General features: G+C 39.6%; 3 protein-coding genes across 3 annotated transcripts; 2 read left to right on the forward strand and 1 right to left on the reverse strand.

The window, feature by feature from the left end:
* Positions 1-34,422: 34,422 nt before the first annotated feature.
* MCM6 (minichromosome maintenance complex component 6) lies at positions 34,423-74,822 on the forward strand. Its single transcript, XM_043995418.1, has 17 exons — positions 34,423-34,631; positions 36,754-36,900; positions 41,456-41,566; positions 43,868-44,117; positions 47,262-47,427; positions 47,900-48,045; positions 51,994-52,144; positions 56,386-56,527; positions 59,131-59,272; positions 60,840-60,947; positions 61,577-61,732; positions 62,342-62,470; positions 64,851-65,012; positions 67,003-67,138; positions 67,762-67,917; positions 70,548-70,687; positions 74,329-74,822. Exons 1-17 carry the CDS (start codon positions 34,525-34,527, stop codon positions 74,443-74,445), a joined length of 2,466 nt encoding a protein of 821 aa, XP_043851353.1. The 5' UTR covers positions 34,423-34,524; the 3' UTR covers positions 74,446-74,822.
* Positions 74,823-81,270: 6,448 nt separating this feature from the next.
* On the forward strand, positions 81,271-137,240 carry LCT (lactase). Its single transcript, XM_043993562.1, is given in 30 exon segments — positions 81,271-81,304; positions 81,307-81,566; positions 81,569-81,769; positions 81,772-81,820; positions 81,823-81,918; positions 88,595-88,657; positions 89,916-90,022; positions 92,499-92,541; positions 92,544-92,581; positions 97,224-97,326; positions 100,430-100,508; positions 102,285-103,008; positions 107,667-108,306; positions 111,472-113,022; positions 113,879-114,147; positions 115,868-116,158; positions 119,651-119,666; positions 119,669-119,718; positions 119,720-119,777; positions 119,780-119,861; positions 124,309-124,497; positions 126,097-126,163; positions 126,719-126,743; positions 126,746-126,827; positions 129,918-130,052; positions 132,130-132,352; positions 133,948-134,008; positions 134,011-134,088; positions 134,091-134,165; positions 135,565-137,240. Coding segments are annotated over 30 exon segments (5,856 nt in total). The 3' UTR covers positions 135,732-137,240.
* A 3,788-nt stretch (positions 137,241-141,028) lies between these two features.
* UBXN4 (UBX domain protein 4) lies at positions 141,029-178,979 on the reverse strand. The gene is made up of 13 exons (XM_043994554.1): positions 178,549-178,979; positions 174,304-174,406; positions 171,783-171,811; positions 170,981-171,099; positions 170,079-170,256; positions 159,373-159,481; positions 154,399-154,453; positions 152,959-153,123; positions 150,827-150,954; positions 150,362-150,464; positions 147,459-147,590; positions 144,648-144,850; positions 141,029-141,702 (listed from the first exon to the last, which is right to left on the reverse strand). The coding sequence occupies exons 1-13, from the start codon at positions 178,628-178,630 to the stop codon at positions 141,564-141,566; spliced, it is 1,545 nt and encodes a 514-aa protein (XP_043850489.1). The 5' UTR covers positions 178,631-178,979; the 3' UTR covers positions 141,029-141,563.
* Positions 178,980-210,377: the final 31,398 nt, after the last annotated feature.

Raw genomic sequence — 210,377 nt, forward strand, 5'->3', positions numbered from 1 at the left:
AAATAACAATCCTAAAGAACTATTAATTCAAAGAACAAAGAGAAACTGTGGGTAATTTAATTAAGGTAATTACAACAGTAAGACAACATTCCCAAATGCTGAGGATCCAATCAAAAAAAAAAGAATATATATAAACACATCTTAACATAAAAGGAGAAAAGATCAATGAATTGGGAATGCAACAAAAAACATTAGAAATCCAACAAATGAAGAAATTCCAATTAAACACCAAATTAGAAGTCCTGAAAAGTAAAGAAAAAATAAACCATATTGAAAACAACCATTAAATTAATAAAACTATGAGCTAGTTTTAAAAAAACAATAACATAGATAAACCATTGGCTAATTTGATTAAAAAGAAGAGGAAAATCAACTTACCAGTATTAAAAAGTAAATGAGAATTCATAACAAATGAAGAATGAAGATTATTAAAAACTTTTACCCAATTATATGCCAATAAAACCAACAATTCCTATGAAATAAATTAATACTTAGAAAAATGTAAAATAATCAAATTAACAGGACAAGAAATAGATGTAGTGGGGAAATAGGATAGGGGGTTTGGGGTTTGGGGTCCTTAGGAATTCCTTTTTAAAGAATTACACCCTCTTGGACACAAATCCAACAGAATAAGATAATAGTTTATTTAGGGGCTGGGGAAGGGAAATCAAGAGAGAAATCCTTGGACTTCTTCTCATGGGGAGAAGGCATGGCACAGAGTGTGGCTCTGAGATACCAATTTCCTCGAGCAGGAGACAGATACTTTTATAGAGGACTGATGGGGGTGATCATCTGACTGGAAAGTTCCCTTAGTGAGGGAGGACCCTCCCCCACTGGTGGTGGCTGGAGGAGTTGGTTGAGGGGTGGCTACAGATCTCTCAAGCCATCTCTCTCCTCCTCCCAGCACAAAGGCAGCAGCCACACCTAATCTTATCTCCCTAGGGGTGAGGGAGACTGGAATGAAGGGTGGTGGTCCAGGAGCTAGCTCAGTCCTGATCAAGTTCCACTTATTTCTTTAGGTGTGTCTGTCCTTTGGTTTAGATTCTCAAGGAGAAGGTTCTTTGATATACCCCAGAGAACTTCTGGGGTGCTAGGCCCTATAACATAGAGAATTAAGCAATTTGGTTTTAGAAGAAGAAATTTAACAAGCCATAAATAAGCTTCCTAAGAAAAATATCAATCATTCAATCAATAAATATTTATTAAACTCTACTATATGCCAGGCACTGTGCCAAGTGCTAGTGATGCCAAAAAAAAAAAAAGGGCAAAAGACAGTCCCTACCCTCAAAGAGCTTACAATCTAATTGGGGATAGAACATAAAAATAAATATGTACAAAATGAACAATATACAGAATAAATAGGAACTAATTAAAAGAATGAAGGCACTGGAATTAAGAGGAGTTGGGGAAAGCTTCCTGTAGAAGGTGGGATTTTATTTGTGACTTAAAGGAAGCCAGAGAGGTCAGTAGTCAGAGTTAAGGAGGAAATGCTTTGCAGGCTAGGAAGGCAGCCAGAGAACATACCCAGAGCCAAGAGATGGAGTGTCTTACTTGTGGGACAGCCAGGAGGCCACTGTCACTGGATGGAAGAGTACATGTCAGGGATTAAGGTACAAGAAGACTGGAAAGGTTGGAGGGGCTAGGTTACGAAGGGCTTTGAATGCCAAACAGAGCATTTTGTATTTGATCCTGGAGGTAATCGGAAGTCACTGGAGTTTATTGGGGTGGGGTGTTGACATGATTGGACTTGTATTTTAGGAAAATAACTTTAGTGACTGAATGGAGGAAGGATTGGAGTGCAGAGATTTGAGTGAGGAAGACCCATCAGCAGGCTATTCAATTATCCGAGCATGAGATGATGAGGATCTGCACCAGAGTGGTGTTTAAAGGAGATGGGGGGGGGGAGGGTGTTTGGTGTTTAAATGTTGCAAAGGTGAAATTGACAGGCCTTGGCAACAGCTTGGATATTGGTGGGGAGGCGGGCGGAGGGGCTGTTAAGAGTTAGTGAGGAATACAGGATGGCTCCTAAATTGTGAACCTGAGGGACTAGGAGGATGCTGCCACAGTATTAGAGAAGGTAAGAGCCGGGTAAGATTTAATGGGAAAGATAATGAGTTGTTTTGGACATATTGACTTTAAGATGTCTGCTGAGGGGGGCAGCTAGGTGGCACAGTGGATAAAGCACTGGCCATGGATTCAGGAGGACCTGAGTTCAAATTCGGCCTCAGACACTTGACATTTACTAGCTGTGTGACCCTGGGCAAGTCATTTAACCCCAATTGCCTCACCAAAAAAAAAGAAAAAAAAATAGAGAGAGCAGTTTGGGTGAAACGATTCTGTTGGAAGCCAGATTATAAGGGGTAAAGAAGAGTGAGAGGAGAGAAAGTGGAGAGGCCTCTATTGTATTTCAAGTTTACTTACAATATATATAATATATAGAATGATAGTTATCAGGGATGGAAAGATCAAGTGAGGGTTTTTCAGGATAGAAGAGAGCATGTCTGTGGGTAGCAGGAAACGAGCATAGAGAGGAAGAGATTGAAAATAAGTGAGAGAGGAGGGGTGACAGAGCAGGCAATCTGTTAGAGGATATGGGGTGGAATGAAATCCCTTCAACAATGAAGGTAAGGAGTAAGGCCATCGTGTGAAACAAGGGTGAAGAAGGAGAAAGTGGAAAAAGGCAGAACGAAAAATTGAGGAAGAAGGGAGAAGGAGTTCATGACAAATGGTCTCAAAATTTTTTTTTTTTTTGTAAAATATGAAGCAGGGTTCTCAGCTGAGAGAGTCGGGGAGAGGTTTGAAGAGGGATAAGAAGTTTTGGAAGAGCTACTGTGGAGAGTGGGACAGTGAGTTGATAAAATAGGATTGATTGCCTAGTGGCCTCAAGAGCTCATTTGAGGTTATGTAACAAATTTGTAGTAGACTTAGAATGGATATATGATTTTCTCCACCTTCATTCAGAAGCATGTGATAAAATAAAAATGGAGTGATCCAAGGCTGAGGCTTGGCTGGGTACAATCAGTGATACAATAAGGGAGTTAGGAATTGAACAGAGGGCAATGTAACGTTCACCAAGACAGACAAAATAGGAGAGTAGCCAGTGCAGGAGAGAATTGAAGAGTCAAGGGAGTGGACATCATGATGAGGATGAAGAGTAGGATTATATAAGCAAAGGTGAAGGAGAGGGGAGGAAAAAGCCAAGAGACTATGGTAGGATAAGGGGGTTTCAGAATTCTTGGTATATTTGTGAGTGAAGGAAGGATCAAGGGTATGACCATCCAGTAACAGATGGATTGACAAGTTAATGCTGGGGCAGCTAGGTGGCGCAGTGGATAAAGCACCGGCCCCTGGATTCAGGAGGACCTGAGGTCAAATGCGGCTTCAGACACTTGACACTTACTAGCTGTGTGACCCTGGGCAAGTCACTTATCCCCGCACTGCCCCGCAAAAAAAAAAAAAAAAAAAACCCACAAGTTAATGCTATCAAACATCCAAAGAACAATTAATTTCAGACAGGTGAAGTGATTTGCCCATAGTGGCAAAAGTAAGAGCTGAACTCCCTTACTGTGGCTCCAGATTCACCTCTTTCTTCTGCACTGTGCTGTTCCCAACATTTTCTTATGAGGGGGTTGGAGTAGATGGCTTTTGAGGAAAGGAAGCTCTAGGTCATTGATCCTATGAACGTTAATGCCTCAGAACCAAACCTCATAAAATCACAGAACCTCACATACCATTTGTTCAATCACCCATTTATAACATTATTCCTATGAAAATAACTGAGCTTCTTCCATAATCCCTCAACATCATTTCTCCTAATATCATGTTCTTAGGGAGTTAATGAACGGTTCTAAGTGAAATATGACAATAATCCTCTGGCTAAAAGTGGCAACCAAAAAAGCATATTGAGTCAAATTACAATTCATTGCTGTCTCTCTTATGTAGCATTTGGTACTTACACATTTTTGCTTAATTAAACTAAGCCACCTAACCAAAGAACTAGAAACAATAAACAAATCATGGTATCTAAAATGATAAAATATTCTTACATCATAAGGACTGAATATGAGAAACTCAGAGAAACCTAGGAAAATGTAGATGAACTGATGAAAATGAAGTAAACAGAAACAGGAAAAAAATCTACACAATGACTATAACAATGTAAAAGATAAAAGTAAAAATGAAACTTGCCATTCTATAATTATGATAATCAAAGCTGGCCCCAGAAAAAAGGAAAAGGAGGGGCAGCTAGATGGCAAAGTGGATAGAACACCGGCCCTGGAGTCGGGAGTACCTGAGTTCAAATCCGACCTCAGACACTTAACACTTACTAGCTGTGTGACCCTGGACAAATCACTTAACCCCAATTGCCTCACTGAAGAAAAAAAAAAAGAAAGAAAGAAAAAAAAAAAAGGAAAAGGAAACGTACCACTATCCTTTCATGGGAAGGAGGTATGTGTGGTGGTGAGGGGGGGAATTAATTACAGGTGTAGAATAATGTTGTGTATTCTGCCAAAGACAACATTTCAGTGATTTTACTTAATTGTTTCCTTTGTTTCAAGGGAAGGCTTATTGCATGGGAGACAAGGCAGGAGAAGAGTTTATTCAAAAGAGAACATGATATAAGAACAAAACGTACTTTAAAAAAACCTTAAATAAATAAAATGATCTACCTCCTCTGTAATGGCTACTCACAAAGTTGATCTCTTTGCTGCTACTTCTTCCCAGGAGTTTGTATCTATACTGAATTGCTGAAAGCCAGGTGCATGATTCATGTCCTTAGAAGGTTGATCATTGTTTTAGAGAACTCTCCCTGTAAATAATATGCTACTTGAAGTGATCTCTTACCACCTGCCATTAAGAACAAATAGATTATAAACATTACTAAATATCCAAGTTTCACAACAATCACTTATTTCCTAATTCAGTTCAATTTGACATGGAATTAATCAAATTCAATGACTACACCTTCTTCAGCATTTAGCCAATAACGCCTCTGAATGAGTCTTTCTTGGGAAACCCATTTTAACAAATGGGAAGTCAGTCTATATGGTATTTCAAGTTCAGAGTTTCCTAGCAGAACAGATTTTCTAGTAGTCAGTGAGATGAGGTCTGGTCTGACTTCATAAGCAGAGTGATGCTGAACTTCCTTTATACACTAATTAACCCAGGCAGTCGTTGATTGCCTTTTTAGTCCTTCTCACTAACATTTCAATTGGCAGGAAAACCTTTGACATAAAACGCTGCTGCTGGCGCTCAGAAGGCACATTTGTCATTACCTCCACATCTGCAGTGCTTTACTTCCTCCAGTTCCAGACTTAATTGATTTTTCCAGCTGTGGGAAGCATAGAAATACTAACGCTCAAGTTCTTTGGTCGTCTTATTACCGGAACCGGCATATGCAATCAAGTAAGCAAACACAGGGTGGGGCCAGACTTACCCACTGGAAAATGGGACCTCGCCATTCAAAGGGTTGAGGGCTTTGATCCCTGTGGAGCACATTTCTTATTTAGGTGGTGTCGACTTCAAATATTTCTTGAGAATTTCAAAGAGCCCATGGAATATCAGGGAATCATAAAAGGAGATCTATTCAATGGATTTTCCTTGCCTTTGCCTTAACAGATGTTGAGATAATAATTCAATTCATCTGAACAAATAAGAAACATCTTGCACCTCCAGGTGCAAAAATCCCTCCTCATGGCTCCCACTCAGAATCCTCACCTTCCTTCATGGCTCAGCTTCTCAGCCTTTCCTGATCCTCCTGGTGGGTAGTGTTATCTTTCTCCTCAAACTATCTGGACTGTATTTACTTGTGTATGTTTTATTATGACCCTGAAGCATTTAAGCTCCAAGGGGGCAGGGACCGTCTTCATTTTTTTCTTTATAACACCATTTCCCTGCAGTGTCTCAATAAATGCAGGTTGACTTTAATTTTTAGTTATTTATTTATTTTTTTAGTGAGGCAATTGGGGTTAAGTGACTTGCCCAGGGTCACACAGCTAGTAAGTGTCAAGTGTCTGTCTGAGGCCAGATTTGAACTCAGGTACTCCTGACTCCAGGGCCGGTGCTCTATCCACTGCGCCACCTAGCTGCCCCTGACTTTAATTATTAAGTGTCTCTTCTTAGAGCATTGTGCAAGGGTTGGGGATGTTAATCAGTTTTGATATCCTTTATCTGTCATCTCTACCTTAATGGAGCTATTAGGAAGACAAGATAAAAACACAAATAATTGTCGTACAAAATAATGCTTAAATGGATATGAGAGGTACCAAGAGCTGTGGGATGTCCAGCAGGGAAGTGGGGGAGGGTGGCACAGTTTAGGGAAGATTTCCTGGAGAAGGTGGCATTATAGTTGGGCTTTAAAGGCTGGGCAGATTACCCTTGTAGTAGCAGAGATCTCTTGGAATGCTCCATGCAGAAAGGACATCTGGAGACTTTGTTAGACCTCCAGCTAAAGTCCTTCTATGTTTCAAGGATCCCTAGAAAGAAATGTGGGGTACTGACACTCAGAACAAGCTCCCAGCACTAAATCCAACCAATAAGTGTGGATTCAGAACAAAGGGGCTTTGGAAAGGGCAGAGACTAGAATCAGGAAAACTAATCAGGAGGATATTGAAATAGGTGAGTGCTGATGAGGGCTTGAACTGAGACACTGGCTATGTGAGAAGAGGAGACAGATATGATGCATGTCCAGGAAATAAGATCCACAGTTCAATTCAATTTACAATAATTACTTAATATGTATAAATCACAAGACTTCACAACCAGGTGGGTGTTCATATTTAAATGTTTCCTTCAATTTCTGGTTTGGGTTTTGGGGGGGGGTTATTTTTTGGGGGGAGATGGTGGTGGAGGGCTGCGTAAGAACAGTGAAGAATCAAAAATGGTTCAAGCTGGGGCAGCTAGGTGGCACAGTGGATAAAGCACTGGCCCTGGATTCAGGAGGACCTGAGTTCAAATCCAGCCTCAGACACTTGACACTTACTAGCTAGCTGTGTGACCCTGGGCAAGTCACTTAACCCTCATTGCCCTGCCCCCAAAAAAATGGTTTAAGCTGGTAAAACTGGAGGAAGGAAAGGTTTAGCGGGGAAGATGATTAGATCCATGAATGAATGAATGAAAAATATTTATCAAGCACTTATTATACACAAAATACTGTGCTAAATTACAGGGATACAAATAGAAAAGCCAGTCCCCACTCTCTGAGAGCTCACAATCTAATGGAGGAGACAATTCACATGAAATATTTCAACTACAAATCACATGGAAAAGTCCCATGGTCCCGAGGATAGGGTGGCAAAGCAGATGGCATTGCCTTTTTTAAGATGTCATTTCCATTGATTAAATTATATAAATTTCTGATGTTAAACCATTTGAGAGTTCCAAGGACTTTGGTGGCAAGAACTTTCTATTCTGGGCCTCTAATGGAAGGTGCTATAGCACCTATAGGTGCAGTTGCCAGACTACATCTCCATAGGGGTTGTTTCCCAGGTTGATAGCTATAGGGACTGTGTGGGAAGTATTGCTATTTCAAAAGCTTTTGGATTTAGGGGTTCTGGTCTGTCTCATGAAAACTGAGGGGAGATGGTGGTCGTTGATAATGGGGTAGCTAGGTGGCACAGTGGATAGAATACTGGGTCTGGAGTCAGGAAGACCTAAGTTCAAACCCAGCCTTGGACACTCATTAGCTGTGTGACCTTGGGAAAGTCACTTAAAAAAAATCTGTTCACCTCAGTTTCCTCGACTATAAAATGGGGATAATAATAGTACCTACCTCTCTGGATTATTGGGAGGATCAAATAAGATAATATTTGTAAAGCACTTAGCAGAGTGCCTGGCACATGATAAGCAATATATAAATGCTAGCTATTATTATTGTCTGACATATGCTGCTTCCCATCTCTTTGGGATGCCTTGCTGACGGGTACTAGGCTGACTTGCCTGTCCTGCATGTGTGTGTCAGTTGGTTGATAATTGGTGGGGATGGCTGGCCCTTTCTCCATGCTAGTTGCTTCTCCAGGGCATGGCTGAGAGGGCTGTGGTGGAAGCAAGACTGGTGGTTGGGGTGGGGGTGGGGGATACAACCCCTCCCAAGTCTTTTCTGTTTATCTGCTATTGGTGGCAATTGATTTACAATTTTTGCTGGTGGGTCCCTTCAGGCTGGGTTGGAAGCAGGTCTGGTGGTTTGGGAGACACTCCTGTTCCCAAGACTCTTGGGTTCATTTTGGACATGTTGAATTTTAGGACTGGACCTCAATAGAAATATTAAGACTGGATATATAGATTTGGGAGTCATTTGCATAAAGGTGATAATTGAATCCATGGGAACAAAACGGATCATAAAGGGAAAATGAAGGTGGGGGAGGGGGGAGATAGGGAGAAGAGTGCCCTGGACAGAGCCTTCAGGGAGGAAAGTCATTTGCATTTCTTTTCTTTTTTGGGGGGGAGGGGGCAGGGCAATGAGGGTTAAGTGACTTGCCTAGGGTCACACAGCTATTAAGTATCAAGTGTCTGAGGCCGAATTTGAACTCAGGTCCTCCTGAATCCCAGGCTGGTGCTTTATCTACTGTGCCACCTAGCTGCCCCTCTAGAGGGAAGGAAGTAAATGATAATCTAGCAAAATGGACTGAGGATAGATAAAGAACCAGGAGAGTAATACCTTGGGAGCCAAGGGAGAAAAGAATATTCAGTAGGAATATTTCAGTGACAAAAATTGCACAAAGCTAGCTGTGTGACCCTGGGCAAGTCATTTTAACCCTCACTGCCCCACAAAAAAAAAAATTGCACAAAGGTCAAGAAGGATGAGATCTGAAATTAGATTTGGTGATTGAAAGATCATTTATTATCTTGGAGAGACCATTTTAGTCAAGTGGTGAGGTCAATCCAGATTTCAAGGGAATGAGGTCAAAAGAATGTGATAGGAAATGATCTAGGAGAAAGGAAAATTTTTTAATGTAGTAGGAACAGCTGTTCTAGTGCCTTCAGGAAAGTAAGACAAAGATCACCTGCTTTACCTAGTACCTTTGGTTTAAATTAAGATCCCATCATGATTTGCATGAACCCGATCAGGCAAGTGACTTAAGATATGATAGACATTAAAAAATATTGTACTCATCCCATTTCTTTTTTTTTTTTTAGTGAGGCAATTGGGGTTAAGTGACTTGCCCAGGGACACACAGCTAGTAAATGTTAAGTGTCTGAGGCCAGATTTGAATTCAGGTACTCCTGACTCCAGGACTGGTGCTCTATCCACTGCACCACCTAGCTGCCCCTACTCATCCCATTTCAAATAGCAGTCTATTCATGGAGTGGCAAAGAAACTTAAAAAGCAAACATAAACTAAGCCTAGGGCTTTCACTGGATAAATGGATGGATGTTGCCTTGGGTCTGACTCACAAAAGAACTATAATAGCTATTGAGGCCAAAGAATACAAAGTTGAGCTTCTCCTTCTGTGAAGACAGAGCTGTACAGAAACTACGATTCACTATACACCCAGCAGATGGCAACAGAGAAAAGAGCTCAGCAGAGGATGCCCACAGCATGTGGTACAGTGAAGAAAGACAAGATTCTAGTTGGGATATAACCCGAGGAGCACTAGTTACTCTTGCTATGAGCCCACTTTTACACAAGAGTCCTGACTACCCATGATCTCTTCCGTACTGGTTTTATAGGATTTGTGGAAGATTGTGTACATGTGTGTGTACTCATGCGTGCAAGCAACCCTGGGCAAGTCACTTAACTTTGTTTGCCTCAGTTTCCTAATCTGTGGTAAAACGAGGGAGAGAAGGAAATGGCAAACCACTCCAGTATCTCTGCCAAGAAAATTCCAAAGGGGTCACAAAGAGTTGGACGTGACAAATGACTGAACAACAAATACACATGAGGAATCATGTTTTTGTGGTAGCAAAAAATTAGAAACTCAAGAAAATGCCATCCATTGAGGAACAGTTGAATAGTTTGTGGTATATAAATGTGACAAAATTCTACTGTGTTGTAAGGAATGAAAAATTGGTGATTTCAAAAAGATATGGAAAAACGTATGAAATGGTGCTGAATGAAGTAAGCAGAACCAGAAGAACTAATTTATATCCTAACACCAATATTATAAAATAAATGATTTTGAAAACTTGAAGGATTCAATGAGCAGAACAAGGAGAACTTAAACAATAACACTGTAAAGACTAAGAACTTCAAAAGCTATGAGAACAATGACAAATCCACAATTCCAGAGAACCAGTGATGAAAGCTAGCATCTACCTTCTAGAAAAAGCAGAGATTTAGACTGCAGGATAAGATAAATATTTTTACATAGAGCCAATAATGAAATGTATATGCTTGACTATGCATATTTGTTCAAAGGAATTTGGGAGTTTTTTTAGGGTTAGGGATTGGAGGGAAATAAGGTTTTTGTTAATTGTCAAAAAACATTTTAAAAACAGAGAGGTTGGGAGTACTACAGAGGAGAAATATTACATGTATTTTCAAATTAAGTCATTGTATTTTTAGTTTTCCTTAATTATGTTATTTTGTTACAATAAAGTTCTCACGGGGGCAGCTAGGTGGCCCAGTGGATAGAGCACCGGCCCTGGAGTCAGGAGGACCTGAGTTCAAATCCGGCCTCAGACACTTAACACTTACTAACTGTGTGACCCTGGGCAAGTCACTTAACCCCAATTGCCTCACTAAAAAAAAAACAAACAATCATTGTGGAACACTTGTCTCTTATTTCTATTCATTTTTTTCTAATTCCTTTGGCCAAATTGCTGGTGTCAAGCTAAGAGGTGAATCACGCTATCCTTGGCTCCTATGTCATATCAAATCGTATGATGAACTGCTTACTAAAGCAGCTCAATGTCATCCAGACAACCCTCTCTAACTGCTGAGAACAGCAAGGCTTTCTTTTCTCTCTCTCCAGTTGCCTCAGGATAACTTAGTGGTCTTGCATCCAAATCAGAAATAAACGTATCACTCGGTTCCACCTGAATTGCTTATAAATGCATCTCTTTCTGAAACGACTGTCAACATGCCAATCTGCTGAGCCTGGAATGAGTCCCCTGGGACTCATAAAAGATGGGATGGTCAACCTGTGATGTCTGTGCAGCCTGATGCAACTGCACATGAAGAATAAGTATCTCTTTTATGTCTTGGAAAATGGAGTGTGAAATATTCTTTTTCAATCTCAAGTCAAGGAGATGGGTTTTATCTCTCTGTGAAACATTGGGTAATTATTGGACTCTAAACCACAGTGGAAACAATTTACCTGGTTGATACTTACTATTAAGAGGTAATGAATTATGGAAAATTCTCCAGTCAACCTGTGTTCTCCCCAAAAGACTATGGGCATTAGGCTGAGTAGGTAACCACCTACCTGGTAACAATACCAAGGACCCCGAGGATGGTTGCACTGCCCAGAATCACTCTATCCAACCTGCTGGCTGAAGAGCAAAAATTCTAGAATTCAGCAGAATGGCATAGTGTCTAGAATGTTGGACTTGGAGTCAGCAAGACCTGGGTTTAAAACCTGCCTCTGACACAATCTGTTTGTCCTTGAGCAAGTCCATTAATCTCTCAGCCTCAGTTTCCTCATATGTAAAACAAGGATAATACCTTCATTACCTAACAGGGTTATTATGAACTCAGAGATAAGGTAAAGTGATATACAAATTTTAAAGAATTTTATTTATATATATATAATATATATAGTATGTATATACATATGTGTATACACGTGTATATGTACATACACACATATATATATACACACACACATGTATGTATGTATATATATTTGGGAAGGGGGAAGGCAGGGCTTTTATCTGGGCAGGATTTCCAGACCAAAAGCGAGCCTACAGGTCTGTCCCTCTGAACTAGCAGAGGTTCCCAGCTGGCTGATAGTAGATGAGTCTTGCAATAAGTCTATCAATACTCAGATCTAAACCCAAGTCAGGAACTTGCAGGGCTCGGGGACACAGCAATCAGACTTTGTCCTAGATCAGACCATTTGGGGAGTGTTGAAAGCTGGCAGGTCCCCAACCTGAACTGACCCTCTGAGATTCTGGAACAACTCAACACAATACCCCCAAGAAAGCAGCACAGGACCAGCTCAGAAGTTCACAAAGCCCAGACCTGACATCGAGTCAGAGTCAGGAAGTAGTCTGGATGAAAGAAAGGAGAGGGAGAGGAGGAGGAGAAGAAGGAATACAAAGGTGAAAAAGAATCTCACCATTAAAAACTATTATGTGACAGAGATGCTCAGTATACAAACCCAGAAGAAGAAAATGACTCCAAAATCTCTACAAGCAAAGCCTAAAAGAAAAACATATCTTAATCACAGAATTAACTAGAATTCCTGGAAGAGAAAGAAGCAAGAATTTTTTTTAATTAAAAAAATTTTTTTGAGTGGCAAAAAATGGAAATCTGAGGGAGTTCCTATCAACTAGGAAATGGCTGGAAAAGCAACTGTGGTATATAAATGTGATGAAACACTATTGTACTATAAGAAATAATGAAAGGTCTTAGTGTCAAAAATAGGTGGCACAGTGGATAGAGCACTGGCCCTGGAATCAGGAGGACCTGAGTTCAAATCCGGCCTTACTACCTGTGTGACCCTGCGCAAGTCACTTAACCCCAATTGCCTCCCCCTGCCCCCAAAATGGATCCCCGCAGGATGCATACCGACTTAGAAAACTATAAATTAATATTGTCTATGTTGTAATGTGTTTCTTTTTTTCTTTTTTTTTTTGGTAGGGCAATGAGGGTTAAATGATTTGCCCAGGGTCACAAAGCTAGTAAGTGTTGAGTGTCTGAGACTGGATTTGAACTCAGATACTCCTGACTCCAGAGTCAGTGCTTTATCCACTGCGCCACCTACCTGCCCCTTGTAATGTATTTTATTAAGCATTTCCCAATTACATTTTGTTTTGTTTTTGGTTTTGGTTTTTTGTTTTAGTGAGGCAATTGGGGTTAAGTGACTTGCCCAGGGTCACGCAGCTAGTAAGTGTTAAGTGTCTGAGACTGGATTTGAACTCAGGTACTCCTGACTCCAGGGCCAGTGCTCTATCCACTGCGCCATCTAGCTGCCCCCTCCCAATTACATTTTAATCTGGTTTGCACTGTACTCTGCCCTCTGATGAAAGTTTGAGACTTCTTATGAGAAAATAATTATTAATAATGAATTTCTAGGGGCAGCTAGGTGGCACAGTGGATAGAGCACCAGCCCTAGAGTCAGGAGGACCTGAGTTCAGATCCGGCCTCAGACACTTGGCACTTACTGGCTGTGTGATCCTGGGAAGTCACTTAACCCAACTGCCTTACTAAAAAAAAAAAAAAAAAGAATTTCTGGGAGAAACCCAGACTTGTTAGTGTTAGCTGCCTTCTCCTCTTCCTCAGAAACCAATCTGGGATGAGCCTTCAGTTTATCAAAAGGAATGCAGATTGATCCTTCTGATTATCTAGGGGAAGAAACACCTACACGATTAGAATTTGATCTCTAGACCACCCCCCAAGTATGTCAATCAATGGACTGAATGATGCTAACCAAATAGCTTAGATCAATGAGTGGTGACCCACCTCTACCAAAAAGGAGGATAAAAATCTCTGGGGACACAAGGGTCCGCTCTCTTACTCTCTGCTTACTCTCTCTCTGACCCCCTTCCTGGGACTCTTACTTTTCCATGCTGGGTATGCAATTACTTAGGCCTTTAATTAATGGGAAAGTCGGACAGACATGTGGTCAATACTTTATTAATATGTGATCTTAATTCATAAAAAATGCTTACTGCCCAAACTGGTGTAATAGCCTCTAATTTATAAGTAACAATATTTCAGAAAATCCAGCCTAGTCCTACAATATTTCAAATAACACACTCCGATGGAGAGGATTTCAGAGATACCTAGAAAAACTTAAGTAAAGAGGTATAGGATTCAGAGTCCTTTTTGGACATGGTCAATGAAGAAATGTGCTTGACTATACACGTTTATAAGAAGACTTTTATTTTTCTTTCATTCTCAATTGGGGGTAGGGGGAAAAGAGAATTTTATATCATAAAAGATAATTTTAAAGATAATTATGATGACTAGAAGCTAAAATGAATACAGTAATAAATTTGTGTTTTAATCACAATAGTAATTCCATACACTTAAAAATAACAATATAGGCAATAATTATTTATTCAGTCTATAAAAGGTAAGTTTCCTTCTTTATCAATCATTGTAATACTGCATTTTTAAGAGCTAAGAGCATAATAATAATGCTTAGTGTACATGGATTCATGGACTCAAACAATTTTGGCAAAATCTAGTCGACAAACGTGTTGCATGCCAACTATGGACAAGACACAGAAAAGAACAAGGTACTTACAATCTAGCAGGGCAGATAAGACACATGCACACGTAACAGAGGGCTGGGAAAAAATACCTCTAATCCCTCAGGAACACCCTTTAGAACACTGAAAGGAAGAAGAGCTAACTCTGCTCTGGGAAAATGAGCCTATCACCTTGCTACACACAAATAACTATAATGCAAAATCAAAAGTGGTAAGTGCAAACTTAAGGGGGAAGGGAGAAGAGAATATGGTGGTACAAAGGAGTGTGATTGTGCTATTAAGCATAAAAAGCATCAATAATTTTTAAACAAGAGAAGGACTAAGGACAGAAGTTTGGGGGAAAGAGCCCGCAGAGAAATCAAAGAAAGAGAGGTAATTCTTAAAAATTAAAGAAAATGCACTGTTATAGACACCACGCAAACCATGTCTCTCCCATACCTAACCAACACACTTGTAGATATTTCTCTCATAACTAAAAAATTACAAAGAACAGCCTCTTGAGCTTCTTTGCAGATGTTTAAAGCACCATATGACCCCTGGTGGCAGCATTCAGACAGGACTGGATGATGCTGCTTTAAAGTGCAGTTCATTTACTTCTTTCCGAACTGAAATGCAACTAGGTGGTGTGGAGTGGATAGAGCACTAGGCTTGGAATCAGAAAGACTCATCATCATCTTCATGAGTTCAAATCTGGTCTCAGACCACTTACCTAATAGCTGTGTGACCTTGGGCAAGTCACTTAATCCTGTTTGCCTCAGTTTCATCACCTAGAAAATGAGAAGGAAATGGCAAACTGCTCTGGTATCTTCTGTTATCTTTGACAAGAAAACCCCATCGGGGTCACAGAGTCAGATACAGCTAAAATGACTCAACCACAAACTGAAATGCAATTTTGATTCCACACTGAAAAGCTGGGAATAATTCCCCCAAAAGGAAGAGTGAGGAAAAGAAAATGCAGATTTCACCAATACATTTACTTTCCCTTATGTTAGAAACAGTGTTTTCCATCCTTCTTAACCTTTCTGACACATGTGACCTCTCTTTTTGGATACAAACACCTCTGAACTGTCTTCTCTTGGGCACTGTCCCTTCCTCTGCTCTCACTTCTCCTCCAACTTACTTAATCACTCCTTCTCAGTCTTCTTTGCTGCATCATCACCTATATCATGACTCCTAACTGTGAGTACTGTCCAGCCTCTGTCCCAGACCCTCAAATCTTTCCTCTCTGTACTCTTTTACTCAGTGACCTCATCAGCTCCCACTGATGTACTTATCTCGATATAGACGATTCCAAGATCTACATAACCAGCCTCATATCACCAGCTGCCTAGTTGACAGTGGATGTTCCATAGGCATCACAAACTCAACATGTCAAAACCAGAACACATTATCTTTGTCCCCAAATTACTCTTTGGAAGTTATTTCTGTCAAGGTCACTCTATCCTTCCAGTCACTCAAGTTCACATTATCACCTCCTTAAATACTTAATCATTGGTCAGCTCTTGACTCCATCCCGTTACTCACAAAGCCACTATCATAGTTAAGCCCTCATCATCTTTAACTGGGCTACTGCAACAGAACCCTAACTGTTCTCCTTGACTCAAGTCTCTCTCCACTCCTCCAGTCAAAATAGCCTTCTCTTCGTTCTTCATATAGGGTATTCCATCTTCTATTTCTGTGCCTGGATGAACTCCCTCTTTACCTCCATTGATTAGAATTCCTTGTTTCCTGCAGGACTCAGCTCAAGCATTACCTTCTTCATGTAGGCTTTCCTGACCTGCCTGACCGCGAGAGACTTCCCTCCAGAATCATCCAATATACTGTGAATGTACATGTATGCTGATGGGGAATAATTCTATAGAGAATGCCCCAAGGAATATCTGCCCAGAACTTCCCCTAGAAATTTCCTTGGACCCTTGGGGATGATGACCTTCCTGGCTGCTCCTGGCCATGTAACGGCCCAGCACTGAAAGGATTTTCTAATCCTAACAGCCACCTGAGAAAAGACCTTTCAAGAATTCAAAAAGGCAACACAGTAGATAGAGTCCCAAGCTTAGAGATCCATGTTCCAATCCTGCCTTTAGAGATTTATCTGTCGGGGGCAGCTTGGTGGTGCAGTGGATAAACCACCAGCCCTGGATTCAGGAAGACCTGAGTTCAAATCTAGCCTCAGACACTTGATACTTACTAGTTGTGTGACCCTGGGCAAGTCACTTAACCCTCATTGCCCCACAAAAAATATATATATACATACACATACCTTATTTGTACAGAGTTTTCATGTTGTCTCCCCCATATTAGACTGTGAGCTCCCATAGAACAGGGTCTGTCTTGTGCCTTTCTTCATATTCCCAGCATTTAGCACAGTGCTTGGCACATACAAGGCCAAGTAAATTTTTTTTTCAACTGACTGATGGGAATAATTAGGCCAATGTCATTGGATCACAGATTACATGGAGGAGAGTAAGATGTAGGAACACTGGAAAAGTAGGAGGGGGTCAGGTTATGAAAGTCTAAAAACCCAAATCCAATTGCTCCTGGTAGAAACCAGCCTGTTATGCTCAATCCAGATCTCTTTCCTCATTCCTAGGCTACCACCTCTGAGCTAGCATTCTAAGGTTTGGACCTCACACTAATCAGACTGGTAAAAATGACAAAAGGGGAAGTGACAAATATTGAAGAGGTAATATACCTGTGGAAACAGGCTGTTTGTAGATCTATGAAATGGTCTAGCTATTATGGAAAGCAATTTGGAATTATGACCAAGAAGTTATTAAGATGTGTATATCCTTAGACCCAGAAATATTGCCATTCGACCTACTGCCCAAAGAAATCATAGGAAGATGAAAAGATTCCTTAGGTACAAAAATATTAATAGGAGCTTTTTTGTGGAGGCAAAGAACTGGAAATTAAGGGAGCACCTATCAGCTGGGAAATGGTTAAACAAATGATAGCGTGTGAATACAATGTAGTACTTACTATTGCTCTGTAAGAAAGAAACAATTTTTTTTAAATCCCAGAGGAGACTTGTGCATGAACTAATGCAAAGTAAGCAGATTGAGGAGAGCAATTTATACAATTATAAAAGCTCAAACTGTGAAAGACTTAAGGGGGGCAGCTAGGAGGATAAAGCACTGGCCCTAGATTCAGGAGGACCTGAGTTCAAATCTAACCTCAGACACTTGACACTTATTAGCTGTGTGACCCTGGGCAAGTCACTTAACCCTCATTGCCCCACAAAAAAACAAAACAACACACACACACACACACACACACACACACACACCACAAGACAGACTTAAGAACTGTGATTAACACAGTGATCCAATATGATTCCAGAGGACTGGATAAAGAATACTGCATACCCCCTGACTTAATATGAAAAATAAGATATTTTTTGGACATGACCAATATGAGACTTTTAATTGACTATGCATGTTACAAATGTTTTCTATTTCTTTGTTTCAGTGGTGAGTTGAAAAAGGGGAGAGAAAATACATTCTTAGTTGAAAAAAAAATTCTTTAAAAGGGAGCTATAGTTCCTAGGCCAATAACTGTATAAGAAAGTCTCATTGCTCGATTTTTCAGCTTTTTTGTAGCTATTTCAGTCTAAATTCCCTATCATATGCTCAACCCAGTCTACCTGTGTTCCAGAGATTTCTGCTTACCTCTTATAGAATCACATATTTGGATCTTTAGAGATCACCTATTCTAGGAGTTCCCAATGTGGAGTATGACTGGGGATACAGGGAATATTTTTCTGTTCTGATCAATGTTTAACAACTTCATGATGCTGTCCTGTAGCAAATTCTGTAATCTATTTCTTATGCCTATGTGCCTGGTAAACTCTAGAATTTCCCCTTTCATATTGAATAAATACACTTCACTGGAAGGTCAAGTACCAAAACTGAAGCTTAAATACTTTGGCCACGTAATGAGAAGAAGGGACTCACTGGAAAGACCTTAGTGTTGGGAAAGATGGACTGCAAAAGAAGAAGAGGACAGCGGAGGATGAGACGGAGAGAGAGTGTCATGAAAGCAATGAACTCGAGCTTGGACAGACCTGGAAAGAGAGTAGAGCATTAAAGAGCCCGATGTGCTCTGGTTCATGGGGCTACAAAGAGTCAAACATGACTGAACAACAAAAGATACACAGCTTCACACAAAGTCAAGGGGAATGGAGACCATAAAAGGTTAGGAAACCCTGATCTAGTCTAACCCCTTATTTGGCAGATAAGGAAATTAAGGACCAGAGAGGTAATGTTATTTGTTCACAGTCACACAGCCCTGCACCTCTACTGTTTCTCTAATAAACCATGCAAGTCTCTCTGTTCCGTATCTTGCTCCCCTAGACAGCTATCTACCATTATTATAACAAAGCACACAATGACTAAAAAACATATCCCCTCTGTGATGCATCTGAACTGTTCTATCAGTGCCCACTTAGGTCATTCTTCTCCCAAGTTATAAGGTCTTGGGATGGAAAATATCAGAGGGAGTTGGGACGGGGAATTCATTGTAGCTCTGAGGAGTCTTTTGTCAGCCCAGCTTGGCACTAAGGTGGGCCTTGATTGAGGCATTCTCCTCAATACAAGGCCTATCTACTAGCTCTGTAGTTCATCCCAAACCAGATCTTCCCATCCCTCCACAAACTGGTTACTATAGTCGAGCCAGTTTCACCAAATGTTCTAGACCAGCATATAGAAGGTGCTGGTGTATAGTATTCCACAGTGCTGCTCCCTCCCTTCTTGGAGTTGGCATACCTAGTTTATAGCAGTTTCAGCAGAAAGTTGGTGTACTGAAAATTTCCCATAATTCCAACAAGAAACTCTCAGAAGTTTCTTACCTATCAGGTAGGGTGTGGCCAAGGGGGGCAACCTGCCCCATCAGGTGGGCTATCAAAAAGTCTTCAGAGTCATGCTCAGAGTGGAGCTTTCAAAATTCCAGCTGAGTGATAAATTTGGGAAAATTCCTAATCTGGCAGAACTTCTCAGAGAGCTGTTTACTCCCCTCACTAGGAATCTAATTAAACTCCCAAATTAGGCAATATTGTAATGGATTATACCCACTGACTTGACCCATTAGGTAGTTGTGATTACAACCATGGCTGGTTTCTCCTACAAGGAGAAACTAGCTATAGTTAGAGTAGACATTCTAACTACCACACCTGAAGTTTCTTCATAATGAAAACACACCTAAGACAGGACTGTGCTTTCTAGTACTCTAATGCATGCTTCTAAGAGGGCCCTTTGCCGGGAACCGGCAAAGACTCAAGTTGAGCAGGGCTCCTGGGGCTAATTAAATCTTCCTTACTAGAGTTCTAAGTCTTGGAGAAAGAGCAATACTGATGAAGTGAAGCTGTAATATGTATTTATATAGTATTTGTACAGCTGTCTGCAATCATTAATTACTCTCTGGAAAAAAAACCAAAAAACCAAAAACAAACCACCCACACCATAAGCTGCAGCCTAAAAAAAAGATTGTCAAGAAGCCCAGTCTTCTTGCAGGTGATTATCATTTAGCAGAGCATGTGAGATCTGTGCTTGTTAGGTATTAAGTCAGTACGGTATTGCCACATAGAAAACAGACCAGTGATTAAGTGCTTGTGAAGTGGAAGTAGAAGATTAGTGAATAAAATACCACAGATGGGCAATATGGTGCCTCAGAGTCTATTCTTGGGAATGGAATACTAGAAAGGAATGTGAGGTAGACATTGAATGCTGGCATTTAAAAACACTTATTAGGTGTGCTGTTACATACTTGGGATACAGAGAAAAAAAGTGAAGCAGTCCCTGTCCACAAGCAGCTTACAGTCATCCCTTCCAGATTGAGACTTTCCCCCATCATGGTTTCCATATATTGTAGGTCAGCATAAGAAATTAAATGGGAATTTTGGGGGAATTTTGCAGAAGGTACAGAAAATACTTGAAGGCTACCAGGTAACACAGAAAAGGTTTAGAACCTCAGAAATGCATATACACACACACACACACACACACACACAAATATACATACACATATATACCTATATATACACACATATATATGCAGAGAGAGAGTATTGTATAATTTCAACCCAAATTTTACAATAACATACTGTAAACATTCCATTAAAAAGAAGAATTCAGACTTCTCTAGTATGAAGGGAGGGCCAAAGAATTTTACATGGATTTTATGGGGGAAACAATATGCTCAGAATAAGTCTTAAGTTGTGGGTAAATGGGGACATCAGGTCCTAGGGTGTGAAAACCAGTGGCTCTCAACCCCTGTTTGTGTGGCTGAGCAGATCTGGTTCCTAGGAATGATTCCCAATGAGTAAAAATCCACAACAAATTTCAGGAGATAAGATGTAGCTTTCAGTCTTCAAGGGCCCAGTAATGACCAATAAGCAAGAAGCTGAACTAGACATGGTGGATTCAACTTGTCACACTCAGGAACCTCACAAGGAAGGGCATTTTAATTTGAAGCCCAACTGTATACTGATGACACCCACCGTCTAAATTCATCCAAACTGATATCAGGAACTTTTTTTTTTTTACATATAAGGTATTTTATTTTTTCCGTTACATGTAAAGATAATTCTCAACTTTTGTTTATACAAGCTTTACAATTTCAGATTTTTCTCCCTCCCTCCCCTCCCTCCCCCCTCCCCTAGACAGCAGGTAATCTGATATAGGTTATATCCATATATCTATATACACATACATATAGATGTGTATATATATATATATATATATATATATATATATACACACACACACACATATATATACCCATAATAACATTAATCCTATTTCTGCATTAATCCTGTTATAAGAGAAAAAATCAGAGCAGTGATGCAAAACCTCAAAATAGAAAAAAAAAACAGCGCCCGAAACAAAAGAAATAGTATGGTTCAATCAGCATCTATACTCCACAGTTCTTTTTTTTTTTTTCTTGGATTTGGAGATCCTCTTCTATCATGAGTTCCCTGGAACTCTTCTGTACCGTTGCATTGGTGAGAAGAATCTAGTCCATCACAGTAGGTCAACACACAATGTTGATGATACTGTGTACAATGTTCTTCTGGTTCTGCTCATCTCACTCATCATCAGCTCACGTAAGACCCTCCAGGTTTCTCTGAACTCTTCCTGCTCATCATTTCTTACAGCACAATAGTATTCCATTGTATTCATATACCACAACTTGTCCAGCCATTCCCCAATTGATGGGCACCCCCTCAACTTCCAATTCCTTGCTACCACGTAAAGAGCAGCTATAAATATTTTTTGTACATGTGGGTCCCTTTCCCCCTTCCATGATTTCTTTGGGAAAAAGACCTAAAAGTGGAATTGCTGGGTCAAAGGATATGCACAGTTTTATTGCCCTTTGGGCATAATTCCAAATTGCTCTCCAGAATGGTTGGATCAGTTCACAGCTCCACCAACAATGAATTAGTGTTCCAATTTTCCCACGGCTTCTCCAACATTTATTATCTTCTTTTTTTGTCATTTTAGCCAATCTGATAGGTGTCAGGTGGTACCTCAGAGTTGTTTTAATTTGCATCTCTCTAATCATTAGAGATTTAGAGCATTTTTTCATATGGGAATAGGTAGCTTTGGTTTCTTCATCAGAAAACTGCCTGTTCATATCCTTTGACCATTTCTCAATTGGGGAATGACTTGGATTCTTATAAATTTGATTTAGTTCCCTATATATTTTAGAGATGAGGCCTTTATCAGAAGTACTGGCCTCAAAAATTGTTTCCCAGCTTTCTGCCTCCCTTCTAATTTTGGATGCATTGCTTCTGTTTGTACAGAAATTTTTTAATTTAATATAATCAAAATCATCCATTTTGCATTTTATAATATACTCTATCTCTTGTTTGGTCAAAAACTGTTTTCCTTTCCAAAAATCTGATAGGTAGACTATTCCTTTCTCTCCTAATTTACCTATGGTATTTTATCAGAGATGGTCTTTGGATATACAATCTCCTAGATCCCCCAATGTCAGGAATTCTTAATCTTTCCTTATGCCACATGAACCTCTGTGGCAATATTGTTAAAATATGTCTTAGGACAGCTAGGTGGCGCAGTGGATAGAGCACTGGCCCTGGAGTCCGGAGGACCTGAGTTCAAATACAGCCTCAGACACTTAACACTTACTAGCTGTGTGACCCTGGGCAAGTCACTTAACCCCAATTGCCTCACTAAAAAAACCCAAAACAAACCAAAACAAAAAAGAACCTATGGCCTTGTCATGGGAATCGATCAAGCACATAAAAGTGAGAATTGGCCAGGAAGCCTTCTGTGTGGGAAATAACTTGCAAGCTTGCTTCATCATCTACTCAATACCTATTCTACTAAGTTAAAAAGATACCATCATAGCTCCATTAAATAAACAAGCCCAAGTTCTGTAATAGGCTTAGCGGTTCCTGCCCTGGCAAGGCAACTTGCTTAATTGGCAGTAACATTTGGGTCTGCAGAAGGTTCCTGTCACCAGTTTGCCAAGATAAAGGCCCAAGGGGAGTTGATGTGGGAGGAAAGGGCCTTTTGTGATGAGACAGTACTCAGAAGGAGTTGTCCTTGATCCTTTTAAAGAAATTGTCCAAATCTAGAAAAATAATAAATGTTACTCTTAAAAAGTACACCTGTGAAGGTTCATGGGATTGAGTGGGGACATTTAGCTACACCCACTGAAATGCTGTTTAACAATGTGAACCTAAGTAATTCCATCTTGCTTTTAAGTAATTACAGGACTTCTGTAGTTTGCAGAGTAAGTGTAATGCATAACAATGTGTATTTGAAAAACACTGTTTATCCTTTTCCAACAGATATTTCTTTTCTGCAGTTAATTGCCTAAATAAGATACCACCTATATCCTGTTTGTGCAGATGTCTCATTAGTTGAAGTTAATAGTCTCTATCACATGTCATTTCTATCTTTTTAAAGCAGGTCTTAACTATGAATTTATTTTTCCTAGACTCACATGTGTTCCTGCATTTTGTTAGTGTAGCCAATCAGAATAGAGTAAATATATTTCCTAAAATCTTATTGCTTTTTGGCATTTTAAAAAACCTTATAGCAAAATCTAATTGAGCTATTTTCAGATATATTTGAATGTATCTCTGTTGCTTTGCAAGTAAAAACATCTGTTGACTAACAATTATGTCACACTTGAAGAATTACAAAGTTCCTGTGAATGATATTTTTTTTGGTGGGGCAATGAGGGTTAAGTGACTTGCCCAGGGTCACACAGCTAGTAAATGTCAGATGTCTGAGGCTGGATTTGAACTCAGGTTCTCCTGAATCCAGGGCCAGTGCTTTATCCACTGTACCACCTAGCTGCCCCCAACTAGCAACCATGTCTAAGAGTTTTTCTTTAAGGTACCACAACATACAGGAGGACACATTTGGACATTGACAATGAGAAATTTGAGAGAATTCTCCCTGAGGTAGGTGGTAGGGTTGATGTACTTGGGCTGGGAGATCTCACACATCAAGAATAATCATAGGGGGCAGCTAGGTGGTGCAGTGGATAGAGCACCGACCCTGGAGTCAGGAGGACCTGAGTTCAAATCCGGCCTCAGACACTTAACACTTACTAGCTGTGTGACCCTGGGCAAGTCACTTAACCCCAATTGCCTCACCAAAAAAAAAAAAAAGAATAATCATAGACCCTGAGAAGACAGGAAAGTAAAATGGACTGAAAGGATATCATCTACGAAGAAAGGTCCCTGAAAAGCAACAGCCATTAATTCAAAATAGGGAGGAGAGAAGGATAGAGAAACCAAAATTATGGGGAAAGCACTTCTTGACACATGGTAGGTGTTTAATAAATTAGTGTTGATTGATTAGAGGTAAAAAGGCCTTAATTAGGATGATGGTTGGGTGAGTGGAGAGAAGGGAATGTTTATGAGAGACGTTGTGAATGTAGAAATTACAAAGTTTGACAATAGATTGTGGGATTGGTAAATGTATTGAGAGGGAGAAAAAAGTTAGAAGCCGAAATCTGACTGAAGTTTGCTGATTAAAAAAATGTGTTTGCAGACCTAATGGAATGACCAGTCATGACCTTAGAAGACTTCTTGGCAGAGAGGTGATGGACTACAGGTATGGAGTAAGACAAATTTCCAGACCTGGGCAGTTTTGCTGCGTTAAAAGGGAGAGTTTCTATTTGAAAGGAGTTGGCCAGTTGTTGGGTAGTGACAGTGATTGAGGGGTATGGGGGGGGAAGTACAAAGAAGCATCAATGAAATACTAACAAATACACAGAGCATGCCTAGTTTATTTAGACTTAACAAAGTATAAGGTCTTAAGGGGCAAAGATAGAAACAAAGAAGTTTAAGGATCAGGTATTTTTAGATGCAAATGAAGGAATTCCACACTCCAAAAGGCAATAAACCAAATATGAAATGGCCCATAGGATCTCCAAGCAGCAAAAACTACCTCAATACCTTTGATCCCAGGCACTCATTATGCATAAGACCTAACAGCAATCTGGGAAATGTAATTAGATCTGAACCAATTAGAATTGTCCTGATAGGGGAAGTTGCACCTCCACCAACTCCAACCTAGGAAGTGACAAAGAGTCAGCATCAATAAACATCTGTTAAGCACTTACTACAAGCTAGACATTGAGTTAAGTGCTGGGGAATGTTAAAAAAAAAAAAAGCATAGGTTGGTCCCTACCTTCAAGGAGCTCATCTAATGGGGAAAGACAACATATAAAAAGAAGCTGGGGGGGGGGAGTTATCACAATTTGGGGGGAGTGGGAATGCAAAGTCCTCTGGGGTATAAAAAATGAAGAGGTGAATGTCCTGGGTGGCCTTGTTAATGTTGGAGGATCTGGGAGGAGCTCACCACTGCCCACCCTCCACCCTCTTCCATTGGAGGGTGGAGTCCAGAGATGGAGTATTCAGGAGGTGTGAATGACAAACTTCAGAGCAGAGGCCCAGAGGAAGCAGAAAGAGAGGCTTGGCTTTGGAACCCTCTCATGTTGTGGTATGTATCCATACCACTCCACATCGCTAGGCTTCAGTGGGCCAAATCCAGACCAAGTCTCTCTGCCCTTTCTGAAAGAGCACTGTAACATCTGGTTGAAAAGAGCACAATAATACCCAGCCAAACTTGAGACTGAAAGAGGTGGATTGTATGTAGCTAGCTGCCCATCCATGAGGAAGCACAGGGAGTGGAAAAGATTCATCTGTCCAGCAAACCTAAGTTACCTGCCTGGCTCCATCCACCAGCATGTTAACCCATCCAGCAGAGACACTACTCTTTTTTTTGGGGGGGGGGGGTGAAGGCAATTGGGGTTAAGTGACTTGCCCAGGGTCACACAGCTAGTGTCAAGTGTCTGAGGCAGGATTTGAACTCAGGTACTCCTGACTCCAGGGCCAGTGCTCTATCCACTGCACCCCCTAGCTGCCCCAAGACACTACTCTTAAAGGACCAAGCTGAGATAGTATATTCTGTGAGGAAGTAGCTCAGCCTGGCAGCAGAGCAAGCTATCCATAACCTTTAGCAATGCCCTTCCCCCACTGAACAGTGTGATGAGGCTGGAGAAAGAGGATAATTAGGCCCTCCAGTTCCAGTCATGAGTTGCCTTGACTTCATGTATTGCCTGTACATGTGTCTCACTACCATTATACTCCAAGTGTGTTCCCACTTCTTCCTCCTACACTTACCCCTGGATTCTGGGTATATTTGTGAAAGAGTATGTCCCAGGTGAAGAGGGCAATATGGTTTTTTTCTAAGATCTAATTCACATAGTACCTGATTGTTGAAGGAAAGCACATTGGTTGGGCAATCATGAACTGCACTGTTAGCTACCCTCAAGACTTACTCCTAGAACCCAAGGTAGAATTCACCACTCTGGGGCCTGAACCTGCAAGTGCAAGTTATGAAGGTCATCTCAGGATACTATACCCAGAAGAAAGAAGAAGGATATTTGAAGGGGTCACAGATAGAGCAGTTGTATTATTATGATGTTCTATTTAATATACACTTTTTAAAAAGCATGAGAGAAAGAGACAAGAAGGAAAGGATACAACTAGGAAGGTCATTCAGACACAATGAACTTCAAGCCATGGGCAGGAAGAAATATGAGGATCAAGGCTGTGTGGCGAATAAAAATTTATGGGATTGCCCTATTACTGTCCCAAGTTTAGGGAAAATTAGCTGGGGTTCTAATGTATTGTAACTTAGACATTAGAGGCTACTGCATCAGTTTGGGGGCATTAAGCATTTATTAAAGTATATTAAGGGGGCAGCTAGGTGGCTCAGTAGATAAAGCACTGGCTCTGCATTCAGGAGGACCTGAGTTCAAATCCAGCCTCAGACACTTGATACTTCTTACTAGCTGTGTGACCCTGGGCAAGTCACTTAACCCTCATTGCCCCACACAAAAAAAATCAATAATTCAATAAATTTAATTTAAAGTATATTAAATGTTAGTAAAGAGAGAGCATGTGGCTCAGAAAGTCCAGAAGCCCTGCATACCTAGGATAGAGGGGAGAGAGAGAGAAGTGTGGGAGAGGGAAGAGCATGCCAAGAGAGCAAGAGACCCCTCCCCAAAGTTTTAACTGGTCTTAGGTAGAGGTGGGTCACTCTACCTTGATCCAAGCTAATTGGCCAGTAACATTCAAGTCCATTGATTGACATGACTTGAGGGTGGTCTTAGGTTTAACTTCCTTTAGTTAGTTAGGAAGGTCGATCTACAGAGTTCGTGTGTGTGTGTGTGTGTGTGTGTGTGTCGGAGTCCCCAAAACACCCTATTATTAATAATTTTCTCACAGATGTTCATTTAGAGAAGCCAGTCTTGGACCTGGCATAACTTGGTTTTGTCAAACTTTCTGTTTCTCCTCCTAATCACTACTAATCAATATATAGAATCCTTTATACCAGGGTAAGCAAGAGCAAGGTTTTAAAAGGGAGAAATGAGTTCTTAATTCAAGCATGCCTTATTGGTCCCCCATCTTTGATTTCAAAGGCAAGGCTATGGGAGGCTCCAGTTATACAAGTAGGAGGCACTTCTAGGAAAGAGCAGGAAGGAACAGAGGTAGACTACTGCCAGTAAGCCCTTTGGGCTGAGATAACCCACCAAAACCACAGCAGACTACCTCCACCCCAAATTAAAAAAGAAAATGTCTATAACAAATATAGTCAATCAAAATAAAGCCCCACTTTGGCCAGTTCCAAAAACATATCTCATTCTGCATCTTGGGACTGTCACCCCTCTGTCCTGAGGTGGATAGCATGCTTTATTTACCATTGATATTCTGGAATGATTTGGTCATTTCATTGATCATGGTTCTTAGTCTTTCAAAATTAGTTTTCTATCTCCTCCTAGAACCTCCATTTAAGGAGGGCACCCAGGCCAACCATCTCTTTGTTTCTTACCAAACTGCTATCTGGATTCCTCCCTCCATGATGCTCCCAGACCTGGTACCTTCTCTCCCCTTTCCCCTTTTCAGCTTCCTTTAATGTTTTGTCTTCCCACAATAGATATAGTACTCTTTTTGAAAGCAGAGTCTGTCTCTTTTTTTATTGTATTTGTATACCTGGCACTTAATAAATGCATGTTGACAGTATGACAATAAATTGTTCTCTTGATTTTACTCACTTAGCTTTTTTTTTTTTTTTTTTGGGCAGGGCAACGGGGGTTAAGTGACTTGCCCAGGGTCACACAGCTGGTAAGTGTCAAGTGTCTGAGGCTGGATTTGAACTCAGGTACTCCTGAATCCTGGGCTGGTGCTTTATCCACTGCGCCACCTAGCTGCCCTCACTTAGCTTTGCATCAATTCATACAAATCTTCCTGGGTTTCTCTGATACTATCTCTTTCATCATTTAAATTACAATAATATCACCCAATTTGTATGCATCCTCTTAGTTTCCAGTTCTTTGCCAGTACAAAAAGAACTACTGTAAATATTTTTGTACATAGGGATCCCTTTCTTCTTTCTGTATTTTCTTTGGGACATAAGCCTAGTAGTATCTGTAGGTTGCAGGATCTCCAGTTTAGCAGCTCTGGGGCATAGCTCTGAATTGTTTTCCAGAATGGCCAGACCAACTCACAACTCTACTAACAGTGCAATATTTACCTACAACAATATTTATTGTTTACTATGTGCCAGGCACTGTTTATTCCATGGGTCTACAATGTATGAAACAATCCCTACTTGCAAGAAGCCTAAGTTCTAACAGGGGAGACAAGTGCAAAAATCACTATACACAAAATGAATATAAATAAGTACAAAATAGTTAAGGAAAAGGTAGTTTGGGAGGAATACTAGTATGCAGGATCTGGAAAGGATGGTTGACTTTGTTTGGGTTTTTTTGTTGTTTTGGTTTTTTTGGTTTTTGTAGGACAATGAGGGTTAAGTGACTTGCCCAGGGTCACACAGCTAGCTAACTGTCAAGTATCTGAGGCTGGATTTTAACTCAAGTTCTCCGGAATCCAAGGCCAGTGCTTTATCCACTGTGCCACCTAGTTGCCCCCCAGGATGGCTGACTTTAAAGGAAGAAAGATACTTGATGAGTGATGGTGGCAGAGGAAGGGTACAAAAAGGGCAGGAGAGAATAATGAGAATACCAACTTATCCATGAATTCTTGTGTTTTAGGAGTTTAAGAGAGAAGGGCACTGGGTTTGGAGAAGATGCCAAGAGATATAGTATCTTTAAGCGACAGCTAGGGTTCTTAGCAAGCCCCAGGAGATGTAACGAATAGGATAAAGGATTTGGGATCATAGATTTAGAACTGGAAGGGGATGTAACAAAAACCCCCATAAACATTCTTAGATTTGTCAGTAAAAGGGGGGGGGGGAAGGACCTTCCCAAATAACTTACCTATGAAACCACAAGCTAGACATAAAACCCAACCAGTTTTCATTCTTAATTCTTCCTTAGAGTCACTGCTTCCCATTCATACTATCCTTTTCACTTGCATGCTGGCCTCTTTTGCCTGTATTGCATGCTATTCTCCTTCCCCATTTTTGTGTGTGTGTGTGAGGCAATTGTGGTTAAGTGACTTCCCCAGGGTCACACAGCTAGTAAGTGTTAAGTGCCTGAGGCCGGATTTGAACTCAGGTCCTCCTGAATCTAGGGACGGTGTGCTATCCACTGTGCCACCTAGCTGCCCCTCTCCCTCCCCCTTTTAACAGGCTAAAACCCCAGGCCCACCTGAAATGCAGCCTTTATTAGTATTCCACAGTCAGAAATGCTCTAGGGGCAGCTAGGTGGCGCAGTGGATAGAGCACCGGCCCTGGATTCAGGAGTACCTGAGTTCAAATTCAGCCTCCGACACTTAACACTTACTAGCTGTGTGACCCTGGGCAAGTTACTTAACCCCAATTGCCTCACCAAAAAAAAAAAAAAAAAAAAAAAAAAGCTCTAGGGGCAGCTAGGTGGTGCAGGGGATAAAGCACCGGCCCTAGATTCAGGACAACCTGAGTTCAAATCCGGCCTCAGACATTTGACACTTACTTAGTTGTGTGACCCTGGGCAAGTCACTTAACCCCCATTGCCCCGCAAAACAAACAAACAAACAAAAACAAACAAACAACAAAAAAAGAAATGCTCTAGAGCCATGGTAGTTCCTCTATGTGCCACCCCTTCCAGCACTTAAATATATCCTGATGTGGAAACTAGAGGTCTATACTTGGAGTCAAGAAGCTGGGCTTTGATTGCTTTTTTTTTTTTTTTTTTGCAGTGCAATGAGGGTTAAGTGACTTGCCCAGGGTCACACAGCTAGTAAGTGTCAAGTGTCTGAGGTAGGATTTGAACTCAGGTCCTCCTGACTCCAGGGCTGGTGCTTTATCCACTGCGCCACCTAGCTGCCCCTTTGATTGATTTTAAATGCCAAATAGAGGACTTTGTATTTGATCTTACTGGCAGCAAGGAACACTGGAGAATTTATTGAGCAAAGGAAGGGGTGATATGATTATCTGTGTGCTTTAGGGAAATCATTTTGGCAGCTTTGAGGAGAATGGGTCAGAGAGAGGAAAGATTGGAGGCATGGAGATCAATTAGGAAGTTGGAAGCCAGATTGCAAAGGGTTAAGAAGTGAGAGCTAGAAGGAATTAATACGAACATATAAGAATAAGAAGAACATTCCCAAATAGATAAGTGGTCAAAGGATATATAGGATACAAGGAAATCCAAACTATCCACAACCATATGAAAAAATGGTCCAAATCTTTAATATTAGACGAAATGCAAATTCAAACAGCTCTGAGGTTCTATATCACACTCATCTGATTGGCAGAGATGAAAACTTCTGGAGGGGATGTAGGACAGATACATTAATGTGCTATTAGTGGATCTATGATTTGATGTAATCATTCTTTTTTTTTTTTTTTTTTTTTGGTGAGGCAATTGGGGTTAAGTGACTTGCCCAGGGTCACACAGCTAGTAAGTGTTAAGTGTCTGAGGTCAGATTTGAACTCAGGTACTCCTGACTCCAGGGCCGGTGCTCTATCCACTGCGCCACCTAGCTGCCCCCTGATGTAATCATTCTAAAAAACAATTTGGAACCATTCCCCAAACGTCACCAAACTTGAATAGAAAGTGGGTACCTATTCATTGAGGAATGGCTGGAGAAATTGTATATTTTAATGTCATGGAATATCACTATGCTGTAAGAAATGACAAATAAGTGACTTGCCCAGGTTCACACATCTAGTAGTGTCAAGTGTCTAAAACCACATTTGAACATGGGTCCTCCTGATTCCAGGACCAGTACTGTATCCACTGCACCATCTAGCTCCCCAAGATTCTGATTAATGTAGTAAAAAAATCATGATTTAAAAAAATGAAACATGCTACCTACCTCTTGGTGGAAAGGATGAGGTATGGAATAAGATATATATTTTGAGACATCATCATCATCATAGCTAGCATTTATATTTGTTTTCAAAGAATTTAACACATTTTAAAATTTAATTTCCATTGTACAGTTAAGGAAACTGAGGCAGACAGAAGTTAAATGACTTGTCCAGAATCACAGAGCTATGTGGATTTGAATTTGTTTTCTTTGTTGCCAGGTCCAGTACTCTGTCTACTGTGCCACCTAGTTGCCTAATGTGTTCATTTGTTTCCCTTATCTATACTTATTTATTACAAGGGATGATTTCTTTGAGGAGTGAGTTAGTTGTTCAGTCATTTTCAGTCATTCATGCCTACTGAGGAATTGTTGTTGTTTAGTGGTTTTCAGTCATGTTTAATTCTTCATGAGTCCTTTGGTGGGGTGGGTTCTTGGTATATATACTGGAGGAGTTTGCCATTTCCTTCTCCAACTCATTTTACAGATAAGGAAACTGAGGTAGAGGGTTAAGTGACTTGCCCAGGGTCACACACCTAGTAAGTGCCTGAGACTAGATTTGAACTCAGCAAGATGAGTCTTCCTGACTCCAGGCTCAGCACTCTCTCTATTGTGCCACTTAGCTGTAGTAGGTAGAGATCAATGAAAAAAGATACCCCCCCCCAAAAAGAAAGAAAGAAAGAAAGAAAGAAAGAAAGAAAGAAAGGAAATAGCATTGATAAAATATTGAAAACACAGAAAAAAAGGGGGCACAAACAATCAGGACAATTTTATTTTTATTATATTAAATGTAATAGGTACTTTACATATAAACTATATATAACACTCTGTCATAATAATTAGCTTATTTAAAACCTAGGGGGCAAAATAATGATCCCTAAGGTCATATCTTTCCTTCTTCTTCAACTTGAGAGAGTCTATTTGAAAAGAAAAGGTATGAGGGGGCAGCTAGGTGGCGCAGTGGATAAAGCACCAGCCCTGGATTCAGAAGGACCTGAGTTCAAATTCAGTCTCAGACACTTGACACCTACTAGATGTGTGATCCTGGGCAAGTCACTTGACCCCCATTCCCCCCCCCTCCAAAAGAAAAGGTATGAGGTCAATCACAAAGGATCTGAGCCAAGCACCCACTTAAGAAAATTTCTAACTTTTAGGCAGAGCTTGGACTGTCAAACTTCACTAGTTAACTCTTGGCCTTTTTGTGGTTGAGGAAAAAGTCAGTTTACTAGAAACATTTGAGTTTTAAGAGCAACAAATTGTATCTTAGTATCTGGAGATAGACAAGTGCCAAAAGGGGAAATTGGGAAAAGAGCCAAACTTTATCTGGAACCTCCCTCAGTATGGATTTTCTGCTCTGAGAGATATCATTGAAGCTTGGCCAAATGTCCTCGGCATATCCAATAGGACTCTGGTTCAGAGACCTTTCCGAGTCGTCCATTGAATGGCTGTCTTCTTACTCTAAGGTTGAGATTAAATAATTAATTCATCCCACCATTATTTATACATACACACATACATATACATTTTTTGGGGGGTTAAGTGATTTGCCCAAGGTCACACAGCTAGTGTCAAGTGTCTAAGGTCGCATTTGAACTCAGGTCTTCCTGAATCCAGGACCAGTGCTTTATCCACTGCGCCACCTAGCTGCCCCCATATATATACATTTAACAGAAATTCTAGGTTTTACATCACAGCGCACAAAAACAGAAATTCTGGGTTTCACAAACAAGTCAGGATAGCCTGTTAGCATAAAAATCTGTTTATCCTAACGACCCCTGGGCTTTAATATTTGTTCCTTTGCTTCATCCTAAGAACTTCTTGGCTTCTCCATCAGCTCTGCTTAAGCCCCTTGTAAATATTTTCTCTGTTAATTTAGTGTGAGCTCCTTGAAGTCAAGGATTGTCTAATTTTTCCTGTTTGTATCACCAGCACTTAGCACAGTGCTTGGCACATAGTAAGTAATTAATAAATACTTTTCCATTCATTCTTTTTATATGTTCATATTTGTTGATTATTGACTTTATTTATTTTGCAGGGCAATGAGGGTTGAGTGGATTATGGACTTTATAACAAAAATGAGAAAAAGAATCAGATGAGAGAAAAGAAAGTGAAAGCAAAGAAGATAGTGTTTTCTGGGCATTTGGCTTGGAAAGGGAAGGATATAGAATGAAAGCTTGAGGATGTTAGAAGGTCCACTGAGGGCTTTTGTTTTGTTTTTTTCAAGGAAAGGGAGACATGGGTGTATTTTTAGTCAAGAGGGAAGGACCCTGTAGACAGGGATGATAAAGAAAACAGGGATGACAATGCTTGTGAAGACAAGGCTGAAGATTAATGAGACAATGCACAGAAAACACTATGGAAGACCATAAAGTACTATAAAAACATTGGTTATTATGACAGATTTCATCTTATGCCTTTATGTGTAATATGTTTTACCTCCTTCATTGGTTTACAAGGTCTTTAAGAGTAGGGTAATTATTAATTTTTGTACACCCAGTGCCTAGTACAGTGTTTTTGTTTTGGGACAACAAGAGTTAAGTGACTTGCCCAGGGTCACACAGCTAGTAAATGTCAAGTGTCTGAGGTTCGATTTGAACTCATCTCCTCCTGAATCCAGGACCAGTGCTTTATCCACTGCCCCACCTACCTGCCGCTAGTACAGTGTTTTACAAATATATGTTGAATATTGTTCTGTAACAGAATAATGATTTGACTTTGTTAAAAATATTTTAGGGGAAGGGGGCAGCTAAGTGGCGCAGTGGATAAAGCACTGGCCCTAGATTCTGGAGGATCTGAGTTCAAATCCGGCCTCAGCCATTTGACACTTACTAGTTGTGTGACCCTGGGCAAGTCACTTAACCCCAATTGCCTCACCAAAAAAAAAAGTTAGGGGAAAATCTGGCAGTGTAAAGAGCAATGGCCCCCAAATCCGAGAGCCTGTGTTCAAATCCTACCTGAGACTGCAATCTTGGGAAGGGAAAGTCTCTTAACCTCGCTGGGCCTCCGGTTTCTTACCTGTAAAAGGAGGGGGTTGGCCTAGATGGCCTTCCGGGTTTAGACTTAGGATCGATCAGTAAGCATAAGCAATACTCCATACTTAAAGGCCCCCAAAGTGGGCGGGTGCACTCAGAGCAAGTTTTGAGAAAAGAGTTCCGGCACGCAAGCATTTGGCGCGAAAAGCCTCCCTCGATGGGCGGGGCTCTGGAGGAGACAACTTCTCATTGGCTAGGTTTGGCGCGAAAACCCCGGACTGCGGGCCCGCGATTGGTTCCTGCAATCTTTTCGGGAGAGACGGCGGGGAAGACGCCTTTTCTCTCCCGGGCCCGGGGAAGTTGCGCGTGGTGGGTTTGGGGAGGCTTGAGCACCGCCGGTCCAGACTTCCCGGGGGCTGGACGCTAGTGGCCATGGACCTAGTGGCGGCGGCGGAGACGGGGGCAGGGACCCCGCACGTGGAAGTCCGCGATGAGGTGGCGGAAAAGTGCCAGAAGCTGTTCCTGGATTTCCTGGAAGAGTGAGTGGGGGGCCCGGAGGAGGGGGAGGGGAGAGGCGAGGGTATGGGGGAGGGGGCTTCCTCGGCACAGCCGCCCCTTTTTTCTCCGCCCCTCAGTCCTAGGCCTTCCACCGCCCCTTGGCTTGTGCGCCGGGGATCGTGATCCTGCCCACCCTGACTGCCCCGGGGGCCTGGGTGCTCTTCCCCCACCCCACTGCCCTAGGCCAAGGTGCTCCTCCCCCCACTCCCCGGAGTCGATCCCATCCCCCTTCTCCCCTTCCCTACTTACTCCGTTACACTTCTCCGGGAGTGGTTGTAAAGCGCTTTTAGGTGAAGCACTTCCTCCCGGGGAGTGGAGACTCCAGAGCCTGGGGGTATCCTTGCTCCCGCCCCATTTCTCTGACCCCCTCCCCCCCCAAACCTGCATCCAAAGCTACCTGGGTCCCTCGTGGGTCTCTTGGGCTCAGCTCTATAAGCCTTTTCTAGCGTGAGGCCGGGGGCATTGGCGGGGCCTGAGCAGCAGCCGCTTTGCCTGTTGCAGGCATAGTTATAAGAGCCGGATGTCGGGAGGGAGGGGTTGGCGGGGTGGGAAGGCCCGCTCCAGAATAGGTTTGCGGGGCTTTTTGTTTTGGTTTTTTGCACGTTGTCTTTCCTCTTAGAATGTGGCAGCTAGGCGGTGCAGTGGCACCTGGAGTCAGGAAAACCAGAGTCCCAGTCTTCCCTAGTGGTGTGACCCTGGGCAAGTCACTTCTGTCTGCCAGAGTATACTCATCTGTCTAGTGGGGATAATAATAGGACCCACCTCCCCTGGTGGTTGTAAGGAGTGAGATAATATTTGCGAAGCGTTTTGCAAACAGTAAAGTGCTGTATAAAGGCTATTATTACAATTAAATATGAGGAGGAGGATCCTTTAGGGCAGTATTCCAGTTTTTTGTCTGTCTTTGTATCCCACTCTTGACAGTACTTGGTCACATAGATTGTAAACTGCAGAGCTGGGATTTAAACCCAGGACCTTTAAATACAAATCAGGCGCTCTTTCCAGCAGACCATTTCCATCAAATTCAACCCAATGGTTCCCCTAACTTAGTGTTCAAGGCTTTGGTTGGCTGTTCAATGTTACATGGCTCCTGGTGGAGGTGGTAGCTTCTGATCTGGTTATACTGTAGAGTTGAGCCCCTTATACTTGAACATTTTACCTCTGCTTTAGTAGGATGGTTTTTTTGAAAGTTACAGTAAGAGATGGATCTGGTTTTTGTCCCTGACGCTGTTTAACCTTAAGCTTGGAGATTGTCTATTTCATCCATAAGAACAATCTTACAAAGAGACAGCTAGCTGTGCAGGAAAGAGCCCTCCTCTTGAAGGTGGAAGGCTTGGGCTTGTGTCCCAGTTCTGCCATTTTCTATCTGTAAGACAGGTGTGCCCCATTAACCTCTTTGGAATTCTTTGTAAAATGGAAATGGTACTTTTAAACCTATGAATACCATTTATGAACTATGAAACACCCACAAATGTGAGTTGCTATTGGGTCAACAAAACCTTAATGTTAAGTATAAATGATCATTCCCCCAATTTTTCAATCAAGTATATTTTGTAGAACAGGGAAAAGTACATAATTTTTTTAAACCATAAATTCTTGTAATCTTTCTGCTTTGTCTTAGGAAACTGGCAGAATGTTTATTCATCTTTTTGTAGGGCATATTATGAATCTCCCATTTCCCTTCCCTACTGAAAATCTCAAGGATGATCTTGTTAGTGTGCTTATTTTTACCTTGGTTCTAGGATCGGATTTTGAATATCCATTACATTTGTGTCAATCAGGTTAAGTACTCCCCATTGGAAAATTTGGGTTAATGGGTTGTTTTTTTCCTGACTTTAAGAAGAAATTCTACATCTTTGTATTATAATGTCTGGTACTGACATTTTCCCCCTCTCCTAGCCATTTGTCATTTGACTTGTGAGCTTCAACTCTTAATCTGTAAAAATGGGAATAATAATAATACTCTACTTAATTTCCAAGACCTGTGAGGAAGGCATTTTCTAGGTTTGGGGGCACAACACACACGTGTGTAAAGTATTTATGTTATTATTAATAGTGCTTTATGCCCACCTTTTTAATTTGATCTGATCTTGATTTTTCTTACAGATTCCAGAGTAGTGATGGAGAAGTAAAATACTTGCAGCTAGCAGAAGAGCTGATTCGTCCTGAGAGAAACACATTGGTTGTGAGTTTTTTGGATCTGGAGGAATTTAATCAGCAACTTTCCACCACTATTCAAGAGGAGTTCTACAGGTGTGATTTCTTATTAAAAACCCACTGAGTTTGAGGACAGAAACCGAAAAACCAGCTAGTCTCTTAGACTCATAGACCTGTAGAGTGTAGGAGCCAGATGAGGAACTTTGAAGTCAGCCCGGGTCCTTTATTTTACAGAGAAGTCTTGGTTAGAAGGTGTTCTGCTAGGTAGACGTTTGTCACTGGAGATAGACACATCTCATGAACCACTAAAAAGTAGGCAGCCTCTAAGAGTACAGCACTTTTAAACAAGCATCTCACAGCCTTGGGGCTAGGTTTTCTCAGGCCTCAAAATCACTCTGTGGTCTACCCAAGTTCCTGTCTTATTTATAGGCGTTCAAGTTTTAGATAAGAGAGTTTGTTTGATTTTCAGGTATTGAACAGTAATGTATGTGCTTTGTCCCTTCAAAAAAAGTCCTCAGGACAAGAATTGGATATGGGATAGTGTATGTGTATTCTAGGTAGTCCTCAGGATATCCCACCTGCCTACAGAATAAATCAGTTTAAAAATGAATGTCCAGGGGCAGCAAGGTAGCCCAGGGGCAGCAAGGTAGCCCAGTGGCTAGAGCACCAGCCCTGGAGTCAGGAGTACCTGAGTTCAAATCTGACCTCAGACACTTAACACTTACTAGCTGTGTGACCCTGGGCAAGTCACTTAACCCCAATTGCCTCACTTTAAAAAAAAAAAAAAGAATGTCCAGGACAACCTTGAAGGAGAAAAGAAGGCAAAAAAGGAAGGAGATGGGGTGAAGTCCCCTCCTATTGTGTTGGTAATGAGAAAGTGGCCTGTACACCTAGGCAGCTGGGGAGGCACAGTAGATAATGTTGGACTTGGAGTTAGGAAGACCTTAGTTCAAATCCTGCCTCAGATCCTTGTAGTCCTGAGCAGTTCATTAACCTCTAAGCTTCAGTTTCTTTATTTGTAAAATGGGGATAATACTAGCACCTACCTCACAGAGTTGTGAGGAAGCTAGTACAGACTAATATTAGCTAACATATACAAAGTACCTACTATGTGCCAGGCACTATACTCTACAATTACTATCTCATATAATTTCCAAAACTTGAAAGTATTAAAATGCTAGCTAAATGGTCCTAACCTAGGGTCCATGAATTTATTTTCTTAATATTTTAAGAACTATATTTCATTATGTAATTGGTTTCATTTATAATTCTGTGTATTTAATGCATTTAAAAACATTCTGAGAAGGGGTCTATAGGCTTCACTGGAGTGTCAGAGGGGGTCTGGGTCCATGGCACACCGTGGTTAAGAAGCCCTGCCTATGACATCTTTTAGCATCACCTGACTGATTTACTTTGCCAGGCTCACATCCACCTGAGTTGCCTTAGTCAGGGCTCCCAGTTGCACCGTCGGGATCATGGGTGCAAAATGTACATTTTAAACTAGTATAAAAGGATTAAAGGCAAGTGTACTATAGCTGATAGAATATAGAATATGGAATCAGGAAGACCTGAGTTTCAATCAGACACTTAAAAGTAGTGACCATGTGCAAGTCTTGTAACCTCATCCGTAAAATGAAAATAATGTCTGTAGTGTGTAACTTATGGGGCTGTTGTGAGGTTCAAATGAGATGGAAGAATTTCACTTTTGGAAAGAATTTCATCATCTTGTCTGACCATGTTTGAAAAAAGACTTCCAGTACAGCATACCCGAAAAGTGGTCATCTAGCTAGCTTCTACTTAAAAGATACCATGAGGGAGAACTAACAGCCTCCCAAGCCAGTCCACTCCATTTGTAGAGAGCTCTGTCAGGAGGTTTTTCCTGATATCCAGCCTAGATATGCCTTTTTGCAGCTTCTACGGGTTGCTTTTAGTTCTTCACTCCAAGGGAAAGCCTGATCAATTCTTTCACATCACAGCCCTTTCAGGTACCTGAGGACCCTCTTCACCTTCCTCTTCCTAGTCTTCTCTGAAGAGAAGAATATTTGTAGGCAGAACATCTCCAGGTCCTTCAGCTGTTCCTCGTGTAGCATCAACTTGAGGCCCTTCACCGTTTTGGTTATCAACATCCTTCCTAAACTTTGGTGCCCAGATCTGAACTCAATATGAGGAGTATTCTGAGCAGAGAAAAGTATGGTCACCATCACCTCTTTATTCCTGGAAACTATTTCTCTCTTAACACTACCCAAGGGCAGAATAGTTTTTGTTTGTTTTTGGCTGCTGTATCACATCATTGAATTACTTGAGCTTGCATTCATTCTGCTAAAACGCTTCTTTTCATACAAAGTGCTGTCTGGTTTTCCCCATCTTGTATTTGTGAAATTGATTTTTTTTTTTAAGTCAAGTATAAGACTTTAGATATATTCTTATTAAATTTTACTTCATAGTTTTATCTCAACGTTTTAGTCTATTAATATCTTTTTTGACAGTGATGGGCACCCTGTTATTCATCCTTCCCTAATTTGTGTCATAGTAAATTTGATAATAGTGCCTTATCCCACGACACTCAGGAGGAAAATAAAAAGCCCAACACTGGACTAAGCAAAGAAACTTAGGACATTCCACTGGAGACATTCTAAGTTGACATTTGATCCATTCATAACTACTTTTTGGGTCTGGAGCCATCTAAATCTACTAGCTGGTGACTGGTGACTAACTTGGCTCTCTCCATTTTTCCCACTAGAATAGCTTGAGATAAATCCTTATATCATGACTTAATCTCTGATAAGGGTCTGATATCCAAAATGTGTAGGCAGCTAACATATAAGACCAAAAGCCTTTCCCCAATAGATTAGTGAATTGTGAACTTTTAACAACCATTTAAAAGAACACTCCAAATTGCTAAGAATAAGAGAAATGAAAAAACAAATGCACTAAGATACCAAAAGAAAGGAAAACTTAATAAGGTGAAATACTTGATCAAATGTTCTGCTAAAACCTAGGTAAATTGTGTCTTGAGAATTCCTCTGATTTAGCAGCTTAGTAATCCTGTCCAAAAAACATGGGATGTTAGCCTGTTCTTACTGAAGCCAACTTAATATTTTTGTGATAGTGCCTATAAAGTGCTTTTCATACTTTATATTGACATATAAATGTAATTCTTTTTGAAATAAAAGTATTTTATTATTTCCAGTTACATGTAGAGATAGTTTTCAACATTTGTTTTTATAAAGATTTCCAATTTCAAATTTTTCTCCCCCCCCTCCCCTAGACAGCAGGTAACCTGATATAGGTTTTATACATATATATATATATATATATATATATATATATATATATATATATATATATATATGTATGTATATACATATATATATAACATTAAACATATTTATGCATTAGTCATGTTAGAAGAATCCAAGCAAAAAGAAAAAACCTCAAAAAAGAAAAACAGCACCAAAAACAAAAGAAATAGTATGGTTCCATCTGCATCCATATTCCACAGGTTTTTTTTTTCTGGATTTGGAGAGCCTTTTCCATCATGAGTCCTTTGGAACTTTATTGTACTGTTGTATTGGTGAGAAGAATCTAGTCTATCACAGTTGATCAACACATAATGTTGATGATACTGTGTACAATGTTCTGGTTCTGCTCATCTTACTCATCATCAGTTCATGCAAGTCCTTCCAGGTTTCTCTGAACTACTCCTGCTCATCGTTTCTTACAGCACAATAGAATTCCATTATATTCATATACCACAACTTGTTCAGCCATTCCCCAACTGATGGGCATCCCCTCAATTTCCAATTCCTTGCCACCACAAAAAGAGCAGCTATAAATATTTTTGTACATGTGGGTCCTTTTCCCTTTTTTATGATCTTTTTGGGGAAAAGACCCAAAAGTGGTATTTCTGGGTCAAAGGGTATGCACAGCTTTATTTATAGCCCTTTGGGCATAATTCCAAATTGTTCTCCAGAATGGTTGGATCAGTTCACAGCTCCACCAACAATGCATTAGTGTTCCAATTTTTCCATAGCTTCTCCGACTATAAATGTAATTCTTGTTTTTAATTTTTTTTTTTTTAGTGAGGCAATTGGGGTTGAGTGACTTGCCCAGGGTCACACAGCTAGTAAGTGTTAAGTGTCTGAGGCCGGATTTGAACTCAGGCCCTCCTGACTCCAGGGCCAGTGCTCCATCCACTGGGCCACCTAGCTGCCCCTATAAATGTAATTCTTAATGGCTTCGTAGTAAGAATAGTGGTAATAACAAAAGCATTATGAAAGCCACGTTTGGTTGGAGGGCTTGATCACTGATTTTGTTTAGACGAGTGGTTCTTAACCTGGTATCTATGAACTTGTTTCCTTTAATATTTTGATTACTTTATTTTAATAGAATTGGTTTCCTTTTGAATCCTATTTATTTTATTCATTTAAAAACATTGTTCTCAAAAGGGGTCCTTAGGCTTGACCAGGCTGCTCCAGGGCTTCCTGACACAAAAAGGATTAAAGGTCCCCAGTCTGGAGGGATGTTTTCTGGTCAGTTGCTAAGTTGCCCAAGATTGTTCACAGGATGAAAACTTTGGTTTATTCTTCTGACAAGCATGAAAGAGAAATTTACATGTACATAGTTTATGCTCTGGTTTTCTGTGTTTCAGAGTTTATCCCTACTTGTGCCGGGCATTGAAAAACTTCGTCAAGGATCGTAAAGAAATTCCACTTGCCAAAGATTTTTATGTTGCGTTTCAAGACCTCCCTACTAGACATAAGTAAGAAGCTAAGACATATTTTTCTTGTTCCTTCCTTCCCCTTCATCTCAATATTATTATTGTATATTATTTTGGCTTTTAACAATTTACACAGAAGCAAAGTCAATTAAATTTTATTACAATTGAGACTATAAAATAAATTCAATTAACTCGTTTTAGTTTTAACAATCATTTCAGATGCAATAAACTCTTACCTCTTAAGGAAGCAAGCAGTTCTTCCTCCTACACACCCATCAGAATGGGGGCAGCTGTATGTGACTGCCATATAACTGGCATACATAGCGCTCTAAATAACAATTACAAAATGAAGAATGTATACATGTAATTATTGGAAAAAGACAGGCACTCTTACATATAAGAAAAATGGATGAAAAAATGTTGAAAACTATCTTTACATGTAGGTGGAAAATAATAAAATACTTTTATGATAAAAACAAATAAGAAAGATGGGAAAATATGAGCTAGAGCAATTTACAAAGTAGATATTATATTACATATATAAAAAGCTACTTAAATCGCTAATAAAGGACCTCTTCAATTCATATTTTGTGCAATACTTTTAGTGTCTACACAGACAGGTCTTTTAAAAAATTAGATATTAATTTACTAAATATTTAAGCAGTAACAACGCATTATGGATTTTTTCTTACAGTAATATGTAGTATTCTTTTGTAATGATACTATAGAAGAGTATTTATGGTTTTAATGTACAATACATAAAACTGCAACAGTTATTTTTGCTAAATGATATTTGTGAACCATTCCTGAAGCTTATAAAGGAAACCCAAACTTTTATCTTTTATATAAAGTGTTACATCTATTTGAATACCTCAAAGCTCTTTTCTGAATTTTATTTCTGAATTCTGGCCCTTTAAGAAGATAGTATCACAGATATAGTACAGGCTGTGTTTGCAATTTTCATAAAATTCTTCCTTCATTGTATAGTTTTTGCCACATGCATTTACTCAAAGTAGACAGTGGTTAATTTTCTTCCTCCTCCTTTCCCTTTCCTTCCTTCCTCTAACAGAACCACATCATTATAGAGACATGTTCAGTGATTTGTTGTTTTACCAAAGGAACTGAGCCATAAACAAATAAGCAAGTGAATGTCACTTCCTCCCCTTAGCTTCAAAGTGTAAAATACTTTTATGAAGGCAAGGAGAGGTCATGTAGAAGGCCAAGACTCTGTAAATATGTCATTTTTAAAAAAGTCACACGGACACAAAATATACTTAGTACTAGTCCTTGGCTTTTGCAAGTTATTTCATTATTTATCTTTTTACAAAGGTAATTCCAACCTCCTATCAACCCTGAAATGAGGATTACTTGTCCATTACTCTTTTATACCTTTGAATTCTGGAACGCTTTTTTTAAATATCTCATTGTAAAACCCAAGAAAAATTGTTCTAAGTTGATTTACTTTTTCTTTGTAATAAAAGAAAACCATAAAACAACAACTTCTTAGTTGCTAATAAGACAGTACAGCCTAGAGCATTTTGCACAGTCACTGTCCAGGTTAGTAGCAGAGTATATAAATGTTCATAACAGGATTAGTGCTGGACACTAGCAGAAAAATCATGTCTTCATTTTGTCTGTTATGTAACTTGAGTCTTAAAATTGTTCTTCTTAGAGCTGTGGAGAAAAGCTATTTCTTAAAGGGTAAGATGTAAATTCAAGAGAAAGCAAATTTTTATTTTACATGCTTGAGAAAACAGATTCTAGGGAAACCTGTTCTGGAATTTGAAAAAGACATGATGCTGAGAAGCCAAGTGAGAGGAGGTGAAAAGAATGAAGGTAACCTTAGTAGTCAGTGCCAAGATTTATCTCAGTTAACACAGCTAACAATGGACAAGACTTTGAAATAGTTTAATTTTGCAAAGGAATATGAGGCTTATGTTGAGTGGGTGGGAATTGAGCTGTACCTATAGAATCAGCCAACCATCAGACATTTATTAAGAGCCTACTATGTTTCATGGACTAGGTACTGGGGTATCGGGGGAATGAACAAATGTAAAGAATGAAACACTCTCTTCTCTCAAGTGGATATTGTACTTCCAACCTGGAAAAGTTTCCAAAGTAATTTATTCTGTATCACAGATAATAAAATTGTCTACTTTGCTTCCCTTTGGCATTGAAGTGAAGGATGATTCACAGTAGTCTGTGATTTAGGGGATGATGGTAGAGGGAATAATGAACTAGAAAAAGTAGCATTAATGTGGAATAACTTCTGTTTTTGTGAGCTTAGTAGAGAAATTCTGTTTGGGCAACGAGTAACTGCTGGTGAAACATTTATTCTTATAGAATTCGGGAGCTGACTTCATCCAGAATTGGTTCACTCACACGTATCAGCGGGCAGGTAGTCCGAACCCACCCAGTGCACCCAGAGCTTGTAAGCGGCACATTCTTCTGCCTAGACTGTCAGACAGTGATCAAGGATGTGGAGCAGCAGTTTAAATACACACAGCCGAACATCTGCCGAAATCCAGTCTGTGCCAACAGGAGAAGGTTCCTGCTGGATACGAACAAATCAAGATTCGTTGACTTTCAAAAGGTATTATTTTTGGTTAGTTCTATTGGGTGTCAGTAACTCCTAGACATCTAAAATTTTGAGTCCGAGGTTTATTTGTTAAGTTCATTTTCCCCATCAAGTAACCGTTTGCAAGTTTGACAAATGCTGGGTTAGTCTTTTTTTTTTTTTTTTTTTTTTTTAGGTGTAGACCTGTGATTTTATTGGTGTGGGGGAATTTCATTATAAAAACTACCTCCCCGGTCACTCCTTTTTGATTTATAGGCTAAGAGAATTGTCCTGAGCCACTGAGAAGTTCCCTGATTTGCCTGAGGTCATACAGGTAGAACTTGATTCCGGGTCTTCTAACTCCGAGGTTATCCTCTACTCACTACTTCAAACTGTTACGGGTGTATGGAGTCTTCAGGGAGGTCTTGTACCTCAGGGCTGCTCACCTACCTTTGGTGTCCACCTGTTAGCCAACTCTCACTTGTGTTTCCAAGTAGCTGTAGCGTGTGCAGACAGGCTAACCTAGGTTGAGGATAGCTGACAGACTTGAAACCCTTTAATGACCTAAGGAGATTCCAACCCCAAGCACGTGAAGACTTCACCTAGTGGAATGGGCAGATGAGAACAATCTGTTCCAATGGCCCTGAAGCAGGTGTTGTGGAGACTTCGAGCCTGATTGGACATTGAAGATGCCATGGTCTTCCACTGTATTATTTTTGGTTTTGGTTTTGTTTTTTGGGTTTTTTTAGTAAGGCAGTTGGGGTGAAGTGACTTGCCCAGGGTCACACAGCTAGTAAGTGTTAAGTGTCTGAGGCCAGATTTGAACTCTGGTACTCCTGAATCCAGGGCCGGTGCTCTATCCACTGCGCCACCTAGCTGCCCCTTCATTCACTGTATTATGAGCTAGTTGACCTGTTTTTTGTCTTGCCACTGGACTTCTGTGATTCTGGAAGATAGAGTGAGGCCCACACTTTGTGTGACTCACCCTCACTTAAGTCCAGTTCTTTCACAAGGCAAGCTATCTATCACCCATGATATCAAAAACAAAAGACAGACAACCCCAGGCCATTTTTCTGTCCAGTGATTTAAGCTAGAATTATTTGGATTGTCATGGGGTTCTTTGTTAAACCTCAGGGTTGTTTGTTTTTTTAATTTTTAAAAATACTTAACATATTAAAGTATTGGTTAGGATTAATTAAGAATGGCAGACCATAATACCATTTCTTTGTTGAAAAGAATGATAGCTTGGGACAGCTAGGTGGCGCAGTGGATAAAGCACTGGCCCTGGATTCAGAAGGACCTGACTTCAAGTCTGGCCTCAGACACTTGACCTAGCTGAGTGACCCTGGGCAAATCACTTAACTCTCATTTCCCCACCAAAAAAAAAAAGAAAGAAAGGAATGATAGCTATTATGATAATTTTCTAAGCTTATATATCAGGTAATTCATGAGATTTAGGACCTGGTATAATTATTAGTTCATGAGAATGCTAAATCTTATTTCTTATGAATGGTTAGACATAAAAGCTTAGAAAAGTATTATGGCAGGTATTAATCTTTTCTATAAAGGAGTTATGATCTGCTATTCTAGTTAATCCTGGCCAATACTCCAAATTTTGTTTTGATAAGCAGTGAGTATTTAATTCTGGTTAATTTCCCTTTGCTTCCAGCTATCTATTAGTGATGCAAGAAGCTTTTTTACTGTTTTATTGTTAATCATGATGAATTCACCTAGATTATGTAAGGTTTACAGAATGCTTTTTTTTTTTTTTCATATTCTTGTGAAGTAAATACAAATACCAATTCCCATTTTACCACTGAGGAAATAGTTTTCAGGGTAAGTTAAGTACTTGTCTCTGGTCACAGGCTTGGCTCTTGTTGGATCCAAGGCTTGAAACAGATTTCTGATTTCTAATCCAGAACCCTTTCATCAGGGCTACACCAATGTATTTCACAGATGAACCTCAGCATCAAGTTAATGCTAGATATAGGCACTTAAAGAAAAATTCCTGCTAAGAGAGGGGAACAGTGGTTGAATCAACCTCAAACCAGCAGAAACAGACATTTATTTGTTTGAATTTAGACTACATTATAGATTGATAGATTTTCTTTGGTTCTGCATTAAAACTAGTTGTTATTCCTGGAGTAGCATACAGTGTCTGGTAGTTGTAGAAGGTGGGCCAGAAGCATGCAAGTTATTAGCAAAGATGAAACCAACCTAGAGTTAAATACTTAGCTGCAGATTGATACTCCGCAAAGTAGAAAATAAGTAGAGGGATAATGAAGAGTTGGATATGGGTAAAAGGATTAAAAGCAAATGTTCCTTTGAGATAAGTTTGTTTTACACAGTCATATAGTTTACTGGCAATAATTAGTGGAAAGGAGTTGAAACTTGTAGGATTGGACTAAGAGTTTTCATTTTTGGCATGCTCCTGTCTCCCGTTCTTTGGAGTAAAACAAGTAAATCTGATTTTTCACCGACTTTTTTTTTTCTTCGTATTTATGTCACCCCTTTGATTCCATTCGGTGGTGCGATCAGAGCATAACTCATTCTTTTTTTCCATAATTGTACTAGTTCCTTAGAGGTCGTCATCAACTTGGATTCCTCAGTGCCTAAACTTTTATTAGTAAAAGGGGTCCCAATTTCCTTTTGCCTTGTTAAAGTACCTTTCCAGTTTCTTAATGCCCGAGCTTTTATTCTTATGAAGTCAAGTTTCCCACATTTCCATAATTTTTTCTCAGCTCAGTCTGATCATTTCTTGGGACTGATTCATTATATTTGACAGAATACACATTTTTTCTCGTCTCACCCAGGCCAGAAATAAATTGGCCACTCATGGGCTTGACCCCACTGCTGATTGACCTGGAAGCTTTCACCTGCTCCATTTCCAACTTGAGCCAGTTTACCCACCCTTAGGCCTGGTGGTCCTTCCCATCTTCCACCCAGGGGCTCCCCATACAAACTTGGTTTGGACATATGATCAGCTTTAGACCTACTGCAGGCCAAGACCCTTGAACTCAAGCAATCCCTCAGCCTCAACCTCCACCATCTGTAGGAATTACAATGTGCAGCAGCATGCCTGGCCAAGTGCTGGCAGTTAGGAAGAAACTTTTCTGCAGAGTGGAATTTAACATTACCTCATTTCACGTTAACACAAAGCCATGTTTTGTCCTCTCGTAGGTTCGTATTCAGGAGACACAGGCAGAGCTCCCGAGGGGGAGCATCCCCCGTAGCTTGGAGGTCATCTTGAGAGCCGAAGCTGTGGAATCGGCGCAGGCTGGCGACAAATGTGACTTCACGGGCACTCTGATTGTTGTCCCAGATGTCTCTAAGCTTAGCACTCCAGGTGTGTGATTCCCATGAATGGGATGCTGGTTTCTCTGGATGTTTCTCACTCTTGTGTCTGAAAGTCAGTCAGTAATCATTTATTAAGTGCCGACGGTGTGCCAGGCACTCTTCTAAGGGATGAGAATACAGAAAAAGAAAAAAGATAGTCCTTATGCTCTAGATGCTCACAATCCAGTCTAATTGCTTGCATCTAGCTCTGTGTTTTCCAGTTTGCAAGTTATATAGTTACCTCTTCTGCTTTATCTCTTGGCTGTTCATTAGAGAGTTGGTAGGAAAGGGGGATGATGCTTAAACACCCAGTGTTTTAGGGGACAGAGGCTGAAACTATTGGCCAAAAGGAGATTTGGAAATTGATGGATGTCATTTACCTGTGTGGCTCTCATTCTTTGATTGGTTTGGCTAGGTCCAGGTTGTTGAGGGTTGGTTGTATTAAGAGCTAGCTTAAGGGTCAGTTACTTTTCTTCTTTCAGGAGTGCGTGCAGAGACAGATTCCCGTGTCAGTGGTGTTGATGGATATGAGACAGAAGGTGTCAGAGGGCTCCGGGCTCTCGGTGTAAGAGATCTCTCGTATAAGCTGGTCTTCCTGGCCTGCTACGTTGCACCAACTAATCCAAGGGTGAGTTGTTTTGGGGTTTTTGTTTGTTTGAATTGTTTTGAATTGTTTCTTGGACAAGCATCTAAGACCCATGACCCTTCCTATGTATGGTGCTTTTTTTAAATTGTTTTTTATTTGTCTTGCTCATATAGGTTTTGTTTTTTGCTTTTGCTTGTTTTCTGTCATTCTTTGCATCCCCAGTGCTTAACACAGTGCTTGCTGACTTAACCTTGACTTAAACTTTAAGTGGGGTTTATTTAGGAATTTTTTCTTGATTGATAATTTCTTGATTGTCTAATATTGAAACAGTATCTTCCTGTTTCCCATTCTATAACCTCAGGAGAATTTTGGTTTGTTTTTATTAAAAGTTTCTCTGTTTCTGAAGTATAAATTTAACATAGTTTGGTTCCTTAGTTTTCCTTTCCAGTTATCAAATTCAAATGTATCTCTTTGTGATACTAGTCAAAATTATTTAAGCAGACCTTTTTCAGGAGAAGCTTATAAACTGAAGTGACACTGACGGAGATAACCTTAAAAAGGACACAAACTGAAATTACATTTTGTGCAAGAATGTCATAGGAATTGCCTGTTTGGGCAGGACTAATGAGAATTTGCTTTCTTTAGTTAGGAAAGACTGTGGAAGATGTGAGGTTAGTTGGCTAGCTATACTTATTTCCCTTTTGTGTAAGGGGAAGGACTCAGTAGTAATAATGATTCTCCTCAGATGTCTATTGTTAACTATGGATTTCAGGTTTTTGCTGTATGCTCGAGATCACTTTGCTTTAAACATTGTAATGACATCAGTTAGCAAGCATTTATTAAGTGTTTACTATTAATGAGGAATACAAAGAAAGGTAGAAACAGTCCCTGTCTTCCAAGAGTGCTTCTTTTTTTTTTTCTTTTTTTGGTGGGTCAGTGAGGGTTAAGTGATTTGCCCAGGGTCACACAGCTAGTAAGTGTCAAGTGTCTGAGGTCTGATTTGAATTCAGGTCCTCCTGAATCCAGGGTAGGTGCTTTCTCCTCTGTGCCACCTAGCTCCCCTTAAGAGTGCTTATTCTAATAGGGGAATCAGCATGTAAACCTGTAATTACATATAGGATAGAGAATAGATGGGGGTGATTTCAGAAAGGCTGCCTGCAGAAGGTGGGGTTTGAACTGAGTCCTCAGGGAAGGAAGGAGGGCATGCCAGGCATGGGGGACAGTCAGGGCGAGGGCATGGTGATAGAAAATGGAGATGTCATGGTTTTTTGCATGAGATGCCAGATCCACAAATTCATCCCTAGTCTTTTCCTTTCAGATTCAGATCAGCAGTGGCCTGTTTGATTTGTCAAATTCAATGTCCCCAAAACATCTTAAACTCAATACATCTAAAACTAACCTTATTCTATTATTCTCTAAACCCTCCCTCTTCTAAACTTTTCTATTTCCGTCCAAGGCAAATATCCTTCTAGTGTCTTAGGTTTCTGATCTTCATGTTATCCTTCACCTCTCATTTTGCCTCACACCATGTGTCTAGAGTCCATTTCTACCTTCACAACATCTCTAACACCTGGCCTCTTCTTTCCACTAACACAACATTGCTGTAATTCAGACCCTCGTGGTTTCTGGCTCACATTATTACAGTTGCCTACAAACTGGTCTCCATGCCTCTTCTCACCGCTCTAGCCCATTCTACCTACTGCTGCCAAAGGGATTTTTTCCTTAATCCCTCTGGACCTCATTTCTCAATGGTAAGGGGACAGAGGTGGACTGGACAGCCTCTTGAGCCTCTTTCCAGCTCAAAACCCAGAGGGATTAAATACTTAAAAGAATATCTGACACCCTCTTTTGCCTGAAGTCTTTCCTGATCCCTGATTAGGGCGCATTTAATATGTGTGTGATAGCTTTATACATATAAATACACTTGTCTTCCCCCATTACAATGTAAGCTCATTGAGAGTAGGCATTTCATTCTTTCTACATATATCCCCAGCACCTCACGTGGTGCCTGGCACGTAGCAAGTACTTAATTAAATACTTACTGATTGATTGAAGGATATAGTATTTAATCTCAGAAAGCTAATAGCGAGCCATTGGGGTTTATTGAGTAGGGAAGCCACTAGTAATATTTTTTACATGAGTCCTTTTCTCCTTTGTTTGCTGTCTTTGACTTACAGACCTAGTAGCAGTATCACTGGGCAAAAAGGTCACAATTTAGTAGCTTTTTGGTCACGGTTCCAAATCCCTTTCCAGAATGACTGGACCAGTTTACAATTCTACTGTATTAATTGATGCGTTCATGTTTCTATTTTCCCTCCAGCATTTGTCATTTTCATTTTTTGTCAACCTGGCCAGTCTCACGGGTATGATGCGATACCTTTGAGTTGTTTTGATGTGCATATCTCTGATTTCTTTTCATTGTTTATCTTTGATTAGTATAAATCATCTATTCCCCTTTATCTTCTTCCTCCCCTCTCCTGTTTTATTTTTTTTTTGTACCCTCCCATTTTATAACGTAGTTGCATAAAAACATAGGCAGGGTTTTAGAAGGGTTAGTCCGTGATGTTTCAGGCTTGTTTCTCCCCCATTGCTTCCCTTTGATTTCTGCTTTCACCCATGACTCCTTATGGATTTTTAGAAAGAAATCCCTTAGTGGTGGTGTTGTCGTCACCTTTGGTTTCTGTGTCTTTCTGGGGTGTTTGAAAAAGGAACACTTATTTTGTATTGAACATCCATTGTTTTTCATTAATGATTAGGCTTAAGTTTGCGGGACACGTCATATTGGCTTCTATCTTGATGTCCTTTGCTCTTCAGAACATAATCCTTCCTGCCATTTTTGGTGGGTGCAGAATAGTCAAATTTTTCTACTGGTCACTTTCAGAAATTCTTGCTAGTCTTTTAAGTTTTAAGTACTGTGCCTTGGGAGTTTTAGAGGTGACCTGTGGATTTTTTTGATTGGTATTTTGTTTTCTGTGATCAGAAGTTCTAGAGAGTTTTCTTGCTATTATTTCTTGTATTATGAGATTCAGGGGTTTTGTTCTTCTGATTTATCATCCTTAAGTTGTTTTTCTGCATCTTGCCTTGAAGATAAGAATGTTTTGTTTGTATGAAGATCATTTTCTTTTAACCATATTGCTTTTTTGGTTTTGGGGTGTTTTTTTTTGTTTTGGTTTGGTTTGGTTTTTTGCTTCTCTTCTTCTAGATGGTCTTTTCATTTTTATGTAGTTGTACTCCCAAGTAGTTACCAGTTCTCCGACTCTGTTGTGGCACAGAAAGCTATAACAAACAACAAACCACTATGGCATCCTTAGCAAATTTCTGCCATTTGGAGTTTGGCACTTTGAGGCACTGGTAGTAGTCTGGGGTATAAAGTTGAATTCTGTTGTAAGCCCATGGAGTCTGCCCTTGCAGCCCCGGTGGGTAGTAGGGAAGGAGGTCCTGAGTGAGCTCATTGTTAGCCTTCTCTGTTGTTCATTCATTGGATTTTTACCTTGTATTGGGTTCCTGGTGTCTTAGACTGGAGAAAGTCAAAATTGCTTTTTCTCTTGCACACAATTCCTATTTTGGAGAGATCTGAGAGGTTGGTGAGGATTGGAGAAAATATCTTGTCCTCCATCGTTGGAGTTAAAAGTTAAATGTGACCGAGAAGTCCACAGTGATCCTTGCGATCCACTTTGCATTCTCTGTGCAGTTTTATAAGTGTATGTGTTTGTGTATACATGTTGTATTCCCCAATTGAGTCTAAGTTTCTTGAGGTCAGGGAATATTTCTCTTCCCTCTGTATCCTTACCTACTGTGTGACACATAAAAGACGCTTATTAAATAGAGCTCACAGCTTCCAGATTCCTGCTTTCACTTTCCAACTGAGGGATTTTTGTTTTTTTGGCTAAGCAAGTGATGTTCCTTCTCCCCCTCTTCCTTATGCTCCTGTCACATATCATATTGGATTGTCATTCACTAACACTTGGTTGTTGTTTTTTTTTTTTTAAGTTTGGTGGAAAAGAGCTCCGAGATGAGGAACAAACAGCTGAGAGCATTAAGAACCAAATGTCTGTAAAGGAGTGGGAGAAAGTGTTTGAAATGAGTCAAGATAAAAACCTTTACCATAATCTCTGTACTAGCCTTTTCCCTACAATACACGGTAAGAGTTAAATGATTTAGACTTAAAACTGAGTTGTTTATTGCAATAATATTGTGCTCATTTTTTAAATGGAAAGCAATCATAGATCATGGAGGCACCCAGGTGACACAGTGTTCAGAACACTAGGTCTGGAGTCAGGAAGATGAGTTCAAATCCCCTCCTCAGACACTTACCGGGGCAAGTCGCTTAACCACTATCTGCCTTAGTTTCATCTCTAAAGTAGGGATGATAATAATAGTACTTAACCTCACAGGGATGTTGTGAGAATCAAATGAGTTAATATTTGTAAAGCACTTTGCAAACCCTAAAACACTATATAAATTCATAACTCATTTAACATTTGTCTTTCTTTTTTTCCCTTTAAAAAATTTTGTTATGGAGATTTTGTGCCCTCTTGGTAAAACTCATTAGGTTCTGGGCAGCTAGGTGGTGCAGTGGATGGAGCACCGGCCCTGGAGTCAGGAGTACTTGAGTTCAGATCCGGCATCAGACACTTGATACTTGCTGGCTGTGTGACCCTGGGCAAGTCACTTAGCCCCAATTGCCTCACAAAAAACAAACAAACAAACAAAAACTCATTAGGTTCCTTGCACCTTTGACAGTTCAAAATTCCTAATGCTGTATTTTCCTGTTTTTCTTATCCTCAATTCAAGTGGAGATCAGCAGGTTACTCACTCAAAAAAGACCTCTTCATATTTAAGGATATGATTAAATCTTCTAGCTTTCCTTGTGTTCTTTCCCACCCTGCCCCCGTCTCCTCTTGCTTTCTCTTCTGCAGTATCCTTGAACTAAGCCAAAAGCTTATAAAACTGTTGGATCTTCTTTATGGGTGTGCTTTTAATCATATAAAATATTATTTTTTTCCCCAAATATCTAATCAAGGAAATTGAACATGGATCATAGGTTTGGAACTGGAAAGGACCTTAAAGAATCTAGTCCAGCCCTCTCATTGATTAGATGCTGAGGCAGAGTTGAAAGTGACAGAACGAAAATTTGAACCCAGGTCCTCCGATCCAAAGCCAGTTATGTATCTTTGTGGACTGGGGGGGAAATTCCATTATGATGATTTATCAGGCTATTTGAAAGTATCAATGGAATATGACATTGAGTGGCATAGTTTGATTTGGAATAAAATTAATTTGAAAATTGAAATTTCTCTGGTTTTAGGTTTGACTGGCTATGCGTGAGTTAATTGAAGAACTTTTTGTCTTGAATTATTATTTTTTTTTAACCAAAGACATTTGTTTATTCTTAACCCCAAGGAGTATTTTTTTTTCTTAGCACAACTTCACACTTAGCACAGTTGCTTGTTCCCTTCCTAGAATGAATTTGTTGAGTACTTAGAAGAAAGCACATATTTAGAGTATATGTGCCTAGTCTGGTGTCTATTAGTCCTTTCACTGAAGTTATCGTCCGGTTTCTTATAGAGTGTAGGCAACTGGATTCTTTTAAGTTGAATTTTGTTTCTTTCAATTAGTAAGCTTTTTTCCTCTTTCTCATTGCTAAGGAAGAAAAAATACCCTTGTATCAAGTATTCAAAACATATTCCCACATTGACCGTGTCCAAAAACAGATTTCTCAAAGTCTGCACCCTGAGTTCTATCATCTCTTGGTCAGACCTGTGGGTGTCTTGCTTCATCATAGGATCTTCTGCAGTTATGGTTGGTTATGGTGTTGAGACAGGGGTCAAAAGTGAAGGCACTAAAATTATGAGAGATTAGGAAAAGCTTCCTGTAGAAGATGAGATTTTAGTTGGGGCTCGAAGGAAGCCAAGAAGGAGAGATGAGAAGGGAGAGTGTTCCATGCATGGGGAGGGAATCAGTCAGGGAAAAGGTATGGAGCTGGAAGATGGAGGAGCTCAGTATCACTGGATGGAAGAGTATGTAGAATGGCGTATAAGGTTTAAGAAGACTGGAAAGGTAGGGAAAGGGCAGGGAGTTTTTTTGGTTGTTTTTGCGGGGCAGTGAGGGAGGGTTAAGTGACTTGCCCAGGGTCACACAGCTAATAAGTGTCAAGTGTCTGAGGCCAGATTTGAACTCAGGACCTCCTGAATCCAGGGTCGGTGCTTTTATCCACTGTGCCACCATGGTGCTTCCTCCTTTCATTTCTTTCACAATAGTCATATTTATGTTCACATTTGGACTTTAGTGTTTTGAATGTAGGGTACGATCCCCTCCTGTTGCAATAAGCAGGCCAGGGTTAGGTTAGGTGAAGCAGACAATTTTTAGGGCACTTATCTAGCCCCTTCCTCACACTAGGAGGTGAACAGTCCTTTAGAAAGACGATTCTGACACCCAGGGGGTTAGCAGGGTTGCTGCTTCAGTGCAGTGGACCACCTGTGTACACCTCCCAGTGTATCCATGTGCACATGCTATTTTGTCATTTCCCTGTAACCATAGCATTTCTTTGGTAAAGCCTTCTGACCTTGTATTGGTCTGATAAACCACAGACATTGACCCCAATGTAGTGATATCATTTTGTTCTTCAGTTACAAAGGACAACAGCCAAACCAATAGCATAATAGTATTCTGTCATGTTCATATACTTGATAGTCCATTCCTCAGTTGAGAGGTGCCCCCTGAGTTTTTGGTTCTTTGCCCAACAAAAAGAGTTGTTATAAATCTTTTTGTATATGTTGGATCTTTTCTTCTTTCTTTAATCTATTTAGAATATAAGCCTAGTAGTAGTATTGCTAGGTCAAAGGAGTTAGTAATGTTAGTAATAATATTTAGTAACTTTTTAAGCATAATTCCAAATTGCTTTCTAGAATGGCTGGACCAGTTTATAGCTCCATCAACAGTGGATTTATGTGCCTATTTTCCACAGTCCCTCAATCATTTTCCCTTTTCTTTGTCTTTGCCAGTCTGATAGGTGTGAAGTGAGTTTTGGAACTTGAGTTGCTTTAATTTGCATTTTTCTAATTAATGTTTTGGAGTGTTTTTCCCCCATATCCATAAATACTTTGGATTTCTTCCCTTGAGAACTCTCTGTTCATACGTTTGATCAATTGGGGAATGCCTCTAATTATAGTTCCATTAATTCATGCACATTCACTCTATATTCCACTGGTCCTCAGAGTCTATAAGTATAGTGGGGGGAAGTTTGGCCCAGGCTGGAAAATTTAAAATTCTGAAGCACTTGTCTTCCTTTAAGGAGAAGGTAGAGATTGAAGCCTGATGTTTGAATAGAGCTGTATAAATCTAGGAAGTGACAGGATGTTGAGAGACCAAGAGTGTAAGTCTGATATATGTGAGATGGTACTTCAGAATCCTTTTAATTTGCATTTCTCTAATTATTAGGACTGTAGAGCATTTTTATATGGTTGAAAGATTGGATTTCTTCTCAGTATCTGCTTGCTCATATTCTTTGATTATTGATTGGGAATGGCTTTTAATTTCATAAATTTGAATTAGTTCCTTATATATCTTGAAAATGAGACCTTTATCAGAAAAATGCTGCAAAATTTTTTCATAGTTAACTGTTTACCTTCTAATTTTAATTGCATTGCATCTGTTTATACAAAAGATTTTAATTTTTATTTAATCAAATGTGTCCTTTGTATCTTTTATGATCCTCTCTATCCCTTGTTTGGTCCTGAGCTCTTCCCTTTTCCATAGATCAGGAAGGTAATTTCTTCTTTCCTTTTATATCTTAAGTCATGTATGCATTTGGAGATTATCTTGGTATATGGTGGGAGGTGTTTGTCAAAACCTAATTACTGCCAGAATGCTTTCAAGTTTTCCCATCAGTTTTTGTCTGTGGGCTCTTTGGATTTATCAAACACGAGGCTGTTGTGTTTGTTTGTTTCTCTGTTACATGCTTTAATCTGTTCCACTGATCAACTTCTTTACTGTTTATCCAGTACCAAATTTAACCCCTCCTTCAGTCCTGTACCAAATTGAGTCCCTTACTCTTACCTCTTCCTCATGAGTCCCCCTCTTTTCTAGTTATAGATGTTGTCTTTTATACCACTTCTCAAATGCAGGGTTAATAGGCCACAGCTTTTAAAAATCCATCTTCCCATTGCCCTTTGGAGCACCACAGTTGTGATTCTTTGGAGGTTGTGTTTCATGGTTCACAGCCCTTATAGTATCGCTGGGAGAATATTATGAAAAAGATGAGTTTTAATGGCAGGAAATGGCTTTGGATAATTTCAGGCACTATGCATTTTCCCAAGTAAATTTGAAAAGTGCAACCTCATTTTTTATCCCTTACTTCACCCATAACTTCTTCTCTTTCAGGTAACAATGAGGTAAAGCGGGGTGTCCTTCTGATGCTCTTTGGAGGTGTTCCCAAGACAACAGGAGAAGGCACCTCTCTACGAGGAGATATAAACGTTTGCATTGTTGGTGACCCCAGCACAGCCAAGAGCCAGTTTCTCAAGTAAGCATCCATACCTACAGTGAGGCAGTGATAGAAGCAGTGACCTTTTTGTTTAGAGGATTCCTAGGCTACCTGGAGTACATTTCTCTCTCTCTCTCTTTTTTTTTTTTGGCAGGGCAATGAGGGTTAAGTGACTTGCCCAGGGTCACACAGCTAGTAAGTGTCAAGTGTCTGAGGCTGGATTTGAACTCAGGTCCTCCTGAATCCAGGGCCAGTGCTTTATCCACTGCGCCACCTAGCTGCCCCCTCTATATCTTTTAATGAGGAAAAGAGAATGTGGGGGAAGACTATATGTTAGATTGGTATATGATACTCAGGAAAATGATATACTCTTTTTTTTTTAATGTATAAGGTATTTTATTTTTTCTGTTACATGTAAGATAGTTCTCAACTTTTGTTTATACAAGCTTTACAATTTCAGATTTTTCTCCCTCCCTCCCCCCTCCCCTAGACAGCAGGTAATCTGATATAGGTTATATCTATATATCTCTATACATACACATATAGATATAGATATATACACACACATATATATATACACATAATAACATTAATCCTATTTCTGCATTAATCCTGTTACAAGAGAAAAAATCAGAGCAGTGATGCAAAACCTCAAAATAGAAAAAAACAACAACAACAACAACAGCACCCAAAACAAAAGAAATAATATGGTTTAATCAGCATCTATACTCCACAGTTCTTTCTTTCTTTTTTTTTTTTTCTTGGATTTGGAGATCCTCTTCTATCATGAGTTCCCTGGAACTCTTCTGTACCATTGCATTGGTGAAAAGAATCTAGTCCATCACAGTAGGTCAACACTCAATGTTGATGATACTGTGTACAATGTTCTTCTGGTTCTGCTCATCTCACTCATCATCAGCTCACGTAAGACCCTCCAGGTTTCTCTGAACTCTTCCTGCTCATCATTTCTTACAGCACAATAGTATTCCATTGTATTCATATACCACAACTTGTCCAGCCATTCCCCAATTGATGGGCACCCCCTCAACTTCCAATTCCTTGCTACCACATAAAGAGCAGCTATAAATATTTTTGTACATGTGGGTCCCTTTCCCCCTTCCATGATTTCTTTGGGCAAAAGACCTAAAAGTGGAATTGCTGGGTCAAAGGGTATGCACAGTTTTATTGCCCTTTGGGCATAATTCCAAATTGCTCTCCAGAATGGTTGGATCAGCTCACAGCTCCACCAACAATGCATTAGTGTTCCAATTTTCCCACAGCCTCTCCAACATTTATTATCTTCCTTTTTTGTCATTTTAGCCAATCTGATAGGTGTCAGGTGGTACCTCAGAGTTGTTTTAATTTGCATCTCTCTAATCATTAGAGATTTAGAGCATTTTTTCATATGGGAATAGATAGCTTTGGTTTCTTCATCAGAAAACTGCCTGTTCATATCCTTTGACCATTTCTCAATTGGGGAATGACTTGGATTCTTATAAATTTGATTTGATTCCCTATGTAGAAAATGATATACTCTTAAGGGGTATTCCTAGGGTAGAGACAATCAATGTGCATAGTGAAAAGGGACAGCTAAGTGATGCAGTGGATAGAGCACTGGCCCTGAAATTGGGAGGATCTGAGTTCAAATGTGATCTCAGACATGTAATAGCTATGTGACTCTGGGCAAGTTGTTTAACCCCAATCACCTTAAACATCTGGGACCATCTCCAGTCCTGATACATATCTTGCCACTGGATATAGATGGTTCCAGAAGAGAAAGTGAGGCCAGTGACTTGCATAGCCTCCTTCACTTAAAAATCCAATTCATTGCAAGTCATGCATCTGTCATGGTCTTCTTCGAGAATGAAGGATGAACTACAATAACAATAGCATAGTGAAGGGGACCCTAGGCTTAGAAAACTTGGGTTCAGTACTAGGCCTGACACTGACTATGGAAAAATCTCATTACTTTTCTGAATCTTGTTTTAACCACTTGTAAAATAAGGGAAATAATATTTATGATATGTAAATTTTTCTTGTGTGTTAGAATTACTTAGTCATTCTTAAAAATTTAAAATATGGAAATAGCCTCAAGCTTACATAACTTTTTCTTGCCCTAGAGTTTCATGATTAGGTGTTAACTACCTGAGAGTACCAGCGATTATAACATTGTAGTCACAGATAGAAAGTTGGAAGGGACATTGGAGGCCCATAGAGGTGGTCTTACAGGTAATAACAGCTAGAGGTATAATCTTTGAGCCCAAGTCCCTCTGTCTGGTTCTCTTGGTTAGGTATGTCTCCAGGATAATTTTTCCTACTCTTAAAATCATTACCAGGTCCCTGCATTTGTTTCAGCTCACTATTTGAATGGACTAAGTTAACCATTTAAAAGGCCAAGGAAAACAAGGCTTTCATAGTATTATATCAGACCGTGTCTGGCATAAGTTTTCCCCCACCCAGTGTCTAGGCTATATTTTTTGTGAATAGACTACACTCAGTGTCTTGCCCTCACATATCTAAAAGGCCATTTAGTGCTTAATTATCATAACTCCATACCACTCTTATTCCTGGAAAAGGTGCTTTGACAATAGACCTGGATTGCAGACTAATCTAATGCCTTTCCATCCAACATCCTTGAACAGGCATGTAGAAGAGTTCAGCCCCCGAGCTGTGTATACCAGCGGGAAAGCTTCCAGTGCTGCTGGCTTAACTGCAGCCGTGGTTAGAGATGAAGAATCCCATGAGTTTGTCATTGAAGCTGGAGCTCTGATGTTGGCTGATAATGTAAGCAATGGTTTAAATCCTTGAATTTAAAAATTAAAGAATCAACCTGTCATGATAGGAATAAGAAGAGACAGTGCCTGTTTTGGAACCTCAGAGCAGGTTAAGGTTGAAAAGGTGGAATAAACAAAATGTTTTTTCTTCTTATTTTTCTCAGAAAGGGCCCAAGGATGATTTTTAAATTGTCTGAATTTAATAGTTTGACAGTTATTATAGAGTGCTGTCTTCTTTTTTTTTTTTTTTTTTTTGCAGGGCAGTGAGGGTTAAATGATTTGCCCAGGGTTACACAGCTAGTAAGTGTCAAGTGTCTGAGACTGGATTTGAACTCAGGTCTTCCTGAATCCAGAGCCAGTGCTCCATCCACTGCACCACCTAGCTGCCCCCATGCATAGACATTTACTGAACTCTCCAAGGTGCATTGCTCTTTGTTGTATCCTGATAGGTTTGTGGAAAGCCTTTTTTTTTTCCCCACCATCATTTTAAATTTGTTGTCCATTTGTGTGAGCCAGCATACTGAGGTAGTATGTCTCTCTTCATCCAGACATCTCTCAAACCATTCCCATAAAATCAAGCATGTTTTAAATAATTACTAATCTATGAGAGGCTACAAAGTGTAGTAAATAATGGTCTACTTGAATTAAGTTCACATCCTGCCTTGGACACAGACTAGCTGTGGTCATAGGCAAGTTACTTAATCCCTCAGTGTCCCAGAACTCTATTAAGGCTATAAATTAAAGATAATTTTCCAGTCTGCATTGGTAGGAGTTTCCCCACCTGGAATTCCCCACACTTAAATCACAAGGTCTGGCCCAAAAAAAGGAGAAAAACTTTTTACCTAGGGGTTTTGTAAATTGGTGGATAATGGTTAGGAGAGGATGAATGTATTGTGCCTACATAAAGGTAGGCATATGGAGTACGGATATTTTCTACATTGTTCTCTATGTTTATTTACACCAGTCTCCCCAGTGGCCCCAGAATTTGGCAAAGAAGAGTGAAGAAACTCATATAAGATATGTACTTGAGCATTTTAGTCACCATAGAGATGGATACATCAAGTATTTTATGACATAGGGCTGAACCAAACATGGGGAGCAAATTAAATATTTAAGTTCCTTCCAGGTCAAAATGATGTGTCTTTCTACAAAGTGACTAGGTGTGTCTGTCTTTTATACACAACTCACATTTACATGAAATTAGCTATTTATTTAGAAAATAGCTTAAGCACTATCTTTTTTGTTTGTTTGTGTTTTTTTAGTGAGGCGATTGGGGTTAAGTGACTTGCCCAGGGTCACACAGCTAGTAAGTGTTAAGTGTCTGAGGCTGGATTTGAACTCAGATCTTCCTGACTCCGGGTCCAGTGCTTCTGGAGGACAGTATTTAGTTTTTGTTTTGTATCATCCGTTGACCTAGACACCTAGTAGGCACTTAATAAATAAATACTTGTTGATTAATAGAATGAGAATTTCCTTTGTAGTGTTGGTAAAACCTTGTGATTTTGGTAGGTTGCTCCTGTTTCTTTGAAGCTTGTAATTGGAGTAGTGCACACTCTTGATTCTTCATTTGCTTTCAGGGTGTATGTTGTATTGATGAGTTTGATAAAATGGATATGAGGGACCAAGTTGCCATTCACGAAGCCATGGAGCAGCAGACAATCTCTATCACCAAAGCGGGAGTTAAGGTATGTCCGAGCTAGCCTCGCCAGCCATGAGAATAGAGCTAGAAGGAGGAAATATGGGCCCCTGAAAGAAAGTAACACTTTGTATAAGCACTGAGAACACAGTCTTTCCTCACTAGAGATTACAGGAGTTCTTGGGGCATGGTAGAGGCATGTCGTTTTGACATTCATTAATATAAGAAGAGTGGGCAAAATGTTGGGGGTATTTGTAGGTTGAAAATAATCTCCCTGTAAAAGTGTTCTGTCCTGCAAGAAAGCAGGACACCCCACTCCCCCCGAACTACACCAGTGACAAGGTCATTGAGACCAGCTGTTCTCGAATGACTGGAGACTTCACCTGCTCTGTGTTTTTCACATGAGCTTGCATAGATGTCTGCGGCAGCAGCTGATTCTCTTGTGGTTACCTGTGGCTCCAGGAGTGTTTTCACGCAGCTTCTTGGCATCTCTTTATCCTCCCTTCTCTAGCTTTTAGCCTAGGCTCGCAACCCGGGTGTATGATGTTTTTTAAATGGGTACCAGTGAACTTGGTTAAAAGGGGGTGTGACATTTTTGTTGCTGTTTTGTGTTAAAGAAGGGGAGGTGGTTAATGGGTTTGGGTTTCTCTTTTCTAATTTCCTTTGTTTTGTGGTCAGGCCACTTTGAATGCCAGGACATCCATTCTGGCTGCAGCCAACCCAGTGAGTGGGCGCTATGACAGGTCAAAGTCACTGAAACAAAACATAAATCTCTCGGCTCCCATCATGTCCCGATTTGATCTCTTCTTCATTCTTGTGGATGAGTGTAATGAGGTAATTGTAGGAGCTGTCATTCTCCTCCCACCTTTTTTCTTTTCCATGTGAGTGAAATAAGACTGTAAGTTAAAACTGCCGAACAGCTGGCGCATGTCTATGTGCAGTGACCTGTCATATCAGGGGGGTGAGCGGGAAATGTGTGAGGCAGCTGAAGGAAAAATTGCTTGAGTTTAACTTTACTTCAGTGGAATTGGGGCGTGTGAGGATTACATTGGAATCTCTGAGCTACTATCCAAAGCCAGGAAAGCATTTCAGATCTTTTGGGGGTGGGGTGAGACTGTTTGATGGGCCAGGTTTGGGCAAGGTGAACCTCCAAAATGTGTGAGTGCAAATTTAATAAAAATTGGGTACATTTTTCTTCTGTCTTTTTAAAGAAAAGTTTTATGTTGAGAGTTGCATTTACCTTTTTCCATTTCAGTTTCTGAAAGTCCACATTCTACTATTTGACAAAACATTGCCTTGAGAAAAGGTGGGTGGAGGGGTGTTTTTTAGAAGAGAACTGAGTGAAGGTCTTTCATCTCTTTTACTGTCTGCAGCAGCGTGGGGTGGGGATTAATGTGCAGACAGTAAGTGGCTAATCTGAAAGGCATCTTTGGTTTGGCTTAGGTCACAGATTATGCCATTGCCAGGCGGATAGTAGATCTACATTCAAGAATAGAGGAATCCATTGATCGAGTCTACTCCCTCGATGACATCAGGAGGTATCTGCTCTTTGCAAGGCAGTTTAAGCCTAAGGTAACTTGACCTTTTTTGCCACTCTGTAATATGTACAATGGGGTGCTTCAGGAAGGAGCATTACACAGAAGGGCATGAGGACGCATTCTACTAGCTTTAAAAGTGTGCAGTTGTGATCTGAAGATATAATGGAATTTAGGAAAAGAGCAGGGTCAGAGATAACTAATAGGTACAAATATCAGTCTTCCAGCTACCTACCATTTGGATTTTCCACTGCCATCAGAGAGAGAATAAGAAAGTGAAATCTAATTCATACCCACATATTCTCAGTGATAACAATAGCTGAGAGGCATCAGTGTGGTAAATGGAGAGCCAGCCTAGGTCTGAAAGACCTGGGTCTCACCCCTTGAACTTGCATGTGTGGCCATGGGTAATTATTTTTAATTTTTCAGTGCCCCAGACAGCTCTTTGTAGGGGATCAGTCTACACTGGTGACAATGGAAATTCCCTATACCAATACAATTTGGTGTGGGGGACAGAGCTGGCTCTCCACCCAGTAACATAGCCATTTCCACGTCACTCAACAGTGAATAAAGCGCTTCATGTAATCTTATGTGAGCCTCATAAAAACTCCGTGATATAGATAGTGGATTTAATTCCCTTATTACAGATATAGAGACTGAGTCTCTGACTTGCTCAAGTTCACATAGCTAGTGAACAGTAGCTGAGACTGGTACTGATATTTCCTGAGTTTAAACCCTCTGCAAAAACTCTTAATATGGGCCACACTCCTAATCTTTTTGTAAGAAAAAATCACGAATAGTTATACACTGAAAACAATACCGTTTATAGGCTATACTCAGGTTTATACAAGCCAGATTTTTCAGGAAGAAAATTCTGCTTACATTTGGCTTTTGTCTAGGCTCTGGCTTTTTTTTTTTTTTTTTTTTTTTTTTTTGAGTGGGGGAGTAGAGTTTGAAACTATAAGTAATCAAAAATACTCAAAATATAGTGTTTTCATGACTATAGCTATCGAAAACTGCTTTGGTTTTTAACTCATTGCTGAAGTTTTTTTAAATATTGGCCCATTTGCTTTAGTTAGTATAATTAACATAATTAAGTCATTCTGATGCATGACGATGATTTTGCAGCCCATATTTCTGAATTTCAATTATATTTTTATAGTATATTGTGAGTATAGTTGGTATAGAAGGTTGACTTGAATCATGGCAGCCCTTGGAAGTTTATGGGTTGGTTGGTTGGTTGGTTGTGGGGAGGGCTATGGGTTGTTTGATTTGTAAATTCAGAAAATGAGCTTGTTTTCTTATATTATTTTTCTTAAAAGTGAGAGACCTCTTTCCCCTCAAAAAAAATGCAGTACCATTAGTTAGATTCTGGTTAATTGAGATTTTACTGTATTGACTAAAATGCTGTTTTGAGATTTGATTAGATTCTAATTACCCATGCTTGTGTGATTGGCTTTGGCGTTTGAGTTGATTTTAAATGCCTAGGCCAAATGAGACCAAGGTGGGTCACATGGAGAAAAATGTTATTTGTAAGTTTTCGTGGAAAGGTGTTAGTCCATCCAGAATATTCTCCAGAGCTGTATACTCTGTGATTTTTGACACACCTCACTTAATGTTGCTGAGTTATTTGGTCTGAAAAATTAAGATAATTCTTAACTGCCTGTCCTTTTTTTCTTTGCATAATTCAGGAAGTAGTTTTCTAAAATCATTAGCATTCATATTTGTAGTTACCACTTAATCCTTCCAAAGATAACATGAGTTAATGAATTACTTCTCAAGACTTCTTTGAGTATTAATACATTTAATGAGCTTTGACATCCAGATGTGAAAGGCATTCCATACTAGTGCCTCAAGCATGTCAGGCATCTCATAGAAACAGTCCTTTGCTTAAATTCGAGCCCATCCTCTGCATGTTAAACCTGATGACACATTTCATTTCCAAATGAATACTTTGAAATCACAGACTTTCTTAGGCACAGCTGCTATGTAAGGAATTTAAGATAGTTCATTGACACTGTCATTGAAGTGTTTACTTTATTGGCCTAGTTATTGTGACATCTCCAAGTTCTTATAGCATATGATTAAATGAGCAAGATGATGGAATCTTCTGAAACTTTCTTTAAAAAAGGAACATTTTGGGGGCAGCTAGGTGGCACGGTGGATAGAGCACCGGTCCTGGATTCAGGAGGACCTGAGTTCAAACCCAGCCTCAGACACTTTACACACTTACTAGCTTGTGTGACCCTGGGCAAGTCACTTAACCCCAATTGCCTCACCAAAAAAAAAAAAAGAAAAGAAGGAACATTTCTCAAATGTCTGAAAAGGCCTAGATACAGTTTTCCCTGTAAAAAGAGGAACAGAGATGCTTCTACAAGTGAGCACGTTTCTCTAACCTCATTGGTGTTCCGGAACAGATTTCTAAAGAGTCAGAAGACTTCATTGTGGAGCAATACAAACGTCTCCGCCAGAGAGATGGCTCTGGTGTCACCAAGTCTTCCTGGAGGATTACTGTGCGGCAGCTGGAGAGCATGATCCGGCTCTCCGAAGGCATGGCCCGCATGCACTGCTGTGATGAGGTCAGTCTCCGTTTAACACGGTGTTCTTGGGTGAGGCGTGAGGCAGCAGGACAGTGGGGGCTTGGCAGGGAAGGTGAGAGGACAAAAGATAGCTTTATTGGTGGACAGATAATGGTCCTTTATCTTTGTGTGGGAAATACTGATGTGAGTAGAAACATTGAGGGGACAGCTATTTCCTAACTTAACTGCCTGATGTTCCTGTAAAGAATTTGTTTCCAGGCATTTATGAGGATATGTGATATCAGAGCACTGTATGGTGGGGGAGATAAGGGAACAGGTCAGAAGAATGATATAATGGTGCATATGGTACTATGCAAGCTGCAGAAGCTCCTGACCAGCATTGTGAGCGGGAGTTCTCCACACCAGTGAAATCACAGGCCAGTTCCTATCCTGGTCAGCCGGTAAACATTTATCAAGCACCTACAATGTGCTGGGTACTCACTGTGCCTAGAGCTGGGGATGCAAAGAAAAGGCAAGGGGGCAGCTAGGTGGCGCAGTGGATAAAGCACCGGCCCTGGATTCAGGAGGGACCTGAGTTCAAATCCGGCCTCAGACACTTAACACTAGCTGTGCTACCCTGGGAAAGTCACTTAAACCTCATTGCCCCGCAAAAAAAAAAAAAAAAAAAAAACAAAGAAAAGAAAAGGCAAAAGACAGTCCCTGCTGTCAAGGAGCTCCATCTGATGGTGGCGGGGAAGGCGCTACAAGTGAGCATGGGGCAGACTTCCTGGAGAGGGTGCAGTTGTAGTTGGAATTGGAAGGAAGAGAGGAGAATTCCAGGCACGGGGGAGCACCAGGGAAGAGTGTCTTGTGTGGGGAACAGCAGGGAGGCTTGTGTCACTGGGCCTCAGGGTCAGTGGGTGGTAAGGGTTTCACAGTTGATCCTGGAGGCAATAGGGAGCCGCTGGACCTTATTGTGTAGAGGGCGGTGTCTGGTTAGACCTGAGTTTTAGAAAGATCCATTTGACTGTTGAGTAGAAGATGGGCCAGAGTGGGGGGAGAATCAAAGCAGGGAATCTAACTAGCAGGCAGCCTCCAGACGTGAAGCGATCAGGTCCTGTGCAAGGGTGTCAGCATTGTCAGAGGAGAGAGGGGCTCGTATGCGAGCTGCTACAGAGGTAGAGACCAACAGGCCTTGGCAGCAGACTGGCGTGGGAATGAAAAATAGTGAGGGCAAAGATCAACACCTAGGTTGAGTCCCTAGGAGACTGGGAAGATGGTAGTGTCCTTGACAGTCATAGGGAAGAGTGGAAGGAAGAAGGTGCTTATGGGACCTCCAGGGTGAGGTGTCCAGTAAGCAGTTGGAAATGAAAGACAGGAGGTCAGCAGAAAGGTTAGGGCTGGGTAAGTAGATCTGAGAATCATCGGTATAGAGGCAATAATTGAATCCATGGAGCCGATGAGATCTCTGAGTAAAAATAATACAGAGAGAGGAAGAGAGGGCTAATTCATAAGGCAAGGTAATGACTTCCAGATTTGAGGTTGCTCTCATGCATCCTCACAACCTTATACTCCATCCCTCGGCATGTGCTGAGCAGTAATCCAGATGTGTGGAAACATGGGACCAAATTCAGCTGTATCAGGATAGCAGAGATAGCATTGTTTTTCATTAGTAATAATTTCTTGGCGCCAAATTCCTTAAAGTTGGGATTGATGGTAGAGAACAGCTATTCTGTTCTCTCCAAAAGAATGACATGAAAACTTGCTGGGTTAATTTTTTAGAACAAGATAATCTAAACAACGTGCTGTAAACTTTCAGTTGCCATATAGATGGCATCAGTATTGCCATCATTATCACAGGAGGAGGTTTAGAAAATGAACTACCTTCCATTTGTATAGGGCTTTTTTTTTTCTTTTTAAGGAACTTATTGCAGGTATTCATTTAATCCTTGTTCATTGTAACTGTTGTGTTGGTGTGTTTTAATTATCATGTTGGATAGACTGCTTGATAAGTCAACTTAAATGAACTCTATTCTGTCCATCTGTTCAGGTACAGCCTAAGCATGTAAAGGAAGCATTCCGGTTATTGAATAAGTCGATCATTAGAGTAGAGACGCCAGATATCAATCTGGATCAAGAGGAAGAGCCCCTAATGGAAGTCGAAGAAGGCCCAGAGGGCATCAATGGTGAGTTTTGGCCCATCTGAGCCTATTTGGGTTAAGAGACCATAAAAGGTTCCTGAAAGTTTTCTAGAACAACTTGTTGGGCGAAGGTTACTTATGTAGAAAAGCATGGGCTAAGGGAGGAATAATGTACCAGAATTTTGTGCTGATGATATTAATGTGTTAAACTGGGTATTTGTACTGCCTGAATCACAGGCTTGTTTTTATTTGGGGAAGTGCTTTACAAATCTTAAACTTCCCATAGAAATATATGCCATTGGGGGGCAGCTAGGTGGTACAGTGGATAAAGCACTGGCCCTGGATTCAGGAGGACCTGAGTTCAAATCCAGCCTCAGACATTTGACGCTAGCTGTGTGACCCTGGGCAAGTGACTTAACCTTCATTGCCCTACAAAAAAAATTTTTTAATTGAAAAAGAAATATGTGCCATTAATATTACTACTAATAACATATGAAACTTGGAAATTTTTCTAGTCCTTTTAAAGTTTTTGTTGGTCACTTCTAGCAGTACTTAGAACTTACTTCAGTCCTTCTTATAACATTCCCTCTCCATGCTAATAAATTCTAAAAGTTGAGTGACTGTAAATGACCGCCAAAATATTTACTAGATCTGACTTTTTAAATTAGGTCATGCTGATGTCCCAGTTCCTGTCAATGGAATCAGTGACCACAGTGAAGATGTGAACCAGGACACAGCTCCCAAAGCCTCCTTGAGGCTTGGCTTCTCTGAATACTGCCGCATCTCTAATCTCATTGTGCTACACCTCAGGAAGATGGAGGAAGGTGAGAGTGTAGGCTTAATACATATGCTTTCAGACATTTGCACAAATTCCAATGAAATAAGTTGTTTCTGATAACTGGGTCTGCCATTTTAAAACTTGAGGCCTTATAAAGAATGAACTTGTGGGAATATCTAGCTTTCCCAGGAAATTTTTTTGGTGGGGGCAGGAGAACATGATCGATCCATACAGTATCCTCATAGCTTGGCTTAATTGTCAAACTATAAGCTTGCTTTTGTTTTGTTGTTACTGAGTTGGTATTTTTAACAAGACTTTGAAATGGCATTTGGGAGCTGGGAAAAAAAGGCCCAATTTGCTTCTTCCTAAGCATTCAAAATCTTTATAAAGTGTTTGGAATCCTAGCTTCTAACAGTTGCTCCATACAGTATATAAGAATTCACATTTTACAGGTTAAGAAATTGGGGGACAGCTAGTTGGTACAGTGGATGGAGCACCGGCCCTGGATTCAGGAGGACCTGAGTTCAAATCTGGCCTCAGACACTTGTCACTTACTAGCTGTGTGACCCTGGGCAAGTCACTTAACCCCAACTGCCTCACCCCTCCAAAAAAGAAATTAAGACCAGGGAAATAGATGTGAACTATCCCAAGGCCCTTCTGAGCTAGACATAAAATGAATTCCTCATCTCAGTCATATTAAGGTATTTGGGCACCTAAGTGTTTAATTCAGTACTGGGTAAGAGTCCCTGCACACCCTGCTCTTTTAATTATGGTTTCATTTCTCTAGCAGGTTGAAAAGAAGGAAGTTGAGGTGCAAGATCTGAGATTTTTTTTTTAATTACTCATTAAAAATTAGCAGGGGTGGGAGTTGGTTCTTAGGATAACCTTTTAGACTAGTTTCTGTTATGCACCACAACTGTGCATGCCCAGCCCACATGGGATCTGCTTTGTTTTCAGGATGATAAGCGACTCTGACCCTGATTTAGGAGAGGGAAGGAAAAGAAGGGGACAGACTGGCACTGCTATTAGAATAAGCATCAAGATATGTCCCTATCCTTTTCTTCTCATTTAGGAAGGAAATTAATTCCTAAGAAGGAAGCTCATAGGTTCTTAATATAACTGGTTTTATAGCATTTGTAAAATGATTTATGCCTCCTTTTCACATGACAAGATCAGCTTCTGCTGCTCGCCTCCTCCCTTGGCAAGTGAGGAAACTGAGGCATGGAGTTTTAAAAACAGGAAATGAGAGCCAAGATTAGATCTAACCACCAGTCACAAGGATTGCCACTGGATAGTCTTCCTTCCCTTCCACCTCCATTATGAAAAGATACTGGTGAGGGGGCAGGTCCTCTATCTAGTCAAAGAAGAGCTCATATTTCCTACCATGTAGTGGGTGGTTTCTGCCCATTGTGGAATGCAGCTAGTTGATATTTAAGACGAGTGATCTCAGCTCACTGAAATGTCAGTTTAAAGTTTGTGGTCCACTTTATCCTAGAGTTCAGACAAAGTCTGATGATTTGGCTCATCATTTTTTTCAGGAGGCATATCTATAACTATGGTCCTCAAGTTGTTCAAGGCCTTTTAAAGGTCCCTGAGACCTTTTCAAGGGGTACACAATATCACAACTATTTTAATAATAATATTAAGACATTATTTGCCTGTTAAAATCCTCCCTCTTTCAACTACATGCCTGTATGAGGCCAGTTTTTCTTCATATACTTCAGCCAGAACAACATCACAAAAGATTGAATGCAGACACAGATATGAGAATCCAGCTGTTTGTAAGCCAGACATTAATGAGATTTACAAAAATTTATAAAAATAATGCTACTCTTATCACTAAATTTTTGTTTTGGAAATGTAACATTTAAATGTGGTTTATTTTTGTTGAATCAATAAATATTTAAGTATGTATCAGTTTTAATTTCTAATGTAATAAATGTCAGTAATTATAACCCAATAAAGAGAAGCTCTTTAGGGTCTTCAGTAATTTTTAAAGAGTATAAAGGAACCCTAAGATCAAAAAGTTTGAGACCAACTGATCTGCAAAACCACTCTCTTTAACTGTTCCTTAATCGTACTTGGATGCGTGGATCTTGTCACCTGGGGCTTGGTGCTTAAGCTTCATGGGGTTCAGTGAGCACTGCTGTTTAGATCTGTTCAGGAGTATCTTGAGTCCTGACTGTTCAGCCTGGCTAGAAGTTACACTTCTGCCCTTGGTCACTGTGGATCAAGGCTTCTCCCCTTCTTAAACATGTGTTCTTCTGAGTGAGTGGTTATGCATGCCGCTCTAATCCTTGACAATCCTGCTCATATCTTCAGCTGATTTGGTAAGGCATTCACTTCTCAGACTGCAGAGTGTAGGAATATGACAGAAAAGCTTGTGTATGTTTAAAATCTAATAACTTTAAGCAGCTCATTAAATGTAATCCTTGTTTTATTAGATTTTTCTCCTTTTAGCCTAAAGTAAATTCTCTAATACAAGTAATATGACAGGTTATTCCAGACTCCTGCTGGAGCAGTATAAACTTTATTATAGCAGCTGTGACTTCTGACAGGTTGGCAATAATCTAAACTGCACAGTGTATCTTCTTGTGTACATAAACCCAAGGAATTGGCATTGCATTTTGGTAGAAGAATAATTTTACCCTTTAAAAAATTTATTTCTCGTTGCAGAAGAGGATGAGTCAGCACTAAAGAAGAGCGAACTTGTTAATTGGTACTTGAAAGAAATAGAATCGGAAATAGACTCTGAAGAGGAACTTATAAATAAAAAGAGAATCATAGAGAAAGTCATTCATCGGCTCATACATTATGTATGTAAAGAATTTCTTGTGCCCAGATCTTAATGGGGGAGGGTTTTAGCTTATTTTTTTGTAGGCTTGGAACTTTGTTGGTAAATGTTTTTTCCATTTCGTGAGTTTCAACCAAATGTCAGGTTCTGATGGATTCCAGAGCAAGTTTGGGCCTAGAGAACCTGTTAGGTAAAGCAAAGACCTTTATTTCCTCTGATGGAAGGGAATAATACTCTGGGACCTTCAGTCAAACTTTTCAGTCAAACTTCTCATGGTGTTTATTGGTTGGGTTAGTTTAGCTTATTTAGTTACTTTCAAATATTAAAGATAGATCTGGTGTCAGGATCAGGTCGCTTTGTAGTTTGTTTTGTTTTGTTTCCTTTCCTCTCTTGTACTTGTTGAGTATGATTGCTACTAGGAAGGAGGACTGGAGGACGGGGTTGTATCAGGGAGATGGCAAACTGATCATCACAACTGAATAATGACAAATAGTGGTGGGTTAACTTGTCTTAAAGTAGGAAGTGTGTGGAGTTGTCTTTTCACCAGTGAAGAATGAGTTTACATTCAGTAGTCAGTGAATATTGAAGTGCCTACTATGTGACAAGCACTCTAAGCAAATGCAAGAAGAGAAAGGCAATCCCTGCCCTAAAGGAGCTTATGGTCTAATGGGGGAAAATAAAAACAGAAAAGGAAGCTGTAGGGGTCAGGGGAGAGTCTTGGGAGGGGGTGTGGGGAGTTCAGTCAGAAGTCCCATCAAGCCAGGTGAGAAATGAGGTGTCTGAGTTGAGTTCTCTCTCTAAATGGAGGTTTGGAGTTCATGGCCTCATCCTGCAGGCAGAGAAGCAGAGGGTAGTGATGAGGTGGAGGACAAAAGCTGAGGTTAACTTGGTCATGAGCTTCCTGGAAATGGTGGAGAATTGCCAAAGTGAGGCTGGTGAGAATGAGGAGAGAGCCATTCATATACTGTTGCCTTCAGCCCCTTTTGTGATCATTGAAAAAACGTTAATTAATTTTGGGGATACAGTCTCTTGACCTCATCCAGCACTGCCACTGGGCAGTTAAGTGGCACAGTGGATACAATGTTGGACCTGACTCATAGCCGTGTAAGCCAAGTCATTTAACTTCTATATATCAGTTTCTTTATCTGTAAAGTGGAGATAACAACAACACTTATCTCCCAGAGTTGTCGTGATAATCAAATGAGATAGTACATGTAAAGCACTTTGAAAACCTTATGGTGCTATGTAAATGTTAGCTATTATTAATATGGTATTTTAAGCACATGTCTGACTGGCCATAGGCAATCACAGTGCTAACAGTAAATGGGCCTGATCTTGTTAAATGACTCCTATATAACAAAGTGTAGTTGGATAGGTTTTTTTTTTTTTTTGCTCCCAGATTCCCAGTGATTTTAATGTTTATTGGGATTTTTTTTATTCTCTGGATGCTATTGCACTGTTTCTTAATAGCCACTTCCCTTTAGAGTTGGCTAAGATCCTTCTTGTTAGTGGAAATTTTAAACTGACTTTGGAAAGTGTGCTACAGGCAGTGCTATCAAAAGAAAACATGGGCATGAAGCCATTTGCCATTAAATAATCCAGATGGCAGGTTTTTTACCTTTTTTTTTTTTAAAATCAGCACAGGATGAAAATGATTCCAAGTGAAATATGATTAAAATGATACTAAAACTAGATTAGAAAATGTGTGATGTGGAGGAATTTACTTAATCACTTATTAAAAAGTCATCAAGAGCAATATCAAAATAAATCTGATAGAATTTTGAATGTCAAGAGTTTGTGCCATTTTGTGAAATCTAAAAATTAGGATGGTATGGTCCATCTGCTTTGAAATAAATCATGTGTTTAAAAGATATCACCATATGGCTGTGGTGTGTGTTTATGGCTTACCAGTATGCCAGTGATATTTATTAAGTTTGTGCTTGGTATGATACAAGCAAGTTCTGTAGATGCTGTCCCTGTTCTTTAAGAGACCAATGAGTCAACTAGCATTTGTTAAGGTCCTACTATGTGCCAGTCACTGTGCTAAGTGCTGGAGATAGACAGTAAGGCCAAAAGAAAAAAAAAAGCCCCTGTTCTCTGAAAGCTAGGAAAACTTAGGGTGGGAGATGAAGAGGGAGAATATTCCAGGCATGGGGAGCAACCAGTCAGGACATGGTGTCTCTTGTGAGAAACAACAAGGTAGAGAGTGGCATGGGATCACAGAGGTCGTAGGGGGAAATAAAGTGTAAGAAGCCTGGAAAGGTGATAGGGGACCAGGTTATGACAATTTCAGGATTTTTTATATTTAATCCTGGACACAATAGGGAAGCCACTGGAGTTTTGGATTGGGTGGGTTGCCCTGGGGTGAGGTTGGAGGTGCGGGGCACAGACATGTGATCAGATCTGTGGTTTGGGAATACTGATTTGGTGGCCAAGTGGAGGATGGCATTGGAGTTGGGAGAGAACCGAGGAAGGGAGAACAGCTAGCAGACTGTAGTAGTCCAGTTGTGAGATGATGAGGGTCTGCACTGGAGTAATGGCTGTGTCAGAGAAGGGGACATATGCTAGAGATGTAATGAAGGTAGAAATGGTGGACCTTGGAAACAGATTGGATATGGGGGAGTGAGAGAAAGAGGAGCCCAGGGCGTACATAACATAATGCGGAGGATTGTGGTATCCTCAGTACTAATAGTAGTAATAAATAAATAAATTTATGGGGAGAAAGAATGTGTTCGTTCAGGTTTGGACATCTTGGGTTTTAAGATATCTGCAGGACAGCCGGGTGGAGGTGTCTTGTGGGCATTTGGGGATTCAAGCAAATTCAGGGCTTAATCAGCAGATCTGAAACGGGATCTGATGAAGTCACTAGAGAAAAAGTATATAGAGAAAGAAGGGTGCAGGCAGACTTTCGTGGACCTCTCCAAACACCTAGAGAAGAGAGTATCCCGGAGACTGGGTGATAGATGGCGTCAGAGACTGTAGATAAGGGTCTGTGCTGGGTATGGCTGGCATGGGGCAGGAGAAGAGGATATCTATCATCTGATCTTCAACAACACCTCTAGGAGGTAGGGACTAGTATCCCATTTTACAGATGTGGAAACTAAGATGAACAAGCTAAATGACTTGTCCAGGTTCATGAGGCTAGATTTAAACTCAAGTCTTATGACTCCAGGCCTGCCTGCTCTATCTGCTCACCACCTAGATGTACCCACTAGTGTTAAATAGTCCCTTATAGTGGGTATTTTTGCTTTTTTTTTTTTCTTTTCAGAAAAGAGGGCTCAATGGGACAGAGGAAGTGATTGATGTAAAGAGGAGGAACAACATTAAGAAATTTTAAATTTAAAAAAGATGCCTGAGTGGAGAGACAACTGCAGACATTCAGGCCGGGCCTAGTGTCAAAGGCTCTGAGAGGCTGATAGCTGAACAAAGATTTTACACATAAGGCATTTTCTACCATGAAGGGTTCAATGTCTTTTTGAAAGGGGATTGAGCAAGAGAGCTGGTAGTGTTGAAATGCATTGATTTCTTTTCAGGTGAATTAAGAGAAAATCTCAGCTATTGATAAGGTGGCAGGTGCAAGGCCATTGAAAGAGGGATCATTGTATGCTTTGAATGTCTTGCACAACACTTCCATTTTCTGAGACTTGTTTGTGTGTTTTTCAGGATCACGTTCTAATTGAACTCACCCAAGCTGGATTGAAAGGTTCCTCGGAAGGAAGCGAGAGCTTTGAGGCAGACCCCTACCTGGTGGTTAACCCCAACTACTTGCTTGAAGATTAAAAGGGGATTTTAAGTGACTGTTTAATGATGGAAAACTGGTGTAAATTAACAACGGGGCTAGTTTTGAGTAATGGTAAATTCACAAATGCAATAAGAAGAAGAGGCATTTTGCAGACAGGAAAAGAAATACCTTTTTCTGTGTGTTTCTGTCTCACATTTCCTAAACATACTTAAGCTGGCACAAGTTCATGTGCAGCTCAGAGCTGGGACCTAGCAACCACGTGGTCTCTAACCACAGGAAGGACCTTAAAACTACATTTGCTTTTGTTCATGAGGTGGAATAATGTACGTTTCACAAAACTGTGTTCCTTTGTTTAAAAAAAAGCAACCTTTTCTGTTTGACACTGCTTTTAATTTTCAAAGGAAAAATAAAATAATGTGTTCTAAAACTCATTTGTGTAGGATTTATTCCCACCCACTTGGGGGTGGGGGCAGGACAATGAGGGTTAAGTGACTTGCCCAGGGCACACAGCTAGTAAGTGTCGAGTGTCTGAGTCCAGATTTTGAACTCAGGGCTTCTCGAATCCAGTGCTGGTGCTTTATCCACTACAACCACTTAGCTGTCCCAATCCCTAATCCACTTTTGATACTATGATTGTCAGTCATTTTTCTTATTGGTGGTGGAGGGGAAGAAGGGATGGGAGGATTATAAGTGGTCTAGGTCCTGTTCAATGATGCTTCATGATGGACAGTAGTGACCCTGAGTTTTAGAAAGCCATCCATGGAGACCAGACTCTGCTGAAAGGGCTTCAAGTGTGGACCCAGCCATGGACCCAATGTTCATCAGGGGACCTGTTAGCTTCAAAAAACTCATCACTAGAGAGTTGGACACAAATCTTGAGGATTTGTTGGTTTGTTGTTGTGGTTTTTTTTCCTCATAGCAACTCGTTAAACACTACTGAAGTATAGAGGGGGTCTTTAGCCCAAGTTTTACACACAGTGAGCACTTAATAAATGCTTTTTCAGTCATTCAATCTGATCCACATCTCAAATCCTTTATGTACCAGTGGAGAAATATACACAATATTATTTGATCTGGAGACACTCGATGGGAAGAAGGGTTGATTTTTAACTCTTGCTTACTTGTTCTCTTGCTTGAAAACAGGAGAACAGACCCAAATACCTTTTTAAGTTCACTTCTAGCTTTGGAATTCTGTACTTTTGACAGCTTATTAAATTAAGCACTTATTTGAGAATTATTTCATCTTTTTATTGAACTTCTATGGCTTGAGGATAATCGTTCCTGATTAGGCACCAATTACTCTGTTTTAAGAACAGGGAAATGCCATACTTTTCCAAGCCATTGAAATGCCACAAAATTGGAAGAGATTCTAAAGAGTCAGAAGACTTCCTTGCCAAACAGTAAAGCAAGTCCCTCAGAGAGGTGGTCCAGGCGTTACTAAGTCTCCTGGAAAGATTAGGGTGCCTAAGAATTTGAGCACATGATTTATCTCCAAATCACGTAACTAACCCTAGTTGAGCGCACATCTATAGTGAGGTCAACGATTCACTAAAACGTAATGCTTATTTGTGAGGCATAACTCATACATGAAGACAAATAGGGTGGTGTGAAACAGGTGAGGGACAAGCATAGGATTGCTGGAGTGTAGAAACTTTTATATATGTATGTAGGAAGTACTAATATGAGTGCCAATTAGTGTCTCAGAAATTATTCCTATGTATTTTGTATTTACCTTTGTGTGTATGTCCAATAGAATAGAATTAAAAACTTGAAGCTAGAGACTGGGTTTGTTTGTTTTTTTTGTTTGGTGATTTCTTCTTTGATAGGTTCACTCTTGTATGCCTTCTAAAGGATGTGTTTACTCTTTCTGCCCTTTTTAGTTGATAAGGTATATCTAGTATTTTCTGAATGCCCATGATGTGCTAAGTATCCTATTAGACACTGGGGAATGACAGATACTTTTCTACTGAAACAATTTTATGTTGTTTGTCCTTTGTTTTTTTTTTTTGGCAGGGCAATGGGGGGTTAAGTGACTTGCCCAGGGTCACACAGCTAGTCAAGTGTCTGAGGCTAGATTTGAACTCAGGTACTCCTGAATCCAGGGCTGGTGCTTTATCCACTGCGCACTAGCCACCCCCTTGTCTTTGTTCTTTTTTTTTTTTTTTTTTAGTGAGGCAGTTGGGGTTAAGTGACTTGCCCAGGGTCACACAGCTAGGAAGTGTTAAGTGTCTGAGGCCGGATTTGAACTCAGGTCCTCCTGACTCCAGGGCCGGTGCTCTATCCACTGTGCCACCTAGCTGCCCCTTGTCCTTTGTTCTTAAAGAGGACCGTGACAAATGTTGTGACTTGCTTTGAATTGGATTTAAGTGAGGGACGGCTGTGCAAGGTCACCAACCTCACTTTCTCCTCCAGTCATCTGGGTCTAGTGGCAAGAAATATATCAGGATGACTGGAGATGGCCCCAGATGTTTACGGCAATTGGGGGTAAAGTGACTTGCCCAAGGTCACACAGCTAGTAAGTGTCTGAGGTGAGGTTTGAACTTCAACTTCAGGGCCAGTGCTCTATCCACTGCGCCACCTAGCAGCCCTCTATGTAATTTATATTATAATTTAAACCAGACAGAGCATGTGAACATGAAATGCTACCAGTAGAAGGTAATACATAATTAGGGTTGTCAGAGTTCAGTCGATTAACAGGCATTTAGTAATCACTTACTATGTGCCAGGCTCCATGCTAAGGTCTGGGATTAGGAGAAAGTAAAAAACATAGTTCCTTTTCTCAAGGAGCTCACCTTTTTTAAAGGGAAAAGGCAGAACTTAAGCTTTTGTGTAATTACTCCCTGGCTTCTCTTAAGACTGAAACAAGGAAGATTGTCCCTTGCTCCTGGTGACCACAATGAGAAGACCAGTAGTTTCCATTTATCAGAAAGGGATTGTAAAGGTTGGTAAGAGCTCTCTGACTTCAGGTCCCTCAAACTCTGCTTTCTCCTTTCCTCTCGGTTATAACATGCTCAGGACCCCTCCTTTAAAAAAAAAAACAAAAAAACCCAAACCTTCTGCTCTGGAGGTTTATTGTTCTGCCTCTCTTTTTCACAATCAAATAGTTAGAAAAAAGTTTGTTTCACCGGCCCCTCATTTCTCAAGTCCTTGCAATCATTGTTCTTCTAACCCTCCCACTCAGTCGAAACTGGGCTCTCCAAGGTTACCAGTTATCTCCTAATTGCTATATATTGACATTCTCTTCTCAATCTATAGCCCTCCTGACCTCTGCAGCTTTTATGTTGTTAATCACCTCCTTTTCTCAGACACATTCCTTTTGTGACTCTGCCCTCATCTTCCTCCTACCAGTCTGACCACTCTATCATTAGCATTCGTCCCCACACCCCATCAGCAGATCTCTCCTAGGCCTCTGCTATTAGCTTTCTTTCTATATATCCTTCCTCTAAATCTAATTTTTCTTTATGCAGATGACATCTAGATCAATATATCCAACCCTAATCTCAATGGGATGATATTTGTAAAAAGTGCTGAACACAATGCTTGGTACATAGTAGTTGCTATATAAATATAAATAACCCCTTCCCTTCTTTTACTCCCCTAATTCCATATTAACAAATGTCTATAAGACATTTCTCTTTTTTTTTTTTTTTGTGAGGCAATTGGGGTTAAGTGACTTGCCCAGAGTAACAGCTAGTGTCAAGTGTCTGGAGGTCAGATTTGAACTCAGGTCCTCCTGAAATCCCAGGGCTGGTGCTCTATCCACTGCGCCACCTAGCTGCCCCTACCTGTAAGGCATTTCAAACTCAACATGTCCAAAATGGAATTCAGCCTTCCTTCTATCAATCTTTTCTCCATCCATACTTTCCTATTTATTCATTCCCTTTTTTTAGCCACACAACCACCATTTAGTCTAGGCGTTCATCAAATTTTGCCTGACTGTAACCTCATTCGTCTCCCTATTTACTATCTCCTCCCACCCCAATACATCCTCTAACATAATTTTACCACAGTACAAGTATGTCACATTTCTGCTTAAGAATCTTCTGTAGGGGGCGGCTAGGGGGCGCAGGTGGATAAGCACTGGCCCTGGATTCAGGAGGACCTGAGTTCAAATCTGGCCTCAGACACTTGACACTTACTAGCTGTGTGACCCTGGGCAAGTCACTTAACCCCAATTGCCTTACTAAACAAAAACAAAGAAAGAATAATCTAATCACCAATAATTGAAGAAATGGAAAGGGAATTAATTCTGAAATGTCATTTCACTCACAGTGTTCAGATTGGGAAAGATGAGTGAAAAAGGAAAATGATAAACTGCTAGAGGGACTGTGGGAAAACAGGCACAGTTTCTACACTGTTGGTAGAGCTGTGAATATGTCCAAGTATACTGGAAAACTATTTGGAAATATGTCCCCAAAATTACTAAACTGCCTACTCTTTGATCCAGCAATATCACCACTTGGCCTATACCTGAAAGAGCTGAAAGAAAGAGGAAGAGGATCTATATTTATAAGAATATTTATGGTAGCTCTTTTTGTAATGACAAAAAAACCTGGAAACTAAAGAGATACCCAACAACTAAGGAATAGCCGAACAAATTATGGTAGATGAATGGAATGGGAATAATTGCACTGTAAAAACGATGAAAGGAATGGTTTCAAAGAAACCTGGGAATTCTTGTAAGAAGTGATACAGAGGGGCAGCTAGGTGGCGCAGAGTAGATAGAGCACCGGCCCTGGAGTCAGGAGTACCTGGGTTCAAATCCAGCCTCAGACACTTAACATTTACTAGCTGTTGTGACCCTGGGCAAGTCACTTAACCCCAATTGCCTCACTAAAAAAAAAGTGATACAGAGTGATTGAGCAGAACCAGGAGAGCACTGTATATAGGCACAATATTGTAAAGAAAATAACTGTGAAAGACTTAAGAACTCCAATCCATGCAGTAAACGATAACAATTCCAGAGGACCAATGATGAGACATGCTACCCTCATCCTGACAAAGAGGTGATGGACTCGAGATAGGAGTCATACACCAAAATGTTTGTGGCCAAAGTGAGAACTTATTTTGTTTCATTATGCATATTTCTTACAACAGTTTTGTTTTTTATTTTTCCAATTGTGGGGGATGGAGGGAGAGAAAGAAATATTTGTTAGTTGAACAAAATGTTTACTTAGTTTAGAAACATAAAATATATTGGGTGTAACTTGTTAATATGATTATCCTGTCTAGAATATTTAGAGATGTTAGAAAAATGGGTCAGGGAATGGTGTTTTGCTTTTCTCTCCAGTATGGGGAACAAACTTAAAACAAGTCCTATGTGGAGAACATGATACTTTCCCCATATTTTTAGTGCCCTTCTTTATGATTAAGATTAAAAGAAAGTTTAGGGAATACCCTAAGGAAATTAAAAACAAGGAAAGGTTCCCTATACCCAAGCTAACATAGCAACACTTTTTGTGGAAGCAAAAAACAAACAAAACAGAAAAAGTGAGAGCCCATTGATTGGAGATGATTCAACAATTTATGGTGCATGCATGAAATGGAATAGTGCTGGTCTTAGTACACAATGAAAGAGTTTCACTGCCAGCCACAGGCCCCTGCCCCAGAAAGGCTCAGTCTAAGTACCAGTCCCTATACTAACAGTGTCCTACCCAATCATTATCTCCTAGCCCTTACACTGAGAGTTATCTAGTTATCTCCTAGGCCTCACGTTTATTTATTGAACTCAGATTTCATATTTATATTTGCATATGTTGTATATTGTATATACATATAGCACATGTGTATTTCTGTCTGTATGTATATGTCCATGTCTCTGTGTATTTGTGTATATGTGCACATATGTGTATGCAGGGTCATTTGTACACATGTATCTCTGTACATGTGCATGTGTGTGCATGTGCATGTGTATATACACATGTGTGTGGTATTATATGTAAACTGCACCTGCATGTTGTAGTGTGTACATATATAAATTACATAGATGAATTTGTATGTATGTATAATTTATGTGTGTATGGATATTTGCATAGCTATATCTATGTGTTTTATATTATATGAATGTTTATGTATGTATAGATACATGTGCATAGTGTAGCATGTATATTTGTATATGTGTGTTATTAACCTTAGTAACTTTCCAAGAATGCCAAACAAGGAATTTTTAATTCCCTCAGGTCCTGGATCCACCATTCCCAGGTCTTATTTTGGGTTCACCCAAGCTGTGTTTTGACTTCACTTTAAATTTTATCGAATGCTTATATTTGCTGATATCCCATCTCAATCTACCTAATTTTGGGGCTGCCCTCTCTGGCAGTTTGTGTATAGGTAAATCCTGTATAACATAAACCTTCTAAAGACTGAATGAGAGGGAGTCAGTCACACCTTCTTTCTGGCTTTCTCTCCTCTACCAAATGATCTAATACATTTTTTTCTAAAACTAGTTCAGATTGGGGGTTTATTTTCATGAAATATCCTCCATGGTACATACACTGCTTGTTGTTGATAGCATGCCAACGCTGTCCATGGGGTTTTCTTGACAAAGATGCTGGGGTAGTTTGCCATTTCCTTATTCAGTGGATTAAGGTAAACAGGTTAAATGACTTGTCCAGAATGACCAAAGCTAATAAGTGTCCAAGGCTGGATTTGAACGCAGGTCCTCCCGACTCCAGATCCAGTGCTCTAGTTACTGAGGCACCTGGCTGCCACCATAGACTTCAGTATGTTCTATTTCTTTGTGCTGGGTACATAGTTTATAGTTTATTTTTGCAGATAATCTGAGTTAATCATTATATTTTACAATCCCAGACTTCAGGTATAAGTACCAAACATCCCTGCAGCTCTAGAATTTGTCATTGGAAATGGAGCTGGCTTGGAATATAGTGTTTGTTCTTCTGTCAGTTTTCCCTGCCAGGCAATAGACTGGGAATCCAGCCGGAATTTCATCATAGCTGCTGGCCCTCTTCCCATTGACTTGAATCGTCCATTAAGTGCGCAGGGGTTCTAACCTCGTAGAAACTAGCCTGGATGCTCACATCTGCAGCAGCCATTGCCTGCCGCCTTGTCTGAATACCTTGGCAGCCTTTCTGGTAGTGGGGTGACCCACTATAAGGTCTTCCTTTCTTGGGCACAACTTCTCCCAACAGGAAGCTCCCGATGAGCCCCGACAAGAGCACAGTCCAGTGCTACAGAAGACTTCTTGAGGTGCTCAGGGCTGCTCAGCTTCAGCCATTGGTGATCCTGCACCATCAAACGTTCCCCAAACAAGCCCTGGCCTCCCCATTCGGGACCTGGGAAAGTGACCTCTTTACTGGCCTCTTTGCAGAGTATGCTTTGTTTGCCTTTCACTCCTTTGGGGACCCCTGGTTGAGATCTGGTTCACTTTCAGTGACTTGGGAGCAGTGATAGAAGATCTCCCCATCAGGAATCAAGATCTGCTCGTTTTCAGGCCGTTGTTGATGCCACAAGAAAAGCCTATCATGTCTACTATGAAAACTTCGCTTCCCAAGGTGAGTGAAAATGGGACTGGATTCTGGGGCTGCCCTGTGGTACAGTAGAGAGAAAGCTGATCTGGGCTTCAGGAAACCCATCCCTGGTGATTTTGTGTGACTGTAGGTCTCAAGCTTCTTTCTCTGTTAAAATGAGTGAGGTGAATAGGTAGGAAATGGTTTTGAACAAATTGTGATGTCAGCATGGAAGGAATTCTATCAAAAGAACAAATATAGACTATAAAGAAAATAGGGAAAGACATGAAGTAATGCCAGGGAGAGGAGGGGAGAGAAGACACAGAGGCATCATGGTGCAGTGGAAAGCGGGCTGAAGTGGGAATCAGAAGGTCTAGATCCAAATTAGGTATTTGCCACAGTAACTACCTATGTGACCTCAGTGCAGCTGGGTTGTACAGTGGATAGCACACTGGGGCTGGAGTCAGGAAGACTCATTTTCCTAAGGTCAAATCTGGCCTCAGACACTTATCAGCTGTGTGACCCTGGGCAAGTCACTTAACTCTGTTTTGCCTCAGTTTCCTCATCTATAAAATGAACTGGAGAAGGAAATGGCAAACCACTCCAGTAATTTTTACCAAGAAAACACCAAATGGGGTCACAAAGAAACAGACAACTGAAATGACTGAACTGATGATCTTAGGCAAGTCACAACCTTCAGGACCTTAGTTTTCAAATTGTAAATGACGAAGGGTTGGCTTAGATGACCTCAAAGGGTCCTTTACATTTCTAAATGTGTGATCTTATAATTATATGATATGTATTATTATTTATTAACATTAATTATTATATTCAGATTACAACTATAGGTGGGGAAAATATATGTATCCATAAGTATACAGAGATGAAATGGGCAGGGTTGCAAATATCATTGGAGGTCATAATGCAAAAAAAAAAAGGTTTCTATTTCTTAAATCATGGAAAGGTTTGGAAGATGTTTCTTATTGGTTTAAGTTGTTTTAGAGGGAAGAGCACTTGACGTGGAGCCAGAGGACCTGGGTTCAAATCCCACTTCTTGGTCTTGGTCAAGTCATTTCTCTGTACCTTTGTTTCCTAATGTGGACTAGGTGACCTCTGAGGTTCCTTCCAGCTCTCAATCTAGGATTCTGTGATCTTCCAGCTATAAATTTGTATCAGTGAGGGGAACACACAATTATTAAGCGCATACTGTGCTAAGCATTGTATTAATTGCTTTATAAATATCTCATTTGATCCTCATAACACACCTTTGGAGGCACACACTGTTATCCCCTTTCAGTTGAGGAAACTGAGGAAGACACAGGTTAGGTGACTTGTCCTGGGTCACACGGCCTGTAAGCATCTGAAGGCAGATTTGAACTCGGGTCTTCCTGACTCCAGCACTCCATCCACTTCCCCACCTAACTGCCTCTAATGGATCTAGAAGCCATGTACAAGTAGCGTACAAAGTCACATAGGGTAGCCTCTAGAATGCTGAACCAGACTCGGAGCAAGATCCTGAAGTCTTTAGTTCTACCCCTACTTTGTATGTGACCTTCATGGGCTGATGAACCTTCCTGTGCCTCATTTTCATCATCTGTAAATCAGGGATTAGAATTCTAGAATAAGGTTCCTACTATTTCTCAGATTTCATCTTATTTTTGCTGACACCTAAAAGTAAAATGGATTAAGGTGATTATACTAAGGCCTCCAGGAGAGAGCTATTGAGGGCCCGATGAGAATGGATCCGTGTTTCAGACAGGAGTTGGAGAGGAAGGACAGTGTGACAAGGACGAGGCATAGAGATGACTCCCTGGGAGCCACCCTGCAAGCTTCCTGAGGGCTAGCCCATTATCCATGCAGCTCAACAAAGCCTCTCTTTGGGGTCATCATATAACTTCTTATCTGGGTTTGAACACATCTAACACTCGCTACAAAGTTGTCAAGGGAGTTGGGGTGTTAGGAAGAGCACCGCTATCCCATTAGGCATGTACTTCCCTTGGCTGACTAGGACACAATCATCTGTCTGATTTGTGTGATTTTCAAAGGCAATGGGGCAGAGTGGCATCCCTCTTATTGTCTGACAGTGCTATGCCCACAGAACCAACACTGAGTCACTTTTAGGTCCCTATAATTATCTGTTCTTTATCTCTACTTCTTTCACACCAAATATCTTTAACAAGGTCCCTTATAATTTCCATACACTTGGCTAACTTATCCAGAAATTCTTGGGTGATTGTTGCCCTGGTAGTGTCAGATATTACTGAGTGTTTAATACAATAGAATTAGTATTTCAAATGACCTTGGAGATTCTTACGTCAGAAATCTTCACTTTTCCATGAGGACACTAAAATCAGGAGATATGAGTGACAAGTTACACAGGTCATTAATGACAGTACTCAAACCTAGGCCTTCTGACTTGATCCCAAGTAAGTATCTATTCTTCCTTTGACCTTATTCAGTATTCACTATCAAATTTGTTTTATAGCTCTTGACTCATTCTTCTTTCTCATTTCCCCCTCAAATTCTTACTTCAATGAAAACTTCTAAAGATTTCTAAAAGGAATTTTTTTCCATTTTCCTATTTCTGTTTTCAGTGATTAAATACCTCTTGGTCATTCACCACTATTTTTTTCTTTCTTTTTTTTTTTTTTTTTTGCGGGGCAATGAGAGTTAAGTGACTTGCCCAGGGTCACACAGCTAGTAAGTGTCAAGTGTCTAAGATGGATTGAACTCAGTTCTTCCTGAATCAAGAGCCCATGCTTTATCTACTGCACCACCGAGCTGCTCCCTCAACCACTATTTCTTTTTTTTAGTTCTGTTTTTGTTTTTGTTTTTTTCAGGGCAATGAGGGTTAAGTGACTTGGCCAGAGTCACACAACTACTAAGTGTCAAGTGTCTGAGATCGGATTTGAACTCAGATCCTCCTGAATCCAGGGCTGGTGCTTTATCCACTGTGCCACCTAGCTGTTCCTCTCAACCACTATTTCTTGAAAGCAAATTATGTACTCAGTACTGTGATATCTACTGTGGGGAATTGTTTTTAAAAAGCATGAATCAATCAATCATTGTTATTAACTACTTACACTGTGCTAGGGGCTAGGAACAGGAATACAAAGCCTAAGAACCTTTAACTCTCAAAAAGTTTACTTTCTAATGAGGGAGATAAGTACATGTAGAAATGTAGGAAGAACATAAGGAGAATACTTACAAATCAATACCAAAATATTTACAATGTGAGGTAGTTTTGAGAGGGAGACTAAGAAAGGATTAAGAAAGGCTTTAAATTTTAAAATTATTTTAAACATGATCATGGTGAATTTTTCTTACGCTTTAGTATATTTTAAATTATTAGTTATATACAGGCACAATGCTAAACATTTTGACTATCTATTATATACAACCTGGATTCACCCATGTGGTTTCTTTTTTTTTTGTCTTGGTTGGTTTTTTGGGGGTTTTTTGCAGGGCAATGGGGGTTAGGTGACTTGCCCAGGTCACACAGCTAGTAAGTGTCAAGTGTCTGAGGTCGGATTTGAACTCAGGTACTCCTGAATTCAGGGCCGGTGCTCTATCCACTGTGCCACCTAGCTTGCACGTGAGTTTCTTTAAATAGTGTAAACTATTTAGTTTGTACCCATACCTTTGTGTGTGACCAGGAGGAGTGACAGGAACCATCTTTGAAAGACCTCACAATTAAGAAATAAAATAAAACATCTTTCGAATGATCAGTAATATGTACTATTTGGACTATTTGGACCCAACCTGTGGTAGAGCCTTCCAAGCTCATGTTGATCTAATCAGCCACAGTCAAACACACTGTACTTTGACCCCAAGACGGTGATGTCATTTTGGTCCTCTTTGAAAATGAAGGGCAACAACCAAAATAACATAGAGGTGGGGAGTTAAGGAAGCAGGGAAGGTGCTACTTTAGCTGAATCTTAAAGGAAGAGATTCTATGGTACAAACATGAAGAGGGAGTGTATTCCAGAAATGGGAGGTGGCTAGTGCAAAGGTAACAGCGATAAGAGATGAAAGTTACCTTGTGAGAGAGAGAGAAGGCTGGTTTGGTTGGATTACAGAGCAGGGGAAAGGAAGTAATATGCAATGAGGCTAGAATATAGGTTGGGGCCAGATGGTGTACAGCTTTAAAAACTAAAGAGAAGGGGGCAGCTAGGTGGCACAATAGATAAAGCACCAGCCCTGGATTCAGGAGGACCTGAGTTCAATCCGGCCTCAGACCACTCACGCCCACTTACTAGCTATGTGACCCTGGGCAAGTCACTTAACCTCATTTTCCCACAGAACAACAACAAAAACTAAAGAGAAGTTTCTATTTTATCCTAGAGATAATAGGGAACCACTGGAATTTATTGATTAGGGAAGTAGATGGTCACACCTATGGTTAAGGAAAATCAATGGCAGCACTGCAGACTAGAGTGGGGGAGAGTGCTGAATTTGGGAGGTCATTGCATATTATCTAGGCACGTTTAGGCAAGGTCCTGAACTAAGGTGGTGACTGTATAAGTAGAGAGATGTTGGATTCAAAAGAATGTTGAGGTAGAATGGCAAGATTTGGTGAGTGATAAGATATGTAGAATAAGGGAGAATGAGGACTCAGGATAATATCAGAATTGCAAACCTGAGAGATTAGAAAGCTGGTTGTACCCTTGATAAAAACAGTAAAGTTGGAAGATAATTTTTTGTTGCTGTTGTTTGTTTTTAGGAATATAGGGGATCCCTAGTTGATAAATGGTCAAAGGATATGAACAGGCAGTTTTCAGACAAAGACATCAAAGCTATCCATAGTTGCATGAAAAAAGTGCTCTAAATCACTATTGATCAGAAAAATGCAAATTAAAACAAGTCTGAGGGACATCATCACACATATCAGAGGGGCAAATATAACAAAAAAGAAAAATGTATGTAGGAGGGAATGTGGGAGAAGTGGGATGTTAATCCACTATTGGTGGAGTTGTGAACTGGTCCAACCATTCTAGAGAGCAATTTGGAACTATGCCCAAAGGGCTATAGAACTGTGCATATCCTTTGATCCAGCAATACCACTGCTAGGATTATATCCCAAAGACATCCAAAAATAAAAAAAAAAAAGAGAGAGGGATCTATTTATACAAAAATGTTTCTAGCAGCTCTTTTTTGTGATGGCTAAGAATTGGAAACCAAAGGAATGCCCATCAACTGAGGAATGGCTAAACAAGCTATGGTATGTGATTGTGATGGAATATTACAATGCTGTAAGAAATGACAAAGATTATTTCAGAAAACCCTGGAAAGACTTATGTGAACAGATGTATAGTGAAGTGAGCAAAACCAGGAGAATGTGTGACAGTGACAGCAATATTGTTCAATAAAGTACTGTGAATGACTTATCTATTCTCATCAATACAGTGATCTAAGACAATCCCAGAGGATACTATCCCAGAAGCATACTATCCACTTCCAGAGAAAGAACTCATATGAGTGAAGACAGAGTGAAGCATGCTATTTTAACTTCTTTCATTTTTTCTTTTGTTCATCTTCTTACACAAAATTACTAATACGTAATGTTTTACATAATTACACATGTATAAAATATAGCTGATTGCTTATCACCTCAGGAAAAGGGGAAGGGGAGGGAGGGAGAGAATTTGGAACTTAAAACTTAAAATTAAAATGTTCATTAAAAAAAATAGGGTGGGGGGCGGCTAGGTGGCGCAGTGGATAGAGCACCGGCCCTGGAGTCAGGAGTACCTGAGTTCAAATCCGCCTCAGACACTTAACACTTACTAGCTGTGTGACCCTGGGCAAGTCACTTAACCCCACTTGCCTCACTAAAAAAAAAAAAAAATAGGGGGCAGCTTGGTAACGCAGTGGATAAAGCACCGACCCTGGATTCAGGAGGACCTGAGTTCAAAACTGGTCTCAGACACTTGATGCTACCTGTGTGACCCTAGGCAAGTCACCTAACCCTCTTTGCCCTGCAAAGGAAAAAAAAAAAGAATTGTCCATTGCTTACCACAATTATCAAACACCAAAATGATAGATAAAAAACAATAAACATATTAAAAAAAAAAGAACTTAGAGAAAGACCATAGTTGAAGGCTGTAGAGAGAAGGACCAATAAAGGGGGGAGAATTAAAATTCCCAAGGGGGATCAATCTACAGGCGAAGATGGTAGGGGATAGGAATCAAGGGATTGGCAAAGGGAAGGGGAACCTCATTGTCAGGGACTAGAGGAAAAGGAGAAAGGATGGGAGATGATTACAAGGGGTTTTGAAATGAAGAAAAGGGAGAAGGGGGGCAGCTAGGTGGCACAGTGGATAAGCACTGGCCCTGGATTCAGGAGGACCTGAGTTCAAATTCGGCCTCAGACACTTGACACTTACTAGCTGTGTGACCCTGGGCAAGTCACGTAACCCTCATTGCCCCACAAAAGAAAGAAGAAAGAAAGAAAGAAAGAAAAGAAAAGAAAAGAAGAAAGAAAGAAAGGAAGGAAGGAAGGAAGGAAGGAAGGAAGGAAGGAAGGAAGGAGGAAGGAAGGAAAGGAAGGAAGGAAGGAAGGAAGGAAAGAAAGAGAGGACAGAGGGAGGTTATATTGAATGGCCTCAATTTTCTCAGGAAAGTAAAAAGGCAAGGTCCTCAACTGAGAGGGTGAGAGGAAGGGGAGGGTTGGATTCGAAGTCGATACTGTGTTTATCTTCCTTTCTTTCGGTTTGGTTTTCAGGTGGGAAACTGTCTGTGGTGCTGGGAGTTGATGACATCTCTGAGTATTATTGGGATCCTCACAGTATCATCTTATCAGGGTAAGACCAGTGAGCTTCATTTCCCATATCAAAAGGTGCCTCTACGGACAGCTAGGTGCACAGTGGATTGAGTCCTGGACCTAGAATCAGTAGACCTTGAGTTCTAATCTGGCCTCAGATGCTTGGTAGGTGTAACCCTGGGCAAGTCACTTAACGTCTGCCTGCCTCAATTTCCTCATTTGTAAAATGAGGGAAAATACTAGCACTTCCCTCCCAGGGTTGTTATGAGGATAAATGAAATCATTATAAACACCACAGTGTCTAGGTACATAACAATACTAATAAATGCCTGTTAAATTTTTAAAATTAAAAAATTATGTTGATGTTGTCCAAGAAGATTGGCCATTATGATTTTATAAAGTCCTTGCTAGCTGACAATGGTTTGATGCACACCTCTCCTTGGACAGTTCAAAAACATTTTTTTACACCAAATAATTATGGACTTTTTTGTTTGTTTATGCAGTCATGCCAGACTCTTCATGACAACATTTGGATTTTTATTGGCAAAGATACTGGAATGGTTTACCATTTCCTTCTTTAGTTCATTTTACATATTTGGAAACTGAGGAAAGCAAGGTTAAGTGACTTGCCCAGGATCACACAGCTAGTAAGTATCTGAGGGCCACATTTAAACCCAGGTTTATATCTTGACTCTGGACCCATGCTCCTGTCTACTGTGCCACCTCAGCTGACCTGATTTCTTGAAATCTCAACTACACCCTACTTGAAGAGCCTGTGTCTGCCTTGGCCAAGCATTCAACCAAAAGAGGACTGATTGTAGTGCTTTTCTTCAAAGCATCAGTTCGAGTGGGGTCTGGTTCCCTCCTTGCCTCCCCCACCCCACTTTTGTGTTATTAATTTTCCATGCACCTGATTCTTCTCAATAGAATATAAGTTCTCTGTCTCTGTGTTGTGTGCCTAGCACCTAGGACAGTGGCCTGACACATAGAACGTACTTAATTTTTTTAATTTTTTTTATTTGTTTGGGCAGGGGCGATGAGGGTTAAGTGACTTGCCCAGGGTCACACAGCTAGTAAGTGTCAATTGTTTGAGGCTGGATTTGAACTCACGTCCTCCTGAATCCAGGGCCGGTGTTTTATCCACTGAGCCATCTAGCCGCCCCAGAAGGTACTTAATAAATGCTTTTTGAACTGAACTTGAGAAGACAGGATCAGTTTACAGCAGAGCTGCTTTGCTGCAAATGGTTATTTAAAATATGTGTTTCTTCTTTAATCATCTTAGTTCTCACTTCTCAATCTTGTGGTTTAGAAAAACAGAAAAAGCCAGAAGTCCAAAATGAAACAGTCACGGTCTCTGGGTGGCTTGTGCATGACTTAGAGCTCATAGCTGTAAGACCTATTTAAAGAAGCAGCATGAGGTAGGTTGTGCACACACCACTTATTCCCATTTTACAGATGGGGAAAGGTGGTTGGGAGGAAAGTCTTTTGTAAACCTTGAAGCACTATGCAAAATGACTTGTTTATTGTAAAACGTGGTGACCACAACTGGACAAAGTATTCTAGATGTGGTCTGATGAGAACAGTGTAAATAGGACTAGCGTTTCTCTTGCTCTGGATACTATTTCTATTAATGTAGCTTAAGAACACATTTGTTTTCAGAGTTTCCACTTAATGTTGCTAGATTGGGTTTGTAGTCCCTTACAACCCATGGTGGTTTTTTTATTGGTTAGTTTGTTTTTGATTTTTAGTATGAAGGACTTTTATTCATGTCTCTTTCATCCTATTCTTGTGCTGTTGATTTTTATACCCAACTGCAGGACTTTCCATTTATCCCTCTTAAATTGCATCTCGTTTGTTTCTGCCTTACTGTGACAACTTCTTTTGAGTTCCTACACTAATGAAATGATATTTTTAAAGCCTTTAGCACAGTGCTTGGTATATAGTATTTACATAATAAATGCTTGTTCCCATTCTTTCCTTCCCTACTCTGTCATTCAGTGTATTAACTCTCCCTCTTTTGCACCATCTGTAAATTTGATAAGCCTGCCATACATACCCTCATCCAAGTCATTGGATATTCAACAGAATACAGCCAAGGATAAAAACCTATAACTGACTTATTGACCTACCTCTGCATTGACATTAATCGATTATTCGATATGCTTTGGGTCTGGTCAGCCAATTATTTCCAGACCCATCTAACAGTATTTTGTTAAAAAATACAACAAAGACAGATTTTGACCCCAAGTCTATGGTACAGAGTTGGTTTTTTATTTTTTTGTTTTGTTTTGTTTTTTTTAGTGAGGCAATTGGGGTTAAGTGACTTGCCCAGGGTCACACAGCTAGTAAGTGTTAAGTGTCTGAGGCCGGATTTGAACTCAGGTACTCCTGACATCCAGGGCCAGTGCTCTATCCACTGCGCCACCTAGCTGCCCTCAGAGTTGGTTTTTTAAATAATACAAATGGAGGAGTAAGAGAAATGGATAAAGGGGACAAGGCTAAATCTCAACTTGGCCATCATAACACATAGCTACAAGATAGCAAAGGGCCAATGCTCCATAGATACTGATCATGAAACTTAATTTGGAAAACAATGTGGAGTCAGTCAACATACTTATTAGGGTTCATAGGACATGTTGAACTTAATTGGCACTGGGGGTATGTCATGAAGATTAGTCATTTAGTCAATCAAGATTAGTCTTTGTCCTCAAGGACTAGATAAATCTAATAATCAAAGCAATGCAGCAAAGTATCTGATGAAAATAAATCTATAAATATAGTATTTGATAAGTTCATGGAAAGGTAAGAGGTCAAGTGCTATGCTCATGGACTGAAGGGGAGGTGGGATAAAGAGGGATGGGATTAATTAGGAAAGGCTTCCTAAAAGATGTGGCCTTAATTTGTATTCCAAAATGGTACATGATTATACTGTATAACATATATTAGATTGATTGAATTCTTGGGGATGGGGGAGGAAAAGAAAGGGGAGTAAAAATCGGAATTCAAATCTTACAAAAATGAACGTTGAAAACTATTTCTACATGTAATTGGAAAAAAGAAATAAATGACTATTTTTGTTTGTTTTGTTGGCAATGAGGGTTAAGTGACTTGCCCAGGGTCACACAGGTAGTAAGTGTCAAGTGTCTGAGCTGGATTTGAACTCAGGTCCTCCTGAATCCAGGCCAGTGCTTTATCCACTGAACACCTAGCTGCTCCTAAATTACTATTTTTTAAAAAAAATGTAAATGTTAATGGGAACAATTTGAGAAAGGTGACCACTGGAAGGGGTAAAATATCACAGCACTGGCTCCTGAAACCATTGTCCCTAAAACTCATGACTCTTTGAGGTTCCAGTGTCTGAGATAGTTAGCTAAACTTTTTTTTAAATTAAATTTTAGGGGCAGCTAGGTGGTGCAGTGGATAGAACAGTGGCCCTGGAGTCAGGAGTACCTGAGTTCAAATCCGGCCTTCAACACTTGACGCTTACTAGCTGTGTGGACCCTTGGCAAGTCACTTAACTCCAATTGCCACGCTAAAAAAAAAAAAAAATTAAGTTTTAAAAGGAAACTGTACCTTTTGTCATCTCTTATGACAAAAATAATATCCTATTATATTTTTATACACACAATTTTTCAGCCATTCCCTGATCAATGAAGCCCAGCTCAATGATCTACAATCCATTATTGTCCATTGGAATTGGTTGGAGCCTTCCCATCTCTAGACCAGGCATCCTCCCCCCACTTTTCTCCTTTTCCCCTTCCCCTCTGCCCAGCAATTTAGGGCTCTGCACAGAAGCCAGAAAAGCAGAACAATTCCAAGTAAACTTTTGCCTTTCAAGTGCTTACATCTATTTGCTTGTTTGTAGGACTCTATTGATTTCTTCTCTCTGGATCTGCTGTGTGATTGCCAAGCAAGGCAGGTCCACCACAGGAACTGAGCAGACTTCAGGTAATTTGAGTCCTTTTCCATATTGAAAATGAATGGAGAGGGTTTCTGGGAGTGTGTTAGATATTTAAGGTTCCAATTAAGTGCATAGTATTAATAGTAATAATAATAACTAGAATTTATATAGCATGCAACAACCTGAGGGGCAGGTACTATTATTGTCCTCATTTAACAGTTGAAGAAACTGAGTAAAGCAGAGATTAAGTGATTTGCCCAGGGTCACACAGCTACTAAGCCCAGGGTCTGAGGGCTGAATTTGAACTAAAGTCTTCTAAATCCAGGCCCCAGGATTCTAATATCCTGTACCACCTAGCTGCATAGGCTGCATTTTCAATGATAAAAGGGATTTCTCATTTCTAGATAAGAGATCTGCTTGAGGGGATAGTGACTAAGTTACTAGTAATGCTCTTATTTAGACATGAGAAACATTAGAGTAATAATTATTACTCTTGGGATAATATTTATATTTGAAGGCACCGGGGGGCACTGGGGCAGCTAGGTGCCAATGGATAAAGTGCTGGGACTGACTCATTGTTCTGAGTTCAAATCTAGCCTCAGATACTTCCTACCTGTGTGACCCTGAGCAAGTCAATTAACCCTGTTTGCCTCAGTTTCCTCATCTGTCAAATGAGCTGGAGAAGCAAATGGAAAACCACTCCAGTCTCTTTGCCAAGGAAACCCCAAGGGGGATCACAAAGAGTGTATGCAACTGAAAAAGACTGAACAAACACCAACAATGGCATATGTTAAATTTAGCTGGATTTTAGAGTTGAAAATACCTGGGTTTGAATCCTAGCTCGGGCATTTAATAGCTATGTAACCTTGAGCATACCATTTAGCTCTCTGAGACTTGGTGTCCCCATCTGTAAAATGAGGGGAGTGGATTCAGTGTCTATGTTAGTTCTCTCGTTCTGGCTTGTCCCTCCCCTAACTCCTGTTCCCTTTAATGATATATTGAGAACAACCTATGTTCTGAATTTTGGTATCATGACTAGCTTATTTGTCTTCCTAGAATTCTGGACCCTTACCTATTACTAACCACATATGGTGTCTATACTTTGGACTTTTTTCTGACCTACTGGCCTTTGTGGACCATAGATAGCTGCCTACTCCCAGGCCTTTTTTCTTGCTTCTTGTCTGCTCCTCATCTCCTATACTCTCTTTTTTTTTCTTTTTTCTTTTTCTTTTTTTTTTTTTTTAGTGAGGCAATTGGGATTAAGTGACTTGCCCAGGGTCACACAGCTAGTAGTATTAAGTGTCTGAGGCTGGATTTGAACTCAGGTACTCCTGAATCCAGGGCCGGTGCTCTATCCCCTGTGCCACCTAGCCGCCCCCCATCTCCTATACTCTCATTATCCTTAATTCCTTAGCTCATCCCTCTGGTTTAAGCTCCAACCTTTGCCTCATTGACCACCTGTGTCCTGTGGCACATTGGTTAAGCAGTGACAAGTACATATGCTTTTTGCCCCAATATTTTACCCACATCTATTCACCAAGGTGATGACTTGTCAAAAAAGTATCAGAGTTCTGGTTTATCAAATCGTTCCTGACCCATCAGGTCAGAGGTCTCAAGCTCACCTAAAGTAATAAACCAATAGATGACAAACAAGCACTGGTTCACATGTGATTGTCCTCATCTCTCCATTTGTCAAACAAGTATCAGGTCAAACGAGATAATGGATGCATCCATGATATCAAACATCCTCTCCTTTATATGAGATGGTGATGCTTCTGGCTCACGGTCAGTAGGAAAGCATACTTTGAGTTGTTGTTCCAGCAGTGGGGGGTGAGCCATTGCGAGCCATTTCCCCCTCTCACCTGATCTCCCTGTAATCAATAGACTTCACATATAAGACATGACAGCAGATCTGGGCCATGGACCAGCACTGTGATCTGTGATCTGTTTGTGTGCAAATTGAATCCATGAGCTTGGTTTTACTCATTGGGTAGACCAGCAGTTTCCAAGTAAGGACCTTGTATCTCCAGAGGGCTGTGCAGTGACCCCAAGGCAGTAATCAGAAGTTAGATGGGTCCCAACTCATTTTTCCCATGACCATCAATAGGGCCACCTTGTTTCCATCCACAACTCCACCCCCTTTAGTTATTATTGCCCAACAACCCTTCTTCCCCTCCCCTCCAAATGTCTTCCCTTATGCTCTTAGCAGAGAGAGGTCCCCAGGGCAGATAAAGCCTAACCACAGCCCAGGCACCTGCACCAGCAGCTGTTTCAGTCAAAATTCCTCCCCACCCCCAATGTAGACAAGAGCTGCTGGTCCTTTTGCTTCCTAGTCAGTGGCTGATGTGCCACTCTCCCATTCTCCTTTTTGGTGGGCTAGAGTGAGTTACTCAGGATAGGCATGTATGGATGTGTTACAGCCTACATCACAGGCCTCATTACATTCTTCCCCAAAAACCCCTCCTCCCCCATTTCTGTATTTCCTATTTCTGCCATGACTATTCTAGTCAGCCCAGGTTAGCAACCTAAACACCTTACTTTCCCTGACCCACGAACTAGTCATTTGCCAGGTCCTGCCAACTGACTTCCATGTCATGTCAATTTATTTTTTTCTTTTCTTTTTTTGGGGGGCAGGCAACGAGGGTTAAGTGACTTGCCCAGGGTCACACAGCTAGTAAGTGTCCAAGCATCTGAGGCCAGATTTGAACTCAGGTCCTTCTTAATCCAGGGCCAGTGCTTTATCCACTACGCCACCTAGCTGCCCCTTCATATGTCATTTCTTGTATCCATTCCCATCTGTATTTTCACGCAGCTGCTACCCCTCCTTCAGGCCCCCTCATCACCTGCACCTGGAAGCAATAGCCTCCCAATTGCTATCCTGCCTTAAGTCTCTCCCCACTCCTTTCTATCCTCCATACAACTGCCAAGTTGGTCTTCATAAAGGGCAGGGTTTGACCACGCCACTCCCTACTCAGTTAAGTCCCCCCGGTCTCTATTGACACTAAGATCCAATTTATTTCATCTTTAACTCATCCTTTAAAAATTTCTATTTTTTAGAGTTTTATAATGCACAAACTCTGATCCATATGTCATTGACATACATAATTCAAAATAAGTCTATATATATATATATGCAATGAAAAGCATGGACACCTTGGGTTAGACTAGAATGTGGTATCACACACCAGTTCTTCTCCCATAAAGACCAGGGTGTTAGTTCCCATTACTAAACTATTGCCATTCAGAGTCAGTTTGTCAACATGTTTAAGTGGCTGCTATATGCAAAGCACTGGACTAGGATGCTAAGCATGTGACCAAGGAGCTTAAGATCCAAATAACATTTAGATTCCATTTCCAGACCTGCTTAGTCAAGCTGCTTTTAAAAAAAAATGATTTATTAGAAATACAACGTCAAATATCAGTCCAACTAGTTAAACTCACTTTGCAACTATTTACAATGTAATTAGTAATAGCTAATACTAACAATAGCTGGCATTTATATAGCATTTGGCCTCTCCTTCTGGATCCACAATGTCACGGAGAGGGAAAACCTGCTGCATGGGCAACAGCTTGTTTTCATATTGATCCGCCCAGGCCAGTGCCCTGGAGAGGACACTCCAGCTACTCCTCATGGGGTAGATACAACACGGGACACGGCAGTTAACGGTTATAAGTCACTCAGGAGTTGGGCTCCCGTATCGGACTGCACAGCCACACTGTGGCCTGTGGCTCTTCAAGGTGCTGATCCATGGTCGTCCACGACTGGTGGAGGCCTACTATATAGCATTTTAAGGTTTTGCTTTATAAATATTGTTTGAGTTTATCCTCAAATGCCTGGGAGGTACTATTTTTATCTCCCTTTTACAGATGAAGAAACTGAGGCAAAGAAAGGTTAAATGATTTATTATCACAATTAATGGCTGAGGCAGGATTCAATGACATTTAACCCACAAAATTTCGCTATTTTATACTTACTGCCTCTAAGTCGCCACTGATATTCTTTTTTCGTTCATTTCTATTCACTTTTCTTCTGATATGGTCCCAGCTAGTGAATGCTCTGTTCAGCTGGTTTGGTTTTTTTTGGCTTTGCATGATTATTTCAAGGCTTTTCCATATTATTTTTCATGCCTGTCAATATCAATACATTGTATGAAAGTGTCACAACATTTCCATATTTTTGTACATTTTAGATTCCTTTAATTTTTTTAAAATTACAAATAATGCTGCAATAGAAATATTTGAACAAAAAGCTCTTTTCTTTTTGTTTTTGAGAATCTCCTTACCAATATATTCTTTTTTTGTTTATTTTTTTTGTTTATTTGGTATTTTGTTTTCCCCATTTATATGTAAAAACTATTTTTAGCATCCATTTAAAAAACTTTGAGTTCCAAATTCTCTCTTCCTGTCCTCCCCCCACTTTGAAAAGGCAAGCAATTTTATATGCTTGCCAGTGTATTCTTGCCAGTGATATAATTAGTGAGATAAGTAAGATTTTTTTGGTAACTTTTACTGCATGTTGCCAGGTTGTTTTTCCCTCTCCCCCTTACAAAGTCAAATAGTTTGCAATTCTACCAGCAATGAATGAGTATAAACCAAACTGATTCTTGTACAGCCCACAATATGTCTACTACCTTTGGAAGCTTTAGACTGTGCAGCATCAATTCCTGACTGTTTTTTGTTTCTTTGCAGACCCTTGATCCCAAAGTGAAAGTTTTCATCTTCAACCTAAAACTTCACAACTGCATTCCCATGAAGGAGAAATCAACCCAACTCCTGTTTAACGTGATGGAAGGTTGGTAGAAAATGCCTAGAGATGCTGCAATTGGCTTTAGTGAGCACACTTTCAGGCTCTAAATCCTATGATCTGTGAAGGACTGAGGTTTGAACATGGAAAGATGGTAAATATGGGTGGACTTGATAGAAAACAAAGATGACAGCTCTGCTAGAAATCTGGTGCCAGATTGTATTCCCTGCACCTTTCCTCCTTGTTTACCTGCCTCTGACCTCAGCTACCATATGTAGTGGGTGTTGGTGTGATGGAGATGATTCTCTGTGTGGTGTCAGGAGTAGCACATATTTATAGAATCAATATGGTTCAGGGGAAAGAGCACAGGCTGAGAACTGAGAAACCTAGGCTCCAGTTACAAGGCAGTGGGCAAGGTCACTGAACCTCTGTTTCTTCATCTGTCCAGTGAAAATAACAACTACCCTGTCTCCCTCGCAGGGTTGTTATGATGAAGATAGCTTGCTTTTGTGGAAATTTATTTTGATTTGGAGACCCTACCTTTAGGCTGAGATTAGAAAGCCTTAGGCCCTCAGGGTCTCTTCTGTGTGGGAGGTGCTGGTGCCCCCCTCCCCCTCTGCTTCAGCTGAGCCCAAAAGCCCTGTGGGCTGTACAAGACGCCAGGTCAGACAGCTGGGGGGGAAAAAAAAGCCCCCAGCTCCCTCCAACCTGAGCGGAGCTATCTGAAAGATCCCGGATAGCCTGTGCTGAGGCACGTGAAGCTGAAGCACATCCCCCAGCCGCAGCCCTGACTGGCAGATTAGCTTGGTCTGTGGGGGCGCAGGAAGCCCCAAGATTTGAGTGGAGAGAAGAAAAGGTATATATAGACCTGGGAGTTAGATTAGAAGGGATCTGTCAGGGGGATGAGATGAACAGTAACGCAGGACTAGGAACAAGGAGGAAAGGCCGGCGGACAAGATTAGAGGGGCGGCAAAGGCGGCAGAGGACGGAGCAGACAGACAGACCAGGAGGCAGCGGGGAGCACAGAAGCAGTCAGCACAGGGTACAGGTTGGAGAAAGTGAAGATTAAGAGGAGTTAGAAGAAAGGAGCTGAGCAGGGAAAGTGTAGCGTGCCCTGAGGCAGGAGGCGGCTAAGGCCCTTATTGTATTCAAGAAGTTTGAGCAGCAGGTGGGAAAGAGACCGCAGGAAAGCAGTCAGGTTGTACATTTTATTTCCCTGTATTCTTAATTTTAAATAGTATCTCATAAATAAACTTTGCTTTGATTATTTAGTTAAGAGGCTTCTTAATCTTTAGTTTATCAATCTGGGAGTAGAGCAGTGTGGTGGAACGTTATAAACGACCCATGTTAAATTAATAGCAGTCAGATAGCCAGTTAGTCAAAAGTCCCCAGATTAGTCATCCACAGATTAGGCCCCCCAAAATTAGCCCTAGTCTTCAAAAATATTTTCACATTTGAATGGCGACCCAGATGGGACTTATGGCCCAATTATAATTGTCCTAAACTTATCATTTTTCATATACTTATAATTTTTCATATAGTGCACAATTATATAATTTTCTAAATTAGATATAGCTTATTAATAATTAATTTTTTTACACTTTTATGTAGCACCTTAAGGTTTACAAAGTGCTGTCCTTATAACATCCCAGGGGGATGGGGAGTAAGGTATTATCACCCAAATTACAGATGAGGAAACTGAGGCAGAGATTTTTTTTTTAAGGGACATATAAAGGTTCACACAGATAATAAGTATTAGAGCCAGGACTAGTACTGTGCTCACCCAACTCCAAGATCAGTCTTTTTTGCCTTATATCACACTGATTTTTATTGTGATAATATGAGTAATGTCTACTCAACAGCATTGGAGGAAATTTGGAAGGCATTCATGTCCAAGGTAGATGCTCAGTTATTAAATGTGTATACCAAAGAGGCAGCTATGTGGCTCAGTGGATAAAGCACCTGGATTCAGGAGGACCTGAGTTCAAATGCAGACTCAGACACTTGACACTTACTAGCTGTGTGACCCTGGGCAAGTCACTTAACCCTCATTGCCCCACAAAAAAAAAAAAAAGAAAGAAAGGAATACAGTTATCAAATGTGTATACCAGGCATGCACTCAAAGGAAGAGTCAGATTGTTTAAACATGTATCCTAGTTCTTCCCAGCAAAACTTTGTCCAAATGTATAGCTGAAAAGAGGATTCCTAAGTAGGAGGATGGGGCAGCTAGTTGGCACGGTAGATAGCATGCCTAGCGAGAGTCAGATTCTTCCTAAGCTCAAATCCGGCATCAGATATTAACTAGCTGTGTGACCCAGGGCAAGTCACCTAACCTTGTTTGCCTCATCTTCCTCATCTGTAAAATGAGAAGGAAATGGCAACTATTCCAGTGTCTTTGCCAAGAAAATCCCATATGGGGTCACAAAGAGTTGGACACAACTGAAATAACTGAACAACAAAAAGTAGAGATATGCTGGACCTAGATTGAATGACTTTCTGTGAGAACTGGTTTTTCCATCTTCCAAAGGTCTGATCTAATTTGTCACCTGTTGCTTTTCAGGACCAAATAGGTAACAATTAAGATCAGGTCCATGTCTAGATGCTTACTTATTTCCTAGTGCATTCCACTTAGATCAGTTTTAATTTAGTAAATCCCCCCCACAAAGATCAGTTTTAATTGAATAAATCACTAACAAAAATATGTGTTAGAAAATGTTTTCCCTCCTGACTAACTCCTCAACAAATAAAGAAATGAGAGGCAGTGTGTTGCATCAGAGTGAGAGCTGACCTTGAAACTAGGAAGACCTGAGTTCATGCATCATCTGTAACACATTCTGGGTGTATGACACTAGGCAAGTCATTTGACTTTTAAGGGTTCCAGGGAACAATTCCAGAAAAGGTGGCGACCTGCATGGGCAGAGGAAGCTTGCCCATGCAGGAAATCCCCATGCCAGCAAAATCCCAATTCAGTCCCTATCCTTCTGAAGGAAATGAACATTTCCAGAGGTAGGTACTGCAGGGACATTTCATCTACTGCTCAGCATTTGGATTTCATAGAGCTCTTTTTAGGCACAAAGAAAACTCCTGAAGATGGACCCCCGGCCTGGTAGAAAGTCTGCATGTGTGGTTTAACAAACTTCTTATCTTACAGCCATAAATAAAGATGAAGTGCTGACCATTGGGTTTGATGTCAATGAATTTCTACAGTGTCCTTCCAATGCCAAGGAAAGGTAAGACTGAGGAGGGGAGTCAGGGTCAGGAAATCTCTCACTAAATATCTATGTGACCTTGGACAAGTAATTTTATCTCTCTGATAAAAGAGATAAACCCTCAGTTGTAAAAAAGGGGAAAAGCTGTTCAGAAAACAATATGAAAGCATTTTCAATGGCCTATGAAATGTCACTTGGAGATGGGGGTATTATTATAAAACCGGCAAATGGTATCTCCTGGAGCAAGCTGGAAGGTAGAGATCGGCTTCCCAGACCTTCAAATATGCCTTCTTCGCTCTCTTCAAGCATTTATTTGTCCACTTCTATAATCCCTTACACCTGAATAGAACTTAAAAATTCTATTAATGCAACTAGGAGGTGCAGTGGCTAGAACATCAGACTTGGAATTAGGAAGACCTGAATTCAAATCCAGTCTCAGACATTTACTAGCTGTGCCACCTTGGGCAAATCACTTACCCTCTCTCTGCCTCAGTTTCCTTACCTGCAAAATGGAGATAGTAATAGGACTGCCTCCCAAATTTACTACGAAGATAAAATGAGATATTTGTGGGGTGCTTTGCAAACCTTAAAGAGTCCTAATTATGCTAGTTATTGTTATTAGTTAGTTACAAAGCTGCCTTCAGAAACATCTCATTTAATAGATGCAATAACCCTCTGAGGTAGAGAGGGCCAAGGATTACCATCCCCATATTTCAGATAAAGAAACTGAGACCAAGAAAAGTGAAATGACTTACTTAATTGACTATCTGTAAGATAGTCAATGGGGTATGTTGAGTTGGAACCCAAATAGCCTCACTCCTAACCCCAGACTCTTTATTAAGACCCTACTATGTGCCAGGCACTGGGTTAGACCTGGAGATAGAAAGAAAGGCAAAAAAGAGTCCCCATCTCAGTGAGCTCACAGCCCAGTGGGGGAGGAAACATGCAAACAAACATACAATCACAGGATCAATAGGACATAATTTCAGAGGGAAGGTTATAGGATTAAGGGGGATTAGGAAGGATTTCTTGTAGAAGATAGGATTTTAGGGCAGCTAGGTGGTTCAGTGGATAGAGCACTGGCCCTGGATTCAGGAGGACCTGAATTCAAATCTGACCTCAGACACTTAACACTTACTAGCTGTGTGACCCTGGGCAAGTCACAACCCCAATTGCCTCACCAAAAAAAAAAAAAAAAGATAGAATTTTAGCTGAGACGTGATAGAGGTGTTCTCAAGTTTAGCCACCAAAGGTAGGAGAGAGAGAGGAAAAGATCTTTCAGGATAAACAGATCATGGATATAGCAGATACTACTGATCCCCCGACTTCTTTTAAGTCTATAGGAAGCCTTCCCCAATCCCTCTTAATTCCAGTGCCTTCCCTCTGCTCATTATTTCCTATTGACCCTGAATTTAGTTTGCATTGCCTCTGTTTTTATATGCTATCATCTGCTCCCCTCTCCCCATTAGAATGTGAGTTCCTTGACAGCAGGGACTGGTTTTTTGCCTCTTTTTGTATCCCCAGTACTTAGCCTAGTGCCCAGGACATAGTAGGTGTTTAAAAAATATACATTGTACTGCATTGCATAGCATGTATAGTATGTGTGTTGACTGGTTTGCAGTCCCCCCCCCCCACAGCCCCACCTTTTTGTTTTATTCTTTGTTACAGAAAATTATTCTAAAGTGGGAGGGGAGTGGATAGGCATATCTTTGGAAATGAAAGTGGTATAAAAATAAAACATATCAATCCAGGTTAAGCAAAACAAACAATCCCTTCCTTTTCTTATGCTTCCGGCAGGTATTGCTTCCTACCGGACAATCTGACTGGCCAAAGTGACCAGCAAGAAAAGAGCCCAGCGGCCGCCTTCTCTGTAACGCCGACCTCATCCTACTGGAGAGTTTGGCAAATGTTTGCTAACCAGTCTGAGGCAGAGAGAGACTTGTTCCTGCAGGATGTTTTCCCTGGGGGTTTCCTCTGGGGCACTGCCACAGGAGCCTTCAATGTGGAGGGAGCCTGGGCAGAAGATGGAAAAGGAGAAAGTGTGTGGGACAGGTTTGGACACCAGGGCCATGCGGAGAAGAAAGCGGTGCCCGATGTGGCCAGTGACAGTTACCACAAGATCGAGTATGATATCTCTCTCCTCCGTGGCCTCCAGGCTCAGCTCTACAAGTTTTCCATCTCGTGGTCTAGGATCTTCCCCACAGGCTACAAGAGCAACATCAACCCCCGAGGTGTAGCCTACTACAACAAGTTGATTGACAGCTTGCTGGACTCCCACATTGAACCAATGGTGACCTTGTTCCACTGGGACCTACCACAGGCCCTGCAGGATCACGGAGGGTGGCAGAATGAGAGTGTGGTGGATGCTTTTGTGGACTACGCAGCTTTTTGCTTTGCCACCTTTGGGAACCGGGTGAAGTTGTGGGTGACCTTTCATGAGCCTTGGGTGATAAGCTATGCAGGCTATGGTACCGGACGGCATGCCCCAGGCATCTCTGACCCAGGAGTAGCCTCATTCAAGGTACTTCCTACCCCTATGATTGATATTGTTCTGATCAGTCTTTCATTCAGCAAGCATTTATGAAGGCTTTACTATATGCTAGACACTATGCTAAGTGCAGAGGATACAAAGAAAAGCAAAATCACAGAGCTGCCCTCAAGCTCTGATTCTAATGGAAATTAGGAAAGGACACTCTTCCCTCAGCCAGTACAGATACCATTTCTGACTGATTATTCCTCATGTCATATATCTATGGTTGGAAGAGACCTCAAAGACCTAGTGCAACCCCCTTATTTTACATTAGAGGAAGCTGAGGCTTATGGAGATGAAGTGGTCAGTCATAAGTCATAAGCACCACAAGTGGGATTTGAACACAAATATTCCAACTCTAGAACCAACATGCTTTCCACGGTAACAAGAGTCCGTGTCTTTTTCTGTAAAATCTTTCCATGGCAATGTGTCCTAGACCAGTTATTACTATTACACTATAGTTTTTCCTACTATGCATTGCTTTCATTTAAATTCTGTTCAGGGCTTTCCAGGCAAGATGGCAGAGGGGGACAATCTAGTAGAATCAGGCTTCTCATACATCCTTCAAAAATGAACAAATAGAAATACCAAAGAAAAGAGAAGTAGCTAAAAAACAAAAAATAAAAATAGCTAATCAACCAAAATTTTTCAATGAGCAGAGCAGAATGGTGATACGATTATATACAGATCAAAAAGGATTTTTAAGCACCACACTAAGACGCTATGGGGAAATATATAATACTAGAGATGCTTGTGTCTTATCGGAACATGAAACTCTAAAGATATATAGAACCAAGGTCTTGTCTCAAAGCCCAATACTTTTGTCTCTCTGTCTCTTAGAGAACTAAGCAAACCAAGAGATGGTCAAGTTTTGGGTTAAATAAAATGGAATAGCAATAGGATTGATGAGCACTTTGGGTGACTTCCATTTTGCTTTTTTAAGGCAAGTGACCCCACAAAACTTGGGCTCACAAATGCATTAGAGCTGGAAGTAATCTTAGAGGTCATTTAGTTTGATCTATTGGTTTTACAAATGAGAAAACCCAGGCCCTTAGTGGTAAAGTGGTATAGTGCAAAAAGCACTGGCTTTTAAAATAAATTCAATTTTATTGTATTTTCAATTCCAAATTCCTTCCTTCCCTTCTCTTTTCCCATTCACTGAGAAGACAAGGAAAACAAAACCTATTACAAATATAGGTCAATTAATCAATGAACATTTATTAAGTGCCTACTGTATGTCAGGCATTGTGCTAAGTGCTGGGATACAAGAAGAGGCGAGACAGTCCCTGCCCTCTGAGAACTTACAATCTAATGGGAAAGGGGAGAGCTATGCAAGCAAATATACACAAAGCAAGCTATATACAAGATAAATTGGATATGATGAACAGAGGGAAAGCACTAGAATTAAGATGGCTTGGGGAAGGCTTCCTGTAGGAGGTGGGATTTTATCTGGGACAAAGGAAGCCACAGAAGTCAGTAGGTAAGGAGGGAGAATATTCCAGGTATGGGGGACAGCCAGAGAAAATGCCCAGAGCTGAGAGGCAAATCTTATTCCTGCAATAGCCAGGAGACCAGTGTCACTGAATTAAAGAGTACCTGGGGTGGGGTGGGGGTAAGGTGTGAGAAGACTGGCAAGGTAGGAAGAGGATGAAATCGATCTGTGTTTTAGAAAAATAATTTTAGGGGCATCTAGGTGGCGCAGTGGATAGAGCACTAGCCCTGGATTCAGGAGGACCTGAGTTCAAACCCGGCCTCAGACACTTAACAATTACTAGCTGTGTGACCCTGGGCAAGTCACTTAACCCCCATTGCCTCACCAAAAAAAAAAAAAAAAAGATTCTACAGAAATAGGGGAGGTGCGGGGGTAGGGGGAAGATTCAGTGAGAAAGATAATGAGTTTTGTTTTGGACAGATTGAATTTAAGATATTTATTGGACATCCAGTTTGAGGTATCTGAAAGGCACTTGAAGATGTGAGACTGAAGGTCAGCAGAGATCAGGGCAGGAAAGGTAGATTTTAGAATCATGGGCATAGAGGTGGTAATTAAATCCACGAGAGATGATGAGATCACCACTGAAGTAGTAGAGAGGGAGGGGAGAAAGGGGCCCAGGACAGACCCTGAGGGACACTTGTGGTTAAAAGGTATGATCTAGAGAACGATCCAGCAAAGGAGACAGAAGAAGGTCATACAGGTAGGAAGAGAACCAGGAGAGAGTGGTGCCCCAAAAACCTAGAAAGAGAAGAAAGGAGGAGGATCAAGGAAGAGAGAGGGATGAACAGTGTCAAAGGTAAGAGAGGAAAGAGGGGAGTGAGGACTGAGAAAAGACCAATGGATTTGACACCTAAGAGATCATTAGTAACTTTGGAGAGAGTAATCTCAGTGGAATGATAAGGTTGACAACCAGATTGTAAGGGGTCAAGAAGAAAGTGAGTAGAGTGAAAGTGGAGGCGCCTATTGTAGACCACCTTTTCAAGGAGTTGAACTACAAAGGGTAGAAGAGATATAGGATGATAATGATTGGGATGGAAGTATCAAGTGAGAGTTTTTTTTCTGGAGAGGGAAGACATGGACATGTTTGTAGGCAATAGGAAACTAGCCAGTAGAGATGGAGGGATTGCAAATAAGTGAAAGAGTGGGGATGGCATAAGGAGCAATCTGTTGGAGGAAAAGGGATGGAATGGGGTCAGTTGAACAAGTAGAGTGTTAGCCTTGATATGGAGTAAGGCCACTTCATCATATGAAACAGGGATGAAGGAGAAGAAAGTAGCAGGAGTATATATCTATATCCATATACACATACATATATGTGTGCATGTTTGTATATGTATACATGTGTATATACACATACATATATGCGTGTATTCGTGCAAAACAAATTTCCACATAAGTGATGTTGAAAGAAGGGAAGAGAGAGAGAAGGAAAGAAAGAAAGAAGGAAGGAAGGAGGGAAGAAAGAAAGAAACTATGCTTCAGTCTGCACTCTGACCCTATCATCTCTCTATCTAAAGGTGGGTAGTGTGTTGTTTAAAATCTAAATGTGGGTTCTAATCTGTCCCCCCCAGTTTTGGGGAAACTGGCTAAAATCACTGATAAAGTCACCAAGAGTTTAGGCTTTTAAGGGTTTATTAAAAGATATAAGATAGTAAAGAGAGAGAAAGATTGAGAACAGATTTCTTATAGCATGGAAATCGTAATCTTCCTAATCTCCCACATGAAGTCCTGCCACCAAAATTGATGTCTCGAATCCAAAAAGGAAGAAATTCTTCCTCCTTCATGTCCTCCTCCCAGAAATGGGAGGTTCTTCAAGCTGATTGGCTAGCGTCATTCAAATCCATTGGTTCACTGGATTCAAAGGTGGTCTGGAGTTAAGTTCAAAGTTTTTAGCTTCTGAGAACAATACCTTCTTAAGGCCTAGCTAGATGTGCTTATAATCTAGTTAACAATTGGTTTACATTAATCTTCAGGTGGGCATTTGAGTATCTGCTAAATCCCTTTATCTACCACATTCCATTATCTTCACACAGTAGCATGTTTCATCATGTCTTTTTGAATTGTTGTTGTTGGTTATTGTGTTGTTCCAAGTTCCTAAGGCTTTCAGAATTTATTATCTTTCCAATATTGTTATTGTATCAATTGTTCTGGTTCTGCTCACTTCGCTTTGCATCAGTTCCACAAGTCTTCTTAGGTTTTCTGAAACTATTCCCTTCATCATTTCTCATAGCACAATAGTATTCCATCACAATCATTTACCAAAACTTACTCAGCCATCTACAATTGATGGGCATCCCCTCAGTTTCCAATTCTTTGCCACTACATAAAAAGAGCTGCTATAAATGTTTTTGCATACTTGGGTCCTTTCCTTCTTCCAATTGATCAATAACCATTTATTAAGCACCTACTATGTTCCAGTCACTGTGCTAAGTGCTGGGGATACAAATAAGAAAAAGAAAGACAGTCCCTGCCCTCAAGGAGTTTACAATCTAATGGAGGGAGACAACATAGAAGAGGAAGCTGAAAGGGGGCAGCTAGGTGGTGCAGTGGATAAAGCACCCTCCCTGGATTCAGGAGGACCTGAGTTCAAATCTGGCCCCAGACACTTGACATGTACTAGCTGTGTGACCCCAGTCAAGTCACTTAACCCTCATTGCCCCACCAAAAAACAAACAAAAGTATGGCACAGAGAGGCCAAATAATATGCCCAGCAATAGGATATTGTAAGGATACGATATAGGATTTGAACTCAGATCTTTTTTTAAATCATAAAAGTATTTATTATTTTCCAGTTACATGCAAAGGTAGTTTCCAGGATTTGTTTTTATAAGATTTTGAATTCCAAAACTTTCTCCCTCCTTCCCTTCCTTCCTCCCCTCCCCAAGACAGAAATCAATCTGACATAGGTTTTATATGTACAATCACATCAAACATAGTCAGATCTTCTGACTCTAGGCCCAGTGTTCTGTCTGTTCAGGCACCCAGATGCCCTCTCGCAGTCCTCTTAGACCAGAAGTTGTGGAAGAGGGGTCACTAGAAGCAACTGAAGTTTCCTCCTGTGGAGTTCCCTGTCTCCGTGGGGAAAAAATAAAAAAGCTTCTCTCAAGCCGCGCTCTCTTCTCTCTCCTCCCCTCTCTCTCTCCCTCCTTTCCCAAAGGTGGCTCACTCCATCCTCAAGGCTCATGCCAAGGCTTGGCATCACTACGATCGCCACCATCGCGGCCAGCAGCAAGGGCAGGTGGGGATCGTGCTGAACTCGGATTGGGCAGAGCCCTTCTCTGCCCAGGAGCCGGAGGACGTGAGGGCCGCGGAGCGCTACCTGCACTCCATGCTGGGCTGGTTCGCCCACCCGCTCTTCGTGGATGGTGACTACCCTGACACCCTGAGGGCCCAAATCCGGCGGAAAAACAGCCAGTGTGGCCGCTCCGTTGCCCAGATCCCCACCTTTACCGAGGAAGAGAAGCTTCTCTTGAAAGGTTCCTCGGACTTTCTCGGCCTGTCTCATTATACCTCTCGTCTGATCAGGGATGCCCAGAATGATTCCTGTGTCCCGGACTATGACAGCCTCCGGGGCTTCTCCCAGCACGTGGACCCCACCTGGCCCCAGACCTCAGCCTCCTGGCTCCGGGTGGTGCCCTGGGGTCTCAGGAGACTCTTACAGTTTGTGTCTCTGGAATATACCAAAGGGAATGTCCCGATCTACCTGACTGGCAACGGCCTGCCGATAGAAGGCAGAAACCTTGATGACTCTGCAAGAAGAGACTATCTCAATCTCTACATCAATGAGGTGCTCAAAGGTAAGGGCTCCCACATCTCTTTAGTTCTTTTTTTTTTTAATTTTTTAAATTAAAAAAAAATTTTTTTTATTAGTGAGGCAATTGGGGTTAAGTGACTTGCCCCGGGTCACACAGCTAGTAAGTATTAAGTGTCTGAGGCCGGATTTGAACTCAGGTACTCCTGACTCCAGGGCCGGTGCTCTATCCACTGCGCCACCTAGCTGCCCCCTCTTTAGTTCTTTAAGGTTTCCAGCGCACGTTCCTTTACAAAAACTCAGGAGGAAGGTGGAGCCAACGTTGTCAACCCCATTTTACAGATGAGGATATTGGGGCTCCTAGAGACTAAAGAATCAGAACCGGGATTTGAACTCAGGCCTCTTGACTCCAAGTCCAGCATTCTCTCGGCTACCTTCTGCAACCTCTAAGAACAGGGTTTGTTCCTTTGTCAAATTCCAATCCATCACCCAGGTTCTGGCTGTTTCTTTTACCTGGAATGCCCCCCTCTTAACCCTCTTCCTTTTGTGTCGTTTGAAATATTGGGGAAAGCCTGTCTCTGTTCTAAGTTATTGGGGAACTTAGTTGGGGTTTCTAATATATTGCTACTTGTAAATTAGAGGCGATTGCACCAGTCTTTGGCATTAAGCATTTGTTATAAATTTGACCAAGTAAACCCAGCATAGAATCCCAGGAAGGGGGCTGGGCAGAGAGCCCCGGGGTAAGGTCAGTATCTGAGAGAGGCGTAGCAACAAGGGAACAGAGTGACCCCCCTCTCCCCAAGGATTTGTATCCTCTCTCAGGTAGAGGCAGGTCACTGTCCATTGATCTGAGCTAATTGGCCAGTAACATTCAGGTCCATTGACTGACATGACTTGGGGGTGCCAAGGTAAGTTAACTTCCATTAGGTAGTCAGGAAGATGAATCTACATTTCTTTTGAATTTCTACTGACTCTGGGCTGGCTCAGGGAAACCAGCCAGAGTTTCTGTGTGTGTGGGGGGGTGGGGGTTCTGGGTCCCCCCAAAACTTATTATTAATAATTTTCTTTCTCACACTTTCCCAATTTTATCCAATCCCAAGGGCCAAATAAAGCCCTTCCAGTCATTCCAGCCCACTTTCATCTTTTACATCCTCCTCCATTTCTATTTGACCTACTATATATATATCACACATTTAGGTACTTAAGTAACTGTGAAAGAAAGTGTATAATTAACTATTCCCCACACATGCATATGTCTCCATGTAGATTTGCACCATACATATTTATGCATACTTGGACACATATGCATATGCACATACACACACACACACACACACACACACACACATATATATATATACACGTCTTATCATCTCAGTTGTTTTAAAAGTAGATTTGAGAGCACATTTTGTGCTACTGGCCCTGGGTACAAAAATTGCTAGTTTATACAGGAGGGGCCAAAAGTCATGAAGGGGTTTCAATATTTAATAATGACTTTATTGTTTTTAATTTATAATACCATAGCATCATATACGGTATATCTAGGAAATGAATTTACATGTGTGAAAAATCAAATCTCATAAATAGCAAAAAATAAAGTCCCACCCAGGAGTTCTTACCAGTCCTACTATCGTCAAGTCCAATATTACTTCTACTATACCATGCTGCCTCTCATAAATTATACTTTTAAAAGTTTATATTTCCGGGGCAGCTAGATGGCACAGTGGTTAAAGCACTGGCCCTGGATTCAGGAGTACCTGAGTTCAAATCCAGCCTCAGACACTTGACACTAGTTGTGTGACCCTGGGCAAGTCACTTAACCCCCATTGCCTTAAAAAAAAAAAGAATATTAAAAATTTATATTTCCATAGCACTTTAAAGTTACAAAGTTTTTGTTGTTGAGTTGTTTTCAGTCATGTCCAACTCCTTGTGACTCCCCCCACCCCCCACTCCCTGTGGTTTTCTTGACAAAGATACTGGAGTGATTTGCCATTTCTTTCTCCATCTCATTTTATAGATGAGGAAACTGAGGCAAACAGGGCTAAGTGACTTGCCCAAGGTCACATAGCTAGAAAGTGTCTGAGGCTGGATTTTAATTCAGGTCTTCCCGATTTCAGGCCCACCAATCTATCCACTGTGCCATCTAGCTGCCTCAAAAGTTATTAAGTGGGGGCAGCTAGATGGCGAAGTGGATAGAGCACCGGCCCTGGAGTCAGGAGTACCTGAGTTCAAATCCGGCCTCAGACACTTAACACTTACTAGCTGTGTGACCCTGGGCAAGTCACTTAACCCCAATTGCCTCACTTAAAAAAAAAAGTTATTAAGTGTTTTATGTGATTTATTTTATTTGAAATCATGGGTTTAAGAGCAGAAAGAAACATCAGAGGCCTCCTATCTAACATCCTCATTTTACAGATGAGAAAACCAAAACCCAGGAAGGTGATTTGTCACCTAGGTCACACAGAGCTAAGTGTCAGAGATAGGATTTTAATACAGTGAGGAAACTGAACGTCAGAGAGATTAAGTGACTTGACTGATCTCCCCCCAACTAAAAGATGGTAGAATTGGAAATCAAAGCCTTCTGACTCTTAAGTCCAAAGTCCAAAGCTTTCTATGAAGTCTTAATCACACAAGCATGGGCTAATTTTTACACAGTTGGCTTAAGTGCTGAGCTATAATGTAACCTGATTGAATCACAGCTTGATACACAAGTTCAGGTCAGATAATGTACCTCCAAACACAACTGAACCCAAATTTCGGTTCTAAATCTTAAGGTTCTATTTGATAATACTTCACTCATGCCTGTTTGGTGATTCAGACCAAGGAATTAGCCACCTGGTTCTTCCGTGAGAGAGAATGGCCCCTAGAATATTGGGTTTATTTGTCCTTTTATCACAAAAAGGTTTAGCAATTTTGTGCTGAGGTTGATAAGGAAGAGTAGCAAAACAATTTTAATGAGTTATTTATAGTATAGAAACCAATGTACCAATGGGGGGGGGTTCTAAAGCTATATTGTTTAAAGTTGAAATTGATTGCTATCGATTGGGTGAAAGAGGTAAAGGTATGCTTGTTTCTTTTATCTGGAGGGGCAAAAATATGAGTTGACTACCTTTTCTGAAGTATGAATACTTCCAAGTTTTTCACCAGAAAAAGAAAACTTGAAAAGACAAAAAGGATTTTAACGTTCATTGCTTCTATTTTGTCTTCTTAGCGATCAAGATGGACTTGGTGGATGTTCGGTCCTACATTGTTCGTTCCCTCATCGATGGCTTTGAAGGCCCATCAGGTTATAACCAAAGATTTGGGCTACACTACGTGAATTTCGAAGATGGCAGCAGACCAAGAACTCCCAGGAAGTCTGCCTATTTTTTCTCCAGCCTTGTTGAAAAGAATGGCTTCCTGACTAAAGAGATAGACAGACCTTCTCGACCACTCATTTATACCCCTCCCCCCAAAATTCCAGTTACTTTGGGACCCTCAGATGTTCCTTCCAAGGCTAAGGTAGTTTGGGAAAAATTCTCCAGCCAATCCAAGTTTGAAAGAGATCTCTTCTACCACGGAACATTCAGGGATGATTTTGTGTGGGGTGTGTCCTCTTCTGCCTATCAGATTGAAGGAGGCTGGGATGCAGATGGGAAGGGCCCCAGTATTTGGGATAACTTTACCCATACACCAGGGAACAATGTGGCAAACAATGACAATGGAGATGTAGCTTGTGACAGTTACAATAAATTGGAGGAGGATCTTTATATGCTGAGAGCTTTGAGAGTCAAGGCCTACCGCTTCTCTCTCTCATGGCCTCGAATTTTCCCAACAGGGGCAATTGATTCTGTCAACAAATATGGAGTTGACTACTACAACCGGCTTATTGATGGCTTGGTGGCAAGCAATATCATTCCCCTGGTGACATTGTACCACGGGGACCTACCCCAAGCCCTGCAGGATATTGGTGGTTGGGACAACCCCGCCTTGATCGAGCTGTTTGACAGCTATGCAGACTTTTGTTTCCGTACTTTCGGTGATCGGGTTCAATTCTGGATGACATTTAATGAACCCATGTCCCTGGCATGGTTACCATATGGTGAAGGGGTATTTCCCCCAGGTGTGAAAGATCCTGGCTATGCGCCTTATAGAGTTGCCCATACGCTTATCAAAGCTCATTCCCGAGTTTACCATACATATGATGACAAGTATAGGCAGAGTCAGAAAGGAGTCATTACCCTGAGCCTCAGCTTAGACTGGGCGGAACCCAAGTCACCTAACTTGCCGAAAGATGTCGAGGCAGCCGATAGGGTTCTGCAGTTTGACCTGGGCTGGTTTGCCCACCCCATCTTCAAAAATGGAGACTACCCAGATGCCATGAAGTGGAAAGTAGGGAATAGGAGTGAGCTACAAAATTTAGCCACTTCTCGCCTCCCCACCTTCACAGAGGAAGAAAAGAGGTACATTAGAAACACGGCAGATGTCTTCTGTATCAACACCTACACTACTAGAATTGTAAAATACATTACCCCTATACTCAACCCTCCTTCTTATGAAACTGATAAGGAGAGAACGGAAGAAGAGGATCCTTCTTGGCCTTCCACTGCCCTCCACGGAGCAGTGCCCTGGGGGATGAGAAGGGCCTTGAATTGGATCAAAGAAGAATATGGTGACATCCCCATTTACATCACTGAAAATGGAGTGGGATTCAAGAAATCTCAAATTGAGGATACAGATAGAATATTTTTTTATAAAACATACATCAACGAAGCTTTGAAAGGTATGTGGGCTTTTTAGCTACTTATGGAAATGTCAAATGTCCCATGGGTCATATGCCATGGATTGTTTGGCAGAATGATTGAGTTCTCTCTCTTTCTCTTTTTTTTTTTTTTTTTGGTGGGGCAATGAGGGTTAAGTGACTTACTCAGGGTCACACAGCTAGTAAGTGTCAAATGTCTGAGGCTGGATTTGAACTCAGGTCCTCCTGACTCCAGGGCCAGTGCTTTATCTACTGCACCACCTAGCTGCCCCTTGAGTTCTCTTAACAGGTCTCTCCTCCCCCACAAGTTCTATTTTATTGGTATTAGTGTTTTCCATAACTAAAACCAGCTGTTTCAGAGGGTATTCTGAGCTCTGTATGGACAGTACTGTAGGCCTTCTACCTGCCCCATCTCCTCTCACAAAGTTAACCTATCCAAATGGTACACTGCCTGCTCAATTAATTGGAGCTGGCTCCTTGAGCTTGATGAACTATTGTTGTTGAGTGTAAAGATCCAGTATAATGTTCAGTTTTCTCCAAGATACTAGGAAGAAAGGAAGGAAACAAGCCTTTACTGAACACCTTCTATGTGCCAGACACTGTACTAAGCTCTCTTTACAAATATTATCTCACTTGAGTCTCACAGACCCTGGGAATTAGGTGCTATTATTATCCCCATTTTACAGGTGAAAAAACTGAGGCAGAGAGCAGTTTAGTCACTTGCCCATGGTCACACAGCTAGTAAGCATCTAAGACTGAATTTGAATTCAAGTCTTCTTCATTACAGGCCCAGTACTCTCTCTGTTGTACCACCTTGAAGCCTAAATTCACAGCAAAACACTGTTCTTTGACTGTTCTCCCTTTAAAATTTTATCAGCCTACAGTCTAGATGGCGTCAACCTTCGAGGGTATGTGGCTTGGTCCCTGATGGACAACTTTGAGTGGCTGAATGGCTACAGTGTAAAGTTTGGACTATACCAGGTAGATTTTAATGACCCCAACAGACCCCGGACTGCAAGAACTTCAGCCAGATACTACACAGATGTTATCAGCAACAATGGCATGCCTCTGGACAAAGAGGATGAGTTTTTGTACGGAGAGTTTCCTAAGGGTTTCATCTGGAGTACAGCCTCAGCTGCCTATCAGGTAAGTGGGGAGCAGGGCAGGAAATCTGTGCCTCATGTTGGGCATCGTTGTTTTGTTTTGCTTCTTTGACTGAAAGTCCCGCTGAGGGAACTGGGTTGGGCTGGGCTGAGATATTCTCGAGTCACAGCTGAGTTGGAAGGGATGTCAGAGGCCATCTATGCTTAAAAGTTCTTGGTTGTTGTCCCAACCACCAAGTTCAAAAGTTCTTTTCAAAACTGACCTGATGGGGGCAGCTAGGTGGCGAAGTGGATAGAACACCAGCCCTGGAGTCAGGAGGACCTGAGTTCAAATTTGGCCTCAGACACTTGACACTTACTAGCTGTGTGACCCTGGGCAAGTCACTTAACCCCGATTGCCTCACCAAAAAAAACCACAAAAACAAAAACAAACTGACCTGACGAATGGTCATCCATCTCTTGCTCTATGGCAGCCCATTCTACTTTTAGACCACTCCAAAGCAAGTTTTTCCTGACCCCAAACCTACACGTGTTTCTTTGTAACCTTTACCCTGTGGTCCTGGCTCCACCCTCCGGGCCCAAGAAGAACAAGTGCATTAACTCTTCCCTATGGCAGACTTTCAAATATTGATACAGTATTTCTGGAGAAAATAGGTTAATTCTAAACAAAAGCACTTAGTAAAAATTGCTCAGGTTATAAATATTTGAAGTCAGTGATCTTGATTTCTTGACTCATCCCTTCCACTCAGGCAAATCACTCAAATTCAGATTCAGCCAATGGTTATTAAGCATCTGCTCTCTACAAGGCAGCATGCTAGTTGCCAGAGATACAAAAGTTGTCACATTGAACTTGTAGTCTAATGGCAAAAGGACAAGTACGCAAACGGTCCACAGACCAGGCTAACTCCCACGGCTGGACAAATTCATAGCTTTATACCCAATTCACTTTCTGAGCAGCATTAAAAATAAAAATAAGATGATGCTTCTCTCCAAGAAAAGAAGGATAAGAAGTGATTAGCTGCTTGCACCTGAGTCCCTTTAAGACATTTCAGACTATAGTGAGGTCTATATTGGCTTCCTGCTTTGCAACAGGAAATAATCCTACCCTGTACATGTTGAGTTTAAGTTAATGTCTTAATCCATAAAGAATTGGGATTCTCTATACTAATCATACTCTCTGTATAGGATTGGACAATCCAAGAAGACAGTTAGGAATCTAACCAATAGCCTTGAGAGACCTGCACCACCACCCTTTTTTAAACTTTTAGTTCATAATTTGGGGAGAAAAGATGTCATTTTTTAAATGGCATTCTGCTTTTTTGGGGAAATTCTGCCTAACCAAATGGCATCTTGGCAATTTGTCTGCCTTATTCTGAGAAGGATGTCTAATTCTCTACTTCTTTCTCCTCTTCTTCATCAACTAGCATTTGTTAAGCATTTACTATGTGATAGGCAGTATAATAAATTCTGGAGATTTAAATTATTTTTCCCAGTTATGTCCAGATTTCAAGCTTAGAGACTTGAGTTAATGAAGTGCTTTAGAGGTGAGTAGCAGTTTATTTTAAATAACCAAGTTTAGGGGCAGCTAGGTGATAACAGTGGATAGAGCACTGGCCCTGGATTCGGGAGGACCCAAGTTCAAGTCCGGCCTCAGACACTTGACACTTACTAGTGGTGTGACCCTGGACAAGTCACTTAACCCCAATTGCCTCACCAAAAATAAATAAATAAATAAAATAACCAAGTTTACCTTCTCTTTTGAGATTGAAGGTGCCTGGAGAGCTGATGGCAAGGGCCTCAGTATCTGGGACACATATTCTCACACTCCCCTGAGGATTGAAAATGATGACACTGGGGACATTACCTGTGACAGCTATCACAAAATTGAAGAAGATCTGGTGGCCCTTCAGAATCTTGGCGTGTCCCACTACCGCTTCTCCATTGCCTGGTCTCGTGTTCTTCCTGATGGGACCACGAGGCAAATCAATGAAGAGGGTCTAAACTACTACGAAAGGCTCATTGATGCACTAAAGGCATCCAGTATTACACCTCAGGTAAAAGGAGGTGGGGAGGTCCGGGGAGCTTTGGCCAAAAAGAAGATACTTAAGTCAAATATGATGATAATAGTTGAAATACTCTGTTTTACCAAAAGGCACGTTATGTTTAAGCAATAAGTGTTTCTTTATATACATATGCACATACACATAATATATACATATATAGACATTTTATTTATACACCTATATTGTATACCTACATATATACCTACACATACACACAAGATACCTACATATTTATATATATGTACAAAATATCTACATATGCACATACCTACACATATATACATATATATACACACAAAATACCTACATATATACCTACACATACACACAAGATACCCACATATTTATATATATGTAAAAAAAATCTACATATACACATACCTGCCTGTATACCAATATATATACATATACCTACACATATCTACATACATATACACACAAAATACCTACATATGTATCCTACACATACACACAAGATACCTACATATTGATATATATATGTACAAAATATCTACATATGCACATACCTGCCTGTATACCAATATATATACATATGCCTACACATATATACATACATATACACAGACAAAATACCTACATATATTCACACATATAACATAAACAAAACTACTAACACACATATATACCAACATATGTATGTGCATATACACACATATCTACCTACACATTACATGCATACACACACATATATATCTACATATATACACAAACTAAAGAGGGCGCATACATATTAGGAGCCTCAATGAACTTGCCTACCTTCCTTTATCCTTGGAGAGGTTTTGGTTGGGTCACTTAGAATCAATTTTTTCCTGTTTTAATAACTAGAAGAATGAGATTAATTACTCTAGTTGATTGTGAGCACTTGATTTACAGATAAGTAGGAATATCTTCTCTAGAGAAAAAGTATTTGAATGTTCCCTGAAAATTGCCAGTGCAGACATTCAATCCGCAAAGGTCTCTTCAGCATCCATTGTAAGGTGGCACAGGTAGAGAGCCGGGCCTGCAATGAATCTTCCAGTTCAGGCAGGGTGCAGAATTTACATCAAACAAAAACAAAGAGCAATGTAAGACTTTCCTGTATCAAGATTAAAAAAATATGGCCCTGTCCAAATCTTGATGGAAAAGGTGGGGCAGCTAGGTGGAAGCAGTGGGGATAAAGCACCTGGCTCTGGATTCAGGAGGACCTGAGTTCAAATCTGACCTCAGACACTTGACACTTACTAGCTGTGTGACCCTGGGCAAGTAACTTAACCCTCACTGCCTGGCAAAACAAAAACAAAACTCAGGTATTGTTGAGAAAAGGTCAAAGGTAGTCAGGGAAGAATTCATAGCTCACATTTCTCTCTATGCTTTATAGTACATAAAGTCTTTCCTCACCTGTGGGGTAAGCAATATAAGTCCTATTATCATGAGATTGAAGTTCAGAGGGTTAAATGAATTGTTCATGGTCACATAGCTAGTAAATAATTCCAGAGCCAAAATGCAAACACAGCCTCCTGAGTTCAAATCTAGCACTTCCCACTGTACTATGCTATCTTTCCATGAAGCCACAGGACTTTAAGCTGGGCCCTGAAGGCTGTTGGATTCCTGGCATGGAGGAGGGAGTGGACTTCAGGGAAAGTACAAAGCAAATGAACAATGAAACAAAAAGGCAAATGGAGAAAATAAAAATCTTATCTCTGATGTTTAGATAGTGCCTTATGGCCTGCACACTATTTTATGTACTTTATCTTAGTTGCAGATGTCAGTTACCCATCCATGTTCATAGTGTAAAGTGAGCAAGGATTTAAAACCCAGCAAGTCATGATTCCTGTTCCAAATCTCCTATCCACCAGGCTGTACTGACTCTATTCGTGTCAGTATAGGCATGGGAGGAATTGTCATTCAGTCAGTAAACATTTATTAATGCCTATTATGTTCCAACACTGTTTTAATCGTAGGAATTTAAAAAAAAAAAAAAAGGAAGAAGCAGTTCCTGCTCTCAAGAAACCACTTATGTTTACATGACTTCACATGTAAAATGGGCATCTCAGTGGGAGGAGGAGAGGCTAAAGGGAGGGAGAGAATCTGGAAATTAAAATTTTAACAGGGGCAGCTAGGTGGCGCAGTGGATAAAGCACCGCCCTGGAGTCAGGAGGACCTGAGTTCAATCCGACCTCAGACACTTGACACTTACTAGCTGTGGTGACCCTGGCAAGTCACTTAACCCTCATTGCCCCACAAAAGAAAATAATAATAATAATTAACAAATGAATGTTTCTAGGAAGTTCATAGGAAGAATGGGGAAGACAACATGCAAACTAGCCCATGTATATACAAGATTTAGAAAGGACAATTGGAATATATCTCAGAAAGGAGCATTCACACTAAGGGAATTAGGAAGGTTTCTTATAGAAGGTGAACGTAAAACCAAGAGTCAGGGGTGAAGAGGGAGAGCATTGTAGCGTGGAGAGTCTGGAGATAGATTGGAGCATCGTAAGAGACTTTGTCTTGACTGGAATGGCTTGTATGTGTTGGGGAACAAGGGGGAGAGGCAGGAGAAAAGAATTCAATGCAATCTAGGCCCCGCTGTTAAACTTCTACCACATGCAGGGCACCCTGCCTAGGTTCTGGAGATAGGAAGCTGAGAAATTACATAGTTCTTTCCCTCAAGGAGCTTATAGTCTAGTAGGGTTATGAAACAAGTGCACAAATCACTAGAATGCAAGTTAGGATGTAGTAATGTGCTGGCTTTTATGAAAATGGAGGGCATGTGCTAGTGTTGGAACGGGGAGACAACTAAATGAACAAAAGGCCACTGAAGGGTCGTTCTATGAGAAGAATCTTAATCACAAAAAACACTTCCAGGGGGGGGCAGCTAGGTAGCTCGGTGTATAGAGCACTGGCCCTGGATTCAAGAGACCTGAGTTCAAATCCGCCTCAACACGACACTTACTAGCTATGTGAGCCTGGCAAGTCACTTAACCCTCATTGCCCCTCCAAAAAAACCCAAAACCCCCAAAACCAAAAAAAACCCACTTCCAGATATTATTGGATAATGTCACTTGGCACTGAATACCTTCAACAGCGAACTTCTCGTCCCCTTTAGACCAAGATTATTTTCACAAATTTCCAATAGATATCATCTGAGAGGGGACAACCCAGGCTTCTTTTTTTAATTTGTTTCTTGCTATTTATTTTGAAGTATCATCAGTACCTGGAATGTAAAATATATCATCATGAAACATAAATACAAATACATTGCAATGATTTTGATTTGAGTACCCACTTTGAACTATTCATCTTGCAAGTATAAGATTGATTTAGTTTCTTCCTGAATTAAGTGACAAAGACTTTGACACTAGAGGATGTGAGGGAGATATGGCTTCTCTCAAGTCTCCTGTGGAACAGTGTGAGTTGAAAGTAGACAGAAGTCTGGATTAGAGGCAATTTTCCTGATGTGGCTTTTTTTCCCCCCCATAGGTCACTCTTTACCACTGGACCTGCCCCAGGCACTCCAGAATGTTGGAGGCTGGGAGAATGATACCATAGGTCCAGAGGTTTAAGGAGTATGCAGATGTGCTCTTCAGAAGGCTGGGAGATAAGTTGAAATTTGGATCACTATCAATGAGCCTTTCCGTCATTGCCAACTTGGGCCATGCTACGGAACAGCAGCTCCCGGTAAGGGCCCTAGGTCTGATTTTTTTTTATCTTATGTTTGCAAAAATTTCTAAGTTGCAGGGTTAGACAAAGAAAAACCAAAGTCTCCAAGCCAAGAAAATAGGTATTGAGAGAGGGATCCTGTCTCACAATAAGGCCAGTCTCAGGTCTAAGACCCAAAGACCCTGAGCCTCAGATCCAAGGATATTTATATACAATAAGCTCCTTCCACAATAGTGACACAATCCAAGTGGTACATATACAATATATATTTTTTTAAAATTTTCTTTGTTTTTGGGGATTTTTTTTTGGCAGAGCAATGAGTTAAGGGACTTGCCCAGGGTCACACAGATTGTAATGTAAGTGTCTGAGGCCAGATTTGAACTCAGGGTCCTCCTGAATCCAGGGCCAGTGCTTTATCCACTGCACCACCTACCTGCCCCCTACATGTACAATAATTATGAAGTAAAGAGAATGATACCATTCGTCTGCCATCATCCAGTGGCTAGAGCAGTGATTTCAATTTCTGCCTAACAGAGGTTCCAAACCGAAATGGAATCCACTAGGAGTGCATTTGGGGCATTCCCACCAAGTTGATGGCCATCCATCATACTGATATTCCAACCTTTAACTCTGGTGGTTCCTTTCAGCTCAGAAGTTACTATTTTTGGCATTTGACCTTTAAGCTGTTGTAATGCATAGACCACATTGAATTGAGTGGATGGATATCAGTTATGTGTGGTTTCTAGACCAGTTTACAGTATAGTATGTATATAAGCTCACTAATATCTGTCTTACTTACTCCCTTATTATTTGCTTTAAGCATACTAAAGCAGACCTAAACCTATTAAATCACTGATTATTACCATAGTTAAATCACTTCTATAGGAGGGGTGGGGAAATCTCACTCATACTTTTTGGTTGGTGATATGTTCTTAGAACTATAGAAAACACAGAGCTTAGCTCAGTGGGATAAGTGGGGTAAAACCTGATAGACGGAATGAGGTCTTAGACATTTCTGTTCCACAGATGGAAAATATGCCTAGATTCTGATATCTCATCTCTTCCTCCACAAAGTATTCCTGAAAAGAGATACTGATTTTTTTGCCCTCATGAAGCATAGTGGGTGTTGAACTATAAAGAATCGGAGGAATCATCTAGTCCAGTCTCTTAATTTTACATATAAGGAAACTGAAGTCCAACAGGTCAAGTGACTTGTCCAAGGTCATATAACCAATGATAGAGACAGGCCTTGAATCCAGGTCTCCAGATTTCTAGCTCAGGTAACTCAGGGTATTTCTACACAGGGCTGATTTATTTTTTATTTTTAGTTTTAATTTTTTAGTGAGGCAATTGGGGTTAAGTGACTTGCCCAGGGTCACAACAGCTAGTAAGTTTAAGTGTCTAAGGCCGGATTTGAACTCAGGTACTCCTGACTCCAGAGGAGAACGGTGCTCTGATCCCGTGCGCCACCTAGCTGCCCCTCACATGGCTGATTTTAAACATGAAATCTGTAAAACTCACTCTTTCTCTTTTCCATCTCTCTCCAAATGTTGGGGTGTCAAGATTTATATTAACTACAGTTTATGATAAAATGGACTAACATACAAAATAAGAAATTCATTTTCAGAAATGATCAATATGAAGAAATATTTTTTGCTTCCCTTCCCCTCCCTTTCCTTGCCTAGTGGAAGGAGGTAGAATGGGGGGGGGAAATGAATGCTTGATAATTGAAATATATATATATTAGTATTTAAGAAAAAAATAGGGGGCAGCTATGGCAGTGCAGTAATAAAGCCCTGGCTCTGGATTCAGGAGAACCTGAGTTCAAATTCCACCTCAGACACTTGACACATTACTCACTATGTGACCCTGGGCGAGTCACTTAACCCTCATTGCCTCACCAAAAAAGAAAAAAGGCAAAAAAGTATAAATTCCTTGTGAAAATGGATTTAGTTTCTCTTATTTGTTTCCCTAGCACTTGCACATAGTAGGTGCTTAATAAAATAATTGTTGGTTGATTGTAAAAACAAAAACAAAAAGTTAATATACCCCTGACATATAAATCCTTCATAAATTTGCATGTCTTGCTTAGTTCATTTTATTTTTTTTTGATTTTTTGTTTTTTTAGTGAGGCAATTGGGTTAAGTGACTTGCCCAGGGTCACACAGCTAGTAAGTGTTATGTGTCTGAGGCTGGATTTGAACTTAGGTACTCCTGACTCCAGGGGCTGTGCTCTATCCACTGCGCCACATAGCTCCCTTTAGTTCATTTTAAATTTCAAAACTCTTATAAGATGAGCATTGGTCTTGCCCTCCATTCAGAGTCATAACACTACATAACCATGAAAAGAATTTTAAAATTATGACAATGATGTTCTGATGGCCCTCTATAGGGTTATATAAAGCTAAATCAACTTCCTAGAGTGGGAAAAGGGAAATTTATCAAGATTTAGTCTCTGTTGACTCTTTAGAAAACCTTCATTTCCTCATCTTTCATTCTGTGTTCCTGAAGCATTCTTATGATAATTGACTTGCATTCTCAGGCACTGGTATATGATTATGGGGAAAGGGATGCTTTCATGTAGGGGACCATTTTTATTGCTAATGAAGTATTTCTATCTTTGTACTTTTTTGTTGTTGACATTCTGATTTACTCTATCCATTCATTCAACATAGAGGCAGGTAGGTGGCACAATGGATAGACCTGGAGTCAGAAAGATCTGAGTTCAAATCAAGCATCAGATACTGACATAGCTGTGTGACCTTGGGAAAATCACTTAACCTTAATTAACTTTAACTTAATTAATTAACTTAACACTTAATCTCAGTGTCATCATCTGTAACATGGGATTTACAAGGCTACAAATCTCCCAGGGTTGTTTAAGGGAAAAAAAATGATATATAATTTTATAAAGTATTCTACAAACCTTAAAAGCATATATGTGAGTCATTATTATTGTTTTGTTATTGACATGTATCTGCTGAGTATCAGCTCCAGCAGAACACCTGGCCTGTTGGTGAGGCAGAGATGAAGAATTATAACACTCGGGGGGGGCAGCTAGATGGCGCAGGTGGATAGAGCACCAGCCCTGGATTCAGAGGACCTGAGTTCAAATCCGCCTCAGAACATTTGACACTTACTGGCTGTGTGACCCTGGGCAAGTCAACCCCAATTGCCTCACAAAAAAAAAAAAAAATTTTAAGAATTTATAACACTGAGGTTCTACTCCCAAGGATGATGTGGCTGGAGACATCCTGCATAAACTACATGAAAATCTAAATGAATAGTATAGGGGCAGCTAGTGGCACAGTGGATAGAGCAACCACCCTGGAGTCAGGAAGACCTGAGTTCAAATAACGGCCTCAAGACATTACACTACTAGCTGTTTGGATCTGGGCAAGTAACTTAACCACCAATTGCCTACACCAAAAAAAAATTAATAATAATAAATAAATAAATGATACTATAAGGCAGTATAAGCTGAAACAGGCCAAATGAGAGGTAGAGACAATAATGCTATAAGGCTTAAGAAGAGAAAGACAGGGGGCACTAGTGGCACAGTGGATAAACACCGGCCCTGAATCTGGCCTCAGACATTGACACTTACTAGCTGTGTGACCCTGGCAAGTCACTTATTGCCCAGCCAAAAAAAAGAGGAAAGAAGAAGAAAGACACACATGGGGGTGAGGTGGTTCAAAGAGATCTCTGTGGGGGCAAGGGAGAATTTGAGTCAGGTCTTCAAGGATGGGGAGTAGGATTTGATAGCTGTGTTGGGGTGTAGCATTTCAGGTGGGTGGAAAGAGAAAAGTGAAGTGTTAGCTGTCTGGAGTAGAGACTTTCTACTGTGGAGTAGTAGAAGATAAGGCTTGAAAAAAATAAGGTGGAGCCAGATGGTGTGAGTTTGATTAGGCCTTAGCAACCAACAAGGCTTGATCAATCCCGATACAAACTGTCAGCCAAAGGAGCTCGTGGCCTGAAAAGTAACTGAAGGAGAGGTGTCAGTATTGACATGAAGGATAGAAACTTCCTTCCTTCCTGGGTTACCCATTCCAGAATTTAGTAATCTTCAAAGTCATCATGGTCCTTTTGTTAGTCCTTCTTTCATTGGTGATATAGTAGATAGAGTGATGGACTTGGAGTCAGTAAGACCCGAGTTTCAAATCCTGACACAACATTTACTGTGTGACCCTAGGCAAAGCATAATAGCTTCACTCAGTGTCCAAGTTCCGTATCTTTAAAATGGGGCAATAACAGTGCCTATCTTACAGGGTTGTTGTAAGAATCAAATAAAATGGTCTAAAACACTATGTAAATGCGACTTATTTTTCGAATTGGTTAACACCATTTAAAAAAAAAATTTGGCTTTAAACTGTCACCAAATCAGACACTGTTAGAGAAGTGGTGGATGTCCAGATATACTCTCTGCTTTTTCGAATCCTAATTCCTTTGTTTGTGTTTTGGTAGGCATTTCCTTTTAGACCAGGAACTGCCCCCTATGTTGTTGACATAACTTACTCAAAGCTCTACGCTGAAGCCTGGCACCTGTATAATGATGTTCTACCGAGCCAAACAAGGGGACTGATTTCTATCAACCATCACAGTGACTGGCAGAGCCCAGAGACCCTTCCAACAAGAAGATGTGGAAGCAGCCAGAAGATATGGTTCAGGTGTGCTTGGATCCTTTGTTGTTATTATTATCCTCTCTCTCCCCTCTCTCTGCTCTCTCTCTTCGCTCGTCTCTCTCTTTCTCTCTGTCCTTCCTCTCAAGTCTTTTTGTCGCCCTTCTTTCAGTAGTCGGCATAGCTAGAGAGTGCTGACCTTGGAGTTAGGAAGACCTGAGTTCAAATCCTTTCCTATTAAGGCCTAATAGAGAGATAACTGGATGTGAATTAGAAGAGCGAGTTCTGAGTTCCGGGTCATCTTAAACAAGTCACTTAATGCCTCTGTGCCTTTGTTTTCCAATTGATTATAATGAACCCCTGATCACCTATTAGAGATTGGTTAATACAAAGATACTTTAGTTTTTGTGGTTTTGTTGTTTTCCTTAGTATTATTAAGAAGACAAAGTCATTAGAAGCAAGTGTTCCTTATTTTATGGACGTATGCATTCTAAAAATTTGGCATATAGTAAAATTATTGTAAATTTGTAACGCTGTGCAATTTTTTTTCCCCACTGGTTTCTGTTATGAAATTGGAGATAAGGTCACGTAGAAAAAACATTACCAATAAATGACTTGAAAACTTCAGTGAGAGGTTCAAGATGTTGACTAGGCCTGTGGCATACTCTGTTTATAATCTTGGGAATGTTTTTGCAAAACTATCCTGACCCCCAAATCTCCTGTCACTAGCAACAGAACATGGGAATTTCCTCCCTAGGACAACCCTGACTCTTAACGCTCAGAGTTCTGATTCTTGGCTCCCAAACCCTCCAGCCTCACTGCTTCATCTTGTCTAGTAGAGTTGGGCTGCAGTCACCCACCTGGTCAGTAGGTGTCACTGTATTGTATTATACACCGTGATCCAATGCTCCTTCCTTGGGTTTGAGGCCCTAAGGTTTGAGGGTCTTGGTTTTCTATCAGTTTATTCTGTACCTTTTGTCCTATATGCAGCCTTCCTTCCTCAGGTGACCAGGAAACAGGAGAACAAAAACAAGAAAACAACAAATTGAGAAAACAAAAACTCAGTTAACCAACTTCACCCTTTTTTTCAGTCAGAATTGAGTGACCAAAGGCTATGTGAAGATGGAAGGTCCCTTGGGGTTGGGCCCATAAAGATTGATTATTTTGGTCTTTAAGAGTTCTGCTACATATTAGCTGTGTGACCCTGGGCAAGTCACTTAACCCCAATTGCCTCACTAATAAGAGAAAAAAAAAAAGATTTCTGCTACAAGGGGCGCTATAGGTGCAGTGGATAGAGAGCACTGGCCCTGGATTCAGGAGTACCTGAGTTCAAATCCGGGCCGTCAGACACTTAACACTTACTAGCTGTGTGACCCTGGGCAAGTCACTTAACCCCAATTGCCTCACTAAAAAAAAAAAAAAAAAAGATTTCTGTTACAACCTCTGATGGGGATGTGGGCAAGAGGAATACTCTTCCCCACTGCAGAATCAGGAGGAACAGAACAGTGGGTCGCTCTTCCTTTACTTCTGGGGTTCCTCCAGATCCCACTATTTTGTAATGAATGTCTCTCAGCCTCTTTTCCTAAGTCTTTTCCAGATCTACTCCCTAAAGTTTCTTCTTCCAAGAGTGTGCTCTTTTCTTCCTAGTCAATCACAAAGACAGACAGTGAAAGAGCCACCTGCATCTTTAGCAAGTGTGGACAAATGGGAAGGGGTGCACAGAGCTTTGAGTCGAACTCTGTCCTTGGACTTGACTGCCCAAAGCCAGGGGTTAGCAGTTTCTATACTGACACAGTATTAGGTTATTTCAAGCCTTACTTTTTTCATCTGTAAACAAGAGGGTTAAAGATAGTGATCTCTAAGGGCCCTTTTCCAGCTCTAAACAGTATATCCGAACTCCAACATACTATTGGTTTAGTTATCTTGTTCCAGAGGCATCAGCAAACCTGTAAACTAGCCACACTATACAGTTATACTTTCATCACCCAGGCTTCCTGGAATTGCTGAGTTTGGAGATGTATTTTTTTTTAATTTTTTTAGTGAGGCAGTTGGGGGTTAAGTGACTTGCCTAGGGTCACACAGCCAGGTAAGTGTCATGTCTGAAGCCGGATTTGAACTCAGGTCCTCCTGACTCCAGGGCCGGTGCTCTAATCCACTGCACCACCTAGCTGCCCCTGGAGCTATTTGTAAGGTGGGGGAGGGTGGGGTAGCCTCCTGGCCAGCATCTCCCTTCTTAAGTTTCAGCTTTGTCCCTCACTCCTCTAATTAGTTTATGGGTGGCTGGTTCGCACATCCATCTTCAAGAATGGAGACTACAGTGAAGTTATGAAGACTCGGATTAGAGACAGGAGTTATGGCAGCAGACTCAACAAGTCTAGGTAAAACCTTTCACCTGTAGTTGGGCTTAATGGATAATTCAGGGGGCAGGGTATGATATAGAAGATCCTGTGTCTTCCGAATGGAGGCATAAGGATCAGTCTGCAAGTTCTATTGCCTCAGAGGATTTCCCCACCCAGAGCCATAACTAGAAATTCTGACTCCCAGGAAATTACCACAAAACATGTCCATGATGAACTGCATAAATCAACTTTTTAAAGACAAATTCAGTTGAGAAGGGGCCTTAAGGAGAGAGCTTGGTCATCAGAGCACACACACCCATGCTGGAGGGACGTTGGGGACAAACAAAGATCATAGGACGGTATTTCTGGAGAGGTCAGAACTTAGGAAGGGAATAGAGTAGGGCCAGGTTTACCTTACCTGGGAGACTATGGGAAGAGGAAGTTGGGCCATCTGCAACTTCCTGTGTCCATTAATTTTTCCTGCTAAATGCTAAGCTCAATTGGTGTCTTTCTTGTTGAAAGAATATGTGCTGTAAGTGTAAGGGACAAGTCACAGGCAGCCCAACCTTAGTTCTGGCTCTGTACTCCCTCGTCTCCTTCTCAGGAGGACAAGTGGCCAGCCTCAGTCTGTTTCATCCAGGTGATGAGTTTGATTAGTGAGTTTATGTGATGATAGGCCATCCTTCCTGTATAGACTGGACACCTCTTGATCTGGCACCACCAGGACAAAGATTAATTTTCCAGAGAGTCTGCTAGAATCAGGGGATAGTCTGCAGTGAGGGAAACAGAGAGAAGGTACTAGGGGAGTAGGGAATGGGATGGGAGAAGGGATTGAAAGAATTAGGACTCTGACTAAGAAGCCCACAAGTGGGTGATGATAAAGGGTTAGGGATATTTATTAACAGGGACTACTGAATATTACAGACATTGGCAGATGTGATTGTTTCATCTGCTGTTTTTGGTTTTAATTGTTATTTCATCAATGAGAGACTGCTCATCCTAGTGGAGAAGAGGGAGTTGTTTTTTTCTTAGAAAAATCATGCTGGGTGCGCTAGGTGGCGCAGTGGATAAAGCACTGGCCCTGATTCAGGAGGAACCTGAGTTCAAATCCAGCCTCAGACACTCAACATTTACTAGCTATGTGACCGTAGGGGCAAGTCACTTAACCCTTATTGCCCCACAAAAAAAAAGAAAGAAAGAAAAAAGAAAAAAATAATCATACCAAAAAAACTGAAAGATTTTAAAAAAATTTTAAACCAAGAAATAATTGTGCTATAAAAACAAAAGGCATTAATAAAAAATATTTTTAAAAGAAGAAAATAATTCAGGGCACTGCACCTTTGCCTAATCCTTGTTTGTTGAATTTATTTTTTAATCCTCTCACTTCCCCAAGAACTTTTCTCTATCTTCAAGATTTCAGGTGTCAAGAGCAAGGCAGCAACCAAGAAGTACCCCGTCTTTATTTGCCTCTACTGGGAAAATCCTTGGAAGCCAAAGCCATCTGTCATAACTCCATCTTCATTTCAGCCTTTGAACATGAAAACAAGAATTTCCATCAAGCACCCCCCAAATCTTGATTAAACTGCACCTTCGTGCTTAACCATTTGATGGGTGCTATGAGGAGTATAAGAGTTATGATAGCCTTTGCCCTCAGGGAGCTTACAGTCTAATCTAGTTGGGGATAGAAGAGGAAGCAGCTACAGTACATGGGGTTTTTTGGTTTTTTGGGGGTTTTGTGTGAGGCAGTTGGGTTAAGTGACTTGCCCAGGGTCACACAAGCTAGTAAGTGTTAAGCGTTTGAGGCTGGATTTGAACTCAGGTCCTCCTGACTCCATGGCCGTGCTCTATCCGCTGTGCCACCTAGCTGCCCCTACAGCACATGTTAAAATCTTAGGTACTCTCTTGGGGTCCTAGGTCCTTGAGATCGACCTGCCTGAAGGAAGAGTTGTTTGCATACTGGGAACTAGAGAGAAGACTAGAAGGATAAGTTAGGAGGGCCCTGCAAGTCACACAGAGTAGTTTGCAATGGGTGTGATATGCAAGGGTTTTAGACATCTTCTACCAACTTTTCAGAAATGCTAGTAGAGTTCTCCCTCAGTTTGGGACAGTTGGAAGGGGCTGAGGCAGCTGTTCAAGAGCAGGGGCATTTCCAGTAGAAGATTTTGATTCACTAAACTAAAGGTCACAGAAAAGGACCAAGAAGGAGTAATGAGGCTGGCCCAGAGCAAAGCATGGTGTCCCCAACCCACCTACCTCCCAGTATTTTTCCATGGGTGAAATGAACTCAAAAAAAGACAGACTGTGATGATCAAAAATATACTCATGAAAAAGTCACAGTGCGCTGTGTATGACAGAACCAAAAAAGAAAAAGAAAAAAAAAAAAAGAAAAACCTCAGAGATGTGTAGGAAACAAATCTAGTTTCTCAAAAAGCATATTACTTTAAATTCTCCCTCCTAAAAAATGAGAATTAGGGGTGGCTAGATGGCACAGTGGGATAGAGCACTGGCCCTGATTCAGGAGGACCTGAGTTCAAATTCAGCTTCAGACACTTGATACTTACTAGCTGTGTGACCCTGGGCAAGTCACTTAACCCCATTGCCCAGCCAAAAAAAAAAAAAGAGAGAGAGAAAAATGAGAATTAGATGGAAAGAAGTACCCAAAGAAAAGGAACAGGGAATCAGATACATAGACACTAACATATGAGAAAAACAAAAGATACAAGACTTGATATAAACAGATATAAATATGATCTTAGAGCTAAAAACATGAGTCAGGTGGTTTGTGACATGGGATTTTTTCTTGAAAATCAATCTGTTGTGGGTATAAGAATTAGAATGGGTGGTGCTCTAAGTTTGGATGCAACCTGTAGGGCAAACACAAGGAACCCATTTTGAAGTGGTGAGATGAGAAGGGATTGCACACCCTTAGTCTCCCCCCCCCCCAACACCTAGCCACCTGAGTCATTTGCTTCTGTTCACTAGGACCATTGCTTCCATTGGCAATGGAAGCCAGCCTATGGCATGGCCATGCCCAAAGGTCATCAAAGGCCTATCAAGAAGAGAGATGAGACATAACCATGAGCCTCCTTGAGAAGGCCCCTCCTCACTGTCTTTGCCTTTTAAACTTAGGCTCCCAGAGTTTACTGAAGATGAAAAGAGGAGAATTAACGGCACGTTTGATTTTTTTGGCTTAAATCATTATACCACTGTTTTGGCTTATAACCTGAATTATCCAAACATCATCTCCTCCTTTGATGCAGACAGGTAAGCCTGCTGTCATTGCTGAACACAAAGAAAAATGGAATCAAAAAGTCAACTTCATAGGTTTAAATGCCTGTTCTGCTTCCTTCCTCTGTCACCTGGACAAATCACCTAGTCTTATTGGACCTAGTTTTCTCAACTATAAAATGAGGGAGTTGGATTAGGGCAGGTAGGTGTGCAGTGGATAGCACTGGGACTGGAGTCAAGACCTGAGTTCAAATCCAGCTTCAGATATTTCCTAACTGTGTGACACTGGGCAAGTCACTTAACCTCTATTTCTTCTGTTTCCTTATCTGTAAAATGGGGGAAATAATAGCACCTCCCTCTCAGTATTGTTGTGAGGATCAAATGAGATAATAACTGTAAAATGCATTAGTATAGTGCTTGGCATATATGGGTTGTTGTTTATCCTTCACTCTTGAAGAGGATCAATGACATCAAGCAAAGGTAATGCCTTGACTTGCTCCAATATGACAGAGCTGTGAAAAGTCATCAGCCTTGCTCTTTCCTCCAGAGTCATCAAAGTCCAGTGGCAAGACAAAAGGTCAAGACAAATGGCAATGGCTCCCACATATAAGCACTGTATAAATTATATATATAGGGGCAACTAGGTGGCGCATTAGATAGAGCACCAGCCCTGGATTCAGGAGGACCTGAGTTCAAATCTGGCCTCAGACACTTAACACTTACTAGCTGTGTGACCGGCAAGTCACTTAATCCCAATTGCCCCGCCAAAAAACCCCCAAACAAACAAACAAAATAATAAATTATATATTGTGTGTGTATGTGTGTGTAACATGCATGTATTTTTTATATGAATATATGATTTGAAGGGAAAGAGGTCATTCATGAGGTGGAGTATTTAAAGATTTTATAAATAATAATACTTGAAGTGGCTCAAAAGAAAGAATCTGATGTAATCTCATGATAGGGGAAAAGAGCAGGCATCCTTCTCCTATTGGACAGATAAGAGGCTGGAGGCCTGCAGGTTAGGTGACATAGCCAAGATCACACAGCTAGCTGATGGTGGAGCCAGGATTGCAGTGAAGAGCACTAGTAGCCAACTGGGACTCTTTATGAGGTTCAGTCAAATTGACAAAAAAAAACAATACCTGGCACTTTTCCCATGATCAATAGATTAACATTTCATGTGAAAGGCTGGGGATGATCAGTCAGTCAATTGTCATGTAAGCATATGTCAAGTGCTCACTAAATGCCAGGGCACTGTGAGCCAGTGCTGGGATACAAAGAAAGGCAAAACCATGGTCCCCTGCCCTGGTTCAATCGAATTCTAATGGGGGGGGGGGGAGGGGGCAACATGCCACCATCAAATGTACATGCAAGAGATATACAGTGGAAAAAAAAAGGGGGGGGGCAGCTAGGTGGCACAGTGGATAAAGCACTGGCCAGGATTCAGGAGTACCTGAGTTCAAATCCAGCCTCAGACACTTTAACACTAGCTGTGTACCCTGGGCAAGTCACTTAACCCCAATTGCCTCACTAAAAAAAAAAAAAGAGAGAGAGAGAGAGAGAGAGAGATACAGTGAGCATTCCAGGCATGAGGGACAGCCAGACACATGAAGAAAGATGCTGTCTGCATCAGAGAAAGAAATGATCAATAGAAGTGTGGCACAGAATAATTTTATGTGTATATATGTATTAGGTAATATATATTATATAATGTATAATATATATTACATATATAGTGTATATGTACAGTACAGAATATATGTATATACATTGTATGTATATGCATACACACATACTTATTTGTCTAATGTTAGCCATCTCTAGGTGGGGCGGGGGAGGGGTGAAGAAAAAAAGAATTTTATGTGATATTTTTATTAGATATTTTAAAGGAATAGCAAGTTGTACATAATAGATTTGCAGTTTAACGTGCAGTCTTTTATGATACTATGCTAGGGACATGTTTATTTTATTCCATAAATTACAAATACAATAAAAACATATATCTTTTAAAATGCACACAGTCTTGGAGATAGGTGGGGGCTATAGATGGGGATCTGGCAAAATGAGATCTAAGCTTTTGTCTCTCACTATGTTTAATTCTTGTCCCAAGGGGCGTGGCTTCCATAGCAGATCGCACTTGGCCAGATTCTGGCTCTTTCTGGCTGAAGATTACTCCTTTTGGCTTTAGAAGGATCTTGAACTGGATATAGGAAGAGTACAACAACCCTCCAATTTATATTACAGAGAATGGATTTCTGAGCGAGGAGCCTTAGACCCTCAACGATACCATAAGAATCTATTACCTCCGAGTTACATCAATGAAATTCTCAAAGGTACTTCCTTCAGCATAGCATCAGCTTGTGACCTTCCCAGATAAAAGTCAGTGATCATTAATACTTGGGACAAGCTTGTAAATTAATGGTTCATCGGTAAATCACCCAATTCATAGACGGCAGATGCCCTCTCTTAGCTGACTTCTGTCTCTCTAGCTTGAACTTCTGGCCAGGGGGCGCTAAATGGCACAATCAATAGAGCACGCGCCCTGGAGTCAGGACCTGAGTTCAAATGTGGCCTCAGACACTTAACACTTACTGGCTGTGTAACCCTGGGCAAGTCACTTAACCCCAATTGCCTCACACACACACCAAAAAAAAAAATGAACTTCTTGGCCAAGGGCCAGTTGCCTGAAGTGAATTACCTCAGTTTTTTCACTGTGGTCTCATTGTGGTATTAACCTTTAAACCATGACAGTGCTGAGAGTGCTCACTGGTATTTCCAGAAAACCGATCCTATTGTTCACATTTATAAACCTGGGGTTGGTGGAAGGGTCAGTATACAAGCCAGATCTAGAGCTAGAAATGTAGGGAGAAAAGAGTGACCCTTATTCAGCTATGGAACAGACTGTTTAAGTGGTCTTATCAATCTTAATAACAACTATGATATTACATGAAAGTTGGATTTTGCTCCCCTTTAATAATTAGCTCATTTGGAGTGGGAGAAAAAAGGTCAGGAAAAGCATTTGTTGAATTCAAAACATGTGCAATATGTCCTGCTGTTGTTTTGTGCCCTGCTTTGTTCCCATGATTCTTCTTACAGTTCAGGCCCTGAAAGGTTGCAAATGGTCAAGACCTTTCCAGACCTTTAGCTTCATAAAGAGTGGCTCCGGTGGACAGTTGTGTACTACAGTGAGAAGTTTATCAAATTGTCTGAATGACAGTGCAGCCTAGAGTTAATGCCAAAAGCCAGACTCGGGAGTCTAGATCTCATTCCTACTGAGTTAACACGTAGAGAAAGAGGGTCTAAGGAACCTTTGTTCACCAAAACATTTTGGGATTGTGCTGTGGGAACATGAGATTTTATTTACATGCTGAGTTGTCAAAGAAGTGTACAAGACTTTAGATTGTTGAAAACTCCTAGGGAAAAAACTTTATCCACAGATCAAACTCCTGCTTAATGATCCCCAAAATGAATGACCATTTCTGTCCTATTTGTGTGTAGTGCCTGCTGTATAAAGAGAATTAGATGATAAGAGACCACACACTGACTGACACAGGCAGCCCTGGAGAGACAGGAAGGAGATACCTAATCAAAGGAAAGCAAGAAGCCAACTCAGTCCTAGACAGCAAAGTGACAAAATCCTTCTACCCCCTGTCTCCGCTGGTTCTGTCTATGACCCTCTATTGTCATGGTTGGACAGTTTAGCGTGTCTCCCTGTTCTGCAATCCCCATTTGCAAAATGAGCAGAAGGCACACCAAAGAGGGTGGGGATAGGGAGGATAATTATAGGCAGAAAGGATTTTGGGGAAGAGTTTCCAGAATACGAAGTTTTCATGGGTAGAAGCATATTAAGGTGCTAGTAAGGACAACACTGTACGTAGCTTTTCGGGAAACTTCCTACCTGGGTTTCTCTCTTTGTGGCAGCTCTCAGGATAAAGTGGATATACGTGGCTATACTGTCTGGTCTCTGATGGACAATTTCGAGTGGGCCACTGCTTTTCAGAGAGGTTTGGTTTGCATTTCACAAACTACACTGACCCCTCCATCCCAAGGATTCCCAAGGAATCTGCCAAGTTTATGCCTCTCTAGTCAAGTGCAATGGCTTCCCGGACCCAGCCAAAGGGCAGCACCCCTGCCTCCAGTCAGAAGGTGAGACATGGCCGAAGGGCTGCTGGGTGAGAGGGGAAGGTGGGCTCTCTCTCTGTCTCCTACTAGATCCTTAAAGCCCAGTGTGGACACATGCTCCAGGGGATTCTTGTCATGGAATGAATGACATTGAGTTTTCTGAACTGTAGTTACTCAGAGAAGGCCAGTAGAGCCTAATGGAAAAGAAGCCTGGGCTTAGAGCAGGCAAACCTGGTTTAAGCACTTCCTAGATGAGTGACCCTGTTCAAGGTCACAACCTTTCTCAGTTTCCTCATGAGGAAAATGGGGAAAATAATAGTTCCTACCTCATAGGTGCTTGTGAGTACCATAATGACATGTGTGAAACTGCTTTGCAGGTTTCTAGTCCCTGGTATACACTGGCTTTTTAGGTAATTTGTGGTTGTCATTCAACCTTTCTAGGCCTCAATTTCCTCACCTATTAAACGGGGATAATATGATACCTATGGTTATCTTACCTCTATTTCTATGGTAATGATCAGATAACAAGTGTAAAAACATTTTTATTTTTTATTTTTTCACTTAATAGTATTTTTTCCTATTACATGTAAAGATAGTTTTCAATATGCTTTTTTGTTAGATTCTGAATTCTAAATTTTTCTCCCTCCTTCCCTTCCCTCTTCCCTCCCCAAGATAGCAAGCAATCTGAGATAGGTTATATACATACAATCATGTTAAACATATTTCCACATTAGTCATGTGGTGAAAGAAGAATCAGAACAAAAGGGGAAAACCTCAAGAAAGAAAGAAAAAGTAAAAATAGTATGTTTCAATCTACATTCAAATTCCAGTTCTTTTTTCTGGATGTGGAGCATTTTTCATCATGAGTCTTTTGGAGTTGTCTTGGACCATTCGTTGTATTGCTGAGGAGAGCTAAGTCTATCACAGTTGATCATTGTTGATCAATGTTGCTATTACTGTGTACATGTTCTCCTGCTTCTGCTCCCTTGTGAAAACATCTTAAAAATATAAATCACCATCATTAGGAATTATTTATTCAGTTTATACTACTGCTACAGACCACCTCTCTGACGAACTTTTGAATCAATAATAACAAATTCATATTCACATACTTCCAAAAAAATTGCTAAATGCTTCATTTGCTCTCATAAGCCTTGATGTATTTGTTTGGACTAATTCCTAGAATACACTTCAAATAATGCTAATGGCTCATTAATATGCATTCAAATTAATATAAACCCATGAAATGGAACATGTAGTTTTACTACTGTAATGAAAGATGAACTTTTTCATTGAAACATTAGGCTACCTTTTGTGACTTATGGGATCTATATTTGGGTTATGAGATTGACAGTACTTTGGGAAATGAATAAGTAGACATAACTTGGAGAATAAACTATCTCGTATGGTGTTTCTCTCGTAGATGCTGTTCCCACCATTGAATCTGTGACAGACAAGCAAGTTCAATTCTTGGGGCTGACGCTGGATGCCACCAATGCAGAAACAGCCTTAAACATACTCTTCTCTCTCGTGATTATTGTTGTCTTTGGATTGGTATTTATATTATATAAATATTGCAAGGTGGTCTAAAAAAAGTCCAAACAGCACCAGCCAACAGGAATTGAGTAAAATGTAGTATTTGCTGCATGCCCTAAAAGTTGGCTCTTCCATAAACACTTTGGAGAAGTTAAAGCATCGATGAGTTCTTTGAATGTCTTCTTCAACTCCCTGCTTCTATATTGACCTGCCTTATACAATTTTGAGAAAATAGAACAGAATAAAAGATCAGCTTATAAGTAGCTAGTTTACCTGGGACATCAGACTTACTACCCCTCATTTTCTCTAACTGCCTGATAATCTACCATTATTTTTGTTTTTGTTAAGACCTTTCAGTCTTCTAATCTATTACAATGCAGACAATGCTGGGCAAGTCACTTAACCCTCATTGCCCCCGCAAAAAAAAAAAAAAATGCAGACAATGCTAAGAGTAGGAGTGTCACACCTTAAGACTTTATTAACCCATTACTGTTGAGGGATTTCCCATGTATTCAGGCATTTGGGGCAGGAGAGAGGGGACATAGGAGGGCCACCAAAAAAAAAAATCTTCCCACTTTGGCCTGTGCTCCACCTAAGAAAAGGTCCTCCTCTTTACCATTTATTTTTAAAAGTGCAGACATGAGCAAAAGCCACCATAATCCTATCGCACATAAGTGAACTTAAAAAGCAAATAAAACACAAAAACTGAGTGGCTTGCGTTAGCTTTGGAGTTGTCTGACTGGGTCTTTTCCCCGTAACACTTTAAAAATTCTCCCTACCCCTATTTTCTGGTATAAGAAATGAAAAAGGACTTATGAATGCTACATTATGTTCCTCTTGTCAGTCAACAAACATTGAGTACCTATATGCTGAAGCACTGTACACAAATAGAGAAGTGTGGGGCGGCTAGGTGGTGCAGTAGATAAAGCACTGGCCCTAGATTCAGGAGGACCTGAGTTCAAATTCAGCCTCAGACACTTGACACTAGCTGTGTGATTCTGGGCAAGTCACTTAACACTCTTGCCCTCTGCAAAAAAACAAAAACAAATAGAGAAGTGAGGTAGTCCTTGCCCACTAGGAGCTTACATCTATTGCTTTGAGAAATAAAATGTTTCTGCACATACCTACAAAACATAGGTTTGGCAAAGGTTTGGGTGTTTACACTTGATTCAACTCAGATCCACCATTGGCCAAGGTCTTTCTTTTTTGGGGGGGAGGGGCAGTCAGAGTTAAGTGACTTTCCCAGGGTCGCACAGTGGTCAAGTGTGCATTTGAACTCAGGTCCTCCTGATTCCAGGGCCAGTGCTGTATCCACCATGCCACCAACCTGCCCCCCAAGGGCTTTCTACTGAAACTCCAAGAAATATATATAGCAGATATTCTTTACTGCATTTAGCAAATTCTATGCTCTATCCAGTTAGGAAAAGTAGACCTACGGAAGCTCCATTCTTGGTATCACAGTGATGTAGGATGGAATTAAGATGATCAATTTGATCATGAGTCATCCCAAAGGAATTACAAGACTCTCAGTTTCCCAGGTTTTATTGAAAGACTGTTGACCACAGGGAGAGTACCGGAAAAATGGAAAGGTATCTCCCTAATAGGGAAAAAGAAGACAGATATAGTATGGATAAATTGATTATCAGTCTCATAATAATCTCCACCTTAGGGAGGTACAAAGGGGTTCATATCCTAATTTGGACTTCCTGCGGTGGTAAGCCAACCCCCGAGGGCAGGTACCTTTTCCATGAAGGTGTGTTTGCGGGGTTTACACATCATAAGGTGAATCTGGGAACAAATTTGGCCTTTTCTGAGCGTGTTCATAAAAACATACCTCAACTCGCCAAGGTCAGAGTGACTTTGTGTTTTTGATCTCTTTTTAGGCCTGGTTTCTGGGTATTAACATTTATCAATTACGGGGGCAGCTAGGTGGTACACTGGCCCTGGATGCAGGAGGACCTGAGTTCCAATCCAACCTCAGACACTTAACACTTACTAGATGTGTGACCCTGGGCAAGTCACTCAACCCCAATGGCCCTGCCCCCCACCCCCCCCAAAAAACATATCAGTTAGGGTCTCTGTGACCTGTATCTTTGTTTTTGTTGTAGGTTGTGATTAATGGGGACCAGACCTCCAGGTAACAATTAAAAAGAACCTAGGATTGATGAGGGTCCAGTCTTAAGTTATCCATTAATTCCTTTCAGAACTGGGGTCTGTAAATTATAGCCCCTCTTGGAGCTCAGATCTAAATTAGAGCTCAGGGTCTTAAGTTTGTCTGCTAACTCCTTCTTTACCTCCTCCATCAACAGGAGCTAACAATTGGCCCACCTATTAACAAAACTTGGAACTAGAGCAATGTGTGAACATAAGCAAAATAAACCACTCCAGCGATACCTCCTTGGATGTGCTAATGAGGGAATGTTATCTCAGTTGGAAACCCAAGAAAGAACTCTGAATTATTCCTTCCCAGGAATCTAGAAAAACAATTTTCTAAGTGCTTCGCAATTATCTGAACTTTTTTCATGTCAATCACATCAAATGATCAAATGGACAGTCCATACAGAATCTAGACTTTGGTTTATTTCTGTTTGGAAACACCTATTTGCTTTTCAAGGCAAAATTATTTTAATTTGAAGTAAAAGTATCCTCTATTTTCATGTGTATTCCTTTGTATCAGATAGAGAGGGTGATAAGACAAAGGGCCTATTTTGATGTTTTTTTCAGAGTCATGGCTTTCTCTTTTCTAAATGTTTTAAACATTCCTGACTAGAATTCTATTATCTTTAACAGCTAATCCTCTCAAAATGCTCCATATACTATCACAAGAGGCTCAGCATTTTTCTAAACTGCTTGTCCCACTCACTTTTAAATCCCCATTTGTGCTTGAGTAATTTTTTTAGACGGGACGGAGGGTGGCAATAATAATTTCTGGTTAACAAACTTCTTTCACAATGCAAATCAGCACAGTTGTTTGTAACTTAGCATCTTAAGGTTTTGTGTTGTTTTTCTTTTTGGGGGGGGGGGGCGAGATACAGGATGGGGAGGGGACTATTGTCCAGGGTCACACAGACAGTATATTAAGCTTTAAACCTAGGGCTTCCTGACTCTATGTATGTCAATGCAGTGTCAAAAATTAAGGTTTCTGAAATGCATTTAGAAATTTGAAATGATTCCTAAAGGCAAGATTATTTGAATTTGCAGTAATCTTTTTTTTTTTTTTAGTGAGGCAATTGGGGTTAAGTGACTTGCCTAGGGTCACACAGCTAGTAAGTGTTAAGTGTCTGAGGCCGGATTTGAACTCAGGTACTCCTGACTCCAGGGCCGGTGCTCTATCCACTGTGCCATCTAGCTGCCCCGTAATCTCTTTTTAATGTGTATTCCTTTTGCAACAAAAAGAATTTAAAGTGATAGGATACTTTTTAGAATCTCAGATTACTGATGTTACAACAAACAAAACAATCTTCTTTCACATATGGTTGCCAAGTTTAACAGATGAAGCCAACAGAAGCTGTCTGCTAAGCTGGGGCCAATAGTTGCATGTTATTCTTCAATGACTGACCATGCATGACTAAAGAAGGAAAGCAGAGTAGGAGCAGTAAGAGACTGACCACCCAGTATAAATAATTTCATTAATATTCAATAGGAAAGATAAGATATTCAAAAATTTGTTTCTAAATTATTTTACTCCTTATATTTGGTCAGAAACCAAGGAAATAAATTACATGAAATCGTGGACATAAAAACTGCTAGAAATGTTAAGATCACATATTCAGAGATGGAAGGGCCTCAGAGGTTAAAGGTATCATTTGTTTCAGCTAAGACACATAACCATACAACTGGCCCTATACTATTATTTTGTATTAAGTTATCAGATCTGCTTGCTAAATTTGTCTCCAGGATAAATTTAAGAGATAAATGCTTAAATGTTGGTTTGAGCTACTGGAAACTCTTCTAGTCTAACACAGTAAAGAGAAATTTAACTTCTCAATTTCAATTATAGGTATTTCCACATGCCCTCAACTTTCCCAGGTATCTGCTAGCAATGGCATTAGAAAGGAAACCATTTCCTTATTCTGAGGGAAAGTAATGATGTGTTCTGTTGTGACTAATGTATTTAGTGGGAAGCACAAGAAAATACCTTCTTTATTCATTAAAAAAAGATACAGTTCCATCCCAAAGAGATCATAAAAAAGGGGAAAAGGGACCCACATGTACAAAAATATTTTAGCATCTCTCTTTGTGGTGGCAAAGAATTAGAAATCGAGGGCATGTCCATCAATTGGGGAATGGCTGAACAAGTTTTGGTAAATGAATGTAATGGAATACTATCATGCTGTAAGAAATGATGAGCAGGCAGATTTCAGAGAAACCTGGAAAGACTTAAGTGAACTGATGCTGAGTGAAGTGAGCAGAACCAGAACATTGTACACAGTAACAGCAACATTGTGTGATGACCAACTGTGATAGACTTGGCTCTTCTCAGCAGCACAATGATCCAAGATAACTCCAAAGAACTCATGATAGAAAATGTTCTCCACATCCAGAAAAAAGAACTGTGTGGATTATGAATGCAGATTGAACCATACTGTTTCTACTTTTTTCCTTTTTTGAGGTTTTTCCCTTTTATTTGATTCTTCTTTCACAACATGACTAATGCAGAAATATATTTGATATGATTGTACATATATAACCTACATCAGGTTGCTTTCTGTCTTGGGGAGGGAGGGGGGAATAGAGGGAGGGAGAAAAATTTGGAACTAAAAATCTTATGAAAACAAATGTTGAAAACTATCTTTATATGTAACTGGAAAATAATAAAATACTTTTATGATTAAAAAAAAAAGATATAGCTCCGAGAGAGTAGTGTTTTCCAAGAAGGTTAAAGACAGATTTGTGGCAAAAATATAATTTAACCTAAAAAAGAAAAAAAACAATTAAACTGTATAATGTATGGAGCTAAACAATTCTCTAAACACTGCCACCTGTCCTTGTCCAACCATAAGGTTCACAGGGCATTTGGGCCCAACTCCCTGGGCCATATTTGTTCTACCAAAGTCATTTTTTAATGAAGTATAGAAAACCAAAAGGAAGAACTTAAACAAAAAAAAAACAAAACCCAACTGTTGTGTATATGCCGAGGACAGAATGAAAAGGTCTGTACCAAATGGCAGGCAAAGGGATTTCTAACAAAGAGACGTTATCCGTGGCCATTGATGGACATGTTCTGGACATGTTCAAGGAAAAGAAGTTTATCCGTTTGTTCTACTGAGAGTGGTAGATGAGAGACAGGGAGGGTGTCATGTAAACTCAAAAGCCCAAATGACTAAAAACTTTTATACAGAAATACTAGCAATCAATTTTTTTGGAAAAGACTTTTATTTAGCATTTGAATAACAGATTAAAAACTACAAGGTTTGTCTTGTAGTTGCAGAGCGATAGAGAAAAGTTAAACATAAATTATCATCTGATTGGCTAACTAGAATAGAATGCTTCTGACACAAAGTCAAATTATTCCGTGGCTTACCAGTTGTATGAGCTCCAAGATTTTGGGAGCAAACTATCTATCTATAAAGTGCCACTTCAGCATAGTTGGGCTTGTGAGTGTATGAAATACTGAATTTGAAAGCTGATGGAGGTTTTATGAATCCTTTTGATTCTTTGAGCTAGCTGTTGATTACCATATGCAAAATTTTATTTGTCAGCTATACTATCTCTTGACTTTTCTGAGTTAGGCAACTTGAACCCATACCCTCTAAGCAAGAATAAAGAGAGACATTATAGAGACCTGTCAGTAAAACATACGGCAGCCCCACTTGTCCAGTAGAGTTTTAGTTGAATTAAATCGTAAGAGAAACAATGATTATTGCCCATGTATAACTTGTCAAACTACATTTGTTGGGTAGAATTTCCATTCCAAGTGTTGTTTTCATCTTCACCATCATCTTGAGTCCTCAATCTATATATTTTTCCTTCTTTTTTGAAGTCTTCTCCACGTTTTTCTAGCACTCTTTTCCTGACCCCTTCCCTGTTATTCCAAAAAGAAAAAAGAAAAGGGAAGATACTATTTATTTGTTTTTGTTTTTTGTCTTTTGTTTTTGCCGGGCAGTGGGGGTTAAGTGACTTGCCCAAGGTCACACAGCTAGTAAGTGTCAAGTGTCTGAGGCCGGATTTGAACTCAGGAACTCCTGAATCCAGGGCCGGTGCTTTATCCACTGCGCCACCTAGCCGCCCCAGGAAGATACTATTTATAAAAACTAAAAGGCATCCTCTGAGATTTCAATTAGACACCAACAAATAACAGAATATTCTAGTATAGGTCAGTATTTAGGTTTCAGTCTTGACATCTAGAAAGAGATTGCTTGATATGCATCAAAAGGACACAGTCCCTGTGATTAGCATCCAGACTGCCTAGCTTTGATCACTGTGAGGAAAGTTTGACCTCTTTCAGAATTACATACTTTTTAAACTGAGGCCAAAGCTCCAACTGTCACTGTAGTTAAGTTTACTCTGCTGTTTTAGCTATCTCCTATGTTTCACAAACAAGTTATGTGCCTGGGTAAAAGAACAATCCTGAGGAATTGTAGCACCTGGGTTCAAGTAAGTTTTGTCTAGAAAACCTTTAAAGTCCCCCTTCCGACTCTAACTTTCTACAACTGTATACCCAAGGGCACAATGAGCTGGGCCAATGTTAGCAAATACCCCTGTTGCACTGATGATAAAGGTGAAGACAACATTTTAAAAAGTAAAAAAGTAAAATATTAACAGACATGCCACAGGCAGAAAATAGTTTCTTGAGAAATCATGGGCTTCTATGGTCATAGGGCAAAGAATGTGCATAGACAGAATTGATGAGAACAGAGCTATTTCATACAGAACAGATTTCAGAAAAATACCAAAGATAAGAAGAATGCTAACACTTTCTTAGGACAAATGTCTGTAGGACAAAAACTCAGAAAAAAAAATAAGAAGACTTCAGTCGAGTGATACAGAATGAAGAAAGCAGATCCAAGAGCACAATGTATGACTCCCACAATGTTAAGTAACAGTAAAACTAAGAAGCAAATTCTGCAAAATGTAATGAGGAAACCTTGAGCTTGGAGAACTGATTATGAAGCATACTCCCCTTCCTCAGTATGGAGAAGTGCTAGCCCAGACAGCTGAGGCACGACAGCTGTGGAATGTAGCATATGCTGTCAGAGGTTGGGGTTGTGTTGGTTGGATCTCCTTAAGGATTTTTGCTACAAGGATGGTTCCAAATGGGTTGGGACAAGGGAAACAACTGTGGTGTTAAAATAAAAGGCAAATGTAAGAAAAAGCCAAACAACTCTAAATTTTGCATCACACAAACTGAAAAAAGATGAGAAAAGTCAGGTACCATCAATTTTGGAAGGGTTATGGAATGAAAATGTTGTCGATTCACTAGAGACTGAGTTCATCTGTTCCGGATTTCAATGTGAAATCATGCAAAAAAGTGACTATACTCATCCATGTTCTATGACTTATCCATCCTACTATTGGGCACATTCTCTGAGTAAGTCAAAGGCAGAAAGGTCTTCTACATACCAAAATATCCATAACAGCACTCTTTCTAGTGGTAAAGAATAGAAAACAAGGTGGGTACACATCAACTGAGGAATGGCTGAGAAAACCATGATACTGAAATGTAACGGGATGGCATTATGCCATAAAATGATGAAGATGAGGAATTCAGAGAAATGGGAAGATTTGCATAGAACATTAGTGTGAACAGCTATATTACTACAAGGAAGTTGAACTGAGGAAATGAAAAACCAATGGAGGTCCCAGAGAAGAAATAATGAGATGATCCTCCCTCCTCCCAGCAGAGAGACAGGAGACTGCTAGGAAAGAATACTGTATACACTGTATCAAATGGGATTAATGGATTGGATATTTGTGCTTACCTGTTATATCACAATGAACATTGATTTACAGGCAAAGACAAAAAAGAACAAAAGCCTTGTCTCAAAGGGCTCACATCCTATTGAAAAGATTAGCATCTACACATATAAGTACATACAAAGATATACAGAGGAAACACAGGAAGACTTGGGGAGGATAGGGAGGGATTGTACAAAATGTACACTCATGAAAGTGAACTCTGAAGGTCATTAGGGATTCTAAGAAGCAGAGGCATAGGGATGGCCCATGCAAAGACATGAAGACAAAAGAAAGAATGTCACCTTTGATGCACAGCAAGTTAGTCAGTTTGGCAGGATGTAAGAGTATATGAGGAGAGAATAATAGACTTGGAAAGGTAGGCCGGAGTTGGTCTGTGGAAGACTTAAGAAAACAGAGGAGTTTGTAAAGTGAATAGGAGGCCAGCTTGTTGAAGCTTGTTGAGCAGTTCAGAAACACTGGCAAGAGACTTAACTTTTTACCTTGGCAGCTGTGTGGAGGATAAAGTGAAGAAGAGACACACCTGAGACAGGGAGGCTATTGCAATAGTTCAGATGAGCTGTTACAAGGCCAAGACAAGTGTGATGGCCATGTGAGTGGAAGGTAGAGGACAGATCCAAGAGACATGGTAGAAGGAGAAGCAACAAGACTTAGCAACTGTCTGATAATGTAGGGTTTCAGCAAGGAAGTAAACATTACTTCAATGTTGTGGGCCTGGCTAAGAAAAGATGGTAGTGCCCGTCACAAGAGAAAGTTCAATCTGGAGGGAGGGCTAAAATAGCTACTATAACAACAAATACATCAATGATGTGTGTGTGTGTATGTGTATATGCATGTGCATGTGTCTGTATACACACACACACATTTTTTTTAAAGAAAAGACAGCAAAAGTTAAAAAAAAAAGTAGTTTGATTTTTCTTCCCAGAAGTAGAAATACAAAAAGATGGAAGAACAACCTCTCAGCTATATTGATGCTTTCCCATAAAGTACAGCATTTCTAACATTGTGATTTCTCTAAGTATCACAGCAAATGAGGAAAAAGTGATTAAATACCTGTTTTCTGAGCTGCTAGATGCTGTGGGCTTTGTGTGCTCCAAAGCTGTTGATCTTATTGAAGTCTGAGAAGGAGGAGGACTGGTAAATAAGAAGTTACTAATCAATCTCCATATAGCAAAAAATGGGTAAAGGACTGTTCCCAAAAACTTCCACAATTCTCCACTTGACGACTGTACTACAGATGTAGCTGGTCTTCCTGCCTGATAATTAAGAAACAAAAACATGGTTAAGTATAGCATTTTAAGTATTTCACAGAGAATCATGAACAAAATCACATCTGAAATAATAAATGATCCTTGTAAGGAAAAGACGTCCATGTACATAAAATCCTTCTGGTTTACTACAGAGAAAGGAATTAGAGCTGAGATTTCAATGGTATGGGGGGATGAGGGGGGCTTCCCCTCAGGCTGGCACCTTCTTTGCAAGTTATAGTTTTACAGAGTTGCCAAGGACCCTGAGAGGTGAAGTGCTTTGCCCAGGGTTCCAAGGACACCATGTTGGAGGCAGAACTTGGAAGCCAAGCCTTCCAGACTACCCCGAACCAGTTTGTTTTATCTACTATATGAGACTGTGATCACCTTAAGAGCAATAGTCACGTTTGAGCTTTTCTTTGTATCCTTAGTGCTCGTACAATCCTACCAACTAACCAGCACTTAATACCAGCTGACATATCACACTGCCTCTCTGGTTTACCACAAACAAGCAAAAGTTGTCATTTTCCTTTCTTTAACATTGCCTCTTTTTTTCTTTCTTTCTTTAACCAGGGTGTAAATAGCTAGGCTACAGTAGATCTTGCATTCTCTAAAGGCTGGCAGGCAAAAACAAAAATGCACAAAAAAATGAGAAAGCACCTCTTATAAATGAGAAAGGCAAGATTTCATGGAGTCTAAGAAAACCAAATAAATTTTGTTATGCAAAACCAGCATAATAACTTATAAGCAGTCCTCACCAATATTAGATAGAATGATTTCAAATGTTAGACCATAAAACCTCCTGATTATACAAGATTTAAAGGATCATCTAAGTGGAACAACTGACAGAGTACTGGACTTGAGGTCAGAAAAACCCAAGTTTCAATCTTCTCTCAAACACTTACTAGCTATGTGACCTTGGGAAGCCATTTAACTTTTACCTTCAGTTTCCTCAACTGTAAAAGAGGTCTATTAAAAGCACTTACACTGGGGCAGCTAGCTGGCATGGTGGAAAAAGCACCAGTCCTGGATTCAGGAGGACCCGAGTTCAAATCCAGCCTCAGACACTCGACACTTACTAGCTGTGTGACCCTGGGCAAGTCACTTAACCCCAATTGCCTCACCACAAAAAAAAAAAAGCACTTACACTTCAAAGAGCTGTTATAAGGATAAAATGAGGTAGCATATGTAAAGCACTTTGCAAAACACAAAGCACTGTTGCTCATCCTTTATTTTTTGAGGAGGACCAAAGACATCACAAGTAATGTCCAAACTTTCTTATGAATTGTTTTTAAATGAGGAGGGTTGTGCTAAGTCATCAGACTCACCGTCTCTTCCAGAGTTATCCAAGCCTAGTGGCAAGACAAAAGTCAAGACAACTGGGGGCAGCTAGGTAGCACAGTGGATAAAGCACTGGCCCTGGATTCAGGAGGACCCGAGTTCAAGTCCAGCCTCAGACACTTGATACTTACTAGCTGTGTGACCCTGGGCAAGTCACTTAACCCTCATTGCCCCGCCAAAATAAATAAATAAAATAAAAATAAATATATGAATGAATGAACGAATAAATAAATAAATGAATGAATGAATGAATAAATAAATAAATGCCAAGACAACTGGTGATGGCCTGGAATGAAGTAGGTGACCTTCACATTATGAAAGCACTAGATATTACTATCTAGACACTTTGCCTTCTATTTCTCTGCTCTGCTGACTGAACTCTGGTCCTTTCTGTTTTGCTTCTTTTGTTTTGTTTTGTTTGTTTTTTGTGAGGCAATTGGGGTTAAGTGACTTGCCCAAAGTCACACAAAATAACTTGAAAAGAAGAAGTCTGGAATACCAAAGAGCAACAACTGGTGAAGGATACAGTAAGGCTTTACCTGAGGACTCTTTAGGCTTTCTCTCAAGCACCACTGTACCTGTACCTGTACCTGTACCTGATCTTAATTAGACCTAATTAGAGTTACCAAAGATGGCCTAAAGATTAGACCTAATTAGAATTAGCAAAGATGACAAACAAGTCAGACTCCAATATTCATGGGCATTTTGATGTGAGGTGAGCAGAGCTGTTGACCAACAAAGCTTTTGCTCATGAACATATGGCCCAGAAAGTAGCCTGCTCCTTTTTAAGCCTTTCCCAAAAGTCTCTAAGGAGCCTTACAGCACCTGAGTAGCTAAGAACCAATGCCTTATGGCAATATGCTGCCTTTGGTTTCTTTTGTTTTTTTTTCCTTGAAAATTGATTTGGGGGCAGCTAGGTGGTGCAGTGGATAGAGCACTGGCCTTGAATTTAGGAGAACTTGAGTTCAAATCCAGCCTCAGACACTTAACACTAGCTGTGTGACCCTGGGCAAGTCACTTAACCCCAACTGCCTCACAAAAGAAAAAAAGAAAATTGATTTTTTTGGGGGGTTCTCATGTATCTGTGTCTATTCTTATAGCTAAAACATATTTATTGAACCCTGGGTGAAATCTGAAATTTCTGATCATCACTTACTTTACCTCTACATTACCAGAGACAGTTGAGAGTTGATTAACCCACCAACAATATATGGCCAAAATAGAGTTTCTAGATAAAGAGGAATAAAAAAGTAAAGACAGATAGATATACACATACTGGTAAGAGCACCACTGAAGCACTTGGTGCAAGCTCAAGTTCCAGTAATTTCTTTCTGTAATCTTCTTTGGTAAATTCTCTCCTCGGAAACATGGTGGCCAAAGAAAAATTGCTATAAGTATTACCAACCATCTGTAACATAAAAACATTCATAAATGCATGTTATGTGGTATGATGAAATTTAATTGTTATATGCAAAATTACTGTTTGCCCTTTTCAGTTCATCTTTTAAAATTAATCAAAACAAATAATTGTCCACACAAATGCAAATGATAAAACACATGATCTTAAACACATCCATATAACTTTTCTGCACTCACTGAAATTTAATGGAAAATTCACTCTTCCTAAACAATCAACAATACTTTTGTGTAAGTTTAAAAAAATGACAAATCACAGCTGCAAGAACTATAGAATATAAATAAAAACAAGGACACGATAAAACTCAATAAATCTTTTAATAATCAGCTACTCTGTTCTTTAAGAATTTAGTCTTATACCTCCTTTAAAATGTCCAATACTCATATTCAGTTATCAGGGTTTTCACTATTTTTTGGGTCATTTTGTGAAAATACACCTTGGATCAAGAGTTAGAGCTATAGACTAGGTTACAGCAGCTCCTGCAGTAGTGTTTTAGGTTTCACAATAGGTAAATGGTCAAAAAATTATCAGCAAACATTCTCAAAGAATGTAATTCAAGTTATCAAATGCTATATGAAAAAAGGCACAAAATCACTGATAAGAGCAATACAAATTAAAACAGTTCTGAGGTTCCACTTTACACTCATCAGATTTGCAAAGATGACAAAAAAGGAAAATAATCATTGTTGGAGGAGTTGGAGGAGGAGACAGGTACAAGACTGTGAGCCAGATGCTAAACTTATTGAGGAAGAAAGGGATGTATCCTGGGAGTTGTAGCTGATAACTATCAGAATGGATAGGGTAAATAAATATGAAATGAATAAATTAAAAAGGAGGAGAAGATACTGAATGATGGTTACAGATGTTGAGTCTGGAAGTGCCATGGGGAGAGCAAAGAGTATTCTAACTCACTGGAATAATATTGTGCTATAAGAAAAGATATAAAAGACAGTTTCAGAGAAATTTGAGAAGATATGCAGGATAAAGTGAACAGAGAGAATAAAGGAGAACAATTTATACAATAACAACAACGCTGTAAAGAAAGACTTAATTATTCTGATTCAGAGCAATGACTAACCACAGCTCCAGAGGATTAGAGAGATGAAGCATGTCACCCACTTCCTGACAGAGAGGTGACTCAAAGTACATAAAGACACATAGATTTTTGGATATGGCCAATAGGTGAATTTGTTTTGCTTGACTAATTTGTTGTAAAATATATTTTTTTCTTTTAATGAGGTTGGGGAGATATGGAGCAAAAAGTGGAATTATACTAAAAAAAAGAAGAAAAAAGATGGGCATTTATGAAACATTTTTAAAATGCAAAGACGAGAACAGAAAGAAGTTCAGAAGGAAGTACAGACAAGAGGGACAGATTTGAAAGTAATGTAATGTGTTAAATGTATTATCTACTTTTTAAAAAAGCAATCCAGGGGGCGGCTAGGTGGCGCAGTGGATAAAGCACCAGCCTTGGATTCAGGAGTACCTGAGTTCAAATCCGGCCTCAGACACTTGACTTACTAGCTGTGTGACCCTGGGCAAGTCACTTAACCCCCATTGCCCCGCAAAAAAAAAAAAAAAAAAAGCAATCTGAATAGAACACAGATTCACATTTCCATATACAATCCTATTTTTACATCCTAATTTCTATATGGAAGTGCTCATTTTGGTGTCTGTTAAATTCTCAATAAAAAAATTAAAGTGTTCTAGAATAAGACCAATCATTGTCTTCAAATTTATATATACCCCAAATTAAGAGAAATTCAACAACCTTTAAGTTCCAATAGGTCCTCTTGAATCATAATCTATCAACATCAATCATCACCTTCATAATCATGGGCAAAGTATATTTAAATCATTACAGATTTCTACTCTTTGATCAAAAGGATCCAGAAAATGAGGCTTCCTGACCTCTTATGGCATCACATATCTGAATTTCCTAAGTCTTACACAAATAAGAAGAACCTTTGAAAAAAGTCTAGATTTTCATGTTTCATCTCTATGAGTACCTGAATACTCTGAATCCATCAATAAAGTAGTCACCTAGATGCTAAGAGGCCACTTAGAAATAAACTCTTGTTTGTTTGTTTTTTTATCTAAAGACTGAATTTTTATTTTACATGCTATTCAGTGCTACAATAACTTTTAAAAAATAAGATCTTGGGAAAGACCATCAATGGATGTATTTCCAGAAGGAAGGAGACCAAATAAAGGTGAACTAACTTCAAGATGATGCTAGATGAGAAAATGTGACCAGCCCCCATTGCAATCACAAAACCACCCACTAAGCGAAGAGAGCAGCAACTCGGCTCACCACAGGGAAGTGACAACGCTCCTGGGGATGCTTAGCAGTCCAGTTTCACTTGGAAACCAGCCACATGAGAACATCCCCTTGGGAAACCACTTTGTCACTCCATAAGTTGTTTGTACTAACAGGTTGGAAGAAACATCTTCATAATACATATGCAAAGCATCACCAAATTTCCTTCACAAAATAGGAAAAAAGCTAAATGCTATTAACGCTTTGCTCTCTTTTTCAACGCAATGGTACATCCAGAACCAGAAAAGGCTGTCAACACAAGATAAATCATGTAGCTCTTCTAAGAAACATATGCTCAACCAATGATACCCATTATCAAGGTCTTCTGCACTGCCCTCTGGTGGAACTTCCTGTTGTACTCATATTTTCCAAGCTTGGGATTTTTCTCTTTTTAATAATAAACTATAGTTTCAGTTCTTTAGTAATTTAGATATCAATTTACCTGTGCAGCAAATTGTCTTGCTTCTTCTAGAGGAGCATCAGAAGGGAACTGATTCGTAAAGGAAGATCCATCAGGAAGACGGAACTGAATTCTTGCAATAGCACTATGAAAAATATCCAAAGAAGTTAGCATAGAGCTCTAATTACATGTTTTCATGCAATTCTGCTTAGAGCTAATTAAGGAGAACAAGAGTACTAGATTTTAATCAAAATAGTTTTTTAAGGTCCTTTTCAGGAAGGAATTTGTGTAACACCTGCAAAAGGCACTACCCAGTGACAAGATATTACTGCTATTTGCCAAATCAGAGTTTGTCACATCTGGAGCATGGTGTTAGCCAATTAGTAATGCCCACAACAACACTGTGGCACCTGAGCTAAAACCAGCCACATCAAAGCTAAAAGTAGCCCACATCTGTTCCTTTCCTCAACCCCCCTTACACAAATGTTTTGAAATGTAATAAAGCACCTTCTTTCTCGTGAAGATGACTCTTTCTTGGCTTCCATTTCAGCCTGTTTGGCCAATAAAGCAGCAGCTTTGGCAGCTTCTACTTCTTCTTTTGTCTTTGCAAAACGTGCTGCCCTTTCTGCTCGGTCCTTTTTAAAAAAGATCAAACACCAGTTACAATTCATGGGGAGACAGTCACGGAAGCAACATATATGCGCAGGACAAAGCCCTTTCACATCAAATGTACTGACTTGAAAATGATTCATTTTGGAGTTAGCATTTTCAACTTTCCCTACATACCAACTGTAAAGGAATCGAAAGATATTTTTAAAATAAGCCCAAGGCAGTTTTGGTACTTAACAAGTTTTCTATTTACCTCTGCTAGAAATAATTTCAAAACTGTCCCAGGCTAATATTATTTGCCTAGAAGTTCTTATCCCCCCTCCCCCTGACTCCTTCTAGTTTCAAGAGAATGTTATGTGACCAATGTTTAGCTTGATTCTAGAGTATCTTGAAAAGTCGTTTCTCAAATATTGTAAAACATTAAGGAGGCAAAAGTATAAGGTGGACAAGATAACATTTGAAGTCTCTGCCAACTGAGATTTCTAACAAAAAAACCCTGATAATTCATAAATCTATTTTAAAATGTTTTCCAGGAACTACTTTATATGTGCTCTTCTGCATTATCTTGTAGTGAATCAAAGCCCTTACAAAGCAAAATAACTCATCTTTATGCAGCACTTTAAGATTTACAAAGCATTCTCTCTGACAACCACAATGTAAGGCAAAATAAAATCCATCAATCAATAAACATTTTATTAAGGGCAATTAACTGTCAGGCACTGTGCTAGGTGCTGAGCATGCACAAAGACTAAAGCAAAAACAGTTACTGCCTTCCAGAAGCTTAGCTTGCCAAAGAGACAATATGAGCTATATAAACACATGGAAAATTAATACAAGCTGATTTGGGGAGGAGAAGGCTAACTACCAGCTGAAGAGAGGTCAGGAAAGACCAGACCACTGAAGGTAGCAATGCTTTAGCTAAGCCTTGAAGGAATCTAGATAATCTAAGTGACAGATGTAAGGAGGGAATTCATTCCACACTTAGGGGATAATTAATAGCAAAGGCACATAGATATGAGGATGGCATGCCATATATGAAGAATTAGCAAGAAGGCCAATGTGGTTAGACTGCAATGTGTGTGGAGGGAAGTAACATGAAATAAGGTTAGAAAGTTAGCTTTGTACCAGGTTGTGAAACATCTTAAATGTGAAGCAGTGGAGTTTTTATTTAATCCTAGAGTTAATAGGGAGCCACTGGAGTTTGATAAATAAAGGAGTAGTAGCATGGTCAGATTTGAGTTTCAAGAAAATCAGTAATGCAAGAAAAAATCGTGGAGGTAGAAATGACAAGATCTGTCAAACAAGTAGATATATGAGATGAATAAAGCACTGAAAATGCTACCAACACCTCAGTGAGTGGAAAATTAGTGATACCATGGTCAGAAATAGTTCAGAAGAAGGATGGGGTTGAAGGGAAAGATTAATGAATTCAGTCTCAGACATGTTGAGTTTGAGGTATTTATATCCACTGAGTAGTGAGTAATGCAGTATTGAAGCTCAAGAGACTAGAGTTGAAAATATAAATTTTATTTATAAATCAAATAAGTATTATCAGTAGAGATACTTAAACCCCATGTGAGTGGATGAAGTCAGTCTGAGTGTAAAGAAGAAATGCTAGGCTGGAGTCTTGGGGACATGTTGTAGATGATAATGATCCAGCAAAGAACAAAAGGGAAGAATCAGAGAGGAAGGAGAACCAAGAAAGAGCAGTATCACCAAAACCCATAAAGGAGAGAATATACAGGACACGGTGACAAACGGTATCAAATGAGGCATAAAAGTCAAGAAGGAGGAAGAAAGTATCTTACCCTCATTTTACAGATAAAGAGAATGAGACTCAAAGAGGTTAAATAGTGAGTGTGTGCCCCTGGGAAAGTTAAGTGTCAAAAGATGATGGAATTCTAATTCAAGTCTCTTCTGACTCCAGTCACAGTGCTCCTCCCACTATCCCATGCAGTTTCCATTGTTGCAGTCTACCAGGAGGTTTATAAATCTATACACACACATTTCTTAAAAATAATAAAACTCACCAGAGCGATCTGCTGCTTGATCCGCTCTCTAGCTGCTTTATCTTCTGCTTTCTCCCTGTTCCTCTCTTCTAACATTCTTTTTGTCAGCTCTTCTTCCTGTTTTCTTTTATAGTCCAACATTTCTTTACCGGTTTTTCTTCTATCAATTTCCTTCTTAATCTCTTTCTGAATTGGAGAGAAAATAAGCTATAGAAATCAAAAATGAAATTTTACAAGTCTCTCACAAATTATAAGTTATAATATGGCCTGTAAACAGAATGATTTCTACATACTATGCATATTTGTAGTGATTTCTATTCAAATGCCAATTACTTAGGAATTTTTGTCAATAGCTGGACTGTGATAATGATGTGGACTATATCATTTGATAGCAAGCCTGCTTAGAGGTCTTCAGTTTCTAGACTAACGAACAATCAGGGGGGAGGAGTAGGGAGGAAGGTATAAAGGGGCAACAGGGAACTTGTTTATAATTGGACCTTGAGAGTATGACTTTTCTGGGCAAATGTTCAATGAGAACATGAATAGGGACAAAGAAATAATACCAGTACATTACATTTGTAGTTTTTAAACTTTGCAGACACAAAGAATTTTTTATAATATTTCATTTTCTAATCATAAAAACTTTCTAAGGGGAGCCAGGGAAGGTAGATTTTATCCATAGTTTATAGGTAGGATAAACCAGTCAAGATTAAGTGAGTTTCCTAAGGGCAAAAAGCTGGTTAGTGACAGAGTCCAGAAGGACCCTGGATTTTTTTTTTCTTTTCTTTAGTGAGGCAATTGGGGTTAAGTGACTTGCCCAGGGTCACACAGCTAGTAAGCATTAAGTGTCTGAGGCTGGATTTGAACTCAGGTCCTCCTGACTCCAGGGCCAGTGCTCTATCCACTGCGCCACCTAGGTGCCCCGATTTTTTATTTTCCATCTAAGGTTTTTACTACCACTACACTACCACCCTGTTAAAATGGTAGAAAATGGAATAATTTTGTTCCAAAAAGAAAATAGTACAGTTCTGTAGAAATGAAGTAACAGGAGACAGATAACAGTGTCAGCATGTGCAGCTCCAAAAAAATGTAAGTGGGATGATGTGTTCTGCCATAGACTTTTACACTTTTAGCGGTAGATCCTCCCTGCCCCTTTTTAGTCTCAGTGGGAAAGCTCGATTTAATTCTGAAAACAAAGGGAAAAGACACAAGAACCTACTCTAATTTATGCCTATGTTCCAAATAAAGAAGAAAAATGAAGGTCTACTGTAGAATCTGATGGAACATGGGATTTAGAGTTTGAAGGTAGTAACCTTAGAAATCATCTAGTCCAAGAAATCATATCAGCAAGTTATTTTGGGCTTAGTCAGAAATTAAACAGAATTCATAAAAGTATTCTTCTTAAAGAAAAGCTTAATAAATGAGCTACAAAAATCAACCATCAATTTGTGAACATTTTACCTGTTCTTCCTCTTTCCTTTTCTCTTCTCGTCGTTCTTCAAGTTTTTTTGTTAGTCTATATTCAAGAAAAAAAGCAGGTTAACTGAATCATGGTGTGATATGAAATAAACTTAGAAGAATTTAATTCAGTTAAGAAAATGACAAAAAGTTGCTAAGTAGAAGCCCCTCTTACTTCATAAAAGAATAACCCCAGTAGCCATGGCAGCAACAACTGTGTTTGGCCTCAAAAGAATGCTGCGACCCAATCCATTATTCATGTCGTCAGCTGTAATTTCCACATTTCTTACTTATTTCTAGTTTCCATTAAATAACAAACCTAGTAAATAATTATTCTGAAATTCTAATACATAATGAAATACTTTGAAATAAGTAAAGTAGGTATGCTTATTTGTATATATACAAAATGTATTTACACAGTAACAATAATATAAATCTCAGAAATGAAACTAAGCAACCCAAGAATACTTATTAAAAGCATAGCTGGCAAAGTTGTAGGATGTAAAATAAACCCGTATTAATCATAAACATTTCTATATGTTAGCAACAAAATACAGCAGGAAAAGATAGAAAGCAAAATTTTATTCAAACTGTAGAAAATGTAAAATAGTTCAGAGCCTGCCTGCCAAGACAAACCCAGAAGTTCCATATAGTTATATTAAAACAATTTTAAAATACTTTCCACACAAATAAAGTCAGATCTAAACAACTGGAGAAATATTAATTGCTCAGAGTAGGCTGAGCCAATATAATAAAAATGACAATTCTACCTAAATTAATTTACTTATTCAGTGACATACTGATCAAACCACCAAAAAAGTTATTTTATAGAGCTGGAAAAAATAATAATAAAATTCATCTGGAAGAACAAAATATCCAAAAATATCAAGGGAATCAACACTATCTATAGTCATGATGAACAAGTTCTTTGAATAAACATTAGAAAAATTCAAATTATAACTTCAGTACCACCTCACACCTATCAGATTGGCAAACATGACAGAAAAGGAAAATGACATGCTGCAAGGTGTGTGAGAAAACTGAGATACTAATGCATTGTTGGTAGAGTTGTTAACTGATCTAATTGTTCTGGAGATCAATTTGGAACTATGACCAAAGGGCTATAAAACTGAGCATACTTTTTGACCCCACAATACCACTACTAGATTTATATCCCAAAGAGATAAAGAAAGAAAAAGGAAAAGGTCCTAAGTGTACAAAAATACTGAGAGCAGCTCTTTTAGTAGTGGCAAAGAACTGGAAATTATGGGGATCCCCATCAATCGGGGAATGGCTAAACAAGTTGTGGTACATGACTGTGAAGAATAATATTGCACTATCAGAAACATATATAAGAAATAGTGAGCAAGATGGTTTCAAAGAAACCTGGGAAAACTTATATGAATCAATACAAAATGAACTGAGCAGAGCCAAGAGATCACTGTACACAGAAACAGCGATATTGTACAACTTGTGAATGACTTAGCTATTCTCAGCAATGAAATGATCCAAGACAACTGTGAAGGCCTTATGATAAAAAATGCTATTCACCTCCAGATAAAGATCTGACGGAATCTGAATGCAGATTAAAGGATACTTTTTTACAATTTTATTTCTGGTGTGGTTTTTTTTTCTTCTTTTTGGTCTGTGTTCTCTTTTGCAACATGGCAAATGTGGAAATATGTTTTGCATGGCTTCACATGTAGAATCTATATCAAAGTGCTTGGCTCTCTCAAGGAGGGATGAAGGAAAGGAAGGAGGGAATTTGGAACTCAAAACACAGGCTAGTTTTTTAAACTTGACAACATCAAAGCTTTATATAAAGGTCACTAACTGCTAGAAAAACAAAACATTTAGATTTTAGGGAGGCATTTTGGCCCCCACATATTTCTAAGACATATACACCTTTCTAATTAAAACCTCTTGAAAACTACTGGTCAACAAAGAACATTTTGGAAAGCACACAAAACGGGGAGGGTATCAAGTTCCAAGATATGGTTCCAGGAATTCTACTAACTCTAAATGTGTGGGATTGTTTTTTCCTGAATTATGACAGGGCTTTGTTATTTGTTTAAATAACTAAGCTTCTCAAAGATTCATTCCATCTTCAACCTATAATAAGTACATACGAGTTTAGCATTTGTATAAATTAACAAATTCTCCTAGAATATCAAATAAATGGGATTACAAATGTGGATTTCAAGCAAAACTATCAACCACAAAAACATCAAAATGGTCCTTATACCATACCACCTGCCCGATTCTTCTCAAAGTAATATTCTAAGTAGAGAAATGATTGTGTCACATAGTATCAAGCATCCTATTTCTAGGAGCAGCAGTAACTGAATTTTCAGGTTAACCTTCTTTCTATGTTTATTTCTTCTATAAGATGGGAAATCTTATAAATATATAGGAGATGGTGTTCTACCCCAAACAACCTCCTGTACATCTCATAGTATTTTATTTTGAGATACTTTCCCAGTCAAATTCTTTTCCATATGAGAAAACTAGCAGCCATTTCCACAATGCACATACATTAAGATTAGTGGAAAACTATTTTTGTAAAAGATTTTAATCTTATTAAATCAATTTCAACAAAAACTTGAAGATTTTATAAGATGTTAAATAAATGATCATCTGTCTTATATTAGTGTCAAAGGTTATTTTAATCATTAAAAAAAAAATCCCTTCCAGATAAAAAATGTATGGAATTCTAAGGAGTTTGGGTACAATTTTAGGGAATAATCTATTCTCTCACATACACTGGGATTCATTTTAGTCCCCATTCATTTATAAGGCATATATGTCTCTCACAATATCACATACAAACCCAACCCATATACTTCTAAATTCTTCTCATAGTCTTAACAACATATGCCCCCAAACCTCAGCACTCCCTCTTCTCAAAATATCCAGGAATTTTTTTTTTTTTGAGGAAAGAATTTCAACAATTACAGACCCACCCTATCCTAACATTCTCTTAACTGTATCTCCATCTGATAATTCTAAGGCACATACAGGTGGTTCCTGACAAATACTTTTCTTACATTTGAAGAGAAACCTAGGAATATTATTTAAACAGGTTATTTAGTGGCCCAAAGAACTTTCTTTTTCTGCCCAAAGTCCTGACAAGGCTCTGCTCTTCCAACTATAGACCCGATCCTGGTAGCATTTTACCTGAATTCTTCAAATATCTAAAAATTAGTAATAAGTCTTTTCTGGTTTTTTGGTTTTTTTTGAAGAGGAGTGGAGAAAGGAAGGAGAAGCCTTTTTCTCCTATATGTCTCTCCATTTTTATTAACAGTAAAATGCTCTGGAAGGAATGGAAGACTTAAAAGACAATATATTTTCTTTAGGGACAAGACAAAAGCAGAGAAACCAAGACACTCTATTCTTTCTGTGGGAAAACACCACCACAAACATTGAGTTCCAAACAACCAACCGGCAGATAAACTTCTGGAACACAATTTGGGAAGTGGGTATTCTTCCCCTCCCCACCAATTTTTTTTTTTTTTTTAAGTGAGGCAGTTGGGGTTAAGTGACTTGCCCAGGGTCACATAGCTAGTAAGTGTCAAGTGTCTGAGGCCAGATTTGAACTCAGGTACTCCTGACTCCAGGGCCGGTGCTCTATCCGAAGTGGGTATTCTTAAATCAAAAGGTATAATGGATGAAAACTTAGAGTTTCAAATTGAAGGGATTAAAGCTGAATAATTATTGTACTTTTTACCTATAACAGGTTATTGAGATTAATATTAAGATTCTGATTCAGGATCAACTGCTAGCTTTTATTAAAAATGAAGAAATACTTCTTTTTAGGTATTCCAATAAGCCCTCTCTGTTTTATAATTCTCCATATGTCCACTTAAGAAGCATTATTATAGTAATAGAAAATAAAGAATGTGCAAGTGGAAAAATCAAAAGGCTGGGCATTTATGTCTGAAAAGTAAACCATATTACTCAAGAAACATTTACTGAGCACTCATGGTGTGCAGAATACCAGGCTCTGTATATAGTCACACAATTAATAGAAATTCCTGTGCATCTGGTGTTTGTTCACAATCCTAAAGAGTAGAAAAATTAAGATGAAAATACAGGCAAGTAGAAACTGTAAAAAATGTATGTCCAACAACTATAACTGCATTTGAACAACCTGATGTGAAACAGATCAGTCGACAAGGCTTTATGATTATTATAAGCAGCAAGGCTAAAATATCCAAAATCTTTGATTCAAGAGCTTTCATTGCTAGGTAAATTTACCAAAGACCAATATACATCAAAATATTCAGAGTAGCAGTAGCAAAAAACTGGAAAAAGGGTAGACGTCCATTCATTAGGAATGTCTAAACAAATTGTAGGATGTAAATGTTATAAGAAAATAAAAGTGAATAATTTAAGACAGATTTATATGAGTTGATACAGAATAAAGTGAAGAAACAGGAAGACAAAATACATAATGATTCCAACGAGATAAATGAAAATGAAACAACAAAAAACCTGAACATCGTATAATTATAATGACCAAGTTTGGCCCTGAAGAGATAAGAAAATCTATCTCCTTTTCTTCTTCCCAGAGGTCAGAAGGATTATAAGTGTATACCACTTAGTGAGACTCATTTGATATGTTCCTTAGTTTTCCTAAAAGGCTTTTTTTCCTTTTTTTTTTTAAATTGAAGGTTACAAGGGACGACTCTCTGAAGAGGAAGGGAGAGACATATATAAATTAAGGTAATATAAATAAAATTATCAATAAATATTTTAAAGAGACAAAAAAGCTTTCATGAAGAAATTATGGATGTTCTAATATGAATATGATCTATCTGTAAATATACAAGTCAGCCAAGTAAGCAATCAAAATATCCAACCTCAAGAATATTTCTACTAGTCATTTTTGTTCTTTATACAAATTATCTAGAACAAACAATAAGTAATGGAAAATTTAAATCCCATTTACAAAACAGATTTTTTGAAAGGGCAAACCTCTCCACTTTAACTGTGAGGTCGTCTTCAGCCTGGTGACCCATCACTCTCTCATCTGAACAATCACTGGCTTCCTGAGTGGGACTGGTATGACCTGAATTTTCTCCACCTTTAAAAGGGAGGGTGAGAGAAGAGAAAGGAAAAGAGGAAAAATGCAGTATTTTAATAACAAGTTTTAAAGTATAAAAATGTATACTTTAACATTTGTTAATATTTCTATTTCTTAGTCTTATTATATACTTGGTCCTTTGTCATATGTATAACACATATAACTCAACATTTTGTTGGATGATCATCTTGGCTTTCACTGAAGTCATAATTTCTTCTACGTTTCTTTTTCTTTTTTTTTTTTTTTTGCGGGGCAATGGGGGTTAAGTGACTTGCCCAAGTTCACACAGCTAGTAAGTGTCAAGTGTCTGGGGCTGGATTTGAACTCAGGTACTCCTGAATCCAGGGCTGGTGCTTTATCCACTGCACCATCTAGCTGCCCCTTCTTCTACATTTCTAAAATGACTTTCTTGATCTAAAACTTTTATAGCTAGGCTTTGGTGTCTATCTCTTGGAGTTTCTAAGAAAATGTCACAGTCGAGTCACCGAATACTCCTATAGACAAAGAATACCTTAAAGAGGCAAGTCCCATATAATACAGAATGGGCTTAAAAAAATCTGTCTAGACCTACACTACTCATTCTTCTGTCCATCTATTTCTAAGACCACATGAGGACGGAGTTATGCCTCAGACCACATCCCATAGAAAAAATAATAATGGAAACAGTACTCTAGTGTGACCTTTGAATGGGTCAAATCATTCAAGAGATTCTTCAAATCAGACCCTAGTAGACCAAAAAGAGACCATCTGGGTAGTCAGGACAGGACATTCCCAAGTTCTGGACTCAAAAATTAAGAAGAAACTTGGCCCATCAGGTCTGACACCCATGGCTAAGGATTTACTTTAATTGCTTTCAAATATTTTTGCATCGCAATCCTGCCAAGTTATGCAATGTTGCTTTCCTATGTCTTATCTTTCACCTTTACCTTAGTAGAAGTCTCCTGGATAGTTTCCACATTTCATATACATTTTGTATATAAGCTACTCTCCAGAAAACATTTGGTTATAATTGGTAATGTCCAACACATTTTATTACCCAAAAGGTAAACAGCTCTTGTTGAAAAATATTTGTTACATACTTTTAAATCAATGCACAATGAAGATGATACCTTTCACTTAGGAATGGCCTTTAGTCTATTTTCTTCTCTTATGCTTAGTGATTGTCTTTCAATTTTTATACCTCACCCAATTACTGTTCCATAACTGTTCTCCACACACCATCTTCAATTTTTACATGTTTATTATCTTCACTATACCTTGAACTCATAAATCATTTCAATTCTATCCATGGAATCTGAAATATAGCATTTTAGACCCTTTAGCTAAAATTCTTAAGAGTCTGTGAAGCACAATTTCAAAGAAAGCTAAAATCCTGAATATACTAAAGCTTATTAAAAACTAAGTACAACAAAAGAGTTTTTGAAGTCTGGGATAAAAATATGAATAAAAAAGAGATAGTCCCATTACTTGGTATAATATTAACAGATGCCAGGGAATGAGGAACTACTCAACTTCTAGTCCCTTTAAGTATTATGGAGAATGGATCTTCAAAGTGAAAGAAGTAGAATAAACATCATTAAAATGGAATTTTAGGCCAAAAGTATTAATAATTATTATATCAATTAATCACTTCTTTAAAATTCAAATTATTCAGGACCCAGAGAAATCACACCAAGACTGAAAATACTTGTAGATATAGGAAATACTATTGATAATCTTTAAGAAATTATGGGGAGGGGGCAGCTAGGTGGCGTAGTGGATAGAGCACCAGCCCTGGAGTCAGGAAGACCTGAGTTAATCCGGTCTCAGACACTTGACACTTAGTAGCTGTGTGAGCTAGGGCAAGTCACTTAACCCTCATTGCCCACCCCCCCCACCCCCCCACCCCCCCCCCCGAAAAAAATATATTATGGGGAATGGTAAAATGCTATCCTAATTCAAAAGGAGAAAAAATATTTGAGGAAACTAAGTGAAGCAAATTTGGTGACTTCTAACAAAATTTCTAGATTAAAATTATTAAAATTTTCTTTTTTTCTAGCAAAATTTTTTAAAATAGTATTTTATTTTTTCAAATTACATATAAACAATTTTTAACATTCATTTTTTGCAGATGTTCTCTCTTCCTTCCTCCCCTGTCCCCTTACTAAGAGAGTAAACAATTTGATATAGATTATATATGTGGAATCATTTAAGACTTATTTCCATATTGGTCATGTTGTGAAACAATAGAAAAGGAAAAAAAACACAAAAAAAATGAAGTGAAAATATGCTTCAATTTGCATTCAGACTTCATCAGTTCTTTCTCTGGATGTGGAGAAAATTTTCCATTATGAGTCGTTTGGAAACATTTTGAATCAATGTTGATCATCACACAATATTGCTGTTACTGTATACAAATCTCTCTTGGTTCTGCTCACTTCACTTTGCATCAGTTCAAAGAAGTCTTTCCAGGTTTTTCTGAAATTTTCCTGTTTATCATTTCTTAAAGCACAATAGTGTTCTATTACATTCATGTACCACAACTCATTTAGCCATTCCCCAATTGAGGGCATTCCCTCAATTTCCAATTCTTTGCCACCACTAAAAGAGCTTCTATTAATATTTTTGTACATACACTTAGGTCCTTTCCCCTCTTTTATGATCTCTTTGGGACATAGACCTAGCAGTGGTATTGTTGGATTAAAGGGTATACACAGTTTTATAGCCCTTTGTTCATAGTTCCAAATTGCTCTCTAGAATGGTTGGTTCAGTTCACAACTCCACCAACTGTGCATTAATGTCCCACATGCCCTCCAATGTTTGTCATTTTCCTTTTCTGTCATATTAGACAATCTGACAGGTGTGAGGTGGTATCTCAGTTGCTGTAATTTGCATTTCTCTAATAAATAGTGATTTAGAGCATTTTTTCATGACTACAGATAGTTTTTATTTCTTCATTTGAAAACTGCCTGTTCATATCCTTTGACGATCATTTATCAATTGGGGAATGATGTGTATCTTATAAACTTGCCTCAATTCTCTATACATTTGAAAAATGAGGTGTTTGCTATAAAATTGTTTCCCAACTTTCTGCTTTTCTTCTAATCTTGGTTACACTGGTTTTGTTTGGGCAAAACCTGTTTAATAATCAAAATTATCCATTTTATATCCATTTGTTTTGGCAGAGCAATGAAGGTTAAGTGACTTGCCCAGGGTCGCACAGCTAGTGTCAAGTGTCTGAGGCCGGATTTGAACTCAGGTCCTCCTGAATCCAGGGCAGGTGCTTTATCTACTGTGCCACCCAGCTGCCCCCAAAATTATCCATTTTACATCTTGTAATGCTTTCTATCTCATGTTTGGTTATAAATTCTTCCCTTTGCTATAGATTTGACAGGTAAAACTATTTCTTACTCTCCTAATTTGCTTATAGTATTAACCTATATGTCTAAATCATGTACCCACTTTGGCAGTATCTTGGTATATAGTCGAAGATGTTAGTCTGCTATATCTCTTTCCAATTTTCCCAACTGTTTTTGTCAAATATTGAGTTTTTATCCCGGAAGCCAGGGTCTCTGTGTTTATCAAGCACTAGACTACTATGATCATTTACAACTTAGTGCCTTGTGGATCTAATCTATTCCAGTGATCCAGCACTCTTTTTTTTAATCAGCACCAAGTAGTTTTGATGACTAATGTTTTATAAGATAGTTTAATATTTTATATATATATATACATATATACATACAAACACACACACACACACACACACACAATAGAGATCTAGTACAGCTAGGCCACTTTCCTTTGAATTTTTTTCATTAATTCTCTTGATTTTTTGTTCCTTCAGATAAATTTTGTTATTATTTTTTCTAGCTCTATAAAATAATTTTTTGGTAGTTTGATGGCTATGGCACTGAATAAGTAAATTAATTAAAAGTATAATTTTTATTATATTGGCTCGGCCTACCCATGAGCAAGAGATATTTTTCCATCTGTTTAGACATGACTGAAAAGTGTTTTGTAATTGTGTTCATATAGTTCCTGGGTTTGTCTTGGAAGGTAGACTCCCAAGTGTTTTATATTGTCTACGGTTATTTTAAATGGAATTTCTCTTTTTATCCCTTTATGCTGGGCTTTGTTGGTAATTTATGGAAATATTGATTATTTATGTAGGTTTATTTTACATCCTGCAACTTTGCTTAAGTTGTTAATTATTTCAAGTAGTTTTTTAGTTAATTCATTAAGTATACCATATCATCTGCAGAGTGATAGTTTTGTTTCCTCATTGCCTTTTCTAATTCCTTTAATTTCTTTTTCTTCTTTTATTATAGCAAAATTTCTAGGACATAATGAAATAGGCTTATGAGTAATAAGGAAATAAAGTCATGATTAGAATGAGCCACAACTAACTTAACATGCTATTTTCACATGTTTACTACTAGAGTAAAAGATCAGGAAGTCCTGAAACATAGCACATATCTTGATTTCAGCAAAGCATTTAACAAAATAATCATAGCTTATGGATAAGACAGGGAAATATGGGCCAACCGATAGCTGACAACGTAAGTGTTAGGTCAATTCTTAAGAATTAAAGAATTGGCAAAATAAGATAGAAAATAGAGTAAATAGTAGGAAAAGAAGATAAGGAAGGAAGGGTAAATAAAGGAAGAGTAGAGCAGGGGAGGGGCAGTCAGTAGCAAAACACCTTTGAGGAATAGAGCAAAATAAGATAGAAAAACAATTAAAGAATCACTGAAAATGTTCAATTAAGAGGCTAAATAAATACTTGTTGAGAGCTAAAGCTTCATAAAATTCAGAGCTAGAAGAAAGAAACTCCCTCTTTCCAAGAAAAAGAAATTGAAGCTCAGACATTAAAAGTGACTTGAGGAGGAGCTAGGTGGTGCAGTGGATAAAGCACTGGCCCCGGATTCAAGAAGACCTTAGTTCAAATCCAACACCAGACACTTGACACTTACTAGCTGTGTGACCTTGGCCAAGTCATTTTAACCCTCATTGCCCTGCCCCCCCCCCAAAAGTGGTGGAAAATGACTCAACCAAAATTTGTTGCTGAGGGAATTCATGTTTTTGGTATTCATAGTAGTCTTCTCCAACTCTTAAGAGTCTACAAAACTATGCCATATAATCAAAGAGTATTTGTTAATATCAACCTAACAGAAAATTGCACCGTCAAACCAAGGGAGAGGCCAGGTGGAAAGGGAAATAATTTGGAGGATCTGTTAAACTTTGATGGTCAAAAATGAGTATATATTCTTGAGAACTTGAGAAAGATTCAAGATTAAGCAGAAGGAAATGACTTCATTTGGGCAGAGGAGGAATAAGAAGAAATTAACTGTTAAAACAAGTGAAAAGGAATAAGTACATCTGTCAAAATGCTAACAGTGAGAAGATACTAATGTGATGAAGGTGAACAACTCCAGAGCAGAAGAGCCACACAGAAATGTACCACAGCAACTGGTGAAAAGAGCTACTAGAGAGAATAAAAAAGGATGAGGATCTTGCTTCCAGGAAAAAAAAAAGTAATAAAGTGCAAGAAGAATTTACAGTGACCTACACCCTACACAAAGTGGTCAGTGTTTGCCTCTCTGCCACAGCCATGTAATTTTATCTATAATCAGAATGAAGACCAATCTCTCTCCTAAAAGAGAAAAATCCTCCCCCCCCCCACCACCGCCAACCCCCTGCCCCAAGGGAAATAAAAATATCATTGTAAAAAGAAAAAAATATGAAATAACGTAACAGTAGAGAAATGGAAGGAGGTCACTTTGGGCTCAGCAATACATGAGAGGAGCACACATCTTCATTCCATTCTCTCCATTACTAGGACTACCACCCTAGATTAGGCCCATATCATTGTGTGCCTGAAATACTGCAATAAACTCCTATTAGCTTGTCCAAATATTTAAAGTCTTTCCCTTCTCTAATCAATCTTCTACAAGGCTTACAAAACAATAACATTAAAGCATCAACCTGGGCATATCACTTTTCTGCTCAAAAATCTTCAGGGGTTCCTTAATGCCACAAACTTCTTATGCTGGCACTCAAAGCCCTCCACAGACTGATGACAACCAACCTTTCCAGACTGATTTCACTTGACTCTCCTTTACGCATTCTACATTTTACCCAAACTGTTCTGTTTCTCTCCAAACTTGACATCTTAATTGTCTCCAGTCTTTTGCAGGATCCCTCAAATCTGACAGTGTCTATATTCTTCACATGTCTGATAATCACTAGCTTCCTTAAAAACTCAGGTGTTATCTCTTATAGGAAGCCTTTCTTGATTTATCTAGTTGTTAGTACTTTCTGCCTTCTCAATTATCTTGTAATAAATATATTCATTTACATGTTATATTATTCCACTGTGACATATGAGCTCTTTAAAGGTAACTACTATTTCCTGTTTTTGTTTTTGTATCCCTAGAATCCTGCCTAATGCCTTGCACATAAAAGACATTCAATAACTGTTAAATGGGAATTAAAGGTGCTGTTAGGTGAGGTATTATCCAGTAAACATCCCAGGAGGACCTAAGTTGTTGTGACTGCTGTCTCAATTTAGAGCGGTATTGAGGCTGAAAACCACAGAGGTCTGCTGTCTTCCTTGGATATGCATCTAGTCTATGACAGAGACTCTCTCAAGACTAAACAGAATGGATTCCTCCAGTCCTTGGGGAAATTAAACCACTCATCCACCTTGAGACTATGCTATCTTGATTAGTGACAGAGTGAATGAAAACCTACCTACCCCATTATATCCAACTGTCTCTGGACCCCAGACCTGCTTCATCTTCACATCCCATTGACCCATGCCATGCTGTCATCTGACCTTGAAAGGAGGAACTGTCTTATTTTTTGTATTTGTATCTCCTGCACTTAACACAGTGCCTGGTACACAGTAAATGCTTAATAAGTGCTTTTTCTTTCATTCATTCATTCATACTTCTGGTGATTCAAGTGGATATAAATGATAATTTCACAAACAATGTGAATACATTTTCAAAGATGATAAAGTCTTAGGCAAAAAACTGAAGAACTTTGGCATAAGTGGTTTTTTCATTGCTATAGCTGAACTGAGGCAACTATTTCAGAAAGAAAAAGTTAAACCTGGGAGGTGCACAGCTGGTTAAGAAGATACAGTTTGAGATTAGGACTTGGATTTCCAGACTACAGATTAAAATATAGGAATGATGGTATTTGGAATGGCATCTATCCAAGAAAGGTTGGTGAAAATGTATTTGTTTACAACTTACAAATGTAATTTTTAAAAAATGTTAAGTTGAAAAGGATGGGGAATTGAGAAAATTGCTTATTCATTCTGACCAGATGAGCTATACAGAGTATAATGTAGAAAGAAAAAATGGAATAGGGATAATCCAAAACCTATAAGAAATAAATTCCAAGAAAGGAACCAGTAATGAAAACTATAACCTCAGATGTCAGTACACAAATGAACAAAGTATAGTTAACAAGTAAGGTGAGACAAAGATTCTAATTTGAAGAGGCAAATTCAATTTCAGATGTTTCATTAAGACCTAGGACTCATTATTAATTATGGCACTGACAAGGAAAATTTTATTAAAAAGAAACAGGAAAGGGGCAGCTAGGTGGTGCGGTGGATAAAGCACTGGCCCTGGATTCAGGAGAACATGAGTTCAAATCTGGCCTCAGACACTTGACACTTACTAGCTGTGTGACCCTGGGCAAGTCACTTAACCCTCATTGCCCCACACAAAAGAAAACAAACAAAAAAACAAAACAAAAGAAACAGGATAGGTAAAGGGGAGGAAAGAGGGGGCCTAATCTAGTAAGATACACTCATGTTTGAGAAATCTGGGTACCAGAGGGAGTTATCATGGTGAAGATCAATGGAAGCAGAACTAGATATGATAGTTTCATTAGAATATACTATAGACCAAAATAAATAATTAAATAAAACAAAAAGAATTTTTAAAAAGAATATACTATAGACCAGGACTTCTTAAACTTTTTTCTACTTGGGACTCCTTTTTGCCTAAGAAATTTTACCTTGGGTATAGGTAAATAAAATAAGTATACATAACCTTTCACTGCTGCCAAATTTTTTACGACCCCCAATTCAGTTACATGATTCCATGTGGGGGTCACAACCCACAGTTTAAGAAGCTTTGCTATAGACCTCATAGAACAAGAAAATAAATGAGAGAATTGGGAAACAGATCACAAACTTCTGACAGAGGTATGAGATAGCAATGATAAGAGTGTAATGATTGGAATGACACCACCTGCTGGAGACTTACTGTAGAAGAGTTCCATCCATGAAGCGAAGCTCTTTGAGGGCAAGACCAGGAGTCTTTTCTTTGGCATCAGGAAGTGACATTGGCTAGTGAGAGGAAGAAGGAAGGGACTAGCGCTCTGTCTGGCACTCTTTCCTTTGGACTCTGGTGGAGAATGGAGCTAGAAATGTGCTCTCCCTTTAACAGATAGGAATCTAGGCCTTTTCTTCTCTCTTTACCAAACTCTTATTCTCCTTAATAAATGCTTAAAAGTCTAACTCTTGCTAAAGCTTATAATTTATTGGCGACCACTCATTGGATATTTTAGACAGACTAGCTAGAATTTTAGCCCTTAACTGGAGACTAGGATTATCCAGAGATTTCCTTCTACCAAGAGCAGAAAAACTAGCAATTTTTTGGCTTGCCTTAATGATAATTTATTCTTTCAGTAGGTTGAGGAACCAATAAAGGGAAATGCTATTCTAGACTTTGTCGCTGAAGCAGAAATGATGAGCAACCTTAGGGAGAAATGACCACTCCATCTTACATTTTGTGACAGAGGAGACGACAGCTAGACATATTCTAATGTTAACCCTAGATTTTTGGAGAACAGACTTCTAAGGCACCGGGCAAAGTATAGGTAGGACCCCATGGACTAAAATTCCTATAGAGAAGTCATCACAGAAGGAAAGAGAAGTTCTCAAAAACGAAGCTAAAGCAACTCAGAAGAGCTGTTTAGACACCAATATAATTAGACAGGAAATTCAATGACCAACTTCTATCTTAAAAAGACAGAAACAAGGCAAGAATAAGAATATTAAAAATATGGCATTGTTCTTTAAGAATAATTTCAGGATTAAAAAAAAGAATAATATAAGGAGCCCTGAAGTACAGGATAAGCTGAGGCTACTGAGGAAAGCTCATGAAAACAACAGTATTTTTAAGCTGTATCCTAGTAAAAAGAGAAAACTCAAAGAAGGTACAGGAATGGTGCTAGGCATGATAACTAACAATGGAGAGACAGCAGAACTATTTGACTCTTATGTTGTCTTTTTCCTTATTAAGGAAAATGATCTTTGGACTGGGAAAAAAAAAGGCAGAACAAAAAAAGCTAAAAGGGAATTGAAAACCAAGATGAGGAGTAGGAAGATAGCAAATTTCAACTTAATTTTCTAACAACTAAAAGTATCCAAATCAATTAAACAAATAAATATTAATAACATACTCTATACAAAGATCTAAACACTGATAAGAACAAAAAAATAGATACTCTACTAAGGACCTTACAATCTAATGGTGGGGGTAAAGGGTGAGGTGGGAAGGGGAGGAGGTATGGGAGGGGAGTAGGGGTAGGGTGAGATAGAGGATATACAAAGCCTAACTAATGCTGAGGAAGGTTTGGGTTCCCTCAGAAGACTGCAGTGTTCAGAGAAGCTCTCTGAAGGAGAAGATATACTCAGTGGTGAGTAACCAACTGTGTCACCAAGTAATCACACTGGCACTCACCATGTCGCCTTCACTTTTTAACTAGAAATGTTCAGGCAGATGCTAGACAACAATCAGCTATGATGGATAAGGGATTAAGTACGACTAAATGACAAAAGTCACTTCCAATTATTACATTTTATAAATCTAACTTCTAAATTTATTTAGTTACATACATGCTATCTTAATACAAAAGCTATGTTTCACTATGATACTTTTGAAAAATATTAGGGGTTGGGGGCAGCTAGGTGGCGCAGTGGATAGAACACTGGCCCTGGATTCAGGAGGACCTGAGTTCAAGTCCAGCCTCAGATACTTGCTAGCTGTGTGACCCTGGGCAAGTCACTTAACCCTCACTGCCCCCCACCCCGGCCAATTCATATATATATATATATATATATATATATATATATATATATATATATATATATATATATATATATATATATATATATATATACATATATATATATATATATATATTCAGGGATGAAAGCATGATTGCCTGTATTCAGAACCACAAGAATTTTAAAATGTACTAACTTCCCTCTATACTTTTTGATATTCTCTTTTGAACTTGTATCCATTATCTCCCATATGATCGACCATTTCACAGTTCACATAGCTGAGGAAACTTAAGGAACTTTAAAAAATTTAAAAATCATGATGGAATTCTCTGAATTATGGTATAACACAATTTTTCAAGTGAGTGAATTTTAACTATCTGGATTAGGACTTCTTATCCTGTAGTCATCTTCAGCCGTTTAGATAACTGTGGTACAATTGTTTTTTAAAGACATTACTCATACACACTGTTATTATCTGAACCAGATGGGCATGTCCAACAGCAATAATATTAAAATTACCTATAGAAATGCTTGATTGTGTGTCAGGAGATGTGGATGGTGTTTCACAAAGCTCTATGTTTCTGGCTTGAAAATTTTCTGAAGTGTTGTTATGTTCAAAAGAAGAACAAGGGTTAGAAACTAGATTAGCTGACTGGCTCCCAATTCCAACTGATGCTTCACTTTTTAGTGTGTGCATCTGGGGAAAAACAAATGAGAATTTAATCAACACATAATGCTCTAAGCCTGTATTAATAGATAAACCTGAAATATGAGCCCAGATGATTTTTATTAAGTAGGATAAAAGCATGTGTCAAGACCTCCTGTAACATTTAAACTAGCTTAGACAAAACTATAATCTTTAATTGTAAATTATGCTATAACTGTATTATAAAATTTTGCACTGTTTCCTACAGCATAGAAAGAACCACCTTTAAACACAACATTGGATTTCAGTTAAATCAAAATGTGGCAGTCACTTGCTCACAGTTTCTCTTCATTCTAACAGAAGGCATAAAGGGTGCAGCAATCAGAAAGCAGTAAGAGTAAAGAAAAAACATTACTTTTTACAGGAAGAAGGAAGTAAAAGGAACATAGAGCACACAATACTGGAACCACGTGGAAAGGAGGAACAGGGGCAAAAGCGGAGGATAGAGTTACACACCACAGTCACACTTACCCTGCATATAGGCATCTGTATTTTTAAAGGTTGTTTTATATGAATAACTTGCAAAACCAAAAAAAAAAACCAACCTAAGGCTTACTGTTGCTTTCAGGTGAACTGCCTTATAGGTTCAATTGTAACTGGCTGGTCCTGAATATAGTAAGGAGCTTCAAAAGCATTTCTGTACTGAGTGAAAAAGAACCCCCTGCCATAGCATTTTCTAATTTTTTATGGAAAGTATAATTCTGCTGCCTCTTACCTGTCTGACCTTGTGAATTCTGTTAACAAGCTCCTCTGCTGTAATGCTTCCTGCTATTACTTCCAAGGGAATTCCACTGTCTCCTATAAAGAAACTGGATGGGACACATACTACAGGATCTGTGCAATAAAATAAAGGCTAACAAATTCATGTTGTGAAACAAATGGTTATTTTTATAAAGCACTGGTAATATACCAAAAAGGTTAAGAGCAGTTCCATTTTAACTTCTGTGAATGGAGATCATATACATTATAACCAACTATGTTCGCTGTCATTTACTACTGTGACCTTGGGCAAATCACTCGTCTCTAGGTCTCAGTCTCTTTAGCTATAAACATAAGGGGAACGATCTCACTAACCAATCTATGATTTTATAAAGTAATCCAAGAAAGTTAAATCAAATTATAATCTTGCACCTAAAGACATATGATTTAATGAATTACATCTCTGAGTAAATAGGTCAAGTGTACTGCTTCTATTCTCTTGCCCACTGTCCCTTGACCCCTTCATTCTCTTCCCTGTAAATCCAACTTGAAAGCTTCTTCTAAAAACTACAACCAATTGCCCTTCCTTGGCTTTCTTGACACCTATGGAATAAGTCACACAATGAAACTGGCACTATAACTTTCATGATTTCACATGCTACACTGTTGTTTATCTTAAATATTAGGTATATCACCATAAATAAAAATACATGATTTCTTTTTCTAATGTGATTTTTAAAAAATTCATAAAATAGTCAGCTCATTAACTTATTCCCCTCAAACTTATATAACTTAATTTTTCTCCATTCAAAGGATACAGATTTGTGAGAATTGTAGACATGCTTCACTGTAAAACAAAACCAAATATATAGTCAATAGATTGTTACAAATATTTTCCAAGTAATAGTTTTTTAATGAAGACTTATTAGTGGAAAAAACACTGGGTTTGGGGTCAGAGGTCATGGGTTTGAAGCTTGGCTCTGCTTAATAGCAATGTGCTTTTAAGCAAAAATTTAACTTCTGGGCCACTGTTTCCTCATCTTCCAGACAAAGAAGTTGGACCAAATACTTTCTAAGGCCCCTTCCAGATAGAGACTTTATGAATTACCCTAACCACAGCTATTTCTCCAAGATACAGCAATCAACTAAAAGAACCCCCGCTCCCACCCCAATCTTATTACATGTAATTTGGGAGTCATTTATATTATTCTTTTCAGATGAATACAATCACTGGCCACCTACCAACTGGTCTGGTACGTGCTTTTTTTTTTGTTGTTGCTAAAACTCCCCAGAGCTACTTGTCCTATATTTAGACATAAGGAAAACAGTACAGAATTGCATCAAACAGATACCTCCCCTCAAAATAACAGGTTTTGACGGATTAAGATGACTACTTCAAAAAACAAATTAATTCTTTTCCAAGAACTACAGTTTGTTTCATTTTCAAAGCTTTTATTTGATAGGCCCCACACTTACTGCCATTTAACATCACTTTAATTTTTAGGTTTTTTTTTGGGAAGCAGAAAATACCTAACATTTTAACTTTTGACACTCCCACCAGTCAATCCTACAGAGGCTGTGAATATCAATTGAGCCAGTTTTTAGAGATAAATATAGGGAATAGTTATATTAAGAGGAAACAGAAAGTCACCTGGAGCATCAATTTCTTTCCAAGGTACAATTTTTCCCAATCCCAATAACTAGGTTTGGACAATAGCCCAATTTCTATTTCCACATAACATTATTATCAATACCTCAAAATCATCATGGGAAGGAGACATTATAAGATCCAAGGGAGAGAGCACTGGATTTAGAGTTGGAAAATCTTAGTTCTACTATTTACTATGAGATCTGACAAATCACCTAATTTCTTGATGGCTTGGTTTCCTCATCTGTAAAATGAAGTAGTAAATCCTATGATACTATTAATTTTAGTCTCAAAAATTAAGCTATCACAAATACCTAGAAACAGATTTCAAAAGCATGAAACTAAACTGAGTTTTGGTTTAGAAATATCTAAAGGAACTTGATATCTTAAAAGTGGTTATTAAAATTTCAAGTATCCTATGTGATAAATCTACTTCACGTTCTTTTTCCTAACATTATTTTTATACTTAAATACAATATACTATCAGATGCCACTGAGCAGCAGCAAAATTTAAGAAATAATCAAATTTAAATTTCTATGCAGTAAAATATATTAACTAACAAGGGCAGGGAATGAAATATTTGGCTAAAAGGCTATTATATGTCCCGTGTATGTGTGTGTGTGTGTGTGTGTGTGTGTGTGTGTGTGTATAAATCTAAATTACCTGTTTTTAGTTACAATATAAGAAAGCATGATGATTATGAAAACATTTCTAATAACAAAGAGGATGGCTCAAAGATATACTTTGTTGCAGTAAAATATACTGTATTACTGTAATTACTTCATTACCTGAGGTAAAAATAATACAGCAAGCCAAGTGGATGTGTTCTAGGACATACATTCCCTAAACCAACAAATCTCCACAGAATATTCCTTTCCTCCTCTAGCTACAAATCCTACTTGGAAAATCCTAGACTAAGCACAAGGGCTAATCTGCTGTAATTGCAGAAAGGCCAACAGGTTTTTGGAATAGGTTATCAGACAGGCACTCTGGCAGAATGCCAATAATCCATGTACAAACCTTGAGGCTGATCCTCAAGAACTGGAGAACATCCCCACTTCTTTCAAGAGGTTATCTCCACACATAGCCACAGAAACTCAATATGCCTACAGGATAGACAGTAACTTCCATATTCCAGATGGTTGGGCTATGTGAGCCCTGAAAATGGTCCCTCCAGTTAGCTGGGCCTTGGCCCAACTGAAAAGGCCTGCGCCTAACACCACTTCTCTATTACTATTGACACTGATCTAGTCCTAGCATAACTGAAAACTTTCACCAACTCTGTCAAAACATTTTTGTTCCCAGAGGATTTGTTAATTGAGGCATCGATGCACAAAGCACATGATTTCATCTTTCTTTTATGATTTGGAAGACCCTTTAGAATCTTACAGAGGCTTAGAGTCTTTATTATGAACACCAATTATCACTGTACTATAAATATGTAAAAGCACTTAAAGCCAAGCTATTGGTTAATGTCTCTTTGGAAGACCATTAAAAGTTTAAACAGTTTCAATCAAATGTACTGATGAATCTAAAAAAGGATACGAGGACATAAGTTGCTAGCCTGTTTAAAGCATTCTAATATCTGCCAAATCCATATTCTTATAGTCCAAAGTATACTATGACAACGCATAAACTGCAATAACTATGACTAGAGAAGTTAAAAATGAAGAAAGTATTGTCAGCAAACCTTTTGGTATCAATTTTAATCGCCACAAAACTGTCTGAGGAAGCTTCTGTAACCTTTTCATCCTCCCAACTTTCAGCCATCTGTGTAGACTGTTCATCATCACCTGTAAAAATTTCAAAAATTCTTAGAACCTAAAGATCTACAAATCCCAAATTCTAATCTATTCATGTGAAATTCTTTTTCTGGGGATAAAGAATGGGGAAAAGGACATTTCCTTAAAAGTCTAATTGTCATGACTACCTTTTCATACCAAATTTGAAAGCTGAAATCTTCATAAAATATTGAGGGAAAAAATATACATCTAAAGAGTATTTTATTTTGTTTTTTGTTTTTTAGTGAGGCAATTGGGGTTAAGTGACTTGCCCAGGGTCACACAGCTAGTTAAGTGTTAAGTGTCTGAGGCCGCATTTGAACTCAGGTACTCCTGACTCCAGTGCCAGTGCTCTATCCACTGCGCCATCTAGCTGCCCCTGAAGAGTATTTTAAAACTAAATGCTGACATTCTTGAGTGCAAGGTTATTTCCTGAAACAAATGCTCAAAATATAAAAGAAAAAGTATGACAGGAACACAAAGTTAACAGGCCCCCCCCACACACACACACACGCTTTTAAAAAGTAAGGTTTTAATATGTTGAATTTGTATAGCACCTTTCTTCAAAGGAGCTCAACAATCTTCAATAAAACTGTACATTTGTTCACTCAAAATCTCAACAAGGTAGAAAAGTATTAAGTGTGTTTTTCCTCCCTCTCCTTTTCTTGCAGATAAGAATAATTTGCCTAAAATCACCATGCTAGTAAAAAGTATAGTGGGCATACTGACTCCAGTCTTCCTAGGCCACTTCTCTTCCACTGGACTTGTTCATTCTCCCAAGTATAAAATTAAAAAGCTCTTTTGCAGTTTCACATGTTCTCTTTGATATATCTAAAATTCACTGGAAGTTTCTAACAGTGTGTTGAGACGTAGTAATCTCTCAGTCTTGTAACAATAACAATTCTCTGATTTCTTCAACTTATACATAAAAATTAGTCAAAAGCATGGGCTGTCTATAAAACTTTACAGGTAAAAGGTTATGTGGATCAGAAGCTACCTCTAAGACCAAGATTCCTTCAGGCTGTAGAAATGTCTTTTCAGTTTTCCGTTGGCCTTACTGTTCACACTGCAATGTGTATATTGCTATCATAGCTCCAAATTCAGGTAAGCTCTGAACCCTGACTGGAATTTTCAAAGGCATAGACCAGTCCAGAGGACTGGTAGGTGGCATAACTTCCTACTTCCATTGCTTACATATTTGCAGAGGAGCTACAAATCCTACTTGGAAAATCCTAGACTAGGCACAAAGGCTAATTTGCTGTAATTGTAGAAAGGCCAACAGTTTTTTGGAAAAAGTTATTAGACAGGCACTCTATCAGACTGCCAATAATCTATGTACAAACCTTCCAACAAAACAGTCATTATTAGAATGCTAAATGAATGCGATATGTGTTCATCAGTATAAAGTTAATTTTAAAAGGACTGAGTATACAGAAAACCCCAAAAGACAATAAGTTTATCCTATTATAAATACATCTCATTAATATTTGACTGGATTCCTATTTTTTTTTTTTGCAGGGCAATGAGGGTTAAGTGACTTGCCCAGGGTCACACAGCTAGTTAAGTGTCAAGTGTCTGAGGCTGGATTTGAACTCAGGTACTCCTGAATCCAAGGCCAGTGCTTTATCCACTGTGCCACCTAGCTGCCCCCTGGATTCCTATTTATGTAATTAAATCTAACCTAGGGGCAGCTAGGTGGCGCAGTGGATAGAGCACCAGCCCTGGAGTCAGGAGTACCTGAGTTCAAATGCGGCCTCAGACACTTAACACTTACTAGCTGTGTGACCCTGGGCAAGTCACTTAACCCCAATTACCTCACTAAAAAAAAAAAAAATCTAACCTAACCTCTGACATATCATTTTAAATCTAAAATAACCTCTGAGGGCAATTTCTTGTAAAAGATATTTGTTTTCTTGTCGTGAACACACAATGAGTACCCTAATACTCCAGATTGCTGGATTTCTTAATTTTTGAGCAATTGAAGTGCCTCTTTGCACAGTCCTTCTTTGTTCAACAAAACTGTCATGCTCTTATGGAATAATATAGCAGAGTACACTTTGCAAAACTGTTATAAAAACTGAATTTCTAAGTTAAGACCAAAGATGAGTTTAACTCCCATGATAATTTTATTTGTAAAATGTGAACAAAAGACTATTTAATTTTAAATCATTAGAGTCATTTAAATCTTTAAATATACTATGGAGCTGACTTTGTATTAAGGAGTCAAAGAACCAGGGTTAAAGTGCCAGCTCTATGAACTTACTCATTACTTAACCTCTGACCTCAAGTTTGCTTATCTGTAAAATTGGGGATTAATAACACCTGCCCTGCCTACCTACAATAGGGATAATATAAAAAGCAAATTAATATATATGAAAATGATTTGAAATCTGTAAAGTGCCATAAAAGTGTGATGCATCATTTGACTTCCCCTTTTTTTCTGACACATTGCTTACAGCAATATGTTATTTTAATTTATGTATACCCAGAATGGTAGGCACTATATAACTTCCAAAAACATGGTATGGAAGGACAATTAAAATGATTCAAGATTAGTTAAAATAATCTTCCATTTGATCCAGTTTGGGAACTAAAAATTTAAAATAATATGTCAAATATAGAAAAATCTCTCCAGAAAAATCAAACTTTAATATGTTGTTCACATTTTCCCACCTTAATCTTCAATGGCATAAATGTAATTTTGATACTGTATTATACTGTCCAAAAGAGAAATGGGAAAATGGAGATTATGCATAATACTATTAAACAAAAATAAATAATAAATCTTGATCTAATAGTAGACAGATATTCTGCTTTGATTTACATAATTCAAATCTGGAAAAAAAAACAGATTAGTAAAAACAAACAAAAAAAACCAGATTAGTGTAAGGCACACAGAAAACCTGGATGACAGCAATAAAATGTGAGACTATGAAGCAAAACCACGCAGAGAAATGCAATCTGTGGGCATCATTAAAGAAATTAGTTAAGCACCGTTCACAACTGTGACAAATGGCTGAAAGGTTTTTAAAAAGGGGGGGGGGGGGAATTCCCTAAGATCCATGTTCAAAAAGCAGGAATCAATTTTGTTTTTTACCTTACCATACAATAATCATTCTACATGGGTAACACTTTCACATTATACTGCTCAAAAGTTTTGGATTTCCCAAACTAACAACCGTAACTAAGATCATCAGGTGGTTTCTCTTTGTTGTTTACCAATGACACAGCTTTCTTCCTGACCTTCCATAACTAATTATGAACATAACCACTTGGCTAACAGAACGTCCCTGCCTCCATCCAAAACCTCTGAAATTAAGTGTTTAGTGTTAAAGCCTTCTGAAATTCTTGGAGATGGAAAGCTCTTTCCCGGATAACTATCAGCTACTGGGTTGAGATCTGTAGCGTGTAGCTTGGAGATGACATTTCCTCTGACCCAGCCAGCTGGGAGGATGAAGGAAGAGGATAAGGGCCAAGTATCGGACGAAGTGGAGGGGAGAGATGAAGGTAGAAAATACCCCGACAACACCAACACTCAATCTTACCACCACCACCCCTTTTCTGGGAAAGGTGGCATCGGGAGTGGGTGCTGTTTTAGAAAGCCAGGCTAGGGCAGGGGCACTTCTCGGCAGGACAGGGCCAAAGAGCTGCAAGAAGCTAAGGATGTCTAGGTCAGGTACCTTTGGGCAAGAATAGGAGAGACAACAAGGGACGGAAAAGACGATTGGGGGTAGATAGATGATGGGGGAGGGAAGGAGGTGAGGGGTACACGGGGGGGGATGGGGAGGAAGGCCGTCTTAGTCTCTTCCAACGTTAGGAGAGAGAGGCTGGAGGGTGGGGGTCAGAATGTCCCGAGGACACAGGATGCAGGCATGGGGGGGCACTGGCCATGGAGGTGGGGGGTGGGGGGAGCAGTTAAATCTGGAAGATAAAAAGCGGGGGGGGGGGTCTGTCAAGGAGCACCACCCTCGCCTGGGGTGGGGTGTCGAAGGGACGAGGGGGAGGCAGGGGCCCTCCGCGGCTGGGCCGTCACGGGCTGCGGGCCTGGGGATGGACCGCGGCGGGGTGGGGAGGAGAGCTCGGCAGGTGAAGGGCCTGGGGATGGCGAGACTGGGGCGGGGGAAGGTTGCCGCGGCCTGGGACGCCCCCTTCACCTGCCACGAAGACCACGAAGACCGCTCCGCTCTGCTTGGCCGCCGCGATGGCGGCCGGGATCGCGCCCTGGAACCACAGCATCGTCCAGCTCGGGCCCGGACGGACAGACGATCAGATGGACAGAAGCCCGGCAGCCGTCGCTATCGCCCCCGCGTATCCCGCCCTGTTTCACCGCAGCCGCCGGAAAGCCCGGCGACCTGGGCCCCCGCCCCCTGACACACACGCACACACACACACAACTCCCCCCCTTAGACACATACACACACCAACACACTCCCTTCAGCCGTCTCCCAGGGCACGCGCACGGCGTGTCACGGGCACAGCTCTGCCGTCTCCGGGTTTCTTCCCAGTCACTAGAACCCGTCGGGGGCTCAGGAAGAGTGAAAGAGGCCCCGAGTGCGTATTGCGTAGGCGCGTAGACACGTAGAGGCGCGCGCGTGCCCGCCGAGACAGGGGCCAAGCAAGCGGAGGTAGGAAACTGGAAAGAATGACTAACCGCTCGCTCGCGCCGACTCGTTCCCCACTTCCCCTAAGGGATCACGGGAATTGTAGTCTTGAGAGGGGCTCCGCCCATGATGAAGGGGGTGGGGAGAAAATCTATCTGTGGTTTCATCAGCTCAAATTTGTTTCGCTATAAAAGCACCCCGGGTCTGAAGCGGAATTAGGATGAAGCAGAAGAGAGGGAAGGCGGCCTTCCTCATTGTCAGAAGCGGGTGGCTTCGGCCGGGTGTGCCCACCCGCTGGGGTCCCCAACCCGTTTTCTGGGAGGCTTCGCTCACAGCGCTCTGTCTTCTCTTAGCCTCACAACCTCCATCTGCCTAGACTAGGGGCATGGCGCTGTGGCTAAGAGCGGGGAGCCTGACCTTTCTGGGTCCCCCCCCCCCAAGGGCCTTGAGAAAGAGGGCAGAGGCCAAGGGTCACCACCATGGGAAGGGGGACGGGGAAGCAGGAGACACAGGGCCCCCCCCGCCCTCAGGGGAGCTCCCAGTGTGGTAACCACCTACAGGGACCTCCTGGTCTAATGGGGAGGGAGACTGACTTTAATGGATCTGTGATGTCATCAATGTGGATAGTCAGTCCGACAGAGCAGATCGCGACCCATCCAAACCTCATCCTCTGCTGCCCTGGTTCGTGGCGCCCAGAAACGCTCCCCAGGGGGGACCCCCCGCCGCCCCCAATGCTGGGGATGATCCTCGAGGTGGTGAAGGTTGTTGATAACTACCAGCCATTGGAGCTCTCCACTGTCCATCTGTCCTTCCTGGTTCTTGTTACTTTGACTCCTGCCCTTTTCAGGAATATATGTTTTCAAGCTGTTTCTTCTTTTAAGTCATCTGTGGAGATACACTACAGCCTGTTTTCACCATCAACGTGTCACTTGATTGCCCTTCGGGTAACTCACCATCTGATTTTTCAGAGACTATGATTTATAGTGATGTAGGAGAAAGATTATTGGTGTTAAAAAAAAAAGAGTTTTTGTTTCAAGGAGAAGCTTGGTAATCATTGGAAGCACAATTCAATTCCCAAATGTAATATAAACTTCTTTCTTCTCTTCCTACACAATTCTGAGCTAGTTTGTTCATCTAGTGTTCCAAGTCTCAATCACACACACATATACATACATTACACACGTGGGCTCTCTGGGCTGTCCATTTAACTACATAGTCTGAAAACTAGTCTTAATCTACTTGGTTTTTCCTGTTTAGTTACTTGATATAATCAGCACAATGGAATCCACAAAGAACATTTATTTGGAGACCTCATCCTCTATAGAGGACCCCTCTTCTATTTGGACTCTAGGCTGGATGTCCTCCATGACATTCTTTTAAAAACATTATTTAACCTGCTTCCTACCTTGCCTGAAATCAATAATGAGAGGATGGGGTAGCTAGGTGGTGCAGTGGATAAAGCACTGGCCCTGGATTCAGGAGGGCCTGAGTTCAAATTTGAGCTCACACACTTGATACCTACTAGCTATGTGACCCTAGGCAAGTCACTTAACCCTAATTGCCTCACCAAAAAAAAAATAAATAAAATAATAAGAGGATGATAAAGTTATCTCTTATTGTTCCATCTAGGATTTTTTTTTATGATTTTGATATATGTATGGAAGATACCTTGTTAGAGGAGAGCTACTTTAAGATTAAATTTTGTTTGATTTTTATATAGTCAACAAAAAATATGTCCACCAGGATCAGAGCTTACCTCCATTTATGAAAAAAAAATTTTTTTAAACATCATTAGTTGCTTTTAATTTTTAAGCCAAAGTTACTTTCCCCTAACTGTACCACCTCCATTAAACCCTTTCTTAGAACTAAAGAAAGCATGTAAGCAAAACCAGCAGACACAAAAACATATCTGATAGCATAGATCACAATCTTCATTCATGATGTTTCATCATCAGTCTTCTGGGGCTGAGGTTAGCCATTAAAATTAATCACAGTTCTCTCTTTTCATATTTTTCTTTACCTCATTGAGTGAATAAATAAAGCATTAAGTACTTTTGTAACTACAAAGATGTTTGTTGTATGATGCAATTTGTGAAAAACAACCTGTTGGAATACAGGAAACATACCATAAAAAGAAAGGTTTTATTGTTCATAAAGTTCATAGGATCATAAATGTAAAGCTAGAAAGGTCTTTAGAAGCCACCAAATCTTCATTTTACAGTTGAGTAAACTGAGATACAATAAAGTTAAGTGATTTCTCAGGGTCACAACAGCTAGTAAGTGTCTCAAGAAGTATTTAAATCTAGATTTTTTCAGCCAATAATAATAATAATAAAAACTTGTTTACTATATGCCAGGCACTGTGCTAAGTGGTTTACAATAATTATCTCACTTGATCCTCAAAACAAACATGCAAGGTACATACTATTATTATCCCCATTTTACAGATGAGGAAACACGTTAAATGACTTGCCAAGGTTCACACAGTTTGTGCCATTAGAGATACTACTTATGATTCTGAGTGCTTATTTTGTAGGACACTTGATTTCAAGAAAAGAAAGTATACTTTTCATTAGACTATGCAAAAGGAAAAATTCTTTGTCAGACCACATGTTCTAAATTTTGGTGGTGTTAATTTGATAACTGTAATTATATGTTAGGTACTGAGTTGTTTTCCTAGGTTATGGGTTTCCTGGCAACCCTTTATGTGCTATACACATATGGAATGGAAAAGTACAATGATATAATGAGTAGAATGTTAAACTTGGATTTGTCTGATAGCATATGGGTAGATCATTTGTCAAATCAGAATAATAATGCTTATATGTACCTACCTCATATGTACCATAGGGTTGTTGGGAAAGTACCATGCATGCCTTAAAGTGCTATATAAATTATGTATTAAAAATTAAGGAGCAAAAAAAAAAAAGAACTGTGGAGTATGCTGAATGAACCATACTATTTCTTTTGTTTTGGGTGCTGATGTTTTTCTATTTTGAGGTTTTTCGTCATTGCTCTGATTTTTCTCTTATAACATGACTAATGCAGAAATATGTTTAATGTTATTATGTGTGTGTATATATATATATATATATATATATATATATATATATATATATATATAACCTATATCAGATTACCTGCTGTCTAGGGGAGGGGAGAGGGAGGGGAGGGAGGGAGAAAAATCTGAAATTGTAAAGCTCGTATAAACAAAAGTTGAGAACTATCTTTACATGTAATGGAAAAAAATACTTTATTAATTTAAAAAAAAATTAAGGAGCAAAAAAAAAAGAACTATGGAGTATAGATGCTGAATGAACCATACTATTTCTTTTGTTTTTGATGCTGATGTTTTTCTATTTTGAGGTTTTTTGTCATTGCTCTGATTTTTCTCTTATAACATGACTAATGCAGAAATATGTTTAATGTTATTATGTGTGTATATATATATATATATATATATATATATATATATATATATATATATAACCTATATCAGATTGCCTGCTGTCTAGGGGAGGGGGGAGGGAGGGAGAAAAATCTGAAATTGGAAAGCTTGTATAAACAAAAGTTGAGAACTATCTTTACATGTAACAGAAAAAAATAAAATATTAATTTAAAAAAAATTAAGGAGCAGGGGTTATAGTCTATGACCGTACTTATAGTTTTTCTTGTCTGAAGCTACTATTTCAGGCGTTTGACCCCACAACTTTTATTTTGTTTCTTTTATCTGGTACAAACTATTGAGCTTATTCATCCAAACTTAAAAAAAAAAGATTTTTTAAGCTTTATTGTTGCTTTTAATTTTTATACCAAAATCATTTCCTTTGAACTGCATGCCCTTTCATTGAATCCTTCCTTAAAACTAAAGAAAACATAAGCAAAACCAGACACAAAAACTATGTCTGATAGTTTATACCACAGGCCACACCCATAGTTCCTCATCTCTCAATTAATTCACTTTGGTGTCATGTCAAACTACCAAAAATTATTTTATAGAACCAAAAAAAAATTCATCTGGAAGAACAAAAGTTCAAAAATATCAAGGCAATTATTTTTTTTAAAAAGTACTGGATATCAAAATGTATAAAAAGCTGCAGGGCAGTTAGGTGGCACAGTGGATAATAGAGCACTGGCCCTGGAGTCAGGGGAACCTGAGTTCACATCTGGCCTCAGACACTTGACACTTACTAGCTGTGTGACCCTGGGCAAGTCACTTAACCCCAATTGCCTCACACAAAAAAAAAAAAAGAAAAAGAAAAAAAAGCTGCAATCATTGAGTTCTGGAGGTGGAGCCAAGATGGTGGAGTAAAACCAGGAAGCTGCCTGAGCTCTCCCAAATTTCCCTCAGAAGCAATGTTAAATTAAGCCTCTTAACAGATTCTGGAGTTACAAAACCTGCAAAAAAAACCAGAGTGAAACAATTTTCTGATTTAAAATAACCTAGAAGATCTTAAGGAAAGGTCTGTTTCATCTGGGTAAAAGGGGAGCACAGCTCAGTGCAGAGGGTGTCTGCGCAAGTGAGCAAAAGGCTTTCAGTCACAACACAGATCAGTAGCTGAGGACCTGAAGTCCTAGCCCAGCAAATTAGTGACACAGCAGGCCAGTTGTGAGGCCTACATCCCAACATAGAAGGCAATCTGCCAGCTGGAGTATCAGCTACCCAACAGATCCAACTAGGCTGGGCCACTACAATGCAGTGAGCAAACTGCAAGCTGCTAATGCCTCAGAGCAGAAAAACTGGTGACCTGGCCCCTGGCCCCCAGCAAAAGAAACTTGGGACAGTACACGCTGTATTCCAGGAGCAGAACTCAACCTTAAAAGCCACAGAAGAGGTTAAAATATGAATAAGAAACAAAACAGAACCCTCACCATTGAAAATTACAATAGTGAAAAGAAGGATCAAAACATAAACTTGGAGGAGGACAACAATGATAAAACGCTTACATGTAAAGCCTTAAAGGGGAAGAAGAATTGGTCTTGAGACCAAAAAGCCCTCTTGGAAGTGCTCAAAAAGGACTTTATAAACCAAATAAGAGAGGTAGAAGAAAAATTGGGAAAAGAAATGAGAGTTATGCAAGAGAAAGTCAATAGCTTGGAAAAAGAAAACAATACCTTAAAAAATACAATTGGACAAATGGAAAAGGAGGTGCAAAAGCTGACTGGGGAAAATAATTCCTTAAGAATCAGAATTGGGCAGATGGAAGCTAATGACTCAATGAGACAACAGTAAGAAGTAAAGCAGAATCCAAAGAATATAAAAGTAGAAAAAAACATAAAATGCCTCTTCAAAAAAACAACAGACTTAAAATAGATCCAGGAGGGCCAACCTACATGTAATTGGACTCCCTGAGGATCATAATAAAAAAAAGAGCCTAGACAGTATACATATTTCATGACTTTTTTTTTGTAGGGCAATGAGGGTTAAGTTGATGTAGGAGGCAAAAAAGGGGTTAACAGAAAAACCTAAGACCCAAGCATGAGCCCTAAAAGGGATTCAGACCTCAGTTAATGGATAACTTACAAGTCAGGATGCTAAGTTCTCTTACCCACATAAATCAGTACCCATAATGGGAACATAAAGGGGCAGGTTATATAACAATGATACATTGACAGGCTATAGAAACTAAAACTAGGAATAAATGATTAATGAAGATATTTTGAAACTAAGCATGGGAACCAGAAAGAGACATGCACAGAAAAGGCCTAATTTGTCCCCAAATTCACCTTATGACGTGTAAACCCCAAAAACACACCTCCACAGAAAAAGGTACCCACCTCAGGGGTTGGCTTAGGACCCCAGGAACTTCAAATTAGGATAGGCCCTCCCCTGTACCTCCCTAAGGTGGAGATTATTATAATGAGACTGATAATCAATTTATCCATACTATAAATATAACTGTCTTTCCTTTCCCTATTGGAGAAATATCTTTCCACTTTTCTGGTTCTCTCCCTGTGTTCACTCACAGTATTGCAATAAAACTTGGGAAACTGAGTCAATAAGTCTTGTAATTCCTTTGGGGTGACTCACGATCAACCTGACCCTAATTCCATCCCATATCAAAGTGACTTCCCCAGGGTCACACAGCTAATAAGTAGGGTCAGGTCCTCCTGAATCCAGGGCTAGTACTTTATCTACTGCACCACCTAGCTGCCCCCTTTCATGACATTTTCAATGAGAACTGCCCAATGTCTTATAACCAGAGGAAAAAGTAGTCATTGAAATAATCCTCCTGAAAGACTCCAAAAGGAGTATAATGGAATATAATGGTTAAATTCCAAAATTATCAAGTAAAGGAGAAAGTACTGCAAATAGCCAGAAAGAAACAATTTAAATATCAAGGAACAACTATCAGAATTATGCCGGAATTGGCAGTTTCAATATTAAAGGATTGGAGGGCTTGGAATATGATTTTCCTGGAGGGCAAAGGAACTGGGATCACAACGAAGAATGTACTACCCAGCAAAATTAATCATAATATTTCAGGGGAAAAGATGGGTATTTGATTAAAAAGGGAACTTTAAAACTTTCCTAATGGGGGGCAGCTAGATGGCGCATTGGATAAAGCACCGGCCCTGGATTCAGGAAGACCTGAGTTCAAATCTGGCCTCAGACACTTGACTCTTACTAGCTGTGTGACCTCGTGCAAATCACTTAACCCTCATTGCCCCACAAAAAAAAAAACACCTCAAAAACAAAACAAAATAAAACAAAAAACTTTCCTAATGAAAAGCCCATGACTGAACAGAAAATCCAATCTACATTTCAATCTAAATATAATCTACATTCAATCTACAGATGTATGAAAAGGGAAAAAGGGGAAAAAAGACATTTGATAAGGTTAAAATGTTTGCATCCCTACATGGGAAGAAGATACTTGTAATTTGAGAACTGTATTTTTATTAAGGAAGATAGGAGGAGTACACAGAGAAAAAAGGTGTTGATATAAGTTGATTCTGATGTGATGATATTTAAAAAACTTAAGGTGTAACAAAAATGATTATACTGGGAAAAGAGGAAAAGGAAGGCAGAATGGGGTAAATTACATCACATGAAGAAGCACAAAGGACCTGTTTACAATAGAGGGAAAGAAAGGAGGGGTGAGCATTGTTTTGACCTTACTCTTATCTGATTGGGCTTAAAGAGGGAATATCATACACAGTCAGTGGGGTATAGAATTTCATCTTTTTTCTTTTATTTACACTACAGAGTAATATAGGGAAGTAAAAGTGGAAAGGGGAAAGAATGAAAAGGAGGTAGGGCTGATAGATGGGAGGGTAGAGTGAAGTGCCCAGAAAAAAAAAAACACTAGTGAGAAGGGACAGGAGGAAAGGAAAGAAAGAGAAAAGGACAAACAAGGGGAAAAATAGGATGCAGGGAAATACACAGTAATTATAACTGTGAATGTGAATGGGATGAACTCTCCTATAAAATGGAAGCAGATAGCAGAGTGGATTAAAAAACAGAGTCCTACAGTATGTTGTTTACAAGAAACATATTTGAAGCAGAAGGATACACACAGAATGAAAGTAAAAGGCTGGAGCAGAATATATTATCCTTCAGGTAAAGTAAAAAAAGCAGGGGTAGCAATTCTTATCTCAGACAAAGCAAAAGCAAAAATTGACCCAATTAAAAGAGATAAGAAAACTGCATTTTGCTAAAAGGTATGACAGACAATGAAGTAATATCAATACTAAATATGTATGCAACAAGTGGTACAGCATCTAAATTCTTAGAGAAGTTACAAGAAGAAATAGATAGCAAAACTATATTAATGGGTAACCTCAACCTTCCCCTCTCAGAACTAAATAAATCTAACCACAAAGTTAATAAGAAAGACATTAAGGAGGTGAATAGAATTTTAGAAAAATTAAATATAATAGACCTCTGGAGAAAACTGAATGGGGATAGAAAAAAATAAACCTTTTTCTCAGTGGTACATGGCATGTACACAAAAATTGACTGTGTATTAGGGCATAAAAACCTCATAGTCAAATCCATAAAGGCAGATATAGTAAATGCATCCTTTTCAGATCATGATGCAATAACAATTATGTGTAATAACGGGCCATGGAAATATAGACCAGAAATTAATTGGAAACTAAATAATCTCATCTTAAAGAATGAGTAGGTCAAACAACAAATCCTAGAAAAAATAACTTCATTCAAGAGAATGACAATAATAATATGACAACATACCAAAACTTATGGGATGCAGCCAAAGAAATTCTTAGGGGAAATTTTATATCCCTAATTGCCTACATGAATAAAATAAAGAGAGAGGAGATCAATTAATTGGGCATGCGTGCAACTAAAAAGGTAGAAAAAGAACAAATTTTAAATCCCTAATTAAACACCAAATTAGAAATTCTGAAACTTAAAGGAGAGATTAATAAAACTGAAGTAAGAAAACAATAGAATTAATAAATGAAACTAAGACCTGGTTCTATGAAAAAAACAATAAAATAGATAAACCTTTGGTTAATTTGATTTTAAAAAAGAAGGAAGAAAACCAAATTACCAGCATCAAAAATGCAAAGGGTGAATTCACCACCAATAAAGAGAAAATTAAAACAATAATTAGGAGTTATTCTGCCCAACTATATGCCAATAAACTTGACAATCTAAATGAAATGAATGAATATCTACAAAACTAGAATTTGCCCATATTAACAGAAGAGGAAATGAAATCCTTAAATAAGCCCATTTTAGAAAAAGAAGTTGAACAAGACATCAATGAACTCCCTAAGAAAAAATCTCTAGGGCCAGATGGGTTTACAAGTGAATTCTACCAAACATGTAAAGAAAATTAATTCCAATACTATACAAACTATTTGGAAAAAAATAGGTGAAGAAGGAAACCTACCAAATTTCTTTTATGAGACAAATGTGCTGATACCTAAATTGTGAAGAGCAAAAACAGAGAAAGAAAATTATAGACCAATCTCCCAAATGAATATTGATGCAAAAATTCTAAGTAGAACCTTAGCAGAGAGATTACAGCAATTTATCACCAGGATAATACACTGTGACCAGGTGGGATTTATACCAAGAATGCAGGGCTGGTTCAATATTAGGAAAACTACCAATATAATCGACCACATAAATAACAAAACTAACCAAAATCATATGATTATCTCAATAGATGCAGAGAAAGCTTTTGACAAAATACAGCACCCATTCCTATTAAAAACACTGAGGAGCATAGGAATAAATGGAGCTTTCCTTAAGATGATAAACAGTTTCTATCTTAAACCATCAGCAAGCATCATATGCAATGGGGATAAGTTAGAGGCATTTCCAATAAGATCAGGTGTGAAATAAGGATGTCCATTATCACCACTATTATTCAATATTGTACTAGAAATATTAGCCTTAGCAATAAGAGAAGAAAAAGAAATTGAAGGAATTAGAATAGGCAAGGAAGAAACAAAACTATTACTCTTTGCAGATGATATGATGGTATACTTAGAGAAGCCAAAAAATCAACTCAAAAACTACTTGAAACAATTAACAACCTTTGCAAAGTTGCAGGATATAATATAAACCCACGTAAATCATCAGCATTTCTATATATGACCAACAAAGTCCAACAGCAAGAGATAGAAAGAGAAATTCCATTAAAAATAACTGTAGACAATATAAAATACTTTGGAATCTACCTGCCAAGGCAAACCCAGAAACTATATAAACACAATTACAAAACATTTTTCACACAAATAAAATCAGATCTAAATAAAAGGAAAAATATAAATTGTTCATGGGTAGGCCATGCTAATATAATAAAAATGACAATTCTACCTAAATTAATGTACTTACTCAGTGCCATACAAATAAAACTACCAAAAATTATTTCATAAAGCTAGAAAAATTAATAACAAAATTCATATGGAAGAACAAAAGGCCAAGAATATCAAGGGAATTAATGAAAAAAATGCAAAAGAAGGTGGCCGAGCTGTACCAGATCTAAAACAATATTATAAAGCAGCAATCAACAAAAATATTTAGTACTGGTTAAGAAATAGAGAGGTGGATCAGTGGAATAGGTTAGGCATACAAAACACAGCAGTAAATGAATATAGCAATCTCCTGTTTGGTAAACCCAAAGTCTCTAGCCTCCAGGATAAGAACTCACTATTTGACAAAAACTTCTGGGAAAACTGGAAAATAGTATGGCAGAAACTAGGCATAGACCAACATCTTACACTGTACACCAAAGTAAAGTCAAAATGGGTATAAGGTCTAGACATAAAGGGTAATACCATAGGCCAATTAGGAAAGGAAGAGTTTACTTGTCAGATCTATGTGAGATAGAGAACATTATGAAATGCTGAGTGGATCATTTTGACCACATTAAATTTAAAAGGTTTTGCACAAACAAAACCAATGCAAGCAAGATTAGGAGGAAAGCAGAAAGCCGGGAAACAATTTTTTGACAGTCATTGTTTCTGATAAAGGCCTCATATCTAAACTATATAGAGAACTGAATCAAATATTAATTCTTATGAATACAAGTTATTCTCCAATTGAGAAATGGTTAAAGGATATGAACAGGCAGTTTTCAGATGATGAAATTAAAGCTATCTACAGCCATATTAAAAAAAATGTTCTCAATCACTACTGATTAGAGAAATGCAAATTAAAACTACTCTAAGGTACCTCCTCACACCTATCCAATTGGCTAATATGACAAAAAAGGAAAATTATAAATATTGGAGAACATGTGGGAAAATTGGAACACTAATGAACTGTTGGTAGAGCTGTGAACTGAGCCAACCATTCTGGAGAGCAATTTGGAACTATGCCCAAAGGCTGTAAAACTGTGCATACTTTTTCACATAGCAATATGTGAACTGCTATTTCAGTATCCCAAAGAGATCATTAAAAAGGGAAAAGGACCCACATGTACAAAAATATTTATAGCAGTTCTCTTTGTGGTAGCAAAGAATTAGAAATTCAGGGGATGCCCATCAATTGGGGAATGGCTAAACAAGTTATGGTATATGAATGTAATGGAATATTATTGTGCTATAAGAAATGATAAGCAGATGAATTTTAGAAAAATCTGGAAAGAATTACATGAATTGATGCTGAGTGAAATGAGCAGAACCAAGAGAACTTTGTGCACAGTATCAGCAACAATGTGTGATGGTCAACTGTGATAGGCTTAACTCTTCCCAGTAATACAAGTACATTAATACAAGACAATGCCAAAAGACTCATGGTGGAAAATGCTTTCTACATCCAGAAAAAGAACTGTGGAATCTGAATGCAGATTGAAGCATACTATTTTCACTTTTGTTGTTGCTTTTTTGTTATTGTTCTTGTTTATTTTTTTCTTTTTGTTCTAATCCTTCCCTTACAACATGACTAATGTAGAAATATGGTTTTTGTTTCATTTTTGTGGGGCAATGAGGGTTAAGTGACTTGCCCAGAGTCACACAGCTAGTAAGTGTCAAGTGTCTGAGGCCGAATTTGAATTCAGGTCCTCCTGACTCCAGGGCCAGTGCTTTATCCACTGTGCCATCTAGCTGCCCCCTAGAAATATGTTTAACATGATTGTAATAAAACCTATATCACATTGCTTGCTGGTCTCAGGAGGGGGGAAAGAAGGGAAGGTGAGAGAAAAATTTGTAATTAAAAAAATATCTTTATTTGTAATTGGAAAAAATAAAAAATAAAATAAAATTTGAAAAATAGAAAAAGCTTCAATCATTAAAATAATCTGGTACTAGTTAAAAAATAGAGTGGTAGATCAGTGGAATAGATTAGGTATATAATACACAGTAGTAAATGATCATAGTAATCTAGTGTTTGATAAATCCAAAGATTTCCTTTGGGGACAAGACCTCACTATTTGACAAAAATTGCTGGGAAAATGGGAAAACAGTTTGGCAGAAACTAGGTATAGACCAGCATCTCACAACAAATATCATGATACGGTCAAAATGGTTACATTATTCAGACATAAAGAGTGATACCATATGCAAATTAGGGGAGCATGGAATAACTTACCTGTCAGATCTATAGATAAGGGATAATTTATGACCAAACAAGAGATAGAAAGCATTAAAAGATATAAATGTATAATTTTGATTGAATTTTAAAAGTTTAACACAAACAAAACCAATGCAGCCAAGATTAGAAGGAAAGCAGAAAGCTGGGAAATAATTTTTTTTGTGGGGGGGGGCAATGGGGGTTAAGTGACTTGCCCAGGGTCACACAGCTAGTAAGTGTCAAGTTGAACTCAGGTACTCCTGAATCCAGGGCCAGTGCTTTATCCACTCTGCCACCTAGCTGCCCCCGGAAATAAATTTTCATGGCAAATGTCTCTGATAAAAGCCTTATTTTTCAAAATGTATAGAGTACTGAGTGAAATTTATAATAATACCAGTCATTCTCCAGTTGACAGTCAAAGGATATGAGCAAGCAGTTTTCAGATGAAAAAAATGAAGCTACCTATGGTCATATTTTAAAATGCTCTAAATCACTATTGATTAGAAAAATGCAAATTACAACTCTGAAGTATCACTTCACACCTATTAGATTGGCTAATATGACAAAAAAAGGAAAATGATAAATGTTGGAGAAGATGTGGGAAAATTAGAACACTAATGCATTGTTGGTGGAGTTGTAAACTAATCCAGCCATTCTGAAGAGCAATTTGGAACTATGCCTAAAGGCTGTAAAACTGTGCATACCTTTTCACATAGCAATACCATTGCTATTTCTATATCCCAAAGAGATCCAAGTAAGAGGAAAAGGTCCTATATGTACAAAAATATTGATAGCAGCTTTTTTAGTGGTGGCAAAGAATAGGAAATTGAGGAGATGCCCATCAATTGAGGAATGGCTAAACAAGTTGGAATATATGATAGTATTGGAATACTATTGTGCTATAAGAAATGACAAGCTGGATGGTTTTAGAAAAAAAGACTTATATGAACTGTTGCAAAGTGAAATTATAAGAACCAGTAGAACAACATACACAATAACAGCAACATTGAGTGATGATCATCAGTGAATGACTTAACTATTCCCAGCAATACAATGATCCAAGACAATTCCAAAGGACTCAGGATGAAAAATGCTATCTATTTTCAGAGAATTAACTGAGGGAGTCTGAATGCAGATCTAAGTGTAGTATTTTTCACTTTTTTTTGGGGGGGGTGGTTGGTCTATGTTTTCTTTTACAATGTGAATAATAGCGGGGAAAAGAATATATCACTGCCTACATGTTATCTCAAGGATACAGGGCAGTTTCTGATTAAATAAAGAGAAGTAGCAATAGACCATGGAAGGGGCAGCTAGGTGGCGCAGTGGATAGAGCACTGGCCCTGGATTCAGGAGGACCTGAGTTCAAATCTGACCTCAGACACTTAACACTTACTAGCTGTGTGACCTTGGGCAAGTCACTTAACCCCAATTGCCTCACCCCCCCCAAAAAAATAGACCATGGAAAAGAGAGGTATTTGAAAAATGGACCCTGATTATTAAAGGCAACATTGACAAGAACTATGGTAATGCATGCTAATGATATCATAATAAGAATAAACAACAAGAAAGGCATAATACTTTCAAGTGATTATTGAATGGCATTCATGAAGGGACTGAAGAGAAACAACATCTCTGTGGATTAGGAAGTATATTACCTAATAAATATAATGTCCTTTGACCAGAAGAGAAGCTATATCTGAGTTGCATAATTCAGCAAGCTTACTTCTTATAGCTTGTTATCAGATCTATGCAACCTCAGTATTAGGTTTTATATATTTGTAAGTCTTTGTTATCTGAAACCCTTCTGGCCACAGCAGAAGAGATGGTTTCTTAAGCTTCAGGAGAATAACATCTTAGTTCCAGTGGGCGGAGATGGACTGAAGTCACTGACTCAGAAGCATATTAAGAACTCTTACCTGAACACTAGAACATTTCCTCTCCATGCCCCACTCCCCACCCCACCTACCCCAACACCATACCATCACTTTGGACTAGCATGTTCAAGGCTATAAATTTCAATAAACAACAACAGATGCAAAATATCTTGGGATTGTCGAGTGAATAACATTTAGAGAAGAGGAAGGGAGGAGAATACATACACAGATTTATATATGATTAGGGCAGTGGGAGTCTAGAGGGATGTGGCTTCTTGAATATAAGGTATACTAGCTGGCCTCTACCATATAAGAAGTTAGACCCAAGTTGTGTATGTACAGCAAGTTTATTCCCCATAGCTTTAATCCAGTGCTATGCTAACTTAATAAAATACTTATCTAGCACAGGGACTCTCTGCTGAGGTCACAGAGGCTAACAGCCTGTGATAGTCCCTACCCTTTCAGTTTGCCCTAGGTTCATTGCTCTGGAGTCCTCTATCTTCTGAATAGGAGACTAGGCTCCCCAGTGCTCCAATGCCACCCCACTTTGTATTTCCACTCAATAATTCTTTTTTTAGTTCTAGTCTAAGAGTTCTCCCCAGAAAGTGAGGAAAGTACAAAGACCCTCAGAGTACAACTATGAAACGGATATGGGATGGATAATTTTATTCCTATGAAGGAAACGGGATGTTAAGCTATAAAGAATTACAAAATGATGGGAAGAGAATCCAGTAACCTTTTATTAGTAGTACAATTATTTCAGTTGAGAGGTTAATATTCAGGCCTAGTTGGGACTTTTGCAAAGATTTTCTTTGGAAAGGATATTAATTTTACATTTTTACCCATTTAACATTTTTATCTCCATTGAATATAGTCGAGTAGAATCTTTCTGATGGCTTCTTTCTCTGTGTAGGCAACCCTGTGCCTTTTGGCTGGTCTCCCTCTCCACCACTACTCCAGTAGGTATCATCCTGCTGCTGGGGGTTGGAGGTGGAGGGGAGAGATGCTGGCTGCCTTTTGAGATTTCACAAGGCCTAGTACTGCAGGAAAAAAAAAGACACAAGTGGGAGGTTGTCCCATTGGAGGCCCAGACTTATTTAAGACTCATGATTCATACCTGGGTGGAGGGGAGGGAAGAAATAATCATTTATTAAGCCCCTATTATGTGCTAAGTGCTTTACAAATAGTATGTCCTTTGATCCTCACAACAACCCTGTGAGGTAGGTGCTATTATTATTCTCATTTTATAGTTTAGGAAATGGCAGGAAACAGGAGACTAGGGTCACACAGCTAGGCTGGGGCTGGATTTGAACTCAGGTCTTTCTGATTCCAGGCCCGGTACTCTAGTGCCCCTCCCACATTTTTTTTTCCAAGAGAGCTCCAAGAGTTGTCTTTAACTTAAGGCTAGAAGAAAGATGAGATCTAGGGGGTCGGGACAGGGGTGTGGTGGAGCCACCTAGAGCTAGTTCAAGGGCCAATTGTTAAATTTTCAGTGTGAGCATTTGCACTTTGGAAATTGCCAAACACTGCAATCAGTTTGATTTACTGTTTTGTTTGGTTGTCTAGACCAGAAAGTGATGGAGAAAATGTTAATAATGCCAATTAAACTTAAAAGTGTGTGTAAATTCCTTTTTTCCCCAGAAATCCAGTGGGCAGGAACAACCTCTTTGATATTGTTATGGGGAAATAGGTTGGGTGTTGGGGTGGTCCTTAGGAATTCCTCTTTAAAGAATTACACCCTCTCACACACAAATCCAATTAGAATAAAATAATATTTTATTTGGGCGCTAGAGAAAGGAAACCTCAAGGAGAGATAGTTCCAGAGAGGTCATTCTCTGAGATACCTGTCTCCTTGGGCAGGCGAAAGGCAAATACTTTCATTGAGGATGAATGGTGGGGTGATCATCTGACTGTGGAAAGTTCCATTATTGGGGGTGATCACCGGAGCGTGGGATGCCCCCCACTGGTGGTGGCAGGGAGAAGCTGGGCAAGAGGCGACTCCGATCTCTTGAGCAATCTCCATCCTCCTGGCTCCACTCAGGCAGCAGCCACACCTAGACTTATCTCCTCTAGGGGTTGGGGAGTGTGGAATGAAGGGTGGTGGTCCTGGAGCTTATCTCTTTAGGTGTGTCTGTCCTTTGGTTTAGCTTCTCGAGGAGAAAGTTCCCTGATTTCCCCCAGAAAACTTCTGAGGTACCCCAGGCCCATAACAGTATGTTACTACAGAAGTTTTGAATTAGTAAGCAATTAAAAGAATTTTTTTGGGGGGGGGCAATGAAAGTTAAGTGACTCGCCCAGGATAACACAGCTAGTGCCAAGTGTCTGAAGCTGGATTTGAATTCAGGTCCTCCTGCATCCAGGGCCTGTTCTTTATCCACTGCACCACCTAGCTGCCCCCAAGAATTTTTTTGTCATATCAGATAAATCCTTGAGAATTCATGGACACAAGGAAGCAATTAGAGGATAGCTGTGTCTACTCTGAAGTGGGGGGATAGACAGGGGAGGAGGAGTTTCTGGGCACATATGCCCAGAAGCAGACCCAGCCCAAGTTTCTATGAGCTTGTCTGGAATACCAGCTGACCATGTTTCAAAGGTTGGGGAGAGAAGACTACACTTAGATAATTCCAGGTATTCATGTTACTCCATAATTCTGCGATAGCAGCAATGGATTTAATTGTTCAGATTGATCGTGAGGCATCCCAAAAGAATTACAAGACTCAGTGACTCAGTTTCCCAAGTTTTATTAAAATACTGTGAAGCCAAAGGGAGAATACCATAGAAAAGAAAAGGTATCTCGAATAGGGAGATGAAAATGGTTATATTTATAGTGAGAAAAGTAGGTTATCTCCTCATTATCTCAATCTCCTCCTTGTGGGAGGTTCATAGGAGGTCTTACCCTAATTTGGACTTCCTGGGGTCCCACGACATCCCCCGAGGCAGGTACCTTTTTCCCTGGAGGGGTTTACATGTCATAAGGTGAACCTAAGGGCATATTTGTCCTTCTCTGTACATGTTCCTAAAGACATGCTTAAACTTGTCAAACCCAGAGGGTCTCTGTGTTTTTGATATCTCTTTACTTAAGATCTGGTTTCTAGGTGTCCTGCCATCTAGGAATATTAATGGCTATTAATGGTTAATGGTCCCTGGTTACTGTTTCTGTTGGTAGTAAGGGTTGATAGGGACTCGAACCCTCTTGGTTACAGTACTTTTGATGAAAACACAAACCTTAGTTTCTCTCTTTTGGGGGGGGGTGTTTGAGGCAATTGGGGTTACGTGACTTGCCCAAGGTCACACAGCTAGTAAGTGTCAAGTGTCTGAGGTCGGACTTGAACTCAGGTCTTCCTGAATCTAGGGCCAGTGCTCTATCCACTTCTCCACCTAGCTGCCCCCTTAGTTTCTCTATTAACCCTGTAAGGTACTATTGATAAGAACCCAATTCTTAGGTAATCTGTTAGCCCCTTTTAGCTACAGTTGATAGGTTATCTGTTAACCCTTTTAACCTCCTCCATCAATTCCAGTGGCTATAAGGGATGGTCTAGGATCAACATCCTGGCACATTTGGCAGGATATCTGGTCAATACGTGTGTTCATAAAAGGCTATGTTTTCTAGGGGGAAATCCCTGATTGCTCCATACCTTGCTCACTACTAGAATGATGATGTATTTGGTAAGTGTTGGAGATGTAAACCAGAGCTCTCAGTAGAATTTAGGTCTCTTTCCCCAAAGTGGAAGGCCAAAGAATGCAAAGGCCGGTCTTCAAATCTAAATCCCATTCTTCCTAAAAGGGAAGGAAACTAGAGAAAGACAGTGCCTATAAGAAATAAATAAAGGTTTTATTAAGCAAGAAAGGAAATTTAACATGCTCATGGGTACTTATCCAGCCTATTGTTGAATAGGAAGCTAGGTAATAGATTACAGAGGTTTATATACAGTTTAAATAAAGGAAAGCAAGAAATTTGGAGGGAAAGGTGGGTTTAGGAAGGAATGTGTCAGTGGGTCCCATTCCCAAGGGGAGGAGGGGGGAATTCCAGGGGTCAAGGATATGTCCTTTGATTGGGTTCAGAGTTACTGATACCCTGCATGTCCAACTAGGTTTGCTTGCCTCCTGCAAAGGATTGTTTGGTGTGTTAGCCAGTGCAGCCAGTTCTCATGCAATTGTTTTGATTACCTGGATAACTGGGGGACTCAAGCAAATAAAGGTATCCATTTTCACAGAAAGTATCTGAGATCCTTTACTGAGAAGTGGTTTGAGTTACTTGAAAAGAGCCTGGGGTCAGGGTTGGAATAGATTAGGAGGAATTAGAGGTACATGGGGGATGTTTCTGATCCCAGGATCAGCTGAAAAGGAAAGGAGTGGTCCTCTAATCTTTGTCAGGAGGTACAGAAGCCCTTGTTACAGTTAGTCATGGACTGAGCTATGTGCCATCTGGGAAAACATTTCCCTGAGAGATACAGAGGATTAAAACTGGCCTTAGGCTCATCAGTCACATGATGTTGCTCAGGCTAGGTGGACCAATCAACACACATTTATTTATTAAAGGTTTACTGTGGGCACTGTGCTAAGTAGTTGGGATTCAAAAGCAAATGTGACATGGTTTTCATCCTCAAGGGGCTTACATTTTATCAGGGAAGGATACAAGGTCATTTGTGGGGAGGGGGATCAAAAAGACTTAATCTAGAAGGCTCCCGTTGAGCAGAGTCTAAAACAAAGCCTGAGATGAGGGAGGGAAGGTGTTCCAGGCATGGGGATTGTCTGGTGCGAAGATGTAGAGACAGGAAATGGAATGTCATTCATGTATAAGAAACCATAAGAAGGCAGACTGATTGGGACAAAGCATGTATGAAGGGGAATAATTTCAGGGATGAGAGATCAGACCCATTTTTTAAAAAAAGCTTATCCTCACTGTGATATGATATGAGTAGTTCTAATTGAGGACAGATTTCCACATCTCCATTCCTGTTCCCTTATCATCCAGGAATTTTTTTTTTTTTTGAAATTGCCAGCACTTAGCACAATGCCTAGCTAGCTCATAGTAGGCACTTAATGATTGTTGACTGACTATTATGGAGCTAGTCCTAGACTGATCTCATTAAGGGCAAGAACCCTGAAGATGCAATTGACCTCTTATGTGCAGTTTTTGACTTGGCAGAGGAGTCCAATTCATGGAAATGGAAACTTGAGGAGTTGGCCCATGGTCAATTTATTATTTGGCCAGGGTTGGGCATGGGCTACAGTTCTCTTTCTGGAAGGAAGTCCTTTGTTCTGTTCCAAGAGAGAGTGGTATATAACAAGAAGTTTGATGATGCAGAAGTTTGATATGCAGACAATGGGAGTACCCAGTGATATGTTCTGAGACCAACCAGAAGAGACTGACAACCTTCAGGCAAAATTCCTGGGGAAGGGTCCCATGATCTCTCTCTCTTTTTTTTTTTTTTTTTTGGCGGGGCAATGGGGGTTAAGTGACTTGCCCAGGGTCATACAGCTAGTAAGTGTCAAGTGTCTGAGGTTGGATTTGAACTCAGGTACTCCTGAATCCAGGGCCGGTGCTTATCCACTGTGCCACCTAGCCGCCCCCCCACGATCTCTTGATAAGGTGTCATGTTCCATGGGACAGTGTGTCACTAGTAATTTTCCTAGGGAGTCATAATATATTAAGTATTTAAGTATAACATTCCAATACTGCACTTAGTATGGTTCCTGGCACATGATAGTTGTTTAATAAATGCTTGTTGAATGACTAGCTGAAAAGTGGGCACACTGACAGTTTGAAGAGGAGAGTCTTATTCACCCCAACTAATTGGTCAGAGGGAGACCCAGCCCACCACTTAAGGCCTCTCTGATTATCTGTCAATCTTGAAGAGGGTAAAAAGGGTCAGATGACCCTATTTCATTTTGGTTGGTACTTGATACTGACTCCACATGCTCAGAGAATACTCGAGTAACATGTTTAAGCGGAAGGAAGGAAGCAACATATAAGTCATCTGGTAGAGTCATAAGCTGTGTGAATAATGAGTGACTAATAACCACTGATAATAATAATGACTTTAAAGATTGCAAAGTGTTCTGCATACATTATCTTACTTGAGCCTTATAATAACCCACTGAGATAGATAATAGAGCTATTATTATCTCCATTTTACAGATTAATAACAAGTCTCAGAGCAATTAAATGATTTGCTCATAGTTGCAGAGCTGATGTATTAGAGGTGTGATTCAGACTCTATCCACTATGCCATGCTGCCTTTCTAATGTTACTGAGAACTACTGGCCAGACAATGACAATGGGCCTGAGGGCAATTCAGCATCATAACAACTTAATTGAGGCACTAATTTTGAGATACTCTATCCTGGGCTTTGCCCCCAAGGAATGAAGGATAGTGAATGAATCCATATAGCTTGAATTACCAATCCATCAGTCAATAAGTATTTTATTAACCACCTACTATGTGCTAGGCATTGTGCTAGACATTTTGGATACAAGTACCATAAAGTACTTTAAATGTTGATTGGTTAATTGGATTGGTCCTGAAGTTGCTAAAGGCTTTGGGAGTATCAATATCCTTTTGACACCTGAGTCTTAGGATAAGATCATCTTCACATGAAAAAAATCAACTATTTTCATGGGCATATCTACTTGAGGGTCATTCCATCAGATCCACAATATGATTCAAAAACCCTGTACAATTCCATGTGTTCCTAACATTTTTACTTGGGACCATACCAGACAGATAGGAATAAGAACCAGTAGAATCTGGATTCTATTACCTTTCTAGGAGTGGTAATGTCTCTCTGGAGGAAATTGTAGTGATACCACAAAACCCATTACCCATATCTGCTTTAGTCAACTTATTATAATCACTCCTGGGGTTTATTGGCTTTAGTCTGGAAAGCTTTACTTTCATTAGCACCTGCTACGCCTTCTATCAGGTTCTCACTGAAGCAAACTAACTCCCTTTCAATGGATAGAGAGGGACAGCTACGAGGTGCAATGGATAGAGTTTGGGGCCTCAAGTCAGGAAGACCTGAATTACTAGCTGTGTAACCCTGGGCAAATCGCTTAACTTCTGTTTGCCTCTGTTTCCTCATCTGCAAAATGGGGGGAATAATAGCACCTACCTCACAAGGATGTTGTAAAGATTAAATGAGTTTGAGTTTGAGTGGCCACATCATATAGCTGAATACCCCCTCACCCCCAGTATGGTGGACAATGACTGTTTGTTTGTTTGTTTTGGGTTTTTTTTTGAGGGTTGAGTGACTTGCCCAGGGTCACACAGCTAGTAAGTATCAAGTGTCTGAGGCTGGATTTGAACTCAGGTCCTCCTGAATACAGGGCCCGTGCTTTATCCTGAGGGTTACTTTTGAAGATGATCTTAAACAGATGGAAGGCGTGGCAGGTGCTAATGAAAGTAAAGCTTTCCAGACTAAAGCCAATAAATCCCAGGAGTGATTATAATACATTGACTAAGGCAGATATGGGTAATGGGTTTTGTGGTATCACTTCAATTCCCTCCAGACAGATATTACCACTCCTAGAAAGGTAATAGAATCCAGACTCTACAGTTGGGCATCAATTGTATGGAGACTGTACTTTTGGTGTTAATTCACATGTGCCTAGGATTACAGTAGCTATTTCCACTATGAAATTATGTATGGAGGCTACATATCCAACTTAGATCCAGCCAGAGGATTCCAAAGTTGTTGCAGAACCCAAAGAGCCTGAAGAGAGAGACTCCAAGAAATCTGAAGAGAGTCAAGGAAAATGAATAGACAGCTGTGAGTGAAGAGATCAAAGCTCTTCTCTCGCTTCTCACGAACTCTGCCCCTCTCTTCACATAGGCTCAGGACATTGATCTCCACCAATAAGGAAAGAGTCCTATTTCAATGGACTTTGGGACTTGGGTTACACCTAGTATTACTGGATAAGTAGGATTTAAATTGGTAAGGAATATAAAATGAGTATCTATAGAGATCTAATATCTGGAATAATTGATTCTGGACTAGGATGTGACAACAGGTAGGGCATGAACCTACCATATATCATGATGACTAACAGCTGGTGTTTGGTCCAACTAGGGGGCATGTCTTAGAGAAAGCAATGCATGCACATCTTCACGGGTTAGTGCAACTGATACATAGATTTATTTTTTTTATTCTGAATAGAATTTTATTTTCCAAAATATATGTAAAAACAAAATTTTAACATCAATTTTTTTAAAACTTTGTGTTCCAACTTCTCTTCCCCCTCCATTTCCACCCCCACCCACAAGAACTCAATCAATTCAAAATAAGTTATACATGAGTAGTCATGGAAAAATTCCCATATTAGCTAGTTGTAAGAGAAAACAGTCAAAAAAACCCAAACTTCAGATTAAGAAATTGTCAAAGAGGAAATGAAAAAAAAATTTTTTAAATGTGTTTCCATCTGTTTTCAGATACTATCAGTTCTTTCTCTGCAGACCGGCTGCAATCTTCATAAGTCCCTCAGGGTTACATTGGATCATTGCCTTGCTGAAAACAACCACATGCTTCCCAGCAGATCATCCCCCACTATTGCTGTTATTTTATATACAGTACATTTCACTGTGCTTCAGCTCATGTAGGTCTCTCCAGGTTTTCCCGATAGCATCCTGTTCATCACAACCTCTATATCAACCTTAAGCTTGACAGAGAATCTTCTTCACAAAAGCCCAGCAAAGTAGGTACCATACATTTTGCCATTATAATCAATCATCATAACTATTTCCGTCCATCCTACTCCCTTCCCATGACATTTACTCTATCTTCTTTTTACCTATTCCTCCTCAGAGGTGCCTTACTTCTGACTATCCTCTCCCTCGTTCTGCACTCCCTTTTTCCACCCTTCCTTCCTTGTCCTCTTCCCCTCCTATTTTCCTGCAGGGTTAAATAGATTGCTCCTCCCAACTGGGTATGAAAGCTATTCCCTCCATGAGCCCACTCCAATGAGATCAGGGTCCCTGAGCTAATTCTGTGTTCTAAATTTTTCTTCCTCCCTCCCTCCTCAACCCTCCCTATGAGATCAAGCAATTCAATATGTCATACTAATGCAGTCATGCAGAACATCTTCATCTTCCTTGAAAGTGTTTTGCTTTTTACTGCTCTCTCCCCCAGTCTGCCATTTCCTCCTTCCCTTCCCCCCCCCTTTTCTCCCTCTCTTCCCCCAGGGCAAAAGTATATTACTATACCTACTTGAGTATGTATGTTAGTCCTTCTTTGAGCCAATTCTGATGATATTAAGGTTCACTCACTCCCCAACTCCTTCCCCCTCTTCTACTCTCCTCCATAAGCTTTCTTCTTGTTTCCTTCATGCATAGATTTATTTTTGTGGCCCAGGTAAACCTGATCAAGTTAGAGTATGAAGGATGGAATATCAGCTGGGGACACACACACACACACACACACACACACACACACACACACATATATGTTTGATGGGTTCAGACTGTACTTTATAAGGGTATTTTAGAAGCCAGTGATATTAAATAGTGACAATCTTCCCTGATAGGGGAGCCAATTTGTTATTAAGGACTCCCATGTACCTAACACTTTATTTATTTAAAGTTTTTTATGAACAGATTTTGCTTTGACATATAATACAAACCCCTAGTATGCTCCCTATTAAATCTTTGTGAAACACTTGAAAATAATTTAGTAAAGCAAACACAAAAAATAATTGTGACCAATAGAACAAGCAAACTTTGACTTTAATTTTCTGTTTGTTAAAAAGAAAAGATCGGTGTACATTTTATAAGTTAGTGCCTGTGGGAAGATAGGCACACTAATGTACTGGTTTTTTGTTTGTTTTTGTTGTTGTTTTGTGAGGCGATTGGGGTTAAATGACTTGCCCAGGGTCACACAGCTAGTAAGTGTTAAGTGTCTGAGGTTGGATTTGAACTCAGGTCCTCCTGAATCCAGGGCCAGTGCTCTATCCATTGTGCCACCTAGCTGCCCCTACTATTGTATTGTTAGTGGAGCTGTGATTTAGTAGAGCCATTTTAGAAAGTAATTAAGAATTATGCAAGGAAAGTGACTAAAATATCCATACCCTTTGACCCAGATATTCCACTTTAATGCATAAATCCCAAGGAGTTTATTGAAAAAATGTCTCTATATACACCAAAATGTATGTACTTTTTAGTGGTAGCAAAGAACTGGAAACAAAGTTGACAACCCTTCAACTGGGGAAGTGGTACATGAATGTAATAGGATATTACTGTGCTGTAAGAAATGATAATCAGGATGAAGACACAGGATGGAAAGATTTACATGAACTCATACAGTGTAAAGTAAGCAGAGGGAGGAAAACAATATATACAGCAATGTAGATGAAAAGAACAACCACAAAACCATCAAAAAGTGGTTTAAAGAAGAGATATGAAAAGGGATATTCCCCTATTCCTTTAAAAGGAAGTCCATGGTTGAAGAAAATTGCATATACATTTTTTTTTTTTAGTGAGGCAGTTGGGGTTAAGTGACTTGCCCAGGGTCACACAGCTAGTAAGTGTTAAGTGTCTGAGTCCGGATTTGAACTCAGGTCCTCCTGACTCCAGGGCCGGTGCTCTATCCACTGCGCCACCTAGCTGCCCCTGACTGAATCTTTTTTTTTTAATTCTTACTGATTTTATGTTACGAACATTTATATATGACTCCCACTCCTTGAGAAGTTTCGTGTGACAAACTAAAACAGTTAAGCAAAACTAACAATGCAGTTACTTCATTTGAAAGTGTATGCAACATTCCACATCTGTAGCACTTCCCCACCTCAATATTTTTCTAAACATTTAATTAACAGAAGTTTCTTTTTTCTTCCTCTACTCCCACCTGGGGCAGCTAAAGTGCAGTGGATAGAGCACCAGGCCTGAATTCAGGAAGAACTGAGTTTAAATCCAGCCTCAGACACTTACTGGCTGTGTGACCCTGGACAAGTCACTTAACCCCAATTGTCTTTCTTCATCTGTAAAGTGAGCTGTCAAAATGAAATGGCAGGGGGAAGCTAGATGGCGCAGTGGTTAAAGCGCTGGCCCTGGATTCAGGAGTACCTGAGTTCAAATCCGGTCTCAAACACTTGAAACTTACAAGCTGTGTGACCCTGGGCAAGTCACTTAACCCCCATTGCCCCTCCAAAAAAAAACAAACCCAAAAAAATGAAAAAAAGAAAAAAAAAAGAAATGGCAGGGGCAGCTAGGTGGAGCGGTGGATAGAGCACTGGCCCTGAATTCAGGAGGGCCTGAGTTCAAATCCGACCTCAAACACTTAACACTTCCTAGCTGTGGTAACCCTGGGCAAGTCACTTAACCCCAATTGCCTCACCAAAAAAAAAAAAAAAAAAAGAAATGGCAAACCACTCCAGTATCTTTGCCAAGAAAATCTGAAGTGGGGTCACGAACAAGAGACAGACATGACCGAAACAACTAAAAAAATCTAACCTGATTGGAAAAAAAAGGAGGGAAAACAAAAAACTGATTCATTTTACACAAATATTCACAGAGAGGCAAAACAAATTCTCTCACTCGTTCTATTAAAAAATAGATGTCTCTTCTGCCCCTAAACCTATCACCTCTGTTGTGAGGAGGATACTATATTTCATTATGTCTCTGACATCATGAACGGCCATTGTATTCATCATAATCTTACATCTTTCAATATTATTTATCTTTACAGTGTTGTCACTGTAAATGTTTTTTATCTGGTTCTGCTCCATTTCATTCCTGATTAGTTTACATTAATCTTCAAAATTGGTCAGTTTTATAATATTGATGTTATAATGTAAATTAATCTGGTTCTGTTCACTTCACTCTGTAATAGTCACTACAAGTCCTTCTATTTATCTTTGAAATAATCTATTTCCTCATTTCTTACAGCATGATAGGATTCATCATATTAATATACCATAGCTTATTTAGCCATTCTTCAAGAGATAGGCAAGCCTTTAGTTTCCAGGGTTTGGTTTTTTTTTTTTGGCAACAAAGATTGCTGCTATAAATATTTTTTTATATATGTTTTTCCCCCTTCTTTCTTTTAACTTTCTTGGGTAAAATGTAAAATGAAAGAGTTTAACTAGACCAGGGCTTCTTAAACTTTTTCCACTCCTAACCCCTTTTTGCTTGAGAATTTTTTATGCAACCTTGGCTATATAGGTATATAAAATAGGCATACAAATCAAACATTTGTTGCCCAATTTTTCACAATCCCCATATTCAGTTATACAACTCAATATGGGATTGCAACCCACAGTTTTGTTTTTGTTTTTGTTTTAATCGGGGCAATGAGGGTTAAGTGACTTGCCCAGGGTCACACAGCTAGTAAGTGTCAAGTGTCTGAGGTCAGATTTGAACTCACATCCTCCTGAATCCAGGGCTGGTGTTTTATCCACTTCGCCACCTAGCTGTCCTCACCACCCACAGTTTAAGAAGCTTTGAACTAGACAATGTCTAAGGTCCTTTCTAGCTCTTATTTTATGAACCTATGTGGTTTCTAGGTCTAAGGGGTTAGAAGGCTAGATACTCTTAGATACTGTTGCCTATAAAAAGCAATAAAAATGACTTTTAATAACAAATTATAGAAAGGATACAGTTTGGAGGCAGCTAGGTGGCACAGTGGATAAAGTACCGGCCCTGGATTCAGGAGGACCTGAGTTCAAATCCGGCCTCAGACACTTAACACTTACTGGCTGTGTGACCCCAGGCAAGTCACTTAACCCCCATTGCCCCACAAAAAAAAAAAGAAAAGAAAAGAAAAAAGGATACAGTTCCTACAGTTAAAAACTAAAAGAGTAATTCAGATAAAATGGCTACTCTCCTCCACTTCTGCATTTACCACAGCAACCATCAACACTACATCAGAAAGATATTCATTACCACAAAGCAGTGGGAATTCTGCTAAAATCTCAGTCACCAGCTCCCCATAGACTGCCCCATTTATGCCTCAGGTGGTAAGGAAGCCAATGGACTTCCTATCCCCCTAAAGTGCCAGCCCAGTTTTCATAAAACAGGTGCCATTCCTACTACAGGTATCAAGCTAGAGGAAAGTCACCAGTGATTTACCCATTTTTCTTTCTATTCTATTCATTTTTTTTAGTTTTTAAAAGTATATTTTATTTTTCTCAATTACATGTAAAAAGTCCCCCTTAACATTCATTTTTTAACGTTTTGAGTTCTAAATTTTTTCCTTCCCTCCCCTGCAAAGAAGGCAAGCAATTTGATATAGATTATGCATGTGAAGTCATGTAAAACATATTTCCATATTAGCCATGTTGTGAAAGAAAAAACAGACCACCCCCCTCCCCGCCCCCTAAAAAACTAACAAAAAGAAAGGGTTTTTTTGTTGTTTTTTTTTGTGAGGCAATTGAGGTTAAGTGACTTGCCCAGGGTCACACAGCTAAGTGTCAAAGGTCTGAGGCCGGATTTGAACTCAGGTCCTCCTGAATCCAGGGCCGGTGCTTTATCCACTGCACCACCTAGCTGCCCCAAAAAGGGAAGTTTTAAAGAATATGCTTTGATCTGTATTCAGACTCCATCAGTTCTTTCTCTTGAGGTGGATAGCATTTTTTTTTATCATAAATCCTTCAGAATTGTCTTCAACCATTGTATTGTCTAGGATAGCTACATCATTCGCAGTTGATTATTGTACAATATTGCTATTAATATGTACAATGTTCTCCTGAACCTGCTCACTTAATTTTGCATCAGTTCTGCTTGACCCCAAGCAAGAACTAGGAACAGCAATGATAAAGAGGCAGATTGTGGTTCAATATAAGGAAAACCTTCTTAAAAATTAGATCTGTCAAAAAACTGAACCAGCTGTCTTGGGAGGAATGGAATCCATTGTCCTTAGTTGATCAGTTTTTAGAAGGCTTACTCATGACAGTCCACCCTGAATTAGCCTAGGTGTTCAACCTTTAAAGGATTACAATGATTACCACCTTTGATCATCCATGAAGCTATGACAGTTCTTCCAGTATCTCCTCTGGCCTGATTATTGATAGTATCATGTTCAGTGGGGTTGGCAGTCGCCTATAGGGCCAGCCCACACCTGGTACCTAAATTCTGAGTACCGCCCCACCGATGGCTATCTATGGATACATCTACCCACCATGTAAAGGAACTGCAATTACACCCCTTCCCCCACCATCTCCAGGCCAACCAGTTCCTACAGGTTTTTCCTGGGAACGTGTTCCTTATCTTTAAGGTCAGATGCTTAGTAGATATTTAATAAATGCTTGTTGAGTAAATTCAAAGTGATTATTTTTTAAGATGAGATAACATATGTAAAGAACTTTTCAAATCTTAAACAACCAGAGTATTTTATTTTTGATCCCGTAGGTTATAGGGAACCGTTGAATGGAGGGTAGACTAGAGAGGGAAAATTCTTGAAATTAGGAGACCAGTCAGAAGGTTTTTTTAATAGTTTAGGCATGAGGGGCAGCTAGGTGGTACAATGGATAGAGCACTGGCTCTGGAGTCAGGAGGACCTGATTTCAAATCCAGCCTCAGACAGTTGACACTTATTAGCTGTGTGACCCTGGGCAAGTCACTTAACCCCAATTGCCTCACCAAAAAAAAAAAAATAGTTTAGGCATGAGATGATGAAGACTTGCTCTAGAATCATACCTGTGCTAGTAGAAAGAAGGGGGTGTATAGAAGAGCTATAGAGAAGGTAGAAATGTCAGCAGTTGGTAACAAATTGGATATATGGAATGAGTGCTAGTAAGCAATTGAGGATGGTACCTAGGTATAGCCTACCTGGATGGGAGCATGGTGGTGCCCTCAATAGTAATAACTGTAACCCCTGTCCCAAAAGCCCATTGGTATGAGACTCTTTCCACATTGGTGGAGATGAAGGCCTTGCCCTACCTCAGGACTGGGGTGGAGTTGGTAAGAGACAGAGCTTCAGTTCAGTTCTCAAAAGTTCCTCCTTTGGGGACTGGAAAGCCTCAAGTTTTCTTTGAGCACTGAGTCAAGCTTCCACTTCAAGAGAGAAGATGGAAGAGACCAACTCCAGTTTGCTGAAGGAAAAGATTCTGGGAAGATGTGAGAGGAGCTGACAGTCTCTGTCATGTCCCTGTTCCCAGCTTACTACACTAGAGCCTTTGGGGAATTACCCTTTGGGTGAGATCCAGGACCCTATCTTTTGGTTGAGTTGATTTTCCTTGCTCCCATGGGGAGAGCTCCTTCATTCTGTGTTGTCTGGTATATATCTCCTATGTATTCCTTCTCTGATTTCTGTTTTGCTATGATTTGGATAAATGGATTTTTTTGCTGTTTGCTATGTGTCATTTTCTTTCTTCTGATCTTCTCACAATTGGTCGTCTTTGATACGGTACCCTGCTAAAAGCACAATGATGGGTGACACTCAGGTTTTATACTAGCCAGGGTTGTGGAAAAATTCAGACCCAGGTCATACCACTAGTTATGAGGGAAAACAGGCATGAGAAAGTAGATGGCTTAGTGCACACCTGTACTTGATGAAACAAATCAAAGCTTATTTCCTGCTTAAAATGGACCAGTAACAACACCTTGGAATACAAAGAATTGTGCTTTTTTTTTTTTTGGTAAAGTTTCACAGATGCTTACATATTTTGACCACTAGAGGAGGCTGAATTACAAATCCTGAAAAATGATTTGTATAAAAAATATGCAGCTTGTTTTGCCTTATCTTAAAGGGGGTACAGAAAGATAACAAATAATAAAATATAAACTGGAAATGTGGGAGCTTAAAAGAGCAAAATCACTAAGCATATGAGATAGAATTTGTTATTTTTTTCCATCAAATTAATGCTCATCTTTGGAAAAAACACGACTTGCTTCTAGCCAATTACTGTATGCCTAAAAGCAATTAATAAATAATGCTCTGAACAAAGATATCAGAAAGATTTTCTGACTAAGTGTTTGTACCTTAGGACCCAAAATATTCATTCAAGCTACGATCATCACATTTAACAATAGTACCACTCACATATGTCGCTAGCCAAGGAGGGTGGTAAGATTAGCCTAATTCACATGTCATTCCTTTCAAACATAGACTTACAAAATTTAGAGTTGGAAGAGTTCATCTAGTCCAAGTTTCCTCATTTATATAGATATGGAAACTCAATCTCTTAGATCAGGAGAAAGAAACACCTAAAATTCAAACCCAGGTTTTCTGATTCCAAATGTTGGTGATAGTATTTACATAATAATAATAGCTAACATTTATATGGGGCAACTAGGTGGTGCAGTGGATAGGGTTTCAGGCCTAGACTCAAGAAGACCTGACCTCAGACACTTACTAGCTGTATGACCCAGGGCAAATCACTTAACCCTGTTTGCCTTAGTTTCCTTATCTGTAAAATGAGTTGGAGAAGGAAATGGCAAACCACTCCAGTATGCTTACCAAGAAAACCCCAAATGGGGTCAGGAGGGGTCAGATACAACTAGAAATGACTCAACAACAACAACAACTTTTATATAGCACTTAACTGTGTATCAGGCACTGTGCTAAGTGCTTTACAAATAACTCATTTCATCCTCACAACTCCTCTAGGAATGCTTTTTCCACTCCATTCTCGCTGCTTTCCTTTGCATGATTATAATGCTAGTAGAATTTAATTGTCTGCTATCTTTTAGTTGTGTCATAGCAACTGATCATATTTTATTGAGTCCTACTAAGGACTCAATGTGTAGGATATTTCAGAGATCAAAGAAGGATAAGATGGATCCCTGCCATCCAGGAGCATAGAGGGCTACAGAAAAGTAGAGAAGACTCCTAAGGCTCAAGCCCATCTCAGCCAGTGTGGTGGCATACACCTTTCATCTTCAGCATCCTTATCCAGACTTATAGCTAGCTAAAATCTACCAGGGGCAAATTCTATTAAACGAGTGAGTTGTCTGGGGGAAAGGACAGCCAGTGGAAAGGAAGGGTGGGAAGGGGGCAGGCAGGACAGTTCCGCCTCAGGTTTAGTTGTGCCGGGAAGGGAAGGCGAGTCCTGATGATGCAAGTTGTACTTATGCCTCGGGAGCAGGAATTCTTTACCTGGCTTCTGTGAACTTGTTTTTTAAAAATATTTTTATAACTGTATTTCAATATTAGTGGTTTCCTTCATAATTCATGTATTTATGTTATACATTTACAAATATTGTTCTGAGAAGGGGTCCATGGGTTCAACCAGATTGCCAAAGGGGTCCATGGCACAAAAAAGCTTAAGAACCCCTGATCCAGAGGACCTCAAGGGGAAGATCTGGCAGCCACCCTGGGGAAAAAGCATGACATCTTCCCTCAGTTTTTTTATTCAGTTGGATTTGCTTTACTGTGTCTTGGTTTCACATAAAATCACTAGCTTCTATTTGTTCAATTCTAATTCTTAGACAATTATTTTCTTGAGAGAGCTTTTCTATTTTCCCATTTGGCTTTTCAAATGGTTGACTTTTTTCTCATGACTTTCCTGCATTGCTCTTATTTCTCTTTCCATTCTTTCCTCTATCTCTCTAAATCTTCCTTCTATCTCTCCTACTTTC

Source organism: Dromiciops gliroides, chromosome 3 (assembly GCF_019393635.1).
Source record: "Dromiciops gliroides isolate mDroGli1 chromosome 3, mDroGli1.pri, whole genome shotgun sequence".
In the NCBI taxonomy this organism is placed as follows: domain Eukaryota; kingdom Metazoa; phylum Chordata; class Mammalia; order Microbiotheria; family Microbiotheriidae; genus Dromiciops; species Dromiciops gliroides.

Excerpts from the sequence above, each read along its gene's own strand:
- MCM6 (XM_043995418.1), top strand. The coding sequence starts at position 34,525 with ATGGACCTAGTGGCGGCGGCGGAGACGGGGGCAGGGACCCCGCACGTG. Across the intron at positions 56,528-59,130 it reads GCCAAGAGCCAGTTTCTCAA|GCATGTAGAAGAGTTCAGCC; the intron begins GTAAGCATCCAT and ends ATCCTTGAACAG. Across the intron at positions 61,733-62,341 it reads TTGTGGATGAGTGTAATGAG|GTCACAGATTATGCCATTGC; the intron begins GTAATTGTAGGA and ends GGTTTGGCTTAG.
- UBXN4 (XM_043994554.1), bottom strand. The coding sequence starts at position 178,630 with ATGCTGTGGTTCCAGGGCGCGATCCCGGCCGCCATCGCGGCGGCCAAG. Across the intron at positions 147,591-150,361 it reads CAAGACAATTTGCTGCACAG|ATGGTTGGTAATACTTATAG; the intron begins GTAAATTGATAT and ends TTTATGTTACAG. Across the intron at positions 141,703-144,647 it reads TCTAGCAGCTCAGAAAACAG|GGAAGGGGTCAGGAAAAGAG; the intron begins GTATTTAATCAC and ends TTGGAATAACAG.